The sequence below is a fragment of the Saccopteryx bilineata genome, chromosome 2, assembly GCF_036850765.1.
Source record: "Saccopteryx bilineata isolate mSacBil1 chromosome 2, mSacBil1_pri_phased_curated, whole genome shotgun sequence".
Classification (NCBI taxonomy): domain Eukaryota; kingdom Metazoa; phylum Chordata; class Mammalia; order Chiroptera; family Emballonuridae; genus Saccopteryx; species Saccopteryx bilineata.
This window is the reverse complement of record NC_089491.1, coordinates 233,244,670-233,533,027: the sequence shown is the minus strand read 5'-3', so window position 1 is coordinate 233,533,027 and position 288,358 is coordinate 233,244,670. Positions and strand designations below refer to the sequence as shown.

Genomic DNA, 288,358 nt, shown 5'->3' with positions numbered 1-288,358 from the left:
CTTTAATTCTAGCTTGCACCCGGCGGGCAAGTAAAAATACACACTGGGCTCCAAAACCCAGTCACATTCAGTGCTCACAGAGCCACTGACTTATCCGAGTTTCCTAGAATCAAAGGTTTCTAGCTCACCAGACTTATTCACCTCTGTTCCCCATCTCCTTCCTTATCACAAATACAAACTCGACACAAACTGGCATCTCACTCAGCACTCCACCATCTTGGCTGCTTCTCCTGGCCTCCTCCACGTGGCCTTTCTCTGCTCTTCTCTGCTCTCTCTTCTAATGATAATCTCAGGAACCAAGAGCGAGCAAGCTCCCGCTTCGTCCCCATTTTATAGTGTAGAAATCCAAACCCTCAATCCAATATACAAAATAGGGAAGTCTCTAATACAAAGTCACTTTCTGAGGCATGATTGGATTGTACCACCCCACATCAAAAAGGGTAGGAAAGGCTTAATCCCAAAACCAAGCCCCAGGCTACAAGGATTCTGCCTGCCTTTAGTCCACCCCAACACACATTAATATCACCTGGGCAACGGCCTCCTCGTGTTATCTTTAACAAAGTGAGCATAATACATTTCATTTGCCCAACACTTCCAGTGTCCCTTTTCCCACAGTGAGGACAAGACCCTGGTGGGGCTGAGGAGCCGGACAGTCTTTGTGCCCAATGACCTCCTTTTCCACACTTGAAGCAGGACTCTGGTGGAGTCTTACGAGGCCCCTTAGGGGCATTGGAGACTTTAAGAGCAGCCACCAAGAGCTTGTATTTTGCCTGATCTCTTTTGGCTATCTGCCTTTTCCTGTTCCTCTTGGTCATTATAGACCTTAAAAGCCATGCTCAGCCCTGGCCGGTTGGCTCAGCGGTAGAGCGTCGACCTGGTGTGCAGGGGACCAGGGTTCGATTCTCGGCCAGGGCACATAGGAGAAGCGCCCATTTGCTTCTCCACCCCCCCCCTCCTTCCTTTCTGTCTCTCTCTTCCCCTCCCGCAGCCAAGGCTCCATTGGAGCAAAGATGGCCCGGGCGCTGTGGATGGCTCCTTGGCCTCTGCCCCAGGCGCTAGAGTGGCTCTGGTCATGGCAGAGCAACACCCCGGAGGGGCAGAGCATTGCCCCCTGGTGGGCAGAGCATTGCCCCTGGTGGGCATGCCGGGTGGATCCCGGTCGGGCGCATGCGGGAGTCTGTCTGACTGTCTCTCCCCGTTTCCAGCTTCAGAAAAATACAAAAAAAAAAAAAAAAAAAAAAAGCCATGCTCAGGAGATTTCGTTGAGGGGTTTGACTAACAGAGCAAAATTGGGAATCCAGTGTCTAAGGAAGCCTATTAGACCGAGGAAAAAAAGGATAAGATTTGCAGTGTAGGTGGTTGGAGACTGCAGAGGGTCTGAGTTCAATCTAGGGTGAGACTTCAGGTGGTGGGGGTTAAAGCGAAGCCCAGATAGACTACAGACTAAGAGTGAAGTTGAGTTTTAGCAGAGAAGACACGATATTTCTTCATGGCAAGGAAGTTAAGAAGGGTGGTGGTGTGTCTCCTTGAGGCAGGCAGGGAGGGGCTGCAGAGGAGTAGGTTATTTACATAGTTTAAGAGAGTACTAGTTTTGAGATTGCATGCTGCTAAATCCTGATCTAGTGCCTGCCCAGACAGGTGTGGGCTGTTTCTGAACCCCTGGGGGAAGAGAATCCATGTAAGTTGCTGGGCTGCATTAGTGTCTGGTTAAAGGCAAACGGGAAGTGTCAGGGTGTAGAGAAATGGTAAGGAAGGCATTCTTGAGGTTTCGGACTGTGAAGTGAGTGGTGTTTGAGGGAAGGTGTGACAGTAACCTGTAGAGATTAGGGACTACTGGATGGAGAGGAACTACTGCCTCATTGATTAGGTATAAGTCTTGTATGAGGCGATAAGCCCCTGAAGGTTTTTGAACAGGAATGATGGGGGTATTGCAGGGAGAGTCCATAGGGATGAGTAAACCTTGATTTATGGAAAGAAGGAGGGTCAGAATCTGCAGGAGAATGAGGAGGAGGGGTTGAAATGTTTGTGGTTGCGCCACGTGGTCAGAGGAGTTAAAAAGATTAGAGCCTGTGAGGAGAAGGGAGGGGAAATAGGAGGAGTGGAAGGCACAGTCGCAGCTGGTGGGGTGGGAGGATGAGTCGAAGAAGAGAAAGGTACAGCCATACAGCCGAAGCTGGTGGGGAGGGAGCATTGGAGGGAGAAGAGAAAGGCACCGCCTCCCGGGCCAGTGAGGAAGGGGTGGGGACGAAGGAGAGACAGGCAGAGCTGTGGTCTGTAAGGCAGTGGAGGGGTTGAAGAGGCCTGTGAGGAGGCGGTTGGGACTAGGAGGAGAAAGGCTAGTGGCAGCCTGTGGGGAGAATCTGATAGGTAGAGTTTGAAACACAGAGTGAAAGGCAAGAGAAAGGGAAGGTAGAAGAAAGCCTGCATGTAGGAATTTCTGAGGCTTTCCCAGTCCGGTGGCAGAAATTATCTAGGTTAATATCTAGATGTTAATATCAAAAGTTCTATTTTCAGGCCAGTGGGAGGCATTATCTAGTCTGTACTGAGTCCATGCCGTGTTACAGAAGAAAATTATTTTTTTCAGTATGAGATTTGAGAGACCGAGTTTGGTAAGGTTTTTAAGAGGCATCCTAAAGGAGTAGTCTCTGAGGTCTGAGATTGGGAGGAGCCCATGTGGGCAGAGAATAGAGAAAGAGAAGAGCGTCCTCTGACTCTTTCAACTATCCTTTATACTGAACGTGGAAAACGAGAAGGCCTATCTTCACTGGGAATCTCGCTTCCAGAAGAGAGTGGAGCAACCTGGCTAGGCACCTAGACTTCCAGGAAAGTCTGGTTTCAGGCTGCCTGGAGTAGAGACCTCCCAATTAGTGACCCCAGAAGGAGAGAGAGTGAGGGTGAAGAACGAATAGGGGCCTGCCAGAGATGGGAAAGAGCAGAAATCCCTTACCTTCTGGTCTGGCAGTTAGGGGGGTTCGAGACAGGGTTGAGTAGGCAGCCAATCATCCTTCGTTCACACAGCCAAACAGAATCAGGGAGTAAGCCCAGGATGAGCTGCCGCTGCCCACTGCTTCCCTGGTGGTGAGTTTGGTTTGGTGGAACGGATTGTCCAGGCATCCCGTACTGTCGGGAGCCGATCAACGACTGCTGGCTGACAAGGCCACAGCAGGAGAAGACTCACAACTGCTGGCTGATAAGGTCACAGCAGGAGAAGACCCACAACTGCTGGCTGACAAGGTCACAGCAGGAGAAGACTCACAACTGCTGGCTGACAAGGTCACAGCAGAAGATTAAAAACTGCTGATTGACAAAGTCACAGCAGAGAAGACCAATGGCTGCAGGGTGACAAAGTCACTGCAGTGAAGACCAATGGCTGTGGGGTGACAAAGTCACCGCAAAGGAAAGGCACAATGATACTTCCCCCTTTGACCTTTTTGAATTAATCTGGCCTTATATCCCCCTTTTTCTGGGTGTGTGCTATTATTTATAGCACAGGGATAATAGTACCGTGCTTTCCCTGTAGATTTGTAGTAATTTCTTTGGAAATGAGACAGAAGGTGTAAGTTCCACAGAAAAGCCTGTAAGCCCCTTGAACTGGGCTCATAAACATAAGAGGCTGGCTATGATATCCCTCGTAAAGGGCTAAGTTTGTAGGAGAATTTCTTCTTAATCATGTTAGAAAGAAAAGATTGTGACTTGTGAATGGGTAGGAGGCAGTGGCTGTGCAGAGCACCTTTTGGCCTTCACTTAATTCATCATTTTTTCTCCCTAGCCTTTTCAGGTGATAGAGTAAAGAAACATTCCTTTCTTCTTGCTTACCTGACCTGCAGATGGTGGAACACTCTAAGAAGAATATAGTTAGAACTTAACTAGTGTGTGAATATAGAAAATAAATAAAGTTTAGCTAGACATTAGAATCTTAGGTAAAGTGTAGTGAAATGGCCTGTTGCGTGGCCTTGGATGGGAGCGCAGTCGGCAAGAAAAGAATGTTTTGCTAAGAGACTTGTTTTATGACTGAAGGCAGTTGCTGGGCTTTCTCAATGAGATGTTCTCATGAGATTTATAGAGGAATGGGGGGGGGGGCATCCATAGAAGCAATAGCAATTAATGTCTTCTGAAATTATGTTGCTACTAAGCTATCTTGCAAGTACACTCTATATATCTTTAAGTAAAAGTTACTCTTAATGTTATGTCAATTTCTTAATGGGCAAGCCTTTTGTTATCTTGCGAGAAAAGTCAGGACACTGCATAAACTCAAGCGGTGGTCCTTTGCTAATCCTTAATGATTTCATCTGTTAATCTCTCTCTGCCCCTTGACTCACAACAACAGTAAAGTTGAGTTATTAGTTAGTACTAATCCTTTAAAAGCTTTTACCAATGTTGTTATCACTATTCAAGTTATTTTTTAAATTGTACTTTGAGTGAATTGCCACCTGATTTGTAGTTTATAGATATAAATTAACTGTTATCTGGAAACATGTAAACATAGTAAAACAGAAGCAATGATTAATACCATGTAATTGTAACTTGGTGTGTGTGTATAAAAAAGGAGCTGTACTAGCATTTGGCAGAGATGCCTGGCAGTAAATGCTAACTAGAGAATAAAGAGAAAGAAAAGAATTCGGCTCTCTCACTCGATTTCGCCGACGCCGTCTCCTCCTGTGGGGCTCCTGGATCCCCCCCGGGGCTGGACCCCGGCACAGTACCCTGTCCCGGGTTTCTGCACCATGGGAGTCCAAAAAGACCAGTGTAACAGGCTCTATTGAAAGGAAGAATGTAAATTCTGTTACATCTGTTTGTTCCAGTGTGTCATTTAAGACTGATATTTATTTATTGATTTTCTGTTTAGATGATCTATCTAAAGCTGTCAATGATGTGTTTAAATCTTTAAGTATGATTGTGTTTTTGTTTTTATTTTTAGATTAGTTAGTAGATGTCATATATTTTGGTGCTCCCTGATTCGTGTAGATATATTAAGAAGTGTTATTTCTTCTTGATACAATGTCCACTTTATCATTATAAATGTCCATCTTTGTCTCTTTTACCTTTGTTGTCTGGAAGTCAAGATTGTCATTTATTAGTATGGTTACACTTTCTTTTCTTTGGCCATTATTTGCTTAGAGACTAATTTTTCAACCTTTCACTTTGAGTCAACTTTTGTCCTTTCAATTTAGATGTGTCTCTTGAAGGCAGCATGTGGTTGGATTTTGCTTTTTGATCCAACCTGCTACTCTGTGGCTCTTTATTGGTGAGTTTAGTCCATTTATATTTAGGGTAATAATTGATATATGGGGATTTCCTATAGCCATTTTATGTTTTGTTTTCTGGAAGCTCTGAGTCTCATTTGGTTCTTCTCTTTTGTGTTTCTGTCAGTTGTTTTTGTTTGGTGGTATTCCATACGTTTCCCCTTTTTTTCTTCTTTTTTGAAGCTATGTGTTTCAGTAGTGGCTTTATCTCGTGGTTATATAAGCACAGCCTTCTCTGGTCCTCATTCCCCTGTTCCTCTTCAAACTCATGGACCCTGTGTCAACTTGGGGCTTTACCAGTCTGCTCTCTGGTCTCCCTGCTGCCTGTGACTTTGATACAGTGCAATTTCCACATAGTAACCAACTTGATCTTTCCAAATTGGGGATCTATCCCTGTCACTTACCATGGATAAAAACAACCAACAGCTTCCCCAGGCTAGAGAATAAAGTATCACCGGCACACTGTGGGTCTTTTAATTAGATCCTAGTTTCTAATGTGTCAGCTAGAACTCTTGATAGCAAGGAACTGGACACTCTTACTAAAGTCAAATCAATTGGTAACTTTTAAATCGTTGAAATGAATTAATACTTGTAGTTGAAGAGTGAGTTTGGACCTGGAAGGCCCAGGTTCTCACTCTCTTGCAGCAAAACCTGGTCGTTCTCCAGCCCTCCATCCCTCTGATTTTAGGTGCTCCATTAGTAGTTGCAGTCTCTCTCCTGCATCAAGGGCTTCCAGAAGTTCCAAGCTGACTCCCATCCACCATCCATTGTACTGGGGAGAGTTTCTCCTTCCCTTGGATTCCAACAAGCACAGCTTTAAATGTCTTTGGCCTGGCCTGAGTCACATTCTCAATTTTGAACCCATCAGGGCACACAGAAGATAGAATGTGGGATGGGCTAGACTTGGGCTCATCCCTTGAAAACTGTGTGGAGTAGGGGCACGTGGGATCAGTTCCCAAAGGAAAGCTGAGATGTGAGACTTGGGAAAACAGACACTGGGTCAGAGAAAGCAGTGGACTCCTCCACACTGGTGGCCACTGCATAGCTGGGCATCTGCAGCCGTGGAAGGAAGGAGTTCACAGGGCCAGGGGCTCAGCCACCACCCAGTGCCCTTGAAGTCATCCCACAGCGGCCAGAAGCTCCTCACTTGCTGAAAATGTGATGGTGCTTTTGGGGGTAAACTAAATGCCTGCCTTGGGCGTCAGGGCTTTGTGTTTCAGAGATGGGCTCAAATTTCCCATGTGCCCTGGGAAGGCACACAGATCTTATTTGTGTGTCCAGAAGGGGGAGCCCAGGAGTCATCCCCACCCCCTGGCCATAGAATCAGCCATCCTTAAAGAAGAAAGTGGTTATTTCCCAATCTCTTCTCTCTGCTTTACAAAGAGCAGAGACAGGGGCGGTGGTGGTAAGAATATTCTTGCTCAGGAAAGTAGTGGGAGGCTCAGCGATTGTTCCATAGCATGGAGTCCACAGTTGGCTATTTTGCTGGAGCCGGCAGGGCTGAGCTTACATGGACTCAGTGTGAAGAGAGTCGCTCACAATATGTCACACTGGCTATGAATGTCACAGGCTTGTTACAACTGGAAGGTGAGAGAACTGCAGAGCCACAATCGTCCTTGTGGTTGTGGCCAGGGCCATATTCAGCATTTAGAGGGTTATTACCTCTCTTGGCAGCTGGGGCTGTGAGGGAGGAGGTGCTTCTCTCAACTATATGGGTGTTAAGAATTGAAAAATTCCAAGAAGCTGTTTATGCTGCTCAGGTAGTTGTTTAATTGCTAGCACCATGGTCAGCTCAGTGATTGGCCGTGGGGGCTGAGAGGGCCTGGTGATACTGAGCTGGAGGACCGCAGATGCCTGCCTACAGTCAGGGGCCAACACTTTCCTGACACCTGACACTCTACCGCTGCTCACCTGGATGGGAGGAAGGATCCAAACAGTCTCATACCTGCCCCACCAGCGCTCAGGAGTGCTGCACCTGGGGCCTGGAAGGTTGTTGCAGGCATCCCTATATAAATCCACACAGGTCTACTGAGTGCTTCATGCAATGAGTCATGTTGGAAGCTGGGACTGCCCATTCACTATGGGACCAGCATCGTCATTACCGGGGGTAGGTTGGGAGGAAACCCTCGTGACCTCTGAGGCCCTCCCCAGTTCTAGACTGAGCATAATTTGGATTTAAAACAGTGACCAGAGCAGACATTTTATTCTCCTACTATCAGAATCCAGGATTAGCAGACAGAAAACCAATGGTCCAGCACAATCCTTGACTCATGTGTGTCCCTGGGAGACTCCTATCTATTCTGTGAGCCTCAGAGAGATACAGAAAATAGAAAAGTGAGGCACTGAGGCTCAACCTTAACCATAACTATCTAACCCTAACCCCCTAAAACTTTTATTTTAAACCACTAACACTAACCTCAAATCCTAAACCCTAACAGCTCTAACCAAAGATTTCAAGATCTTGGACCCTAACATTTAAACAGGTAACTCTGACCTGACCCTCTAAAGGGGCCTTAACTCCCAGCAATGGCAGGAAGGAGAGAGATCTGGAGGCTGATGCCAGTGGGGGCAGGAACGACACTGAGGTTTGGGTGGTCATTACTGGTGCTCACCTAACACTTCTAGTGACTCCTCTGACTCTGCTTTTCTGTGTCCTTACCGTTAGGCATGGCCATGCAGCTTTCTTTGGCCAGGGAACATGAGAAGGAATGACATGTGACCATGTGTCCATCACAGCAGATATTTCCAAATGCTAGTGTGTGAGTCAGCATTCTTTTCTTCATTCGAGAGAAACTGGCAGAATATTAAGGACCCTTCCCTCAGCCTGGGCTTCTGAGATTGGATGGCCCAGAATAGCGCTCCCCCCAACCCCTCAGGACCATGACAAGGGAGAAGCTTTATGATGAGCTGAAATTTGGGGTTGTTGGTTAACTCAGTGCAACCGGGCCTACCTTAGCTGAGGGAGGGGAGGAACAGGGGCTGGAGGACAGATGGGAAGAGCACTCCAGGCAGAGTAAAAATATGAGTCTTATTAGAAGAGAACAGTGAACACTGTGTGTTTTGGAACAAATAAAAACATTTTGTGTGAATAATGAGAAACTAGACTGTACAACACAGTTCCAATTTGGAAAATGGAGATGCAAGTGTCTGGCTCAGCATTTGGGGCTATGATTGTTGAGCACAGCCATGAGGTCCTAAGCACAGGTGAGGGTGTCCAACATGCCAGTGTTCCATTCAGGGAGGGTGGAGTCCTGGACCTCAGAGACCCTGTCCCAGGATACTTCCGAAGGATAAACCCGCCCTTTCTCCCAAGAACCAGTAATGGGATACGCCAATGGTTAGGACCTAGGGGCAAAGCTGCTCTCCTTTCCTTCTACCCTCCGTGTGTTAGGAAGACTCCGTTAACTCGTTACAGATTTTAAATGGTTACTGTCCCTGTAATTCCCTTCTGTAGGTGAAAGAGTTAAGGACTAAGAGATCTGAGGCAGACAGAGTGAGGGCGTGCGAGTTCAGCACCAAAATGATTCACATCCGCCGGAGCTGGTGAGCACGGTAGTCTGCATTGTTGGATTCTCGATTCTTTGTAGGAGAACTTTCTCTTCTGCCTCACTGGAAGATTTCTAGATCTTTATTCTTAATGTTCTTAAATTTCATATAATGTACTTTAGTATGAAATGCTTTTGAACTTCATTTTGAGGGACACAGTGTCTGAGTAGGAGTCCTAATTCAGGCCGGTGTTTCCCATGTGTGTCTTGCTCTCTCCTGGATGCTCAGGCTCACTCTCTCTCCCTCTCTCCCTGTCTTTTGTTTTTTCTTGGTCTTTATCTCAGTGTCTCTCCATGTCTTTCTCTGTCTCTGTGTATCTATAAGGCAGCGCCATGAATCAGATGCTCCGATCTGAGAGGCCTGCTCCTGACCTTGCCATGTGCTTCCCATCTCACGGTCTGGGGGAAATGTCAGCTGTAAACACCTGGCTTTTCCCTACACTTTTCCCACCCAACATTGCGGGATGAATAAAATTATGTTCCACGTCTCCACTGCCAGGAACGCAGCCCGAGCAGCTCACACGCGCACTCACACACTCTGAAGGTGCTCATTAAACCTAAAACCATGGCACACACCAGAGCCCCTGCGCGAGAGCACACGTGTATTTGCTGGATCACTTACACAGCACTACTTACTGGGCACCACGGATAATGATGGGTGCAGAACACACGCAGGACATGCACCACGACCATAAAGACTACTGTTGGTTACAGCCACCAACTGCCACCTACATGCAAAGAGTGGTTCACAGCAGTGACTGATGTCCTCTTTAACCAGACATCCTCAGTATGGGTCCCTGCTCCTCTGAACACTCCACAGAGCTGCTGCCAAACATCATGCAAATCAACTGATTTAAAGACACAGACAGCTTGACCAGGCGGTGGCGCAGTGGATAGAGCATCAGACTGGGATACAGAGGACCCAAGTTCAAAACCCTGGCTTCAGCATGGGCTCACCAGTTTGAGTGCCGGGTCACTGGCTTGAGTGTGGGATCATAGACATGACCCCATGGTTGCTGGATTGAGCCCAAAGGATTGAGCTTGAAGCCTAAGATCGCTGGCTTGCGCAAGGGGTCACTCACTCTACTGTATCCCCCTTCCCCCAATCAAGGCACATATGAGAAAGCAATCAATGAACAACTAAAGGAGCTCCAATGAAGAATTGATGCTTCTCATCTCCCTTCCTGTCTGTCCCTCTCTCTCACACAAACCAAAAAACCAAAAAAAAAAAAAAAAAAAAGAAAAAAAGACAGATGCATTACAGCAAACCTTTGAACATAGCATTGGTTTCCTGATTTGTGAACACTCAAGTGACTGGGAAGCTTTTTTCTTTCTTTTCCCCCCTTTTTTTTTAGGTGTGAGGAAGGGCGATAGTGAGGCTGACTCCTGCATGCCCCCTGACTCTGATCCACCCAGTAATCCCATCTGGGGCCAGTTCTCAAGTACCAACCTATTTTTAGCATCTTAGGCCAATGCTCAGACAAACCAAGCTATTCTCAGTGCCTGGGGCCACACTCAAACCAATCGAAGCACTGGCTATGAGAGAGGAAGAGGGAGAAAATGGGGAGAGGGAGGGGAAGAAAAGGTCTCTTCTCCTGTGTTCCATATCTGGGAATTGAACCTGGGAAGTCCATATGCCGAGCCACCGGCCAGGACCTAAAGTTTTTTAATGTTCACCCATAGGTATGGAGGAATGGCCTCCTGCAGACCAGGACAAAGGTTTTTGAGGACAGCTACCAACTCACATAACAAAAGCTGGAAGCACAATAATTGATAGGAAAAAACATAGAGGTTTTACTCAATCTATGTTATGTTGTTTCAAGTAGGATCTAATTTAGGTCTGCCCCCCATATTGTGACATTCTCACATGACATTGTATCATAAAGTTTCTTCTCTGGGCCATATGGAACAAATGAAAATGTTAACATGTTTAAATTTTTTTCTTGGCACTGTTCTCATGTTGGTAACTGGAGCATTCCAACAATAAGAACAAAATGTTACCTTTTATTTACTGTTTAATTACCAAAGCCAAATATACAATTTTAAAATGGCAAGTTTTTCTCCTTTTAAACCAGGAAATGATGCAATTTAGGTCAACATATCACATAGCTAGTTTGCTCTGTCTTCTAGACACCACTGCTGTGGGGTGAAGAGGGTGAGAAGTAAAGGCCTAACCTGATGAGCCTGGAGTTTCAGAGGGGAAGAGGAGGAAAAAATCGCACATGTTCAAATAACTTTCCTTGTCAAGTGTGATACTTGCGTGGAAACAGCCACTGTGTCCTGTGTAAGAGAAGTCCCCATCAGCTGTCCTGTCCTGACCTCTGTGCCCTTGTAAAGGCAGAATCCAGAAGACAAAAGGTGTTGTGAAAAATCATTTATATTTATATGATACTACCTAGAAAGAACTCCAGATTGCCACCGTATACATGTACAAACACATACTCAACAGCTTTGTGATGCACGAAACACTACGCAGAAGAAACATAAAAATAGCCCTTAATTATAGACTATTGATCTACATGTCTACGTGTGCACACATGTGCACACACCCCTGTATTGGGCAATGCATGGTTTCCCTCTTGTGCTCTTGGCTTTTACACACAAACATCTGTTGGTGTCTAGAATCTTCTCTATTCATCAACATTCTCTGGCCAACTCCACTGTGTCTTCAGATCCCAGAGCTCCCCTGATCTCTGGGATTCCCATGTGGAGTCAGAACCCGTTACCCCTGAAGGTTCAGGATGTAGTGTGTTTTTACTTGTGATGCATGGCTGTCATTGTGATTGGCTGCTCTGTGCAGGACAGAGGCTGGGTTCTTCATTTGAGTCCACGATGCCTTAGTGCTTGTTCCAATTTAATGTCCAATAAATATGGGTGTCAGAGTCTAGGCCATTGTGCTGCTACTTGCTGGTCAAGGGACAAGGAGCTGGTGATCATCAAAGGTCATATTCTAACCATGAAGCTTCCAGTATCCTCCTGACAGCCTGGTGAGGTAGATGTCCTCTCACAGGCTCAGAGAGTTGTCACCTGTGACATGAGGTTATGTATAGTCACGTTGGTTTCCGTCAGAAGCCCAGGTTACTTCTACTGTAAAAGTCCATCTCCCTGGACAACTCAGGCTCACGCAGTCATGAGGCATCATGGTGACTGAGGAGATAAAGGGAACAGGTATGAGATACTGCCGTGTCAGGTGCAAATGTCAGCTGATTAATTATTATGGCACAGAGCCTCTAATCTGTGATATTTTGTGGTTCAGAATTTTATTGAAACACTGCACTCAGAGAATACCATCCAGAATCTGGACACTGGCAGATGCACTTCAGGATTCCATCCATTCTGGCTAGCACATGGCAGGGCACACTAAGCATTGCTGGCCATGAACTTGTCTGCCCTGTCCTGGTTCATAAGCCAGGGAAACCCCTGCTGCCTGGGCAACAGGCTCCAGTGTAGACTACCTCTCAAGAGTGAATACACGGCCTTGGCCAATTGGCTCAGTGGTAGAGCCTTGGCCCAGGGTGTGGATGTCCTGGGTTCAATTCCCAATCAGGGCACACAGGAGAAGTGCCCATCTGCTTGTTCACCCCTCCCCCTCACACCTCTCTCTCTCTTCCCCTCCTGCAGCCATGGCTCAATTGGATTGAGTTGGCTCCAGGCACTGAGAATGGCTCCATGGCCTCCACCTCAGGTGCTAGGAAGAGCTCAGTTGCTGAGAAACAGAGTAAGACCCCAGATGGGCAGAGCATCACTTCCTAGTGCATTAGTGGGCTTGCCAGGTGGATCCTGGTCAGGGTGCGTGTGGGAATCTGTCTCTGCCTCCCCTCCTCTCACTGAAAAAAAATAAGTGAACACACACCACACACGTGCAAATACATGCCCACACGCACATGTGTACACCCATGTATACATGTACTTGCATGCACACAGTATAGCTGTATACACATGCACAATATACGTGTGCATATAATATGCAATGCATACATGCATGTGCATGTATGAATATGCACACATGCACATCTGTGCACATGCATATACACAATCACACACATTTGCTGACATGCACACACACACATAAACAGAGCTTGCTCTCCGTCCTCTTTTGATCCATATTGATTTTTGTCTCTTTCCTTTTTTATCTCGTCTCAAGACATTGGATGTTTTATCCCTGATCCTGACCATTGCCCTTCTTGATTGGAAGTTTAAGATAACATGGCGTGCCTTGTTAAGACATGGTAGGTGTGGCATACAGTGTAGGATCTGCACAATCCACACTGTATGGCCATCCCTTGAAATGTGGGCTATCCCACAGCAAACAAACACTGGTCACTTCACTTCATGGCTGTTGCTGTCTAGTAAGATGTAGTTTAAAACCTAGATGTTGTGAGTTTTGTTCATGAAACATTTTATTTCCTGTTTATTTTGAAGAGTATCAAAGAGAAGGTGATTTTCATGAGTTAAGAATTAATTGCTATTAGTCTTGGCCAGGTGGCTCCGTGGATAATGCATTGTCCTGGTGTGCCAACGTCACAGGTTGGATCCCTGGTGAGGGCACATAAGAGATGCAATCAATGAGTGCACAACTAAATGGAACTAAGTGGAATGATCAGTTGACGCCTCTCTCTCTCTCTCTCCCTTCCCTTGTCTCTTTCTGAAATCAGTGGAGAAAAATGGTTACTATTATAGTTTCAAGTAGCCACACCCCAAGATTTTCAAAGTGATGATAATGAGGAATGCAGAAAGTTCTGGACTTCCTCCAGTCATCTAGTGCTGTATGACTCATGGGCATGGACATAATGCTGTTCATCTCCACAAGGCACAGGGCTTCACCGCCACTGCCCAGGGGCTGACCTGGCTGACTCTTGCTGAACCAGCTATGGTTACTGTCCCAAAGGCATAGATCCTCTGGTGTGAGGCCAGGAACGGATTTCATGATGGACTGGGCCCTGCACGATCATGTGTGCAGCTCCAGATGGACCAGAAAGCACAGAGTCTGAACACACCTGGAGAAACGCTGCCGTTCTTGCTAGCAATGTGCCTTCTTGGCCTTGCATGTGAGACAAAGCTGTCAGGCCGTTTGAGGCTGATATTTGGGAACAAGAATGAGTTGCAATTAACAACATGGACCACAGAAGGAAAGAGTGGACAGGCTGGGAAGAAAGCTATACCTCTAATTGAATTCCATCTTGTTCATTTCCCACGCAGTCCACAGTCTCAGGCAGAGAAGAGCTAACATCCAAGCTTTTGGTTAACTGAATGGAACGCAGTCTATTCCTGTGGTAAAACTACTGGATAATTACTTAGAAGAACTGCAACTGACCCAGGTCTGTCCCCACCAGCTGCATCTTCTCTCTGCCAGTCGACTTGTGCATAGAGCACAAACGGGCCTCAGCATCTTCACCGATTCTAACACAGCCTTCAAGGTATAAAAAAATCATTGTTACCAGAAACCTATAACCCTGTGGTAACACAATCAATACACTGGAGACCATCATTTATGCATCTGTACACGTGTGCTTGTGCATACACGCATACACACACACACACAAACTAAAAGTTCTGTGTAAACAGGTCACCATCACATGTGCAGTGTAATCGTAGCCACTGTCTTTTTTCCAAAAGCTTGTTTTGGGTTCTTGTCTTTCTCCCCCAACCTCCCATCCCCGTTCCAGATCATCACTACAGGCCACTGGTTGTACCTTTCAGACTGTCCCCTTGTTCCAAGGAATCACATGCAAGTATATGTGTGCATGCACATGTGTGTGCATGCAATGGCACGTATAGAGTACTTTCATCATTTTTAAGATAGAATCACATTATATAATGTTTACTGTATGTTGCCTCACTTAAAAATTGGCTCCAAGTCAACTGGTACAGATCTTATCATTCCTATAACAGTACAGAGTCCACAACATGAACACGCCACCCCCAGGCAGCCTCCATTCTGGGTACAGACACAAACTGTGCCTAAGGGCAACCAAATTTCTGTGAGGAGCCCTTTGTCTTTGTAAAATATGTCATAATTAAGAATGATGGAATTAGAAAATCAGAATTTGTGACTCCTCATGAAATAATGGATCTAGACCCGTGATGGTGAGCCTTTTTATAAAAAACCCCTACTCTTGCAGTGCTGGTCAACATGGTCCCTACCGCCCACTAGTGGGCATTCTTGCTTTCATAGTGGGTGTTAGCAGAGCAACCAAATGGTACCGTGATTGGCCCACCATGAAAGATGAAACGCCCACTAGTGGGCGGGAGGGACCAGAATGACCAGCACTGCAAAAGTGGGCGTTTTTTATAAAAAGGCTCACCATCATGGATCTAGACAAAGATCACTGAAAGTGACTTAAATCACAGAGAAAAACACTCATGCCTCTGGGCTTTCCTGTAGGAGTGTGCAAGTCACCCGTGGATTAGTCATGTTAAAACCAACATGAATGAGTGTGCCCAAGGCTATGATTAATACCTATTAAAAATATAGGAGCCAGACTAATGGACTTCATGACATCTCTGCCCCGGGGAGAACTGTGCAGACCAAGGTCACCCAGCAGGGCAGACACACACTTTCCCTTTGGCAAGGTGCCAAGGCCTTCCTTTTTGTTTCCTCAGCACAGCAACCGGCACACAAACGACTCCAGTCATTCGCTCATTGCATCAAAGAGTATTTGTCGTGGTTTGTAGCCTGTTTGGGTGAAAACCAAGATTGCAGGTTGGCTAATACTGTTAACAAACACACACATTTTCAGTCATTTCTGCTTGGGAATGTCCAGTGTGCCCAGAGCTCACCATCTGCCCCGTCCTTACTCAGCAAATTGCTGAAAAACAACACAGGCACAGGGCCTGGGCCCTGCTGCTGCAGCACTGGGCCCCACAGTCCTGTTCCCTGGGACTGCTCTGTGTGCCTGGCAGGACCTCCCACTCATCTCCAGGGAGCGAGCATAAAAGGGACAGAGGGAGACACAGACAGGCTCGGCCCTGCCCTCCTGTCATGCTGCTGTTGGACACATCAATTACCACGCACCTAGCAGCTTCATACAGGAGTCCGGGTTGGCGGGTGTGGTCAGACTCTGCCAGGGTCTTGCCAGGCTGCTCTGGCTGCTCCCTGGCTTGGGGCATACTTACATTCATGCACTTGTGAGACTTGAGGTGCCCAGTTTTCTTCCTGTTGCCAGAAGACACTGCCCAGCTCCCCAAGGCTGCTCACAGCTCCTTCCCATGTGCTTGGCCTGCAGCACAAGTGTTTGTCACTTTCCTGACCTCTGGAGCATCTGGGACTCTCCTCAGCCACCATCTGGAGGAGACTCTGCCCTTGCAGGGTGTGAGTGGTTAGGTCAGGTCTGTGTGGACAATGTCTGTATTTCAGTGTCTACTAATTTGGAAGCTGATCACTCACTCATCCTCTCCCAGCAGCACATGGAGTAGTGTTTGACTCCCAGAGTGGGGGCCGTGAGAGTTCTGTTGCCCACACTGTGAAAAACTTTCACAAGCTCACAGACTGCCAGAAGAACCCTGGAGGGTGGGGTCCTGATGGTGAGTACCCTGGGGGTGGGCTCCTGGCTGTCAAAGGGCATTGGGGTTCGCTGTCACCCATCTGGGAAAAGTGCTCTTCTTCACCAGCTGTGGTCTCTAAGTAATTCCCTCCCTGAGGAATTCTCTTTAAATATCCAATGGGACTTCAGTTTTACTGGTGGTGACACAAGGGAATATTTGAGAGATGGTGTTGACAACCATCAGGGCCATGAGGACTGATGAGGAACCCCGGGACTGAGAGGGACAAGGTGTTGGGTGTGTAAGCCACAGGGGTCAGTGTCTGGTGACTAGCAGATGCCGTGTGTGAGGGGAGAACTGGGATTGTGGGGAAGCACAGGCCACGCCGATACATTTGTGTTCTGTTTATGTGAACGGGAGGAGAGGAAGCATAGTGACCAAAGGAGATGCTCTTGTCTGTGTTGTGATTTCATGGCCCACTGGAGTGTGTGGAAACACATGAGGGCGCATGGAGGTGACTGGTGAGACAGAGACCTAAGCATGGAGGAGGAAAGAGGATGCAGACTGTGACAGGCTTCACACGTGACACAGAGAAAGGCAGTGGGGCTGCAGGGGTCCAGGGTGGGTGTGTGGAGGGAGGGAGCGGGGCTGCTACCTGTGTGCACCAGGCCTGGGATGGAAGCCACGTTACTCATCCCAGCTTCACTGTCCACCAGGCCAGCATGCAGAGGGACCAGGGCTTCTCGAGGTTGAGCACCCCTTGTACCAGGAGTTACCAATCTGTGTGGAGGCATCTGTCTTGTCCCAGTGACACTGTTGTAGGTGGCGGGATAGACCCAGGCCTCCAGGCAGGCGCTCAGGACCCAGTGCAGAGCAGGACACACAGCTGGGCTGCTATTCAGGGTGAGATCTGTCAGTATGGATTTTGTGCTCGTGACCAGAGCCTTTGGACCCCTGCCCTTCTGCCAGGGCTCCTGCGGTCTTGGGCGCTCCCTGGCCAAGGTCTGGGCTAGAACCTCTGCTCTGCAAGCTGTGCCGCCTTCCCCAGCTTCTCTAAGAGGATCCAGATGCAGGTGCTGATGACTGAGCGGGAAGAGTGCCTCTGATGGGACTCAGTGTCACTTCCCACTGCTTGTGACAGGCAGTCTGCTCATGCCTGGTTGGCCTTGGAAGGTGAGCTGTCCCTGGATTAATGCAGCCCCCCTTCAGGTCACTGAGCTGTGTGCACCCCTCCCCCACCTCCTCACCAAAGGCTGGAGGTCAGTGTGGCCTGCGGTCCCAGCAGCATCTGGAAGTGTGTGTGTGTGTGTGGGGGGCTCTGTGTTCATCCCCAGGAACAATCTGGGAAATGGGAGGTGAACACAGTGAACAGGTGATGCAGAAGTAGTGCACACGCTGTCAATCAGGCTGCCTGGGCTGGCCCCATGAAATCTTTCTCTATTTAGTCGCCTGAAGTAAGTTTAAGTCCACGAAGCCCCTGGAAAACCAAGGTGCCAGGGGCTCAAGTGTCTGGACACTGGGGTCATCATGAGACCAGTTTTTACCTTTTTGGGAGAAAAACTGGGGGTTCCTCACATTTCTTGCCACAGAGCAGAGTGCAAGGCTGCACGGCTGCACGTGCCCATGCGTGGATGTTCTCTCCTCTCGGCACTATGCCTTCACTTAAAGCCCATTTGAGCTTTTTATAAATAATACAAAAAATACAACAGGACTGTGAGTTGTGACACAGGGCTGCCCTCAGCCTCTGGAATTCCCAGAAATCACAACTCCACAGCCCTCTGTGCTGTGCCCACCAAGCCATAGAGCCAGGCCTGCTAATTACCTGCACTAATGACCCCAGCTCCCTACTCTGTCCAGGGAGCTTGCCCAGAGCGGCCCTGAAAGTTCCTATTGTGCAAAGACTTTTTTTCACAATCAAGGCAAATCAGCCATTAACAATTTCTAACACTCGTCTCACTCGATTCCTTCGAATCACATGGAATAAACCTGGTTTCACTTCTATATAAGCTGAGCTGGTTCCCCTTCTATACAAGCTGACTGTTGTCAATTTACAGGTATGTATTATTTGAGATGGTTAGTTTATGTGTCTACCCGACCAAGCTGTCATCAGGAAGGTCGATTGTTAGGGGAGTATACGATCAGGCAGGTCCATGCTTATTTGGTTCATGCTTATACGTCATTACACGCATGGATTCCACATTCAGTAGGGCCCATCTACAGGACATTTATGCTCAGGATGGTCCACACTCAAGGAGTGCACGCTCGGTGGGGTTCTTTCTCGAAAGAGTTCCATTTGGGCAGTGAATCCATACTCAAAAGGATACATGCTTAGGAGGCCCCATAATTGATAAGGGGAGGGGTGTTCTATTATCCAGGCAAACATAGTCAGCTAGCTCTTACCTAGACCTTCTCTGCAAGGAAATGTACATATTCAGGGGGCACATACTGAAGTATTTAAATTTAAGATCAAGACAATTCATAATCAAAGCAGTGCATGATTAACAAGGTCCACAATCAGGGTTCCACAGTCAGGAAGTACATGTACAGAAGTTACACACAATCACGGGGTACACGTGTAATATGAGCTTTAGTGAGGGAAATGGATTATTAGGGAAGTCCATGATTAGAAATGTCCACACTAATTAGGCCCATGCTTAGAAGTGATTATGCTCAGGGATTCTATGCTCAGAAAGATAATTGCTGAGGTCATTTTTGCTGAGGATTATCCACACTCATAGTTTCTATGCTCAGTGAAGTTCTTTCACAAAAGGGGTCCATTTTCAGAGCGAAGCCATACAAAAACAGGTCCATTCTTGGTTTTCCCGATCTCAGTGGGGTGTGTATCACCTGGACGGATAGTCTACTTAGTACATACTCAGGCCCGCACTGCTTATAAAATGACATATTCAGGGTTTACACAGGATCGATGGGCTCTATGCTCAAGTGGGGTTAAGATCAGGGGAGTATAAAATCGAGCAATGCATGATCAGAAGGGTCCACATTTGGGGGTTACATACTAAGAAAGGTATATGTACGGGGGTTATATGTAATCATGGGGAAACATGCTTCAGACAAGCTAATATCAAGGATGTGATTACTATAGAATTCCATGATTTTAAGTATTTACAATCATTAGGTCCATGCTTACAAGTGTTTATACACAGTGACTCCATGTTCTGGAAAGTCTTTTGTGAGGACATTAATGCTCAAAATTTTACACAGGTTGTCTAATCTCAGTGGGGTTGCTTCTCAGGAGGGTTTCAATTTCTGAAAATATTTATACTCGCATGGGTCATACTTGTGCCCAAGCTCAGTGCGCAGTCCTATGATCTGAGGTTTTTGCTCAGGCCTTCTATGTTCATTAAAGTAAGTATTCAGAGTTTATATGTGATCAGTGGGGCTATGGTCAAAGGAGTTTATGAACCAAGCAGGGTGTAATCAGCACTGTCTGCCTGATGGTTTCATGCTCAGAAGAACATGTACAGGGGTTAGACATAATCAAGGGTGTAGTTACTCAGAAGGTCTATAATTATGGAATTCAATTATTAGTACATTCCAAGAACAGGAGGGTCCACACTTATTAGATCCATGCTTACAAGTGATTACACCCAAGAACTCTATATCCAGGGTTGACCACACCCACGATGCCCATGCTTAGCAAAGTACATGTTAAGGGTTTATACATAATAAATGGGTACATGCTTAAGGGAAGCTATGATCAGGGAAGTTTGTAATTAATGCTCAAGTGGGGCAATGTACAGGTTAGTGTACAATGAGAGCAGTGCATGATCAGGAGGGTCTAACCTTAAGGGTTACACACTTAGGGAGGTACATGTACAGGAGTTGTACATGAACAAGGGAATACATGCTCCAGAGAAGTTATGACTAGGAAAGTTGATTACGAGGGAAATCTAAGATCCGGAGTGTCCACCCTTATGGAGTTTTGCTTAGAAATTATTTTTTTTTTTTTTTTTTTTTTTTTTTTTGTATTTTTCTGAAGCTGGAAACGGGGAGAGACAGTCAGACAGACTCCCGCATGCGCCGGACCAGGATCCACCTGGCACGCCCACCAGGGGCGAAGCTCTGCCCACCAGGGGGCGATGCTCTGCCCCTCCGGGGCGTCGCTCTGCTGCGACCAGAGCCACTCTAGCGCCCGGGGCGAGACCAAGGAGCCATCCCCAGCGCCCGGGCCATCCTTGCTCCAATGGAGCCTTGGCTGCGGGAGGGGAAGAGAGAGACAGAGAGGAAGGGGGGGGTAGTGGAGAAGCAAATGGGCGCTTCTCCTATGTGCCCTGGCCGGGAATCGAACCCGGGTCCCCCGCACGCCAGGCCGACGCTCTACCGCTGAGCCAACTGGCCAGGGCCTTAGAAATTATTAAACCTAGGAATTCCATGGTCAGAGTGTCCACACAGGGGATATCAATACTTATGAGAAACATGTTCAGAGGTGATATATGATTAATAGGATACATGCCTAAGTGGGCCTATAGGTAATAATCAAACAATACATAATAAGAAGGGTCCACAATTTGGGGTTCTGTGCTCAGAAAGGCAAATGTACAGGGATTTTTCAAAATCACTGGGGTACATGAACAAGACAAGCTATGATTATGGCAGGTGAATATAAGGGCATTCCATGATTTGAAGGTTCCACATATAGAAGATTTATACTTAGGAGCGATTACACTGAAAAGTTCCATGTTCAGTTTGCTTATGGACTTGATGGTGAACTTTTTTATAAAAACCACCCACTTTTGCAGTGCTGGTCAACCTGGTCCCTCCCGCCCACTAGTGGGCGGTCCAGCTTTCATATTAGGCCAATTGCGGTGCCGTTTGGTTGATCCGCTACCGCCCACCAGGAAAGCTGGAACGCCCACTAGTGGGCAGGAGGGACCAGATTGACCAGCACTGCAAAAGTGGGCAGTTTTAATAAAAAGGTTTGCCATCATGGGCTATGGTCAGGATTCTTGGGCCTTGCTCACTGTGTTTATATTCAGGATTTCTATATTAAGGGTGTATATGCTCAATTCTGTTATTTCTCAACCCTGGCTGGCTGGCTCAGTGCACAAAGCATTAGCCTGGTGAATGGACACCCGGGGTTCAACTGCCAATCAGGGCAAAAATGAGAAGCGACTATCTGCTTCCAATACTCTCAATCTTGCCCTTCTATCTCCCTTCCCATCTCACAGCCAGTGGCTCAATTGGTTTAAGCTTGGATTCAGACACTGAGAAAAGTTTCTGATCATAACTGTTCACTCCTTAGAAAATAATTATTAGAAGATTAAGATTCAAACTTTCCATGCTTCTGCTGGCCAGTTGGCTCAGTGGTAGAGCAATGGTCCAAAACATGGAAGTCCTGGGTTTTCAGTCAGGATGTGCAGAAAAAAAACCATCTGCTTCTCCATGCCTCCTCCCTCTATCACTCTCCCTCTAATCTGCTGCTACAGCCAGGGCTCAAATGGTTCAAGCAGTGTTAACCAAGGTTGCTGAGAATAGGGCCATAAACACCCCTCAGGCTCTAAAATAATTGAGTGGTCAAGCAAAAGAGCAGTGGCCAGTAAGGCAAAGCATCGCCAGGTTAATGTGTGTCATGGATCATGGTCCAGGCCTACGTAGGAGTCTCTTTCTCCATCCTTGCCTCTAAAATAAATTAAAAAAATTTTCATAGTCAGCATGTCAGCGTTCAGAAAAACATGATTATAAGAAAAGTTTACACTTAAAGCAGTCTATGATCAGGAGGGTATACCTACAGGTTCCATATACAGAAAAAGATATATATAGAAATTAAACAAAACAGTGAGGAAATACAGAGCAAAGCACTTATGCTCCAGGGAGAATCCTGGTCCGGGAGTTTTATATTCCGGTGTTATTATCTACATGATCGAAAGAGTAAGGGTGCAAGTGGGCCAACTTACACCTCAGCATGTCATCAGGGCCGCGTGTCACCAGGCGGGTCCCGCCGAAGGGTTTACATACTCAGGAAGGCACATGTACAGCTGCTGTACATAACCCGGGGAATACATGTCGAGAAGGCCGATAGTTTGGATGGCTGGTTATTGGACAGTCCATGAGCTGGACTGTCTCTGCTGTTGGAAGTACTATTTGAAAGTGATTACATGCACAGATTCCCTGGTTGAATGTGCCCTTGATCACCTTGCCAAAGAAAAGCTGCCCAGGCCCAGGGTGGTTTCGCTGAGTGGGGTTCTTTCTGCCATGTCTTCCGTTCTCAGAGCCCACCCACACTCACTCCAATGGGTCTGCTGATCCTCAGCAAGCTCTGCTCAACGGATTGGGTGAGGGGTGGGGGAGGGTGAGTCTGCGGGAATCAAGGGGAACATCATCATCTAGGTTCACAGGCAGGCCTTCAGTGCTCAGAAATGTACATATTCAGGATTTGCACAGGATCCATGCCGTCCACTCTCACGCTGGGCACAGATGAAACAAGTTTACATTCACACAATATATGATCAGGAGGGTCCCGGTACAGGTTCCTCGGTCAGGGACAGACATACATAAGAACTCAACGTAACAGAGAGGGGACATGCTCACGAGGGCCCAGAATTATGAGAGGAGAACACAAAGGCAGTCCATGACTGACCACGAGGCTCCACTCTAATGAGGCTCATTGTCAGAAGTGATTTAAGCACCGGAAGTCCATGTTCTGCGCCCTCATGCCCAGGACGTACATGCTCACAACGTACATGTGGAGGGGTTAAACATGATCCTTGGGGGTGGGGGTGGGGGCACATGCTTAAATGGGGGCTAACACAATGAAAGGAATAATAAAAGTAGTACATGATCAGGAGGGTCCTGCACAGAAGCTCTTTGCTCCAAAGGGCACACATACAAGGAGGTGACACGACAGAGCAGGGGGACAATCTCAGTAGGGGGCATGATGAAGGAAGTCCATTAGGAGGGCGGTCCACAACATGGAGGTTTCCAGCTTTATGGAGTCCACTCTCCCAAGTAAGTACACCCAGAAATATCATGCTTCAAAAGGTCTTTGCTCAGGCTGTTTCCACTCCCAGTGTCCCACACTCAGGCAGCTTTGCTGAGTGGGACTGCCTCCGCGCAGGGTCCCGTTCTCACAGGCGTCCGTGCTGAGACGTGTCCACCTTCTGTGTGCCTGCTGCTCAGAGGAAGTCATGGGATCCGTGGGATCGCAGTCAGCCGGGTAGGTACTCAGGCCTCCTAGGCTCAGGGAACGCCATATCCCCATTTGATACATGATGAAAGGGGTTTGTGCCCAAGGGGCAGGGTTGGAGAACGGGAGTTTATAGTCAGAGCAGTACATGATCAGTAGGGGTCACACTTGGCATTTACAAACTCAGGGACATTCACGCGCCAGTATTAGGCAATACTCAAAGGCGTAGGTGACTGACAGGGGCTCCCGTTATGGAAGTCGATTATTGGGGCAATCAAACATCGAGGGTCAACAGTTATCAGGTCTAAATGAGTCGTAATCACACTCCGCAATTTTATGCTCAGCCTAGTCACACTTATACACAAGCATGCAAAGTCATGATCGTGTTCAGGCTGAGACAGGATAATGTGGTCTGTGCTCTGGCCGGGCCATAGGCAGGCTGGAAATAACCAAAGCAGGACATTATCACGGGGGTCCAAAATTCAGGGTTCTCTTCTCAGCATTGCACATGTACCAGGGTTATATGAAATCTCGGGGTAGGTACATGCTCAACGTGAGCGGTCATTAGGGAATTTGTTTACCAGAGCTTTCCATTTTGTTTCGAAGTTTCTAGGCTCCTTAGGTCTGTACATCGAAATGTAGTACCCTGAGAGCCTCAAAGAAAGGGTGTCCGAAGCTTCCTCCTTCGGGTGGCATATGCTCCACAACTTTCAAACTCAGGTCGTCTAGGCTCAGCCAGGATCTATATTTAATGGTCCCGTTTCCACACTGGAGACAAACCGGAACGTGTTTATGCCCTAGTCTAGAGTCCACGCACACGCAGCAGCTGCGCATGGCGCTGACTCTGCCAGGCAGGTCCACACTCGGGCCAGTACGCTTAGGACAACGCACATTCGGAGCACAGACATTATCAGGTGGGTACACGCTAGTGAATGGCTGTGGTTATCGAAGTGTGTAACCCTAGCAGCCTATCCCCCTGGGAATCCATGCTTCAGACGTTCAGAATGATATGGGTTGACAGTAGGGAGCTGTAGCTCAGGGGAACTTCTTGCCAAAGAGACGTAAGTTCAGCTGTTATACACGATCAAGGGAGTAAAGCAGCAAGTGGGTCTGAGTACAGGCCAGTTTAAAACCAAAGCAATACAATGGAAAGTAGCCTACAGGCGCAGGGTTTACGTGCCTAGGGCGGTACACATACACGGGTGGCCCACAATAAGGCGTGCACATTTTCAAATGGGATATGAGCATTCAGAGCAGTTATTAGGGTTCTTTATAATCATGGGGGTCCGGTCTTGTTAGGTCAATGGTTACAAGTGATGGCTCCCAAAATCTTCAACTCGGTGTGTCCACGCTCTGGTCACGCATGCTCGGAATGTTCAGGTTTAGTGTTTACACGTGACCAATGGGGTGCACGTTTAAGAGAACTCAGTATCTGGAAGGCAATGATCAAGGCGGTAGTACACAATCAGGAGGGCCCGCAGTGAGGGGTTTCATGCTCGGGAAGGGAAACGCACAGGGGTTTGTACAAGTGAACAGGGTGCCAAGCTCAACACAAGCCATGATGCAGGAAGGTGACTACGACGGTTGCCATCGATCCTGACAGTCCCCGTTCACGGAGGCCATACTGCAGAATTACTGCGCCCCGTGTCTCCATGGTCAGTGCTGCCTTCTTCGCTCTGGTGGTTCGTGCTCCAAAAACTCTCAACTCGGCAAGCTGTGCTGAGTTGGGTTCTTCCTGTGAATGAGAGTGGAGAAAATGAACATATTATTCATTTATTACTCGCCCTATTCTCAGGGCGAGTCCGGACTCTTGGTGGTCCCTTCACAGGGTCCCCATGCTCTTTGGGGCCTATGTGATCTGGGGAGACATAGTTCGGCTGCTTTGTACTCGGGACCACTTTACTCCAAGAAGTCCACGTTCAGACTTGACACAGGCACAACAAACTGCATGCGCAAGTTTGGCACCAGAAGGGGAGTGCTTAATCGATCAATGCGTGATGGTGTGGGTGCACGCGCAGGGCTTACGCGCTAGGGAGGTATGCTGACTGGGAATGAACACAACGAAGGCGGTACGTGCTTAAGGGAAGTTTGAATTGGGAAGCCATTTGATGGACGTTTCTCATCTGGCGGGTCCACAATCACTAAGTCCATGCTTAGAAGTCGCTATAGCCCGACTTCCGTGCTCAGCTTATCGATGCTCAGGACGCACCCACCAATAGCCACGTACCTATTCTGGGTTTAGAGCTGACCAACGGGGCTGTATGTGAGGACATGATCCTTGAAGCAGTACGTGACATGGATTGTCCACTATTAGAGGTCCTATGCTCCAAAGGAAATGGATAGGCATCACTCTGAATCTTGAGAGTACCTACTCCAATTAAGGTCTGACAAGGGCCGTTGATTTTCAGGGCGCTCACTCACTGCATGATCTGAAGGCTCCTCTCTTATCAGGTCCGTGCATGGAGGAGATTCTCTCGAGAGTTTCCACATTTAGGGGTTCCATTTTCAGGTCGTGTTTCACTCGAATTTCCCACACACAGAATGTGTATGCCCGGTGGCATAATTTTTCTGAAGTTTCAATATTTAAGATCGATATATACTCACTGATGATTAATGGGTTACATATTCTATGAGAATTTGTTCCAAGGAAAACAATAATGAAAGCACTGAATGGTCAGGAGTATCCACATTTAGGCATCCCGTGGTCATGATATTTATGAACCATGATTGTACCAAATAGCAAATAATGTTCTGAGTGTGAGCTGATTAAGGATGTGATTATTCGGGCTCTCATGTTTAGTTCCCTTTCTTATTTAATATATGCTTAGAAAGGATTCCACCCTGGGATTCTGTTTTAAACATGCCTTTCTATAGGTAGTTTAAACTATGTTAATTAATTAATTAATTAATTTTTACGGAGACAGAGAGTGAGTCAGAGACAGACAGGAACGGAGAGAGATGAGAAGCATCAATCATTAGTTTTTCATTGCGCGTTGCAACACCTTAGTTGTTCATTGATTGCTTTCTCACATGTGCCTTGACCGTGGGCCTTCAGCAGACTGAGTAACCCCTTGCTGGAGCCAGCAACCCTGGGTTCAAGCTGGTGGGCTTTTCCTCAAACTAGATGAGCCCACACTCAAGCTGGCGACCATCGGGGTCTCGAACCTGGGTCCTCTGCATCTCAGTCCGACACTCTATCCACTGCGCCACCGCCTGGTCAGGCGGTTCTTTTTCTTTAAATTGTTCTATTCTCAGGGTGAATCCATCTTCCTAAGGGGCCAATCTCAGTGTGTCTCTGTTTATTGGGTGTATAAAATCTAGAGGAACACAGTCATCTATGTTGCTACTTGCTTATTATACTGTCAGAATAGTACACTTTTAGGATTTTTAAAAATTTTATGTGGTCTATTTTCAATTTGGGTTACGACCTGTAATGTTTTTATTTGAAGCAATTCATGATCCCGATTAGGGTTTTCAGGTGCCCAATTAGAGGTTAAATGCTCAGGAGGTAAATGTACAGGGAATAAAAAATCAATGGGGTACATGATTCAAAGGTACTATAATTATGAAAATAATTTATTATATAGTCTGTAATCAGGAGTGTTTGCAATCAGTAGATTCATTTATAGAATTATACCCAGGAATATTATGTTCATTTTCTCCACTCTCCATGCACGGTAAGGTACATATTCAGGGTTTCAACATGATCAATTGGATAGACACTTAAATTGGACCATATACAGGTAAGTAATAGTCAAAGTACATGATTGGGTGGGTCCACTATTAAAGGGTCAATTCACAGCATGCTACATGTTCAGGATTTATACAAAAGCACAGGGTACATACATAACATGAGTTATGATTTGGGAATTTGATTATTAGGGCAACCGTTATTTCAAGACGCTTATGAGGTCTATTCTTAGAAGTGATTACACTGAGGGATTTCATGTTCCAAAAAGTTTTTCTCAGATCATTTATGCTCAGAATTTTTTGCAATCGTGGTATCTATGCTCACCGAGGTTTTCTTTTGGGACAGTTCAATTCACAGTCTGGATACATATTGAAAATGGCCCATACGCTGGAGGGATATTTCTCACAAGGCTTTATTACATGAAGGTTACACAGTCAGGTCAGTTTATACTCAGAGCATTCATGCTCAGGACAGTACATGTTCACGGTATGAATATTATCAAGTGGGTACATGCTAATGACATGCTATGATCACTGAAGTTTATAATCAGAGCTTGTTCATAAACAGGAAAATCCATGCTTAAAGGGTGTATGATTAAAAGTGTTTACAGCAAAATGGGTTTATGTTCAGGAGAATCATGATGGAAAAATACATGTTGAGATGTTCCACATAATCAAGGGTGCACGTGTGCAAGTGGGACTATGTGTAAGTTAGTTTATAATCAAAGCAGTACATGATCAGGAAAGTACATTCTTAGGCGTTACTTATTCAGGAAGGTACATGTACAAGCCTTGTGTGTAATCAAGGGATTACATGCTCAAAGGGTCTGTTACTAAGAAAGTTGATTATTACAACAGTCTATGACTGTCCATGCTAATGGAAGCCATATTTGGAAGTGATTATTCCCAGGGTTCCAAAGTTACAAGTACCTTTTTACAGACCCATTATGCTCAAAATTTTCCACAGTAAGGGTGTCTTTAATGATTGGGATTCTTTCTGTGAAGAGTGTCGTTCTGTTTGAATCCATATTCCAAAGGGATTATATTTGGTGTGCCAGAGTTCAGTGAATGATATGTGATCTAGTGGGACATATTCAGCTAGGTTTATGCTAATGCCTTCTAGACTTGGAAAAGTATTATATATTTTCAACATTTATACATGAGTGACCAGGTCCATCCTCAAGCGAGGCTAAATTCTTGGGAATTTATATTCAAAGTAGTATATGATCAGTAGAGTGCAAAAGTAGTAGTTACATGCTCAGGGAGAAACATGTCCAGAGACCAAATACAGTAGAGGGTACATGGTCAAATGTGGGTATAGTTGTGGAAGTCACTGATCCACATCATAGAGTCTACAATTACTAGATTCATGCTTAGAAGTAATTACAGTGAGGAATTCTGTGCTTAGTGTATCCACACACAGGCATTCTTGGTAGTAAAGAGTATGTTTAGGGCTTAGACATGATCAATGTGATACACGCTGAAATGGGGCTGTATCAGGAATGTAATAATCAAAGCAGTATATAATCAGAAGGGTCACAATTAGGGGTTGAGTAGCACTGTTCATATACAGAAGTTACACAAAATCACTGGGGTATATGGCCTAGATGAGCTCTGATTAAGGAAGTTAATTAAAATTGCATTTCATAATGGGGGGGTCCACACTTATAAGGTCCATTCTAAAAAGTGATTATGGGCCCTGGCCGGTTGGCTCAGTGGTAGAGCATTGGCCGGGCGTGCAGAAGTCCCGGGTTCGATTCCTGGCCAGGGCACACAGTAGAAGCGCCCATCTGCTTCTCCACCCCTCCCCTTCTCCTTCCTCTCTGTCTCTCTCTTCCCCTCCCGCAGCCAAGGCTCCATTGGAGCAGCGTTTTCCCGGGCGCTGAGGATGGCTCTGTGGCCTCTGCCTTAGGCACTAGATTGCAGCAGACCATCGCCTCAGATGGGCAGAGCATCGCCCCTGGTGGGCGTGCTGGGTGGATCCCGGTCGGGCGCATGTGGGAGTCTGTCTGACTGCCTCCCCATTTCCAACTTCAGAGAAATTAAAAAAAAGAAAAAGTGATTATGCTCAGGGATTTTATGCTCAGAAGGGTCCTCTTTGGTCATTTACACTCAGGATTTTTCACACTCAGGGTATCTATGCTCAGTGGGGTTATATCTCTAATGGATACAATATCACAGTACATACATACTGAGCTCTGAAATTTTAATGCTCATAGGGCTCTGTTATATACAAGTTAAATACTCAGGAGGGTCTTACTCAGGGCATCTATGCTCAGGATATTTCATATACATGGACTGTAAATGAAACGTTATGATCATCAAAGTTTATAATCAGAGCAGTTCATAAACATAAAGATCCATGCTTTAAATATTTATGATTAGGGTGTTTTCAACAAGGATAGATTTATGCTCAGGAAAATCCTTCTGGACAGATAACGTTTAGGTATTATTCATGATTAAGAGGTAAGTGTGCAAGAGGGACTACCATGTACAGGTTAGTTTTAACCCAAGGAGTATATTATCAGAATTGTTCACTCTCAAAAGTTACATACTCAGAAAGTTACCTTTACAGGGTTGTGCATACTCAAGGAATTATATGCTCAAGAGTTTCTAGATTAGGAATGTTGATTATTAGGGCAGTCCATGATCTGGAGTGTTCCTGCTTATAGAATCCATTTTCAGAAGTGATTATGCCCAGGGATCCTTTGATCCAGTGCTTCTGCTCAGGATGTTTATGCTAAAAATTTCAACACTCACAGTATCTTTGCTGAGTGGTTTCTTTCTGTAAATGGCTCTATTCTCAGAATTACCCCATAGTCAGATTGTCCAATTCTCAGTGACCACACACAGTGGGGGTATGTAGTCTGGGGGAACACAGTCAGCAACCTGGTCTCTATTTGGGCCATGTATGCTGAGAAAAGTACATATTTAGTGTTTACACATGATCACTGAAGTTCGTGCTCAAGTGGGACTAAGATAAGGAGAGTCGATAAAGCAATACATAATCAGATGTACACATGCTTACATGTTACATGTTAAGAAAGGTACATGTCGGCCTAGCGTGTGGAGGACCCGGGTTCGATTCCCGGCCAGGGCACACAGGAGAAGCGCCCATTTGCTTCTCCACCCCTCCGCCGCGCCTTCCTCTCTGTCTCTCTCTTCCCCTCCTGCAGCCAAGGCTCCATTGGAGCAAAGATGGCCCGGGCGCTGGGGATGGCTCTATGGCCTCTGCCTCAGGCGCTAGAGTGGCTCTGGTCACAACATGGCAACCCCTAGGATGGGCAGAGCATCGCCCCCTGGTGGGCAGAGCGTCGCCCCACAGTGGGCGTGCCAGGTGAATCCCGGTCGGGCACATGCGGGAGTCTGTCTGACTGTCTCTCCCTGTTTCCAGCTTCAGAAAAATGCAAAAATAATAATAATAATAATAATAATAAAAAAAAAGAAAGGTACATGTCAAGGGGGCACATGTTCATAATGAGCTATAATTTCTTATTTTGATTATAAAAGCAATCCATGATCAGGTGGTCTTATATATATTGGGTCTATTCTTAAATGTGATTACAGTCTGAAATTTTATGTTCAGAGTTTTTATACTCAGAACATCAATGCTTATTAGGTCCATGCTTGTAAGTGATTACATTCAGGCATCACCTGCTCAGAATGTTCACACTGAGGACATCCATGTTTAGTAAAGAATATGTTCAGGGTCTATCATGATTAAAGGGGTACATAATTATGTGGGGCCATAATCAAAGAAATAGTAATAAAAAGAGCACATGATTGGGTGGGTCTGCAATTGGGAGGCGCGTATACAGAAGTATACAAATTCACAAAGATACATGCTCAAGGTGAGCTGTGATTGGGGAATTTGAGTATTAAGGCATTCCATGATTTGAAGGGGCCATACTTACTCAATTCATGCCTGGAGTGATTATGCTGAGGAATTGCATGTTCAGGATGGTTCTTTCTCAAGCCATTATGCTCAGCATTTTTCATGCTCAGTGTGGTTCTTTCTCTAAAGGGCTCTATGTCACAGTGAACACATACCATAAACAGTCCAGTTCAGGCAGATACACTGTCATGGGTGTCTATTATACAATGGGTATGTAATCAGGTGGGTCCATACTCAGGGCACTTGTGCTCAGGATGGTACTAAACAGGGTATATACATTATCAATGAGGTACATGCTTATGAAATGGTATCATGAAAGGTGATAATCAGAGCAGTTCTTGCTCAGGAGAATTCATGCTGAGAAGGGTACATATTCAGGAGTTTTTCATGATCAAGAGAGTAAGTACATGCCAATGGGCTGTGCACAGGTTTGTTTATATTCAAAACAGCACATAATCAGGAAGGTCCGTTCCTATGCTTTACAGAATCAGGAAGTTCTATGTACAGAGGTTACACACAAACATGGGAACATAAGCTCATGAAGGGCTTTGATTAAAGAAGTTGATTATTAGAGCAGTTTACGATCAGGAGTGTCCACACTTATGGAGTCCTTGCTTTGAAGTGATTATACCCGGGGATTCCATGTTCAAAAGGGTCCTTACTCAGCTCTTTATTGCTCAGAATTTTTCATACACAGGGTTCTAAATTCAGGAGAGTTTTTTCTGAGAAGGATATATTATCAGAGTAGACACATACTTCAAAGGGTTTATGCTCAGCAGTGCACATGCTCATGGCGGGTATCATACGGGGGTTACACAGTCTGGCGCTTCATACTCAGGACATCAATGCTCAGGACAGAACATGTTTGGCATATATACATTATCAAGGGGTTATATTCTAATGAAAGGCTACTGTCTTCCAAGGTTATAATCAGAGCAATCCTCAAACAGGAGGGTCCATGCTTAGTGTTCCTGGGATCTGCCAGGGTCCCTGCCATGGGCAACACTCAGAAAATTCTAACATGGACAAGGCCTGACAGGTCAGCAGAGAAGTCAGGGGGCAAGAGTGGACCAGGGGTCCCCAAAAAGCCTGCTGTCATCAATGAGCGTCGAATTGGGACGTGGAGGACCCAGATTTGAAACCCCGTGGTCGCCAGCTTGAGTGTGGGCTCATCTGGTTTGAGCAAGGCTCACCAGCTTGAGCCCAAGGTTGCTGCCTTGAGCGAGGGGTTACTCGGTCTACTGCAGCCCCCAGTCAAGGCACATATGAGAAAGCAATCAATGAAGAATTAAGGTGCTGCAAAGAAGAATTGATGCTTCTCATCTGTCTCCCTTCCTGTTTGTCCCTATCTGTCCCTCTGTCTCTGTCAAAAAATAAATAAAAAAATAAAAACACAACTCTTCCTAAAGTTAAAACATTTTAATCATATTTACTTTGTTTTCACATTAGATAAATTAAGAGGGACATGTTTATCATCTTTCTGATAAAAGTGGGAAATCTGAAGTGAGTTAAAAGATTGTATAACAATCAGCAACAATGGTACAAAACATTCTACTTCACGACACAAATTAATGACAGAATTCCAGTAACTGTGTCCCCTGCACATCAATCTGCCACTGTTTCTAGAAAAATAAGGTAGCCTGATCCTGGGTGTTAAGTCTGAGCTGCCTTCATCATTTATTGCTTGGGGTAGAAATATGGCCTTAGAGAGGTGCCCAGAATTACATGAAACAGGTGAAAATTCAAGGAGAAACACAGATCTGAAACCCGACCATCTCCATTGCTACTGACCTCATAAACAACATACAATTCTAATGCACGGGGAGGACGGCATCACGTTATTAATAGGGTTTCAATGGGGAAACTCCTCATGTTACAACATGTCCAAGCGCCACCTGCGCTTTCCCACACAGGATGATCCCGTTGTCTCAGAGGCATTCTAACATCAATAGGATCTTACTATTTGCTCACATCAACCAAGGTACTACTTTTCCATTAGACTCATGTTTGTTACAAAGGCCACATAAATGACTCCAACACTCTAACTACTTCTGGTGGAAGGCAGCAAAATGATGCGATACCCCATGGAGGGTTGTGGTGGTTTCAAGAAATCACTTGCTCATGAATTGGTCCAGTGTGCTTGAAATGAATTTCAAGTGTCCACTCTAAGGACACTGTCCACGGGTTGCAGGTCCTGGTAATTGTATTTACAGAAATTACAATAGCCTTATTTGATCTGATATCTGAAAATGCATAATTCTCATTCCTCCAAGGAGGAACCCCAATATTAAAGGTCTCTTTGAAACAAAGGCTACAATTGGCATATTTATGTTGCATCATGTAATAAAATCACCACGTCATTAGATAGATCACACACACACACACACCCTCCTCCTCTATTTCAGCAAGGACGGTGCTGCTCTCGGCCAGACCTGAGAAACCACCAGACTTCTGAAAAGGCTGGAGCTGCGTCTAGTGCCTGTCAGGACACGGGGCTCCCAACAGTTATTCAAAGCCACAAACCCCCAAATAAAGCTCATGTTAAAAACAAGATTCCCTGTTTAATTCATGCACGATGCAAAGAATGTCACAGCTGCATGTTTCAGCCTTCTAGCTCTGCTCGGATGGTCAGCCAAGATTTGAAAAGTCTAGCCTGAGCAGCCTCTTCCAAATTCAAACTCTTAGACAAGTTCACTGCAAGAAATAACATGAATGGAAAGATGTACAGTCTTTGTCATTAGTGAAAAAATTAAAATTCATGCCTAATCATCACGCTTAACAGTAATCACAGTCATCATCATCACAGTTTGCCAGGGGCCGTGCTGCACTCACAGCTTCTTGGGGACAAGACCTGAGCTCTCCTGGGGAACAGACAGAGCACAAGGACCCAAGATTGCAAAGTAGTGTGGTGACGATGGAAATACTACTTCACAAAGTGCCCAGACCACAGAGTCCAGTACCCGGAGGACACCAGACAGAGATCCCCACATTCTGGGCCGTCACAGACATGGGAAAAGATCTTTGTTCTTCCCTCCTGGCCCTCTTCTGGCAGGAAGACCCCAAGCCCACCTGAGAGCTGGGCTGTGGAGCCGCACAGAGTGCTTGACAAGAAGCCAGAGGATCCCAGCAAAGGTGGGGACTTCTGTACCTACCCGATCTCACAGGGCATCCCTGCACAGTCTGGGGTCCCACATGCTGTGAGCAAGGTTGGGGAGGAGGTACCAAGAACGTGCCAGTAGTCTAGGAGCTCCATTTGTCTCCTGTGAATGTGGGCCCCCCTCTCCGCAGGTGACCTACGAGAGAGATACTCTGACCACCCCAGACACGCTTGGCCATCAGCCTCCATCTTCTGTTCTCTAACCTCCTGGTTTGGCTCTACATTCAAAGCCACCACTGAAATCATGCCATCCTCCGGCAGAGAAGAGCTTTCCTAAGAGTCCATGTCACCACCTCCACCTGCCAATGCCTCATATGCTTGATTAAGAATGAAATTTAGAAAACATTCTCTAAAGCTCATATGTGTGAAGATGCCCTCTAAATTATTGATTAAAAATTGGAGACACACTCCTGGTATTACTGTATTTCTATTTAACATGTGAGTATAACCAAAGGAATAATTAGAATCAGAAACCCCTAGAGAATGGGAAAGGGCCAGGCACAATGCAGAGTTTATTCTTTTTTTTTTTTTTCCTGAAGCTGGAAACGGGGAGAGACAGTCAGACAGACTCCCGCATGCACCCGACCGGGATCCACCTGGCACGCCCACCAGGGGGCGATGCTCTGCCCCTCCGGGGCGTCGCTCTGTTGCGACCAGAGCCACTCTAGCACCTGGGGCAAAGGCCAAGGAGCCATCCCCAGTGCCCGGGCCATCTTTGCTCCAATGGAGCCTTGGCTGCGGGAGGGGAAGAGAGAGACAGAGAGGAAGGAGAGGGAGAGGGGTGGAGAAGCAGAATGGCGCTTCTACTGTGTGCCCTAGCCGGGAATCGAACCCGGGACTTCTGCACGCCAGGCCGACGCTCTACCACTGAGCCAACCGGCCAGGGCCGAGAGTTTATTCTGTAGGGAGGTTTGTGAGCTCAAAACAAGTCTTAGTCTGAGCCAAGAGCTCTAGTCTAGTGCAAAAATGAGGGCAGAACTGGGCCCTGTGGGGGATAGAGGCTTCACAACCTGTGCCAGGCAGAGGCCCCATGGTTGCATAGTAGCAGGAGAAAAGAAATCACAGCAAATCATACATTTTAAAAACCTAATACCACACATCACAATATACTAAAACCAGTATTTTAAATTAACTGCTTGACACTCCTCAAACATCCATTTTCCTACATTTACGAGGCTTCATGTCCTCAACTCTGCACATGACAATTTTCATGCACCATTCACTATGATGAGCGTAGAAGGTAACTCAGCTCTTCCTTCATGTGTTCCTATAGATGTTTTCATGAGGAACACTCAAAATGGGGTCTTGGAGATTCATGTCCTGTTACCAGTCCTCTCTTTGGAGCCAGTGAGTGGCCAGCTAATACAAGGTCAGATCTATTCACAAAACAACAGGTTCTGAATATTTCTGTTAACCCCAGGAAGTCTGACGCTGGAAACCCTGAAGTGCCAACCAAGGGCACTCACCAGCCTGGCCACACCCTGCCCGCATCCCTCTCACTCGAACTTCTTCCTCCGCACACTGGTCTGCAGGACTCGGCACCAGTTCAGGACCACTGCCGACTGCACAGCCAGCTTGACTACTGAGTCTCTCAGACAGAGTCCTGTGCCTGTTGAAAATGCCACCCAACTGGTTCTAGGTCTGTGACCTGCTGTAAGTCCTGACTGCCATGGATGATAACCCACCTTGTGGGGCTAGAGTGGGGATCAGTGTGATCAAGTCAAACGACTTACATAAGGCATCAGAATGGATAGAAACCAACTGATCTGGTCACAGTGACAATGTTGCTGCCTTCACATACTAGGCATATCTCGGTGTCTTGATTTCAGCCTGGGTGGGTCCATAGGAACCCACAATGCCCATTGCCCTGGACTTTAAACCACAACTCTGGCTTTGGAACCCAGACTGCCCTGGGTTGCCTGCCAACAGCACCAGGTTCCCTGCCCCTCTGTGCTGTCACCTCCCCATTTCTGCCTTCATCTCCCATCACCTGGACCCTCTGTGAAAACTTGTAGTCCCACTGCTGCCTGACACACAGGGGAGAACACAAACTCAGCTGTCCCTCCTACCTGTTTCACCTGGACAAACATTTACCCTGACCCGGAGAAGTCGTAGGACCTCGATGGACCTAATGGAGAGACAGTGCGTGAAGGACGGAGTGGGGTCTGTGGGTGAAAGAGCTCACCCCTCCGCGGTGTGTGACTCATGACTGAGCAGATGCTTCCCAGCACGCAGACAATAACCTGGTGACTTCTCCTGCATCCCTAAGGAAACCAGGCCTACCATCATGTAAGTTCTACAACAGATGAGGGTGGGGTGAGGAGAGTTCTGATGGCCAGAGGGTAGGCACCTGGGGGTGGGGGAGGGGAGAGCACTACAGACTCCCAGGCTCTGATGTCACAGAACAGCCACCTGATCACATGGTTGGCAGTGGTGGGAGACCTTCACAGTGGGTAACACTGACATTTGGTGGAGACACACCGGGACTCTCTAAAGAGAAATGCGACCCAGGAGTCAAGATTTGATGTGGACAGATGACACCCATCAGGTGGACGAAACGTAACCATCAATGATCTCACGATAAGAGAAATAAAGAAATTCAACTTGAAAATGTGTTCAATGTCTGTGGGACTCAAAGAAAGCCAAAGTGAAGCGATATTATCTTTCCCATGAAACAATAGAGATTTTTAAAATATCTTTTTGGGAAAGGATGCATCCTAATAAGCATCAGCTTAAAACTGCTGGTAAGAGTGCTAATTGGGTGTAAGTTTTCAGAAGCAACCTAGCAATTTAAAGCTTTACAGATACCACTCAACTCAAAGTTCTAGGCATTTGTCCAAACAGTCAATTCCTAAGGAAGGAGCACATTCTAAAATATATGACATGCGTGAAGAGACCTTAACGTGGGCACAAACAATTTACTCTATTATTGTACTTGAGATCTAAAAACGCATTTGGGTTGATAGAACCATATTCCCACATGCTGAAAATTACAAACATTATGTTAATATAATATATATTAACATTTTCCTTAAAAATAACTATTTCTTTGAAAGTAAGAATCTGAACTGCTTCAAAGTGCTCCTTTCAAAACGGGCTGTGACCACTCACCTGCTTAACATATACAGGAAGTTCTCCATCTGCCAGGAGCACACTCTTCCCCACCCCCTGCTGATATCAGTGCTCTGAGGAAGCAGTCACCTGCAGGGACACGTGTCCACAGCACAAGCATATGTTTCAGAGCACGGCCAGCATTTCCAGCATGCCTCTGGGACAGGACAGTTTGAATGCTGTGGCTGTAGAGTTCAAGATGGGTGGGACCACCTGTGGATCATAGTGTGGCTACTCTGGGTTTGTTCCATGGCCATCCTCATGTGGCCACCTTATTCAGATCTGCGACTGTGAATCCTGGTGAGTACTGCCAGCTTGTGGTCTGTTCCTAGTCACCAGTACAATTGTTATACACGCAGTCATAACCATGGTGACTGTCAGCAGTCAGAACAGCATCAGCAAATAGGCCACGGCCGCAAACCTGAGCCATCACACAGGGCCATGTACCTGAGAGACACAGCATGGTTAAAAAGCAGATGTGGGCCCTGGCCGGTTGGCTCAGCGGTAGAGCGTCGGCCTAGCGTGCGGAGGACCCGGGTTCGATTCCCGGCCAGGGCACATAGGAGAAGCGCCCATTTGCTTCTCCACCCCTCCGCCGCGCCTTCCTCTCTGTCTCTCTCTTCCCCTCCCGCAGCCAAGGCTCCATTGGAGCAAAAGATGGCCCGGGCGCTGGGGATGGCTCTGTGGCCTCTGCCCCAGGCGCTAGAGTGGCTCTGGTCGCAATATGGCGACACCCAGGAGGGTCGCAACATGGCGACGCCCAGGATGGGCAGAGCATCGCCCCCTGGTGGGCAGAGCGTCACCCCCTGGTGGGCGTGCCGGGTGGATCCCGGTCGGGCGCATGCGGGAGTCTGTCTGACTGTCTCTCCCTGTTTCCAGCTTCAGAAAAATGAAAAAAAAAAAAAAAAAAAAAAGCCGATGTGCGTACCCCAAAGTCCGCCCTTATGGAGCTAGACTGCACCCTTTCATCCTCTGCAGCGAGGACAAGCCCCCACCTTTCCCAAGTGCCCGGCAAGCAGCATATTAAGCAGAGCAACGGATGGAAACGAGCACCGCAGCTCCTGTGAGACTGACCAATGATTTTATTGCCTCCTTTCCTAGTTTAGAGAAAAATAGAGAAAAATCACTAAAACTTTTGGTTAAGCTGCTACTTATTTCCTACTAAATCTTAAGTCACACCAGAGTCCCAACCTCTCATTATTTCCTTTCCTATAAGTCCATATAGCTGGAACAAAGTAAAGCTCTTCTCTAGATTTGTTTGAGATAGTAGTCAAAGCATAATCAACAAAACTGTAAATGGAGCTAATCAACAATGATACATTGAAAAGGCCACATCACTCCCTCTCCACAATGCACAAAACTAGAAATAAATGAGAAAAGGTCACAAACATTTGGAAAATGTAAGAGATTCTCATGAAAAACAGAATATAGTAGAAATTTAAGGACTGAAAATGAATACAACTAGTGGATTCCAAGATGGTGACAAAGTGGACAGACGTCCCAACTGCCACCTCCCATTAGCAAATTGGATTACAACTTAAGAACAATCACCTTGAAAAACCAATATTGGACTAAACAAAGAGGAGTATATAACCAAGGATCACAGAAGAAGCCACACCAAGACTGGTAGGAAGGGTGGAGATGCAGAAAGGCTGCCCACTCCCAGGAGCGAGCATTGTGGAGGATGCAGACTGACTCTCACTGCAAGGAGGTTTGCCCTGAGAGGGGAGGGTCCTAAGTCCCAGGCTGAGCAACCCAGCCTAGGGCACCAGGATCTAGAAGAGGTGCCATCAGCACATTTGGCGGTGAAAAGAGCCAAGGTTTCTGTCTTCAAGAAAGAGACATAGAAGAAGAGGGAGAGAAGGGAAGGGGAGAAGGGGAAGAGAGAAGAAAAGAGGAGAATAGGAAGAAGGAAGGGGAGAGATGCAGATGGTTACTTCTTTTGTGTACTCTCACTGGGAATCAAACCCCGGACATCCCGATGCCGGGCTGACACTCTATCCACTCTAACCAGCCAAGGTGGACTATCAAATTTAAAACTACTTCCTAATGTTTTCATGTTTGATGAAGCATTTTTAGTATAGCTCCTCTGTCACCATAGTTGTTTCTCAGCCTCAACCGATCTGTATGATCTGAGAGCAAAGATACCAGGCTGCATGCTCCTTTGTCCCCCAAGCAACAGCATATTCCTTAGCACACAAGAAATGAATAATAAGAGGCAACTAAATGACTGACTCCTACTCTGAGCTGATTCTACACTATCCGGTACAAACTGACATACAATTCTTTAAGTTGGCTAATATTCTAACTTACATGTCCATCCTCTCTTGGACAAGTAAAGACTCCACTGCTAATTAAGAAATACAATTAAACCTCAAATCAACAGATAGTAGGTGCTTCAGTACTTAATTTGTCAGTCATAAATCCTTTTTCCTCTACAAACAGGCCCGGCCTCCCACTGGAAGCACAACCCTGCCAGTCTGCGTGTGTGCTGCCTGCATCGTTATTCTTTGGTATTTGGTACTTCAATGTCTTGCCCAGAGTAGCACAGTGTGGAGCAAAGTCCTTCTTTGGACCAGAAGGGCTTGGACTTGAATTTGTCCTCAAAAATCTTTCTACTTCTTACCTTGAAAAAGTGACTTAACATGTCTGAGCATCAATTTAAACTGTAAAATGGTGCAACTATTATCACCGCCTAGCATTGTAGTAATTTAACACCTGAAAAGCATCTAGCACATAGTGCTAAAGAGTAGATACGGCTAAACTGATGACAGACAGTTAGCATGTAATTCCCTGGAGATGGAAAATAAAACCTTTATTGCGAGGTAACCCGTACAATCCCATCTACAGACAATGAGATCCTTGTGATTTTTGTTGTCGAAATGGCCTTTAAGAGGTCTTAGGTGATTTTATCACAAAAGTGTGAGCTGCAGAGTTGTTTATTCCACAGGACTGCCACCCCAGTTTTGTGAGATGACACTCCCTTTGGGGCAATTAGTCCTGGGTCAGAATAAACACCAAGGACCCGGCTCCGGGGGGGACAGCCCCAGGTTCCAGTAAAGACCTACCTATGTCAGCATCAGAGCACCCGCCCTCGCCCCATGTGGCTGTTACTCGAGTTCCTCCTCCTGGGACACGATGGGCAATCGACCTTGGAAATGGACCGTACTGGAGACAGTTCAGCGTGGACACGCTGGTCAGGCCACTGCCCACTCTCACCGGGCTAAAGAAGGGCAAATGAAGCTCACCCACCTCTGCCTTGGCTCCCCGAGGGCTTCACAAACTGTTGAGTTCCGTCGCTGCCCTCCTGCGCCACGTCTCCAAGGCGCTCTGGACAGAATATAAGCGAGGGAATGAGGGCGCACGTGCGCCCAACCGCTCTAACCCGTAACTTCCGGCTCCCAGCCAATTGGACTGCTTGGTGATGCGCACCTCACCTCTCCCCAGGCCTAACTTCCGGTTGCAGAGAGGAGGCGGAGCCTGGTGCTGTTGTGGGAAGCATTGAGGGTGGTTGAGGCGAGAAGCAGTGAGGAGTGCGTTGAGGTGCGATGTGTCCTCGCAGCAGGGCTGTCTCTGAGCTTCCGCAGCTGTTCTTGTAATGTATATAATTTTACTAACCAGTATCAGCCCAATAAGTTCATTTTTAGAAACCCATTAAGAAAGCCACCCCGCGGCGCTAATTGACTGAGGGAAGGAACTCACAGGAGTCATACTCAGACCACAGGTCTCAGCTTGCAGATTTCCTGAATAACCTGAGAGCACTGGTGTTCCATACAGAAACACCCAATTTTACTGTACTTACGGCCATCCTACAAACCAGAGGCGGTGTTCCTGCCCACACATGAGTGTGCATGCTGCATTAAAAAAGAAAAACATCTGATATACACAACAGAACAACTGGATGTTATCAGTTCTTTTTTTTAATTTATAAAAGCAATGTTTTAACTGAGCATTCATTTCAAGTAGAAGAATTATGGAAAACTGACAGTTATGATGAAACGTAGAACATGATCATAGTGGAATGAGACCATTCTAGAGGCCCTCCACAACTCTATCATTGTCAAGAAGATTCACTCTTAACCCTGTGTAACAATAGGTGAAATACTACTAAATCAATAGGGATCTCTTGGCAACATTTTCTTTACAATTTCAGTTTTTAAAAATAGCAGCAGACTGAGTGTTTCAGGAATATGTAGGTGAAAAAAAGTGTAGTTGAAGACATTAGGTCTCTTAATTTATTGTCTGAAATGGATGGAAAATGTCATTGAATTTTGTTGGTATAACACCAGGGTTTCTATATGACCGTGGTCTGAAAACTACTATTATAATCAAGACTCCACCTTTTATTGACACATTAACAGAAAAATAAGTTCACCAAGGAAACAAAACTGTGTAATGACAACACTGGGACTGGGAACTGTTCTGGTCCACGTGTCTGTAATGGTTTCTTTTCACACTCCCTAGAAGAAGACATAACAAGCAAAATACTGATTTTTAAGATGCTAAAACATTTAACACTAAAGAATCCTCACCTGCCCAGGAAGTGGCGCAGTGGCTAGAGCGTCGGACTGGGATGCGGAGGACCCAGGTTTGAGACCCCAAGGTCTCCACCTTGAGCGCAGGCTCTTCTGGTTTGAGCAAAGTTCACCAGCTTGGACCCAAGGTCGCTGGCTTGAGCAACGGGTCACTCGGTCTGCTGAAAGCCCATGGTCAAGACACATATGAGAAAGCAATCAGTGAATAACTGAGGTGTTGCAATGAAAAACTAATGATTGATGCTTATTATCTCTCTCCATTCCTGTCTGTCCCTATCTATCCCTCTCTCTTACTCTCTCTCTGACTCTATAAAAAAAAAAAAAAAAAGAATTCTCAAAAAAGTCATGGCAACATTTCAGATTTTAATGACCCTAACCTTAACACTAATTAATTATGATCACAAACCTAACCTTAAACCAAAATTCTAACAATTACCCTCAACTTATGTATACAACTAATCATTATTTTAACCCTAACACTAACCATAACTTTAATTCTAAATCGAAACCTCATCCTTACCATTTCCCTAATCATAATCATAATCCTAAATGTAAACCTAAATCTATTCCTAAATTTAATCCTAACACTAACTCTAACACACATTTTAAACCTAACCCTAAACAAAATGCTCACCATCACCCTCACCCTAATCTATCCATAATTGTTACTTCAGTACTTACACTCACCCTCACATTCACCCTCATATTAAATCACAACCTAAACCTCACCCTAACCCTGGCTCTAACTTAGCCCTCTCCCTCATTCAAGCAATAACCCATATCTTACCATTCACCACCAACATAACCATAACCCTAAATCTCACCCACATTTTCACTGTCTCCCTGTCTTTGACCCTAACTAGAACTCTAATTCTAACCCAACATAACCCTCACACCTATCCTAACACAAACTTTACCCTGCATACTAGCTTCATTTTCCCCCTTCATCCTCACTCTCATACTGAACCTAACCCTATTTCTTATCCTAACACTAACCATCACTCTCAACCTCACACTAACACTCACACTCATCTTTACCCACACCATAACCTCATATTAACTCTATCTATAAACTCAAACCCTAACTGTAGATCTTATCCTTACCTTCACTTACAACTCTACGTTTACTATCAACATAACCTCATATTACCCTTAACACAGGGGTCAGGAACCTTTTTGGCTGAGAGCCTTGAACACCACATATTTTAAAATGTAACTCCATGAGAGCCATACAACGACCTGCGTACATTACGCATCATCCAATAAAAATTTGGTGTTGTCCCGGAGGACAGGTGTGATTGGTTCCAGCCACCCACAACCATGAACATGAGCGGTAGGAAATGAAAGGATTGTATCATAATACATGAGAATGTTTTATATTTTTAACGTTATTATTTTTTTATTAAAGATTTGTCTGCAGGCCACATGGAGCCATCAAAAGAGCCACATCTGGCTCACGAGCCATAGGTTCCCGACCCCTGCCTCAACACTTACCCTAACCCGACCTTTAATCTTAATGCTAAAACTAATACAAACAAACTCAGCCTCACACCAACCCTAATTCTAACCCATATTCTAAAACTTTTCCTATAACCCTACCTGCAATGATAAATCTAACACTAATCCTTTATATAAATATAGTGTATTTGCATGGTGTGTATATTTGTAGATTATGTGTGGTGTAACCCTCACTGAGATATTACTTTCAAAATGCACATGAGATGGCAGCAAAGAGTACTTCTCACCCTTTAGGACTCTGCCCACCTGCCTAAAAATGAGAATTCAGACCCATGATACTAAGCTTACCTTGAGATAATTCATGTTTTAGGTCCTTCACCTGCCTCTTCTCACCTACCGCTCCCATACTCCATGTGAGACAGGGACAATCACTATCTCCATTTTAAGTTATTTCAACTGAAGACTGACACTAACACAGTTCTGAGTCCAGATTCAATGTCTAAATGGGCCAAAATAGGCCAGTGGAGTGCACACAGATAGTATCTTGAACAAGTGAAAAGACCTAGTAGTTTTTGCAGGTTTGGGTTGAGTGTTATTCATTCTATTTGATGATGTCTGCTCATTACCCAATGGTCCAGCTTGCCATGCAGTCATCCAAACTGACGCTTAGAGGGGGCCTTCGGCAAGCAGCTGGGGAAGGGGCCAGGTAGGGCAGGAGGAGGTGGCCTAGCCCTTTGTAGGAACACAACCAGCTCCAGGTCCCTATAGCAGTGACTTCTACACCCTACCTGTCACCTGGCATTTTAAAAATCTGTTTTTCAGTCAGCAGCACTGGTCTACTTCTGCCATGTGTCCTTCCTCTGAGGTCTCAACTGACAAGAGATTTCTATCAGCTGAGAATGGAGTCTAGGGGGACAGTTTCCATACTGGGTAGTGACTGAGCCCCAGACAAGTGTAGAGCTGCCTTCTGGTTCCTCCACCTACCAGCTGTGTGATTTCAGGCAAGAAAAGGGAAATCAGTCCTGTCCTCTGTCAGAAGGGGATAACCACCCCTCTCAGGGTAGCTGTGAGGGTTCAGGAAAGTGGTGAATGTTAGCTCCTGCCTAACATGTGATCTGCATTCATTCTCCATTTCTCTTCCTTTCTTAGTCCTTTATCTACCTTCTAAGGGCTAGATGAATGAAGATCTTAGCAAAGAATCTCCTTTTAGCAGAATGAGCTCTCCTATTCATATCCAAATAGCAAAGTCCTGCTAGGTAGTAACTCTTGCCCCTGTGCTGGCTTTATCCTCATAGTAGTATAAGCACAGGCTTCTCTGATCCTCATTCCTCTGCTCCTCTTTAAACTGATGGACACTGGCATTGCATCCTATCCAGTGGCGCAAGGTCACCATTTGCCCATCGTCACTGGTGATGTCCACTGCCCACTTGACCATTTGGAGTAGGCCCAGTTTCCCCACTGAGGTTTCTCTTTTCCCTTTTTATGTAAAATCCCTGTTCCTCCTCCCCCTCACCTGCTCATTTTGCACCCATTACCTTTCTTGCCTGAATGAATGAATGAATTGCTCTCTGAGGGTTTGTACTGCCACCTTTGCTTCTGCACATGTTAGATGGCATTCTGTTCTCAGGAAAAGTTTTCTCTCCTTGTTTATTCATTCTTTTGTTGATAGCAACATGGCCTGGGGGTTTCTGTCTACTCAACCTGTCATGACCTGTTATGCTGACCCACGCTGGCCCACAGAAACCCCTTCAGGATGGTCCTTGGTCCTTTGGAGATGTCTCCATCAGGTTTTGAGCATCTTCCTCTGGCTCACCTTCCCTGGAATCAGCTGTTTCTCCAAGAAGCCTGGTTCTTTGAGTAGAAAGTGGTATTAGAACCCAGGATCAGGCGTTAGGTATGCTCACTGCCTCCTGGCCTGCTGCTGACCCCTGGTCTGCTTGGGAGGCGGAGCATTTGGGACATATGTTCACAGTACACACATGTGCATACAGACTTCCCTTTTTACTTCTCTGTGTGTTGAAAGCCACACATCTGGCCTGGTTGTCCTCACACCATCATCGCGACAGCAAGAAGCTGGTTGTCATCATCCCTCATGCACTCACTGTCACCCAGCCCCCAAATGCAGCCCTTCTGCCAGCCCCTCTGGCCACCATCCTCAGGGTGTCCCCCACCCCCCCCCGTCTCCATTGTGTGACAGCCAGCTGTGCACACGAGACCAATAAAGATGATTCTTCAAGAAAGTGATGGGTAGAATTTAAGATTTCAGGATTATGGATGATTGTAGTTATGTTTTAGTGCTCGTATGAATTTTCTGCTCATTTGTTTTAAAATAATGGGCCTTGAGAAAGGATAGGAAAGGGAAGGAAGCCCTCGAAGCTGTTGGGTCTCAGAGCGAAGGGCTCTGGTTTATCTCTTGGCATTGATCATGTTGTGACCCTTGGTGAGGAGAGAGCGACACCATCCCACTGACCTTATTTCAAAGCTCACAAATCTAGATTAATCAGGGGGATGCATCTGGACTGACTGTTCAGTGTTTTCATGGTTATGCAGTGCCCTTCTTTATTGACTGTGGAATAGTTAAATTAAGCTATAACCCAGGCCTGCCCCAAGTGTTCTTTGGGAGAGTGGATTAGCCAGGCCTCCTTGACTTAAGGTGGTGGTTTTCACCTGCTTGTCCACAAACTGGTGCCAGCTGACCTGTGGCCAAAAAACATTGACGTAGGGAACAAAAATCTCAACTCAAACTGGTTAAGGGGAAAATAACAATTATGTGCAGCCTTTATGATCAGAAAAGCTCAGGCATTGTAGCTTAGAGGGGCTCAAGCAATGTTGTCTAGGCTGTATCTGTCTGTCTGTCTCTCTCTTCCCCACCTTCCTTTGCTTTGGTTCCACGTGTCCCCCTTTTTGTGGTGGCAGTCTCCAGACGTTCTGGGGTCTGTAATTTTCCTTCTGTCCATCTGAAAGAAAGAACTTTGCTTTCTAAATTGTTGTGACAAAGTTGCAGCCTTGGGTCTTCCTGGCCTTCTGGGGTCCCACGGGTACCCCAGGCCACGCCTTTGGCCAGAACATGGAATTGCTGATTCCTTGGCTTTGTTGGGACTCCAAGGAGGGGTGGGGTGGGGAGCACTCCCCACAACCCAGTCCCACTGTTGCCACAGGAAGGAACCATGGCGGCCGGGCAGGTACTAATGGTGTTACCTACAGTAACGACCGGCTTAGTGAGTTAATGAGATCATTTCACTGCGGACTTAGTGATTGTAAGTCAGGATTTCTCAGGTTTTCTTTTTTTAACTACTCCAATTAACAGTTTTAATATGTTCTGTGTCATCTGTTCTCACTACTAACTGGTGAGATGTTGGCTCTTTCTCATAGTCTGTGCAGAGGTGAATGTCCCCCACATCTGTCTCAATGATCAGAATCCCACGGTCACTGGGCAGCCCCCACCATCGCCCCCACAGCGGCCTGCCTCCGCATGGTTGTTCCCCGCGATCCCCGCTCAAGCTTTCAAAACTGTCCACATGGGAATGTGGGGTCAGAGCCCATTTTCTGGCCTTTCGTGTCTCCCTGTCCTGGTTGTCATCGTAACATGGGGACAATGGGTGTCCCGCTGTTGGTGTAGCCCACCGCTGGTTGCTCTCCTTTCCCGAGACATCCAGGAAGTGCGGGTGAGTGGGGCTGAAGGCCAGTTGGATACACCTCACTGTCCAGTGCCACATGTTTTCCTGAACCCTCTGCCTGAGGTGGACAGCATCACTGCCACTGCTGGAGTCTCCTTGCTCCCTGTGAACCGGGGTGGGGACATGCTGGCCGGCTACTGAATATAACTCACACACCTTTGCCCCTTACCCCCCCCCCCCCGGACTCCATCAGAACCCATTGACGGGGAGGGTTTCCACTTACATGTGAAGCTACAGGCTCACAGTGATGGTTCTGGAAACCAGGTCCAGATCTTTTTGACCCCAGACCTGTTGATTCATGAGTCACACACGTCCTACCTAGGAGGGCTCTGAGGGGAGGGTCCATTGTGAGACCGCCCTGCTGGCCTCAGGTGGGCTGCTTTTTAAAGCACTGGGGGCTGCTTGTTACCCCGAGGGGCACAGGGGGGATCTCCTTCTGGACACAGGAGGGTGCACGCCCCTCCTGGTCATTTCATACCTCCTCCCTGGGGTAAGAGTGGGAAAGCTTGCACAAGCCCTGGCCAGAGATGGTGCGTTCTAGTTTGCATTTCACGGGACTGATTGCTGAGATTGTGGGGAAGATAGCTTGTACCTCTGGGCTCTGGTCAAATGGCAGGATTGTAGGACCCATCACAGACCCCATGTTGAACAGCCAGGGACAAGTCCTCCAGTACCTTCTCCCCAGGCCCCCAGCCAGGGCTCCAGCAGTCCCCTGAGGCTCAGGGTGTGCTGAATGCTGATGTGTTTAAGGCCCTGGTCCAGAATGGTGGGAGAGCTGGTCTGCCGCCCCGCTGGGTGACTCTGAGGGAGCAGCTGAACGCCAGGCTGAGCTGGGTGTGTTCTGCATGGTTTCCCGGTTCACAGTGGACTGTCGTTTCAGGCCTGCAGGTGTGGTCACGTGCAGCACCTTCTATGGGGCTGATATGGAGGAGCAGAATGCCTTGGGGAATACCGCCCTGCACATCTGTGCCCTCTACAAGCAGGTGAGTGGTGAGCACCCCTGGGCTTACACCCCCACGCCCTTCTATAACCATAACCGCATGGATGCGGGGGAGCAGGTCATGGTTTCCTGGTGCTTGAGGTCAAGGACATCACTCCTGAAGGTCTCCTCTGCCTCTTCTTTCTTTCGTTCTCTTTCTCTGATTTCAAGGAACTCAGATGTGGACAGTGGTAAGGTGTGGATGCTATACTGAACAGAAAGGGGGTAGAGGTTCTGGAGACCTCAGAGATTTATGCAGCTGCTTGGTCTCCTTGCTGTCATTGTTATCTAACCGGTCTGAAGCAGTGGGTCCATCTGTTTGGGTGTTATCTGCAGCCTCTGCCTAAACCCAAGGTCTTTCCTTGCCCACTTCATCGTCATTTCCAGCCCAGGCCCCTCCAGCCACTTTGAAATACCACTTTGTTTCTAACTGTACAAACTCCTATGTACCCTTCAAGAAGCACTTCAGGTAGCCCACCCCTCAATTCAGCCTTCCCTTGATGATCCCCCAGTAGAGCTGCATCTTTGCTGTGAAGGCTTTGCAAGGCTGCCAGGGTGAACTGCCCTGGAGCAGACCTTGACTATGATGTTCCTGTTTTTCCTGCTGACATCCCCTCCTCCTTGGGTCCCTCTGCTCAGGGGCACAAACTGCCATTGCTCATGGTCTCTGCAACCCCCTGGCACAGGAGAGCCGCTCAGCCTGCTGGGGTTGGGGTAGCATTGCAGCTGATTTCAAGAAGTGTTTGTGAAACCCTGGCTGTTTGGCTCAGCGGTAGAGCAATGGCCTGGCATGTGGATGTCCCGGGTTCATTTCCTTGTCAGGGCACACCTCTGGTTCTCCACCCCTCCCCTTCTCCCTTCTCTCTTTCTATCTCTCTCTTCTCCTCCTATAGCCATGGTTTGGTTGGAGCAAGTTAGCCTCGGGCCCTGAGGATGGCTCCATGGCCTCATATCAGGTACTAAAAAATGGCTCGGTTGCTAAGCAATGAAGCAAAGGTCCCAGATAGGCAGAGCATCACCCTATAGGGGGCTTGCCAGGAGGATCCTGGCTGGGGCACATGTGGAAGTCTGTCACTCTGCCTCCCTGCTTCTTGCTTAAGAAATAAAAAAAAGGGGGGGAATTGCGGGCACTGGCCGCCTTCTTACACAGGGGTTTGCATGCAGCTGGGGTGTTCACCTGTGGAGCCTCAGCCTTTGCATGTGAATAGCTTTTTGAGTGTGCAGACGAGGTTTGGCTGTGGCTGGTATAACATCTGTGCCAACATGTGCTTTCTAACTATTGCTTCAAAAAAATTTTTTTTCTCAATTTCCCCCAGTAGATTTCAAGCATATTTTATCATGAATAAAAAAAACAAAACATACACCAGAGTAAACATGTTTTCTGTCACTTAAAATAATTGTGGACAAGATGGTTTTTGAAAGTGTGTGGGTGGTTTTTTTGTTTGTTTTTTTTTTTTTTTTTTGTACCAAGCTGTTTTTCTCTTTTAAGATTTAATTTACTCATTTTTAAAGAGAGAGAAAAGAGAAAGAGAGAGAGAGAGAGAGAGAGAAAGAGAGAAGGGAGGAGGAGCAGGAAGCATCAACTCCCATATGTGTCTTGACCAGGCAAGCCCAAGTTTTCTAACCGGCGACTTCAGCGTTCCAGGTCAACACTTTACTGCCCCACCACAGGGCAGGCATGAGCGTTTTGTTTGTTTTTGTTTTTTAGAAGAGGTTAAAACATTTGGGTAGTCTGTGTTTTGAGTTATTGATGGGGCCGGGTTTGACTGATGTCACTTTGCTCTAGATCTGTCCCGCCTCTTGGCTGATGGTTTCAGAAGGCCCAGAGCTGGCCCAGGTGTCTGGAAAACCCCTGCCCCATGTGCCTTAGGTTTAAAGAGAGATCAGCGAACTCTGTAAATGGCCACAGAGATTTTGTCATGGCTAGTCCAGTGCACCGTTTAGAATGGACACATCCACAGACAACAGTATATGGCTGTGTGTGTCAATAAAACTTTATCTACAAAACAGGTAGAGGGCTGATTTAGCCTATGGGCCATAGTTCGCTCAGTCAGGGCACTGGGGCTGCATCTACCTCCTCTCCAGACTTAAGTTTCGGACCAACTCTCAGGTCTGGAAGTGGCTGAGCCACTTCCTCCCAGCATACGGGAGCAGAGGGGCTCCATAAGTGCAGGAAAGCTGTCCCCTCTTCGGGGTCCTGGGATCATGGGGCAAACCTTCTGCTCCAGCCCATGTGACCCTTTTCTGCAGCCCAGGTAGAAATGCCTTAGGTGACACCATCTGTTTTGAACTCCTGCCTTGTCTTACTTCCCGGAAGCCACTGTAAGAGAGTCCCAGGCTCAGGGCATGGCAGCTCCCTGGCCATTTAGGAAGTCAGCAAGTGTTCCAAGGTCCAGCCCAATGAGCCCCTTGTGCCGCTTTTGGGAAGCTAGTGTGGTCATCATTCTCCTCCTCCAGGCCCTCCCTTGACCATCACGTTGTCTCATTGATGCAGCACAAAAAGCCAGTCTAAAAGGCATCATGGTGCGACTCAGAGAGGCATGTCCTCCAGGCACTGGTAATGATTGTCTGGGAGGGATGGCAGTCCCTAGGCTTTGTCTAGCACTCCCTGAATATTGTATCCAAGCCCAAGCCCTGCCCTAGCTGTGTCACCAATGTGCTAAGCTCCTCACTGTGCCCATTTCCTTTTCTCCGTACACGTGGGATGCGTGTGACTGCATCAGGCCAGGCTCAGTGCAGACAAGAGCAACCCACCTGCAACTTTAAGTAAGAAGGGGCATTACACAGAACATGCTGGGCTATAATGCCGAGAAATAAACTGTCCCGGGGTGGGCTCTTTGTGCCTTGAGTGAGGACAGGCTTCAGAGAATGAAGAGGAAGCCTCAGTGGAGGTACAGTGCAAGGATATGTGGCTGTCTGGGTTCCATTTGGTTTAAATGGTTACCTTGCTGTGCTCTTTTGGGCAGCCTACAGTTTCTCTTGGGCTCTGAATTCCCTCATCTGTAATGTGAGGATAATTATACTGAACTAAGCTATGAAGCTGAAAATAGAAAACAAGTATAGGGTATGCCTGGCACACTGTAGATAGTAAATAGTGGCTGTAATGGTGATGATGATGGCGATGATGATGGCAATAATGGTGATGGCAATGATGATGGTGGTGATGACGATTCTAATGGTGATGGGTGATGGTGATAAGGACGATGGAATGATAGTAATGTGATGGTGATGATGGCGATGATGATGTTGATTATGATGGCGATGATGGTGGTGATGATGGTGATGATGGTGATAGTGCTGTTGCTAATTTGCCTTATAAGGCCTCTCCTTATTAAATCAGAAAGCATCCAGATTTATGTATTTATGCGTGTGTTTCATCAATTATAGACAGGTTTCATCTGCACACTTCTAATAAAACACCTTGTGATCAGACTATTTTTCTCTTCTTATGAAATCAACTAATTAGGGCTCTGATTGTAAGCTGCACATTGTGTCTAATATGCTGTCTCCCTCAGCCTCCTCCTGACTTTTCAGAAGCCCCAGAGAGCCAGATGCTGGTGTTTGATATTCTTTCCTGGATAATGAAGGCTGGGAGGGAGTTGTTGTAACTATCAAAGGTTCCTAGGCCAGGCCAATTTTTCCAGAAGATAAAAAATAAGTCCTGCCACTCTGCAGCAGGTCAGAGAGACAGGCTGTGTTCTGTTCGTGTCTTTGTGCCCTTTCCGGTGTCCCACAGGGTGCTAGTTAGTTTAGCGGCTGCCTCCATGGGGCCATCGCAGGGTCTTAATCCCCGGAATGTTGCAGGTGTGCATCTCACTGGACAAAAGGCATCCTCGGGGCTCTCCCCTGAGACTCCCCTAACAGGCCTTCAGTGGCCATTGCTGGTTGTCATTCTGCACACAGGTCAGGAAAGCGAGGCTTCCCACCTGTCTTCTGTATCTTCTCCCCCAGTCTATGGGGACACAGTCCTATAGCCCCTTGATCGGTCTGGGGCCAGGCTTCCCCGGGTACAAGTCAGCAAAGGCACCATATGCCCTGGCATGTGGGAGTTGTGATCTTTGGGGTAAAGCCCTTGAAAGGGAGGGTTGGTCCCTAGAGCCAGCCAGGTTCCAGCCCCTCACTGGTGACGTCAACTCTGGGCACTTGACTATTTTTTCTAATCTGATGCATCTCAGCTCCTCTAAGATATATAGCTGCCTAGACAGGCTCATTTCAAAAGATAATTTAAACTGGAAATAAATTCCTGACTTAAAATTTACAGCATTTAGTAATTCATGTCTGCGACATTTAAGCAAAGATCACCTCAGTCAAGTACAAATGAAAGCACTTGCTGGTCAATTAAAATCCTAGCTGCACTGCTGACGGGGTGATTTTGGGCATACCAGCAACCAGCATCTGTCTCCATCAGCCTCTCTGTAGCATCTTTGCTTGGGGTCTATGACCCACACCCCTCTTGTCCTGATTCTTCCCCATGGTGAGCTCAGGCAGACCTGTGTGTCTTGGTACCTCCTAGAAAACATTTATGGCCCCAGTCAGCAAGTGACTAACCTCCCTGTGTGCTTTGGCAGTGATGTCCAAGCCTGAATCTTCCCCATGGTGCAGATAGACCCTTCTCTCCGTAACTCCAGCCTGCAACCTAGGTCTCCCTCCTGTTCCTTATGACCCCTCTTGTCCCAGGTCTTGTCACCTCCCTTCTATCTTCTCCAGCACTCCCATCCTTGCCCAGGCCCTTGGCATTTTCTCCTGGACAGCTATATTCACTGCCGGATGGTCTCTTTCCTTCCCGCCATGATTCTCTATTTACTGTATCCACTGTGCACTGGAATGCTTTTGGACCACACATCAGTGTCCTCTGTGATGAAAACCCCCTTCACATGGTACCTGGAGGCCCTTGTTCCCCATCCAGCTCATCTTCTGGACCACCCTCCAGCTTCCTGCATCCAGCCCCAGGGCCTTTGTACTTGCTCCTTCTGCTGGGAAGGCTTCCCTGAATTGTCACAGGCCTTTCTTGGACCATCTCCCCTCACTCTCTTCATTGCATGAGCCTCTATTGTTATTTGCATCTGTCCCCCAGGGCTGGGACAATACCTGGCATGCTCAATACAGACTCCTTGCATACATGAATTAATACACTTTCTGGCTCTGTTGTCCTCGTGTATAAAATGAAAATAATGAGACCCCAGCTCCTAGAGGGGTGGTGCCCCAGAGGGATGGTGTGCCTTGGCCTGGCCTTGAAAATGTTCAGGGAGGGGAAGACAGTACTTCTGTTAAGGGAAGTGTCTGAAAAGTCACACCACGAGGATGATTGACAGTGAAATGATATTCTGCCTGTGCTTCAGTCTTCACAAAATCAAAAAGCATGTTGTGCCTGACCAGGTGGTGGCGCAGTGGATAGAGCGTCAGACTGGGATGCCAAGGACCCAGGTTCGAGACCCCGAGGTCACCAGCTTGAGCGCGGGCTCATCTGGTTTGAGCAAAAGCTCACCAGCTTGGACCCAAGGTCACTGGCTTGAGCAAGGGGTTACTCAGTCTGCTGAAGGCCCACGGTCAAGGCACATATGAGAAAGCAATCAATGAACACCTAAGGTGTCGCAGTGCGCAACAAAAAACTAATGATTGATGCTTCTCATCTCTCTCTGTTCCTGTCTGTCTGTCCCTGTCTGTCCCTCTCTCTGACTCTCTCTCTGTCCCTGTAAAAAAACAAAAACAAAAAAACAAAAAAAAATGTTGCTTCTGTGTCTATACTCAGTTGACTTATTTAAAAGGACGCAGACACAGCTGTGTTCTCCCAAGATACTCTGCAGAAAGGATCCGGGCAGCGAGCAGCCACTGTTGGGAACCCCTCCAGATCATAGTGTTCCCATTCCTCTCCCTTTCTGAAGCCACAGTCTGTCACTTAACACTCCTGGAACTCTGCTTCCTAATCTGTGGAATGGGCCCTCTGTTAACTAAGAGCAACTGGCAGATCTGTTTTCTAAACTGCAAAGCACATGTGTGTGCACATGTGGTATTACACATGGACACATGTGCGTGCACACACAAACACGCAACTCACAACCGCAAATGTGCATATTTGCACACACATGGGCATGTGTACACAATACACAAACATGGGCACACATACTTGCATGCACATACATGAAGTAGAATCGCCACCACCCATGTGAGTCACTTGCCCTTCATTTTGAAGTTGCAGTCTGGAACACAGTCCCGCTGGGAACTCCAGCAAATATTAGCGTGATGGAGCTTTTCTCTCGGAACATTTCAGGCCAGTTCAGGATGTTGAGCTTTCTCTGCTTGCTGTGTGTGACACTTCTGTCCCCTGAGTTTCGCAACATTTCACTGTTAGTGCGAACCTGCTCTCAGCTCTGGAGCTGCCTCGGGAGCAGGTGTGTGCACATGTGTGTGCCAAGCTCCGTGTCTGTGCCATGCATGCGGTTAGACATCTGTCTCATTCATCAGGAAACACTCCAGAGCTTTCCAGGAAGATGGAGAGACCTGACATTCACTGAGTGTCCATTCTGGACCATGTGGAGCTATACTGGCCACACACTCGGACATCATCTGTCTGTCTTGTGAATTGTCTAGGAGGTGGGGCTGATATTTGGGGCTGTCAAACTCCAAACTCATGTCCACTCAGCCCCTCTGTGTCCTGGAATCAAGTTGATAGCCCCCTCCTCACCTCTGTCTTCCACTGGAGGGAACACAGCTCCGTGAGGGTGCAGACCAAGTCCCCGTCATTGTCATGACACTCCCCCATGTGGCATTTGCAGGTCCCAGCACATACATTTTGGGCGAGGGAACCGAGCACCTCAGTTCATTGGTGTATGTCGGTGATTCTCATGTCTGTTCCCTAATCACCACTTCAGTGAGGTTTTGACACCACTGATGTGCTGTGACTCTTCTCATGTCCTGTCACTCAGCTCTAACTAAAACATCTCTGCCCCCTGAGAATCAGTATTCACCCCCCTTGAGGAATAGCTTAAAATTAAAGCATTTGAGATTTCTGGTTTTGCTTAAATGTCTATTTTTGTATAATTGCGTCCCTTCTTTTGGGGATCATTAGAGGAAAAACGAAAAGAGAAGAACAAAAGGGACGTAGGAACTTCCTGGGTGGCTGTGACAAATGGCAGCAGACAAGTTTACATGTCATCATCTGGGGGCCATCAGTCTGTAACCCAGGCATCTGGCAGGGCCACACTCCCTCCGCAGGCTCCAGGGGAGGGTCCTTGGTCCTTCCCGCCTCTTCCAGCTTCTGGGGTCCTAGGCCTCATTCCTGGGCTGGTGTCCATGTCTGTCCAATCTCTGCCTCCATCTTCACATGGCCTCTCCTCTTCTATGTTCAAATCTCTGTCCACTTTTCTCTCCCAAGGACTCTTGTGATTACATTTTGGGGCCACCAGGTAATCCAGGATTCTGTCCCCATCTTGAGACATGGTTGATGAAGATTTTTAACTTCATCACATCTGCTGTGTAAGGCCATGTGTTCACAGGTTTCAGAGATTTGACCCTGATATCATTTGGGGTCGTTATTCTGCCCACCACAAGGGGAAGACAGGAGACAGGGTAGCCAGGCAGAGTAGCTGGCTCTGGATAGGGAGCAGGGCCAAGAGAGCTGTGCCTTAGAAGCAGTTTTCCAGGCCTGAGCTGGAGAGGGAAACTGAGGCTGAGATGTGTTGTAGGAGCAGGTGAAACAGTCAGGGTCAGTGAGGCCCAAAGGCCTGGAGCAGGGATGGAGACTCAAGGTCAGGGCACAGCTGCTAGGGACAGAAGTAAACTCAGAGCACAGTGAGTCCTTATAAATTTCCACCAAAGTCCAGAGCCAGGTGTGGGACATGAAAGGGACTGGCCTGGCTTCATCATTTTATTTAGGATCAAGGAAATTGCCCCTGGGTCCCAGGGGTGTCTGTCCTCTTCCTTTGTAGATCTGTCCTGCCCGGCCACCACCCTCTGTCCTGATTGCTGCCCTCAGCCCAGGCACTGAGCATCTCTCCCGATTAGCGCTCCCTGCCCTCTGCTCCTAGCCCCAGACCGTTTTCCAGTGGCCAGCCCTGTCCAGGAGATACATGAAAGGGGGTCACTCCTGGTTCCCCTACCAGGAAACCCTCAAGCATGGCTGTACTTGGGTCTGCTCCTGTGTCCCCCATTCCACTTCTGCATCCTGAGCTGCAACTGTGCAGAATGGCTGCCCACTGGCCTGGCCTGGCCTCCAGGAGCTTGGGCCTGTGTCATTCATGACATGCAAGGCTCACTCTGCTCCAGGGTCATGAAGAGGTTGTAGGACCTGGGAGATACCAAGGGACTGATGATGACATGGTCACCATCTCCCACCCAAAGCTCACTAGGGGTGAGAATCTCACTCAGGTGCTGGGCACCAGGTAGGGTCTGCCCAGTGGTCCTCAGAGCCAAGATCTTAGGAAAAGACTTGGGAGCTTCTGTTTGGTTTTGGGGGTTGGAGGACATTATACTGATTGCTACATGACTTTGGGTCTTTTATAAGATTTTTGTGTTCTCTATTCCTGGTTCTAGTCAAGAGACATGTTCTTCCATCTCCTCTCACCTCTGGAAGCATCTGAGCAGTTGCTGTGTGGTGATCCTTATGCTTTTCTCCAGACATAAGTATCAGTTACTTTGTTCAAAGCCCAGCGTCCCTCAGGCTGGCTGGTGTCATGTGAAGACAGGGAACTGGGATGTGGACAGGACAGAAGGGCCTGTCTAGCAAACCCTGAGCTTCCCCTTGCAAAGCTGCCGCCAGCAGTGACATATCAGAGAAAGTCACACCTTTCAGAGTCCCAGGGAAGAAATGGGACAGCAGAGAGTCAGGTCAGTGAGGTATGACGGTCCGACCAGGAGATTTTGGGGTCCACTCCCATCATGTTGAGAACCAGCATGGGTGACAGTGTGACTCACTCAACACTCAGGGTGCAATTGCAGCAGTACTGATAGAGTGACCTCATAATCTTTGGGCATCTGGAATTTATCTGAGCCTGGATCTGCCATTACAAGCTTTGGACAAGAAATAAACCTCTCATGGCCTTTGTCATTTATAAATCTTCCCATTTTTATAGCTTTCATTGTTAAAAGACCTATGTTTAGGCTTTGACTCTGCCAACTGGCCTGTGATGGTCTTGGGCATGTGTATTCTGTTCAACGTGATCTGTGCCTTGGTTGGAGAATTAGCATCTAAACTTTCTGACTTCTCTGATCCATTGCTGGGTTTTGAACCAAGAGAGACTACGATGGACCAGAGACTGGTCACGTGAAATAACAGTGAAAAACACAGATTACAAAACAACTTTAATTATCCCTTTAAATCTTCAGAGGAGATTCCTGGTTTTACAGCTCAGCTGAGTAGAGCATCTTCCTGATGTGCCAAGGTTGCAGGATTGGTCAGGGCACATACAAGAATCAACCACTGCCGCATAAATACGTGGAACAACAAAATCAGTGTTTCTTTCTCTCTCTCTTCCTCCCTCCCTTCCTTTAGCTAAGTCAATAAACACAGTAATTGAAAAAAATATATTTTAAAGAAACTTGAGAGAATAGTAATAATTGTCAATTCTGGATGGTAGATACTCAGGGTTTTACAAAATGCAGTCCAAATACTTTTCAAATTTAAAAAAGTAGGTATGTTTTACTGGGAAATTTCAAAAATTGACTCAAAAGGAATGCAAATACTAAATTGTGTAATAACCGACAGACAATGTCTCCAAATATCAGGGAACCACCCACTATAAAAGGAATGAAACAGCCATCTTTATGGCTGATTTTTACTCAGAACAATGTCCTAACTCCTCCTGTGACAAAAGCATCATCCCAGTACCAGACAGCAAAGCTATTTGTATTCTAATTCCTTGGTGCATTAACAGGAAAATGTTGAGGTTTATAAAAAGAGAGTATTTGTGATTCAACATCAGGCAGAAGTTTTTTCAAAATACTAGAGTAAAAAGTTAAATGAGAATAAAACTTAATCCTTTTTATAAAAACTATTTTATATATTTTAAAATCTGGGATGCTTCACGAACTTGCCTATCATCTTCACACAGGGACCATGCTAATCGTCTTTGTATCGTTCCAATTTTAGTGTTTGTGCTAAGCAAGCACAATCAATCAATTTACTTTCAACAAAAGTGCTATAAAAATTCAAAAGGGAAACAAATATCTTTTCAATTAATTATTCTAGACCAACTGGATATCCATTATGGAAACAAATGAACCTCTACCTTTATTTTTCACAATGTACACATTAATTAGGGATAGGTCAGACTACATGTGAAAGCTAAAAGTATTAGGCTTCCAGAAGAAAACAACAGGAGGTTAATCTTAGATTAAACACCAATTTTTATATTATATAAAAAGAGCACAAATACAAAATAAGTTGATAAACACCAACAGAATTAAAATTTGGGCTCATAAAAAATTAATCTTAAAGCTCAAAGTTTACAGTTCAGTGATGTAAAAAAAATGTAAAATTTCGTAACCATCGTGTATTTTTGCATTCTTTGTTAACTAGGAATAGAAAACTTGAAAATGCAAAATAAACATTCCACTTAGTCAAAAACGACTGAGGATGACTTGTCAGGTGCTGACCCATAACCTGGAATAAGTTTAAATGTGCTCAAGAGTACAGCAAATGCCAGGAGGTGCAGATTACGTAACCTTCCATTTAGAAGTTCCAAAAGCATCTACGGAAAATCGGCCACGAGAAATCAGCACCAAGGCGACTGCCGGCTCCACCGTCTGGCACTGCGCACGCGTAGTGTTGGCGCAGGCGCTAGAACGCGCTGGAGGACGATGGCGGTGACCAGTACCCCCACGCCGGTGTATGCGCACGTGGGCCGTGGCGCGTTCAGCGACGTGTACGAGCCCGCGGAGGACACGTTTCTGCTGCTAGACGCTCTCGAGGCGGCGGTGGCCGAGCTCCCGCGGTGAGCGCCTGGCGTGCCGTCCTAGAGGCGGCGGCACAGGGCAAAGGAAAGGATTGTCGCCGCCGCCCCGATGGGGGGCGAGGTAACACCCGCGCAGTCGGACGCCGGAAGCCGCCCCGGCGATTTCCCGAAGGAACAGGGGGCGGTGGGCCGGGCACGTCCTTTCCGTCCACCGGTGATGACAGCACGCGCTCTGACGGCGGCGACCTTACGTATCGTGCGGGACACACCGGCTCCGACGCTACCTGTTGTGGGAGGTGCACGCCGGCGCGCGGTGCCTGACGGGATGGACTCTGGCGCCACGGACGCGAGCGGGAGTGGAGGGGCGGGGGCCGAGGCTGAGACCTGGGGAGGGCGTGCTGCAAAGCCGCTGGAGGGAGCTCCACTCAGGTCGGAAAGGTGCTGCGGCCCCGGAACGGCAATTTTCATTTAATTGAAAAAAAATTTTAGTTACATGCAGCAAACAGCATACATAATTTTACTTAGCTCCTTGTAAATAATAAAATTGACCTGTTGAAATGTTCACTATAAACTTTAACATAAAAGAATGAATACCTACATTGTAAATTTTCTAATCAAAGGAATTTTGGTATTTAGGTGTATTTCAAGATTCAAACTTGAAATTGGTTTTCTCAGGATGAAACCGCTATCAGGCTTTAAAGATCAATTATATGTGTTAATTCTTCTTAAGTTTGGTCAGGTTTTTCCCTGTATAAAACGGTCCCATTCTTATTAAACTAGTTTTTCATGATAAAGGATGGAACCTTTGGATTTACTTGGGTATAGGAACAGTACTGATGTATAAGGCAGGATATCTCAGACCGTTTCACAAGCACACACTGTGTTGCACAGTATGCTGTACAGGGAACTGATTTTGGTATAAAGTCTTGATAATTTTGGGTCTTGAAATTTTATTTAGGTCCTGGCTGGTTGGCTCATTTGTAAAGCGTTGGCCCGGCGTTTGGATGTCCCGGGTTTGATTCCCAGTCAGGGCACACAGAAATGACCATCTGCTTCTCCACTCCTCCCTCTCTGATTTCTCTCTCTCTTCCCCTCCTTCCTCCAGGGCTCCATTGGAGTGAGTTGGCCCTGGGAGCTGAAGATGGCTCCATGACCTCTGCCTCTGGCGCTAAGAGCTTCCTTGCTGAGCCTATGAGCATCACCTCCTATTGGGCTTGCCTGGTGGATCCTGTCAGGCTCATGTCTAAATCTGTCTCTTTGCCTCCCCTCCTCTCATGGAATTAAAAAAAATAAATTTTATTTTATTTTTAACAGCATGGGAATTTTAAAACCTATTGACTTTAGAGCGTGGGAGGGAGAGAGAGAGAGAGAGAAGCATTCATTTTGTTCCACTTATTTATGCATTCACTGGTTGCTTCCCACAATGTGCCATGACCAAAGATGGAACATGCAGCCTTGCAGTTTTGGGACCATGCTCTGACTCATTGAGCTAACCAGCCAGGGTGGTCTTGGAATTTTAAATATAAGACCACGACAGTTATTTTCAAATAGAAGCCACCTGGTAAGATTCAACAAACATTCTTACAGTATAATACAGGTTTGTCAGATAGGTTCACTGATCTCAAAAGTTAGAAACCCCTAGGTTTGTTGTTCAGTGGTTGCTTGGGGAGATAGGTATAGGTGAGACCCCAAATCCTATCATCAAACATATTTCTGTAATGAGGATAATTGATGCTTTATATATACACATACACACATATAAATATATATGTATGTATGTGATCATATGCAAGGAAATAAATTGAATGACAAAATACAGTAGAATGGAGCTAGCATTCTTTTTTTTTTTTTTTTTTTTTGAGAAAGAGAGACAGACCGGGACTGACAGACAGGAAGGGAGACAGATGAGAAGCATCAGTTCTTTGTTGTAGCACCTTAGTTGTTCATTGATTGCTTTCTCATAAGTGCCTTGTTGGGGTAGGGTCAAGGGGGCTACAGCTGAGCCAGTGACCCCAGCGATCTTGGGTTCAAGCCAGCAACCCTGGGGTCATGTCTTTGATCTCACGCTCAAGCCAGCAACCCTGCACTCAAGCTGGTGAGCCTGCTCTCAAGCTGGATGAACCTGTACTAAAGCCGGCGACTTCAGGGTTTTGAACTTGGGTCATCTGCATGCCAGGCCGATGCTCTGTCCACTGTGCCATCGCCTGGTCAGGATTCCATAGTTTTAATGTAATATTCTGAAATAATTAATTGACAGTCATATTGCTATTTAATGGACTTAAATTACACACCCAAAATTTTAACAATTTTGAGCTATGCATTATTAAGTGAGCATGAAGTAGTTGTCAGAAATTAGCTTATTTACAAATTTCTTTCATATTTCCATGTTTGCAGGTGGTGATAATGCTGGATAAATACAGAGTAAAAGTAGCATGTGAGTTATTTTCTAAAATGTGTTTTAATGCTAATGTACTAATATTATTTTCTGTTTTTTAGAGTGGAAATATGCCTTGAAGTGGGGTCCGGGTCTGGAGTGGTATCCACATTCCTAGCCTCCATGATAGGTCCTCAAGCTTTGTACATGTAAGTGTTAGAATATCAAATTCATCCACATCTTCTACTGATTCACTATAAGTACTATAAATATTGCTTGAATTAAATCACTTTTTTTATGTTTACTATTTTATTTTATTTTATTAATAATTTTATTTTTTTAATGAGGCGACATCAATAAATCAGGATACATATATTCACAGATAACAAGTCCAGGTTATCTTGTCGTTCAATTTTGTTGCATACCCATCACCCAAAGTCAGATTGTCCTCTGTCACCTTCTATCTAGTTTTCTTTGTGCCCCTCCCCCTCCCCCTTTCCCTCTCCCTTTCCCCCCTCCCCCCATAACCACCACACTTTTATCAATGACTCTTAGTTTCACTTTTATGTCCCACCTACGTATGGAATAATGCAGTTCCTGGTTTTTTCTGATTTACTTCTTTCACTTCGTATAATGTTATCAAGATCCCACCATTTTGCTGTAAATGATCTGATGTCATCATTTCTTATGGCTGAGTAGTATTCCATAGTGTATATGTGCCACATCTTCTTTATCCAGTCATCTATTGATGGGCTTTTTGGTTGTTTCCATGTCCTGGCCACTGTGAACAATGCTGCAATGAACATGGGGCTGCATGTGTCTTTACATATCAATGTTTCTGAGTTTTGGGGGTATATACCCAGTAGAGGGATTGCTGGGTCATAAGGTAGTTCTATTTTCAGTTTTTTGAGGAACCACCATACTTTCTTCCATAATGGTTGTACTACTTTACATTCCCACCAACAGTATATGAGGGTTCCTTTTTCTCCACAGCCTCTCCAACATTTGCTATTACCTGTCTTGTTGATAATAGCTAATCTAACAGGTGTGAGGTGGTATCTCATTGCCGTTTTGATTTGCATTTCTCTAATAGCTAAAGAAGATGAGCATCTTTTCATGTCTGTTGGCCATTTGTATTTCTTCCTGGGAGAAGTGTCTGTTCATGTCCTCTTCCCATTTTTTTATTGGATTGTTTGTTGAGTTTTATGAGTTCTTTGTATATTTTGGATATTAGGCCCTTATCTGAGCTGTTGTTTGAAAATATCATTTCCCATTTAGTTGGCTTTCTGATTATTTTGTTATCAGTTTCTCTTGCTGAGCAAAAACTTCTTAGTCTGATGTAGTCCCATTCATTAATTTTTGCCTTCATTTCTCTTGCCTTTGGAGTCAAATTCATAAAATGCTCTTTAAAACCCAGGTCCATGAGTTGAGTACCTATGTCTTCTTCTATGTACTTAATTGTTTCAGGTCTTATGTATAGATCTTTGGAAATCACTTTTATAAGTAGATAACATGTATCTGATCATGTCTATTTAAGAATAGCAAGGACTCAGACTGCAAATTAACTTTTCTACAAATTATAACTGTAATTATAGATGCAGCATAAGAATTTTAAGTCTTCTCTGTTTTTTTAGGTAAATAATTTGATTATCAGAAAAAAGTGAAAGTTACCAGAATTTCTTTTTAGAAAATTTAAGTATATAAAAGTATAATGATAACAATTACCTACATCCTGATCAGGCAGTGGCACAGTGGATAGAGCATCAGCCTGGGATGCTGAGAACCCAGGTTTGAAACTCCGAGGTTGCATGCTTGAGCATGGGCTCATCTGGTTTAAGTGCAGGCTCACCAACTTGAGCGTGGGTTCACCGGCTTGACCATGGGATCACATGACCCCATGGTTGCTGGTTTGAGCCCAAGATCACTGGCTTGGCTGTAGCCCCCATCCCGTCAAGGCACATATGAGAAAACAATCAATGAACAACTAAGGTGCCGCAACAAAAAATTGATGCTTCTCATCTCTCTCCCTTCCTGTCTGTCTGTCCCTGTCTGTCCCTCCACCTCTGTCTTGCAAAAAAAAAAAAAAAAAAAAAAAAACCCCTCTAGATTTTGCCCAGATGATCCAACTATTCCTGTTTTTTCTCCATTTTCTGTGTTTTTTCAATTAACATTGTATCATGAGCATTTTTCTTTAAAAAAATTCCTTTTGACTTTCATTTTTTTTTTTTTTTCTTTTGAAGTTGGAAATGGGGAGGCAGTCATACAGACTCCTGCATGTGCCTGACCGGGATCTACCCGGCATGCCCACCAGGGTGCGATGCTCTGCCCATCTGGGGCATTGCTCTGTTGCAACCAGAGCCATTCTAGTGCCTGAGGCAGAGGCCATGGAGCCATCCTCAGGGCCCAGGCCAACTTTGCCCCCATGGAGCCTTGGCTGCGGGAGGGGAAGAGAGAGACAGAGAGGAAGGAGAGGGGGAGGGGTGGAGAAGCAGATGGGTGCTTCTCCTGTGTGCCCTGGCCGGGAATCGACCCCGGGACTCCTGCACGCCAGGCCGACGCTCCACCACTGAGCCAACTGGTCAGGGCCTTGACTTTCATTTTTGACGGCAGAATATTCCTTCAGTGGATTCATGATTTAGTTAGTCCCTTCAGATGTGTGCTCGGCTATGGTGTATTTCTTTTTCCTCATGCACGTCGTATCAGTGTAACAATCTTTTTCATCAGCATAACACACCTGTGCTTTTTGCTGTTATTAAAGCATTCAAATTTTTTTCTAAATCCACGTCATGTAAAAGGAATGCAATCTCTCATGCTTTTTCAGTAACAGATATGTTTCCTGGACATAGGATGCAGTTTTCTTTCCTCTCTGTTTACAGGTGCACTGATATTAACCCTGAGGCAGCTGCTTGTACCTTGGAGACAGCACGCTGTAACAGAGTTCACTTACAACCCGTGATTACAGATTTGGTGAGCTGTTTGTTCATTTTTGCCCAATAATACTTTCCTTTTCAAATAAGTGAAAGTCAAAGAAACTTGAATAATTAGTTTTTTACATACAAAGCAGCACATGTCATCATTTATAAAGTACATTCTTGACTGATACAGTCCTTCTTATCCAAAATTCACAGGGGATTTCTATTGCCTTGCATATATCAGGCATCTATCTGTCACGGCGACAGAGAATCCACTTCAAACTGGCTTCAGGCACAACTGACTATAGGCAGTGAAATGATGTTATAGGTGTCTTTTCCTAGGTCTGAGCTTCTCTCTGATGGCTCTGTGCCGAGCCAGTCTTCCTTCATGGTAACAGGTGCTTGCATGTCTCGACCTTATATCTTAGCAATCCCTTGCAGAGTGAATCTAGTTTTCAATTAACTTGGGTCATTTCATAAAATATTTCTCTTGGTTATAAAAAATAAATGTTTAAGTCAGAGGCTACAGCTTTAAAGTTCTGTCCAGACCTATACAGAACATATGTACAAAATTAGACCTTCCTCATTTTATCTTCTGAAACTGAACCTTGATTGTACAGGTGAGCTGCTAACGAGCTGAGACTCCTAAACATCATCGGTGCTCTGCTAGTCTAATTCCTTATTTTTAGGTAATTTCATATAATCTTTATCTGAATGGAAATGTAAAAATCTTCATCTCCATTTCTCTTTATTTGTCTGGCCTTCCAATACATTTTTTTCCCCTAAAAACATGAGAGGTACTTTTCAAGATGATTGATTTAATTTATACTCTGGCTTAAAAGTCTGACAATCGTTAAACATTTAGGTCAAAGGCTTGCTACCAAGATTGAAGGAAAAAGTTGATCTTCTGGTGTTTAATCCTCCCTACGTAGTGACTCCCCCTGAAGAGGTAAGACATACAACAAAATTTAATGGTAAATGCTATCTACTGTTTTTGAAAATCAAATGACTTACATCATACAATGTCAGCTGCTAACACAAACTGCTTGGATATCACTCCTGTCAGTGACCAGATACTATTAGTAGACATAGGAAATGACCCTAACACTAACGGTAATACAGACAGACCCCTATCTTTTCAAAAATCGCAGAGATCAGGCCATGGTATTTAAATTCATGTGCATGTGTGTGCATACACACACCATTTATCATGAATGACAAATTTGCAAAAAGATACTTTTAATCACCGCAAGATTCATGTAGGAATTCTTTTTGAAAGTGTCAGGTTTTCTCCTTTCACAGATGTTATCAGGAAGTGGGGGGGGGGGAATGTATCTTGAAATATATGATTTTAAAAATGTAGTGATGAAGTGGTGATTCACAGTAAGTATTTCCCAATTTAAAGAGAAAATGCACACAGCTGACAAAGTCAAACAGTGGTTATGCTGCCTGTTTCCTTCTTTCAAGATCATTCTCTGGCAAGGCTGATAAGCGTTACGTTCATCTGCACCAAGATGGAAAGGTCAGTGTAGCTCCTGTTACTACTGATGCAATCAAGAAACTCAGAAGCCATTAATCTGCTGACATATAAACTCAAGAAGGCGGCCCTGGCCGGTTGGCTCAGCGGTAGAGCGTTGGCCTGGCGTGGTAGAGCGTCGGCCTGGCGTGCGGGGGACCCGGGTTCGATTCCCGGCCAGGGCACATAGGAGAAGCGTCCATTTGCTTCTCCACCCCCCGCGCCCCTCCTTCCTCTCTGTCTCTCTCTCCCCCTCCCGCAGCCAAGGCTCCATTGGAGCAAAGATGGCCCGGGCGCTGGGGATGGCTCCTTGGCCTCTGCCCCAGGCGCTAGAGTGGCTCTGGTTGCGGCAGAGCATCGCCCCTTGGTGGGCAGAGCGTCGCCCCTGGAGGGCGTGCCAGGTGGATCCCGGTCGGGCGCATGCGGGAGTCTGTCTGTCTCTCCTCGTTTCCAGCTTCAGAAAAATACAAAAAAATAAAATAAAATAAATAAACTCAACAAGGCAAGTCCATCGTCATGACATAAACAGCAGTTGATGGAAATGCAACTTAACACATTGTTGACGGCAATTTTACGCAGAAGTTGTGTTACCCGCTATTTTTTTGTAATTGAGTATGAAAGTGAAACAATCTAAATTAACTTCAGTATACTTTACTTATACATAATGAATTTAAACAAAACTTTGTACATATCTGCTACATATTATATATTTTAGTAATTTTTTGGTGTGGTATACTGTTAGCAATCACCTACATGCAATGGTATGCAACATGTTTTGCAAATATATCTGGTTTTGCTGCGCTTTCCTTTTGAAACACACATTTTACATGTACGTTCTAGTTGGATTATTTTTTTTATATAGTGACTATTTTTTCTAAAACGTGGTCTTTTAGTTGTCCTGAAAGCCTAAAAGGTGAATTCATCTAAGGAGCTCTTTTAGAAGTACTAGAAGTGTTAGGTTGTTTTTGTTTACCCTACCTTCGATTTTGCAGTCTCACGCCTGGAGGAGTGGGAAGAAAAGGAGTCCCCATGAGAATATAGAACGGTGTGCTACTTTGGGAACTTCGACTCTCAGGGCGAAATACAGTTCACAAATACAATAATACTATATCATCCTGAGTTTCAAAAATTGAAATAGCTAATGCAAGTGCAAACATGAGTTACCTTGTGAGTGGTCAATTGGTCATGAAACACGAGTTAACTTGTGAGTGGTCAACAATGTAATACAGCTCTCTAGGCAAGCACTATTGGGAACAAACATCAAGGATGGAAAAAATGGGCCTGACTAGGTGGTGGTACAGTGGGTAGAGCATCGGCCTGGGATGCTGAGGACCAGGTTCAAAATCCCAAGGTTGCAGGCTTGATCATGGGCTCACCAGCTTGAGTACGGGGTCAATGTTTTGAGCATAGGATCATAGACATGATCCCACGGTCACTGGCTTGAGCCCAAAGGTTGCTGGCTTAAGCAAGGAGTCACCGGCTCAGCTAGAGCATCTCCCCTGCCCCACATCCCCCAGTTAAGGTACATATGCGAAAATAATGAACTAAGGTGCCGCAAGGACAAGTTGATGCTTCTCATTTCTTTTCCTTCTTGTCTGTCCCTCCCTCTCTCTTACAAAAAGAAAAAAAGGAAGTCATATATAATTTAGAGCTTGGGAAAACACCATTGAAGGAAATAAAAAGAATACTTGTTAGGGTTAAAGTAGTTTTTTGGGTGATTTCTTCAAAATACTCTTGTTTTAAAAATAATATACAATGGTAAGGCTCTATAAATGTTTGTGTATAAACTCTCATGGGTACTATTTCTACAGTAGAATTAGATCATTATGGGAAAATAATGTGCTAAATGTGTTCCTAAAAAGGTCTATTGTTAATCTAGAAGACAACCAGATTTGGTGGGACACTTTGAAACTTCCTGAAAAGTAAATCTCTTTACAATACAAGCTCCTCTCCCTTCTAGTTTCTTGTTTGTTCAGTAAGTACAAGAATTACCTCTGTCTCTCAATGTAAGCATTGTACGAATAGTTACAACCTTATTCAGCCCTTAATGTGTACAGGGCAGTGGTTTCAAACTTTTTCTCATTTTTTTTCCCTAACAGCAGACAAAAATTATTAATTATCCTATTTCTAACTTTATAGTTGGGACAGTTGTTTTTCTAATTTTACAGATAAGGGAGGAAATTAATTCACAAAGATTACAAATTTAGGCCCTGGCCGGTTAGCTCAGTGGTAGAGCGTCGGCCTGGCGTGTAGAAGTCCCGGGTTCGATTCCCGGCTAGGGCACACAGGAGAAGTGCCCATCTGCTTCTCCACCCCTCCCCCTCTCCTTCCTCTCTGTCTCTCTCTTCCCCTCCCGCAGCCGAGGCTCCATTGGAGCAAAGATGGCCCGGGCACTGGGGATGGCTGCTTGGCCTCTGCCCCAGGTGCTAGAGTGGCTCTGGTTGTGGCAGAGCGACGCCCCAGAGGGCAGAGCGTCACCCCCTGGTGGGCGTGCCGGGTGGATCCCAGTCGGGCACATGCGGGAGTCTGTCTTACTGTCTCTCCCCGTTTCTAGCTTCAGAAAAATACAAAAAAAAAAAAAAAGATTACAAATTTATATAAGGTCACAAGGCTTAGAAATGGTAGGACTCAGATTAAACTTGACTGCCTCCTAGACAGAGGATGAAGTATTTACTTGTTTGGTGAATGTTATTTGTCAAAAAGATCAAGTTTGTGATTCTCAATGTGAGTTGAGTGAAAACAGAACAATCTTTCTCATTGGTCACAGGTAGGAAGTCATGGAATACAGGCAGCGTGGGCTGGTGGCAGAAATGGTCGCGAAGTCATGGACAGATTCTTTCCGCTGGTTCCAGATCTCCTTTCGCCAAGAGGGCTGTTCTATTTAGTTACCACTAAGGAAAACAATCCAGGTACTACATGCAAGTTTATCTTTAAACCGCTGACTTTACTGAAATCATAGGTTCATAGTGTCAAAGACTATAATTTATAACTTGGAGCATTATGAATATAATCACTGATGACAGATGATACAGCACATGTTGAAAGTGGGATTCTAAAAGGTTGATCTGGGGTTTTAAAAAGTATTGTCTTTTTTGGGGGAAGGGGCAGTTTCTCCCAAATTTCTAAACTAGTATTTAAATACAAAATCTGTAATTTTTTCCCAACACCCCACCCTCAATACTGTGAATTCTCTTTCCTCTGGTCGGCATGCCCTTGTCAGTTCTGCTACATCCTCTTTAGTTCAGCTGAAGTTTCACTGTGAAAGCTGTCCCCTAGTATGGATGTTTATACTTCAGCTTTCAGATTACTTTGTAACTAGATTGACATAATCTTTCTTCTCCTGTTCTGTACACCTCAGTTTCTTTTTTTTTTATATACCTTATATCCTCAGCCCCTCAAATCACATCATGACTATTAGGTGTTTCTTTCTTTTTATTTTATAACTTCATTTTCTTAGTTCAGTCTTTTTAATGTTGTTTACAAAAGGGAAGGTTTTGTTTTCTTAAAAATGCCTAAAAGAAATAGGATACTGGCCCTGGCCGGTTGGCTCAGCGGTGGAGCGTCAGCCTGGCGTGCGGGGGGACCCGGGTTCGATTCCCGGCCAGGGCACATAGGAGAAGCGCCCATTTGCTTATCCACCATCACTCCCTCCTTCCTCTCTGTCTCTCTCTTCCCCTCCCTCAGCCAAGGCTCCATTGGAGCAGGGATGGCCCGGGCGCTGGGGATGGCTCCTTGGCCTCTGCCCCAGGCACTGGAGTGGCTCTGGTCGCGGCAGAGCGACGCCCCGGAGGGGCAGAGCGTCGCCCCCTGGTGGACAGAGTATTGCCCCTGGTGGGCGTGCCAGGTGGATCCCGGTCGGGCGCATGCGGGAGTCTGTCTGACTGTCTCTCCCCGTTTCCAGCTTCAGAAAAAAAAATAAATAAATAAAAAAGAAAAAATAAATAGGATACTTTATTTCCTACTGCTGTGCATTATTACAGTACAGTTTGCTCAAGCCCTCACTGACACTTCTTTTTAAAATTAATTGAGAGGTGGGGAGGCAGAGAGACAGACTCCCACATGCACCCTGATTGGGATATACCCAGCAAGCCCCTTACCGGGCAATGCTCTATCAGGGGCCATTGCTCTGTCGCTCGGCAACCAAGCTATTTTAGTGCCTGGGGCCAGTGTTCCTCGAACCATTTGAGCCCTTTGAGCCCTGGCTGCGGGAGAGGAAGAGAAGGGTAAGGGGTGGAGAAGCAGGTGGGCGCTTCTCCTGTGTGCCCTATCTGGGAATTGAACCCGGGACTTCCACATGCTGGGCCAATGCTCTACCGCTGAGCCATCCAGCCAGGGCTCACTGACATTTTTAATCCAAAGAGAAGGACATAAGGCAGAGATCAGAGTCTAGTAACTAAACACTACTTACTTGCTATAATAACAAGTATAATTAATGTTTTTGTTGAGTCTAGAGCAGGCTCCATGACAACGCAGACTATTCAGTCTGGTTAGAAATCTCAGTAACAGCTTGAAAATATAAGTGCTCCCATTTGTTTGAAGCTCACTTTAATAGAAGTTTACTTGGTAAACCTTGTGTTCTCAGATGAATATCACTTTTGACAGTTTCTGCTATTTATTAAACTGTTTAGTGAATATATATACTTCACCAAATAATTCAGCAGGATTTTACTTTTCATTTTCATTTTAGAAGAAATTTTGAAAACAATGAAGATGAAAGGTCTACAGGGGATGACTGCACTTACTAGGCGAGCAGGTCAAGAAGTCCTTTCAGTCCTGAAGTTCAGCAAGTCCTAATACACAGGGTCTGTTCTATGTTATATTGAAGAATACGCTATATTCAGTATACATAGGAATACATATTACAGTGAATATACAAAGATACAGTTATTGAAGTTGACTGTATTCACTGTGTTTTGAAACTGAAGTTATCTTTTGGTTAACAGGTAAATTTGTCAAAATTCTATCACATAAAGAAAGGTAGGAGGGTGGGGCATTTTTGTATCCCAGGAAGAAAAAAAAGATTTAAAAAAAACCCTTAGAATTTTATTGTGGGCTTTAAGTTCCAATTTTGGGGAATGGGATATTGAATTTTTTTCATAAAATGTTTGAAACGCTTTTAAATTAGCATAGAGGACTTCTATCAACACAAACTTAAAACACAGAAATGCTACATAAAAGACACCAAAAGCTTCACATATATAACTGTTATGAACTGAATGTGTTCCCCCACCCCCACCTCATGCTGAAGCTCTTCCCCTACCAGGGTCTGAGAATGTGACTGTACTATTAGATAGGTAGGGCCTTTGAAGAGATAATTAGGTTAAAAGGGGATCATGTGGGTGGGCCCTAACCCAGTCTGACCGGTGTCCTTATAAAAGCAATTAGAACACAGAGACACCAGGGCTGTTTGCACAGCACACGGCAGAAACACCATGTGAGACAAGAAGCCAATATAACACAGAGCAAGCAAAGAGAAAGGCCTCAGAAGAAAACTGAACTTGCCAAGAACCTTGATCTCAGATGGCCAGCTTCCAGAACTATGGGAAAATTAATTTCTGTTGTTTTAGCCATCCAGCCTGTGGTGTTTTGTCATGGCAGCCCCAGCAAAGTAGCACAGTGGCCAAAGAGCTACATTATACAAACACAAGATAGCAATACCAGTGTGGAAAAGGGTGCTAATGTCACCGTGGTCAATGAGAACCAGCCCTGAGCCTTCAGGAGGAGGCTGCATATATCACTGCTAGAAATTAAAAACTTACATATGAAAAAAAAAGAGAGGACCTGTAAAATTGTATCCTTTAGCCCTAGGGAAAAAATAACTTTGGGCCTTGAATAGAAAAATAGTAATATGTGAGAAATCAGACCCCAGGCCTGTGCTACACTCTGTGTAGGATTTATACTATATAATATATATGAGGTAGCAACAGTAACATCAAAAAATTAAAACTAGACCACTGATCTCCAAGAAATTAACTATGATCAGTAAGAACAGGAAAAAACAGGATTGGACACCTACAGAACATAAATAGTGTAACTTATCTTCAGGTTCTAGAATGTTTGAAGAATTAACCACAAATAAAAGCACACAGGATACTAAACTCACAAAAATTGCCTGACCTGTGGTGGCGCAGTGGATAAAGCGTCGACCTGGAAATGCTGAGGTCGCCGGTTTGAAACCCTGGGCTTGCCTGGTCAAGGCACATATGGGAGTTGATGCTTCCAGCTCCTCCCCACCTTCTCTCTCTGTCTCTCTCTCCTCTCTCTCCCTCTCTGTCTCTCTCCTCTCTAAAAATGAATAAATAAAATTTTTAAAAAAATTATGGGATATTTTATATCTTCATATTCATTCTGAAATATTCCCTAATTTTTGTGAGTAGTATATTTAGAAAGAACAAATTAATAACAACTTTTATAAATGAGAAATTGAGCCTGATTTGTGGTAGCACAGTGGATAGAGCGTTGACCTGGAACACTGAGGCTGCTAGTTTAAAATCCTGGGCTTGCCCAGTCAAGGCACATATGACAAGCAATCAATGACAACTAAAGTGAAGCAACTACGAGTTGATACTTCTTGGTCCCCATCTTTTTCTGTAAAATCAATAAATAAAACCATAAAATAAAGAAACAGAAATACTGAAATCAAAAACCATAATGGACAGGGTAAACAACTAAAAAGAAAATGATTATGTAGGATAGAATGCAAAGGTCTAGCTAAGTAAGAGTCCTAAAAAAAGAATGTAAGAGACAATATAAAGATAATGGCTAATATTTTTCCAGAATTGACGTATAAAGAAGGTACAACCTAGCCTGACTAGGCGGTGGCGCAGTGGACAAAGCATCAGACTGGGACGCAGAGGACCCAGGTTCAAAATACCAAGGTTGCCAGCTTGAGTGGTGGGCTCATCCAGCTTGAGTGTGAGTTCATAGACATGACGCCATGGTCACTGGCTTGAGTCCGAAGGTCGCTGGCTTGAAGCCCAAGGTCACACTGGCTTGGGAACAAGGTCGCTAGCTTGAGCAAGGGGTCACTCGCTCTACTGTAACCCCTCCCCCCCGCCCCGGTCAAGGCACATATAAAAAAGCAATCAATGAACAACTAAGGTGCTGCACTGAAGAATTGATGTTTTCCATCTCTATCCCTTCTGGTCTGTCACTATCTGTCCCTCTCTCTGTATCACACACACAAAAGGATACAGCCTAGAAGCATGAACAGGACTAAGAGAAACCCACAAGCAGACATACAGTAGTGACACTCCAGACATCAGAAGCAGAGACTAAGACCAGACAAAGGAAAGGCACATATCACTGTTAAGCAGGGTTAGCAAACTTGTTTTGCAGCTGAAGTCTTAAAACACAGGCAGCCCTTTCAGGTAGCTGATGGCTGCTTTGGTTGCTATGACAGAACTGAGTCTTTACAACAGACCAGAAACCGTGTGGCCTGCAAACCACAAAATACTACTTGTCACTTTAATAGGTATGCCAACCCCTGAGATGAAGGAATAATTACAATAACAACATAGTTTCTAAATAGGAAGAATGGAAGCTAGAAGCCACTGCTAAAAATACAGAGTAAAACAACAGACTGCAGCCAGAGTATTTTTGGAAAAGCATCTGAATTTGGAATGCCATGGAAACTGAGATTTCCTAACCACCCAGGTATCCCTGTAAAATCTGTACACCATAGATACAAATTACAGTCATCCCTTGCCATATTGCAGCTCACTTTTTGTGGTCTCACTGTATCATTGATTTTAAAATTGTATATATCTAATTTTGTATCACGGATTTTTCGCTTTATCATGGGATTTTGCGGTATATAGGTATTTTTATGTATTTTAATTAATTTTGCGGTAAAATAAGCATTTTCTAGCCTAAAAATTTGAAAACAATATAAAAATATTAATTAAAACATATTAAAAGAATATTACTGTCTATTCACAGGTGAGTTCCCATATAGAATTTTGTATGTTAAAATTACGTAAGGTTTAAGAGTGTAGAAAGTGTTTAAGAGCATAGGAAGTATTTACGAGTGTGGGGAAGGTTAATAACAGTGTGGGGAGGATTTATAAAGGCTTAAAATATATATAAATAAAATAAATATAAGGTCGCTACTTCGCAGATTTTCACGTATTGTGGGGAGTTCTGGAACCTAAGCCCCGTGGTAGACGAGGGACCACTGTATTTGATGCCTTGGTACTGCCTAAAGAAAATGGGTGTCCTTAAAAAGCACATGCCCATGCTAAATACCCTGGCCAATGTAAGGAATGTCCAAACCTGTAAGAATTTTTTATGAGTTTATTTGAGACAAACTGACAACTGTAGGGAAGCAAAATTTCAATGGATTGAGAAAATGCTCCAGACAGTAGCAATTTTACAGCTTATTTTATATTTCAGAATAAACATACCCAAGGGGAAGATGTGGGGCTGACATGAAATCCACTGGTGACAGGTTAGGGCGGATGCAGGAGACTGGAACTGGATACAAAGTAAAAGAAACAGACACTTCTTTGCACAGCCAGGTGCAGGACAGCAATTAACCTGATAATAGCCATGAGGGGATTTCTGTGTGTGGTCGTTGTACTTTGAGGAGTCTGAAAAAAAATTATTTTTATATTCGAAAGGGATGTTATCACAGTATATATGTTATCATAGTGCAAAAAAGACGACAGGTTCAGTTAAGGTAAAGACTGACCTTTGTCAGGAAAGATACTGGCCACAACAGGACTACCTGCTATGACTTGCTTTTAGTTATAAAGTTTTAATTTCAGACCATCCTATGTGGCAACTTTAGGTTTCTGACTTTGTAAGGCTTCCAGGGAGGCCTCCCCTGAACTTTATAAAACAGAAAGACAAATTCATGGAGAGGTTCAAGAATTCTACTACAAATATACAAAATTTTTCTCTCCAATTTTGTAAATAAAGTGAGGATAACTGGGTTGTAAGGCCCTAAGGATAAGATCTGGCAAAGCCAGAAGACCCCCACCCCCACCCCCGGTCACACCAGAGAAAACCAAAGATGGACACTTGCCAAATTCTTCCATGAGATGACTCATTAGGACAGACTGGCCATGATGCAAACAAGTGGGGAAAGGGAGAGAAGACAAAGCCCCTCCAGGGACAGTCGGGAAGAGCAAGAGTAGAGGGCCCTACCCACCCCTCAAGATTTATTATAAAGCCTTTTCTTAAATAAAGTGGAGAATTAACACAGATCAATAGATCTCTGGAATAGAATACAGAGCCAAAAAACCAATCTACAGACATGGGATTCGGTGCCAGGAGAGGCAGCACAGAGTCCACTGGGGATGGGTATACTACCTAATAAATGATGCTATGAGAATTGGCTATCAATATGGATTAGGATTTCCACCTTATGCCTTGGGAAGGTGACTCAGTTGGCTGGAGTGTTGTCCACTTATGCCAAGCTTGAGGATTTGATCCTGGACTGGGGAACAAAGAGACAACCAATGAATGCATGGATGGGTGGAACAACAGGTTGATGGTTCTCTCTCTCTCCCTCTCTCTAGAATCAATGAATACAAACAAAAGAAAAAAAAGGATTTCCACCTTGCAACAGTCATAAGATTTAATTTCAGGTCAATTAGGCTTAGTTTTTTTAAACCTCAGGGAACTATAAATAAAAAGGATGATAAATATGACTACCTTAAACTGGAAATTTCTGTAAAATTTAAAGACAGCCATAGACCATGTTAAAGTTACGGTAAGCCCTGTACTAGAAGCCTTGTAATAAAGCATTGTTATCACAGGAATATACATAATCCAAGAGAAAAATAAACATATACATAAATTCACAAAATGACCAATAAATATATGAAATGAAGCTGATTATCTCTAGCCAGGTATATATATATGAAAATAAAAGCCTACTGCCCTGGGTGGACAGCTTGGTTGGTTACAGCATCATTCTGAAGCTCGAAGGTTGCTGGTTTGATCCCCGGTCTGGGCACATACAGGAGCAGAGCCTGTCTTTCTCTCTCTTTCCCTCCCTTCCTCCTCGCTAAAATCAATAAATAAAAATTTTTTTAAAATAGAAAAACCTACTATCTCTCAGCTCTGACTGAAAAACTTTTAATGCTTAACTTATTTGTTTATTTATTGATTTGAGGGAGGAGGGGGGGGGGAGGGAGGGGAACGTCGATATGCTCCTGTATGTGCCCTGACTGGGAATCTAACCAGCAACCTCTGCAGTTCGGGACGAGGCTCTAACCAACCGACCTATCTAAGCCAGGACAGGAAAACTTTAAATGTCTGGTAAGACTGACAGTTGATGATGAGGAGGAACACTAGAATTCTTTTTAGTGCCACTGGAGTGCAGACTTGTATACTAACTACTGTGGAGAGCAGTGTGACAACATCTAAGGCTATAGAGTGTAGGTATCTGCTACCTGCAGTTCCACTATGGGGCATTTGTCCAGAAGACAGAGCACATTTGCATGAGAAAACTTTATCAAGAACCTACACATACATCCTGTTCAGACAGCACAAGTGATGAGCGCAATGGTGCTGCATGGGGGAATGGGTGAGCAAACTGGTGGCGTGACTGAGCAGCAGTTATAGTGAGTAAAAGAGCCAGCTGCAAAAGATAACATACAAAAGATATTCATTCACAAATATAAATTATTTAAAAGGCCACTGTATAATATTTCTGGATATCAGCATGTTGTAACATTTAAACATTGACAGTGGAAAGGGGTCCCACTACCTTCAGAGGAGATTAGCTCCAGTAAGAGAAAGAAATGGCCTCAGGGAGGAGCACAAGAGAGTAACATTTTATTTCTTTAAAAATCAGAAGCAAATATGGCAAAATAGTTTGTGAAGAGTTCAAAAGCATTTATATTAGTATTATTCTGTATATTTGACATATTTTGCAATTAAAAAGAATTTTAATGGGCACATATGGTATAATGATAACTTTAATTATTCACAGCACAAAAACTTATTTAGTAATAACATTAATTTAGCCACAAAAACTTATGTACATACATTAGAGCATGTGATAAATAAGAGTTTAAAATAAATTCTAAAATTTGCAATTTACATTAGGCTTTTAAATTAATAATTTTGCTAATGGGCTTTGGCTCTCATGCAATTTTATGTCCTTGTGCTAGAATGTTAAGGGATGCGCTAGAGTTATCAAAGCTATATAAGTAAACCTGTAATTAATGCGGTATTCTGAATTTGTCTCATTTTGGAAAGCTTTATTTTTAGTCTATAAACAGAAACTAGCTTTACATTTATATACAGAACTCTCAAAGAAATGTTTTAAGAGTCCTAAATGTAAAGAGCACATACCCACTTGGTCATAGGGTTTCACGAGAACCTGGTGCCTGAACCCCCTGGTGGAGAGCAATGCTCCATCTGTCCCTTTACTTTCCGACCTGGGGTTTGGGTCAGAAGCCAAGAAGTACCAATACTGGAAAAGTTATAAACAAACTCTTGTTACAAAACAATTCTGAAAGAGAAAGTGTGTAACTCTCACTAAGTAATACATACTTTGGGATTACTATGCCGGAGAGAGACATGGGAAGAGAGAGTATTTTAAGAAAGGGGTTAAGAAGAGGTAGTAGGATTCTGTCATCTGTACTTCACTTACTGATTCTTTGGGCCTCAAGGTTGTAAGATTATAAATACTCCAGAAAAAGTTCCAGAGAAAGACAGAATTGGGTAGGACACTGAACCTACAAATACAGCTCCAGGGATCTGTAACTCATGTAATACTTCACTCTCAACCACAATACCCCGAGCACATCCACACTATCTTAGTGATAACCATTTTACCCATTTCAGGGTAAGCAGTAATTTTAACATGAGTTGCTTTTTGCCAATTAAACATTTGCAACAGAGGTGGATCTTCCAGTAACCTTGCTGTTAGAATATTCCCATGTAATGGAAGACTGAAATAAAATTATTAAGGGGACAGTGCTATGGCCGAGGGAAGGTCGCACCTGCTCCACTGTAGCCTGTTACATCACATTTCACTTGGTACTAAAAATTCTTAACATGGCTGGAAAACTTTGCTCCCTCTAATCTAACTTAATATAACTTTGGTCAGTAAGAATAACAAAATTCACTTACAAATTGAAAGCCATCTACAGCATTACAAATTTTTTTTCCACCTATCTAATATTTCAGAAATACTCATTTATTTCTTCCCTCGGCATAGAGGGGTAATTACCACTTTGTTTCATGAATGAAATAATCTAATTCCTGTTCTCTCACATTCTCACTCTCTGGAGACTCCCTGCACTGACTAATAAAGTCACTGACAAGTCTTCATTCACATTTCATAAATGCAGAGTCATTTCCCACAGCCAAGGTCAGGGTCATGGATGTAATCCTCTGACCTGCACAAGCTTCACAGATGGGGGCACCGTGAAATTCAGTTCACACTCCTGTGTGTAGCACTTCAGAGTGTGCTCCGAATAGCGTAAGAGAAGCTACTTTTATAGCTGAGTGTCACTTTTATCATTAAAATAATCTAAAAATACCAGATACTAATTACTTTTGTTGTCAAAACTAATAAATAAGTCTTAAAATATCAGTAGGTATAAATCACTCTTCTCAATTCATTTCCCTTACTAAACTGTTCTGGAACATAAGATCAATAAATTGAATGGATTTAGCAATATAATAGAGTTGTACAATGCTTTCACAAATTCCAAATCTGTAATTTAAGGTTTTTCCAAATTTATTTTAAAATATACAAAGAGATTAAGCTATTAATATAAATAATTTCTCTCAAATACAGAATAGTCATATGTAAAATAAAAGGTTTTCAAACATTTACAAAGCCATCTAATGACAAGCAGACCTGATTCAGGGTCCCTGGACCAGTCACTTTCCAGAGCGGGTCCTGTGGAAAGCATGCTCCCTGGCCTCCTTGCACCAGCACTTACGGATAGAGCCATGCGATGCGCCCTGCCTTTGCTTTGCTTCAGGGGTCACTTCCAGTGGGGGAATCTCAGAAAAAGGTCTCACGACAGAGTGGACAAGTGGATTTGTTGCTAGATGTAAACCATTTGTACTGAAAAGGAAAAACTTTAAATGTTAACAAAACTTTAAAGCTGTCATTTTATACATCTAAGTTAACCTTAAAATGGGTCCTGGCAGGCTGTCTCAGTGGATATAGTGTCCGCCCAGCATGAGGAAGTCTCGGGTTCAATTTCTGGTCAGGGCACACATGAGAAGCAACCATCTGCTTCTCCTCCCCTCTCTCTCCCCCTTCTCTCCCCTTTTTTCTCCTGCAGCCAGTGGCTCAACTGGTTCAAGCACTGGCCCCGGGCTCTGAGGAGAGCTCAGCTGGAACGTATCAGCCTCAGGCACTAAAAATAGCTTGGTACTCAAGCATGAGCCCCAGATGGGGTTGCTGGGTGGATCCTGGTTAGGGAGCATGCAGGAGTCTGCTTCACTATCTCCCCTCCTCTCACTTAAAAATAATTAATTAAAAAAATAAAGTAACCTTAAAACGATGCAGTAAAAAAGGGAGAACACTGACATTTTCGCTCCTTCCATTCATCTCAAGATCAACATGACTCAGTGTTTCTTCCAAAGGCTGCAGCCTGACTCAACGAGTTGCATGTACACATCACCAAGACCGTGAGGAAAACCTCTGGCAAAGCAACTGAACAGCAGTGTGATGTTTAAAAAGAGCCAGGGGCACTGATGCCAGGTGGCCCTCAGTTCCAATTTTTTGTTTACTTGATGGTCCAGGTCTTAAAACACCACCAATTTCTGAGAGCTGAGAGCTGTATTACCAGTACCCAATGACTAAAATGCTTTGATACTCCCATTCTCAATAATTTACTCATTGCCTTTTCCAATTGTGAGAAATCATCTTAATATGTCTCCCACTAACTACAATTATCCTTTATTGTTTCCAAAGTTATATATCACATACACATAATGTACATAAAATTATAAAGTGAATTTATTTTTAGACTCACCAAGCAGGCTGAATGGAACTTCTTCTTGCATGTTCTACAGGCTTTTTTGGGAAGAGAATAATTGAAACCATGAATGACCGAAAAACAGATCATGCAATCTTCAACACCCTCAAAGCGTTTGTCCACGTTATTTTTCCACAATGCTAAGCCTTCCATAATACTTCCATTCTGTTAACAAGAAAAAGAAAAAAAAATGAATCGACACTGAAGAAAACCAATTAGCTGTTTATTCAAATTCAAAATTTTTTAAGTTGAGACCTGCCCAGGCAGTGGTGCAGTGGATAGAGCATCAGACTGGGATGCAGAGGACCCAGGTTCGAAAGCTCACCTGGTTTGAGCACAGCTCGCCAGTTTGAACCTAAGGTCACTGGCTTGAGCAAGGGGTCACTCACTCTGCTGTAGCCCCCCAGTCAAGGCACATAAGAGAAAGCAATCAATGAACAACTAAGGTGCTGCAATTAAGAACTGATGCTTCTCCTCTCTTCTCCCTTCCTGTCTGTCTTTCCCTATCTGTCCCTCTCTCTCTGTCACACACACACAAATTTTTTTTTTAAGTTGAGTTAAAATTTGGAGACCGTTTTGCTGTATCACTTTTTTTTTTTTTTTCTGAAGCTGGAAACGGGGAGAGACAGTCAGACAGACTCCCGCATGCGCCCGACTGGGATCCACCCGGCACGCCCACCAGGGGCAATGCTCTGCCCACCAGGGGGCGTAGCTCTGCCACGACCAGAGCCACTCTAGCGCCTGGGGCAGAGGCCAAGGAGCCATCCCCAGCGCCCGGGCCATCTTTGCTCCAATGGAGCCTCGGCTGCAGGAGGGGAAGAGAGAGACAGAGAGGAAGGACGGGGGGGGAGTGGAGAAGCAAATGGGTGCTTCTCCTGTGTGCCCTGGCCGGGAATCGAACCCGGGTCCCCCGCACGCCAGGCCGACGCTCTACCGCTCAGCCAACCAGCCAGTGCCTGTATTCACATCTTTTAAGTTTTATTAACACTGGTTTTTAAAATGACCACCCAAGTTTTAGAAACCAGATACATTCTTTCAAATCAATAAATACACATTGGAAAAAAGGCTTCTACAAAACACTCATGGTTCAGTCTCAGGTTGTAGCTCAGTGAAACTCTTAATAATCCAATCATTTAGATTTTCTCCTAAATTTTTTTAGGGTGGGTGTGGGAGAGAGAGATGAGAAGCATGAACTCACAGTTGTTTCACTTTAGTTGTGTACTGCTTGCTTCTTGTACATGCCTTAAGTTTCGAGCCAGTGACCTCAGCATTACAGGTCGACACTCTATCCATTGCACCACCAGAAGTCAGCCAATCTTCTACTAATTTTTAAGTAAAATGATTAATCATCTCATCTTCTCAGTTGCTGATTTGTTCTACCTCTACAAATCAGAGAATATATTTCTTTTAAAATAACTTTTCTTGCCTGACCTGTGGTGGTACAATGGATAGTGTCGATCTGGAACGCTGAGGTTACCAGTTCGAAGCCCCAGGCTTGCCCGGTCAAGGCACATATGAGAAGCAACTAAAAGTAGAAACTTCCTGCCCCCCTCCCATATCTCTCTCTCTCTCTCTCTCGCTCTGCTCTACAAAAATCAATAAATAAAACCTTAGAAAAGGTCAAAGGTCTTTCAAAGTACTGGGATCTCTATGACCCCAGGAAGAGAGTTGAAACATTAGAATAAAAGTTGCTCAGACATGTTCCTTTGTTGGGCATCTTACAAAAATATTCCTTCTCAAATAATCTCCTTAATATCATGTATTTTTCTATAATGTCAGTAAAGTCAAATCAGTTCCTCTCAAACACCAGAAAAAGAAAACCATAGCGCTTTAAAAACTAAACCAGCATGGCAGGTTCACGTCCTTTAGGAACAGATCTGTGCTCCTCCGAGGAGCGGTGACCCCGTCCCCCCTTGGGCAGGAGAGTTTCAGTTCTGTTGCTGTTGGCGGCAGCAGCAGCAGCAGCAGCAGCAGCAGCAGCAGACCACAGCCTCTCAGCCAAGGCCAAGCATGGACACCCACCTGGTGAGTGAGGTAGGTGCTCAGCTGCAGCATCCAGTTCCGCCACTGCTGCACGGCCACCCCCACACGCCGCCCGCTCTCCACCGTGATGGAGCCCAGCGGGTAGTTAGATGGCAGCTGTATTATGAGCTCAATAACGATGTCCTCAATGCTGTAAGTAGCCATCACTTCTCGAGTAGTTGCTCGAGCTTTAACCTGCAACACACGAACGGCGATATTTGTTTTATCAAATTCCTTTCTTTCATGCAAGAAGCATTTTGATAGGTTGACTATTAGCAGCCAAAGTTCTAATTCAAAGAAAATGTAAACACATTCATTTATTTGACATGATATATTTAAAACAGTTGTCCCTCGGTATCTGCAAGAACGATGGCAGCCCCCCCCCCCCCAATACCAAAAGTCTGCAAAGGCACAAGTCTCTCAGTTCATGGGTCCACATCTCTGGAAACCAACTCTGATTTTTTTTTTTTTTTTTTTTTTTTTTTTTTTTACAGAGACAGAGAGAGGGATAGACAGGGACAGACAGGAACAAAGAGAGATGAGAAGCATCAATCATTAGTTTTTCGTTGCGACACCTTAGTTGTTCATTGATTGCTTTCTCATATGTGCCTTGACCACGGGCCTTCACCAGACCGAGTAACCCCTTGCTCGAGCCAGCGACCTTTGGTCCAAGCTGGTGAGCTTTGCTCAAACCAGATGAGCCCACACTCAGGCTGGTGACCTCAGGGTCTCGAACTTTGGTCCTTCCGCATCCCAGTCCAACGCTCTATTCACTGCGCCACCTCCTGGTCAGGCCCAACTCTGATTTTTGATCCGACATTGCCTGAATCCGTGGATTGACAAACCATAGGTAACGAGAGCCAACTGTATTTTATTGTAATTTTATGACATTCCAAGTTTGTTTAACAAGAAATACACTGTTCCCAAAACAATATATTTTAATAAGTTTACCATTATACAAGTACTTTTTGAATAGACAAATGACAGAATGAATTAATAACTATTCCTTGTCTCCCAGGGTATACAGTACCACGTGTACTTAGATGTCTCCCAAGTCTTTCTCTACCACAGCCTTCTCCTGAACTTCAGAGCCAGAACATTTGTCCCTGGTTCTGGTTTTCACAGAGCACTGCAAACTCAACACAAAACACAAATGACTATCCTCTACAAACCTATTCTTCTGACTTTTCTATTCCCAGGCTAGAAACCATCTTAAATTTCTTCTGTCTTTTCCTGTTGCAGGTGTGAATAAATCTCCACCCCCCTGCCCTGTTTACATTCCCACTGACCTGCCTTACTCTGGCCTGCTCTGCACTCCAGCATCTATGCCAATCTCCCCACTGCCACACTGCTCCCTCTGCCCCAGTCCAGACTTTAGCTCGCAACCAGGGCAGTTCCACAGATGGTAACTCTGACCTGTCACTTTTCAGGGGCTGAAGAAAACCAGCTCTTTCAGCCTGTCCTTGGGGACCTTTCCTACTGCAGCCTGAATCATCACAGATGCTGCCTGGCCTCTGACTGTGCACCTTCAGGAACCCTACTCCCCGTGAATCCTGAGGTACTAGCCCTTTCTTGGGCGATCACAGAAATTCTCACTCCATGCCTTGGCTCTGCCACTGTTTTCTCTGCACTAAATGCCTTCCCAAGTATTTCCCCAGAACAAAGTCCTGCCCACCTCAGAGCAGCCCTCCTCTATAAAGTCTCCCCTACTCCCTCAGCTGACAAACCTCCCCACTGTGATCAGAGAGCACTCCTCCTCTCCACAGGCCATCTTCCCATTTCCAAGGCAAAGCACAGTGTCTCTCCTTCCCGGTACTAACTGTACGTCACGAGGGCAGGACCACTGCTGCCCACTACACTGTGCGCACACAGGACCTGGCATCTGTAGGTATCCCAGTATAGATTTTTACATAAACTAATGAATCTTCAGAACTACTTGGTAGAGGAAATGAAATCATACTATTATTTCAATCTGTGCTTCAATACTGAGATTTGATACACAAAAATCAGAAAACAGAGTAGGTATTTTCTATAAATTCTAAACCAACAGCCACAATGTGGCAATACTCACTAAAAATGTCAGACACAATCAATATTTAAACTACTTTTCTAAAAAAATTTCAAGATTATACTAACCGTCATTCCATTAAATAGTTGTGTACTTGTTTGCACAGAAGATATTTCTTGAAAAGAAAGAACACTGCTGACATACTTGCTTGTGAATCTGTCCACAATATTAAAGACACGCTTCTCGCTGCTGTTCCACCACAGCCTGACCATTGCGGGCAGGTCTTTCAGGGTCATGTGATATACCGAGCAAGCCAAGTGTGGGATGTGGTAGGGAAGAGCTGTCGTTTCTGAGGGAAAACCAGATTCTAAGTTAGTAACATGTATTTTGTACATACATGAACAGACTAATACGAGTATTTTCCTTAGAAAAGCCTAACTCTTCAATATGAGTGCTAGAGCTCATAAAACAGACATACCAAAAAAACTGAAATTCTGTAGAAAGACCTTTCCTCACATATTTAAAATGAACGTTCAGGATGACAAAAGGAAGTAAAAAGATTCCCAACTGACATTGGAAAATCAGTCTACAAATAGCATTCCACATTTCACATGAAAAGTCACAAATACCACAAAATGCATGTATTTCAGAAAAGAGCAGGAGTCTGGTCTCTTTTATTCAAAGTCCCAGGACACTCAGCTCAGCCTTGCAGTCCTGCCCTCAGAGTTCTATGTATTAGAGCTCCTTCTCAGGAAACACTGCAACATGCAGTACAGCCAGCTGTCCCCTGAGCTGAAATCTGAGCTCCCACAGTGAAGGAAGCAAATTTTATTCATCTTTGTTTGAAGGAAGCAAATGTTACTCATCTACAGTCTACCTGACTGTAGACTACTTATTTACAGGCTACAAAACATTATCACATAAATACTTGCTTACAGAGTAAAGATAAGTCTCAACAAACTAGGTTTCAAAAATGTATTAAATTGGTCTGACCAGAGGTGGTGCAGTGGTAGACCGTTGACCTGGGACACTGAGGACCGAGGTTCGAAACCCCAAGGTCGCAGGTTTGAGCACAGGTCATAGACACGACCCCATGGTACATGGTAGCTGGCTTGAGCGAAGAGTCATTGGCTTGGCTGAGGCCCCCCCCCCCCCCCCCCCCCCGTCAAGGCACGTATGAGAAGCGATCAATGGACAACTAAAGTATCACAACTACAAGTTTATACTTCTCATCTCTCTCCCTTCCTGTCTGTCTGTATTGCTTTAAAAAAGAGAAAGTACTACATTGTTAAGAGCCCTATGCACAAGATCTCATAGTATGTCCTATTTAGAGAAGTACAGAAAGCCTTGGGCTTGGGCCCAGGTCTGGGCTTAGCTACACCCTCAGGTCTGAACCTCATCTCCTGGAGAACCACAACACACCTCACTGACCTCTAATACTCAGCTGGAGCGCTTCCGTAAAGAAGGTCTTAGGCTCCTTATTGGCGAGCTCAGGAGCCGTCTCTGCACAGGTTGGATTTTCTGGCATGAGCCTGAACAGGTGATAGAGCAGTTTATTTAAACTCTTTGTTTTTCGGAGATACATTGAATACAGAGCCCGAAGCTGGTGGAAAGAAACAAGTGTGTAGTAAACCCAGTTAAACCAAGACAGTCAGTAGAAAAGAACAAGTCAAAATATAATAGACTAGGCACGAATACAAAAAAAAATTATTAATTTGAGCAATTAGAATGATGTAGAAGAGGCCCACAAAATATGCCATATCCTTCCTTTCCCAATGTGTCATCTGAGGGTGCTGCCCCTTCCTCATAAACTAGCACACACGGTCACAGTCCCTCATTGTATGGAACATATTTCTCATGCCTCACTGACTCACAGGGAGACATGTGCTCACGCCTTTCTCAAACTGTCTCACTGTGAGTCAGCTCCCTGCACCTGAAGATTGAACCATGATTCTGTTCACCCCCCCCCACAGATGACTCACTTGCTCCTCCCAACTCTTCCACAGAAGTGCTTAATCTTTCAAAATCTTGCTTAAGGCCCTGGCCAGTTGGCTCAGTGGTAGAGCGTCGGCCTGGCGTGCAGAAGTCCCGGGTTTGATTCCTGGCCAGAGCACACAGGAGAGGCGTCCATCTGCTTCTCCACCCCTCCCCCTCTCCTTCCTCTCTGTCTCTCTCTCTTCCCCTCCCGCGGCAAAGCTCCATTGGAGCAAAGATGGCCCGGGCGCTGGGGATGGCTCCTTGGCCTCTGCCCCAGGTGCTAGAGTGGCTCTGGTCGTGACAGAGCAACGCCCCGGAGGGGCAGAGCATCGCCCCCTGGTGGGCAGAGCGTCGCCCCCTGGTGGGCGTGCCGGGTGGATCCCGGTCGGGCGCATGTGGGAGTCTGCCTGACTGTCTCTCCCCGTTTCCAGCTTCAGAAAAATACAAAAAAAAAAAAATCTTGCTTAAAACGAATTCCATTTTCATGGCTGACCCCACCCTATATGACACACTACAGCATCCCTTTTGGACAGAGAGCACAAACCAGTAGGCCAAAACGTCTTGTTTTATAAACCAGGAAATTTCACCCAACAGTATGGACTTCTGGTTTCTTTTTTAACATAGAACACAATACCGCTGGGCACCATGTGGCACCTGTGAGCCCGTATTCTAGACCCCACGGTCCCTCAGTGAGGCAGTGCTTCTCCTCTGTTCACTGTGATTTTGCAGTTCCTGTACCTGATGAAGCACCTCACAGTACCAGGGCACCAATTTCCAAACACTATGTGTGCTCAAAGACAAGGATCAAGCCAAAGGATTTGGAATTGATTTTCTTTTTTAAGGTAAAAAAGGGAGATAGTGAAGGCAGGCTCCCATATGCACCCCTGCCTGGAACCACCTGACAACCCAATCTGGGGCTGATGCTCGAGTATCAAGTTATCTTTAGTGCCCAGGGCTGACGCTTGAACCAATCAAGCCATGGCTGTGGGAGCAGAAGAAAGAAGGGGGAGAAAGAAGGGAGATAAGTAGATGGTCCTTTCTTCTATGTACCCTGACCAGGGATCGAACCCAGAACTTTCACATGCCGGGTCAATGCTGAATCGCTAAGCCAACTAGCCAGGGCCTCAATGGGCTTTTAAAAACATGTATTACCAGCCTGACCAGGCGGTGATGCAGTAGATAGAGCATCGAACTGGGACGCGGAGGACCCAGGTTCGAGACCCCAAGGTCACCAGCTTGATTGCGGGGTTAACTGGTTTGAGCAAGGCTCACCAGCTTGAGCCCAAGGTCACTGGCTTGAGCAATGGGTTACTCGGTCTGCTGCAGCCCCGCAGTCAAGGCACCAATGAGAAAGCAATCAATGAACAACCAAAGTGCTGCAACAAAGAATTGATGCTTCTCATCTCTTTCCGTTCCTGTCTGTCCCTATCTGTTCCTCTCTCTCTGTCTCCCCCCCAAAATCAACTCTCTCCCTACCCCCCAATAAATAAATAAAAACATGTATTACCTAACAATACCACTCCTAGGTATATGACACAAAAGAAATAAAAACACATGCACACAAAAATTTATACATGAATGTTCACAGAAATTATATTCATAACAGCCAAAAAGTGGAAACAACCTAAATGTTCAACAGGTGAATGTGTTACATTCACTGTGATATGTAAATGAAATGCAGACTATTCCTACAATAAAATGAAAAAGATGATGCATGGCCATTTTCAAAGTTTCTGAATACATGATGACAAGACCAAAATTCCTACACAAACAGGCCTCAATTTGCTGCGATTTTTTTGAGATCAACAATAATTCAAGAAACAAATGTAAAAGCCCAACCATGAACTCTTAAATTTTATCATCAGCATATAAATAACATTAGCTCAAGTCACATAAATGGCAGACCTATGGCAAAATAAAGTGATTTCAACTAGATTAATGCTGCCTCTGTGAACTGATTTTCCCCTTATAGCTACAAATGCAAAAACCCATATGTTCACTTATTTGTATCAAGATATATGCTATTTGCAGCAATAAAACTATAACTTAAAGTATTCTGAAAAATCAGAGGAAATGAATGTCATACACTTTAAGATGAAGTGATAAACGTTAAGTCTTTCAGTACTGAAGTGTCAAAGAACAACAAAAAATGAAGGCCCTGTGGTTCAATGGATAGAGCATAGGTCCAGCATGCGGACATCCCAGGTTCAATCTCCAGTCAGGGCATGTGGATGTCCTGGGTTCAATCCCCGGTCAGGGCACACATGAGAAGCGACCATCTGCTTCTCTTTCCCTCCCTCTCCCCCTTCTCCCTCTCTTCTCTTGCAGCTAGTGGCTTGACTGGTTCAAGCATTGGCCCCAATGCTGAGGACAGCTCAGTGGATTTGAGCATCAGCCCCAGATGGGGGTTTGCTGGGTGAATCCAGGTCATGGTGCATGTGGGAATCTATTTCTCCTTCTCTCACTTAAAAGAAAAAAACTCTATTTTCTAGGCTTCCTTCCTAGAAAAGAGATAATAGAGATATCTGGTGGCTGCAGAATAATTTTGACCAAAATTTTTTTTCTTTTTTAATTTTTTAGAGAGAGAGGAAGGGAGAGAGATGAGAAGCATCAACTCATAGTTGCCTCAGTTTAGTTGTTCATTGATTATTGCTCCTCATAAGTGCGTTGACTGAGGGGCTCAAGCCAGTGATTACAGAATCTTATCAGTTACCCCACACCAAGCTGCTGGGCTTGCACTCAAGCCAGATGATGCCACATTCAGGCTGGCGACTTCAGGGTTCCCAACCTGGGACCACAGTATCCCAGGTCAATGCTCTACTCATTGTGCCACCACCAGTCAGGCCAGACAAAATGACTACTACAAGATATTTTCATCATTTAGAGATAATATTTTGAATTACACTGGTAATATTTCATAAATCTTTCTCTATACACTAACATTTAAACATTTTTTCCCACTGATTTGAGAGAGAGAAAAAGGAGAGGGAGGGAGAGAGAAATTTGGGGGGGAGGGGGGAATGAGAAGGAGTGAAAGGGAGAGAGAGGGAGAGAGAAGCATCACATTGTTGTCTGACCATTTAGTTCTGTACTCAGTGATTGCTTCTCATACATGCCATGACTAGAGGTCGAACCTGTGACTTCTAGCAAACCAGGTTGATGCTCTATTTATTCACTGAGCCCAACAGCCAGAGACAACACTGTAAACTTCCTTAAGACAGAACTGTGACATAGTTACTAACCTGAGAAGCAGCAGCTTTGAAAAAAGTAAGTATTAATTTCCAGGTGAGGAGGTATCCCAGAACATAGCAGAAGTCGTCACTCAGCGGCTTAATCGTGACTATCTGTCCAACAGGAACACAGCCCAAGACATTTTCTAGCAAGTCCTCCTGAGTGCTAAGAATAGACATCAGTGCTGCTGGTGGGGACCTAAGGATGATAAAACACCACAATCTTATCATTTATTCCTTCTACAACTGACAGCATATAGAAACGTCAAACATATTAGAAAAATCTTTCTCTATTTTCCGAAAACCATTAAACAAGTCTCCCTTTGCAGATTCAACTTTGACTCTTAATTTCACATAATGGCAATTACAGAACCTGAAAGATGTAAGATATATAAACACATATGATTTATACATGAAAATACATTATATAAATTTTTCGATCATAAATACATAAATATATATATGTAATACATAGAAATACAGTATATACACATACAGGCTCTAGAAGTTACCACTTAAAGAAAAGATGCTTTTAGAAAACAACTATTTCAACTTTGTTTTATAGATTAAAGGAAAAGCCGCCATGACTCCAGCCCTTCAGGTGATGGGGAGCGAGGAAGGCAGCCGAGTGCTAGCAGGTCCTTATTACTACGTGATGGCCCAGAGGCAGATCACGTCTTCTGAGCACATGGAACACGCACACAGGCACTGAAACCCCGCTTGCTCATGAACTGCTGTGCTCAGAAACACTCTCAGGGGAGCTTGGTCTCAGCAAGTTAGACCCTGGTGGGAACCCCGCGTTCCGATCTCTCCTTTCTCCTGTGCTTCTTCTCCAGCCCACACACAGGTCCCCAGACTTCTGTCCGTGAGGGTCCTCCTCCAACCACCACCTCATGCACCAGCCTTTCTCTGTTCCAAGCAACGGTCCCTCCATCTCACCAGTCCCAGCTCAGCCACGTCCCACTTCCCACACCGCCTCCATGCATGTTATCATCTCTGGCAAGGTCTCTACTTCTGCTTGCTACTGTGTAAAATTTATGCTTCAAACTATTGCCAGAATCAGATGGTGACATTGTATCTTCTATCAAATAATCCCAAATCCTAAAAAATGTCATTTGTAAGTACCCTCCCAACTCCGTCAGTCACTCTACCACCCACCAGCTTCACACACTCATTCATTTCTTCTTTCCTTCAACAAATGGGCACCACTGATGAGTCTGCTTAGGTCAGGAACCATTCTGGATGCCATGAATACAACTGAGAACAGGAAGCAAAAACCTGCCTTCACAGAGCTTATGTCCCAGACAATAAAATCATGTAAGTGGTGACTACTGTACATCCCCAAGCACAGCCTGAGCACCCATGCCTCTGTGCCTTTGCACCTGGCACTCCCCTAACTGGCATGGTCTTCCTGTCTGACCAGCATGCTACCTAACCTGAAGATCCAGCACAAATATCTCATGTGCAAGACAGTCTTTCCTTCCTGGTGTACAACAGCGTGTTCCCATGACGTGCTACCCATCCTTTCTCTTAGCACCTGTCATACACCAGCTTCTATTACAGGAAGTATCGTCTATGCTGAATTGCAAGCTTCTTAAGAAAAAGAACACATGGCCCTGGCCGGTTGGCTAAGCGGTAGAGCGTCGGCCTGGCGTGCGGGGGACCCGGGTTCGATTCCTGGCCAGGGTACATAGGAGAAGCGCCCATTTGCTTCTCCACACCCCCCTTCCTCTCTGTCTCTCTCTTCCCCTCCCGCAGCCAAGGCTCCATTGGAGCAGAGATGGCCCGGGCGCTGGGGATGGCTCCTTGGCCTCTGCCCCAGGTGCTAGAGTGGCTCTGGTCACGGCAGAGCGACGCCCCAGGGCCAGAGCATCGCCCCCTGGTGGGCGTGCCAGATGGATCCCGGTCGGGCGCATGCGGGAGTCTGTCTGACTGTCTCTTCCCGTTTCCAGCTTCAGAAAAATACAAAAAAATAATAATAAAAAAAAACAAAAAAGAACACTTACTAAACACTCTATTTTCCCCTCAGTATTAATCAATACTTTGCAAAAAAAAATGGGTGCTCAAATGATATTTGGCCACAAAAGCTCCCATGTGGACAAAAAGAATTCTTTAATAACTAGTAGAAAACTGAAAATATGGTTTAATTGCTTCTTGGCCTTTTGACTAAAATCAACTGTGAAAACATGATTTAGGAGCAACTAAGATAAGAGAGAAACAATCTTTTTGGGCGAATACTGTATTTCATTTATATCTTACATATAACTTTAAAAGAACTGTTGAGTGAATGTACATCCTATATTTAGAGCTATTGTGTTGCCTCAGTCTTCTGCAGTCATTATAAGTGAGACAGATTATGAGGATATAATAAATTATTAAAAATTCTTACAGGGCTGGCTCTTCCTCTTCATCTCCGTACGACTTTAGATTATCCTGATCGTATTGTGGTAATTCCGGCATCAACCTGGATATCAGAGCATTATTTTAAATTATTTTATTTTAAATTGGCCATGGTTAAAATCATGCTTAAGAACAGAGAGACCAACACTTATTTAGTAATGAATATATTTTTTCATTTTTCTGAAAGAATTGCCTACGGCCAGGACTATCTAAACATAAACACTGCATGGATAGGACAGAACCAAAAGATCAAACCCTTGGCACCCCTTGTCATTTAGAAATGCATGGGTCAGGTTTATTTTGTTTTCCTTTTTTCTTTTGACATTTTTAATGACCAAGAGTTAGAACTAAATATATAATCTATTTGGTTAGAGCACCATAACTTCGATTTAGAATTCTTACTTGTACAGCATATAATAAACAGCAATTTGCACTGGTCGCGCTCGGAAGAGGAGTAATGGGGCCAGCGTATTTAGCAGAGTCTGAAGATGTTCCGGCAAATTTGTTTTCTGGCCAGCAGCCAATCTCGCAGGGAGCCTGTGATTCAACAGCTGATCCTTTGGGATATATGTTAAGGTTTCACACATGGGCTTCAGCATTGCATTCTGAAAGGACGTTTCAGATGTATCTTTGCTTTCTTCTGATGACAAAAAAGGAAAAATCGTGCATATCCCAAAACAAAATGAGAATTACAGTTGACTGATCCACAGATAATCAAATGTTATTAAAAAAAATGAAATAAAAACTTGACAAGCATTAAACCAATTGTAACTAGAAAACACAAACAAAATATACATATAATATCAAATAATCTCGAATGTTCAATGGTTTCTATTCTCATTCTTAAAGAAAGAGGTTTGAGCTATCAATGACCTGTATATCTGACTGCTATCTCTTCTTATTGCAGTGGTCTTCAATTCCATACCATTTTTTACTTCTTATCATGAACTGAGCCTGTGATATTCTGAGACACCTGAATGTCTCTCTGGCTCTTTTACTGCTGTGCCTAAAGACATTGTTTTGCATTTTTTGACAAGTAATTTTTTTTAATTTTTTTTTTTTTACAGAAACAGAGAGAGAGTCAGAGAGAGGAATAGATAGGGACAGACAGGAACGAAGAGAGATGAGAAGCATCAATCATTAGTTTTTTTTTTTGTTGCAACACCTTAGTTATTCATTGATTGCTTTCTCATATGTGCCTTGACCAGGGGGCTACAGCAGACTGAGTAACCCCCTGCCTGAGCCAGCGACCTTGGGTCCAAGCTGGTGAGCTTTGCTCAAACCAGATGAGCCTGTGCTCAAGCTGGCGACCTTGGGGTCTCGAACCTGGGTCCTCCACATCCCAGTCTGATGCTCTATCACTGCGCCACCGCCTGGTCAGGCGACAAGTAATTTTTAATGAGTCTCAATATTACTCCCTTTTTTACTTGCCTGTGACAGTCACCAAAAGAGGTAAGAGCAAACTGTGGATGCCTTGGGAAAAGAAATCTTTCCATTCACTGATGAGATCTGCAGGAAGCTTGCCAGTGGTCTCTGGGGTGGCGGAGTCAAAGAAGGCACTGAGCTCGCAGGCCAGGCCACAGCTGACGCAGGCGAACAGCTGCACCAGGGGCACCGAGCCCAGTGCGCGGTTCTCACTCGCCGTCTGCGGGACAGAAAGTGGCAGGTGAGCACACCTCTACCACAACATCAAACATCAGGCCCCACAGAAGTTCCTTTTAGTTCTCCAAATTTTAAAATAAAAAGCAGTAAAGTATATAGTCTCAGGAGACATTTTTTTTTTTTTACAGAGACAGAGAGAGGGATAGATAGGGACAGACAAACAGGAACGAAGAGAGATGAGAAGCATCAATCATCAGTTTTTCATTGCGACACCTTAGTTGTTCATTGATTGCTTTCTCATATGTGCCTTGACGCAGGACTTCAGCACACCGAGTGACCTCTTGCTCGAGCCAGCGACCTTGGGTCCAAGCTGGTGAGCTTTGCTCAAACCAGATGAGCTCGCACTCAGGCTGGCAACCTCGGGGTCTCGAACCTGGGTCCTCCGCATCCCAGTCTGATGCTCTATCCACTGTGCCACTGCCTGGTCAGGCTCAGGAGACATTTCTATAGTTTACATCAAAATAACTTTTTTCAAAATGAAATACTAGAAATAAGAGTCAACCGATTTATTCTGAGATGCTCTTATTTCTAAAACTATAAAAATAAATAATATTAAGTACCATTTACAAAGTGAAATGCAATAAAAACATTTATAATTTTCCCAGGATCCCTACTAATTAGGCACTATTAACTTATTTTAAAATAAGGAAACTGAGGCTCAACTAGGTCAACTTCACTCCCTAAGCCGCACCACACACAGGCTGCGGTGGGCAAGCAGAGCCTCTGGGCCATGAGAAGAGGACAAGCTCCCCTGAATCTGCTTGCTCTCTGAAGCATCACCCTGGAGATACTAACAGTGCATATGAAGCATAATTAGAAACAAAAAGTTCAAAAAGGCTGTCATGGGAAGATAAGACCTGAAAGGGCTGTGTAGCAGATATATGACAATGAGCCAGTGGGCAGGGCAGTTTAAGAGCAGCTAAAAGACGTGGTCACTGAATGACACTGGCAGACTTTAACCCTCCATCATGTCAGTCTATGAGACAGCAGCCGTGAGACCACCCCAAAAGCGCTGAGTACAGTCATCACTTAACACAGTGAAGTCAGTAGTTCCGGCACCTAGGTCCCTAGACATGCAAGGAGACCCTGCAGGGGTCAGGAGACACCAGGTGAACTCACCTCTAGCCAAGCGAGCATGGAGCACATGATGAAGTCCCACTCATTCTCAGCCAGCGGAGAGGAGCAGTACTTCAGAAACTGGGAAAGGAACCGCATTATTTCTATGTTTACTCCCAGGATCTCTGGACTCACTTCAGATAGATTACTGTGATAAAGACAAAGGCAAAGCATTAAAAATGCATTAAAGAATTATATAGGCCCTGGCCAGTTGGCTAAGTGGATAGTGTTGGTCCAGAGTATGGATGTCCCTGGTTTGATTCCTGGTGAGGGCACACAGGAGAAGTGACCATCTGCTTCTCCCTTCCTCTTCCTCTGCCCCTCCCACAGCCAGGGGCTCAACTGGTTTGAGAGTAGCCCTGGGTGCTAAGGATGGCTCCATTGGAGCATATCAGCATCAGGTGCTAAAAATAGCTCAGTACTAGAATATTGGCCCCAGGTGGGGTTGCCAGGTAGATTCCAGTCAGGGCGCATGTGAGAGTCTGCCTTCAATATCTACCCCCTACCTTAGGAAAAAAACCCAACTATATGGAGCCTGGCGAGTGGTGGCACAGTGGAGTGTCAATCTAGGATGCTGAGGTCCCAGGTTCAAAACTCCCGAGGTCACCAGCCTGACTGTGGGCTTATCTGGCTTGAGTGCAGACTTGCCAGCTTGAGCCTGGGGTTGCCACCTTGCCCATGGGATTATCAACATGATCCCAAAGTCACTGGCTTGAGCCCAAGGTCACTGGCTCAGCTGAAACCCCCTAGTCAAGGCACATATGAGAAACAATCAATGAACAACTAAAGTGCCACAACGATATTGTCTCTCTCCCTTTCTGGAGGCTCTCCTTCCTTAAGTACACACCCACCTTTCTCTTCCCCTTCTTCCACCAGGATTTTCCCTTTTTTCTCTCTTTCTCCTAAGCTCCAAGGGCTCTTCTTTTGCCTCTGTAACTTGTTTTCTAAAGCCCATTTCTTCTACCTCTGTGACTTTCTAAAAGTTATAAAAAAAATTGTATTTATTTATTGATTGATTTTTAGAGCCAGAGGAAGAAAAAGGAGATGGGGAGAGGAGGAGGGAGGGAGAGAAGGAGAGAGAAAGAGAGGGAAAAACAGAGGGAGAAAGAAGGAGAGAGGGAGAAAGAAGAGAGATGGAGATGAAGGGAGGAAGGCAGGGAGGGAGGGAGGGAGGAGACAGACATAGATATTATTAACTAGCCAGGCCTGTGACTTTCTAAATAAACCTTTTTATCAAAAAAAAAAAAAAAAAAAAAAAGTGTGTGTGTGTGTGTGTATATGTGTGTATAATTACAGACATTCTACTAGAAAATATTCCATTTTAAATCTTATATACTTAGAAAAGCGCACCTTAAATGTCTACCATCCTATTCCTCTACAAAGATCTGCCTATAAAACACATCCTCTGGGTCCAGGTTCTATATAGGGAGGAAAACATAGTGTAAAGCATCACCTACCAACTGAAAAGAAAAATATCTTCATGGTCTTTCTTCCAGCATATTAAAATTTTTAGTATCCCATGCAATAGCTCTCCATCATCTATGCTTCCAGTTTGCAGACAAGAATTCAAAATGGCAAGATGTCCAAAACCTCCTAAAGTAAAATGAAAAATGAAAAAATTTTAAATTTAATCCGTATTGCTATTATAGAAAAGAAAGTCTACTTTAAGATCAAAATTTTCTTGCCTGACCAGGTGGTAGCGCAATGGATAGAGCATCGGACTGGGATGCGGAGGACCCAGGTTCGAAATCTCGAGGTTGCCAGCTTGAGCGCGGGCTCATCTGGTTTGAGCAAGGCTCACCAGCTTGAGCCCAAGGTCATTGGCTTGAGCAAGGGGTCACTTGGTCTGCTGTAGCCCCCTGGTCAAGGCACATATGAGAAAGCAATCAATGAACAACTAAAGTGCCGCAACAAAGAATTGATGCTTCTCATCTCTCTCCCTTCCTGTTTGTCCTTATCTGTCCCTCTCTGTCACAAAAAAAAAAAAAAAAAAAAAAAAAAAATCAAAACTTTCTTGAGACATGCCAGCAGTTGGGGGTGGTCAGGGGTGCCAAACCCCATGCAATCGAAATCTCCATGACTTCTGCCTCTCCCCAAACTTCAGTCATCCCTCTGTATCTGTGGGGAGTTAGTTCCAGGACAACCCCACCCTGTGGACACCAAACCCCTAGAAGAACTCATGTCCCTAGAAGAACACAGACAGCCCTCTGTACTGTAGCTTCCCAGTCAGGGATATATAGGGGAAACTGCACGTTTATTGAAAAATATCCATGTATTGCATGGACCCTCTCAGGTCAAACTCATGTTGTTCAAGGATCAACTGTGTAATGTATTTCCTCTTCCTTTAGAGGCAGAGGGGAAAAATAATAAAGGCAGAGCAAGTTCTTTTATGTAATTAAAATTTTTTTTTAATGTTTTTGAGAGAGGCAGGAAGAGAGAGAGAGACAGGAACATAGAACTGCTCCTGTATGTGCCCTGACTGGGGAATTGAACCAGCAACCTTCATGCTCTGGAATGACGCTTCAACCAACCAAACTACCTGGCCAGGGCCAGAAGAAGTTTTTTAAGTCTTTTGTGCAAATTACAAGAGACTCAAGGTATGGGGCAGGAGAAGCAGGTTTACAGTAGTATGAATGGAAAATGCAATTATTATTACTATTACTTTAGATTTTATTTATTGATATTTAGAGAGGGGGAGGGAGAGAAAGTGGGGGGGGGGGAGAAGCAGAAAGAGTCAAGTTGTAGTAGTTGCTTCCTGTATGTGCCTTGACTAGGCAAGCCCAGGGTTTCGAACCAGTGACTTCAGAATCCAGGCTGATGCTTTATCCACTGCACCACCACAGGTCAGGCAGAAAATGCAATAATTATTAAATAATAACACAAGAATAAACTCACGCACAAACAACTGTAAATCAACTTTTGCTCATTCCATGTAACCAGAAATAACTGATTTTCTAATAACTAAAAGTATGTGTTTCAAAAGTGGTTGTCAAATATCAAACACCTGCCCCCCTTCGGTGTCCCACATGTTGGCTGCCTCCACAGGGCTGTGCATCTTCTGGTCTATGACAGCACAGCCCCATCTCGGCCATCCCCCTCCCTATTGACTACCACCCTATTGACTCCCTGCTGTCCCTGCTATGGCCTGTGCAGAAAGTCACCTACTCCCATGAGGTGTTACCATCCCCCACACAGTTGGGTCAACTGCTTCCCCTTCCAGAATTGCAAACCCCACCCAATCCCATAGCTGAACTCCAGTGATTGCAATAGTCCAGTTTAGTGCCATAAACACAATTTTTGACATCAGCCGAATGGGTGGCACTATGGCAACCCCTTTAGTGTTTGCTGACACTATCTTCTTCCATTATTTCAGACTTCCACACCCTTTGTAAAATGCACAATGCAGTTTCCACTCATTAAATAACTTGGCCTGAAGAGCCTGAAGTTTCTCAGTCAGAAAGTTCCCCTATCTGCGTCTGGACTCACCCCACACCTCCTCTTACCTTGTCTCAGAGGGAAGCCACCACCTATAGGCTGGCATTTGTCAGCTGAGCTGGAGAGCCCACCCTCTACCCTCCCTCGTGGGCTCAGTAGGAACTACACCAATTGCTCTGCCTCAATCTCCTATCTTCTCCTCCCACATGTACGCTCCCTTTGAACCTGCATTTGTCTCCGGCTCCCACCTTCTTCCTACCACCCTCTCGCCACCACTTAGAGCAGGCCATCCACCCTACTGGCTCAGCACAAGTCACTCCAACAGCGCCAGTGCCAACAGGCATTTCAGTCTCTAATTGTATTTGACCTTCTGTGGCACTTAGCACAGGTGATGGGTATTATCTAAAGTTCTCCTTTGCTACCCTTTATCTTTAGTCCTTATTCTCAAGTCTCCCTCCACCCACATACCTTTTAAATTCTGTATTCGTGTCCTTTGGTGTTGTGTCTGAACAAGTGATTCCTCAAAGATTTTATCACTACCTACATGACATGGATTTGACAGCATTTCTCTACCCAGTCAAGAGCCTGTTGCTATTTGAACGCTTAGTGCTTCCATCTCCCCAATAGTCCCTTCAACTCTAAGTCCTAACTCCCCTTCACATTCTCTCTTTCATATGCCTTCATGTGAGCTCTTTCTCTCATTAAGACTCTTCTAGTTGCTTCCCATCTAGTCGTCTTCCCAATTTCATTTCTAACGTCCATCCTTCACACAGCTGCCAAAGTATGCTTTCTAATGCAAATGTGCTACTTTTCCACCTAATGTGGGCTAACAGCTCCTACAGCTTCAAGTCCAAACTCAACCTACACACTAGGCCTTAGGCTCTGTTCCCTCCCACCACTGACTCCATCCTCCCGGGCACACTAACCTTCTCCATCAATTGAAGCTAAACTGAAGTGTCCGCATTCTTTCCCATATGGTGTACCTTCTCAAACTATGGCCATATGGAAAACAGTTCTTCAACACTCAGCTGAAATATTTCTCCTTGTAAAATCACCACTGACGTTCAAAACAGTGGAAAGCTCCTTTTCTGCCTCTTCCACACACAGGTTACATCAGATACTACATGATATAACTGCCTATCTTCTCTACAAAAGGGACTGAAACACAGCTAGTGTTCAAGAGTATTTATTAAATTAATAGATGAACTAACAGATGGCAAAGTGTCCAAAAGAGTTTAAAATACAACAAAGGCTATTCCTTCTTTTGCCTTTATGTGTTCAACCACTGGCTGACTAGGGAGAGAGGAGACAGCTCAAAAAGCTACAGATGAAAAAAGAAATGATTAGAGTATTTGTGGGTGGAAAATTTCCCTGAAGGTTGTAGCATTTCAGTCCTACAAAGTGGTAACAGACACTCTCCAAAGACACTCACCCTATTGACTACCAACTTGTTACACAGCCAAAGTATAAACCATAATATATCAGATATAATTTATCTCTGCTAGATTTAGGCTCAGATCTTAAGAGACACTTCTGTCATCTCAAGCAATAATTACATTAAAAGAGTATTATCAAGAAACTAACCATTCATACTGCAAAGATCTTCCTTGGTCCAGGCCAATAGGGCAGGTATACACTGAGCAATGAATTCTTTCTTGTCTTCTTTTGACAGAAACGGACAGAGACTTTGAATGGTGTGCATATTACCTTCCGTTAGTGGGAAAAAACTGTTTAAAGACAAGATAAAGTGTGAATTACATTTATCCTAAAAATCTATTACTTTGTAGATTTTTCTATGTCAGAACTTACACTATACATTACTCTATTTTAAAGTTACATAACTAAATTAAAAAATAAAATAGTCCATACTACTGATGCACCATAATTTAACTATTCAGTGAACATTTCGGTTTTATTCCCTCCATTTTTGCTCTGATAACGCTGCAATAAATGTCCTTGAGCACACATGCAATAGGCTAAATTCATGGAAGAATCACAGGATCACAGGATTTTGGCAACTTCAATTTGCTTTTCAGAAAAAAGTAACAATTTTACACTTTCACCAGAAATGTACATGACTGTTTTGCTGTGCATGTAATGAATCTTTTAATTCCTAAAAATAGGGTAGTTAAAATATGCTTCTTTTAATTTGTATTTCCCTTATTATTAAGGCAAATCCATGTTTTTTGTTTTTTAGCGAGAGAGACAAAGACAGAAAGAAGGACAGAGACAGATAGGAAGGGAGAGCAATGAGAAGCATCAACTCATAGTTGTGGCACCTTAGTTGTTCACTGATTGCTTTCTCATATGTGCCTGGATTGCGGGGGGCTCCAGCCGAGCCACTGCCCCCTTGCTCAAGCCAGTGACCTCAAGGTTTTGAACCTGGATCCTCTGCATCCCAGGCTGATGCTCTATCCACTGAACCACCAACTAGTCAGGGAAGGCAAATCCATTCAGTTTTATGTTTTATAAATAAATTACCTTTGACTATTCCATCTGTGAATTACTCGTTCAAGTCCTTAATTCTTTTTCTTTTGAGAGAGAGAAGGGGGAAAAGAGAGACAGACAGACAGGAAGGGAGAGGATGAGAAGCATCAAGTCACAGTTGTGGCACTTTAGTTGTTCACTGATTGCTTTCTCGTATGTGCCTTGACGGGGGGGCTCCAGCCGAGCCAGTGACCCCTGGCTCAAGCCAGCGACCTTGGGATCATATCTATGATCCCATGTTCAAGCTGGCTACCTCAGGGTTTCAAACCTTGGTCCTCAGCATCCCAGGTCCACAGTCTATCCACTGTGCCACTGCCTGTTCAGGTTTATTTTTTAATTTGATTTTTGATTTTTATTTCATTTATTGGGGTGACATTGGTTAATCCAATTATATAGGTTTCTGGTGTACAAATCTATCATCTGTATAAATTATATTGTGTATTCACCACCCCAAGTCAGGTCTCCTTCCATCCTATGACATTTTTAAATTGATCATTTCTGGTGAATAAAAAAGTTATTGATTTTTCAATTGAAATATATATCTACCTCAATAGTAATTAGTTGAAACAGTTTTTTACTTTATTCCCTATTAGTTTTATAAGATGAAAAAACCCTCATTCTGCTGAATAAAACAGTATATGAATAAATCATCTACTGTACGAGTGCACTTATATCACATCATAAGTGATGTAATTATAGAGAGAGAAAACAGATCGCTGGTTGCCCGATAGGAGGAAATGGGATGAAGGGGTGGCTGTGGCTATCAACGGTAACACAAGGGATCCTTATGATCAGAACTGCCCTACATCTTACCTGCAGACTATGGTTGTTGGTGGTCACGTGTGACCCACACAGAACACACAAATTACTGTAGGTCAACCCAGTCAACTGACTATACCTATGCTATTTTCTTTGTTGTAAAATTATACTAAAGTTATGCAAATAGTTCCAATGGGGGAAACTGAATGTAGGGCATATGGAATCTCTTTGTATTATTTCTTACAATTGCATGTGAATCTTTTTCTCAGAATAGTAAATCTGTAATCATCTCAAAATACTAAGTTTATTGATTTTTTTTTTTTTTTTTGTATTTTTTCTGAAGTTGGAAACGGGGAGGCAGTCAGACTCCTGCATGTGCCCGACTGGGATCCACCCGGCATGCCCACCAGGGGGCGATGTTCTGCCCATCTGGGGCATCGCTCTGTTGCAACCAGAGCCATTCTAGCGCCTGAGGCAGAGGCCATGGAGCCATCCTCAGTGCCCGGGCCAACTTTGCTCCAATGGAGCCTTGGCTGAGGGAGGGGAAGAGAGAGACAGAGAGGAAGGAGAGGGGGAGAAGGGGAGAGAGGGAGGGGTGGAGAAGCAGATGGGCACTTCTCCTGTGTGCCCTGGCCAGGAATCGAACCCGGGACACCAGACCGATGCTCTACTACTGAGCCATCCAGCCAGGGCTAGTTTTTTGAATTTTTAAGTAAGATCAAAGCCCTGGACACATAGCTCAGCTGGTTAGAGCATCATCCCAAAGCACAAAGATTGCTGGTTCAACCTCTGGTCAAGGTACATACAGGAACAGATCGATGCTCCTCTCTCTCTCCCTCTCTCTTTCTCGAGTCAATAAAAATAAATTTAACAAAATATCGGAATTGAGTTTACAACTCCACTGACTAGCGTGCACAGGCATCGCTCCCAAGTGTCTACTCCTCCTGCTCAGCTGCCTCCTCCTGCTCAGCGTTAGCAGGTCGTGGGTGTCCACACTGCCTGTTTCTTTGTCATACAGAAACATGTACTGCATTTCTAGAATATGCTTCAACAGTGTGACCCCTATGAAGAGAAAGGTAAGAAACTGCCCACACAGCAAATGACATGGCGGAAGAGAATGTGAGAGAAAGAAAAAAGAAAGCCACCAGAGAGAGTTTTGGGAAAAAGAAAACAAGTTTATAAAATGCTACTTGTTTAAAACAAGTATGAAATTCCACAACAAAATGTACAAAGTTAAAAATTCTTATTACAAAAAATTATGTTCCAAACCTAAAACAACTAAAATTGCTTTTAGTATTTAATTTTCATTTCCTTAGCTTAATTTATCTCCTAGACATTATTTTCTTTTTTTAAAAATTTAAAAAGACTATTTATTTTAAAGAGAAGGGGAGAGGAGGGAAAGGAGGGAGAGGGAGGGAGGGAGGGAGAGAGAGAGAGAGAGAGAGAGAGAAGAAAAAGGAGCATGAAGCATCAACTCCCATATGTGCCCTGACCAGACAAGCCCAGGGTTTTGAACCAGACCTCAGCATTCCAGTTCAACCCTTTATCCATTGAACCATCACAGGTCAGGCAAGACCTTCTTTTCTTGATTCATTTAGAGATTGTTGGTTAGCTGGAGGTTGACTAGGTAACCAAATACAATAAATTACAAAGTAAAAATTTAAGTAACTATACCTTTCTTTTCTCCTATAATGCCGTTTTACTTCATCAGATGAAACGCTTTGGGAAATGATCAATTTAGCAATAATAAGAGACCACAGAGTGCCATGTTCCATGGATCTAAGAAGAAAAAAGAAAAAGAATAAAATTAATTTTGAAAGTGTATTTAAGATTTTTTTTTTTTTTTTGGTATTTTTCTGAAGCTGGAAATGAGAGACAGTCAGACAGACTCCCGCATGCGCCCGACCGGGATCCACCTGGCACGCCCACCAGGGGCAATACTCTGTCCACCAGGGGGCGACGCTCTGCCCCTCCGGGGCGTCGCTCTGCCGCGACCAGAGCCACTCCAGTGCCTGGGGCAGAGGCCAAGGAGCCATCCCCAGCACCCAGGCCATCTTTGCTCCAATGGAGCCTTGGCTGCAGGAGGGGAAGAGAGAGACAGAGAGGAAGGAGGGGAGGGGGGTGGAGAAGCAAATGGGCGCTTCTCCTGTGTGCCCTGGCCGGGAATTGAACCCGGGTCCCCCGCACGCCAGGCCAACGCTCTACTGCTGAGCCAACCGGCCAGGGCCAAGATTTTTTTTTGAGAGACAAAGAGAGACAGAAAGGGAGAGAGATGAGAAACATCATCTTACCATAATTGCAGAACCTTAGTTGTTCAGATTTTCTCATATGTGCCTTGACTGGGGGCCTCCAGCTGAGCCAGTGACCCCTTGCTCAAGCCAGAGAACCTGGGTCTTCCGTGTCCAAGTTGACCCTCTATCCACTGTGCCACCACTGATCAGGTGGTATACTTAAGATTTTTAAACCCTGTCTAACTGAACTTCTGTTACAGAAGTAACTAAATCACCTTTTGAGGGAGGTTCACACAGGACTTCTGCGCTCAAACAACTACCATGAGTAGAAGGACTGGGAGTGTAAGCTTCTGACAGCACTTCTAAGCTCTCGTCTTGACACAACCCTCATGTTCCAACAGGGGAGAAGACCTTAGAGACCAGAGTTGAGGGTAGGAGAGGACACCACTGGGACACCTATCCCAGAGGGCACCTAGGCTGGTGGAAGTTGAGGGGCTATGGAGGTTAGTGTCTGTTGATGCAAGTTCTGAAGGGTAGGGGTGGGCAGTGGGGCTGCAGAAGAAGACTTTTGCTCAGCTAGAGCCCAGACACTGAAAATGCCAAATACCAGTAAGTGAGAAACTCTTAAAGCAGTTCAACACAGTAATTTCAACCACTATACATCTAACTGTGATAATCTCTATAACCCATTGTTTTTGTACCTACTTCCTCATCTAGGGCAGAGGATCTGTGGTTCTAATACCAAGATACACCTGTAACAACAAGCAGGACAAACTGAATTCACAGTAGAGGGAGAATGGGTCATAGACTATGATGAAACCACATCTATGGGCTCTGTGCCTTTCATCATCTGTCCTGTGAACACATTTATAAACTTAATAATACAGGCAAAGTCCAAGTATCTCCACAGAAAGATAAATCAAGTATTTAGTACCCACAAAGTATTTATCAATTTACATCAACTCTCTGACTGAAAAATTAGCAGGAAGAGGCATTGCATCTTATAGAAACAGAACCATAAAGTAGTAAAATGGTCATTTAAAAAATGGATTTGATCGGCCTGGCGTGCGGGGGACGCGGTTCGATTCCCGGCCAGGGCACACAGGAGAAGCACCCATTTGCTTCTCCATGCCCCCCCTCCTTCCTCTCTGTCTCTCTCTTCCCCACCCGCAGCCAAGGCTCCATTGGAGCAAAGATGGCCCGGGCGCTAGGGATGGCTCCTTGGCCTCTGCCCCAGGCGCTAGAGTGGCTCTGGTTGCGGCAGAGCGACACCCCGGAGGGGCAGAGCATCGCCCCCTGGTGGGCGTGCCGGGGCGGATCCTGGTCGGGCGCATGCAGGAGTCTGTCTGACTGTCTCTCCCCGTTTCCAGCTTCAGAAAAATATTAGGGGGGGAAAAAAAAAAAAAAAAAAAAAAGGATTTGAGCCTAGCCTGTGGTGGTGCAGTAGATAGAGCACTGACCTGGAACCCTGGTTGGCAAACTGTGGTTTGCGAGCCTCATGTGGCTCTTTGGCCCCTTGAGTGTAGCTCTTCCACAAAATACCATGTGCAGGCGCTACCTTGATAAGGAATGTACCTACCTATATAGTTTAAGTTTAAAAAATTTGGCTCTCAAAAAAAATTTCAATCGTTGTACTGTTGATATTTGGCTCTGGTGACTAATGAGTTTGCCAACTACTGACCTGAAACACCAAGGTCACTAGTTCAAAACCCTGGGTTTGCCTGGTCAAGACACATGTGATGAGCAACCAATGAACAATGAAAAGTAAAGCAACTATGAGTTGCTATTTCTTGTCCCCCCCTTCTCTGTAAAATCAATAAATAAAATCTTTTTAAAAAAGGAATTGAAAGGGGTTTTTACCTGTTAAATAGCAGATGCAAAAGGCCAGAAGTATTACCAAGTCTACATAAGTTATCATACGTAATATTCATTTTATCAAGCATTTCACAAAATCCAGTTAGAAAACTAGGTGGGTTTTCCAATTCTTCACACCACTGCAGTGAATAGAGCAGTTCTGCAGCTATGAAAACAGACAGCATGTGAGCAAGTGCACCCTGTGAACAGACCCTCCCATCACTTCACTGCTCTGCCCCATTCTCTAACACCACTACGTCTGCTAGTCTCAAAATATCTGTGAACTGATTTTCAAATCTGCTTTGAGATTTTCAGGATAATGAAAACTGAGAGCATCTGATACAAAATACCACTCCCCTCCCAATTCTTTCTTGGTTCCTTCTCTGATTAGTTAAGAACGTGACAAGGACCTTAGTTATCAGAGATACCCTACTATTTTGCCACAAGTGGTAAGAAGTTGTACAGGATAAACAAGGGATCCAAGGCCTGGAATTGAGAAGTTCCAGCCAATGTGTGAGGAAATGGGAGACAGCAGAGTACAGTAAACAGGCCTTGATGACACAGTCTGTCTTCAAATGAGCTATACACAAAGATAATCACTTAGGAAACTACAATGACTTATGGGACTTTTGTGGGAGCTAAATGACCATGTATCTTTCACAAAACCTGGCATGTCATAGCTTTTAATATACATTTAGTCAAAATCCAAATCCATGTATGGTTTGGATTGTGAAATCAGAAGACTTGAGCCCTCATTCAAAATCTCAACTTATCCTGGCTCTGGCCGGGTAGTTCAGAGCAGCATCCCACTATGCTGAGGTTGTGGGTTTGATCCCTGGTTAGGGTACACGCAAGAATCAACTAATGATGCATGAATAACAAATCAATGTTTCTCTCTCTCTCAAATCAATGGAAAACTTTTAAAAAAATATTATTAATTTCCAGTTTTGCTTTTAGACAGATTCACTCTGTGAGGAATGTAAGCTGTGGGCTGATCACCTCCACCCCTAACAGCATGTGGAGCTGGCCAATCAATAGTGCTCCACTTCCCCCACAGTAATTGTCACAGCTGAGGACTCGCAGATGATGACACAGGAACTGCGCAAACCCCCTGCTTCTAATGTCATCCTGTACAGGACACACTGCCACCTGCAATTCTACGCCATTTGAACCTCCACTTAACCCCCCTAAAATCACACCTCAATGAAGACAAAGGTATAGTGGTTCAAACATTAGCTAAAATCAGAATCCTTGATGAAACACCAGACTCCCTAAACCGTGTTCTTTATGGTTATGTGACATAGGATCCGCTCATGATGTCGTCATGACAGCTGGAGGAAGGAATACCAAATTCTGCTCTACATCTAACAAGATTATAGCAAGATTTCATTATGTTTCCATCTGATTTGCAACTTAACATTCATCACGTAAGTAGTCTCAAGCTTCTTATCACTAAAATAAAATATTTAATAGGAGCTGAAGATTCTTAAGTCACTAAAGATTTAAATTGCATTATCAAAATTTGTCATTAGATCTGAATGCTCACATATACTTACTTATTTTCTCAAGCTCATTATTTTCTAGGACTATTTCCTTTTTCAGTGCAACTAATATCATTTTGCTCAATAATGCTGAGGTACACAAATGGCTAGGAAGTTTCTTTGTATCTTGTTCCTTAAAATCTGTTTTGAAACACTCATAATTCAAACTCAGTCGTCCTTCTAAAAGAGGTCTATGCAACCACTGTAAAAAGATAAATTATATTATTTATAAAAAAATATATATGTATATCACTAAGTTTTTCATGAAAATTTGCTACAAGTGTACTTAGTAATAGTACAAATATTTAAAGAGCTGGAGATTTTTAAATAAGAACATGTAAGTGATTGCTATTATATGGCATTGTAGAGAATTGTTGCAATGTTGTTATTAAAGAAAGATATTTTATCATTAAAATTAAAAAAAAAATCAGTGAAAAAAAAAGATAAATTATATACAAAATCATTAGGTATTCTATTTACCACCACCTACACTACTAAGACAAGGAACAAAAATAGTTATTAGAACATTTTCAAATTGTCACAAAATAACTTCAAAAATGAGGTTATTATTAGTTTATTAGTACAACCACAGAAGCCTAAAGTTTGGTTTCTGCCACAGAAAATTATCACGTGTTTATTTCTTGGAGACTCCCATGACATCACTAGGTCTTGCTTACCTTGCACCATGGCTGCTGCCAGTGTCAACTGGGGTCTCGCAAACAGCAAACATAACATGTAAGCATTCAGTGGCATAAGGGCAAAGTAAGATACTCATTTCATTTACTTATTCTTCTTCACCAAAGATAAATAAAAATATTTAAGCCTGCACAAAATCCAAACTTCAGAATGAGATATGCATACTCCAGTTTCAAACATACCTGCATAGGGAGAGACTGTCTCATCTTTTCCCATTCACTGCTGTTTGGCATCACACTTCCAATATAAACTCCCAGAAGGGAAGTATCTTCACTCTCTAGAAGCTTATTTAGCAAATCGTCAATGGTAGACAGGAGGCCTTGAAGACTGAAAATAATGAAAAAAAACTTAACTGTTATTGCTATGCTATGACTGAGCTGAACACCCTGGTACACATTACTACCCTATGGCAGATAAGAGCTTACCTGAGCAAAATGACAAAAGTTAGTGACCTTTCTATACCACCACTCCCAACACACACACAGTCAAATTGAGGATTTACTACCATATTTATGATATGAAACAGAGAGCTACTTCCATCTCAGCATAAAGGGAATCTAGTTCAGATCAGATCTTTCTGAAATAGAGATATCTTATTCCACAAAAAGAGCATGGTAACCAGAAAAATAACTGACTCAACTCCCAAAAGCATCTGGATGCATTTGCTTAGTTTTAACTTCTTTATGTGAATTTAGGTACCAGATATGAAATATATTTCTAATTCAAACACCTTAAAACAATGGCTGTCAGACTCCAAAAAATAACCAATACAGAACGATCACAATGTGAGTCGACTGGGAGAAGTTATGGATACAATGCACACAGGTAAGACATGGATGGGCACTGGCATTCCATCACTGACCATGAACCAGGGCTGCAGCAGGATGCTATGACTGACATTCTTCAGTTCAGTGAGTTTAAATGGATGGCTGTTAAAACAAATCCTACTGGAAAATTCCTCTAGGAGTCCTACCAATTTCTTACATAAAAAGTCATTTTTCATAGGCACTCACACTAATTATGGAATCTCCTTTAAGGACAATGATCAAGTACTGTATTAAGAAATGCTGTGCAACTGAGCACAAAAACAGTTATCTTTTACCTGACCAGGTGGTGGCGCAGTGGATAGAGCATCGGACTGGGATGCGGAAGGACTCAGGTTCGAGACCCCGGGGTTGCCAGCTTGAGAACAGGCTCATCTGGCTTGAGCAAAAAGCTCACTAGCATGGACCCAATGTCACTGGCTTGAGCGGGGGGTTTCTCAGTCTGCTGAAGGCCCGTGGTCATGGCACATATGAGAAAGCAATCAATAAACAACTACGGTGTCGCAACGAAAAACTGATGATTGATACTTCTCATTTCTCTCCGTCCCTATCTATCCCTCTATCAGACTCTCTGTCCCTGTAAGAAAATTAAAAAGAAACAAACAAACAAAAATGGTTACCTTTTGATGTCCAAAGATGAAGCCTGAACCTGGTTCTTCAGCCACAGAGCCGACAGGCGCAGGAAGGCACTCTGCTGACCTGTAGGGCTGGCTTGATGGACTAACACATTCACACCGGAAAGCCACGTGTTCTTCACTTTACAGATAAGAAAGTCTAAAATCAAGAGGTAATCAGTGATTTGTAGTCCCACTGAAGCAATAATTATCACCACAAAGTGTCTGAAAGAACTCACTGCAGGTCTCAGATTTTTAAAGTGCCATTTAGGAAAGAAAACAAATTACTATTCAATTGTCAAGATAATTATGTCATAAATACGCAATACAAATTAGATCGTGCCACATAAGGTAAAAATGGTAAGAATTTTAAAGTTAGCTTTTTTCTGCTCTGAACTTCTTTCAAAGACAGTTGTCCTTTTGGAGATGTGAAAATAATATGCCTTTTCAAAATATAGAAGTTAGTATTAAAGGAAGGGTTGGAAAGGAGGGCTCTCTATCAACAGTATTTTTTATATTCTTTTTATTAATAAGCCTAAATTAACTCAGAAGGCAAGAATATAGTTTTTTTTTTTAATTTTTTGACAGAGACAGAGTCAGAGAGAGGAACAGACAAACAGGGAGGGAGCGAGATGAGAAGCATCAATTCTTCACTGTGGCTCCTTAGTTGTTCATTGACTACTTTCTTATATGTGCCTTGACCGGGGGTCGGGGGGTACAGCAGAGCGAGTGACTCCTTGCTCAAGCTAGAGACCTTGGGCTCAAGCCAGTAACCTTGAGCTAAAGTCAGCAACCTTGGGCTTCAAGTCAGCAACCTTTAGGCTCAAGTTAGCGACCATGGGGTCACGTCTATGATCCCTTGCTCATACTAGTGAACCCGCGCTCAAGCTGGTGAGTCCATGCTCAAGCTGGATGAGCCCACATTCAAGCTGGTGACTTTGGGGTTTTAAACCTGGGTCCTCCATGTCTCAGTCCAACGCTATATTTACTGCACCACCATCTGGTCAGGCAAGAATATAGTTCTTAAAAAGGCAATCTACATTTCATTTTGATATGTATACACCGAGACTGAATATTTTTAATTATTAAGAGGAATATTAATGTATGTGGAAACTGAGACATGAAATTGTTAAGCAAATTTCTAGAGCTCCTGAGTAAAGGGGCTAAGACTCTAATTTGTCTACCATGACCCCTTCCAGAACTATTTTCTTCTATCAAGTAAAAACTTTAGACATCACATCTACATACATCTTTAACTTGGTTTCTAGAGCTGAAAATGTCTAAGATTTGTAGTCCTTTACTCAAAATAGTTTCAATTTTCAAACACACATTATGATTCAATTACTTAAGTCTGAGCACTTACACTATGAGGGTCAAAGCTAGATTACCAGCAAAACATTTGAGCAGTAGGCCATTACCTGGCAAATGTGTTCTTTCTTTGCTCTGAGCATATAACTGAAAGAGAGTTAATAATAAGTCTTCAGATGATAGCATCGGCAAGCATCCTTTTGCTGAGCTGAAATAGTTATAGGCTACATCACAGATAAAGGACACTGAAGAGTCATTATTTTCAGTTTCTGACACTTTCTTTGCTTTGGATAAAGTTTCATGAAGTTTAACAATAATTCTTTCAACATATAATTCTCCAATCAAGTAATCTAGAGAAAAAGATTACAATCAGACAAAACAAACAAAAAATATTAAGTTCGAATATCTTACTTTGGGTTAACTACCACTTGAGTCTTTCTTTTTTAAAAAAGGTACTTATGTATTAAACATAAGATCATATCAACAAATCAACCTTTTTCTCACACATAAAAGCCCCCAAGTAAAATTAGCAGCATTAAATTCAAAAATCAATGCTCTACAAAATTAGGGCAAAGAGCTTAGCTAAATTCAAAACTTTAGAACAGTGGTAGTCAACCTGGTCCCTACCACCCACTAGTGGGCGATCCAGCTTCCATGGTGGGTGGTAGCGGGGCAACCAAAGTATAAGTAAAAAGATAGATTTAACTATAATAAGTTGTTTTATAAAGACTTATTCTGCCAAACTTAGCGAAAATTCTACATAAAGTACTTGGTAAGTAATTATTATATGTTTTAACTTGCTGTAACTCTGCTTTATAAATTTTATAAAGTAAAGTTACTTCCCTACTTTATAAATCACCATTACTGTGGAACCGGTAGGCAGTTAGAAAATTTTACTACTAACAGATACAAAAGTGGGCGGTAGGTATAAAAAGGTTGACTACCCCTGCTTTAGAATAAAAAACTAAAAGTATTAAATGTCATCCAAGTCATGCTACAGAAATTAATCAACACTTATGGAACTTACAAAATTAAGATATTTTAATAAATTACCTATGTCATTATTCTCAACCAATAATATGAAAAATTAGCAACTTTAAATCTCCCCCCTCCAAAAGTGATGCAATTATTCCCTACTGAAAAACAAAAGCCATATTTCTGCCTACCATTTTTAACATGTTGGGATAATACCAAGCTTAAAAGAGTCCATCTTTCTGAGAGGTAAGGGTCAGAAGTTACTGTAGATTCCAATTCCTTATTGCAAAGATGATCTGCCAAGGTTACCAATTTCTCTCCAAGGGTATCTCCTTTCAGCCAAGAAATTACTAAAGCATGTTTATCTGAACTAGAACATGCCTAAAATTATACAATTAAAGCAACAATTAGAAGCAAGATCAAAAAGTATATCTGCCTTAAAAAAAAAGTGTATCTGCCTCAAGTATTCCTTGTACCCCATACCTCCCTTCACCAGGTGCCCAGCACTCTTCCCAGGGCTTCTGCTCAAGGCCAGTCTCTCCCTGCCCCCACTAAGCCTTGCTCATCAATCTCCCCAACCATGAATACCCTCATTTTCTCCCACCTGCTTTATGAACTCTTCCCCCATCCTCTCCAACTCATAACCACCACTAATTTTCTCTGACTTTCTAAAGCACTTTGCCCTCTCTCCCCACTTCCCTCTGGGACTTGCTGTCCTGTTATCTGTATCCATGTGTTATATATATATATATATATAATTTGGCTAAGGCCTGACCTGTGGTGGTGCAGTGGATAAAGCATCGACCTGGAATGCTAGGGCCACTGGTCCAAGACCCCAGGCTTGCCTGGTCAAGGCACATACAGGAAGCAAGGTGATGCTTCCCGCCTACCCCCAACCCCCATCCTTTCTCTTTCTCCCTCTCCTTTCTCTAAAATAAATGAAATATTGAATTTAAAAAATTGGCTAATCCCTTCACTTTCTCTGATTGAGGACAGACTTTTAAAAGTGCTCTATAATATACTCAACTTTTGTTCATTAATTTTGTTAAAATTAAAGAACTACTATATAACAATGGTAAGTTACTTCAATATGAATGGGACTTATCTCCACACATTCTTTTATTTTTATTTTTATTGAGAGGCAGGGAGGCAAAGAAAAAGACTCCTATATGCACACCAACTGGGATCCACCCAGCAAGCCCCACCTGGAGCTGATGCTCTGCACATCTGCGGCCGCTGTTCCATTGTTCAGCAATGGAGCTTAGCTAGTTCACCTAAGGTGAGGCCACGAAGCCATCCTCAGCATCTGGGGCCAACTTGCTCAAACCATTTGAGCCATTGCAGTGGGAGAGGATGAGAGAGAGAGAGAAGTGACAGGGGGAAGGGTGGAGAAGCAGATGGGTACTTCTCCTGGGTGCCCCAACCAGGAATCAAACCTGGGACTACTATACACCGGCTGATGTTCTACCTCTGAGCCAACTGACCAGGGCCCACAAATTCTTTGAAATAATTATTAGCGCCAGATAGTTGACAGCAACTGGTTTATTCTCACAGGGTGGGAAGCCAGGAAAAAACTGAATCCACCCTCAAAGGCATGCTGATCCATGTTCCCAAAACTTCTTTCGCTTTAAGGGTTGAGAAGAAAATTTGCAACTTGATTCATTTCAAAGCAATCTAGGGGAAAAAATCCAAATGTAGATTGGGTAGTACCCAAAAAACTGACTATCCTTTTACTTAAAAAATTGTAACCAGAGTTTTTATTTTAGCCCAAGGCTGACCAATATTCTGGCTTTAGGAACTTAGACAAATTCCTTACTAAACCTGGGCCTATTTCCTAATTTGAAAAATAAAGAATAAAGGAGAAAATTTCTAAGGTCCTTTTCTGGATACAAAATTCAAGTTTGTTTTTAAAGATGATGTTAAGACTCTGCTAATAAGTATGAGGTTGCAAAAACACAAAAAAAATAAAACTAGAGTTTAGATGGCTATAAAATTGGTTTTCCTAAAATAGTTTACCAAATAAAACCAATCTATTTTTCAATAGAATCCTACAGAATCCAGAAAATAATTTTCTGACTAAAATGTATTTCAGGTCAGCAACACATGAAGTCCAATTTCTCAATGTTTTAACATTTAATCTACAAAAGGAATCAGACCAGGTCAAGGAGATGAGAAGCTGGTTATTCATGGACATGTAGGAGGCAAACACTGTCCAGAAGGACAGTCTTCCCAACACCAGTAATGACAAGGGCAGGTACATTGCTAAGCTGGAAATGGATGCATTGTTCTCTTATCCAATTTCTAACCCCTGTACTCTGGTCCCTGACTTATCAAGAGCTTCCTCTTAGTTTGGCTTTCCATGTAGCCCACCTACAGGCACAGAAGGTACTAGATAAGCTAATGCAAAAGATCTGCCTAATAAGTTATTTCCCACAGAACAATGGAGAGTTACTGTTTGATGGATAAGAGTTTCAGTTTTATAAGATGAGAAAGCTCTGGAAACTGGCTGCACAAAGATGGTAGTACAGGGAACGCAACTGAACTGCACACTCAGAAACGATGGTCAAAATGGTAAATTTTGTTATATTTTGTACCATAATTATAAATATAGGGATAAAACTCACAAATTAAAGAGTTTTCTGTGTAAAACTTAAAAATTTTTAGGTAGCAAGTCACATTTCTATGGTTGGAAAGGTGTTAGTTATATTATTTATACCTTTAATACGAAAGAATACTTGAGCTATGTTTTTAACTTTACAAATTGTTAATGTTCCTTGATTTCATTACTCTTATCACTAATTTTCTTACTGAGTCAAGTGGCCATCAAAGCTAGGAGACTCTGATTTGCCTACACAGTATTCCAGAGTTGGGCCAACAATTTCCTGATGTGGTTTTTTTTTATATTTTATTTATTCATTGAGAGAGAGAGAGAGAGAGAGAGAGAGAGAGAGAGAGAAGAGGAAGGAGCAGGACGCATCAACTCCCATAAGTGCCTTGACTGGGTAAGCCCAGGGTTTTGAACTGGCGACCTCAGCATTCCAGGTCAACACTTTACCCATTGCGCCACCACAGGTCAGGCCTCCTGATGTGTTCTAGCCAAAGCTAGAACCACTCAATCCATTTCTATAAAAAAAAAAGTAACTAAAACAAGAGTAGAAACCTGTAGCCTTCATTTAAAAACTAAAATGTCACCTCTCCCTTTGTTACTTGCTGGCAAAGAAACACTGGGTTTCCCAGAGCCTGTCCACTTCTCCCCGATACTCCTGCCCAGGAAAATACTACAAAAAGGCAGGCACCAAATGTCTTCCCAAATTATGGGAAGTTATACTAATGAGGATGTACCCTAACACAGATGCCTGACCACATGCCAGTGTGTTACCATCACTGTGGTTTTCATTTTTCTGTACCCATAAATATAAAAAGAAAAATAAAAAAAGCCCCAAGATACCTTTTCAATGATCTGAAGAACCAAATTCCATTTCAGATCCACCTGGAAGAGGAGAAAGAGTCAGAAACAAAACTGGACAGAATAGTAAACACTTTCAAGTAAATGAAGTAACTGTGTAACCACTGCAAAAATAAAACTTTTTCAGCTAGTCCAACTTAGAGCATGACTAAATGCAATCACCCTTTCATTACCAAGCTTTCCTCATGCTCAAGTATTTACTGACCACCTACATGGAAGACTCACACACTTCCCAAACCACAATCAATATACTGCTTGTCTTTAAAGTGACATTCACAGTCAAACGTCACTCCCACAGGACTCACTCTACTTATCTGCAATCAGTGTACCAGTAAAATCCATTACAATCTGAAAAGATATATAAAGGTAATACCTCAGTTAGATCATCCAAAATATCTTTTCTTTCTTTATTATTAGCACAGCAATGGAGGGCACTGTACAAAATGTCTACCAAGAAACCAGCTTCCTTCCATTGGTCTTCATTTAGCCAACCGACTAGTTTCTGATATAAAAACTGCACTGCGGAATTTTTTTGCACAAGTTTGGCTATTGTGAGAGGTTTGGATTTGACGATACTCTGCTTTTCAGGGCCTAGCAGCATCTTAAATACACGGGTTGAAGAGAAGGAATTGAGTAGAGTGGAAAGAAACCTTAGATGTTGCTCCGACTTTTGTTCATTGACATAGTTAATACTCATTTCTGCTAGTTTGCAGACTAAGTCTTCCAGAGGTTTCTTCCGCAGTGGGGATATATGGGCTGAGCAGTTATGGGAGAGAGGAGGTTTGGCCACTAATTCACAGCCCTCACTGGTCTCTCCTTCTGAGGAGACACATTTTCCATTCTCTTCATTACTTTCAGGCATCTCGTCAGCAAATCTAACCTTACCAACTTTTTTTTTATTTGACTTTAATGAGCTCTCAGGCTTTTGAAGGACCTGTAATAGGTTAGATACGCCCACAACACACTGAACATCAGCTTCTGGCTCATTGATTTTCTTGAAACAGATCTCTGATAGTCTTTCCCAGAAATTTAGTAGCACTTTCTCCAAGTTGTGAGCCATTTTATCATCTTTTTCCACATCTGCTTTGACTTCCCAAGAACTTAACGTTTCTGCTAAGTAGTCAAATAGTTGCCCATCTTGCAATCTTGGGTCTTTGAGAACTGCGTCAATCACAGGAATCAACTGAAAGAGAAGGTGAAATAGAAGGATAGTTTTCAGGGGAAGTAAAGTTTTAACAAGGTATTTGTAAAACTACATTAATTTCCACATTTAATAAAAAACATGGATTTCCCCTCCAGAACTCTGTAGAGTGAACTTGAAAATCATTTCATATCATATACAGAGCTTAGTGATTTCACTGTACTATCCCTGAATTACATTGTTTTTCTGATATAATTGACCAAGATTATTGGTCATTAACAAATAACACAGTTTTCTCTGTATCTTCTGAAATTATTCAGTTTTTTGCTATTTTTCTAAGTCAATATGAAAGAAACAGAGGACCCATAGAATTCAGAACCCTTTTACTTAAAAGTACAAAGGTAAGAAAAGTTAACTATCTGACACACCAGGTAGGATCTGGGCTTATATTTCATTAATTTCCTAACACAGAAGCCATATTACAGAACCTACTCTCATCACTAGACCTAAAGGCCATGTACAACTCTTCACAAAGGATATATGTACTTGAATATTTTAATAGTAGTAAGATATTTGCTGAATTATTTTAAGATTTTATTTATTGATTTTACACAGAAAGGAGAGGGATAGCAAGAAGCACCAGCTTATAGCTGCTTCACTTTAGTTGTTCGTTGTGTCTTACATGTACATTGACCGGGTAAAACCCAGGGTCTCAAACAGGCAACCTCAGTGTTCCAGGTCAACGCTCTATCCACTGAGCCACCACAGGCCAGGTGATCACTGCATTAAACTAAATACAAAGATCACAAATAGCATCTTTTCTAAAATCTGTTCTGCATTTCAACTCTCTAAAGCAGTCAGGGTTTCTCCATCCAGAAACCAGTCCTCAGGAATGATGATATTATACCACTATACTAGCAACTGTGAAATCTTTATGAAGAGGCTAATAAAAATGGGACTGGGACACAATGAGCTTGATTCTTTTTTTTTTTTTTGTATTTTTCTGAAGTTGGAAACGGGAAGGCAGTCAGACAGACTCCCGCATGCGCCTGACCAGGATCCACCTGGCACACCCACCAGGGGGAGATGCTCTGCCCATCTGGGGCATCACTCTGTTGCAACCAGAGCCATTCTAGCGCCTGAGGCAGAGGCCACAGAGCCATCCTTAGCGCCTGGGCCAACTTTGCTCCAATGGAGCCTTGGCTGCGGGAGGGGAAGAGAAAGACAGAGAGGGGGAGGGGTGGAGAAGCAGATGGGCGCTTCTCCTGTGTGCCCTGGCTGGGAATCGAACCCGGGACTCCTGAATGCCAGGCTGATGCTCTGCCACTGAGCCAACCAGCCAGGGCCGAGCTTGATTCTTTACTGTCAGTGTGGAAAAGCACTGATGACTTTGACACCATAAATACCTGATCATTGATGAGCATCTCTTCAATCTCTTCCTCACCTAAGTTTTGTTGCATTATAAAACGTAGGCATTCAAAAAAAGCAGATACCACTGCTGAGCACTCGGAGAAACTGGTTTTGACTCTCTCTGTTGACAGTCTAAGAAATAATAAATAACTATGGCTTACTCTTTCATCAAAAAGAATATAAGCAACTCAGATAATAAAACAGTCATAGAAAAGGTGTCATGCCAAAGTAAGAGGATTTTTAAAAATAAAATTCTTAAACTAAAAGTAAGAACAAACAACAAAAATACAGCCTGACTAGAATGTTAACCTGAAGAACTGTGGGAAAAAAACCTATTTTCAAAAATGTGTCAAAAAATTTTTAACATTTATTTTCTATTCATGAACCAATGCAACTATAAATTTCAAAGACAGGACTTAATAACCAAATAAAAAAATTTTAAATCATTAATAAAACTAGGTATCTTATTTATTAAGTTCAACAAATACACTAAAATAATTTTTTAGGTGTGACTTTAAACTTATATAAGTTTTAGACACTTCATTGGTTCATTTCTGCATTTGTATTTATTAACATACAAATAAAATGGCTCCTTTTTAAAAATGGCCTATTGTCACCTACAGGTCTTTCCATACTTATCCCTTTTTCTTCTGTATACTACCACTGCCGCCTTCAAAGTATCCAAGAGAAATATTCCAATTTAATTCTCTAAAAACCTGAAAAGTGTTTAATGAACAGCAAAATAATCTGGGGGAAATTTAAGACAGACAGACAATAATGTATATATCACTCTACCCATCAAGAAAACAAGAAAAATCTCTTTTGCTTTAAAGATCAAGAATTTAAATTCCTTACCCTGCAACTAGAGAGGTGAGGAAATTTTTGAAGAAGTCCAACTTTGGATCTGTGATGGACTGAGGGAGCTTGCTGATAAATGGCAGAAGATAAGGATATATGACAGTAGCCAGACCTCGACCACCTTCACGAACCACAGCTGACAGCTTGGGAAACACACTTTTTTTTGCATTTACATGAAGCCAACAGTCCTAACCAAAGAAAATATTATAATAGACCATAAACATACTTTTCCTAATCAAGAAAAAACAGACTGGTCTCAAAAATAAAAACCAAGTATTCTACCTACAGAGGCTAACACCTCTCACTGACAATAAAACTAAAACTCTGAAGTCATAGAAATTTTTTACATCTAGTAATCATGTATCCCACATAATTCCAGGATAATATTCATCAGAAATAATTATTTAACTTAAAATATCACTATAAAAGTTGCCTTCTTTTAGGGACAGTAGTATTTACTCTTAAGTATAGGATTCAGATATGCTGACGTAAATAGTCCACATAAGAATAAATACTACTGGCTGAACTTAAAAGAAAAACTCTTTGTCATTTTAGAGTCAGTTTAAGATTTATACCAAGATTTGGATTCAATATTTTATTTCCAAAGAAGCATTTTTCCAGTAAGTTTTACATACTGCTCATAAAAATTAGGGGATATTTCAAAATGAATATGAAGCAATATAAAAAGAAAGTATTTATTTTTATTTTTGTGACAGACTCAGAGAAAGAGACAGAGAGAGGAACAGACAGGGACAGATAGGGAGAGAAAGGAGAAGCATCAATTCTTCTTTGTTGAGGCTCCCTTAGTTGTTCATTGATTACTTTCTCATATGTGCCTTGACTGGGAGGCCACAGCACAGCGAGTGACCCCTTGCTCAAGCCAGTGACCTTGGGCTTCAAGCTAGCTACCTCTGCCCACACTCAAGCTGTATGAGCCCACACTCAAACCAGCAACCTTGGGGTTTCGAACCTGAGTCCTCTGCATCCTGGTCCGATGCTCCATCCACTGCGCCACCTCCTGGTCAGGCTGATTTTTTTTTTGTATTTTTCCGAAGTTGGAAATGGGGAGGCAGTCAGACAGACTCCCGCATGCGCCTGACCGAGATCCACCCAGTATGCCTACCAAGGGGCGTTGCTCTGTCGCAACCACAGCCATTCTAGCATCTGAGGCAGAGGCCACAGAGCCATCCTCAGAACCCGGGCCAACTTTGCTCCAATGGAGCCTTGGCTGCGGGAGGGGAAGAGAGAGACAGAGAGGAAGGCGAGGGAGAGGGGTGGAGAAGCAGATGGGCGCTTCGCCTGTGTGTTTTGGCCGGGAATCGAACCCGGGACTCCTGCATGCCAGGCCGACGCTTTACCACTGAGCCAACCGGCCAGGGCCTGATTTTTTTTTTTTTTTTTTTTTGTATTTTTCTGAAGCTGGAAACGGGGAGAGACAGTCAGACAGACTCCCGCATGCGCCCGACCGGGATCCACCCGGCACGCCCACCAGGGGCGACGCTCTGCCCACCAGGGGGCGATGCTCTGCCCCTCCGGGGTGTCGCTCTGCCGCAACCAGAGCCACTCTAGCGCCTGGGGCAGAGGCCAAGGAGCCATCCCCAGCGCCCGGGCCATCTTTGCTCCAATGGAGCCTTGGCTGCGGGAGGGGAAGAGAGAGACAGAGAGGAAGGAGGGGGTGGGGGTGGAGAAGCAAATGGGCGCTTCTCCTATGTGCCCTGGCCGGGAATCGAACCCGGGTCCCCCGCACGCCAGGCCAATGCTCTACCGCTGAGCCAACCGGCCAGGGCCTGATTTTTTTTTTAATTAAACAAGAACATCAGAAAAGCAAAAGACAAGTCAAAGAAAGTTGTTCGGTTATTCAAATGAGATGCAAAACGAACTTTTATTTCATTGGTGAAATGCACTATACAAAAGGCTGAAAGTACTGGAGTATCTGTACATTCCCTGATCCTCTAATTTTTGTGAGCAGTGTATGTTAAAACCTAAGGCTCTCTGTACAACAAGTGTTCTCAAATGCACTAAACGTACCTCTCTTACATACCTCAATAGTTGTAAGTGTGTACAGCACAGCTTCCCAGAGAGCAGGGCACACAACGGGGTCACTGTCATCAATGCTTAGTAGAACCGATGAGCTCACTCTTGATGCTTCATCTATCATCAACTGTGGGCTACGCTGGCACAAAGCAGAAACTAACTCAAAATAAGCTGAGCGGATCTAAAAGGAAAAACAGAAGCTGAATAAATTAAAGCAAAGTAAAATTATAATAAGCTTTTACCTATGGTAAGGGCAGATAGGTCAGTCATGCTAACCCTCTCATTAAAAAAAACTAAAAGAGCTACAAAAAAATCTTTTAAAAAATGACTGAAAAGACATTAGGAATTACCACACCAAAAGTAAAAGCAGAAAGAACTCAACTTTCCATTCTCTGGCTGAAGAAAACACAAATCCTCTCTAGTGCTAAAACCCTGCAGGTAGCCCTTGGGTTATTCCTACAAGCATACTAGCAGCACAAAGTTACATGGAGTTTGGAGTAATAGCTATTCAGGTGACAATCTAGCACTGCTTTAGAAAATTAAGTACGGGCCCTGGCCGGTTGGCTCAGTAGTAGAGCATCGGCCTGGCGTGCGGAAGTCCCGGGTTCGACTCCCGGCCAGGGCACACAGGAGAAGCGCCCATCTGCTTCTCCACCTCTCCCCCTCTCCTTCCTCTCTGTCTCTCTCTTCCCCTCCCACAGCCGAGGCTCCACTGGAGCAAAAGATGGCCCGGGCGCTGGGGATGGCTCTTTGGCCTCTGCCCCAGGCGCTAGAGTGGCTCTGGTCGCAATAGAGCGACGCCCCGGATGGGCAGAGCATCGCCCCCTGGTGGGCGTGCCGGGTGGATCCCGGTTGGGCGCATGCGGGAGTCTGTCTGACTGCCTCCCCGTTTCCAGCTTAAGAAAAATACAAAAAAAAAAGAAAGAAAATTAAGTACGCATACATTTATCCTTGACTCAGCAACTGAGAAGTTTTCAGAAAAATAAACTCTCACAGATCTGAGGATACATAAATTAAGATGTTGATTGTGGGGGTGAGGTACTGGACGAGTCAGGGTATCTATCACTGGAGGACGGGCAGGTAAGAGGAACAGAGGCATACTTCTGAATACTGCACAACACTCAGAAGCCGTGGATCACATACACATAGAATAGATGGGTTCAAAGTATTTTAGTGCTTTTGAAAAAGTATTAAGTATAAAGCTATAAATGGAATGAAACACAACATAATACCACTTCTGTGAATTTAAAACACATGCAAGAAGGCTGTGATGTGCCTAACAGAGAATTTGTGTTTGAGAAGCTCCGTTCTGGCATGACTTCGACTGCTATTGTCCACGAGTTCCATGTTAATGAATAAATAATATATATTAAATAAGGTGTCTTTAAATAAAAAAAAACAAGGTTAAGTATTAACCAAGTGACAGAAATATTGTGACAAGAGGTCCCAAGAACCTAATCCTCTATTTCACCCCTCTGAGAGCAATGCTTAAGTATTCACTAATTTCGTGTTCATGGGGACAGGAACTCTACGGAACATAAGGATCACAAATAACGAGAATCAACTATACATACAGAAGGATATACATTAAGCTCATTTAGAATAGTCAGCTGGTGGAGGTGGAGGATGGAGACAGAAACAGGAGGGAAAAAATAAATGCCGTACATTAAATGAGAATAGCCTTGTACACACCAACAATTTTAAGGTGCGAGGAATGGAGGAGTATAATAATTCAACTCTGGATCTAAAGCCCACAGTTAAATAAAAAAGTAAAAATATAGTAACATTCTGGTAAGAGAGGCAATTCAGTCCCACCACAAAGATGTATTTGTAGAGTTTTAAACAAAAGAATAATGATGAAGCATAAACTAACAAATTGGGGGGGGGGGCATCAGAGAAATGTCCTAAAATAAAAAGATTAAGATACCTGAGGTATACTGTGTTTTCCATACTTCCAAAATTTATTCTGTGATAGAAGAGACTTAAATTTTTCCTCCAGAGACTCAAGCTCATTATCAGGTAAGAGGCAAAGCAATTTCTTTAATGCCAACAAGGAACAAGTTACCACCCGATAGAATTTAGCTTCTCTCTCTTGCTCTGGAACAGTTCTTATTGAGAAAAGAAAAATAATACATATAAGGATTGAGTGTAAGCCAAACTACATATTTAGAACTTCTATTTTAAATGTCTTATCATGAAATATCTACCTTTATTCCTACACTCTGTTCTTCCTGTGCCAAACGGCCCCCAAACACAAACATTCACAGATTTTAATCACATAGTCAGCACATAATACCAGGTGAAAGTCATGGCCTGAGGTAAGTGTGCTAGGCCACTGCTCTCAGCAGCAGTTAACTGGATGGGCCCAGGGAATGGACCGATGCATCTAAGATTATATCCCCTATGGACGCTGAACAGTTTGATGAGGACATAATAAAAATAATGGAGACATTTGAGAATCAGAGCTCTTCAACTATTTTTAACCACCTTAAAATACTTCCTGCGCCTGACCTGTGGTGGCGCAGTGGATAAAGCGTCAACCTGGAAATACTGGGGTTGCCGGTTCGAAACCCTGGGCTTGCCTGGTCAAGGCACATATGGGAGTTGATGCTTCCTGCTCCTCCCTCCCCTTCTCTATAATAAATAAATAAAATCTTAAATAAAAAAAAAAACTTTAAAATATTTCCTGCTATGACTGTCAAGAAGTGGCAAAAATCTAAAAGCACTTCTTTGCAAAAGAACCAAGTCTGTGGTTCCCAGATAATTCAACTTAAACAGGACGACTGACAACAAGCACCTGGCACATAGCACGATGTTAAATATTCTCATCTCTGCATTTAGCATCCCTTCTAAATATGTCACATTAAAATGATCACCTTATGATCCATGAGTGAAACAGATCCTCATCATGAGTTACATAGATACAACTTACTGTGGGTCACTGAGTGAATCAGGAGTTTCTTTTATTAGATGATCCTGCAGCACCTGCAGAAAAGAAAATCCCGAGCCTTGAGATTTTATTGAGTCACCAAAAGTGATCAGATAGAGCAATCCTCATCTTACCTAAAAATTTTTACTCCTTTTCCATAAACAAGAGCTAAATTAATTAGCAAAACTAAAAGGTTTGAACTTTGCCTACTTTTCTTTCCCTACCATCCCCAGAGGGTGCTACAGGGGTTCTAAGGGTAGGGAACTTCTCCAAACATCTGAAGGTTCCATCAAGATGCCTCGCCCCTAAACACTCCTGACCTCCAGCTTCTCCCCTCTTCTTGGTCACAGTGGTGAACTGGATGGACCACCTGATTAGTAAATCAGGGAGAGAAATCGGGCTCTGCTTTCCTTTCCCCTCCTTTTCAGCACCCCCTGCTCATAGAGAAGAACACAAGTTGTGCTCTGCCCTGTTACACAGGAATGTCTAGATTCCATCTGAAAGACTGGGTCAGGCCTGACCAGGTGGTGGCGCAGTGGATAGAGCATTGGACTGGGATATGGAGGACCCAGGTTCGAAACCCCGAGGTCACTGACTTGAGCACGGGCTCATCTGGTTTGAGCAAGGTTCACCAGCTTGAGCCCAAGGTCGCTGGCTTGAGCAAGGGAAGGTCACTTGGTCTGCTGTATACCCCCAGTCAAGGCACATATGAGAAAGCAATCAATGAACAACTAAGGTGCTGCAACAAAGAATTGATGCTTCTCATCTCTTCTTTCCTGTCTGTCTGTCCCTATCTGTCTGTCACCAAAAAAAAAAAAAAAAAAAAAAGATTGGATCACTGTGCCTACTTCTGGGATAAAATACTAGCAAGAACACTGTTCCAGCATTATCAGCAATAACAAAACCTAACATTTACTGAGCTTTCCCACATGCCAGATAATGCTTTGAGCACATTTCACGCATTACCTAAATCCTTACAACAACTCAATGAAGGACAAGGTAATTCCCACTTTAACAGATGAGGAAATGGAGGTACAGAAACTTGTCCAAGGTCACACACCTAACTAATGGAACAGGGGCCTGGAATTCAAAGGTATCACCGAGAGCCCATGTTATTATAGACAGAACAATATACAGTCCATAGACAATGTGACTGAAAACCTCAATGGAGAACTAGAATGCATATTATACTGTCTATAAGTTTGGTATTTTGATCTTCATTTTCCTAACTCCTCTCTAATAAGTTGGTTTTGTATTTGGGAAAGTTCAAACCCAGCATCTGTAATAAACTGCAACACAGAACTAAAGGGGAAATAATATAGAGGAAATAACCCACATGTTCAGTGATCAGTTATCCATCATTACAAAGCCAGTAACAAACAAACAAACATAAACTGTGAACAGCCAAATCAGTTGTCACAAAATCCATTTTCTACAACTCTTAGTGTCCAAACTCATGACACTTCACTTTAACAGTTACCACTTGATATTTGAATATACCTGCAGTAGGATTAGAAAAAATCCCTGTGAAAAGATCATTAAAGACATAAATTCCTCTCCCTAAAAAGACAAGCTTGACACACCTGAGAAATGAAGAACAGAAGAACCAAGAACCTAAATGGGGAGGAGACCACATACGTGTGCATGAGTGGGAGAGGTACAGGGGGAAGGGCCCAGATCATGAACAGTCCTGGAGTCCAAGAGTGTAAAGGATAACGGGAAACCAGAAGGAGGTGAACTGAAAAGAAAAAGGGAGAGACGAACAGACACAGGGCCTATGGAAACAGTGCAGCTCTACACAAAGGAATGAATGCAACAACACATTTAAATATTTTTCAATTCCTTCCTCACTCACAGTACATCCATTTCTATTTCTTCATGTAAGATTAAGTTTGGTCATCTGGTTTTTTTTGTCCATATCTCAGAAACAGCAAAAAGGAGGAAAGAAGTAAGGAAAACAGTGCTAGATGCAGATAAACTGAAAGTCACAAAAGTTATGGCTGATACCAGTCTGGTAAAAGTGTTGGCTGAAAGTTAAAGAAACTTTCATATGTCTTAATGGAAGTATAGATTTGTATGGCCTTCCATTGGAAGAGTAATTTACCAGTATTTATGAAAATTTTAAATGCTCAAACCAGGTGGTGGCACAATGGATAGAGCATCAGTCTGGGATGATGAGCACCCAGGTTCGAAACTCCAGGGTTGCCAGCTTGAGCACAGAATCATAGACATGATTCCATGGTCACCAGCTTGAGCAAGAGGTCACTGGCTCAGCTGGAGCCCCCTGGTCAAGGAACATATGAGAAAGCCATCAATGAACAACTAATGTGCCACAACTATGAGTTGATGCTTCTCATCTCATTCCTCTCCCTTCCTGTCTCTCTCACCAAAAAAAAAAAAAAAAAAAGGAAATCTTTTTGTTCTTTGACCCAACAAATGGTAACTAAAAGTGGTGGTAATTATCATTACCACAAGGTATAAAGAGATGTATTCAAGAATGTTCACGCCTGACCAGGCAGTGGCACAGTGGATGGAGCGTCCGACTGGGATGCAGAGGACCCAGGTTTGAGACCCCAAGGTCGCCAGCTTGAGCGCGGGCTCATCTGGTTTGAGCAAAAGCCCACCAGCTTGAACCCAGGGTCGCTGGCTCCAGCAAGGGGTTACTCAGTCTGCTGAAGGCCCGCAGTCAAGGCATGTATGGGAGAGCAATCAATGAACAACTAAGGTGTTGCAACGCGCAATGAAAAACTGGTGATTGATGCTTCTCATCTCTCTCCGTTCCTGTCTGTGTGTCCCTGTCTATCCCTCTCTCAGACTCACTCTCTGTCTTTGTAAAAAATAAATTAAAAAAAAAAAAAAGAATGTTCACTATGACTCGCCTATGGTGGTACAATGAATGAAGTGTTAACCTGGAGCTCTGAGGTCACTGGTTTGAAACCCTGGGCTTGCTTGGCCAAGGCACATACAGGAGTTGATGCTTCCTGCTCCTCCCTACCGTCTCTCTCCCTTCTAAAATGAAAATCTTAAAAAAAAGAATGTTCACTAAAGCAATGTTTGTTACAATATACTGCTCACAAAAATTAGGGGATGTTTAAAAATGAGTATGAAGTGATAAAATATCCTTATTTTTGTGAGCAGTGTAATAATAAAAAAATCAGGGTAAAACTATAAATGTATTTTTAAAAAGTTAACTAAACTGCTGTATATCTATATAAAGGAATACCAGAGCTCCAGCAAAAAGAGTGAAGTAGCTCTGTAAACATGTATTAATATGAAATGAGGTAAAATAAGTTTAGATTGAATTTTTAGATGTATTTTTAAAACTATATTTTATAAACCATATATCTAAATTTTTAAGTAATAGGATAAATTAAAAATGGAAAATTTAAATAATTTAAAAAGATCCAACCCAACATGTTAATTATATTTAAAATGCAACATGAACAATTTTAAAGAGCCAATCTTTCACTGGAAATATTTTACACACTTTCTCATAATACCAGGTGACAGAGCTGTCATCGCGATATGCCTACTATCCCTTAAAGCAGGCGTCCCCAAACTACAGCCCGCGGGCGGCAATGTGGCCCCCTGAGGCCATTTATCCAGCTCCCACCGCACTTCCAGAAGGGGCAACTCTCTCATTGGTGGTCAGTGAGAGGAGCACTGTATGTGGCGGCTCTCAAAACGGTCTGAGGGACAGTGAACTGACCCCCTGTGTAAAAAGTTTGGGGACCCTGCTTAAAGATTTAAGGCTTAAAGATTTAAGAAAAAAACAGGAAATAGTTTCAAGAACTTACACTTGTAATCTCTTCCTTACAAAATGCTATGGCTTCAGGCTGCTTGCTGGGAGGGAAAGCCGCTTCGAAGGCATCTTTTGCGGCAGATGCGGCTGGTGAGTATGTGTCACACTGAGCCATGAGCCAATAGCCCATTAAACTTTTTAAATAAGGAGCCAGGTGTTTCTTAACTTTGAGGATAAGTTTTTCAAAGGCTTGCTGTGTGGCTTCTCGAACCCGACGGTCATGGTCCTAGTGGAAGTATAATATGGTTTAAAATAGCTTTAGCCCATTAAAACAAATACAGATATTTCTGGATATGCTACAATGACTTATTAATAAGAATTCAACTATGTACAGAGCTAAACTAAAACCAGTAACTATGTGAAGTAATTGATCAATTTTTCCTTTTCCCCTTCTCCCAATGAAATAAGAACTGTATGAAAGATAGTCAAGGCCAGGCCTTAAACAATTAAATGATTCTCATTTTTCTGTAGCAAATATATAAAGAAAGTGCTAAAATTTATTGTGACTGGAGAGCATCTGGGAAATTCTGACCTAATTTTTGAAAACACAGGCTCCCTGTACACTTCATACAACCCAGAATGATCCAATCTCATAATAATACTGACATAACATTTCACATCGTCACCAAACATGTCATAGAGATCAGACAGTTCCCATAACTTCAACCCAAAAATACACAACAGAAATAAGCTAGTACAGTCTTAATACTCACAAGTGAAATTTTGCAAAAAATTCTTGGCCAGTATGGAAGAACCCCTTTTACAATCTCTGTGTCTCTCTCCGTACACATGGTTCCAAATTCTTGCATAGCCTAAAAGTAAATGATTAACACTGTTAAGGACCAACAGCCATAACATTGGTTAACGCTTATATTTATTCGGTTCTAGAAGCTTCGTCTATTTTAGGTAATGGGAGAATACACTGCTTCTGTTTGTGCCACATGGGAATAATGTGAAGAGTTCCTTTACAGGCTTCTATGGTAGAAAATTTTTTATTGTTTTTTTTAAAATAAAATACATACAAACAAAAAAATCCCACTTAAAATTACAGGGTCCAATTAGATTGTCTAACCAACGGGAAGAAACTATACAGCCAGAAATCCAAAGTGGTTCAAAAAAGTACTGAGCAACACACTAACCTACCATCTAGAAGGGAAGTACAATATGCTTCATGTGCAGAAGCCTCCACATCAGAAAAAAGTACAGCTGTATGAGAAATGATTACCGATGATTCATTTTTCTTTACATAAAATATGCCAATGATATTTTAATGAAAGGATTATCTTAATTATTTTTTATGAAAACAATAAAACTTGCTTTTAATTTTGTCGTGACATCCTTCTTAGAAAGTTTCCGCAGCACCATTCGGAAATCAGAATCCACAAGACTGTCTATTTCTTCAGCTCCTTGAACAGCAGGAACATAGCCTAGGTCACTCTGAAATGTTCCAAATCCAATAAATCCAGGCACGGTTCCCTGTTCCTTGGCAAGAAGTTCTGCAGCTCGGCCACTGTTTGAAGGCTGGTAAGAAAGGAGAGAAATATGTGTCAGAGTCCAAGAAGAGTTCAAAATTTAACTGAGTTCTTTAGAATAATTTCTTGATAATTGCCACAGTAGCCTGTTCCCCAAAGATGAATGTTTCTGTTACCAAGAAGTTAACAATAATGATCCTATGAGCTATTTTCTGATTTCCTAACAATCAAAAAATGTTTTTTTAAACTGGGTACAATCCACAAGTGGCTCAGGATATTGAGTTAATGGGTCATTTTAAAGACATAAAATACTGGGTCATTTAAAGACAGCATTTTAAAGACATAAAATAAAGTATTTAAAATCAGAGAATGCATCACGTATGGTAAGCCTAAGCACTGTTTCATAAAATGTTTATTTCCAACTTCTATATAAATAGTATGTAGCCTGACTTGTGCAGTGGAGGAAGCATTGACCTGGGACGCTGAGGTCCCAGGTTCAAAACCCCAAGGTCTCCGGCTTGAGTGTGTGGACTCATCCAGCTTGAGTGCATGCTCACCAACTTGAGCGTGGGGCTGCCAGCTTGAGCATGGAATCATCAGCATGATCCCATGGTCACTGACTTGAGCCCAAATATCACTGGCTTGAAGCCCAAGGCCACTAGCTTGAGCAAGGGATCACTGGCTCTGTGATGGAGCCCCCTGGCACATATGAGAAGCAATAAATGAGCAGCTAAAGTGATGCAACTAAGAATTAATGCTTAATTAATTTTTTAAAAGTATATACATGTGTACTATGTAATGATGTAAAAAATCATAAATGGCCCTGGCCGGTTGGCTCAGCGGTAGAGCGTCGGCCTAGCGTGCGGAGGACCCGGGTTCGATTCCCGGCCAGGGCACACAGGAGAAGCGCCCATTTGCTTCTCCATCCCTCCGCCGTGCTTTCCTCTCTGTCTCTCTCTTCCCCTCCCGCAGCCAAGGCTCCATCGGAGCAAAGATGGCCCGGGCACTGGGGATGGCTCTGTGGCCTCTGCCTCAGGCGCTAGAGTGGCTCTGGTCGCAACATGGCGACACCCAGGATGGGCAGAGCATCGCCCCCTGGTGGGCAGAGCATCGCTCCTGGTGGGCGTGCAGGGTGGATCCCGGTTGGGCGCATGCGGGAGTCTGTCTGACTGTCTCCCCCTGTTTCCAGCTTCAGAAAAATGGAAAAGAAAAAAAAAAAATAAATAAATAAATAATAAAAAATCAAAAATGGATTACACATCTTTTCATTCTTCCATTCATACAACAAATATTTATTAAGCAACCTCCATGAAACAAGTCTAACGATAGCTGTTTCCAGACAGGGAGTTAAGGACAGAATACTCCATACCACATACTCAAAACCTAACCTAATCTCTTTGGGCTAAAGTGGTTACAAATTACATTATTATTATAAATATAAAAATCAGGCCTGACCTGTGGTGGTGCAGTAGATAAAGCGTTGACCTGGAAATGCTGAGGTCGCCGGTTTGAAACCCTGGGCTTGCCTGGTCAAGGCACATATGGGAGTTGATGCTTCTAGCTCCCCCCCCCTTCTCTCTCTCTGTTTCTTCTCTCTCTCTCTCTCTCTCTCTCTCCCCCCCCTCTCCTCTCTAAAATGAAAAAAAAAAAAAAAAAAAGAAATGCAAGCTATTTTGAACCATAATCAGTGGTCTGTTGATGAATACTCAATGCAGTAGTCTCCTAGTACTAAAAGTTAAGAGATTAGTTGTAAGAGAAAGAAAATATTTGAACTGTGGAAAGAAATGAATATGTTACCTAACAGGAAAATGCCTCAGTTCAATGTCCAGGATGGCATTACAAACCATCTGTTTTTAAAATTTTTTATTTTACTTTTCTATTTTTTTTTTTCATTTTTATTTATTCATTTTTAGAGAGAAGAGAGAGAGGGAGAGAGACAGAGAGAGAGAGACAGAGAGAGGGAGAGAGACAGAGAGAGAGAGAAGGGGGGAGGAGGAGCTGGAAGCATCAACTCCCATATATGCCTTGACCAGGCAAACCCAGGGTTTCGAACTGGCAACCTAAGCATTTCCAGGTCGACGCTTTATCCACTGCACCACCACAGGTCAGGCACTTTTCTATTTTTTTTAATGTTTATTTTATTGATTTTTTTTTTTTTTACAAGAGAGAGGAAGAGAAGGAGAGGGAGAGAAAGACAGAGACAGAAACACAGATCTGTTCCTATATGTGCCCTGACTGGGGATTGAACTGGCAACCTCTGCGCTTCAGAACAATGCTTTAACCAACCAAACTATCTGGCCAGGGCTTTAGTCTTACTTTAAAAAAAAATTTTTTTTAATTTATTGATTTTAGAGAGAGGAAAGAGAGAATGAGAGAGAAATGGGGGTAGGGGGCAAGAAGCATCAACTCCTAGTAGTTGCTTCTCGTATGTGCCTTGACCAAGCAAGTCCAGAGTTTTGTTTTGTTTTTTTTTTTCATTTTTCTGAAGCTGGAAACAGGGAGGCAGTCAGACAGACTCCCGCATGTGTCCGACCGGGATCCACCCGGCATGCCCACCAGGGGGCGATGTTCCGCCCCTCTGGGGCGTAGCTCTGTCACAGCCAGAGCCACTCTAGCGCCCGAGGCAGAGGCCACAGAGCCATCCCCAGCACCCGGGCCATCCATGCTCCAATGGAGCCTCGGCTGAGAGAGACAGAGAGGAAGGAGGGGGGGGGGTGGAGAAGCAGATGGGCGCTTCTCCTGTGTGCCTTGGCCGGGAATCGAACCCGGGACTCCTGCACACCAGGCCGACACTCTACCGCTGAGCAAACCGGCCAGGGCCAATCCCAGGGTTTTGAACCAGCAACCTCAGCATTCCAGGTAGATGCTTGATCCACAGCACTACCACAGGCCAGACACAAATTATTTTCTAAATGTACAGATTGTATCTTTTATTCAATGTTGACTTTGAGTTTAAAATATACGATAGTTACTGTTTCTTATTACTTACTCTACTGTATTTTAGCTGTTTATACCCACAGTTAAAAAATCAAGAACCTTTATTCTATTTCTGGAAGTTAATTATCTTCTACTATACCTAATCCATTCTTTTGTGCCTGTCTTCCAGAGGTATTTGAGGTGACAGGCTTGTGTCTACCAAAATAATGCCAAACTCAGGGCAGATCTTTCAACACCTGGCCTTGACTGTTTCCAGTCTGTTCTGCTGCAACTCTTTTCTTCCCTTGTCCCAAATGAATTGCCACAATTTGTTCCAGTCCCAAATTGAATTCAAGGATCCCTGCATATGTTATGCCCTTTCATAACTCAGTCTTCGCACAATCTTTGCTCTCCACCTGAAAACCTCGCCTTCCTTTTCATTGTCTGACAAACTCCTACTCATCCTTCAAACACACTCATGTTTTCAATATTTGCCTACCTCAAGTTAATCCCAATTCTTTTCTGTTCTCCCACTTTCTACTTATACCTTCATCGTAACTCTCTAATATAGTTATTTGTATGTATACTCACCTGTCCCTATCATCAAGAACAGGGAACATTTGTTTATCACCTTTGGATATGTAGCATTCAGGATACAGTCTTCTTCTGAATCAATAACTGCCACTCAAAATCCCAACTCTGCAACTTCCTAGTTACATGAGCTTAGAAAAATTAATTTCTTGAAGCCTCAGTATTATTACCTATCCATCCATCCAACCATCTATGTGTCCATCCATCCATTACTTATTTACTTATAGAAAGGGCCCTTGGAGCTCAGGAGAAAGGTAAAGGAATGCACCTGGGGGGAGAAGGCCAGGAAAGGTGTAGGCCTGCTCCTGAGAGGGAGAACACACTACTATCATTAAAATGAGATAACTGGGCCCTGGCTGGTTGGTTCAGTGGATAGAGCATTGGCCCTGTATGCAGACATCCAGGGTTCGATTCCCAATAAGGGCACACAAGAGAAGTGACCATCTGTTTTCTTTTCTCCTCCATCTCCCCCTTCTCTCTCTTTTCCCCTCTTGCAGCCAGGCACTGAAGATAGCTCAGTTGGTCCAAGTGCTGGCCTTAGTTGCTGAAGATAGCTCAGTTGATTTAAGCATCTGCCAGTTATGGGGACTGCCAGGTGGGCTCTGGTTGGGGCACATGCAGGAGTCTATCTCACTACTTCCCCTCCTCTTAATTTAAAAAAAAATTAGGAAACTGTAGCTAAATTGTTATTTGGGCTGTTGTAAAAATTAAACACAACTTTTTAAACCACCATAGTAATAACTGATCCCAGCAATTACCAATAAAGAATGCTAAAACCATTAGATGAATGTCTGTAGAAGAGAAGAGAATATTCCCAGTCTCAAACTCTCACTTAAAAGGTTACTTTAATAACCAATGGGAAAAGCTATCTTCACCAAGTGGTTAAACAAATACCGCCAACAATGGGATAGGTATCATATGTCCCTGCTATGACTTCCTGAGAAAAATATTGCTTCACCTATGAAATGATCCTGTCAAAAACTGTTTAACCTGAATCTAACCATAGGAACAATGAGATATCTAAATTAAGCAAAATAATTATCCTAGACCTTTCCAACCTGTGCCATAAAACAACCCGGAGGAGGGGGGCTGGGAAACTGTCAATATCTAAGTAACTAAAGGGAATAAGTGATCCCTGGCTGGATCTTAAATGTTTTTTGAAATGTATTTAAAAGCAAAGTAATAGAGGGCATTATTGAGATGACTACAGAAATATGAACACAATGCTGTATTTCAGCTATTATACTAAAGATATCACTATTAGGGTTATGTAGAAGAATAGCGTTATTTTTACAATACTAAGTACTTAGAAGTTGTAATTCCCATATGGTTCAACAAAAACATATACTTAGAGAAAGCAAATGTGATCAAATATGAACAACTGGTGAATCTAGATAAAGAACATGTGGGTTGTCGCTATAATATTCTTGCACATTACTAATATTTCACCCTTGTATTCCGAATATTTCAAAAACAAAACATTGAGGACATTGTTTAAATAAGGTACAAGCTCCGTGAGGGGCCTGTGTGGGGGCAGCAGGGACGGAGGAGGCGGCGCCAAGAGCGAGTGCTTCGGCCTGGACCCCCGGACTCTAGGAGCGCGGAGACCCAGCCACGGACCCGTCTCCCGCAGGCTCCGTCTGACCGCTTCCCACCACCTCCGTGCACGCCCGCCGGCTGAACACTGAAGCATCTACTAATAAACAGTGAGCGTGAGGGCATAACGGCGTGGAGCGCCTCTCCTCCACAGCTCCGCCACCTGCTTAGCCACCGCCCGCGGCAGGGACGAACACGGAGGTCACACTCCACACGCACACACGCCGCCCACAGCCACGAGAAACGCGCTGGCCCGTCGGCCCAGCCACCCTGCGCTCACCCTCAGGTTCCCCTTGGTCCGCTGCTTGTTCTTCCCGCCCATGGTTGCAGTGACTGCCTCACTCTCAGCCTGCAGCCCCGGAGTTGACACGGCCGGGCCACAACTTCCGGCCCTGATACCGGAAGTAGTTACACCAACACCGCCCCGGCCCTCCACTTCCTCCACCCACCCCCACCCCCCCGCCTTCTTGTGTCCCGACTTGCGTTCCTGCCTTCCGGCCCGGCCTAAACTACCTGCCGGCCTCACGTCACAATTAAAGTCACGCATCTATGACTGACGTCAATCATGCCCAATAGCATGGGACCGTAGCGCCAAATCCCTCCTTTTTCGGTCTTGGGAGGCGAGACTGGTTCCGGCCTCAGGGATATAAGCTTGGGAAGTGCGGAAGGTAGGCGTTTTCGCACAAGGGTCGCGATAGAACCGTGTACCAGCGGCTGTGGGGACATGGGGAAGTGTTAGACCTTTCAGAATGCAGTCGTCAGCATCATTTGGGCGTTTGTTAGAAGCACAGGTTGTCAGGCCCACTCGCGACTTTCAAATCAGTCTGCATTTTAAACGAGATTCCCAGACCTTGTTAAAATTAGAGAAGTTTTCTAGGCAATATTTGCTCTAAATTCTCCCTTTCTCTCTCTCTCTCTCTCTCTCTCTCTCTCTCTCTCTCGCCCCCTCTCCCTCCCTCCCTTCCTCTCTCACTAAAGTCAATAAATAAAAGTTAAAAAAATTAAAAATTAAATGGGCCTGACCTGTGGTGGCGCAGTGGGATAAAGCGTCAACCTGGAACACTGAGGTCGCCAATTCCAAACCTTGGTCTTGCCTGGTCAAGGCACATATGGGAGTTGATGCTTCCTGCTCCTCCCCCTTCTCTCTCTCTCTGTCTCTCTCTAAAAAATCAATCAATAAAAAAAATTAAATGGAACAAAAAATCAATGCTTCTCTCTCTCTCTTTCTCAAGTCATTCAATAAAAATTTCTTTAGAAAAGAAAAAAAATAAAAAAATAAAATAAATAAATTCTCCCTTTTTCATATAACTGTAACGCGCATTTTTTTTTTTTTTTTTTTAAGCGAGAGAGACAGGGACATAGAGAAAGAGAGGGGTAGATAGGGACAGATAGGCAGTAAGGGAGAGAGATAAACATCAACTCTTCTTTGTGGCACTTTAGTTGTTCACTGATTGCTTTCTGATATGTGCCTTGACTGGGGTGGGGTGGTAGGGGGCGCTCCAGCAGAGTTAGTGACCCCTTGCTCAAGCAAGTGACCTTGGGCTCAAGCCAGCGCCCCTGGGGTCCTGTCTATGATCCCACGCTTATGCCAGGGACCCTGCACTCAAGCTGGTGAGCCCAAGCTCCAGCCAGTGATCTCAGGGACTCCAATCTGGGTCCTCTGCGTTCCAGTCCGAAGCTCTATTCACTGCGCCACCACGTGGTCAGGCCATAACCTGAATTTTTAGAAAAGAGGATAATGTGGTGTCTATTAAATGAAATGTCCAAATCGTAGTTAGTGATTTTGCTTCTGAAAATCACTAGAGAAACAAGCCCACACTCACCCTTTTGTACTCAACGGCATGTTACTGAGCTCTGCCAACTCCTGTATTTGCCTGGCTGCACGGCAGGCACTGGGAGACTGCAAGACCAGGACGGAGCAGGGACAGTGTTCCTCAGTCAGCATTGCCTAGCAGCTGCAACCAGATTAGGCAGCAGTGGGTTTCAGTCTCCCGCCCTTTAATCAATCTGACCTGGCTTGAGAGAGGAGAAACCAGAAGAATGTAGAAATGGGGGGCCGGCAATGGCTGGGGTCTTACACTCCAGCCAGTGACCTCAGTGTTTAGAACTGAGGGAGCAAGGGCAGACTGAGATAAGTTTGAAAAATAACAAAACTCAGCTGGTCTTTGCTTGTTATCAGTTCCTTAAAATAAACTAGCAGCTCCAGAAAGAATAATAAGTCAAGGACAGACCCTCCGGCCTCCACTATCCCTCCCCTCCCGATACACAGAAATCTCTCGTGTAGGTCTACAGACAAAGAACTCATAGAAATCAGACATTTCTCATGTGAAAGCTAAAGCTGTAAAGGATATAAGATTTAAGAAATCTAACTTTGAGAAGCTCGTGTCTTCAGTGCTACTTGCCCCACAGGCTGTTGCATCCACCGGGTACGAGAACAAATGTCGGAGACTTTCAGGGGTTTAGATCTTGCTTTATTGGCCAAGTTTAACCTGCACAGGGGCGAACTCTCAAGGCGTCCGGAGATACCGTACCCACAAGGGGCTGCAAACGAGAGTCGCGCCTGGCGCTTACAACTAGGTCCTTATATATCCTAAGTGAGCAAGCATTTACAGAAGCAGATGTGGCAGTTCGCTATTCGCTAGGAGGGTCGCGCACAACGTAGCAACAGGGGAAGGGTTTAGCTCAGTGGCGAATTTCAAACATAAACTTCTGATAAGGGTCTCTAACCAATGGAATGCAGGATGTTTGCCCAGCTTTGTGCTGATCTCTTTGTTCTTGGCCTCACAGGAACCCTATCAGCACTTCCCTGTTCCTGCTCCTCCAAGAGTTAGACTCTGGCAGCCACAGCACACCTCCCCAAACCTAACATTCCCCCATCTCTTTTGGGCATAAATCAAACCCTTGATTCTTCATCAGTGGGAAGAATGGTATAAGGTTGGGACAGAACCATTAACTTCACTACTTCTATTCTTTCTTTAAAATAACTGAGTAGCTTGTTGAACAAAATGGGCCTTAAGGACAAGAGGCATAGGAAACCAATACATGGACCTAGTAAAGGGAGAAGGTAAGGCAAAACACCACTGAGGCTACTCCATAAGGGGCTTTCAAAAAACTCTCTTCTTCTTTTTACTAGATCTTCTTGTAGCCTTTTGATTTTGTCTCGGACTATACCAGATTTGTTGGCATAGAAGCAGCAATGTTCCTGTAGAGCCAAACAGATGCCTCCCTGCTCTGCTGTAAGTAAGTCTAGACCCCTCCTATTCTACAGGACTACTTCTGCAAGCGAATCTTATTGATCTTGAATATCTTGAATTGTACTAGATATGGCTTGAATGTCATCTATTAGCTGGTTAGAAAGCTTGGCATAGGAATGAACAGCAACCCCTAGTCCGGCAGTACCAGTAGCTACGGCCCCAGTAATACCTAGGCCTACCAACAGTGGGATGAGTGTAACAGCTCTCTTAGAGCATCCTGCGATATAGTCCAAAGTGGGGACGGGAACAGGCTCTTCCCCGGGTATAATGTCTATGTCTGGTAGTAGAGTGGCTAGCACACAGACCTCGGTCCAATTGGCAGGCAAATAGGAGAAAGCTAGGTTACCTCCACATAGCAATACCTGCCCCCTGTTAGGGCAGAAGGGGGAGCTGAAATTAATGAATTTGCTACAATTAGCAATATTCGCAAACCCAACGTCTATATCAAAACTTATTTTGTGGGTGACTTGAGATGCAAGAGGTATTAAGGAAGACCATGGGCTGAACTCTAAAAGGAATGCTAGCACTGCAATTTGGGTGTGGGGTAAGCAAAGACTTATTGAATGCTGCTGGTAAAGCAATTGGCATGGGGGTGCCTAGGGTCATACAGAGCCAGCAATCAGTAGCTAGGGCAGGATTTGTGGCATTTAGTACTCGATGGGTAGCTAGGAGTAATATATCAGAGGATTGAGTGTCTAAGTCGACACCTCGTGCCTTTGGCAAAGCCAAAGGATGATAACTAATTTTGGGGTACATAAGGTTGATGATTTGTTCAATTCTTTCTTGTACTATAGATTCCCTGATAGTATCTTGGGGTCCTCCACCATCCGAAATATGTAGAGGGGGTACCTTGGACCAACATACGGGCTTTCCGCCCCCCCCCCCCCCTGCATGAGGCCTGCATTGGGCCATGTGATCCTATTTCCGGGCTCACGCCAGCTCGGGTTCTCTGAAGGATGGAAGTGAAATAGGTATTATTACCACTAGTGCATTCCTGAAAACTTTCATAACAAGAAGAGTGCATTTGATCCTGGAAGTTAGTGCACTCAGCAGGACAGGATCCTGGCTTGCCTAAAACAGTGGGAATTATGCGAGGTTTGTCACAGCAGACCCACTTTTGTGTGAGACCTCCCCCTATACTTTTCTCTGAGGCGAGGTATGCTGTTTTATTAGAACAATCAACCTGTCTTGAGTACTGCTTTGGTAGAATGGAAGAGGTTCCTCCTCTGCACTCACAAGGGGGGCCACACAGCTTCTGGAGTAGCTTTTCAGCGGTTAATGTCGGCCCCAATCCACCCTCTATAAATTTCAATAAATACAGTAGTCCTCCTAGGATGATGAATTTCCTTTTGGGATTCATCAGTCCCCCCATTATCTGGATGCAGCTGTGAACCGCAATCTTAAGGGGTCCTTGGGATCTGCGCGGACCCTCCATTTCCTCGGGTCTGAGTGCTGGGCTCCCGTTACCTCATCAAGTTGAGCTGGTTTCACGTGGGAGAGATGGATCCAGTAAGGCTTTTCTGCTATTTTAATGGCCGTGGGTGTACTCAGAGCACCTGGAACAGTCCATTCCAATGCAGCTCAAGGTTGCCCTGTCTGTGGTTAAGAATCCACACGCACTGTCTAGGCTCCGGTGGTTCTGGTAACTGGGAGCTGTGTTCCTGGTCCGGTTGGGCTGATCTCTGGAGGGCTCGCACCTTGCTTCTGATGTTTTGCAGGGCCTGCAAGGACTTGAGGAAATTATGATTAGAAACCTTTAGTTCCTCTCTGGTTAATCGGGGTACAAGGGGCACAGGTTGCCCAAATAAGATTTCAAAAGGGGTCCATTTATTGAGATAGGGGGTACATCTGGTTTTAAAAAGGGCAAAAGGGAGGAGCTCAACCCAGTTTTCGCCAGTCTCCTCCTTTAGCTTGATTATAGTTTCTTTCAGAGTCCTGTTCATTCTTTCTACCTGTCCTGAACTTTGGGGCCTATAAATGCAATGCAATTTCCAATTAATACCTAACTTAGTGGCTAGTTCTTGAGATATTCTAGAGATAAATGCAGGTCCATTGTCTGATCCTAGGGCTAGAGGAATGCCATATCTAGGTATGATTTCCGTTAATAAGACTTTGCAAACTGTGGAAGCAGCCTCTCCTCGCGTGGGGAATGCTTCTACCCATCCTGAGAAGGTGTCTACTAATACTAATAGATACTTATAACCTGACTTACCAGGGGTCATCTCTGTGAAATCTACTTCCCATAACTCTCCAGGATCTTTCCCCCGATACCTCACAAAGGGTGGCAACTTCTTATTCTGGGCATTTACCCTGGCACAGATGCTGCATCTAGAGACAATGGAGTGGACAATATCCCTGATGTTGGGCCCGAAATAATATTTCTTGACAAGTTGTTCTAGCTTATTCTGTCCTAGGTGAGTGCTAGTATGAATATCCTTTACTATTTCCCTTACTGTTATTCCCTGGGGTAAATAGAGCCGGGAGTCAGGAAGTTCTATCCATCCCTGCTGATTTTTCTTCCCCTTTAACTGTATCCCTTCCTGCTCTTCTTCTGGGGAGTATCTAGGATCCAGAGGTAGCATTGGCTTAGGCAGCAATGGCAGAAGGCTTTCTTGTGGCTTAGTGGCTGCCTCTCTTGCAGCTGAGTTTTCTAGGTTGTTACCTCTTATAATAGGAGAATCCCCCTTCTGGTGTCCTTTGCAATGGATAATGGCAACTTTGGTAGGTAGCCAAATGGCGTCAAGGAGGGCAAGAATTTCACTGCGGTTCTTAATGTCCTTCCCCCCTGCTGTCAGGAGGCCTCTCTCCTTATATATGGCTCCGTGAACATAGGCGGTGGCAAATGCATAGCGGCTGTCAGGATAGATATTGGCAACTTTTCCCTCTGCCATCTGTAAGGCCCTGGTTAGTCCTATTAGCTCTGCCCTCTGTGCAGATGTCCCTGCGGGCAGCACTTTCTGCCATAGGACCTCATCTCCCGTAGTCACGGCTGCCCCTGCATACCGTTGTCCATCCTTGACAAAACTACTCCCATCAGTAAAGAGAGTCAGGTCTGCCTTTTCGTAGGCCTGATTCCTTAAATCCGGGCGGGAGCCAGTCACCATGTCAAGGATTTGCTTGCAACTGTGATTCACTGTGGACTCCGGTATTGGCAACAGGGTCGCTGGGTTCAGGGCGGTTGTTTTGAGGAACTGAACAGACGGAGGGTTCAACAACTGAGCCTGATATTGTGTCAGCCTTGCATTGGATAGCCACCTGTCAGCAGGTGCTCGTAGCACTTGCTCTATGTAATGTTCCCCAATCACTTGGATGTCCTGTCCCAAAGTCAATTTACTAGCCTCCTTGACTAGCATTGAGGTGGCAGCAAGTGCCCTCAGACATGTTGGCCATCCCGAGGCTACAGGGTCAAGTTTCTTGGACAGATAGGTGACAGGCCTCTTCCACAGCCCGAGCTCCTGACTTAGTACCCCTAGAGCTATTCCTCCCTTTTCAGCTATAAATAGCTGAAAGGGTTTGGCCATATCCAGTAGGGCCAAAGCCAGGGCAGTCACTAGGGCCTCCTTGAGCACTTGGAATGCTTGCTTTTCTTTATCTGTCCATATGAATTGTTCTTCCTTTCCCCTGGTTAGTTCGTGTAGGGGTCTAGTTAGTTCTGCAAAGCCTAATATCCACAGTCGTCAGTATCCTACTACACCCAGGAATTCTCACACCTGCCTCTTGCTGGTAGGCTCAGGGATCTGCAAGACCGTCTGGATTCGCTGGCTTGACAATGTCCTTTGCCCTCCCTGTAAGTTATACCCCAAATAACTTACAGTTTGCGTCACAATCTGGGCCTTCTTGGCGGAGACTCGATACCCCATTCACCTGAGATCTTGTAGCAGGTCCGAGGTAGCTTCCTCACATTCTCCTTCGTCCTTGGCAGCTATGAGGATGTCGTCCACATACTGGAGCAGTACGATTGATGGATGGGAGGAGCGGAAAGCCTGCAGATCTTTACTGAGGGCCTCATTAAAAATGGTGGGAGAATTCTTAAACCCTTGTGGTAGTCTGGTCCAAGTGAACTGCCCCACCAGTCCATTTTCTGGGTCATTCCATTCAAAGGCAAAGATCTCTTGGCTCTGAGGCACCAGAGGAATACAAAAGAAGGCATCCTTCAAATCCAGGACCAAATAATAGGTATGGGTTGGAGGCAATGAGCTCAGTAAGGTATACAGGTTGGGCACCGTGGGATGGATAGTCTCTACCCATGCATTCACCTCCTGCAGATCCTGCACCAGGCGGTAGTCATGGATCCCCGGCTTTTGGATGGGGAGTAACGGGGTGTTCCAGGCTGATTGGCATTCTCGGAGTATGCCTGCTTTAGGTAGGTGCTGCAAGTGCCATGCAATGCCCTGTTTGGCTTGGGCCGGGACCGGGTATTGTCTGACCCTAACAGGGCTGGCAGTGCTCAACAGCTGTACTAGGACAGGCGGTTGGTGGGTTGCCAAACCTGGTGGGTTGGTTTCTGCCCAAACTTCAGGTACCCGAGTACACAGGGCATCCGGAACCCCTGCTCCTTCCTCCTTACCTCCTTGGATTGTGGCAAGTAAGTATTCTTCAGACAGTGGGGTAGTTATCTCCAAGCTGACCTTCACCTCCTTGTCCTTCGTAGGGCTTTCCTCCCGTCAGAAGGTAATGGTGGCCTGAAGTTTCTGCAATAAGTCCCTGCCAAGTAGTAAGTAAGGGCAGTCTGGGATGACTAGGAAGGAGTGAGTAATGGTGCCTTGGCCTAAGTTAGTAATTCTTGTGGTAGCCCATGGGTAGGCTTCTGCTTTGCCCGTTGCCCCTACTTATTTTGGTGGTTGCCTTCTGAATTTGCCCTTGTGGTTGCTTTAGGACTGAGAAGGTGGCTCCCACGTCGACTAGGAAGTCTATTGGCTTTCCTTCGACTGTCAAGGTGACCATGGGCTCCTGGGAGCCGACAGGAATGGAGCCCTGGCCCCATCAGTCTAAGGTTTGGAGCAAGATCTCTGGGGCGTGCTTTGGCCTTTGGCTGTCGGCCTTCAACTTTGGGCACTCCCTTTTCCAAGGTCCTTTCTCCTTGCAATAGGCGCATTGATCCTTGTCTATTCGCTGTCCCTGGTCCTTTCGCTGTCCCCCTTTTCCTTTGGGGGGGGGGTTTCTGGGCAGCAGTTAGGATTTCGGCTACCTCCTTTGCTCTGCCAATTTCTGGATCATCCCTATTGATACCTTTTGGGCTATTTCTAAAAGCTTACTCCTATTCTCTCCCTCGAATCCCTCAATTTTCTGAAGCTTTTTCCTAATATCTGGAGCAGCCTGAGTCACAAAGGCTATATTTACTAGTCTCCTGTTCTTTTCTGCCTCAGGATCTAGAGGGGTATATACTCTATAAGCCTCCATGAGTCTTTCTAGGAAGGCTGCTGGGGATTCCTCTCTTCCCTGGATGACTTCACTTACCTTGCCAAAGTTGGTTGGCTTTCTAGCTGCTGCCTTGAGTCCCCTCAACAGAGCCCGGCGATATTGGAGGAGCGCATCCCTTCCCTCAGTGGTATTTGGGTCCCAGGTAGGAGGTTGAGACGGGAGAATATCTTCTATTTCCCTTCTTCCCTCCCGAGTTTCCCTCTCTTCTCCCAATACCGCTTTTGCAGCTTCTCTCATTATTCCGTCCCTTTCTTCAGAAGTGAAGAGGGTTTGTAAAATTTGCTGACAATCATCCCATGTAGGCTAATGGGTCCTAAAAATGGTCTCAAGGAGAGATATCAATCTCTGAGGTTTCTCAGAAAATGGGGGATTCTGATGCTTCCAATTGTATAAATCACCAGTAGAAAAAGGTACATAGATGAGGCGAGGAGGTGCCCGTGGGCCAGCATCTGGTGCCGGCGGCACCTCCCGCCAAAGGAGGCAAAATGGCGGCGACTCCTGTACCATAGATCGCCCCTCCTCGGATGTGGGGCGGGCTCAAGAGCCCGCTCACGTCCTGCTGCGAGGAATCTGGTTCCTCCTGCTGCCGTTAGGGTGGAGGGGAATTCACCGGGTCTAGGTGGTCCTCCGGCGGCCCAGGCAAAACAGGGTTAAAGCCTGGACGGCTCACCAGGCCGTGTTGGGAGATGGGCTTCTCCCTTTTCCTTTTCTTTGACTCTCCCAATTTTCCTATTTCCTGTAGCAAGACAAACCGCCTGTTTGCCTCGCTGGCTGTCCTTCAGACACTTTCTAATGAACCCAGGCTGCTCGATGGCTATATCTACCCACACATCTATATACAGGTATTGGTCTGGGTGGGGTGTCCTATAGACAGTGGCTCTGACAGCAAATAAAGTTGGAAGATCAAAAGTGCCCTCTGTGGGCCAGCCTACATTAAACGTAGGTCATTCTAGCTGGCTCAGGGTCTGGAGGAAACCTGGACTTGGTGACGGACCTCCGTACCCCTGAGCCCTCTTCTGGAAATCAGAAAAATTCTTCAACAGGCACTCGAGCGGGGATCCCGGCACAGACTCCTGTTGTCCCATCCTAGATGATTCAGGAATAATGAGGAGGGGTAGGATACAGGCAACACACACTATTAACACAAGGAACACACTTGCCTCTCACACACTCAACTCAGTCATTCAAGCTCAGACAGAACGCAGCGCAGCGCGGCACAAAGAGAGAGAGATTCCTAATGTGACTGGTCACTTCTAGAGTTAACAAATCCAAATTTTCAGAGAGTGGCATCCCACTTCTGAAAGTCCTGGGTAGGTTGCCGGCAGCGTCCCACCTACTACCTCAGGATTGCTTGCTCTGGAGCCCGAAAGCCAAACCAAAAGAGGATCCTTAGTGAGTACTTACTCAGCTCGAGCTGTCCCTCTGGTCTCTGAACCAGAACTCTGCCGAGGGAGATCCCGAACGAGCCCCCAAATGTTGCATCCACCGGGTATGAGGACAAATGTCAGAGACTTTCAGGGGTTTAGATCTTGCTTTATTGGCCAAGTTTAACCTGCGCAGGGGCGAACTCTCAAGGTGTCCAGAGACACCGTACCCACAAGGGGCTGCAAACGAGAGTCGCGCCTGGCGCTTACAACTAGGTCCTTATATATCCTAAGTGAGCAAGCATTTACAGAAGCAGATGTGGCAGTTCGCTATTCGCTGGGGGGTCGCGCGCAACGTAGCAACAGGGGAAGGGTTTAGCTCAGTGACGAATTTCAAACATAAACTTCTGATAAGGGTCTCTAACCAATGGAATGCAGGATGTTTGCCCAGCTTTGTGCTGATCTCTTTGTTCTTGGCCTCACAGGGACCCTATCAGCACTTCCCTGTTCCTGCTCCTCCAAGAGTTAGACTCTGGCAGCCACAGCACACCTCCCCGAACCTAACAGTTATCAAATAAATCTTTCTTCCTCCATCAAGTTGTCTGGGCTTCTTGTCTTTGTCCTACTTTGATTCCTGCTAATAGGAATCACCACAAGGAGCCAGGGGCAGCCAGACAGGACCCACCCTAACCGGTCTGGGTCCTACCTACCTGGCCCCTCCTCAGAGGCCAGCACCCCAACTCCAGGGCTCTCTTCGTTGAGCTCTGAAAAACCTTTAATAGCTGGGCATGGCCCTCTCTCCTCGGGCTTAAACTGAGCCCCAGCCATCAGGGCCTCCTCCAAACTACTCTAGTCACTCCCCCCCCCTTTCCTCCAGGACTTCCCTCCCTTCCCTCCGTTGTCCCAGGCACTGTAGCTGCTACTTTGGTGATGACCTCCATTTCTTCTTTTGGCTTTCAAAATTCCTTTTAACCAATTTCTCACAATGCTGGGTTTTTTTCCTTAAAAAAGGAGTGAAGTTTGTATCCCTGACGGACCCAATGGCACTAGATTGCCACATTGTACTTCAATGGCAGGCTCATGGTGCCTCTTGGCAAAAATTTTTTTTTTCATATTTTTCTGAAGCTGGAAACGGGAAGGCAGTCAGACAGACTCCCGCATGCGCCCGACCGTGATCCACCCGGCATGCCCACCAGGGGGGTGCTCTGCCCATGTGGGGCGTCGCTCTGTTGCAACCAGAGCCACTCTAGCACCTGAGGCAGAGGCCACAGAGCCATCCTCAGCGCCCGGGCCATCTTTGCTCCAATGGAGCCTTGGCTGCGGGAGGGGAAGAGAGAGACAGAGAGGAAGGAGAGTGGGAGGGTAGAGAAGCAGATGGGTGCTTCTCCTGTGTCCCTGGCCGGGAATTGAACCCGGGACTTCCACACAGCAGGCCAACACTCTACCACTGAGCCAACCGGCCAGGGCCTCTTGGCAAAATTTTTATGGGCCTAGTTTATCCTAAGTTGTATAATCATTGTGTGTGTGGTGGGGTTGGGGGTAACTACCAATACCTTAACTCTCTGCTGCCTTGCAGTGTTTATTGGAAACTCACTAATGATATTCTGTTGTTTCCCTGACATCCTGAAATACAGCTTTCTGAAAATAGTAATTAAACTGTGTAACAATTGTTGTTATAGAAATATTAAAAGGAATCAGGTTGGGGGGTTTTGGGGATGAATTTTATCAAATTAATGTGCAGATGACAAGATTGGCTTTCACTTTTCAAGTTTAATGAATTTGGACTTGTGGGATTAATGTCAGAACTTGTACATTTTGTTTGTTTTACTTAAGAATACTATTGTTTGTACAGGAATTACTTTTAGAAATAAAAGTGGATGTGCAGCCAACAAAGTGTGAGTTCTGCTCACACTTTCGTTTTCTATAGATCTTTAACTTTTAAACATAATTTGATTTGGGGATAAGTTTCTTTTAAGGATTTATCATTATTTCTTTATAGATGATTCCAGTTCAAGATATATATTGGGTTAATACATTGAAAAGTTGTCATTGTTGAATGAATATACATACTAAACAGTTTTACATTAAGGATGTTTATATCAAATATATATTCCTTGGTAAAGTCTAAGAGAACTATATTGCCTATCTCTCTAACATTTAACTAGTTTCTCACAGCTTTTATTGTCTCTTACATAAGATAATGCAGGTAGGACCATCTAACTTTCTGTTTTCTTTTTTGCTGACTAATACTTTCACCCATTTTTAAAGGAATTAGTAATCATGAGGTTAGAACATCTGTACTTCTCTGGGTCACTATGTCAATTACCCAATGTCTATATTTGACAGGTTTGTCTCAGGAAGAAAATGAATAGAACATTACATTCTATATTTTTTTGTTGTTACATTTGGGATCTGTATATTTATTTGTACATAGCAGTATTTTTTTTTATCAAAATAATGTGCAAAGACTGAAAAAGTTTTAGCAGTTTAGTCCTGCTAAAGGTAATATGTGCATCATCTGGTCCCTTGGGTGGCCTCTCATGATGTTAGATCCCATATTCTGGGATATTTCATCCAATTCTGAAAGTGGCTGGGGGAGTCAGAAACTCGAGTCCAACAGCTGGTACATCTGGCTGTGTGGTGGCAAAAGACAATGCAAAGGGGAGAGTGCACAAGATTCTTATCCAATATTGTCACTGTGCTGTAAATACCATTCTGATTCTTTACATTAATACCTATCCACATTGCTTTGTTAGTTCTACTTTATTCCTTCTGACTTTACTGATTCAGTTAGTGATGGGCACAGGTCTCCTGAAACTTTATACTAAGATGAACAATGCATTGTGTCCCTCTGACCCCCAGCCCCATTCCGCTAACCAAGTTTTACTCATCAAGAATACCCAACACAGTACAAACCAGAGAAGCTGAGTGCTAGCAATTAGTAAATACTTAACAAGTATTTTTGGAACTAAGTTTTTGAGGGTCTCCAAAACCAGGCTGTATGTTTCTTTGACTTGAGGTCAATTTGCTGAAATTATATCTAAAGAAAGCCATTTCTAGAATTAAAAAAAAAAAATTAAAACCCAATTTTCCAAAACAAATTCTCTAAATTACCAATTTGATGAATGGTTGAAGCCTGTTACAAAGTTAAGCTCTGCTCATGCCTTAGCCTTCTGTGAGGCAAGCCCAGATACAGAGCCTAAGTATACAAAAATAGATATGAGCTACAAACTCCATTTAAGAAAAACTTCAGCCTGGCTTGTGGTGGCGCAATGAAAAAATGTAGACCTGAAAAAGTGAAGTAGCTGGTTTGAAACTCTGGGCTTGCCCCGTCAAAGCACATAGTACAAGCAATCAATGAACAACTAAAGTAAAGCAACTATGAGTTGATACTTCTTGCTCCACCACCCCTCTCTCTCCTTTCTCTGTAAAAGCAATAAATAAAATCTTTAAAGGAAAAAAAACTTCACCCCTTTGTGTTTCAAATGGTTAGAGTAGCTGGAAAACTATTGCTTCGAAAATATCTACTTGGCAAAATAGCTTTTAACCACTAGTAAGAGGCACAGCAATAAAACTTCTTATTTCATAATAAGCTGTCTAGAGACAGGCAGGGGCTGGTGCTGGATCAGCAGCTTGACAAGGTGCGGTGGCATCTTGGTGGTTCTCCTGGTCCTTGCTGCCCTCGCGGTTGAAGGGGCCACTGCAGCTCCAGCTACTGACTTAGTGTTGCAGCAGAGAGGGGGAAGAGCACTCTTGCTGCTTCTATCGTGTTCATAAGGAAAGCAACAGTTTCCTTATGAACCAGCCAGAGTCCTATTTCTGGGGAGCTGTGAGACAGGCTGGAAGAGCTCATGGAGACAGGTGAAGGGCAAGGGGTTGGGAAGGGGTGGTAGGATGGACCCTACCACCCCTTCCCAACGAAGGGAAAAATTAACTCGTTTTAATTTTTCTTTCAAAATGGGTAATTGATATGCCAAGAAACTTCTGTCAATAATTTATGATTATAATTTAAAACTCAGTTCTGTTTTCAACCAAGACATATTTGTAAGAGATGTACTTCAGCTATCCTAGCTTTTCTCTTTTTTTACCCCTAACATTCTAGAAAGGGACTGAAGTAAAATTACTTAATCTTTCAAGAAAGAGTAGGCAAAAAACAAATGTCCATCAATGACTAAATGCTTTCAGCTACTCCTCTGCTCAGTTACTGTCCTTCTACACCAAAGAACATCTGGAAAACATCCCCACATCCTTTGGCATTTAAAAATTGATACAGCTGACCAAAGTCCATATGGTTTCCTCTGGCTCCATAAACACCGAACACTTTTTCTTCAAAAGCTGAAAACTTTCTTCCTCTTTGCATTTCATCATTTGTACCATCAAAAGGAATGTCTTCTCGATGACGAATCAGAATTCTCTTCCAGTTTAATTTTCTGAGTCTGAAAAGAAATTTTAAAAGAAAAAAACTTGGAACTGTGTTGTGCATTCTAGAACACTGAAAATATTGTTAATTTTTAAAAGATTGTATTTATTAATTTTAGAGAGGGGGAGAGAGAGAGAGAGAAAGGGAGGAGGAGGAAGCATCAACTTCCATATGTGCCTTGACCAGTCAAGCCTAGGGTTTTGAACTGGCGACCTCAGTGTTCCAGGTCAATGCTTTATCCATTATACTACCACAGGTCAGGCAGAAAATATTATTTTTCTAGAAGTGAAGAAATCTATTTTTCTCTCAGGGATTTATTTAGTTAATTAGTTTATTCCCCTGTAGAAATGTTTACTGGAACTCACAGTAAGGCACAAAATTTACGAAAAATGCTCTAATGTAATATCTTGAAAAATCAGCCTGACCAGGTGGTGGCGCAGTGGATAGAGCGTCGGACTGAGATGTGGAGGACCCAGGTTCGAGACCCCGAGGTCGCCAGCTTGAGCGTGGGCTCATCTGGTTTGAGCAAGGCTCACCAGCTTGAGCCTAAGGTGGTTGGCTCAAGCAAGGGGTCACTTGGTCTGCTGTAGCCCCCCCCCCCCCAGTCAAGGCACATATGAGAAATCAATTGAACAACTAAGGAAGCACAAAGAATTGATGCTTCTCATCTCCCTTCCTGTCTGTCTGTCCCTCTCTCTGACTTTCTCTGTCTCTGCCTCAAAAAAAAAAAAAATCAAAAATATCCATTGTAGATAAAGACGGGACATCCAACCCCACACCGGCACTAGTCACCTGACCCTCCTCACTTAGCTCCAGTGTTGTTAGATCCTTGCAATGTTTAAATTATTGACATTTTGTTTACTGTGGATGCTGATATATATTTTTTAAAATATGGCACTAAAACATTATTTATCTTGATGACAGACATGTTTGTTTGTTTATTTATTTATTTGAGTCCTTTGAAATTTTGTGTTGGAGGCCTCACTGTCCTTACCCTATCCAAGTTCAGGACAGAGTACATAAAATGCAGAATTGCATATAAATGGTCCCGATTCAGTTTTCCATGTGTTCCCTGTCTTCTCTCCATGTTAGTTGATCCCGTGTCAGTCCTACCACATAAGTGATCGCCACATGCAGTCAAGTTCATAGTTGAGCCATAAGGGGATTTATTTTAATTGAATATGATTCTGGCCTGACCAGGCGGTGGTGTAGTGAATAGAGCATCACACTGGGACACGGAGGACCCAGGTTTGAAACTCTGAGGTCGCCAGCTTGAGTGTGGGCTCATTTGGTTTGAGCAAGGCTCACCAACTTGAGCCCAAGGTCACTGGCTTGAGCAAGGGGTCACTCGCTCTGCTGTATCCCCTCCCGGTCAAGGCACATATGAGAAAGCAATCAATGAACAACTAAGATGCCACAATGAAGAATTGATGAGTCTCATCTCTCCCCCCTCCTGTCTGTCCCTATCTGTCCCTCTCTCTGTCTCTGTCACAAAAAAACAAAAAACAAAATATGATTCTGGTCATAATCTCATCCTCAAACTCATTTATTGCCATTATCATGACATGGAAATTGATGATTCTCCAACTTCCATAACTCATTTAGGGTATCAGTAGAGAAAGGAGAAGATTGGAGGTTTTCCGTGACACGGGGTACACAGTTTAAGATGAGGGAAGAATCAGATCCATGGGAATAGAGGGCCTTGATTCAACATCTGATAACGGATGTCTCCCATGTGCACTGTTGTCACTGACGGAACATGCTGATATATGCAAGTTTATTTTATTCACTGACTTGAGACTGGATTCCCATAAGATACAACTCCAGGGAGATACTTATTTCTACATGCCCAGTATCTAGTTTAGTACTAAAAGTATTGGCACAGCATTACAAACGTGAGAAAGCAAACCTTGACCAGAATTCTTCACAAGCACTTTGTGGGCCTTCCACACAAACAACACCTGGTTTCCCTGGCATGCTAAACCCAGACAGGGAAAGCTCCTTTGCCCACTCTAGAATATCCTTTCTTTTGCATTTGTTGTAGATGTGATGGCTATAGATCCAGAGTCTTGTGAGAACGAGATGGACAGGCTGGACTGTATTTCCTGGAGTGGGGGGAGGGGTGGCATCTCTGCTGACATAGCCCGAGGCGTGTTCTCTAACCCAGTCGGTGGCATTTAATATACAGACTTCTCCAAGACAGTTCTCTTGCAGGTATTCGGTCAGATCAGTGTTCAGCTGAGTCTGCTGGGATCTACTTAGTAATTCTGATCTGGTTGAAAAGATATAGGATAAAAAAACTAAATCAATTTTCTTGGAAGAGGCAACAAACTCAAGAATTGCTTTTATTCTCCGATTAATTTTGACCTCTTAAATTAGCCAGTTCCTGTAACATACCTGACAGTAATTTCTGGCAGAACTGCAGGGTATTTAAAGGGAAGAATACAGGCCAGAGAAAACATTGCCTGATCAAAAAAGAAGGAAAATGTCCTAAGTATTGTTTTAAGTCTTGACATGTTTCAGTTCTCCCAAAAGCAGACTTGATTTACCATTGCTCCTGCAGACACATCCAGGTCCATATTGATAGTAAAGTAAACTTTTGAAGATCGCCCTTCCATTGTTCTCCTTTCAATGCAATCTTTCAGTTCTGCTAGAGCCAGCTGGTCATTCACTGTGAGCTCATTCTCACTAGGAAACATACTAGCTAGCAGGTCTAGCTCAGACAGCTGGGCCTCAGCTTGTTCAAGTTCAATCATATTTGGATGTCTGTAAGTTTCTAAGGAGGTAAGAATAAGGCAGTCAATTAACACATACAGTCTTTATTTATTTATTTATTTATTTATTCATTTTAGAAAGGAGAGAGAGGGAAAGAGAGAGAGGAGAGAGACAGAGAGAGAAGGGAGGGAGGAGCAGGAAGCATCAACTCCCATATGTGCCTTGACCAGGCAAGCCCAGGGTTTCGAACTGGCGACCTCAGCATTTCCAGGTCGACGCTTTATTCACTATGCCACCACAGGTCAGGCCCAACACATACAGTCTTAGAAGAACTCAATATATTATTGAAAATGTATTTGATTTCTTCATAAAATGTGAAATTGATATAGAATATTTTTCCCTATTATTCTATTTTTGTAATGTGTTGTAATATGTATGTAAAGTGTTAAGGACCTAAAATATGGGACACTCCAGCGAGAGCAATAAAACTCTAATAATAACCAGGCACCAATTCCTATGTATCTAAATAGTATATCTGGCATCCTGACCTACCACCATAAGCAATTCATAAAAATAATTTAATTATATAGTCCAAAGCCATATTGATGACACAGCCAAAAAAGACTCTATGAAAAGTTATCTTGAACACCTAGAATGAACAGAATAAGAGACCTATTTATATGAATTTTTTGTTAACTTAATATTAAGTATATTACTTTTAAAAAGCAGAAGAATGTCAAAAGAGAAAATAAAGGTTGCTAATTATCCTGCAGCTCAAGTAACTCCTGTTAACATTTAAAAAGTCAAGATTAGAAAATTCAAATACTACAGAAAAAAATTTAAATCAATCCTGGCCAGTGGTGCAGTGGACAGAACGTTGTCATGGAGCACCAGGGTCACCAGCTTGATCCGGAGGGCACCAGTTCGAATTGCAGTCAGAGCATGCATGAGAGACAATCAACAGGTGCACAACTAAGTGGAACAATGAGTTGATACTTCTCTCTCCTCCCCCAAAATAAATAAAATTAAGATATGGTTTTCTGCTGGTAGTCTCTTCCCCTACCTACCTAAATCCCTGATCCGAGGCAAGAGTTTTTGGTATTTTGGGTTTTTTTGTTGTTTGTTTTTTTTTTTTTTTGTATTTTTCTGAAGCTAGAAACGGGGAGAGACAGTCAGACAGACTCCTGCATTTGCCCTACCGGGATCCACCCTACACGCCCACCAGGGGCAACGCTCTGCCCACCAGGGGGCGATGCTCTGCCCCTCTGGGGCATTGTTCTGGCGACCAGAGCCACTCTAGCGCCTGGGGCAGAGGCCATGGAGCCATCCCCAGCGCCCGGGCCATCTTTGCTCCAATGGAGCCTTGGCTGCGGGAGGGGAAGAGAGAGACAGAGAGGAAGGAGGAGGAGGGTGGAGAAGCAAATGGGCGCTTCTCCTATGTGCCCTGGCTGGGAATCGAACCTGGGTCCCCCACACGCCAGGCCGACGCTCTATCGCTGAGCCAACCGGCCAGGGCCAGTTTTTGGTATTTTGTATCAGAAAAAATTTTAAGCATTATACATTAACATATATGAAAAATATATGCTGGTATAATGTGTAAGTGCATGAAGAGAGTGAGATAAATGAATATAATTAAAATGTATCCAAAGGGAACAATACATACATATCTTTCCCCTTCCTAGCCCTCTTCCCCCAACTATAGTTTGGAGAGTTATCCACTGTCAGCACACACTGAGGATCTCATTCTCTCTAGTGGTTGGCTGTCATAATGAATCATGTAGATATCTCATAATTTACTGCATTCTTTTCCTTGGGTATTTGGATTGTTTCCATATTTTTGCGATTATGAACAATTCTATAACGGAGGTTCCTGTTATATATATAGTTTGATGAACTTAAATATTTAGTTTGTTGAATATTGTATATTCAAGAATAGTTTTATAGAGATGGCTTATTGGAACAAGAGGTACAACATTTAAAAATTTGGTAGAATTGCCTTCTAGAAAGTTTCCATACAGTAGTTTAAAATTTTTACATAGCCTGACTTGTGGTAGTGCACTGGATAAAGTGTCAACCTGGAATGCTGAGGTCTCTGGTTTGAAACTCCTGGCTTGCCCCATCAAGACAGATACAAGAAGCAACTACTTTGAGTTGATGCTTCCCACTCCCTCCCTCATTTCTCTCTCCTCTCTCTAAAATCAATAAAATCTTTAAGAAAAAAAATTAAAAATTTTTACATAGTGCCTGCCTTTTAAAAAATTAACAGAGCATCTTTTTTATGGTGTTTCCTGTCCATGTGTGACATTCAAACAGGGTTTTAGGGACATATAGGACTGTAATAAAAGACCTAACAACATTTGTCATCTGATAACAACTGAAAACTTTGCAAATGTGTCAAAAGACATAAACAAATTCAAGAAGCTGAATGTAACTCAAGCAGGGTAGACCCAAAGAAATCCATATCAAGACACATCAGTTAAATTTATAAAAATGAAAGACAAAGAAAAAAATCTTGAAAGCAACAAGAAAGAAATGAACCTTGGCTATGGGGAAAACCAATTCCTATTAGAGTATTTTTCATCAAAAACCGTGGAGGCCAAGCCCTGGCTGAGTAGCTCAGTTGGTTAGAGCAGCCAAGGTTGAAAGTTTGGTTCCTGGTCAGGGCAAGCATCAATCATTGAATGCATAAATAAATGGAACAGCAAATCAATGTTTCCCTCTCTCCCGTTTTCCCTCTCTAGAATCAATTAAAAAAAACACAACAAAACAAAAAACTATGGAAGCCAGAAGGAAGCGTCACAATATTTTTCAAGTGCTGAAAGTAAAGGATTATCCCATAATACTACATCCAGTGAAATATCTTTCAGAAATGAAGATCAAAACATTCTCAGATGAATGAAATAACTATTAACAATTGGTTAAATGTGGGTAGAAGGAAGAAGGAAAGGATTTTGACATTCCTGTTCATATGCTTCAATATCATTTGAAGTTTCAAGTTTTGCCTGCAGTACTTCTAATCCCAACAGAAAAAAAGAAGGGTTACACTTCTGAAAAGGAAACAAAATCTCAACCCTATTGCTGCTATAAGGGAAAACATGGCTTACCTTCTCAAAAAGAATTTACTCTGAAATCAAACCCAGTATTTAGGTTAGTGGTATCTTCATGGAATTCTTCTTCCTGTTTGGTAAAGGTTTACTGAGCAGCTTCTATATGTAGAGTGTCACCCATCATTCATTTCTGGAGCTTTCTATTTAGTTTGAGAATCAAGACATAAATCTATAAGATCTAGAACAATAAAGATAAAAAGACTTGGTGTTAAATGAATACTATAGGAAAAAAATGAATACTATAGGTATCATCATGGGGATTAAGATGAGGGCATAATCAAAGATTTGGTTAAGGCGACAACATTTGAGTTAAGCCTTGAAAGAAAGGTAAGACTTAGACAAAAAGAATGGGAGGTATAGTGGAGAGAAGGAAGGTCTGTGAGTCAGGAGAGCACAAAAAAATTGCATTGACCAAATCTGTCCCTTCCTCCCAATCCCAAGTATCAAGCCCTAATTCAGAGGCTCAACATTTAGACTACTTTCTCTTGTGCTACTTTGTTTCCTAAACCCATTCTGGCCCTTCTTTCCCTCTAGAGAGCTGCCCTCTAGCCTATAGCTCCTGACTCTTCTACCTTTCTTTCTTTTTTTAAAAAAAGACTTTATTTATTCATTTTAGAGACAGAGAGAAAGAGAGTGAGAGAAGGGGGGAGGAGCATGAAGCATCAACTCCCATAAGTACCGTGACCAGGCAAGCCCAGGATTTCAAACCCATGACTTCAGCGTTCCAGGTTGACGCTTAATCACTGGGCCACTACAGTTCTCTCCTGCCTTTCTTGTGGTTGGGTTGAGCCAGTGCTCTGTCTGGAAATGGGAAAATGGGAGGAGAGAGTCCAGAGTACCTATTCACTACTCTTTGCTGTGTTGATGGGATTCTGACAATGGCTGAAATGAGCAAAGACTACATCTTCTGCAGGCAGCCCTTGTTCCTATCTCCAGCAGAACTTCCAGGCCCATGGGTAACTGCAGTTTCTTTAGACTTGGCCTCTCCTCTGTAAATAATCCCTTTATTTAACTGTCTCTTCGAAGTTTCATAGTTGATTGTGTTTACTTCCTTCCAAACCCTTCCCTCTTCTTACCTGCACTCTGGTTCTAATGTCTATCAACTTGTGCACAACATTGTCATTACACTGACTATATATGTTGTATAGTAGATGTATACTGAAACAAGCAAGAAAGCACCGACTATAACTAGAAAAAGTTAATATAACTGGTGACTGGGCCACAGTGTTGCTATCTGAGAGGAAGGAATCTCAAGTTGAGTTTCACAAGAGAAGATAAGATGACCCTGACAGGTACCCAGTGGAGTAAATTTACCCCAGTTCGCCATCTGGCTTGTTAGTGTCACAGAGAATCAGGAAAGGCCAGCACCGTGAGAGTGGACCCACTCCCCACAGGCTACGTTAGATGATCCATTATCAAGCCCTCCAGGAATATGTCTCTTGATTTCAAGGTTTCTTTGTTTTAACCAATGTGGCTGGATCATTTAATATCTGAAAATGGTAACTGGTCAACAATTTAGCTAGTTCACTGTAGGGTCCTTTAAAAGAGCAAAAGAATTTCTTCCACTGAAAAAGAAATGTAAATTACTCACAAGTGATAGACCATTACCTGCAATGGATCTTCTCAAAACACATAAAATATGGGGATGATGCCTAAATGTGATGGGGTACTGACTTCACATTAGGTCACGAATCAGGAAAACACGAAGTGTTTTCATACACACTGGGTTGTCTCTATAGATTGTAAATCAATGCTAACATCACATCATTCCTAATGCCAGTGTGCTTCCAGCTGAAGTCCAGGGTGCCAGTGCCACATTGGGAAAAAATTACACAAAGCATTTTGTTTAAGTAAGTTATTGCATTGCAGAATGACAAAAAGTTAAACAGATTTCTTCAGGGTGGCCAGGGGTCACCCTATTGTCCTGATTGTAGTATTTATCTTAAATAAAAGTGATGGTATGTGGACAATAACTTCTATGGGCAAAGTTTTTGTGCGGCTTTCAGTCTTCATTGTTGGATCCTAATATGCATCAATTATTTATTTTTTGTTTCTCTTTTCTACTTTTGTTTTTGCACCATGAATTTCATTTTTTTTCCTTTCTTCTTTTCCAAGTGACAGGAGGGGAGATAGGCATACTCCCACATACACCCCCCCCACCAGAATCCACTGGGAAACCCCTGTCTGGGGCTGATGCTCTGACCCATCTCACAACTGAGCTATTTTTAGCACCTGAGGTGGAGGCTCCAGGGAGTCACCTCAGTGCCCAGGGCCAATGAGTTTGAACCAATCAAGCCACTGGTTGCAGAAGAAAAGAGAGAGAAGAGGAGTGGAGAAGCAGATAGTTGCTTCTCCCATGTATCCTGACTGGGAATCAAACCCAGGACATCCACATATGGGCTGACACTCTACCACTGAGCCAGCCAGCCAAGGATCATGAAATTCTAAGAGGAGGATTTACTATGCATAGTATATCCCAAACCTATCTGATCCGAGAACACTTTTTTCCAAATAATAATATTTGCTCTTCTCTACACATATCAGAAATTCCTGGTTTGTCATCTAGCCATCCCAATGTAAATAGTTTAACATAAGGCTACCATCCTCATTGAGTCCTTTTCAAATAACTCCTCCCTCCTTTAAATGTTTTCTTTACTAACTAGTGGTTTCATATAATTTTTTGTGTGTGTGTGTGTGACAGAGACAGAGTCAGAGGGAGGGATAGATAGGGACAGACAAACAGGAAGGGAGAGAGATGAGAAGCACCAATTCTTTGTTGCGGCACCTTAGGTGTTCATTGATTGCTTTTTCATATGTGCCTTGACCGGGGGGCTATAGCAGACCAAGTGACCCCTTGCTCGAGCCAGCGACCTTGGGCTCAAGCTGGTGAGCTTTGCTTAAACCAGATGAGCCCGCGCTCAAGCTGGCGACCTCGGGGTTTCGAACTTGGGTCCTCCATGTCCCAGTCCGACACTCTATCCACTGTGCCACCTCCTGGTTAGGCTGATTTCATATAATTTTAATGTCCTATTTTCATTTGGCATCCTAACTTAAGCATTTTTTCTATTGCTAAAAAACCCAAAAGAACCTCTGTATTTAAAATTCCCAAACTTATTAGAATTCCAAAAATATCTTTTATAGTCTGTTGTAGAGTTGAGGAATTTAGAAAACAATTCATTGGATTGTTATTAGAGGAAATAAATTCATTTTGGTTTTGATGTAGCAGTTTAAGTATGTACTCCATCCATTGCCAGGCTGCCAAAGTATCATTTACCAACTGTGATCTTACGAAAGTGGCTTAATTTTTCTGTGCTTCAGCCTCGTAGTCTTTTTTTTTTTTTTTTTTAGATTTTTAAAATTTATTCATTTTAGAGAGGGAAAAGAGAAAGAGAGAAAAGGAGGGAGGAACAGGAAGCATCAACTCATATATGTACCTTGACTAGGCAAGACCAGGGTTTTGGCCTGACCAGGCGGTGGCACAGTGGATAGAGTGTCAGACTGGGATGCGGAGGACCCAGGTTCGAGACCCCGAAGTCGCCAGCTTGAGCGCGGGCTCATCTGACTGGAGCAAAAAGCTCACCAGCTTGGACCCAAGGTCCCTGGCTCAAGCAAGGGGTCACTCAGTCTGCTGAAGGCCCGCGGTCAAGGCACATATGAGAAAGCAATCAATGAACAACCTTGCAACAAAAAACTGATGATTGAAGCTTCTCATCTCTCTCCATTCTTGTCTGTCTGTTCCTATCTATCCCTCTCTCTGACTCACTCTCTGTCCTTGAAAAAATAAATTTTAAGACTAGGGTTTTGAACCTACAACCTCAGTGTTCTAAGTCGATGCTTTACTCACTGTGCCACCACAGGTCAGGCCTGTCTCGCAATCTCTTAAATGAGAATGACAAGGTTGCTGTGAGGATTGAATGAGGATGTGTGGAAACTGCATAAAACAGTGCTTGACAATAGTGCTAAAAGAGTGCTTTCTCTGACTGTTATTGGCCACTCATTCAAAGTGTTTCTTGAGCACCTATTGTGTCCAGCATTGTCCTTGGCACTAAGAGTATAACATGAACAAAAGTACAAAGATCTTTGCTGTCAAGCCCTGGCCTGGTAGCTCAATTTAGAGCATTGTCCCAACATGCCAAAATTGCAGGTTTGATCCCTAGTCAAGGCACTTATAAGAATCAACCAATGAGTGCATAAATAAGTGGAACAACAGGTTAATCTCTTTCTCCTCATTTTTCTTTAAATAAATACGTAAACAAACAAATAAAACATCTTTGTGCCTGACCTGTGGTGGCGCAATGGATAAAGCGTCAACCTGGAAATGCTGAGGTTGCCGGTTCGAAACCCTGGGCTTGCCTGGTCAAGGCACATATGGGAGTTGATGCTTCCAGCTTCTACCCCCCTTCTCTCTCTCTGTCTCTCCCTCTCCTCTCTAAAAAAATGAATAAATAAAAAAAATTAAGTTAAAAAAAAACATGCCTCATGTTAAAAAAAAAACAAAAAACATCTTTGTTGTCAGAGATTTCATCTCTTGGGAGGATAGCATGACACGTCATGGTAACTGCTATGAAGACTGAAAAGGTATAAGGTGAATAAAGTGCAAGTATGTGTGTAGGGGCAGACAGGAAAAGCCTCTTAGCTAGGATAACTATAGAGAAGAGACTGAGGCACTGAAGAGGAAGCCATGTGCTTATTTGGGCAGAGTTCCCAGGCAAAAGGCAAGACATGTTTAAAGGTCCTGAGGTGGGAGGATGTTGGACCAGGTAGCTGGAGCATGGTGAGTTGGGGGTGCGACTTCAGGAGACAAAGCTGGAGAGGAAATATGGGGCAGTTTATGTTTGGACTCACACTCAGCCAGGACTTTTTTTTTTATCTTGACTTATAAGGAAGGCCACCGGAAGGGTCTTGTTCACTTATGAAGAGGCCCACACTCCCTGCTGTGGTCATGTGGATAGGGTGGGGGAGCCACTAGACAGGCAGGGCCACGGAACAGCCAGCTCTAACTACTGGTCAGCGTGCAGTCAGTGGGCAGTTGGTGTCACCACGTCCCTGAGTGCCCAGAATGTGGGATGGGTGGCTGCAGCATGTGGCACTTGCCTGAAGACTCATCTCCAGCCATGGGCCCTTCAGTGCCATGACCTGGGTTTCCTGGCTGCACCCACAGCTCAGTTCTCCTCTGGCTTGGGTATGGCGCTGACAGGGACTCCCTGACTCTGCCATGTTCTTCCAGTCACGGTTTATATTTTACTCCACTGGTGTTGGGCAGCACCGTTCCTGGGTCTAGGAATGGTCCATTAAAAGAAAGCTTCTCAAATTTGAACTCATGGAGGAAACATGCAGGGACCTTGGTTTGGAGCAGACCAGGGTTCAGTGGACAGTGGGAGTCCCAGATCTGCCCACACTGAACAGCAGGGCGTTAGGCCCTGCTGAGTATGGAAGGTGGCTTGGTGACCTCGGCAAGGATGCTTCGCACATACAGAAATTTATACCAGACAAGAAAAGGCCAGTTTGAAGGTGATTCTAACCTGAGTCATTAAAATGTTTTTTCCAGAATCTAAATACACACAATGCGCTTTTTCCTTTGTGTTACATGTTCATTTTAGAAATCTTTAATAAGGTATTTTATAAACACTGATATTCAGTGGTATCAGTTATGGTTGCTAACTTATATAATTATTTTATTTAAAAATACGTTTAGCATATAGATCTTCACAGGTGCATCTTCTACTTGATGTTTTATAGGCATTTTTCAGTTTCATTAAATAATCTAGTTTTCCTCTAGCTCATGTAAAATTTCAAGTATACAGCAAAACTGAGAGAATTTTACAGTGAAACACTGGAACAATTGTCAAGGGAAGGATAAAGGAAGTGACTGTGCTCCCAAGGGGACATTTGGCAAAGTCTGAGGACATTTTGGGTTGTCACAATGGATGGGTGCTTCTGGCACCTAATGGGTAGAGCCCAGGGATGCTGCTCCACTTACTACAATGCACAAGACATACATGCCCCTATGACAAAGAATTTGCTGGTCCAAAGTGTGCAGAGTGCTGAGGTTAAAAAACTGACCTAGGTAGGCCCTGGCCAATGGCTCGGTTGATAGAGAGTGGATCTGGCATATGGACATCCCTGGTTTGATTCCCTGTGAGGGCACACAGGAGAAGCAACATCTGCTTCTCTCTGCCACCCTCTTCCCCTTCCTCTCCCACAGCTAGTGGCTTGACTGGTTCGAGCGTGGCCTCAGGCACTGAGGATAGCTTGGCTGGTCCAAGAGTGTCAGCCTCGGGGGCTAAAAATAGTTAAGTACTTGAGCATTGGCCCCAGATGGAGTTGCTAGGTGGACTCCAGTTGAGGCGCATGCAGTAGTCTGTCTCACTATCTCCGTTCCAATCACCTAAAAAAACAAATAAACGAAAAAGAAACTGACCTAAACACATTTTAGTCTACCAACTTTCTGATACATCTAATCCACCCACCAATCCATCCGTTCTGATGCATTTGAAAGCAAGCTGCAGACATTAGTATGTACTTTGTTATGCATTGGTAAAGTATACATGTGTGTTTCTTAATTAAAAACATGTCTTTTTGCATAATTTAGGATGGTTTGGGGATGTTTCACAGGGCTGGAATGGATTAAATCAATTTCCAGTTATTTTAAATGGGAGAAATTTGCTTGATATACGAGTTGACTGATTTACAAGTTTGGTTACAGAACAAATTAAACTCATATCTCAAGGTACCACTGTATTCAAGTTTTTTTTTTTTTCTTTTGAGGTAAAAATGAAATACACATCTTAAACCTATATTGGTAGTTTTGAAACGTGCATACACCAGTGTAACTCAAGCCCTATTAAGATGCAGAGCGCTAACAGCGCCCAGGTAAGTTCCTTCACGCTCCTCCTGTCAGTCCCACCCCACCCCCACCCCACTCCACCCCACAAGGCGGCCACTGCTCCGTTTTTTCATTATAATCGGCCTATTCTGGAACTTCGTATGGAGGAATTTTACAGTAGGTACTTTCCTGTAAGACTTGTATCAGAATAGTTTACAGATTCATCCATGTTTTTTTTTCTTCCTCTTCAAAATGTTAGAGAAAGTATATGTAGAAAGTCACAGAGGTAGAAGAACTGAGGCAGCTGGGCTGCGTGGGCTCAGGAAACAAGTGACAGAAACAAACGAGGCCACGCTCAGGAGAGAGAGGAGGGGGAAGGTTAAAGGGTTGGGGTCAGCGGCTCCAAGGGACCGCTTGCCCAGTTTCCTTTGAGCGACCCTTCTCTCTGCTTAGCAGCATGCCAGCTGGGGCTACAGCGCTTTCTCCATTCTTTGGATGAAGACGTGGCTGTTTGTTCTTCAGCTAATGCGATTCAGGCTGCTGCGGCCATTCCTGTGCCAGCACTTCGCTCCTGAGCAAAGCACTTCCCGTTTCTTCGGGAAGCAGGACACGCTCACTAACCTGAAGACTTTTGGGAACTGAAGCCAGAGCAGCGAACCCGACCGGCGCGCGCGGTGGGTGGGGGCGGGCAGGAACACCGAGGGGAACTGGGGAGGCACACAGCAGATGGTGACAACTGCTGGGCACAGGAGTGACACGAAGCGAGATGAGGAGCGCGAGGGCGTCACCACAGTGAGAGGCCGGCCACGGGCCCCGCGGGGAACGACGCGCCAGCGGAGGAGCGGGCGGTTCAGAGGTGCGTGCTTGGGGACGGCCGCCGAAGAGTGTCAGCGGCTCACACTCGGCTACTCCCACAGGTTAGGGCGCCACTTTCTTCCCGCGACAGGAAAGGTCTGGTTGTGAATGAATGACTGGTTCTGTGCCTGGCCTGTGCTTCTGGACACTCCTCGCCACTACTGCGTTTCTGAGATGGCACCAGGCGCACAGAGTCGGCGCCAGTGTGCCGCGCACGGGCGGCCGGAAACGGCAGGATGGCTAGCGTCAGGAACGCGCTGCGCAGAATGAGGGGAACTGCTGAAACTCAACTGTGCCCTCTTACCCGCACTGCCGACGCCGCGTGTTTGACTACGGTGCCACCGAGGGGACTGTGCGCCTCGACCACCACCAGGTACCCGCCCTGAAAAACCGGCGACAGCCAACGATCACGCCCGAGCGGAGAAACTCACGCACCGCCAGGCCCTCCGCTCCGCAACACACCGCCTGGACTTCTGGCGCGAGCTCCGCCCAGGAGCAGAAGGCGTCAGCGCCTCAAGACCCTGGGCCCAGCCACTTCCCACAATGCCGCACACCGGAAGAGGCTGCCTCCTGGTGTCCACTCTGTCTTCCGCTCGGTCGCTTTTTATTCGTCACTGGGAAGAAGACGGAGTTGGCGGCCCAGAGGTCCATGAGGGGCGCAGTTATGGGCGCCGGCGCTGTGGGTAAGTGCTGGTCCCACTGACTCGCAGTGGCCGTAGCGCTCCGAGAGCGCGGACTCCTGGCCGGCTTCGTCCTCTCTGCTCTGCGGCCCTCTGCTTTAAACACGGTTCCCGGCCTTGGCCCGGTACCGCGTCCTCATTGGCTTCACGTCCTGTTACTCCCAGGAGCTGGCCAATGAGTTGTCGGTGCTGGCGCCCTCTCACCTGTGGACACGCGGCTCCCGAGGGTGGCGAGCAGTTGGGGGGTGGGGTGGCTGGCAGTGTAAGCAGGGCTTCCGCCCCTGGACTCCATGCTCAGGGGTAGGACGAGTCCATGCAAAACGGGATGCCGTGTCTAAGACCTAACAGTTTTCCGAACGCTTCCATTTGTAATGGAACCGGGCAGGCCTGGGAAGCCTGGGACGGCAGACAGGGAAGGACCTGGCTCAGCAAGAGCCGGCACGACCCTCTTCCACTTAAATTTCGCGTGGGGTCCTGCAGAATCACTTGGTTAAGAAGTCAGTTGTCAACTGAAGACTCATCTGAAAACCTTGATAGGATTTATTGATGTCTTACAGCTGACGGTGCCCACGGTACTCTCTTCTCATGACTCTATTAGATACCCTTTATAGTTAACAGTTTATCGGCGCTCTTTCCACAGCATTGAGGTCAACCCCCTGTCCTCGCCCTGCAGCTATTACAATTCGTCTTTCAAGTTTCCCTTTGGCGTTCAGGCTGCTGAGGCCCTCAAACCAGTCTGCCTTCACACTGCAGACTCCATCGTTTTTTACCCTTTTCTTTTTCAAGGGGACTTGGTCGCCTCATTCTTCTGTGCATACCTTTGTGCGTCAGGTACTCTTTTCTTTTTCTATTTCCATGCAGGAAGTATTTCTTGAGGATCTACTAACACTATTTTAATGTTAATAGGCAATTCAGAAGTAATGCCTCAAACTACGTCTTTCTCCTAGGGCTTTAGATTCCTGGTAGGGTAATTACATATTTCCAGTTTACAGATATCCCAGGTAGCGATCGGAAGCATAGAGGTGGGAGCAAGCTGTTTTGGAGAAGGTGCCAAAGATTGATTGGAAATGGGAAAGGAAGATCTGCCCTTTAGTTCCATCTCAGACACTGTGATCTTTTACCATCTTGTTTTTGAATTTCCTTCTTTAGTAAACTCCATTTTTTTTTTCTCCAGGTGATTTGGAGAATATGTTTATTAAAACTGGGAACAGTAAAACAAGGAAGGGCTTAGGATAGAAGAAGCAACAAGAGAGAACCTGGGAGGAGCTGCTCTGGCTCACTGAGAAGTCAGAGAAAAGGGTCCTTGGAGTGAGGTTCAGGGGTTAGTCCTAGAGGAGCTGCCACTGCCCATTGCTCTCCCGGTTGCAAGTCTCATGGGGACCCTTCGAGTTTATAAAAATAAAGATGCATGCCAGAGAAGGAATATAGGTAGGGTGTGCTCCAGAAAGCCATCTGAAATGCTCCATTTAAAGTGTTGATGTGGAAAGCAAATGAGATGATTATGAAAGGGCTCTGAAGATCAAAAGGACCATATAATTACACTTTAGTGGTTTTTTTTAGAAGTAATGAGAGTCAGGATTGCCAGAGCACTGTGGACAATTTATAAAGGACCATGAGTGCAAGGGTCAGGAATGTAGACTGAAAAGGTATTAAATGCTGTCAATCAAGATAGTGATGTGATGGAAACAGCATCATTGGAAGGAGTAGTATCTGGTGCCAGAATACAGCACAGGTCAGAGTGGAGGCAAGAACTTGAGTGCTATTTTTTCCTCCTACAATCTACAATTCTAGATAAGTTAAATCAATGGTTTTCAACTGCTGGTCCATGAAAGAGTTAACCACCCTGATGTATGAAGAGTGGTTAACTTTTGTGAACTGGCTCAAAATTTGTGGTGGAGAGGCATTGGTCCGCTGATATGGAGTTGAAAACACTGAAATAAATTACGTTAAATGTTATTTTTTAGGGTGAGAAAAGTACATAAAATATACCTTGTATTAATATACCTATATACTTTGTATTCTTTTATTGTTAGTATATTCATTTACTTTGTAAACACAGAACCTTGTTACATTTTTTAGTATCTTTGGAAAGGTTAACAATTTCTTGATGTGGCACTAATTTTTCCTTTAATTCAGCTAATTCATCAAGAGCTAAAAGAAGAGTACTTGTAAGACTCTAAAACAGGATAGGGGGACATCCAAGTACCAGAATTAGTTGGGAAGTGTTTTCAAAACATATTCCATATCTGATTTCCACTTATGTGATTAGAATTTTAATAAGCATCCTAGGTCAAATAACTGTTATTGACAGTAAAGTGATTTTGACACTAAGTTATTGTGATGTATGTTAAGTACAACTTTTCAAAATCATTACTTTTATTTAAAGTTAGGTACACCTGTATGTATGTTCATTACTTTTCATATTTGCTAATTTTGAATTGTTGATGAAAGAGGTGCAGGTCTGATGTGCAGCTGGACTTGTCATAGTACTCCAAAGTGATTTTATAATGTAAATAATTGAAAATGCAGTTATAATCATTTATCAGATAATATCCATAGGAAATCTGTGTGGTAAATGCAGAACTCTGTACCATTTGTTCTGTATCTGGCCTTGAAATTATTTTGCAAATTTTATAATCCCTATAATAGTTTGTTTTCAGAATTTAATTTTTCTTAGAGAAATTATCAATTTAACTTGCATTGACTACAGAACTAAGAAAGGGAGCTTAGAAGGAAAGGAAATCATCTGAGTGCCACCAGCATTCCACACTTACATACCAAGAAGTTGAATTCCAAATAGTGTGAAGTGCTGAGACTTTCAAGATCTAAGTAAGAAGACTGAAGTTCTCTCCTGACCTTTATTTTACATTACTGTAAACCTCTTAACCTTGCTAAGAATCAGTTTCCTAAATTTTGAAACAGAAGCAATACTATCTATTCTATCTACTTCAGAGTTTTATTGAAAACTACATGACGTGAATTATAGTGTGTGACAGACATGTAAAATGTTATCTGTGGCTGAGTTCTGTTACTGTCTCTTAGAGAAGTATAAACAGACCTTTTTTTTTTATCAAGCTAACCTTATCTTGTTTTCTAGATTGTTATTTTGTGTCAGTAAGTAATCCATAAAGTGCCAACATGGGAAAGAAACGGACAAAGGGAAAAACTGTTCCAATTGATGATTCTTCTGAATCTTTAGGTATATTTCACCAATTGAACCTTTAAAGTGATGTTTATATTCCTAAATGGACATATTTTAATGTGTAAAAATGGAATCAAAGTGTACATTAATGTTCTGTAATTTGCATTTCAACTCAATGTTTAAATATATTACATGCCATTTAATATCTTCAACATTTTAACGGCACGATTATTCCATTGATGAAAAATACCATGGGTGCTTGCGTATTTCATGATTTGTTAGTCCAGTGTTACACATTTAGGTAACCTTTGACTTTTCAATGTGTTGAATGGAGTGACAGTAAACATTTTTTGTAGCTAAATCTCTGTGCATATCTAGTTATCTTCTTAGTACAGATCCTAGAAGTAGAATTGCTGAATTAAGTGGTATAAATATTTTCAAGGTTCTTTTGGTTCTCTTTTGGTTCTTTTGGCAAAAATTGCCTTCCAGAAATGTTTTACTAACTTACAAGCCCTGTAGCAGCATACTAAAGTGCCCATTTTCTTGAATTCTTATCAGTACTGATTAATCAGTTGTAAAAATCTTTGCTGGTTTGCTAGTTGAAAGGGTATCTTCATTTTAGTTTGTGTTTCATTGACAGCTTACTGGGATTTAGTAGTTTTTCACACGATCTCATTTGCATGTATAGTCTCTTGGTGCAAGTTCACTGGACATAAAGCTAATTATGCCACTTGACTAGTTTCTAAACCGCCTGGATCCCTGAAACAACTGAAGCCCTTTAGAGTGGCTTGCAAAGCACTCTGTTGACCTGGTTCCAGCAGTGTTTTCAGGCTGCTTGCCGTTACATGTGGGACCACTATTCTGAGGAGAGAGCATGCGCTTTTACATTGTACACCCCGTGCCTTTGTTTCTGAGATGTATCCTTTCAGATTGTTTTAACTCTCTGAGGTCATAGTTTGGTCCTGGCCAGTTGGCTCAGTGGTAGAGCGTCGGCCTGGCGTGCAGGAGTCCCGGGTTCAATTCCTGGCCAGGGCACACAGGAGAAACGCTCATCTGCTTCTCCACCTCTCCCCCTCTCCTCCCTCTCTGTCTCTCTCTTCCCCTCCCGCAGCTGAGGCTCCATTGGAGCAAAGAATGAAGAGTGAGCTTTTTTTAGTTTTTTTGGTGTGCGAGAGACAGGAAGGCAGACAAGAAGGGAGAGAGATGAGAAGCATCAACTCGTAGTTGTATCACTTGAGTTGTTCATTTATTGCTGCTTATATGTGCCTTGATGGGGGGGGGGGGCTCCAGCCAAGCCAGTGACCCCTTGCTCAAGCCAGCGACCTTGGTTTTAAAGCCAGTATCCTTTGGCCTAAGCCAGCAACCATGGGATTATGACTGCGATCCCATGTTCAAGCTGACAACCTCGCACTCAAGCTTGTGAGCGTGTGCTCAAGCTGGTGGCCTCGGGGTTTTGAACCTGGGACCTCAGCATCCCAGATCAACACTCTGTCCACTTCGCCACCACTGGTTGGGCTGTGAGCTTTGAGGTAAAAAGTATACGAGACCAAATTCTGGCTTAACCTCCATAGCCGTGTGACCTTGGCCACGAAATTTTAGTTTTCCCATCTGTCTTTGGGGATAACAGTGACTTCTGGTAGGATAGTTGTAAAGATTAAATGAGATAATGCATGCAAAACATTTAGCATAGTCTCAGGCTGATAGTAAGTACTTATTTTTATTACAGTTAATATCTTCTGAGACTGTACAGACATTGCAACTTTTGTTGACTGTACTGTCTATAGTTGTTAAACTTTCGGTGGCCGTATCCTTCTCATATTGTATAACATGTTTTGGAGGTTCCTGTACATTTATTTATGTATCTGCTTCTCCTGCCAGAGTGTGGGCTATTCATCAAGAAGAGCTAAGGCTCGGTCACCTCTAGGTCCTTGGCACCTATCTTGGCATTGGGCCTACCGACTGAACAGAAGACCTTCTCTACAAACATTTTTAAATGAAGAGAATAATAAATATGATAAAAGGTCTTATTTAAATGAAATAGTTAATTGAAGTAAAATTTGGGCTGATGGTGATAATACCTAGGACTACAAAAAAAGCAAAATTTAAAAATTTGTATAAAATCTCACATAATCAACTGATACTCAAATATCAAACAGAATTTAAGTTTTCAGACTAACAATTTGTGTATAAATTCATTTTTGAAGTTCAAATGAAGGGTGAACTTTAAGATTCTGTGTAGAAAGTTGTGTTTTCCCTCATATGCTCCTGTGTTGTTTGTTTTAATAGAACCTGTGTGCAGACATATTAGAAAAGGACTGGAACAAGGTAGTTTGAAAAAAGCTTTAGTGAATGTGAAATGGAACATTTGTCAAGACTGTAAGACGGACAATAAAGTGAAAGATAAATCTGAAGAAGAAACAGAAGAAAACCCTTCAGTTTGGCTGTGTCTTAAGTGTGGCCATCAGGTATGCTTTGGTTTTGATCAGTGTGGGATTTCATAAACCCTTTAAACTTTTTTTAGAAGGTGTGATCTAAGCGCAGAGTGGGGAAGTAGGATGTCAGCTAGCATAGGTCATATTCCCTGGGGAACAGGTGCTGAGCCTGAGATTTGTGACAATAAGGTGGTTTATGGGAATGTGTTCTCACTGTTTACAGTGGGAAGTCCATGAGGGAAGCAGGATTAGGCAGAGGGAGAGCAAAAAGGCAGAGCTGCAGGGCCTCGGCCTCAGCTGATCCCAGGATTAGCTGTGGCCTTGGTACCTGTGCATAAACCAGTCCTTAGATTTGGGCTGCCTCTGGGGGGTGGGCTGGGGTAGGGGGTTAACCTTGGGCAAGGCAGCTCCCTTTCTCTGAGGATAATTCTGGTGATGGACAAACAGCTGTGAGCCTGTGTCCTTGCACCTGGGGGAAGTAGAACCTTGGTCTTGGCGGTGGAGCTAGCTGGGTGGCAGAACAGCTAGCTCACAGGTATGCCATGGTGCAGAGGTCAGGGTCTCTTAGTGCCCCTTAGTGGTGGCAAGTTAGGTTTATATATTAGAAAACCGGGCTACCAGCCAGTGCTGTCATGAAGCTTGAAGATGAGGTGGAGACCGGTATTTTTATTTGCTTTTAAATTGAAGTTTTATTGAGATAATTATGGATTCACATGAAGTATAAGAAATAATACAGAGCTTGACCTGTGGTGGTGCAGTGGATAAAGTGTCAACCTCAAATGCTGAAGTTGCCAATTCGAAACCTTGTGCTTGCCTGGTCAAGGCACATATGGGAGTTGATGCTTCCTACTCTTCTCCCCCCTCCCTCCTTCTCTCCTCTCTAAAATAAATGAATAAATAAATAAAAAATAAAAAAATTTTTGAGAAATAATACGGAGCTATCTCTATATACTTTGCCCAGTTTCTTCTAGTGGTAACATTTTACAAAACTATAGTATAATATCACCAACAGATTATTAACCTTGATACAACCCTCAATCTCAGGTCTCCCGAGTTAACTGTTTTGGATTGTGTGTGTGAGAGACCTCCATATCCAGTATTGTAGTTAAGGTACTGAAAGGTTCTGACATCACGTTGATCTCATGTTGCTCTTTTATAACCACACCCACTTCCCTCCTGCCATCCTTCCCCTCAGCCCCAGGCAACCACTTATCTCTTCTCCATTTCTAAAATTTTATCATTTAAAAACTTATGTATATGGAACCATACAGTATATATGTTTATGGAACCATACAGTATATATTTTGTGACTAGCTTTTTTCACTTACATAATCACCAAAGATTCATCCAAGTGTGTGTAGCAATTGTTCTTTTTTATTGCCAATTAGTATTTCACAGAGCAAATGTATCATAGTGTGTTTAACTGTTCACCTTTTGTAGGATGTCTGGGCTGGTCCCATTTTTTGGCAGTTATGAAGCTGTTGTGAACATTTGTGAACAAGTATTTATGTGAATTTAAGAGTTCATTTCTCTAGGAAAAATGTCTAAGAGTGCAATTACTGGGTTGTGATAAATTAAATGTCTGGTTTTTAAAGAAACTGACAAACTGTTTTCCAGAGTGGCTATGCCGTTTTATATTCCTACCGGGGGGGCAGGGGTGCAAGTGACCCACGTTCTCTGTGACAGTTTAGTACTGTCACAGCATTTGTAGTCATTCCAATAGGTGAAGAGTGATGTTATGGTTAGACAATTAAAATTGTTAGCAAAGAACATATTTATTTGCTTGTATTTGAAAGGTTTTCATTGAACCTCTTAAATACGAATGGTGAGCATGAGTATATTTTGCTACTTTGAATTTTCCAGAATACATTTTGTATTATACATTTTATGTTTGCTTCCTTTTTAATTCCTACTGTCAGTATTAACTTTACCTTTTGTTTTGCTGTACTTATCTTCTGCACTGTTAGCAAGTGATTTTCAACTGTTGTCTTAAGACAACTCATTTCATTGTTATGTTTCAGATCTCAAATGGTGTAATTCTCAAAATTAATATTAAATTTAATTCATTTTATAATTAAATGTTGAGTGGGATAAATTAAATCAATAGTATTTGATACCATGGTTAAAGGATTAGAAGCCATTAAAAAATATTTCCACTCCAAAGTAAATTTTTAGTTGCAGTAGAAACAGGACCACTTACTGTAGTGCAGTCCAAGGAAGTTGATGGCCTGGTTCAGCCAGACACACAGTCCAGATGGATTTCTCAGCTGTGATTTAACCAGCTGCAGGCAGGACTCTCATCATGTTCTTTTACAAGACTGTAGATCTGATAGGTAAAAATATGTCATTAATGTGTTCAATTAATGCTTATTGACCTCCCACTTGCTAGATATTTTTGATAATAGAAAGATTAACTTATTTTTTGTGCCTTTAGGATTTACATTTCAAGGGAAAATGAATATAAACACAAACAGCTTTAACATAAGGTAGAAAATAACGCCATCAGGAATTGACACCATTATTTGGTAGGAGTGTGTTTACTGGGAGAACATGATTTTTTTTCATCTGGGATGATAAGTGTAATTCTTCTGAGAGGAGGTAGCCTTTGAGCAAGGTCCTGAAGTCTGGGTGGGTTTGATCAGTGGCAGTGATGGTAGAGGACTCCAGACAAAAGGAATAATGTAAATAAACAACATGGTGTTAATGTGATGGTGCCAAGTATATTTAGCTGGTTGATGGAACGTGAAGAGGAAAGTGATGGGAATTAACTTTGAAGAGGTAGCTTGGGGTCAGAGGGTGTCAGGTTTGTTGCTTAGACATTTAAGAGCAATTTAAAAATTTCTGAATCAAGTAAATGAACAGGTTTGTCTTAGGAACATTAAACTGAAAAAATATGTATGTGAACAAAGAAAATACTACTGAGCAAGCCGATACGGAGTGCAAACTAGACCTAGTGAATGACACATTAGCATGGTTCGGTTGGGATGGTAAAAGGCAGGTTATAGAGGAAGAGTGCTTTTAGTGCATGGTTTTCTACACACCTAAGTATGTAGTTATGTCTTTAGAGTCTTTAACAGTATGTATTAGAGTCTAACATTTTATTTTCAAAATTGTTGGAATGGCAGAATTTCTTGAACCATTTTCTTGTTCATTATCAATTATGAACTCTCCTCTTTTGGTGAATTTTTGTGGCCTTGAGATTTATGATGATGGTCCCCCAGGGTTGTGGCAGGAACTCTCAGGAGCAGCACGCTCTGAAGCACTACCTGACCCCGAGGTCTGAACCGCACTGTCTAGTTCTGAGTCTGGACAACTGGAGTGTCTGGTGAGTTTCAACTCCTGCCCCAGGGACAGGAAAGTATTTGAAATATTGAAGAATGGAGGTATTTGAAATGTGTAAGAAGCAAGAAAGTTAAAATTTTTGTTTAAATACTATCACTTTCAGAAGCTTAGAGAATGTAATGTTATAAGAAGCTTTTGCTTATTATTGTACAAACTCAAAAATCGTAGTATGTGGAAGACTTAGGAATCTTCATCCTTTTTCTTGTGATACTGTAAAGCATATGGTAGGTGGTTTTTAGTTTGAAAATTGGGACACGAAGAACAAATTTAAGATACTGAGACTGTAAAACTTTGACAGTGAATTTGCATGAAAATAAATGTCAGGCTTTTATGTGTATTTCCTATATTTTAACATCATTAAAATAAATTGTTACTCTGGCTGGGTAGCTCAGTTGGTTAGAGCATTGTCTTAAGCCAAGGTTGCAGGTTCTGTCCCTGTCAGGGCACACGCAAGAATCAACCAATGGCCTGATAAGGCAGTGGTGTAGTGGGTGGAGCATTGGCCTGGGACGGCAGTGGACCCAGATTTGAAACCCCAAGGTTGCCAGCTTGAGCACGGCTCATCCAGCTTGAGTGCGGGGTCGCTGGCTTGAGAATGGGATCATAGATGTGACCCGATGGTCACTGGCTTTAAGCCCAAGGTTGCTGGCATGAGCCCAAGTTGCTGGCTTGAGCAAGGGGTCACTGGCTTGTCTGGAGCCCTCCTGTCAAGGAACATCTGAGAAAGTAATCAATGAACAGCTAAGGTGCCACAACTATGAATTGATGCTTCTCCTCTCTCTTCCTTCCTGTCTATCTCTGTTTATCCCTCTCTCTCGCTAAAAAAAAAAAAAAAATCAACCAATGAATGCACAAATAAGTGGAATGATAAATTGATGTTTCTTTTGATCTCTATCCCTTCCTTTCTCTCTAAAATCAATTATAAAAAAGTTAAAATTTTTTTTCACATTTTCTTTTGAGAGAGAGAGAGGAGGGGAGAACGATGAATAGCATCAACTCATAGTTGCTAGTTGCTTCACTTTAGTTGTTCATTGATTGCTTCTCATATGTGCCTTGATGGGGGCGAGGGGTCCAGCAGAGCCAGTAACTCCTTGTTCAAGCCAGCGACCTTAGGGCTTAACCCAGCAACCCCAGGATCATGTTGATGAGCCTGGGCTCAAGCTGGCAACCTTGAGGTTTTGAACCTAAGACCTCAGTGTCCCAGGTTGATACTCTATTCCAGGGGTCGGGAACCTATGGCTTGCAAGCCAGATGTGGCTCTTTTGATGGCTGCATCTGGCTCGCAGACAAATCTTTAATAAAAAAATGTTAAAAATATAAAACATTTTTATGTATATTATAACCCATTCATTTCTTACCACTCATGTTCATGGTTGCGGGTGGCTGGAGCCAATCACAGCTGTACTCCGGGACACCACCAAATTTTTATTGGATAATGCTTAACGCACACGGGTCGTTGTATGGCTCTCACGGAATTACATTTTAAAATATGTGGCATTCATGGCTCTCTCAGCCAAAAAGGTTCCCGACCCCCGCTCTATTCATTGTGTCACCATGGGTCAGGCAAAAAAAATTTTTTTACATCTTTAAAAACCATTTCTACAGCAGTGTTCTCCAAACATTATGTCAATTATAAAACTTGTTAATTCTGATAATGTAGTTTTGTACTTTAAAATATATATAGAAAAAATGATTGATTTTAATGTTATAAATAGCCATTTCAGCAAAATGGTTTTTTTCACAGTATTTATAGCTAGCCATAAGTTGGGCTAATCATATTAATAGTACCCAGAGTTAATATGGGTAGTCTTCAAGAAAACAGGCCCTGGCCGGTTGGCTCAGCGGTAGAGTGTCGGCCTGGCGTGCGGGGGCCTGGCGTGCAGGGGACCCGGGTTCGATTTCCGGCCAGGGCACATAGGAGAAGCGCCCATTTGCTTCTCCCCACCCCCCTCCTTCCTCTCTGTCTCTCTCTTCCCCTCCCGCAGCCAAGGCTCCATTGGAGCAAAGGTGGCCCGGGCGCTGGGGATGGCTCCTTGACCTCTGCCCCAGGCGCTAGAATGGCTCTGGTCTCGGCAGTGCCTCGCCCCTGGTGGGCGTGCCGGGTGGATCCCGGTCGGGCGCATGCGGAGTCTGACTGTCTCTCCCCGTTTCCAGCTTCAGAAAAATACAAAAAAAAAAAAAAAAAGAAAACATACAAGTTTTATATTCAGTTTTTCTAGCAGAATAATTTGATGGTTACATACTTTGAATTCCAGGAATTATATATAATTTGTCTCCCGTTTTGGTTATCAGTTTATCACTTTTCTCTATGGTCTTTTGGACACAGGTGTTACCTATGTGATGAAGAGGTCCAGTACTGTAGTTCAAACCGATTGGGTCAACTGGTTGATTTTATTAGGAAACAAGCCCGTGTTACAACTACAGAATCAGGTAAAAAAAAATTTGTTTCTTGACATATAGTACAATGCAGACTTATCTGCTGATGCTTAGAGTAATAGCTGAGTAACATTGATTATGGTTGATTTCAAACTATGAAACTATTGTTGGTTTCAAAATAGAACTGAGAATACAGATAATTCTGAGGTGTTAGTAGAGAATCTGAGATATAATCTGGTCAGATGTTATGAGGAGCCTGGACTGACTGATGAGCAGGCATGCCCTGCTTTAGGGCTTTAGGTAGACCTGCTTTAGCCAGGAGTCAAGTGCTCTTCTCGGGTATTTTTCATACATAATTAAATTGGGGTTGGTATACATTATTAGCTAAGTTGTTTATATTTTCACAGTCACAGAAGTACTTTTGACAGAGCCAGAATTGTTTGTTCCTAACTTTAGGATTTGTTTTTGACCCATGGAATTTATTAAAAATTTAATTTCGTGTCCACATTTTTTACTTGATTGCTTTATATTCTCATTTCACAAGGTAAGTATGCTTATTTATAATAAACTTTTGTGCATTAAAAAAGGAGATTATGCTAAAGCATATCCTGTTTGGTTTTGTCAGACTGAGGCTTACATCAGTTTTGAATATTTTTTTATTGGTTTTTCTCTCTCCATGGTAATTTACCTATATTTATTAGAACACATTTAAAATCAAACAGGTGGCAAATGATTTTAGAGTGATATTAGAATTCACACATTCTAGTACTCTGTCCCAAGTATAACTTTGTATTTGGTATGGCTGTATTATAGATTTTGCTAAATTGATTTTTCTTCTTTTTTTTTCCCTCTAAAGCAACAAAAGATAATGGTAACATTGAACTTGAAAATAAAAAATCAGAAAAGGAAAGTAAAAATGAACAAGAGAAAGAGAAAAGGGAAAACATGGCTAAAGAAACTCCCATGAATTTTACTTCTCAAATAACTGTGAAAGGACTCAGTAATTTGGGAAATACATGTTTCTTCAATGCTGTCATGCAGGTGCACTGTTAAGTTTCCTCCTCTAAAAACCCAGAATTCCATATTTATGACTTGGCGTATGGAGTGTCTCCTCCTACGTAATTTATTTTATATTTTCAAAGAAAACTTAAGGAAATGCTTACTTTGAGGTCAGTAAACTGTGCTGAGCACTAGGGTGCAGTAGGGTTCAAAACAACATGACTGCTGTCCTCATAAAACTTGGCTTCGGTGGCCCTGGCCGGTTGGCTCAGTGGTAGGGCGTTGGCCCCGCATGTGGAAGTCCTGGGTTCAATTCCTGGTCAGGGCACACAGGAGAAATGCCCATCTGCTTCTCTACCCCTCCTCCTCTCCCTTCTCTCTACTCTCTAGCACTCTTCCCCTTCTGCAGCCAAGGCTCCATTGAAGCAAAGTTGGCCCAGGCGCTGAGGATGGCTCCATGGCCTCCGCCTCAGGTGCTAGAATGGCTTCTGTTGTGATGGAGCAATGGCCCAGATGGGCAGAGCATCGCCTCCTAATGGGCATGCCAGGTGGATCCCGGTTGGGCATATACAGGAGTCTGTCTCTCTGCCTCCCGCTTCTCATTTCAGAAAAATATACACACACAAAAATGAAATAAACCCCTTGGCTTTGGTGGGGAGCATGGGCTAACCCAGTGTAGGAACAGACCCTTACTTACAAGTGGGTACATGGTGGTGAGAGAACCATGGTGGTAGAAGGGTTGATGGGGGGAATGCCCTTCCCAGGTGCTGAGTATGCCCAGCACTGAGGTGTTGATGAGGCAGAGAGAGTGGGGAGAAGAGCAGCCATTACTTTTGTTTCCCAGATAGACATAAAAATTGCGATATTGGTAGTGACTTTCTGTTTGGATAGAATGGTCTCTTGTCTTTAGATAACTTTGCTTTTCCATCTTACATTTCAGAATTTGTCACAAACACCAATGCTTAGAGAACTACTAAAAGAAGTAAAAATGTCTGGAATGATTGTAAAAATTGAACCACCTGATTTGGCACTAACAGTATGTACTTCAGAATGTTATGATCAGTAATTTTCCTCTCTGTCTATATTTTAAGTTATTTCAAAGCATTCAGGCTCATTTTCACCTTTTTTGTTTGTTTTGTTTAGGCTACCAAGTTAGAGATTTTCAGACTAACAGATTATAAGGGGCCTTTACATTGATTTGCTGTGTTCTGCTGTGATTTAGTGTTTGACTTCCTTCTTGGGAATGTTGTTGATATTTGTGAAGTTTTAGGCGTGCAAATGTATAGCCAAATGAGTTTTACCTTATCCACTGTTGTTTTTATTTATTTATTTGTGAGAGATAGAGACAGACAAACACAGAGACAGACAGGAAGGGAGAGAGATGAAAAGTATCAATTCATAGTAGCAGCACTTTAGTTCTTTGTTTTCTCATATGTGCCTTGACCGAGGGCCTCCACCTGAGTCAGTGACCCCTTGCTAAAGCCAGCAACCTTGGGATCAAGCCAGTGACCTTTGTGCTCAAGCCAGTGACCTGGGCTCAAGGCAGAGACCTTCGGCTTCAAGCCAGCAACCATTGGGTCATGTCTATGATCCTATGCTCAAGCTGACAACCGCGCTGACAATCCCATGCTCAAGCTGGATAAGCCTGCGCCCAAGCCAGCAACCTTGGGGTTTCGAACCTGGGTCCTCAGTGTCCCAGATTGACGCTCTATCCATTGTACCACCACAATTCGGGCTCCATTGTTATTATTCACATATTGCTTTAGGACTTTTACTGCTTAGGTAGTATAAGTTCCTGATAATCTAAAACTAAGCTAGAACTGAATCCTTCATAAAACAGTGTTTTGATCAGAAACTTTCTATACCTTTTGATGTGCATTTTGAACTTTTAAATGGACAGCTCTGTCAGGAACATAGACAGTATAGGTTGACTAATTATATTTTGATAAAATAAATGATTCCAAAATTGGAATGAAGAAAGTATATTTTGTTCCCATATTCAGGAGCCCTTGGAAATTAACCTTGAGCCTCCAGGCCCTCTTACTTTGGCCATGAGCCAATTTCTCACTGAGATGCAAGAGACCAAAAAGGGAATTGTGACACCTAAGGAACTCTTTTCCCAAGTCTGTAAAAAGTGAGTATCTGTGTTGACTGTGCTGTCAGTGTGTCAGAGATGAGAATTTCTGTGAAAATTCATAGCACTAGAGCCAACGCAGTATCTACATTAAAGCATCCTTTATTTCATTTGGATTAAAAAATATGTACTTTTTGAAAAAACAAAATGTGCCATTGGTGTTGCTGGAGTAAATAGAAACTTTGAGAAACTAAAACACTTTAAGATTGAGATATGAGCTTAGGATTTTGTATGGATATGTTTCACATTTTAGTAGACTCATCATTGCTTTTCTTTCTGTCTCTTTCCTGTAGAGCGGTGCGCTTTAAAGGCTACCAGCAGCAGGACAGCCAGGAGCTGCTTCGATACTTGTTGGATGGAATGAGAGCGGAAGAACACCAAGTTAGCATATTCAGACCAGTGTATTTTATAGTCTCATTTCATCAACTCATCTGTCATTTGCTATTTTAAGGGTAGTTTTAAAGCAATGAAAATCATTTTTTGAGGCCATTGGATTGAAAAAATTTTTTTGTACACCAGCCATTTCAACCAGTATGATTTAGTCAGTAGAATGAAGAGAGTTAGAAATGATTCCCCTTTTCACGACGCTCTACTTAGTATGACATTTCTAGCATTACGGTTCTTTAGGGTTCTGACGCCCAGGCCTGCACACAGACTTCTACAGAGAGTAGGGACTGTCTGCCAGCACGGTTCCTGGTCAAACGCCCTTGCTTTGATTCTGAGTGTGATCCAGCACAGCAGTCCTCAAATAATGAACAACAATGAATAATGTCATTTTGTTCCACATTTTATTATAATGTTGATGAGATGCCTTAGTAGTTAACTGTTCTTTATATCAATTAACTGATGGTAAAATTGGTTTTATTATATGTCATTTTGCTTAAAGTCACAAAATCTATTGACGATGTTAAGTGAGGACATACTGTATATTCATTCATTATGTAAGCAGGAAAGTTTCGATGCCTTTTGAAGTTTTTATAACTGCCAGGATGGAAAGTAACATTTGGGCACGCAAATGTAATTAATAATAGAATAATGTAGTGATAACGAGTACTACTTATTTTGCTCTTAATGTCACGGACTGTTCTTAGTATTTTATATGAATGGCCTTATCAGCTTTTACAACCATTCTGTGAGGTGTAGATGCTTTCTCATTCCCTTTCTGCACAGCATCTAGAGCTAGGCTGTAGGAGATTGAGTGCTTGGTTTGCCCACCCAGTGATGGAGGGGCTGGGCTGGCAGTGCTAGAGTCTTTCCCTCTAGCTCTTGGTTAGCTAGTCTGCCTCTGGGACATGCTGTCTCAGTGATTCTCTCCAAGGAGATGGGCACGTTCTGAAAGCTTTGGTTTGAGTAGGTTAAAATCTTGAAATAATAAGACCATGCCTTTATTCATGGGTTAGTGGTTTTATAAGCAGAATTCTTTTTAGCTCCTTGAATTAATTTTGAAAATGTGATTTTAGAAATAACTAGTTGTTATTCAGTAAGTTTGGGGAGCTAATTCTTGATCACTTTCTTGACTTGATCACGTATTTTCTAAGAAAAATTATAAAATTTTAAATTTAATAGTATGCATATATTCATTTTATTACTTTTAGAGAGTGAGTAAAGGAATTCTTAAAGCATTTGGTAATTCTACTGAAAAATTGGATGAAGAACTAATAAATAAAGTTAAAGGTAATGTCTGACTTTTTGAACTAAACCACTGTAGTTGAATCCCTCTGCCCCTTAGGGGCACAATGCTGGCACATGTATTTTGCATCCACAGCTATTAACATATAATTTCTCTTTAGCACCAGATTTTTAAAAATTGTTCAATACTCCAAAGGTGCATATTTTAGAAAAAATTTAACTTCTGTTGTGTTCCTTTTATGCAATATTATAGTGAAATTTACAAAGGGTGGAGCTAAGATGACATCACAATTTTACTTTTCAAAAGTTTAGACTTCTAATTAGCTTTGTCTGAGTTGTCAGTAGCTGGTTTATAAATCAGGGAGCTAACGTCTTTCTTATTATTGTGTGGAATGTAAAGATTTAGCATTGCCCTGTCCAGTGGGACTTTCTGTGATGATGGAACTCTTCTCCATCCCTTCTGTCTCATACAGTAGCCACAAGCCACATGTGGTCTGTCGAGCCTTTGAAATGTGATTGGTGCAACTAAGGAGCTGAATTTTTATTTTTATTTAATTTAAATTTAGATTTAAATGGCCACAGTGACTAGTGGCTACTGTATTGTAAACCACAGTTCAGAATCGCCACAGCAACTCTTTGCCTCTTTGGTGCCCTCTAGGGCCTGGATGGTAACAGAGAGAATCTTTCCTGCTGTCCTTACTTTTCATGAAATGTGTTTCTGTATTAATTGACATCTATTATTTGAATAAAGCACATAAATTTATGTATTTAGTAAAAGGGGTGACCAGATAGTAAAATTATATCACCTTAGTAAATTTATCAAGATTATTTCTGGAACATAGGAAAATAAAAGGAGAATTTTGTATGTTTCCCAGAAGGTTTTTCTTTGTTTTATTTTGATTTTAAATGGAGTTCAGTCTTAGAGCTGAGATATATTCATTCTCTCCTGTTTGCTGCTGAGTGTTAGACTGTCAGGAGGTGGCAGTGAGCTGGAATATCTCACTGACTCGCATAGTTCATTTTCCACTGACTAGATGTGTCTTTCTTACAAGATGTGATAGTGTGAAATTTTGTTATGCTCAGAAGTGCAGTGTATGCTACTGACTGTAGCATAAAAATACAATTCTGATAATTACAACTAGAGAACAAGTCTGAGATAGGAAGTTTAATGTAAAATTTTAAAATTAGAGAGGCTAAGTAGTTTTAGCTTATCGGTTAATTTTATAAGTATAATGGATAAATGTTTTCCCCTTACAGATCATGAAAAGAGAAAATCAGTACCAAGTTTTGTGGACCGCATCTTCGGTGGTGAACTGACGAGTACGATCATGTGTGATGAGTGCAGAACGGTGAGTCGAGGTCATGCTGGATTGGTTTACTGCACAAATACAGCTTCTCAGTTGTTGCTGCAGCACAGAAAGTTTGAGCTCCATATGGTATCTGTTGATCTACCCAAAGATGCAGACTTCTTTGCTGGAACTGTGAGCACTCCTGATACTGAAATAGTTAATATGTTGTTTTGTTTTCCTGGCCCAGAGTTTTCAGTGCTGTATTTTCTATTTCGTTTATTTTAGCCTTTATTTTAAAGTTTACCCCCCCATCCCCACCCCCCATGATCTTACTATATAATGTTTACAGTGAGTCTTTTTCTTCCTTTTCATGTCTTCTTTTTTGGTTGGTTAAGGTCTCCTTGGTTCATGAGTCTTTCCTTGACTTGTCTCTACCAGTTTTAGACGATCAGGTAAGACTATTAAGTTAATTTTATTAAGTAGTTTTTATGGGGAAGTCTTGTCACCTTTTCCAAGTACATTACTAGCCCATGGAGAATTTTCTTACGGTATTTGAGATAAAAGAATTTTAAATAGTTGAACAAAGGCCTGGCCTGTGGTAGCACAGTGGATAAAAGCGTCGACCTGGCCCTGGTTGGATAGCTCAATTGGTTAGAGCATCGTTCTGAAGCACAGAGGTTGCTGGTTCAATCCTTGGTTAGGGCACATACAGGAACAGCCTGATGTTCCTATCTCTCTCTCTCCCGTCCTCTCTCGCTGAAATCAATAAATTAAAAAAAAAACACCCTAAAAAAATAAAAAGAAAAAAGACATTGACCTGGAACACTGAGGTCACTGGTTTGAAACCCTGGACTTGCTTGGTCAAGGCACATATGGCAAGCCATAAATCAGGGGTCCCCAAACTGGCCTGCGGGCCGCATGCAGCCCCCTGAGGCCATTTATCTGGCCACGCCACACTTCATGAAGGGGCATCTCTTTCATTGGTGGTCAGTGAGAGGAGCATAGTTCCCATTGAAATACTGGTTAGTTTGTTGATTTAAATTTACTTGTTCTTTATTTTAAATATTGTATTCCCGTTTTGTTTTTTTACTTTAAAATAAGATATGTGCAGTGTGCATAGGGATTTGTTCATAGTTTTTTTTATAGTCCGGCCCTCCAATGGTCTGAGGGACAGTGAACTGGCCCCCTGTGTAAAAAGTTTGGGGACCCCTGCCATAAATGAGCAACTAAAATGAAGCAACTGTGTGTTGATACTTCTTGCTCTCCTACTCCTCTCCTCTCTGTAAAATCATTAAATTCTTAAAATAGTTGAACAAAGAATGGGGTAAATACATTTTTTTTTTTAAAAAAGAGGAGGATGTATTTAGAATTCTTTATATATAGTTAACTTGATTAGTTTATATGTAAGGACATTTTTTATATTAAAAGTTACTATTAAAAAGAAAGTTACTATTTATTTTCATTATTTAGGACTAACCACAAATCCCTTACAGCTGTAAGTTCATAAATGTTAATAGATCATATTTCAGTTTTAAGCCATATTAGTTTGGTTCCTAATGGTTGTAGTAGGAAAAAAGAACATGTTATGAATTTTGGATAAATCAGTATTCAACTTCATAAGAATTAGGGGTCCCTTTTATCACAATTACTTAAGTGACTAAAGTCTTACCAAATTTATTTTCTCTTTCTATAAAACTCATTTACATGTAAAAAAACAAAGGAATGAAAACCAATACATGTATTGAAACATGTAAATCACTTATGAACAGAAAGTGCATTTGGAAATGGACATCATTACATTGTGATACAGCATATATCTAACACTATCATATTCCTTTCTGTTATACTTGCATGTGGAATTGCCTTTCTTTACTGTTTGCTTATTTTTTCAGTATATGAAGACAGCTTTTTAGTATTAGAGATGAATAAATTTTATCCTGGTTATATTTTCAAACATAACTGAAAAATAAATTAGTGTAAAATAGGTTAGAAAAATATTTAGGTAACAATGAAATCTCTTCACAAAATGGTGATTGTAAAATTTTACTTTTGGCCCATATTCTCTCCATATATTAAGAGTGGTAAGAGAAGTATAAATGATAAAAACTTGAAAAAGACAATGGAGAATGAAGAAAAGGACAGCGAGGAAGAAAATGATAATGACAGTTACATAAAGGAGAGAACCGATGCTCCCTCAGGAACAAGTAAGCACTTACAGAAAAAAGCAAAGAAGCAAGCCAAAAAGCAAGCCAAGGTGAGTAATTAGGAAGAAAGCCCTACTTCTCTAATTTTACATTCTGAACCATGGAGGTTAGAGGCAGGTTGACACGGGTAGACACGTCTGGTTTCACAGACAGAACTTCCACTTGGCAATCACAGCACTAGTTCATTCTTTGTCCTCTGCCGGGAAATCTCTACTGGTATGTATGAGGAAAGGTAGTGCTTTTTTTTTTTTTTTTTTTTTTTAAATTTTATTTATTCATTTTTAGAGAGGAGAGAGAGAGATAGATAGATAGGAGGGGGGAGGAGCCAGAAGCATCAACTCCCACATGTGCCTTGACCAGGCAAGCCCAGGGTTTCGAACCGGCGACCTCAGCATTTCCAGGTTGATGCTTTATCCACTGCGCCACCACAGGTCAGGCAGAAAGGTAGTGCTTTTTAAAAAAATCCTGAATTATTTGTGACAACTTAAACGTTTTAGACAGTGATAACCACTTCATAACTTCATGTGTCCTTTGGAAAATAAGAGCAAATTCAAGTTACTAGTTTTTTCCCACCTTTTAAAAATTGTACACACCGTTCTGGACCTTGTTTGTTGTTTGTACTTAGATTCTCTGAGATCTTTCAATTTTAGGGCACAGAGTTTTTTGTTTTTTAACAGCTGTACAGTATTCCATTCTACAGAGGCTCCACAATTCACTTCACTGTTTCTCTACTGATTTAGGCGGTCGTATTCTTTTGCTATACTGGCCAGCACTGCAGTGACTAGCCCCATATGGTTAGTGTTGCTTAACAGCAGGGATACGTTCTGAGAAATGAGTTGTTAGGCTGTTTCATTTTGCGGATGTCAAAGAGTGCACTTCATAAGCTTAGATGGTACAGTGATTGCTCCTGGGCTGCAAGTCTGTACAGTATGTTGCTATACTGAGTACTTTGGCCATTTTGATACAATTGTATTTGTGCATCCATGTTACATAGAAAGGTACAGTGAAAATACAGTTTAAAAGATAAAAAAGGGAACCTGCACAGGGCACTTAGATGACTGGAGCTTGTAGGATTAGAGTTGCTCTGGGTGAATCAGTGAGGGAGCCTTGGACATGATGGAAAGTACTATAGACTCTATAAACACTATAAGTATACTTAAGTTACACTCAGTATATAAAAAACATTTTTTCTTGCCTGAATGGTGGCAGTTCATTGGATCGAGTGTTGACTTGATATGCTGAGGTTCCATGTTTAAAACCCAGGCGTCGCCAGCTTGAGCATGGGCTCACCTGGCTTTAGTGTAGGCTTGCCAGCTTGAGCATGGCATCATCGACCTGATCGAAAGGTCACTGAATTGGCTTGACCAGGTGGTGGCACACTGGATAAAGCATTGGACTGGGACTCAGAGGACCCAGGTTTGAAACTCCAAGGTCACTGGCTTGAGCATGGGATCATAGACATGACCCCATGGTCACTGGCTTGAGCCCAAGGTTGCTGGCTTGAGCAAGGGATCACTTGCTCTCTGCTATAGCCCCCCACCCCCGGCCCCCCAGACAAGGCACATATGAGAAAATCAGTGTACAACTAAGGAGACTAAGGAGTCACAACGAAGAATTCATGCTTCTCATCTCTTTCCCTTCCTGCCTGTCCCTATCTGTCCCTCTTTCTGTCGTCGTTACAAAGGTCACTGGGTTGAAGCCCAAGATTGCTAGCTTGAGCAAGGGGTCGCTGGCTCAGCTGGAGCCACCCCCCCACCTGACTTCTGGTCAAGGCACATATGAGAGGCTATCAGTAAACAACTGAAGAGGAAGATGCTTCTCACTCTCTCCTTCCTCTTCCTCTTACCAATATATATATATATATATATATATATATATATATATATATATATATATATATATATATATTTGTGTGTGTGTGTAACAGAGAGACAGAGAGGAGGACAGACAGGAAGGGAGAGAGATGAGAAGCATCAGTTCTTCATTGTACCTTTGTTGCTCATTGATTGCTTTCTCATATGTGCCTTGACCAGGGGTCTACAGCAGAGTGAGTGACCCCTTGCTCAAGCCAGCAACCTTGGGTTCAAGCTGGTGAGCCTTGCTCAAACCAGATGAGCCTGCGCTCAGGCTGGCTTCCTTGGGGTTTTGAACTTGGGTTCTCTGTGTTCTAGTCCAATGCTCTATCCACTGTGCCACCACCTGGTCAGAATTTGTTTTTAAACTTTTTTGCCTGACCTGTGGTGGTGCAGTGGATGAGAATGGAATGTTGGGGTTGCAGGTTCTAGGCCCTGGATTGCCTGGTCGGCAAATATGAGAAGCAACTGCTTCTTGCTCCCCCTCCCCCACCTTTCTCTCTCTTTCCTTTCTGTAAAATCAATACATTAAAAAAACAAAACAAACCTTGGGCCTGACCTGTGGTGGCACAGTGGATAAACCATCGACCTAGAATGCTGAGGCCTGGTCAAGGCATGTATGGGAGTTAATGCTTCCTGTTCCTCCCCTCTCTCATTTATGTATGTATGTATGTATGTATTTTTCTGAAGTGAGAAGTGGGGAGGCAGAGAGACAGACTCTGGTATGTGCCCGACTGGGATCCACCTGGCAAGCCCACTAGGGGGCAATGCTATCCCCATCAAGGGTGTTGCTCCATTGTGACCGGAGCCATTCTAGTGCCTGAGGTGGAGGTTGTGGAGCCATCCTCAGCGCCCGGGCCAGCTTTGCTCCAATGGAGCCTTGGCTGTGGGAGGGGAAGAGAGAGAGAAAAAGGAAAGGGGGAAGGATGGAGAAGCAGATGGGCGCTTCTCCTGTGTGTGCCCTGACAGGGAATCGAACTCAGGACTTCCACACACTGGGCTGATGTTCTACCACTGAGCCAACCAGCCAGGGCCTAAAATGAATAGTCTTTTTAAAAAAAATTTTAATTTAAACTTTTTGACTCGTGTAATCACACTTAGCTTAAATTACACACTTGATAAGCTGTAGGAAAATATTTTATTCCTTTATATCCTTATTCTATAAGCTTTTTTCTATTTCTATTTTTTCTATTTTTAAATAAAAATTAAAAAAAAATTTAAAACTTTTTTGTTAAAAACTAATACACAAGCACACACAGGCAGGACTACCCAAGGTCAGGGCCCCACTGTCACTGTCTCCCACCCCACATCTTGTCCTATTGGGAGGTCTTCAGGAGCACATGGAGTGTCATCTCCTGTGATGACATGCTTTCTGCAGAGATATGTCCAGGTGGCTTGTGTACCACAAACGTTACTCTGCATTTATGAAAAGTTTTCAGTGTTGGGTCCATGTTTTTTTTTTTTTTTTTAAGAGAAAGGGACAAACAGGAAGGCAGAGAGATATAAGAGCATCAACTCTTACTTGCGGCACCTTAGTTGTTCATTGATTGCTTTCCCGTATGTGCCTTGACTGGGGGACTTCAGATGAGCCAGTGACCCCCTTGCTAAAGCCAGCGACCTAGCGACCTTGGGTTTCAGGCCAGAGATGGGGTCATGTCTGTGATCTCACGCTCAAGCGAGCTACCCCTCGCCCAAGGTGGTTACTTCATGGTTTTGAACTGATGAACTCAACGTTCCAGATCGACACTTTACGCCATCACAGGTCAGGCAGGCAGGGCTCTTGATGAAACGCTTTTTTCCCTTCCACTTGGGAACAGGCTGCAAGTAGCAAAGCAGTCCTTTATTGTCCACTGTCCATGTGCCTTCCTGGGTTCTTCCCTGATGTGGGGCCATTTGTTTCCCAGAGTGTTTTCCTCCATTCATTTGTCCAGAGCAGCTCTGTGCTCATTCTGCCTCTTCAGTGAAATGTTGGGTCTGCACTGTGTGTTGTCTCTTACATCTGGGCCACTGCAGGTGTAACATCACTCACTTAGAACAGACCATATCCTGCAGATTTTTATTTACCTAAATGTGACTTTTTTTTGATGATTGATGGTAGTTTGTTACTGCTTTCAATCAAACAACTTTTCTTCGTAATTTCTGTTAAAGGAACTTTAGGATAAGTTCTGGGAAGGAACTAACTCTTCCTTAGAAAATTATTGATTGCCAAGTAAGAGAACCTTACTGGTGTGTGGTACATGTACATACTTTCTCTTCCTCTGTAGTTTAAAAAAAATGTATGCTTTTTACACAGAACCAGCGAAGGCAACAAAAAATTCAAGGAAAAGTTCTTCATTTAAATATCTGTACCATTGACCATCCTGAAGATAATGAATGTGAGGTTAAAATGTCAGTTCAGGGAGAAGTGGATATTGAATCCGACCATATCTCACAAGAGGAAGTTATAAGTAAAGAATATTGTGTTAATCAAAAAGATTTGAATGGCCAAGAAAAAATGATTGAAAGTGTGGCTGATGATCAGAAATCCACAGAGGAAGTGGATATGAAAAATGTCAGCATGAATAATGATCTGGAGGTTTTGTCATCTCCTACCAAATGTCCTGGGAATTTAAACGGTGCCTGCCTGGAAGAGGGGGGCAGTAGGGAAGTGGACCTTTCAAGCGGTTTCAGGAACCTGAACTTGGATGCTGCTCTTCACCCTGATGAAATACATCTAGAGATTTTGAATGATGGTCCTGCTCCCAGGACCAAGGTATATGAGATTGTGAACCAAGATCCAGAAACCGCCTTCTGTACTCTTGCAAACAGGGAAGCGTTCAGTTCTGACGAGAGTTCCATCCAGCACTGTTTGTACCAGTTCACTCGAAATGAGAAACTCCAAGATGCAAACAAACTGCTGTGTGAAGTGTGCACCCGGAGGCAGCCTAGTGCACCTAAGGCTAATCTAAAAGGTACTGGGTCCTTCACGGAAAGTAAAGTTAGTGTTCGGGGCACGTTCTGCCCTGCATCAGTAGGGTGCTCCTGTTCTAATGTTAGCAGGACTGGGATGGCAACAGCAAGTTCCTTGGAAATACTCTAATAGAAGGATGGATGAGCCGAACTTTATTGAAGTGGCCTCCCAACTCTTTGCCCTTGGACCCCTTCCCAGGGGGTCAGTCATCTTTCTGCTGTGTTACCACAGCAGGGTCCTGACGGGTATGGCAGCTGCTCTACTTTCTGTTCCTGCCAGAACTGGGATGGCCCTCCCCTCTTGCTCCCAGGAGGCCACACTTTAATTTCCAGTGTACGAAAGGGACATGCCCAGTGTGAGGTACTGGGAGCCAGGCTTTCTTACAATTTCCCTCAAACACGGAGCAGGAGGCACTTGGGTGAGTGGGATAGGGAAGGACTGTGGATGCCTAAGGATGCTTGCTGGAATTGTTGAAACATTTTAAAATCTAGGTTTTACAAAGAGTAAATTATATTGATTTCAAGCAATTCTGTGTAGAGCAGGTGTTGGCAAACTATATAGCCCACAGGTCAAATTTGGCTTGCTGCCTGTTTTAGTATGGTCTAGAAGCTAAAGTGCTTTTCATAGATAAATATTTGAAAAGGACTTTATGGTAGAAAACACTAACTTTGAACCCAAATTAAACGTTATCCAAAAATAATGTAATTCTTTAGTAGACTGCAATCATACTTTAAAGTCTTATATACTGCCCACAAAAACTAGGGAATATTTCAAAATGAATATGAAGCTATAAAATATCTTCTAATTTTTGTGAGCAGTGTATATAAATACCTACAAAATATCCTTGATTTGGCCTCTTGGTCTACAAATCCTGTAATATTTACTTGTCCATTCCAGAAAGTTTACTTATACTGGCTTCTGAGGTTTGAAATGATTTTATAGCAAACTGAATGCTTTGGAATTCTGAAATGATTTTCACACTGCTATACTTTTTTTCTATTTTTAGGTGAAAAGAAACATGTTTACACCAACGCCAAAAAGCAGATGCTGATTTCTCTTGCTCCTCCTGTTCTCACCCTTCATTTAAAGAGATTTCAGCAGGTACCTCTGGTTTGTTACCTAAAATTTGTTTTAAACCTGTAACACTAGCTTTGTTTTGTCTCAGCATATTAGTTTCTTTGGTTTTCTATCATTCTATTTTTTTTTTTTTTTTTTTGAGAGAGAGAGGTATATAGACAGAAAGGGAGAGATGAGAAGCATTAACTCAGTTGTGGCACCTTTCACTGATTGCTTCTTATATGTGCCTTAATGGGGGGTTCCAGCCGAGCCAATGATCCCTTGCTTAAGCCAGTGATGACCTTGGGCTCGAGCTGGTGAGCCCATGCTCAAGCCGGATGAACCTGTGCTCAAGCTGGTGACCTCGTGGTTTTGAACCTTGGTTCTCTGCGTCAGTCTAACACTTTATCCACTGTGCCACCACCTGGTCAGGTTCCTATCATTTCTTAATTCTATCTTCAAAGAAATAGGAAAGTAAAAATGTGTATGTATGTAAGATAAAAATTTTGATGAAGATGCATATCAAGGTGGAGGAGAAATTTAGGCACAATCCTTCCTTTTAGTGGAACTCATGTTGCTCTTTTTATTAACATTAGCATCTTACTGTAACTTTAATTTCATCCTTAAAACAAAAAGACCAGTTTAGCCTGACCAGGCGATGATGGCACAATGTAGTGTCAGCCTGGGACACTGAGGTCCCAGGTTCAAAACCCCGAGGCTACTGGCTTGATTGTGGGATCATAGGATCATCAACATGATGCCAAGGTCACTAGCTCAGCTGTAAATAGCCCCATCAGTCATGTCTGAGAAGCAATCAACAAACAGCTCAGTGAACACAACTACAAATTGATGTTTCTAATCTCTGAGAGTGCTTCACAGAAAAATATTCTGCTGTTGCTCATTTTTTTTTTTTGAGAGGTGAGGAAGAGAGAGAGAAATGGTGAGCTGCTCCTGTATGTGCCTTGACCAGAGAATCAAATCAGCAACCTCCAGAGGATCAAACCAGAGGATGCTCTAACCAACCAAGCTATTCTGCCAGGGCTTAATTTCTTGTAAAACTGATTTTGAGAGACAGAGAAAGGGAGGGGTTGGGGAAAGGGAAGCATTCATTTGTTGTTTCACTGAGGCATGCGTTCCTTGATTGCTTTTCATGTGTGTCCTGACCGGAAATTGAACCCACAACCTTGTTTTGGGACAACACTCTTAACCAGTCAGTGAAACATAAGAACCTTAGAGGTAATCTGGCTTTTCTGGATGATCAAGCAGAAACAGTTTTTTTTTACAGGAGCAGCCTTCTTAGTGTAACAAACCAGCTTGCAGTCAGTCAGTGAACAGGGAAACTCGGAAGATTGAACCAGAAACGCATGTTGTGCTTTTGGGCACTGGAGTAGGCCCAGGTTACTTAACATGCAGTGCTCTCCCAGGAAAAGAACTAATCTATTACTTTCTTTTTTTAGGCTGGTTTTAACCTACGCAAAATTAACAAACACATAAAATTTCCGGAAATCTTAGATTTGGCTCCTTTTTGTACTGCTAAGTGTAAGGTAGGTAAAGTGCTCTTTTAGGGGAAATCCTTTAAATAGATCTTACCAAATACCACCATGGCAATTCACCAAAGTGTGAAGTGGATAAGAATTACTGAGTACAATGGGTACAAGATATAAGATACATCATTTTGAACGTTAGGTTTATTTCAGTTTAGTCTTTTGAACTCGCATTATAGTGGCAGACATCTTGGGAGTTAAGGACACAAAACTAAAGGTGAGCAGATGGATAATCTTAGTTTAATGTGGTCGAGTATTAGAGTTGGTGTGCATAGAGCAGGGGTGGTTCTGGGGATGCTCTGAGTAGGTGCACCTCAACCAGCAGGAAAGCAGTAAGAGCTGGTGAGTGAGCGAAGTGCCGTGGGGATGCAGGCAGGCAGTTCTGGAGTTCATTGTAAGAGGTCTGGTGATGTGGAGGCTGAAGCCTAAGAGCTGAGCTAGGAATGAGGTTTGGAGGAATGCAGGCTTTAGTAGGTGTGCAGGGGGGAGCCACAGAAGTGTCATGGCAGATCCGTGTAATATGATCCCATGGTTGCTGGCTTGAGCCTGTTCACAACCATGCAGCCCTGTGACATGTGGTCTGAGAATAAGCAGCTACCTCCAATCTAAATAGAAATTAAGGCTTAAGAGGCTTGAACCCCTCACCGAACTCCCAGGATTTGGCAGGACCCAAGGGCCTCTTGCTATTAAAGGCTTAACTTGCACTTTGGGCAGGAATTAGGATGAGAGTGGCTGTGGTCTCTGGAATTTTATGATCCCAACAGTCCTGAAGAAGCTAGGGCAAGGCGTTAAGTTTCTAGGCCTCTGTGAAATGGCAATGGTCACTTCTTAGTAAGAAGTTGGAGATGGTGGAGAAAAGGTAGGGAGAAAGTAGCGTTCAGACTCCCAGATAATCTCTGCTTTCTCAAAATGGAAGTCAGGCTCGATCTTGCCCACGTTTCCTGTATAAACAGGACTAAAACTAATGTGTGAATTCTGTTCATTTCTAAAGAATATTGCTGAAGAAAGTACCAAGGTGCTATACTCCTTGTATGGAGTCGTGGAGCACAGTGGCACCATGAGGTCTGGGCATTACACTGCCTATGCCAAGGTGAGAATGGCAAACAGCTATCTGTCTGATCTCGTTCTCCACGGGGATATCCCACAAGGTGAGGCCTGTAGAATTCTGGTACTCAGCATAGACATGGCAAACCCAAAAATAATAAACTTAATTATTTTCATTTATACTTTTCCATTTCCTTGGCAGATTTTGAAATGGAATCAACCAAAGGGCAGTGGTTTCACATAAGCGACACCCACGTGCAAGCTGTGGCTACAACTAAAGTGCTGAGCTCACAGGCCTATCTACTGTTTTATGAGAGAATACTGTAAATGTCAAAAGTGCTTTCTCTGGAAACATGTTAATGGCTTTTATAAGAGCTCTAATAATAATAAACAAGTAAAGACTAAATCATGTTCACTTAAAATTAAGTCCATGGCAGCAGAAATCATGTGTGCTGATACAGTGAAGGAAAATATCTGTGGACTGATATGGTTTTGTATTGTCAGTGGTTTTTACTCCTGCCTCTCAGTTCTGGAAGGATCCTGAGTCAAACCCTCTCATTAATGTGTCTGGTGTTGGGTCACAACACATCAGTAAACTGACTTACCCCCCAAACCGGTTTTATTAGAACATTTTAAGTTGTACTGACTTACCCCACAGATAATGTAACGTGTGCACTCTGCAAGCACAGGTATCTGACATTGGCAGAAACGTGTCAGCAGTGCTGGTGCCGCTGTGTGCAGCCAGGTCTGCAGGGCTCTTTGGCCACACTGGCCCAAGGCCACTCGTGGAACTAAGGAATTAGGCACCAGGTCCCCTTAATGCCAGCTGCAAGAGAGCCTGCCAATCAATGCCTTTGTACAGCCAGCCAGGATTTCTGAGTTGAGCTGCAACCCTGAGAACCACAAGGACACCAAGCCTGTAAACTCTATGAGGCCTGTAAGTGTCTCTAGTAGGATTTCTTTGATGTACAATGAACCCTTTCTGCTATATGCAGTCACGGGAGAGGTGTTTTAACACCTGTTGAACTTATCTTGGACATAGCCACAGTGCTTCTAAAATTCCTTTGGAATATCAAAAACAATATAAAATTTCAGTGTTATTCTGCACATGTCCCATAAAATCAAATTTTACTGATATTAAAGAGAAATAAAATTTGCTTTATGAAAACTGACTTTCTTAATTTATACATCAGGAGATGTGTTTTCAGTTGTATCACAATCGTCTTTGCACTTTACTATTAGAATGTAAGTATTTCAAATCAGCCATTTGATAAAACCATTCATTCCTAATGAAACAAGTTACTTTGAGTCATAGGGTTTCCAAAGTTGTGAGAAAAAATTGAAATTCCAATATAGTCCAGGAGTCAACAGATGTCTAGTAAAGGCTAGACAGTGAATATTTTAGTCTGTGGGTCACCTGGCCTCTGTCACACGACTACCCTGCCAGTCCTGTGGAGAGCAGTGCAGACAACAAGGTCTAACATGCGCACAGCTGTGCTCCAGTACAACTTGTGTATGGAAACAGGCAGCAGGCCAGACATACATTGGGAACAGACCCCTAGTTAAGTGACTTGCCTGATCCCACAGCTAGTTTCATTAACAAGATTGAGTCAGGTCATTTAGATCTAGGGACAGTGGTCATCAGACAAGGAGGCTTTGGTAGTAACACCACGTTTACTGTATGTATCATCCCGCCAAGGGAGCAAACACAAACATCTTAAGAACAGGAAAGCATCAGGCAGTTCCTAGAGCACTATAACTACTACCCTCACCTACAGTAAAAAGTAACCACTCAGTCATTTTGGTCATCATCCCAGTCTTTCTTCCCACTGGGAGGCTTTGGCCCACCGGCTGGTTTTGCCATGATAATCTGCAGAACAAAACAAGAATATAGTTATAAACTTAACCTTTAGAAAAAGGAAAAAACATATTTCTAGCTGATTCAAGGTTAAGCAATCATCATGAAATAAACCAATTATTTTAGAGTGCATATAAAACGCTAGCAGAAAGTTCATTAGTGCTCAGCAACATGAGTTCCTGCTTCTCAGGATACCAACAGCAACAAAATCCACACCATCAGAGAAAGGCATCCATTCACTGACATGCACATCAGTGATTCAATGAGCGCAAGTGAGAAGCATCAGTGTCATGCACCACTGGCACAAGTCAGTTAGGCACCTGATTTGCTATTTATACATGAGGTTCGTCTTGCCAACCATCTTTATCCCAATTTCCTTGAGGTTTAGGAACTCTAGGTCCACCTGCCCGCTTTGCCATTATAATCTAAAGTAGCTGACACATAAACATACATACTCAGTTCAACACTGAAGATTTCTAGTACCTTCCCTGAGAACCACTCCATTGTCAAGAAGTGTGTGTTCACAAAATCCACATACTTAATTCCAAGATCTTACAAGAACACACCAGAAGCGTCCAATTTATCTGAAATGTGCTAACCTGGCATTTCCTGAGTAGAACCATCTAGCCATTTTGAAAAAATTTATGTTTGGAAAAAAGAGGGAGAGTGGGAAGTGGCAGCTTTGGGCTCAAATTTGGGAAAATTAGTTGGGTTTCCTCAAAGTAGAACTCTCAAACTCATACATTCTGAATCTCAAAAATGGAAATAATAGTCCTGCTTCCCAAATTAAGAAATATTTCTGTATTTTGGCTTCTGTTTAAAGCAGGGGTCCCCAAACTTTTTACACAGGGGGCCAGTTCACTGTTCCTCAGACCGTTGGAGGGCCGGACTATAAAAAAAACTATGAACGAATCCCTATGCACACTGCACATATCTTATTTTAAAGTAAAAAAACAAAACAGGAACAAATCCAATATTTAAAATAAAGAACAAGTAAATTTAAATCAACAAACTGACCAGTATTTCAATGAGAACTATGCTCCTCTCACTGACCACCAATGAAAGAGGTGTCCCTTCTGGAAGTGCGGCAGGGGCCGTATAAATGGCCTCAGGGGGCCACATGTGGCCCGCGGGCCGTAGTTTGGGGACCCCTGGTTTAAAGCATACAAGCTGAAAAATGTCCTCACTACCCCTCTCCCCCATGGAGCCCACACCCTTTTTTCAGATGCTCGCATAAGAAATCCAAACTTTAAACTCTTGGATTACCATTTTACCAATTATGGGTAAATTCATATTGAATTAAAGGCATTGATTTTAGAATCTTTAAGTGTAGCTGGATTTTGTAAAAGGACCTAGAATAGTTCTCTAACTTTCTGGGCATCATAACCATCTGATTGATGGCTTTATTTAAAATGCACTATTGGGCCTCCTTCCAGACTTTCTCATTCAGTGAAGAATTTGTATTTTTAACAAGTTTTAAGTGGTGTAAACACCACTGATTTGTGAACTACTGAAATGAGAGAACTAGTGAAACGAATATTTGACACCTACATTATCCAATGCATAAAACTTGATTTGTAAGTCTGGCCTGAAATATTTGCTCTACAAAACTGGGTACAAGTTCATCACAGTAACACAAACTAGTTAATAGATAAATTGTCAGGCACCTATTTTCCCAAGTGCAACCAGTGACAGATAACAATGAATAAACAAAGTCCTGGCTTCCTGTTTAATTAAATCCAAGATTCAGAAGTGCCTCTGTGGCTGAGGCACATGTGCTACTATGATCACTGTCTTGCTTAGATAATTGACATTCACAAAGGACCTTGGTTAATAAGGAACTTCTACTATTAGAATTTTTGCTCCTTTGTATTCTTTGCTGCATGCTTTTGAACAAGCGTTACCTTAAGACATTGTTTTAAAACGAGGAAATACATATACTTACACTGAAAACTAGCCGTACATCAATGTAAAAACACCCAATTAGTAAATCCAGACCACAAACACCACCCTCTATTTCTGGTCATTTTGCGGTTGGAAAAAGTGCTTCCTTTTACTGAGATGAAACATATATTCCTATAAATATCACCAACTGGTCCCTTATTGCTTAGATTGTCTTATTTCTACCTCAAATGCATGATTTTCATCGAATGGATTTATATTGTATTCTTAGGAATTACAGTTTTCTATTAAGTAGTTAAAAACACTTCACTGCTTAATAATTGGTTCTAGAATTTTATAGGAAAATGAATTTTGTTAAGTTAGCTAAAAAAACACCGTCTTAAAAAATTATGAATTCTGGTTTGACACTGAGCCTAAACACTAAAATGTTTACACCACTTCCCTCTGCCACAACTAAAAAGCACAGAAACATTGTGATTTTTAATGCCTTTAAGTCTTTCAGCAGTACTCTATAGACATATTCTAAATCTATCAAGGCGGAAAATTTAAACACCCAGGTCCCATCATCTCTAGGAATTCCTTAAAAGCTGATGACCTGCAGTGTCTTTTTCAGGGCTTATGTTCTCCCATGTTCCTCATCAACATCACATCACACATCCTCTCCAGACTGCTTTACAAAGGGGATCTGGGCTACAAAAAGGTCTGAAAAGTAGGACTCTATATCACACTAATTTACCCATTCTAGTTTAAAAATAATGTTTAGGGCCCTTTAGCACCTGTCGGTGAAGGTGAAGAACACTCCTTGAGTAGAACAAGAACTGTGCTCTGTCTAGTTCCACAAAAACACACCATTGAGCCGCATGAAAACTAGTGTTTCTAAAGATCAACACCAGACTTTTCACTCACCTGATCCACTCTTAGTACAGTGACAGCAGCGTTTGTTGCCAGTTTGATGGCCCAGTATTTCCCCAGGTAAGTGTCTAGAACCCCAGCCTCCAGCATGTCCTTCACAGCAGGAACTTCAGCCTGCCAACAAAGCAATTTTCATTCTTTCACTTTAAATTCTTTCATGTGAAAATGTTTACACTAAAAAGGTATCTAGGTAAAAGTACTATCCTACATACTCTACAAAACAAAGGTTATTAATTAGAAGGAACACTAAATTCTTATTTTCTATTTATACCTATTTCTATTTTTAGGTTGTGCATTCACAAAACAATTTAAGTTCAGGGTGTTGTTTTCAAATACCTCAATATCTAATCCAACATTTTTGTTTCCTTCCTGATGCACTGCATAGAGTTTGGAGATGACTTCATTGGCCTTAACCCCCGAGTTTTCTGCCAGTGCCCGGGGAATAGATTCAAACGCCTCCGCAAACTTCTTAATGGCATACTGTTCAAGTCCAGGACATGTCTAAGCAAAAACGGGTTTATTACTGCATTTTGTTCAAGCAGCGAGAAGAAAGTCAATTTATACTGAGAAAGCTGTACCTCTCCATAGGAAGTGATCTGTTTGGCTAACTCGATTTCTGTTGCTCCACCTCCAGGTACAAGACGTTTATCCTGTAGTACATAGTGGAAAAAAAAGTCACCAAGAAGCAGTTTTATAATCTCAGATTCTAGTACTCCATCACATGACTTTCTAATCAGACACAGCTACTCAAATTCTAAGTATGAATTTTATAAAAGTGTAGTGATCTGGGTGGTCTGGTATATGAAAAGGGAAGACCAAAGTGAAAAAGGGGACCCTATGTGCATTTCCAGATAAAACAGTAAAAACAGGGCTTATAATTGGAGACAGCCATAACATCAACTATCCCTTCAAAACAGCTAAAATTAAGTAAAAAAGGTGCTTTATTTTACACAAGCCAATAATTTTGAAGTTCTTAGAATGTTTAATAAGAGTCTGTGAATTGTGCTGCTGAGGCCTTGCAAGTCACTAAATCAAGGTTATTCTAACACTGACCCTTGTGAGAACTTTGAAAGTATTCACGCCGTCATCTACCGCCCTTTCCACGTCATCCATTAGATTGTCTGTAGAACCACGAAGCACTATAGTAGAAATGGCACCTTCTTCCTTTTCTGTTGATAAACACATTTGGAGATTAGTAAAGAAAACCAACACCCTACACTTGTATAAACATTTACTATCACTATACATACCATGCTTAAAAACCACCACTTGCGTGTCTCCAACTTCTGAGAGGTAAACATTGTCACAGTGTCCCATTTCTTCTGCAACAGGAGGAGTCTGTAAGAAAGTGACTGTTGTCATAAAAATAAAAAACAGGTTCAACTATCTGTTAATGTTGCCCAAAATGCATACCAATCTAGGAAGAGCTGTAGCACCAACTGTCTTACATAGCCTTCTAAGATCCCACTTTGAGTTCAGTCTTAAAAAAAAACACAAAAATATACATTAGAAGAAACTTTAATTCCAACAGATAAAATAAAATGCAGAGATTAAACAGGAAACTATATTGAACCCCAAGTCACAACTTTCTGACCCAAAGCTCAGGATACTTCTGGATTGCACAGTGCAACCTAGAAGTGGATGTTCATGGCATACTCTAGAACTAGGAGAGTTCACGTCCCCTTTGGATGCTGAAGGTTCACAGTTGTAAACACAAGTGAAGCCCTGGTGTGTAGAAAACTCTTGCTTTACTTTGGGCAGTCATGTTACTTCAGGAAGAGAGAACAGTTGTTTCCCTGCACCTTAGAGCAGATGCTGGAAGAGGTGAATGGGTAGATAACCTTTCTAGTGTGCTGCATAAATGCATTTATGGTCTGAAAAGTTTTCCTGAACCCATACACTGACTGACAGTATGCTTGTGTTTGGTCCCCTAAGTTGTTCCTTTAGCCTGGGACCCCTTACCCTCTCTCTCTCTTCAAATGACATCTGTTGATTGGTCCTTCAGCTCTCACTTCAAATGTAACTTTGCTCAGAGGTGTTCCCCCCTCATTAGGTCCTTTTGCTATTTGATGTATACCCAATACTTTTTTTTCTTTAACAGTATTCAGGGTATGTTGAATTTGTTCAGTATTTGCCCACCAAAAAAGCCATTATTAACATAGGTAAATAGAATGACGCAGCTCTCACCTCACCAGCATGACACTGTACTTGTTTGCATAATGAAGAGCCATATCTGCCACTTTGCCCCCCGTGACGATAACATTTGCACCAGTATCAGCAATAGCTTTGACTTGTGCATCCATAAGATTTTCTTCTCCCTTACTGAAATTCATCAATTCTTCCGCAGTCTTTATTAGTACTGTTCCCTAGCAAAACAAGCAAACACTTTAAGACCATTTTACTAGTTTGGTGTTCAAAGTCATAGAATAGCCTTTTACTGATTAAATAAAAATTTGGGAGAAAACATGAAGATAAACATGAATTATAAAGCAGAATATTGTATCTTCACAAAAAAATAAAAACCTTGGCTGGCTCCTACACCTCCGACTCCCCAAACTGATGTATTTTTCCCTTTGACAAGCACTTTGGTGGAAAACTTGGAAGCTAGAGAAATACCTTGTTTTAGATATGTTAGGCAGGTGTCCTGGAATGACTTTTGACAAATGTCAACTAGTGTACCAACACAATAATGTTGTGGTTCTGAAACTTTTCAAACTTCTGAGACTATTAATAACTCAGATTTTAAGGATCCTAGAGATGAAGTCAGCAGTGATCTAAAAATTTCAAGCTTCATACAACTTTTTCAAAAAAATAAACATCAATTTTAAATCACAATAACATGATTTTGTTCAAGATGCTCCAGAAACTCAACATTTAAAAAAAAAACATAATGGCTAGCATTCAAGTACTGGAATTTTCTTTAGTAAATACTTTACTTGCTTAATGTGTAAGTTCCATTAGAAGTCACGGGCTGTACATCACAATGTAAACGATAGCAACATGTAAAGATTCAAGTTTATTGTCTAGTATTTGAATCAGATATTCAAAGAATATAAACCTGATTTTAAAAACCACATATGATCTACAGTTTGTAGTCTTCATTGAATAAGAGCAAATCCTACCTCAAAACTTCAGAATCATATAACATTGGAAAGGGAAACCTCAGATTCTGACCTTTAATTTGAAGGCTGTGTAGCTGACATACCTTAGTCTCTGTTATCATGCCATCAAAAGGACAAGAGTACACTGCTATTTTTGCATCTTTGACAGATGTTACATCACCTTCTGTTTCCTTCTTGAAAACCATGCCATGCAAGACTGAAGAGGAATGAATACCAGAGCCCTAAGGAGCAACAACAAAACTAGTGGTGAGCTCATGAACTAACACCTGGGTTAAAGTGTTCATACTGCAATTTACCAAAAATAGCCTCTTTTAAATAAAGGAACATACACACCAGTGTAGTGACTCCTGGGGATAAGTGGATCGTGCACATACGCACACCAATCTGCTTAGGGCAGAGCTCTCTTTGGGAAAAAGCCACTGATAAGGGGTGGGGGCTGCAATATAGTAGGAGGAACCAAAGACAGAAAACAATTGCTTTGCCTGACCTGTCGTGGTGCAGTGAATAAAGCAATAGCTTGGAATGCTAGGTCACTGGTTTGAATACCCGGACTTGCCCGGTCAAGGCACACATGGGAAGCAACTATGAATTGATGCTTCCCGCTCCTCCCCCCATCACCTTTCTTTCTCCTCTCTCTAAAATCAATCAATAAATAAAACCTTAAAAAAAAGAGAAAGAAAAAAATGCTTTAAGCCACCCACCCAGTACTGGGTGCTGATGAACCAGGCCTAGCTGTCAGTACTGGATAGAACAGGGAACAAAGCTTACTTTTAGGTCTCACAGGCTTACAATAAGGAGGGGGCAGTATAGAGAGGGAGCCAGAAAACACAGTGTACACACACACACACAAACTAGCACTAGGCTAACCTCTGCTACATCAACAATGACAAGCCAATGTGCAAAACTACCACAATGATAAGCTTTACTGTATCAAGCAGACATTTTTATCAAAAACACTCTTAAAACAAATGACTTTTTTAGATAACATTATTGCATTTTCTAAACTTACCAGAATCTTACAAACTCTGATATTATCAACGTTGAAATGGCCAGAATCAGGAAAAATAGATACTGGTAAGAAAACAAGATACATTAAGAGATATAAATAAAATACCTCAGTCGCACTGAGACAGTTTACTCTGGATCTCTCCATTTACTGCTCTTTACTCACCACAAGCCTGAGCAATCAGCTTGGCCAAAAAGACTTCATTGCCATACTGTTTACTCATTACTGACGTGTGAAGTAGAGAGGCCACTTCATCAATATCTCGGAGGTTTTTTGCAGAACAACAAACCAAATCAGGAAGAATCTCATGGGCTTTCCTGCAGGCTATTTCATAACCTTCAATGACCTTAAATATGAAATGCAAAAACGTTTCTTAAAAAGACATGATTTTGACATAAAATAGTTTATTGTGGCAATCCAATGAATATGGATGTTTGTCTTTAATGCAAAATGACAAAGCAAACATCCAAAAGTAACATTCCTAGCAGAGCCTACTAGTTAAAATATAAGGTTGGGCAACAGGTGAGTTTAAATGTCACTTAGTTGCTCCAAGATCTCAAGCAAGATTTTCCTAAGGTAGGTGTCATTTTCCCCATTTAAAATGATAGGATTAATTTAATAGGCCTCAATGAAAGGCTTCTGGGAGGATGAGATGGTCATGTACAGCAGATGTACTCCAGTGCTGGGCACAGAAGAAACGCCCCACACTCGCTGCTGCTATGAGGATGGTTCTCATTTGAAACAGTAGGTGTGCACGACAAAAACAGGAAGATACTCTAAAACAAACGCTTGCCTCTGAGACAGACAGGCCAATTCTTAGAAGCTCCTCAGCCAATTCCAGCAGAGCACCCGCAAATACCAGGACAAAGTTTGTGCCGTCTCCCACCTCTTGCTCTTGCATGTGCGAGGCCATCACAAGCATTTTAGCTGCAGGATGCTGGACCTGGTTGGAGGGGTTTGAATTAAAACATCAAGGTGAAACACTTGATCTAAAACAATATAAAATTCACTCCCATTTCTTAACAGACTCCCATTTCCCAGTGGGCCAGGTAGCTCCATACAGTCACACTGCTGCACATGATTGACGGTATAGTCACAAGGGACAACCAAGTCCCCAGGGCCCATGAACACACATGATAACTGTGAAGGGAAAACGGCACGTAGGTCTCCACACGTCAGGTTCACATTACATGTACACCAAATTAAAAAGTAATTCCCACCACTAAATCTAGGCATTTAAAAAAAGCTTCAGGAGCCTTACCAGGCGGTGGCACAGTGGACAGAATGTCAGACTGGGACGCAGATGACCCAGGTTCAAGACCCCAAGGTCGCCAGCTTGAGTATAGGCTCATCTGGTTTGCACAAGGCTCACTAGCTCGAGGCTAATGTCGTTGGCTTGGGCAAGGGGTCACTTGGTCTGCTGTTGTCCCCCCCACCCCATCAAGGCACATATGAGAAAGCAATCAATCAATGAACAATTAAGGTGCCACAAGGAAGAGTTGATGCTCCCTTCCTGTCTGTCCCTATCTATCCCTCTCTCTGTCACCAAAAAAAAAAAAAAAAGCTTCAAGAAAGCTAAAATACAGACATCATTTAGGTTGGCCTTGATTCTCAGTCCCTTATATCTTACTGCAAGGATATCAACCTGGTTTAAAAAAATGGGAATATAAAATGTTTCTTCCAAAAAAGTATATCAAGATTTTAAGTTTTTCCCCTTAGGATTTAGATACTTTCTTAGAAACAAGAGATAACAACTGATGGTGAGAAAACTAAGAAAGCCATAACATGGCTGTATGAGGATGGTACCCCAATCATAACTGAGTGACCCTGAATAGGGCACAGTGCACAGGACAGCAAGTCCCTCCAGTGTCATCTACAATTAGATTTGTTTCATTCAAACATTAAGAATACGTTGTCATTGCCTGACCAGGCGGTGGTGCAGTGGAGAGAATGTCAACTTAGGATACTGAAAACCCAGGTTTGAAACCCCAAGGTCGCCAGCTTGAGTGCGGGCTCACCAGCTTGAGTAAAGGATCACAGACATGGCCCCATGTTTACAGGCTTGAGCAAGGGGTCACTGGTTCAGCTGGAGCCCCTCAGTCAAGGCACATACGAGAAAGCAATCAATCAATGAACTAAAGTGCCACAACAACCAAGTTGATGCTTCTCATCTCCCTTCCCGTCTCTTGCTTAAAAAAAAAAAAGTTAATAAGGTACAGAGAAATGTTAACACATCTATAGAGCTTCACTTAAAAGGACTAAGTTATGGGGCTTTGGGAGTCATATTCAGGAAAATTTGTGGAGGGTTACACAGCCTTCAAGGACAGTGACATGAGGACCAGTCCTGTTGTTCAGGTGCTGACTCTGCATAACCTGTGGACCTATCTCTGCTACAGATTCTGTCATATCAGAACTGAGTTACTTTACTATCACAAAGCTAAAGAGATGGTTTGACTTTTTTTTTTTTTTTTTTTTTTTACAGAGAGAGAGAGTCAGGGTGAGGGATAGACAGGGACAGACAGACAGGAACGGAGAGATGAGAAGCATCAATCATCAGTTTTTTGTTATGCATTGTGACACCTTAGTTGTTCATTGATTGTTTTCTCATATGTGCCTTGACCGCGGGACTTCAGCAGACCGAGTAGCCCCTTGCTTGAGCCAGCGACTTTGGGTCCAAGCTGGCGAGCTTTTTGCTCAAGCCAGATGAGCCCGCGAACAAACTGGCAACCTCAGGGTCTCGAACCTGGGTCTTCCGCATCCCAATCTGACGTTCTATCCACTGCGCCACCGCCTGGGCAGGCAGTTTGACTTGTTTTGAGTATCTGCTGTCCCTGCATTCGGGAATAAATCACTTCAGTCACACACTGCAAAACCAGACAACATATTCAATCTGCTATGTCTATTAACAAATACACTTTACCACATTGAACCCCCCCCCCCCCATAAATGAATAACTTAGAAAAGTTTTCTGAGTGGCTAAACTGTTAAACTAAAAAAGACTTGTGGAAAAAAACAGTCTCTTATTACCCAATCTGAAATGAGAGGTTTCTTCTATGTTAATACATAATTTTTTAAAGAACTTACTTCCAGCTCTCTCAAAATTGTTGCTGCATCATTTGTCACAAACAACTTCTCTAGGTGATTGATGACCATTTTGTTCATGCCTCAAAAATAACAGGGAAAAAAAGCCATTATTACTCAAGTTCTTCTCCAAATACCCAGGGAAATCTAGTTTAGAAACTAAGTTTTTATGGATTTCTTAAATAACTTTGGAAGGACCCATCCACCACATACATCTTCTCTCTGACAAGCCCTCCCCATGGCACACTGAAGTTGTTTTCCTTTCTCATCTCCCAAGTTTACTATGGATGATGTAAATTTCATCTCCTTTTTGATAAGTAACTAGAAATGATACACATGTGTACAAAATGATCTGCTTAAAAGTATAGTTTTTTGCTTTTTCCATAAATCTGTATTAATTCAATTCAGTTGATGGCAGGACGCAATAGAGTATTTTCTCCCTTAAATTACGTCACTTCATTGTGAAATGTCGGGCATTTTTAACAATGAACACCAGCTACTGTCTCAACAGTGAATGCTCCGTATTTTTTCTATCCTCTGGATAGGGTCTCAATTGCTAATTAAAAACTAGAGACCCTGACTCTTGTCGTTGAACTATGAAATAACTTTCAAAGTCATCTGGTCCAATGGCTAAAACCCAATGTACACATAACAAAGCATATAGAATCTGGAGGAGCCAGTACACAGTTTTAGTGTCTTAAAGCAGAACTTGGAAATTACCATTTGGTCCATATGCCGTGCGAGTGGTCTGGGAGAGCTCCTTACAGGCCTGGATGTTCCTATACACGGCCTCTTCCAATCCTGAGAAATGCTGTGAATAAACTTTCTGATTAGACAGGACAGCAACATGAAAATTTTCTACCTCTGTGACAGGGTAATAACGACAGTGTGACTTCGGGACTGTACCCACTATCAGGTGAGACCTATGTGTGAAGCAGGGTGCCTGATGTTCATCAGTGACCCATGAATTCGATCACCAGGTAATAAAGCACGACCTCAGGCCTGTAATGTTTTTAATGTAATGGAAGTGCAGGGAGGAGACCTGAGCCCGGAGGAGGCACACGAACCCTTCAGACTGCAGGCTGGAGCTCGGCTGGATGCTCTTTTGTCCAGTCCTGTTGGAGCCCGGAGTGTAGACCCAGATGCAAGCAACGTCCCTGCCTCGCTGACAGGTTCCCGCATGCACAGAGCCGGGCTGTTTTCCTCGGGACTATAGACTTGGGATTTACTGTGAACGCCGTTTTTCTACAGCTGCCTCAACCGGCCCCGCGGCCATATGGGCCTGTTGCACTTTGTGTAACTCAATGCAAACTTCAATTCCTGATGCAGGGACGCCGTCCGAGTGGACTGGAAGCTCTCAGACAACACGGTCCCAGGGTCCCAGGCGGGACCGCTCTGACCCAAACAAGCACCACGGGACTTCAGGTACTGTCTCCAGCCTCCCCTCAGGCCCCCTCGCTTGTTCCGCGTGTGCTGGCAGCACCAGCACCTCAGACCCTTCCGCACGCAGGATCAACCCTCCTGGACCGCAGGCCTCCTCCGCGTCCTCCCAGACCTCCCCGGGCTGTGCTCTGCTCTCCGTCCCTCTGCCTCACACTTGCCCCTTCAACCCCGGCGGTCGCTCTCGCCCGCAGGCCACGCTGAACCGGGCTCCTCGCCGGAAACCCCTCTTCTCGTCCGGTGGTCCAGGCTCTGCCTCGGGCCACCTGGCGGAAGTTCGCAGCAGGGCCGCTTCACCAGTGTCCACGTGAAACCCAGACACTCACTCACGGGGACGCTGTACCCAGAGCGCACCCGCCAACGAAAAACCAGCTCCCCGAAATTGACCCCTTTCCTTAAGTTAACCCCGAGAAACCTGGGCGCCAGAAAACAAAGCCCGGACTGGAACAGCCCAAACAGTCCGTCAGCAGCGAAGGAGGACACGTAGAGAGCAGGCTTCCGAAACGCCACCGTAGGCCCAGCCACACACAGGACCGTTCTCCTCGGTCCGGCGTCAGGTGCCCGCGGGCGGCCCGCCTCGGTCCACCTCCCGACCAGAGACAACCGGGTACCTGCAAGGCCGGCACGGCTGCGCAGGACCCACGTGGGCGCAGCGCCCACCTCGGCCCCGCCCAGGGTGTTCCAGCCCGCAGCGCGGAGACACTGGCGGCTCCACGGCCGTATCCTCAACACCCGGACGCGGGGGACAGGCGCGCATGGCATCACGCAGCCCGGCTGGTCATGGCGAGATGCGACCCCAGATTGCGGAGGGTCGAAAGCGCCATTCCTGGGGGCACCTCGCCTTCTGGAACCTTCTCCCTCTGACCGCGATACCGGGGAGCACGACGGCCCGCTAACAGGCCCATCTTCGCGGTCGCCTCTCCCGCACCGCTCCCCGGCCTCCACCCCTCACCTTCGCTCCGTCCTTGAGCATCTGCGCAAAGCCAGGGGCCTTGGGGACGTGGAGCGCCATGGTTGAGCCACGAGAACCGTCCACGCGCTGCTCGCGAAATCCTAGAGGAAGCGCGGGTCGCACAGCCTCCCGGGAACGCGGCGTGCTCAGCCTCACGCTCCTCCTTCCTCTCCAGCTGGGTCCGCCCGCCCCCACCGCCGGCCTGAAGCTTCGCGAGATAGAGCAGTTCTCTCAGCCAGTACTGCGCTGACGATCACAGGTCAGATCGATCGGTCCAGCGGTTACAGACAGCGTCTTCGGTCTGCGGACCCGCGCACGCGCAGGCGGCTCAGGCCGTCGCGCTTGCTTCCGACTGTTCCCGTGCTCGGCACCTGGGGGTGGTGATGCGGATTCTGAGCTGGAGGCACCCTCTACCTCCTAGGGTAAATTTACACGCCATTTTCCAGAGCCTCGACAAAGTCAGGACAGAGCTCCCTTTCCTCCCAGGTGCCGAGCCTGTGGCGGGGACGCCGTGGCTCGGTTGTGCCGAGGAGGCGGGTGTTCGGGTCCGAGCGGCTGGCGGCCCGCGAGCGTCGCGCGAGTGAACCTGGTGCTGAGCGCAGCCGGCCCTGCTCCCGCCGGGCAGGGCCCACGACTCCCGCGTTTGGCAGGAGCGGAGAGCCCATGCCACTGACAAGTGCCTACCCGCACCAGGCGCCCCCTGCGCGCGTCGTGGCGGACTCTGCTCGGCCTCTTCCTGGAAGTCCGCATCCCATGGCTCTCCGAGTCCTTTAACACCGGGTCTCGGTGGCTTCCCGCCTAAACACAGCGCTGGTTTCAGACAGAGTGAATGGTACTTTTTAAAATAACATCACAGTGGTATGTAGTCCACTCGTCTCCTTGAAAGCACAGAAAGTGGGCCCTGGTCGGAGGGCTCAGTAGGTTAGAGCGTCATTGGGAGACTCAAAGATTGCGGGTTCGATCCCCGGTCGGCATAGACAGGAACGTGTGGATGTTTTTGTTTCCCTCCTCCGTTCCTCTGAAATCACTATAAAACACACACACACACAACGGGAAGTGGGACATTTTGACTTGAACAAAGGGCAAAATACTTATTTTCGTTAAACTGGGACAGTTTTACTATTCCTTAAGGAATAATTATATGTCATGTCTATTATCAGTCACAACTTTTTCTATTTTTTTCTCATTTAAAAATACATAACTATTAAAATAAAAATGCTTTTTTTGCCACCTCAAATCATACGGTACGTGAACACCTGCTGGGAAGCATCTCAAGAGGTCAGCAGTTCTCTAAGTGTGGTCCGGACATCTGAGCTGCGCTGACCAGGACCAAACTATTTTTATAATAAAACAAAGACATTTCCTCTGTCCTTTCAGTGGGGCTTTTCCCAGAGGCTACAGATGTGTGTGATTAAAACAGTTTAAATGTAAAGGGCAAGAGAAGCCAGTTGTCTATTAAGACATCTAAAAGACATTAGCAAAAGTATAAAACAATGGTGCTCTTCCCATTTGTTTTTTGTTTTGAAAGGTAGAGTTATTTATTTACTTATCTATTTATTTTTTTATTTTTATTTTTCCGAAGTTAGAAGTGGGGAGGCAGTCAGACTCCTGCATGCGCCCAACCGGGATCCACCCGGCATGCCCAGCAGGGGGCAATGCTCTGCCCATCTGGGGCGTCGCTCCGTTGTAGCGGAAGCCATTCTAGTTCCTGAGGTGGAGGCCATAGAGCCATCCTCAGTGCCCGGGGCCAACTTTGCTCCAATGGAGCCTTGGCTACTGGAGGGGAAGAGAGAGATGGAGAGGGGGAAGGGTAGAGAAGCAGATGGGCGCTTCTCCAGCAGATGTGCCCTGGCTAGGAATCAAACCTAGGACTTCTACATGCTGGACTGATGCTCTACTGCAGAGCCAACTGGCCAGGCCTAAAAGGTAGAGTTATTTTTAATAAAAAATGTGTATGTTAATATGTGATGGGATTATGACTGTCATTTTCAAGTTAATATTTTAAAAATTAGGCCCTGGCCAGTTGGCTCAGTAGTACAGCATTGGCAGGGCATATGGAAGTTCCAGGTTGGATGCCCAGCCAGGGCACACAGGAGAAGCACCCATCTGCTTCTCTACTCTTCCTCTTCTCCTCTCTCTCTCTCTCTCTCTCTCTCTCTCTCTCTCTCTCTTTCTGTTTCTCTTCAACCCTCCTGCAGACCATGGCTCAATTAGAATGAGTTGGCCCTGGGCACTGAGGATGGCTCCATGGCCTCTGCCTCAGGTGCTATAAAACGGCTAAGGTTGCAACGGAGCAAGGGCTCCAGATGGGCAGAGAATCGCCCCCTAGTGGGCTTGCCAGGTGGATCCTGGTGGGGGCACATGTGGCAGTCTGTCTCTGCCTTCTCTCCTCTCATTAAAAATAAAAAAAATATTTTAAAAGTTTAAATTTATAGTATAGGAAACATTGATAGCTATAATCTGCATGAAAACTCTTTGAGAACCTCATACTTTTCTTTTTTTAATTTATTAAGAGAGAGAGCAATGAAGAAACTGAGATGAGAAGTATCAACTCCTGATTGAGTCACTTGAGTTGTTCATTGATTGCTTTGCATACCTGCCTTGACTTGGGGGTGGTGCTTTCAGCTGAGCCAATGACCCCTTGCTCAAGCCATACACATTGGGATCAAGCCTGCGACCTCTGGGTTTTGAACCTGGGACCTCAGTGTCCCAAGTCTACACTATCCACTGTGCCACCCCCAGTCATGAAGGAACCTGAACAGTTTTTGAGAGTAAAGGAGTCTTTTTTCTTTTTTTTAGAAATGTGACTTTTTCTTTTTTTTAGATTTTATTTATTCATTTTTAGAGAGAGAGGAGAGAGAGAAAGGAAAGAGATAGAACAGAGAGAGGAGGAGGAAGCATCAACTCCATATGTGCCTTGACCAAGCAAGCCCGGGGTTTTGAACTGGTGACCTCAGCATTCCAGGTCGACGGTTTATCCACTGCACCACCACAGGTCAGGCGAGAGTAAAGGGGTCTTGAGAATGAAAAGTTAGTGAACCTCTGCTATAGATCAGTTCCAAACAATAGAACACTCAAGATTTTTCTCATGATTGACTAAGAAATAAAAAAAAAATACTCATTGGACTCAAAGGGAGTATTACCAACAATACAAAATAAAACTGAAAGGGGTTAAAATGATACTTCATGAAATTTAATTAAAAATACTTAAGGAATGAAATCTTGAAAGGACCATGAAAAATTAAACTTGAGGACAAAAAAACTGATGAATCAAATTCCCATAGAAAGTTTGTAGTAAAAATTGATCTTAAATTAATTTTAATAAATAGAAAATGGAAAGAACTGAAATCAATTAAAATCTGAATGGTAATTTATCAAGGAATAAATTGGTTTAGTTTTTTTTTAATTTAAAATTTTTAATTTTTTTTATTTATTCATTTTAGAGAAAAAAGGGAGAGGGAGAGACAGAGAGAGAGAGAGAGAGAGAGAGGACAGACAGAGAGAGAGAAGGGGGGAGGAGCAAGAAGCATCAACTCCCATAGGTGCCTTGACCAGGCAAGCCCAGGGTTTCAGACCAGCAACCTCAGCATTTCCAGGTTGATGCTTTATCCACTGCGCCACCACAGGTCAGGCACTAAATTGGTTTAGTTTTTAAGACAAATACTTTTATTTTTTTAAAATGAGAGGAGGGGAGATGGACTTTTACATGCACCCCGAGCGTGATCCACTGGGCAACTCCTGTCTGGGCCCACACACGAATCAACTGAGCAACTGGCTACAAGAGGAGAAGAGAGAGAGAAGGGGGAGAGGTAGAGGGAAAGAAGCAGATGGTCGCTTCTCATGTGTGCCCTGACCAGGGATTGAACCCTGGACGTCTGCACGCTGGGCTGATGCTCTATCCCAGGGGTTGGGAAACTTTTTGGCTGAGAGAGCCATGAACGCCACATATTTTAAAATGTAATTCCGTGAGAGCCATACAATGACCCGTGTATGTTATGCATTATCCAATAAAAATTTGGTGTTGTCCCGGAGGACAGCTGTGATTGGCTCCAGCCACCCGCAACTATGAACATGAGCAGTAGGAAATGAATGGATTGTAATACATGAGAATGTTTTATATTTTTAATGTTATTATTATTTTTTATTATTAAAGATTTGTCTGCAAGCCAGATGCAGCCATCAAAAGAGCTACATCTGGCTCGCGAGCCATAGGTTCCTGACCCCTGCTCTATCCACTGAGCCGAGCCAACCAGCCAAAGCTACAAATACTTTTTAGATGAAAATTCATTAATTTTATATTACATGAGTTAAACTGTCAAAAGATCAAGGACAAAATTTCCACTGGACCCAAATAGTGGGTCAAATATTCCTCACCCAGAAAAGAAGAAATGTAAATCCTTCATAAGGCTTCCAGATCTCTGGTGTGGTGCCTGCTTATCTCAGAGTCTTTCTCCTCTGCCTTCCAGAGTCTCTGTCATGTGCCCACAGCAGCCTGGACTGTCATCCTGTCTGCTTCACCTCTCTGCACTTTGGCCTTGGTTCTCTCTACTTAGAAAGCTCTTCAGTTCAGCAAATAGACACTTTGTTACAAAGCTTTGGATGACTCCCAAGACACTCTCTGTTAGTCATTCTCATAACTTCTGTGCTTTTCCATAGCACTTATCACAGTTGTAATGATAAATTTTAAAAAATCTTTCTGAACCACTAGGTAGGTGTTGTATTGCCAGCATATATCATTGGATGTTGCATGGAGTAGAGAGTCTCAGTATATAATTGTCAAATGAACTGATGGATGACCAAATGGATATCCAGAAGAGAACATCAAAAAATTGGGAGGTGTGGTCTTTATTCTTCCCAACCCATGTACCAGCTCTGATACCAGAGAATATTACAAAGCACCTGACTGGCGGTGGCACAGTGAACAGAGCTGCAACCTGGGATGCTGATGGTCCCAGGTTTGAAACCCTGAGGTCCTTGGCTTGAGCGCAGGCTCACCAGCTTGAGCGTGGGGTTGCTGGCTTGAGTTGGGAATTATTGATGTGATCCCATGATCACTGACTTGAGCCCAAGGTTGCTGTCTTGAGCAAGGGGTCACTGGCTCAGTTGGAGGTCCCTCCCCCATCAAGGCATGTATAAGCAGCAATCAACAACTATATTGCTCACAAAAATTAGGGGTTTTATAGCTTCATATTCATTTTGAAATGTCCTCTAATTTCTGTGAGCAGTATAAATTGCTGCAACTATGAGATGATGCTTCTCATCTCTCCCTTCATGCTGCTTCTTCTCTCTCTCTCTCTCTCTCTTGCATGTGTGCTAAAAAAAGAAAAAAGAAAATGTCATAAAGTAATCAAAAGGGTTTGCTCAGGTGTTTTCAAAAGGCCAAGGAGACTAGGTTTTTGCCATCAGGAGTCAGGAGCCCAGAACTCAGGTGGCAACTGAAAACATGGCCTTGGAATCCAGGAGAGAGCTCATGGCCTCGAGTGTTGGGGTGTTTGCCCACTCACCTCTCTGTTCAGGAGAAGCTCCATGCTCACCCTGGTGGATGTGAGCCACTCAGTACGCTCTAGTGAGTCACCATTTATTTCCAACGACTTTATTTCTGTACTTTCCTCTTTTGTTTGACTAAACTTTTAACCTCTGTAGTTCAGAAAGGTTTTATTGTTTTACCTTGATTGTGTTTTAAATTTTTTTGGCATTATTAAGTTTACCGATTGCTGGTGAATCTTTAATCTTCTGGTTTTCCTTCCCCAACTCCCATCCCCAATCTGCATTATTTATTTCATGTAACTATATCATTTTATTTTCACAATTTTTAAATTCAAATTTAATTCTTTTTATTTGGTTTTGGATTTTATGACTCATTTTGTATTGGGTTATTATTTTCTATGTTTTTTTCTTGTGAAAAATTTCAGTTTTCCTTTATAAATCAAGTTCTTTTCCCCATTTAATCAGATTTCTTTGGGCTTAAGGGAACCCCTGTTTCCTTTGTGAGTCTAGAAATAATTACAGGGGAGTCAAGCAACCGCTTTTCTTCAGAGGTTGTGGCTCAGTATGAAGGCCCAGACGTGCTTGTCCATGAGGACCTCAGGGACGTGTTGAATGGTAAATTCCTTGCCAGCCTTGTTTGTACACAGAGGCTGCTCCTTGCGGCAGCACAGCGCTGCCTTCTACTCTGGTCCATGCTGTCGGAGGTAGTCTCCTCTCCACGATGATCTTATGTTAGAAGATGCAGTTTATTAAGGATTAAAAAGGAGTAAAACATGACACAGCTGTCCTCCGTCCAGGATGCCATTACATTGCCCCAGTCTATGAGTCTCAGGTACCATCCCCACACACTCCAACAGCATGGCTGAGCTTCACTTATTTCACCTGCTCACCTCTTATCCTTCTCTACATCTAATTTTGCCTGCTCGTTTTATCCTGTGTCTCAGCCCCTCCTCCCCCCAGGTGCGGCTTTGTGTTTCATACTTCAATAAATCAAGAGAGAAGATCTGGTTGGTTCACTTCATTGCAAAGAAAAGTCCCCAGGCATTGTGAATTCTCAAGGATACTCCAAGCCTCTGTGGCAGTCACGGCATCAGCAGAATTCCGGGCACACTCATTGTGCCCAGGTGGGTTAGGGTCCTCTGTAAACTGTGTAAGGATTGTTTGTGGCTATTTTGGTCCAAAGTGGCTGTGAGTGGCCTCTGTGTGGAGTGTTATAAGTAGTCTGGTCATCTGTTTGAGGCTGTGCTCTGCTTGGTAGCTCCCTTAACGTCTTTCTGCATCAGGGCAAAGTAAAAAGGTATGACATAGTGCAGTTAATCACTGCCTGTTTGTTGTTGTTCAGAGACGGGTGGTCTCAGACTGGAAGGAAGTGGTTATTATCTGCTGGCTTCAGTCGCTGCTTAGTTGCCCTGGTGCTGGCCTGTGCCCAGCCAACTGGGCTGGTCAGGTTAGGAGGAGGCAGAAGGGGATGGACTGAGACACGTTTACATGATTGCCAATGCCAATGCCAATGTCTGGAGATTGATGAAATCTCTTTTAGGCGATTGAGAGAGTTTCCCTTCAGCTTCTATGAATGGATTGTTGGTTAACTAAAACTGTTAAACCAGGCCTCCTTTTAGTAAAATGTGAGGTGACTCCCGTAGTGCCTCTGAATGGCATGCTGGAAGGGTACCTGCCTGTGGGCCAGGTTCGCCCACACTTGTGGGTCTGGATGTAAGCAGGTCTCAGCACTGAGGGTCGGGAGGGGGCAGGCAGGGTCAAGGCAGGGGCATTTTTGGCATCACTGTTGCAGTCATTACGCTGTGTGGAGGGGTGGCTGTGGCTCCTTGCTCTTGCAGTATGGGCGTGGTGTGTCCTTGGTCTCCGGCTGTCCAGCGGCAATTCCCGATGCCCCATTTCTCTGATCCTACGATAACTATAGCTCCTATGGTGAGTCACTTCTGTGACACCTGGGATTTATCTCTGGAGGTCCACCTTAGAGCTTGCTTCTCCATCCCTTGGTGGATTTTGAAGCCTTTGATTCCTCAAATTAAAGCTTTCTGCTTATCAACTTGGGGTGGTTTCTGTTTTCTGCGTGAGATGCTGATTGAGGACTCCTGAGCTTATGACTGTTAGGGAGCTAAAACTAGTCATGGCCAGAACATCTGCACCCAGGATTCTGCTTTGAGAAACAACTTTTAGGCATCATTTTGTCAAATCTTAATCAAAAGCCTAATTGAAAAAGTTTATGTTTGAGGGAAATTCCCTGACCTGATTGCAATGCGGTACACTCTCATTTAGGTAATAAGTTTTGCCCGTGGATGAAGCCAGACAATTGGTGCGCTGGTTCTTTGGAGAACTGAGTTTGACAAATACATTGTGGCATCATGCCATCATCTCATGAAGGGACAGTGAAAGGGACAGCAAGTGTAATGAATGGTTCTCTCCATTCTAGGCCTGTTTTTGTTTCTGTCAAACATCTCATTGCATGGAATCTTGTTCATATAACTTATGGGGAAAACACCCATCATTTAACTGCTATTTTTAGTTCATATCCTCTATAATCATATACCCTTTTTGTTTCTCTCTTAAACTACTAGAAACTTGGAGCCAAATGTATAGCCCAGCTATACAAAATAATGGTGTGACATTTCTATATATTACTCATTGCTTGGTTTTATTATTTCCTTGTTTGTTCTTTCTTATTTTGCCCAGACTATCTCACCTTTAAAAAGTCAGTATTTTATTTACTTTTATTTACTTTAGGTGAAAGGAGGGGAGATAGTGAGACAGACTCCTACATGTGCTCTGACCGGGATCCACCTACAACCTTATCTTGGGCCAATGCTTGAGTACTAAGCTATTTTTAGTGCCTGAGACACATGTGCTCAGACCAATCAAATTGTCCTCAGTGCCCAGGGCCATGCTCAAACCAATGGAGGCACTGGCTGTGGGAGGGGAAGAGAGAGAGAAGGGGGAGATGGAGGGGGGTGTAGAAGCAGGTGGTCACTTCTCCTGTGTGTCCTGACTGGGAATCGAACCTGTGACGTCCATATGCCAGGCCGACTTTCTATCCACTGAGCCAGGGCCTATTTTATTTGTTTTTATAAGCCACATTAAATCCTTTAGGGAATGAGGTGGGATGTAAATATTTTTTTTAAACATCTAGTTGAAAAATTTACAGATGATTTGGGAATGATTAAAGGGATTAGAAGCCTCTCTTCACAATGGCTTTTTAAATCTAATTTAGGATAATGAATTTGCAGTTTTTGCTAGAAACACAACCACACTATAAGTAGCACATACCAAAGCTTAAAACAGGCTTGAGGCTATCTTACATTACTATATATTGATTCCATTAAGAATAGTAAAAGGAATAAAAGATCATTGTAGAATTTTTCTCCTTAAATTAAATTGCTAATTGATTCATGTAAGATGGTCCCTGGTTTCTTTTAGGTGCTCAGCCCGTGAGCCAGAACTTATTTTTGTGGTTGGATTAGTAAGGCTGCTCAATGGTTCAAATGCTTATTGGCCATCGTCATCCTCACTTGTTCTATTCTTAATGTTTCGGTTATTTTTATTAAAGTGATTTCCACCAGGATTTTCATTAGGGTCAGTCGTTAGTCTCAGGGGACTGAACTAAGGAAGGATCTATTTATATGGTGGTTGGCTAGAGCAATTGCATTTTCTCTTTGCTATTCAATTTTGCTGTTTTCTGTTCCTTAACAGATACTCAGTCTTCTGACTCTGCCCAATTGCACAACTGATGTGAAATCACAGCAGGAATCCTGATGAAGAAGGAGGCTAATGACTACTAATGGAAGATCCTTTCCAAAAGATCGTTTTATCCCCCTACATCATCATGCAGGATTTTTTTTGACAGTTTAGGAAGATATAATCTACAATTAGAAATTAACTTCCTGAGATGAAAAAGAAAATTTATTTAGAAGTAAGAAATACAAAAGAATATGTTCATAAAAATATAGTAGTAATACACGGTCACTTATCTTAAGATGACTCCCTAACTTTGCCAAAAAGTGACAAAGAGAATAAGGAAAAAAGTAATTAGCAAGGAAAATGCCTCAAGGCTTATGCACTTTCTTTCCATTTGAGATGTGGAAATACTGTTTGGCCCTCAATTGGGCCTTTTGGGCTGAGAAATGTAAGATAATGCCGCTCATTTCCATAAGCTTGTCTGATTTCTCATACAACCCAAGTGAGAACAGGTGTGGGAATGCACAAGTTAATGAACAGTAGACCTACTGATGGTAACAGCAAGTGACACATGGTGGGCAGGCAGACTAAGCCTAATACACTTAGGGAGACTTGAAGAACTAGAAAAGCACAGCGGGGAGTCTGTAGTGAGGTGTTGCAGGTGAGGTGGTTGTTGGCTATGATTAAAATAATGATTCTTGCATCTTTTTAGGTGGTTGAACATGTCAAAAATGATTTAACTTTTTTTCTTATTAAGTGAGAGACAGGAGGCAGAGACATGTGCCCCAACTGGGATCCCCCCGCCAAACCCCTTACAGGGTGATGCTCTGCCCATCTGGGGCCATTGCTCTGTTTCTTGGCAACCAAGCTATTTCAGCACCTGTCGAACCATTCAAGCCTTGGCTGCAGGAGGAAGAAAGAGCGAGAGAGAAGGAGAGAAGGGGGAGGGGGAGAGGTAGAGAAGCAGATGGTTGCTTCTCTTGTGTGCACTGACTGGGAGTCGAACCTGGGACTTCCATATACCTGGTCGACACTCTACCACTGAGCCAACTGGCCAAGGCAAAAATGATTTAATTTTTGAAAACATCTCTTGGTTCTGGATAGAGGGAGCTTCATTTGTCTGAAAAACTATTTGCAGAGAAAACCTCATTCCTCTGATGTTAGGACAGAAGTGCTACTATATTTAACATTCATCGAGTGCTGATGACATGGTCACTGTGTTATCTGAAGCAGCATGCGATGGCTTTGAGGCAGAATCAACACTCTCACTTTCCTCAGAGGGAGCTGAGGCAGGCAAATTTCTTCCATCAAAGTGACTAGGAGTTCGGATCTCTGTGCCTCCAGTGAGCCTGAGGGCTGTGGTCACAGGTCTTACTGTCCCTGTCCTCCTCTGCCCCTCCCTGTAAGACCATCAGCTGCAGTCCTGTTTTCATTGAAAACACTGGGAAAAATGAAGAAAGCTGCAGAGAGAAATGTAGAAAGCAGAGAGAAATGAACCCTGGGCATCTCTTCGCTGACGCTTGCTATTGGCACTTCTGGGCGTTCTGTGAAAGGTCAGTCGCCTGTTCATTAAGGTGCTGATTGAAACTCGGACACTGGTTCTTTCCCTCAATACAAAACCAATTTTGAGCCAAGTCATTTAAGACCTTTTGAAAACTGACTCTAAAATAGCATGTGATATCCTGGGGAAAAAATAAACCATGATTTAGTAAACTAAATGACCCAGAGAGTAAGGACTGCTTTATATGGTGTTCTCAGAGGACGAAGAGGCACAGATAACTTAGTGTGGCCTGGAAGAAAGCCCTGATGTGCCCTGTGGACTCTGACCTGAGATGGACTTGTGATATTCCCAGCTCAGTGCAGTTTTCTGCCCACCAGCTCCAGGGAGTGTGGGAAGCATCTCACCTCTCCCAGGGAAGCCTTGGAAGCAGCAAGTCCTCCTCCCCAATGGTGCTCCAGGACTGCTTAGGTCATTTTGTAGTGACCATGGCATATTTGGGGTTCCTCTTTCAGATTCATTTTGCTACATGCTGGTTGCCATTTCCTTGCAGCTGGAAAAAAAATCAAGAATAGTGAACAATGCTGGCCTCACATTTGACTTCCATTTAATTGGTAATGCTGCTGGTAAAGATATTACAGTGATACGCCCCATGCTAATGAGAACTTGCCTTTATAAGGACAATTGACTCCCATCTTCAGACTAGCCCTTCCTCACTTTATTAATCTTGTGAAAATTTGACCCTGAAGTACATAAGAGTAAACAGTTTGGACCACACTTACGTATTTTACAGCAGGGTTGATCGAATAACAATGACAACGACACCACTACTTGTCAAGTGTTCACTCTGTGCCCGTGTCCCTTGTGCTGAGCCCGTCACATGTTATCTCGAATAATCATCACAACCACCCTAATGAAAGCCCTCTAATGACTTCCCATGGGACTCAGAATTAAGACCACGCTGTACCAGGGTCCCTAAGGCCTGGCATGAGCTCAGCCACCTCTGCCTCCTGTCCTGCTGCTTTCCCACCCAGCACGCTGCGCTCATTTCCTCCTTCACTCTTCCCACCAGCATCCCCTTTGCCGGGATGGCTGTCCTCCTGACCTGAGCACGGTGACTCCTCCTTGTCACTCACTTCCCAGAATAAGTCTCCCATCCCAGAGAGGGCTTCCCTGACAGTTCTGTTTAAAGGCCCTCCTGAGTACCTTTTCCACATCTCTTTTACTTTCATTATAACCCATAACACACCTCCAAAATTTTAATTAAAATTTATCTCTCATGTTAATTAAAAAATATCTCTTCACCAATAGGAATGTAAATCTCCCTGAGAATTTGGACCAAAGATATACATATTTTAGTGAGAGACAGAGACAGAGAGAGAGAGAGAAAGAGGGATAGATAGGGACAGATAGGCAGGAAGGGAGAGAGATGAGAAGCATCAATTCTTTCTGGCAGCACCTTAGTTGTTCATTGATTGCTTTCTCATATGTGCCTTGACTGGGAGGCTACAGCAGAGTGAGTAATCCCCTGCTCAAGTCAGCGAACTTTGGGTTCAAGCCAGCGACCATGAGGTCATGTCTAGGATCTCATGCTCAAGCCAGCGATCCTGTGCTCAAGCCGGATGAGCCCACGCTCAAGCTGGCAACCTTGGGGTTTCCAACCAGGGACTTCTGTGTCCCAGCCTGATGCTCTATCCACTGCACTATTGCCTGGTCAGGCTATATATATTTTTTAAGGGAGAGAGAGACAGATAGACAGACAAGAAGGGAGAGGTGAAAAGCATTAACTTGTAGTTGTGGCATTTTAGTTGTTCATTGATTGCTTTCTCATATGTGCCTTAAGGGAGGGGGGACCCAGCCGAGCTGGTGACCCCTTGCTCAAGCCAGTGACCTTGGGCTTCAAGCCAGTAACCTTGGGATCATGTCTATAATCCCACGCTAAAGCTGGCAAACCTGCGTTCAGGTGCTCTATTCACTGCACCACCACCTGGTCAGGCAAGATATTCTTTATTATTATGTTTCCAGTACTTAAAAGTGCTTGGCACATGGTAGATATTCAATGAATGAATGAACTTCGATTTTGGATCAGGACGCTGAAGCACAGAGAGGTTAAGATATGTGTCTTAGGACACCCAGCTCCTAAAGTCTTATGCGGTCTCCTGCATAAGACTTTACTCCAAAGACCATTTTCTTAACTATCATGCTATATGACACTGAGTAAGAGATTTCTTTACATAAAACATGGACTCCTGTAAAAATTACAATGAAAACTATACTTAGGTGCCCATGAGAGGAATTCTGGATTTGTTTTAATCCTCTAAATTAATTGAGTGGATAAGAGCTTCTTTATTGAACAATTATGCATTAAATACTTCCCATATATCCTCAAAAGTGCTTAATTTCAAGACTGCAACCAGGAGAGAGCTGAGCTGTGACAGTATTTCACTTATGTTCTAATAGCTGGTGAAAATATATGCTTTCATTGTTTTCAGCAGTTTAACTGTGAGAAGAAAAACTGAAACACAATTTAGGCTGTTCTATACATATATACATACATACATACATACATATATAATTTCTTTCTAGTTTTTCCACTGATTTGAGAGAGAGGGAGAAGGAGAGAGGACAGGGGAAAAGAGAGATGGAAGCATCAACTTGTTCCATTTTTTAGTTGTGCTCTTGCTGATTGCTTTTTTTTTTTTTTTTTTTTTTAGAGAGACAGAGAAAGAGTCAGAGAGAGGGATAGACAGACAGGAACAGAGAGAGATGAGAAGCATCAATCATCAGATTTTCTTTGTGACACCTTAGTTGCTCATTGATTGCTTCTCACATGTGCTTTGACCGTGGGGCTACAGCAGACCGAGTAACCCCTTGCTCAAGCCAGCGACCTTGGGTCCAAGCTGGTGAGCTTTGCTCAAACCAGATGAGCCCACACTCAAGCTGGCAACTTCGGGGTCTCGAACCTAGGTCTTTCGCATCCCAATCTGATGCTCTATCCACTGTGCCACCGCCTGGTCTGGCTCGCTGATTGCTTCTTGAATGTGCCCTCACCAGGGATTAAACCACAACTTTCACATGCTGGGATGATGCTGTATCCACTAAGCCAGCTGACCAGAACTATACATATTCTCTCTCTCTCTCTCTCTCTCTCTCTCTCTCTCTCTCTCTCTTTTGACAGAGACAGAGAGAGAGCCAGAGAGAGGGATAGATAGGGATAGACAGACAGGAAGGGAGAGAGATGAGAAGCATCAATTTTCTTCATTGTGGCACTTTAGTTGTTCATTGATTGCTTTTTCATATGTGCCTTGTCCGTGGGGCTACAGCAGACCAAATAACCACTAGCTCAAGCCAGCAACCTTGGGTCCAAGCTGGTGAGCTTTTGCTCAAACCAGATGAACCCGCGCTCAAGCTGGCGACCTCGGAGTCTCAAACCCAGGTCCTCCATGTTCCAGTCTGATGCTCTATTCATTGCGCCACCACCTGGTCAGGCTATACATATTCTTGATTAAAAAGTATAAATAACCTGACCAGGTGGTGGTGCAATGGATAAAGCATTGACCTGGGATGCTAAAGCCCCAGGTTCAAAACCCCAGGGTCTCTGGTTTGAGCACAGGCTCGTAGACTTGAGTGCGAGGTCGCTGGCTTGAGTGTGGGATTGACCCCATGGTCACTGACTTGAGCTCAAAGGTCACTGGATTGAGCTCAAAGGTTGCTGGCTTGAGCCCAAAGGTCACTAGCTTGATGCCCAAGGTCACTGGCTTGAGCAAGGATTCACTGGCTTAGCTGGAATCCCCTGGTCAAGGCATGTATGATGAAGCAATCAATGAACAACTAGGGTGCTTCTCATCTCTCTCCCTTTCTGTCTGTCTGTCTCTCTTGCTATATATATTTAAAAAAGTATACATATGAGCACAAGAAACAGCAACTAGTAAACCCTCTTACTCTTTGTTGTGCTCTTCTACAGTTTTATTTTATAGTGCATGCTCTGTATCTGACATAAAGTACAGGTGTGAACTTTGCATTTCATTCTCATCAGGTTTTGAATTATGTGTAAGGAACAAAATATAATTTCTGAGCCCTTCCAAGCTCCTGTCAGAAGCTCTCCTTAAGTTATTTCACACTCCCCAAAGTTTAATTTAACCATGCTAGTTCAATTTGACAGGTTAAAAGAAATTAAATTGGTTTAAAAATTATGCTGTAAATAATAAATGATAATGGGAAGTATATTCTTGAGGCTACTGATGCCCAGTTATTTACTGCTCAAAAAATTAGGGGATATTTTATTACTTCATATTCATTTTGAAATATCCCCTAATTTTTGTGAGCAGTATATTACAGGCCGTCATAGCCTGCCACTGACCACTTTATGAAGTGAGTTTTGGTGACAGAAGGAAAAGTGTGTGTGTGTGTGTGTGTGTGTGTGTGTGTATCTGTGTGGTGTGTGAATGTATGTGTGTGTGTGTGTGTGTGTGTGTGTGTGTGTGAAGAAGGCAGCAACAGTCCATCTTTTGTGGTCCTGCTTTCTCTGATCTCATGACACTGAGAACTTCCCTTTGTCTCCAGCTAGAAACTTGGGGTGTGATCGCCTCTGTGCGTTAGTTTCCTGTTTCGACAGCACAGGAAGCTGAGAGGAGGCTGGTGCCGGGGCTGTGCTCTGGGTCTCCCAGAAGTGCTGCGCATCCTTACATCAGAAAGCTGGGAAGCTGCTAACGCTGCTAGGGGATGAGGTTGGGCTCTCAGATCTCTGGCTGGGCTTCCTATTAGTCTTTCCTGATTAAAATGCTGTTGTATGTTGCAGTTTGGTAACGTCTGTCTCAGCTATGTTGTAGCTGAACATGTGTTTGTATATTTGCAAACTTTCCCAGGAATAAGTGAGGAAAAGATTTCCATTTCTAACCAACCAACATATAAACTGCCTTTGGGGAGATAACCCTTTCCTAAGTTGAGGGCTGCTGGTCATGATGCACTTGATGCTATTAAATTGGTCTTTGATGAATGTTTGTGTCTTGACTTTATCTGTGAAGTTGGGCTTAGAAACACAAAGTATTCATCTCATAAAGACATTGTATAGAAGTAAGCAGTTTCCATCTCAAAGTTGAATTTGACCTTGTGGCTTCTGTCTTTATGTAGAATATATTTTTTAAAAATTGTGTGCCTGACCAGGCAGTGGCACAGTGGATAGATAGAGTGTCAGACTGGGACACAGTGGACTCAGGTTTGAAACCCTGAGGTTGCCAGCTTGAATGTGGGCTTATTCGATATGAGCACGGGGTCTCTGGCTTGAGTGTGGGATCATAGACATGACTCCATCGTTGCTGGCTTGAGCCCAAAGGTCACTGGCTTGAAGCCCAAGGTCACTGGCTTGAGCCCAAGGTCACTGGCTTGAGCAAGGGGTCACTCGCTCTGCTGTAACCCCCCGGTCAAGGCACATATGAGAAAGCAATCAATGAACAACTAAGGTGCTGCAATGAAGAATTGATGCGTCTCATCTCTCTCTCTTCCTGCCTGTCTGTCCTTATCTCTGTCTCTGTCTCTGTCACACACAAACAAAGTGTCTCAGGTGTTCAAAGAGTAAAAGAAAGAAAAAGAATGAAAGAAAGAAAGAAAGAAAGAAAGAAAGAAAGAAAGAAAGAAAAGGAGGGAGGGTGGGAGGGAGGAGGGACAGTAAGAGGGGAGGAATGAAGAAGGGGTTTACTTGACTCAAAAGTATTTCTACACTATCCAGCCTATTTCCTTGCTTTTAATCTCATCGTTTCTGAGTGTATGGTGAAAGCTGTAAATGCAATAATGTGACTGTAACTTGTTAATTTATTCATTCTACATTATTTTTCATCTCCTTCACTGTGTCCACGTTTCTTGAAAAATATTACCAAACAGCCTGCAGAGGGTGCACTTTCCTTATTTTAGTTCTTTCTAACCACTGGTCCAAAGAGGGCAAGCCGTTTTATAAGGTTAAACACTGTTATCCGATGAGAAGAGGTGGGGCTGGCACAGCTTTTTTCTTTCCTCCACCCAATGTTATAAAACAGAATGTTTACAAGTCACAGGGAATGCAGTCTCTTTTCGCTTTTGCGCGAATAAAAAACCAATCTCGACGACTTGTCTTTAGGTGGTGGTAGAATTGGCAAGCCTGTGTCCACCCTCGTGAACAGAGGTTTTGTAGTTTGTTACATTCTCAGGACTCCCTTTTTGCTCACGTATATGTTTCTGTGTGTATGTGTGTGTGTGTGTGTGTGTGTATGCGCGCGCGCGCGTGTCATCCCCTCTTTCAAAAGTATTTCTCTAATAGAAATATAATGCAAACTACTCATGTGATTCCAAAGCTTTTTAGTCGGCGCTCAGGCCAGTCGGCTCTGTGGTAGAGTGTCGGCAGGGCATGTAGAAGTCCTGGGTTCAATTCCCGGTCAGGGCACATAGGAGAAGCACCCATCTGCTTCTCCACCCTTCCCCCTCTCCTTTCTCTTTATCTCTCTCTTCCCCTCCTGCAGCCAAGGCTCCATTGGAGCAAAATTGGCCTGGGCGCAGAGGACACCTCCATGGCCTCCACCTCAGATACTAGAATGGCTCTGGTTTCAACAGAGCAATGCCCCAGATGGACAAAGCATCACCCCTTGGTGGGCTGGCCGGGTAGATCCTGGTGGGACACATACGGGAGTCTGTCTCTCTGCTTTCCTGCTTCTCACTCAAGAAAAATACAAAAATAAAAAAATAAATTAAAAAAACGTTTTTAGTAGTCAACACTAAAAAAGCAAAAAGAAACAGGTAAAATTAATTTTAAAATATATTGTATTTATTCCAGTTTATCCAAGTTTCATCATTTTAACATATAGCCATTAGGAAAATATTAACTCAAAACTTTACATTCCTTTTTTGGTACAAAGTTTTCCAAGTCTGGTGCATATTTTACCCTGAAGTTCATCTCTACTTGGAAGTCCTGCTTTTCAGTGAGCAAGTAGCAACCCAGTGGCTGCTGAGTGGTGGACAGCACTGTTCTACATGTTCATTCTTTCAATCACAATTTCTCACCTATCACTAAATGAGCAGAAACCAGTGAATTAAATAATGGTGCTACATATGCAGGGGCCCTTATTTCTAATTATCTACTAATTTGGATCATGCAGGAAACATGAGAAATGGCCTATGTTCTTTGGAGAGACTGTCATGTACCACTTCCGAGATCTTTTCAATTGAATGTAAATAATATTTCTTAGCTTGTCAATTTTTAAGTGGCCCTAATACACTCTATTTCAGTAGGAGGGTATAGATGTTAAGACCTTCCATTTTAATTGTAAGTGTCCATTTTTAAATACCTGACAATAATCACCATTTACTGTGTACTATCTATGTGCCAAGGTCTGTGTGATAATTGTTGGTCCATGTGTTTTCATTTAATAGTCAAAATAGCCCTTTGGGTTGGGCACTATTATTACCACTTCTATTTTAAAGAGGAGCAAACTAAGAATGAAAAGGGTCAGGGACTAGTCCAACATGACTCGCCCAGAACATGTAGAGTAGGAATTTTGCACTGGGTCTGCATGACTCCTCACTGTGGCTTCTTTATCCTTATGCACTGTTTCCTGAGTTGTGGGCATGTCAACTGCAAGTTTAGGGCATTGGTAAAGGGTAGAATTCTATTTGTGGAAGAAATCCTAGAGTTCCTGCAATCAGACCTCTCTGTCTTGCAGGAAAAGATGAAACCCAAACCTGAGGCCAAGGGATGCTGGGCAGTTTTTGTGCTGAACTTCAGAGACTATAACCCAGGCCTTCTGACACCTAAGCCTCTCTTTTCTTGGCATAAATGTTTCCAGATTTAAACTCCAGTGTACAGGACCGTTAACGATCCTCCCCAAACATGAGGCGGGAGGTTTCAAATTCTTCTCAGGTCAAAAAATAACTGATATCAAAAGGTTTGTGTGGGGTCATTTGTCTCTTTATGACTTTGATTTGGCCTTGATCTATACTTAGCATTTCAATTTTAGGCTCTGCAACAAGTTTGGCCACATCGGAGGACCATCCAAAGGTCAGCAAGTTGGCTGCTGGCAGTTGGATGGTCACTCAGATGCCAAAGCCTAACACAGTGCCTTGGAAATCCCCGCTCACCCCAGGGTGAGTGTTGCACCCACTCTCTGGGAGCTGTGGGTCAGAGCGGATGGTGGCTCCATGATGCTCCAGGCATCCTCCTCTCTGATCTTGTCAGAGATCCTGTTCTGCTCCTCTTCCTCTCCTGGGCTGTGGTTTAGAGCAGAAGTTTCTCCTGACATTGTTTAATTGGGCTATTGTTCAATTCTCTGATTTAAGCACAAATCTTGATACTTTTGACTAAGACCAATGATAACTGTCATAAAGCTTTTATTTCCAAATAAGAGCTCATGCCAAAACCTGTGGATGAACTGCCTCTGATCTTGGATGCACAACACATTTTTCATTATCGAACACCCCATTTAAGTATTTCTACAACTATGACTGCACTGCTAATATTTATTCCAAGAGCAACAGTTTTGTTCAAGGCTAGATATATCCCCTCCATAAGCCATTTAATCAGATCTTTCTCTTTATCTATGAAAAACAAAGACTTGCATTTGAGTTCCAGCTCTTGTTTCTAGCAGGCTGTGACCTTGGGCACATCAAGTCACCACTACGAATCTCAGTTTACCTTTCTCATGAGGTTAATGTGAGGAAGAAATCACATGTATATGGAAGTGCTTTGAAAACTAGAAACTATTCTAACCTAGTTTATGTGAAATTGTCACATCTCTGTGACACTTGAATGCATGTATGTTAATGGGCACAATTATATATCATGACTTAGGCTGGGATGAGTCTAGGTCATAGTAGGGCAATGGTTCTCAATGGGGGGCAATCCCTGCAGGTGGATATTAGCAATGTCTAGATATTTTTAGGGTGTCACATTAAGGGGATGGTGCTGGAATCTAGTGGGTTGAAACCAGAGTCTCACCTAAATACCTACAATGCCCAGGAGAACCCCACCACAAAAAATGACCTGTCCTGGGACGCCACTCATGTGAACTAGAAAGACCTTCTTCTAGAGCAGCGTTGCTCAAAGGTTAGCATGCCTCAAGACCCTCATCCCTTGGGGGCTTATTAATTCATTTTTGGGCCCCACCCCCACACTTTCTGATTCAGAAGGGGAAGGTTGGGGTCCAAGAACTCACATGCCAGGAAAGCTCCCGATAGTGCTGCTGAGGCTGTCCTGAGATACACGTTCTGAGAACCACTGCTGGAGAAGTTTCCATCAGTGAGCACTGGTTGATTTCATAGGCTGCTTTGCTTAGGCAAACAAGCAAAGTAGTGTCTTCACTAGTTAAATGGTGAAAACTTTGTACCAGTTAGTGGAGCATCTGGTTCCTGGCCAAACCCTCTGTGTGGTCTGTGTATGACTCCAGGTCCCCTGGAGGGGAGCTGACCCCCCCTCCCTCCAGAGCTGGTGCACAGCCAGCACATTGCCATTTTCCACAGGGAATCACATTCAAAGACTCGGCCCCTGCCGCCACCAAAGACATATGCACAACTGCCATCCTAGCACAAGAGCCCACTGCCCTGGGGCTCTTTACTGGGGGCTTGGCTAAGATACTCCTCTTCACTTGACTCCCTTTCTGTTCTTAGCCTTCCTTTCGTCCTCACCCCACCCTGCAGGTCCACAAGGAGGCAGGGGGTTTTTCTGCCACGAGACATTCCTCTGTCTGTTCTGCATGTCACCTGACCCTCACCTGTGCTGTTCCTGGGGAAATGGAGCAGATGGGGCTGGAGCCTTTCTCTTCCTCCTCTTGCTGGCACTTTAGTCGATGGATAAAAGCTTGATTGTTACTGTTTTACTCACTGTCCTGACTGACTACTTTGACACCTGGTTGTTCTACTGCTAGTAGGTATTTTCCTTTACTCTGGTCTCCCTCAAGCCAGGTGCTCTGAACACAGGTGTCCTGGTACAGGGATATTGGAGGGTGCAGGGCAGTTGCTCGGTGTTGTGTCACCTGGGGATTTGTGAGAATGCAACTTGTACTTCATTAGGTCTGAGTTGGGCACACGAGTCTTTATTTCTGAAAAGTTCTTAGGTGATGTTCACACTGCTGGTCCAGGGACCACATTTTGGGTAGCAAGACTGAAGTTTTGAGGAACTGACAATTTCATTGTGAGAATTAGAACGGACACACAGGGATACCCAGAATAGCAACAGTGACAGCACTGGGTGGCACCTGCTGTTTCTAAGACTTAAAAATGAGGTGATTTTAGAATAGCAGTGCTCAACCCTGGGTGCACCTGAGCTGTTGATTATTTCTGTGTGGAAACATATTTTTGGCATCAGGTGTTCAGAGTGAGGAGTGAGCTGGGTTAGGAGTGGAGACATCAGGGGTCTTGGTGCTCTGAGCTGCAGGAAATCAGAGAACTTAATGTCTACAATCTTGGGGATGAAAACACACACTATGTTTTGACAATGATTTGACAGTGCTCACAGGTTTGTTGTTAGTTTCAAAAGAGAAAACCTCATTCATTTATTGTTCACTCAAAATCTGCATGAGATGCCCATTGTGGGCCAAACACTGTCCTAGGTGCTGGGGCTACATCTGAGAAAGAGATACAGTTCCTGGCTGCACGGAGCTGGGGGTCTTGAGGTGGAGACAAGGAGCACAGGCAATAATAACAGAACACAGGGTGTTATGGGAGGTCACAGCAGATGAATCACTACAGACAGGAAGGGCCTTCTTAAGAAAGTGGTGTTTAAGCTGAGGCCTGAAGGCAGGCTCCAGGCAGAGGACTCGTGTGTGCAGAGGTGAGTGATCAAAGATCAGTGACCAGACAGTGTCCGAGTATGTCTGAAGTGTGGCCTCTTGTGAGTTTGGGGAAGCATAGAGCACACTTGGTTACAGAAGCCCAACTCACAGAGCTTACGTCTGGAAGGGAAATGCTTGGCTGATGGTGGTCTACAGTGTGCTGGCCTCAGGGGTAGAAATGGTCATCAGGTCTGTCTGTTCTTACTGTCCTCTGCTTCTCTATGTGCTGGTCTCTCTCCCATTCCAGACACAATTTCTCATAGGGCTGGAAACCACAGGGCATCACTAGAGGCAGCTCAGGGTTCACAGCATCACACTGCAGTGACTGCAAAGGAGGGTGAGGTCTCTTTTTCTCCAGATTTGTATGAAATCCCAGACAGAAATCTAATTGTATCATATTCCATTCTAGTCCACAGATTGTGGGTGAGGGAGAGGAGGAATATGTATTGATCATTCCACCAAAATCACAGGTGTGGGGAAGGGACATTACTTCAGGGAGAAAAGAGTTGCCATTACAAAAAAAGAAAAAGGGCCTAACCAGGTGGTAGCACAGTGGATAGAGCATCAGCCTGGGATGCTGAGGACCCAGGTTTGAAATCCTGAGGTTGCCAGCTTAAGCGTGGGCTCACTAGCTTGAGTGCAGGATTGCTGGCTTGAGTGTGGGATCATAGACATGACATCATGGTTGCTGGCTTGAGCCCAAAGGTCGCTGGCTTGAAGTGCAAGGTCGCTGGCTTGAGCAAGGGGTCACTGGCTCAGCTAAAGCCGTCCGGTCAAGGCACATATGAGAAAGCAATCAATGAACAACTAAGGTGCTGCAACAAATATTGCTACATTTTTCTCCCTTCCTGCTTATCTACCCTTATCTGCTCATCTCTCTATTTCTTTTGCTTAAAAAAATAAAAAGGAAGAAAAAGGGGGCAAAAGAATGCTGGGCAGACAGAACCACAAGCAGTCAGTGCAGGTGCATGGAAAGGAGGGGCAACACAATGAGACCCCAGACCTGCAGGTGCAGCTCGTGTGGTGAGCGTGGTTTCGGAGCGGTATACAGCTACACAGCAGCCAGCAGATATCTGGGGCTCCCCTAAGAAAAAGAAAATAAAAGAAAGGAAGACAATGAAGAGCTTTTATAAATTGAAAACGTTTCTATTGCACACAAATTATGAGCTAGAACAAAACTAAAATTTATTTTCAGTTTTAAGATCTCCACTGCCATTCCTCTAAAGTCAACTCAAGATGCTTGCGGTGCGATGGCGACTTCGGTGCTTAGACTGAAAGACAGGCTTATTGCTGGTTTGTTTAGGTCAGAGCACTTCCTACTGTGTCCTTTCAAAATTAGTTTTCTCTCCTGTGGGTGTTATGGCCAAGTAACATGGCTTGTAGTCACCACGGCAATCAATTTCACATATATTAGGCAGAAGAATAATAGTTCACTTCGTTAAACCATGTAAAGATATAATTTATAGGATGTTTACAATTGGTCAAAGTGGGTCACTCATTAATGGTACAATATTGAGATTGATAGGAGTATAAGAGTCTTGGTAATTTTTTTAAAGTTTTAGCTCAGTTAACAGAAACTGGCTGGGCAATTCATATTACACAAGATCATACGAGCGTATGGAAACCAGACTGTAGGTTCTTTCCATTGTGACTATACTTTGAAGGAGTTATGGGGTAAATCTGTAGGGGATACATTATCGAGGCTTGTTCTGCCCAATAAGTTTAAATAATTGAAAATTAAATAAAATTTAAACATCAGTCCCTTAGCCTCGCCAAGCACACCTGACCAGTGCCCACCACATGCACAGCACTGGGCTAATTCCGATAGTGCCAACAGGCCAGCTTCCCTTTCTTTGGGATGAAATAAACTGAATAAAAATTGTAACAGGTTTTTCTTTCTCCTTGTGCTGCACAGTGAGTCCTGCCAACTCCACCTTTGGCACACTTTACATCTACCCCCTTCTCTGCGGGTCTGCTGCTACCCCCATGCCACAGCCATCACCACCCACCTGAGCAACCAGAGCGGCCTCACTCACCCCCCGGTTTCCATTCTTTCCACTGATATGTGGTCTCCACCGAGCAGTTGGGGTGATCATTCAGAAACATAGATCAAATGTGAATGTATTAAGGAGAACAAGAATGCGAAAGAAGGAAACTGAACATTTATTGAATTCCCATTGTTTGCACCACTGTACGCTGTTTTTTAAAAATAAACTATCTTCTTTAATTCTCATGATACCAGGTGGATATTAAGGCTCATAGAAGGCAAAGAACTTGTTGTGTTTAGCTGGCTAGTAAGTGGCAGGGCTGTGGAGGACAAGAACGAGCGAATGGTCAGAAAGCAAAGTCCAAGTGCGTCCATCCAGACTGCCTTGCCAACCGACAGCCTTGTTGTTGGGCTTCTTTCTTCTGAGGAAGACAGGAACTCTGCACCCGCCTGATCTGTTTGTTCACTTGGATTTTGCATTGTCAGTTATGAGTAGGGCAGTCTTGTCAGGTTAGAGTCGAAGTTCTCTGTTCCTTTCTTTCCTGAAGATGCCAAAGTGGCAGGTGGAGTTTTGACACGGTTTATCCTAAAAGGGTCCCCTCCCTCACCAAGTCAGGCCGTAGTCCTAAGGTTTAGGGCAGTGGTTCCTCACTTTTCTGGGTCTGAGGCATCATTTAAGCTGTCAGAGTTTTTGAAGGCACAATCAAAGGGATTGAGAGGTTCAAAGCAGCACACACAGAAAGCAAATAATCATGACAATGGAGGATGATCAAGTAAAACGACCTCTCAGCGTGCGCCAACACACACGTGAAGCTCACCCCGCTGCCTGCGGTGTCCCTCCTCCCTGTCTTGTCCCTGTATGATGGGGACGTATGCCAGGTTGCAGCAAAAGTAAGTTTTATTACTTTTATCACACTCATTGCCACTTAGGGGACCTCTGTGAAGAGACCACAACATCACAGTTGGTCAGAGAAAAAGCCACCCGGCTTCTCCCTGAGTAAGAGACCTCGTTCCCCTTTCTCCTCTGAGTGGAGCCGGGAAGCCCGGGACCCTGGGCAGCTGGGCAGCAGCTACATGAACAGTGAAGATTCACATCAGTGGTTTGACCTCAATGCATTTGTTCAGATAAATCAAGTGATGTTCAAATCTTCCACATTCTTTTTTTTTTTAATTATTGATTTTAATTTATTTTTCTTGTATTTTTCTGAAGTTGGAAACGGGGAGGCAGTCAGACAGACTCCCACATGATCCCGACCGGGATCCACCCGGCATGCCCACCAGGGGGTGATGTTCTGCCCATCTGGGGCATTGCTCTGTTGCAACCAGAGCCATTCTAGTGCCTGAGGCAGAGGCCATAGAGCCATTCTCAGCACCTGGGCCAACTTTGCTCCAATGGAGCCTTGGCTGCGGGAGGGGAAGAGAGAGACAGAAAGGAAGGAGGGGGGAGGGGTGGAGAAGCAGATGGGTGCTTCTTCTGTGTGCCCTGGCCGGGAATTGAACCCAGGACTCCTGCAAGCCAGGCCAATGCTCTACCACTGAGCCAACCGGCCAGGGCCAGATTTTAACTTATTGTGTTTACATAGATCCAAGTGTCTCACCGAAAATCTTCCACATTCCTTAGTATACGATAATTTAAATTTGCTTCTTGGGCTGTGGGTAAAGCAGAGCAGGGGATGAAGGCTTATGGCATTACAGATGGATAATTTGTTTCAATTCCTAATTTTGCCTGACAGGGAAACTGGCTGGTGGAGGTTGAAGTCACTTGTCCAAGGTCATAGAGCTAGATAGGGGAATTATTTATTGTTAGTGGAAGCATGTGGACTTAGAAGCCAAACTGGGTTTAAAATTCTAATCCTGTCATTTACTGGCTGTTTTAAATTTGGGAAAGTCATCTAACCACTCTGAGCTTCTGTTTATCTGTAAAAGGGTGGATGGTCATGTTCAGGTCACAGGGTTGTTGGTTGTTGCTAGTTTAGAGATGTCCATGACAAATCACTTAGAAGAGTATACTAGTTATTACTGCCTTAAACATAACCCCACATTTTAGCAGCTTAAAACAGCAACCATTTTTAGCTCACACTTTCTGTGGGTCAGAAATCTGGGTGCAGCTTAGCTGGGTACCTCTGGCTAAGGATTTTTACAAAGCCACACAGAACGTCACATAAAATGTCATTTGTGTGGGAGGCAGGATCTCCGGGTACTTCTCAGCCTCCATAATTTTGTGAGACAGTCTCTCATGATAAGTCCCTTTCTACAAATCTGTGCACATTTGCTTGGTTCTGTTTCTCTGCTGAGCCCTGGCTGGGTGTGAGAGGAAGCCATCAAGCCACTGATCTGATCTGCCTAGAGCTGCCCTGCCTAGGCCTGCCCCAGTGCCCGAGATAGCATATCCTCTTCCTTGGATAACTCTCCAAGTTGGGGTTTTGATGACTTGTAGCTAAAATCATCTTAATTATACAACTCTACTTGAACAAAATAACACTGCAAGAAAAAGAAGCCAGCTTCCCCTCAAAAACATATTAATTTGCAAGGCAACTGGGAAGCTGTCAGTGGAGCTCAGTACGCTGTAGGATCTTTGTAGCAGAGCCACCAGCTGCCTCTGCCTTGAATCCCTTCTGCTTCTCCCTGGCTGCCCGTCCCCTCTAGTCTCACCAGTCCCCATGGGGGGAGTCGCCCTGGATCACTAGTGCCTCTGAGTCCACTCACAGTGAATTATAGACCTGGAAGGAATGTGGACCCAAAGAACACGCTTGATTGAAGCATGTTTGTCATTTTCATGGTGACGTTGGCACCTGTCCTGGTTCCAACTGGTTCGAGGTCTCGGGAGTGAAGAGGTGCCCAGTCTGAACTGTGTGATCAGAACTGTGCCCCTGGGACTCTCTCCCACCTTCAGCCCAGCACCAATGAGATGAGCGGTGGGTTTTGCATTTTGCACTTTTTAAATTTCTTGAGTTGGTATTTGACACAGAACCTATCAGTGACTTTTTCTCTTGCGTAAGACATCTGTTGCTTGCTTTCTTGGTAGCTGACCCTGACTTCCAAGGGTCTTATGACAAAATCAAGATGGAGATATTTCTGTATGTGGATCTTGGGAACCTTTGCCAACTTCCTCCATATGAGGCACATTCCCCTCATCCTCAGCTTTCCAGCCCTCTGGCCACCTGGTGGCTTTACTTTGTGTTGAGAGCTCCCCTCAGCACAAGTTCTTGCTATGATGCTGTTTACAAAACATTTCTCTTCTTTGCGACACACAGGTCCCTGAAACCAGGCTCAGGCCACGTTTTTTTCTGGGCTTGTTGGAGTAGCAGCACCAGGACCACCTCACAGAAAATTTTATTTCTGGGTATTTATCCCAAGGAAACAAAAACACGAACTTGAAAAGATGTATGAACCCCTGTTGTCCCAGTAGAGCCTAAGCTCTATGTTGATCAGGCATCCCTGATTCGACTTCCCCGTGCAGTGGGACACTCCTGCTTATCAGCAGGCTGGAGCCTTTTCAAGACTACTCTTGAGGCGGCTATGAGGATGCTACTAATCAGTGCTGACACGAACTGCCACCGGAGAAAAAGCATGAGATCAACACACAGAGTTAGTTGCAGGAATCACACAGGCAATTTATCACTCACAAATCCTTTTGACATGCCTGGGTACAGCTTAAGGGGGCCCCGTCGACGTGCTCCTCTTGGCTGTCTTTGGTCAGAGCTCAGAGCGGCGTGGAGACAGTTCACGTTCAGGTTGTAGTCTGGGTGACTACCGTAGCAGGGGGTCCCTCAGCTTTAGTATCTTTTCTGGCAAACACCTTCTAACAGGTGTCAATCTACAGGACCATCACCTCAAACCACCTTTTTGGGAGTTCCTCTCAGGGAACCTTTTTTATGTTAATCAACTGAAATGTTACATCAAACCACTTTTTAAGATGTTCTTATTTATGTTAATTTACAGAGTTATGACATCAAGCCACTTCTTATCTATGTATAACTTCACACACACACTAACTGGGCCCTGCTCGAAAGAGTCTGTTTATCACATCTGCACACACTATATTAATTCCTATCCAGACGGCATAACTTCATTTAGTTTTAATAGTATATCTTAATTACTTTTATATATCTTCTATATCTTCTATATTTTTGTTTTTTATATTTCTATATATTTAATTACTATAACATTATATTACTACAACACCTATGTTCATTGCAGCATTATTGACAATAGCCAACACACCTGACCTAAGTGTCCTAGAGAAAGAAAACGTGACACATACAATGGAATAGTCATTACTCAGCTATAAAATGAAAAGTGCAATCGTACTATTTGCAACAACATGGGTGAAACTTGAGGGCATTTTGTGGAATGAAATAGGTCAGATGGAGAAAGATAAATACCATACGATATCACTTGTATGTGGAATCTAAAAGCAGCAACAACAAAACAATGAAAAACTGAGCTCAGAGACACAGAGCAGATTGGTGGTTGCCAGAGATGGGAGGTGAAGGGGTGGGTGCAATGGCATAACTTCCAGCTATGAAATGAATAGGTCCTGGGATATGATGCACAGCCTGATGGCTAATTAACAACATGCTGTGTGTTTGAAAGTTGCTAGTAGAGTAGATCTTAAAAGTTTCCATCGCATTGTAAAAAGTCACTGTAACTATGTTGGTGATGGATGTCAACTGGGTTAACCAGACATTACGGTGACCACCTCACAATACACACAAACATCGAATCATAGTGTCCACACCTGACACTGATATACTCTTATATGTTGTTATGTCTGAATTAAAAAGCAGACTACCCCACCCCAAGTTTCCTTCTGTTCTCTCTTCAGAAATGTCCTCAGGTCTTCGGTAGCTGAGAGCAATGGATCACATTTATTTTTATTTTTTTTTAATTTTTAAAATTAATTTAATTTATTGTATTAACATGGATTTAAGTGTCCCACTGAATATAACACCCTCATCTCCCACCCCCGTGTCCCTATTTACATCCCTTTTATGCCCCTCTCCCTAATTCTTTTCCCCCTTCCCTCTGGGATTTGCTGTCCTGTTATCTGTATCTCTGTGTTATACATATATAATTTCACTAATCCCTTCACCTTCTCTGATCCCATCTCCTCATCCCCCTTCCCTCTGACAGCTGTCCCTCTGCTCCCTGTGGCCCTGCCTCTGTCTCTATTCTGTTCCTCAATTCATTTTATTCTTTAGATTCCACATATAAGTGAAATCATATGATATTTGTCTTTCTCTGCCTGGCTTATTTCACTTAGCATAATAGTCCCCAAGTCCATCTATGCCATCACAAAAGGTAGGATTTCCTTCTTTTTCAGGGCCGTGTAGTATTCCATTGTGTATATGTACCACAGCTTTTTAATCCACTCGTCCACTGATGGACACTTGGGCTGTTTCTAGATCTTGGCTATTGTAAACAATGCTGCAATAAACATGGGGGCGCATATCTTCTTTTGAATCAGTGATTTGATATTCTTAGGTTATATTCCTAATAGTGAGAGAGCTGGATCAAAAGACAATTCCATTTTTAATTTCTTGAGGAATCTCCATACTGTTTTCCACAGTGGCTGCACTAGTCTGCATTCCCACCAGCAGTGCAGGAGGGTTCCCTTTTCTCTACACCATCACCATCACTTACATTTAAACAGCTAAAACTCCCTCGCACACTAAGTACATTAATGTTTCCCACCCCGCTGTCCATGTGGGCAGGCTCAGCCGGCTGGTCCCAGGCCTCCCCTGCGGGCATGAACGTGAGAACCTCGCCGGGATTAGGAGAGTGCTGGTAGAAACCTGACACGCCCTGCGTCTTGTACAAGAAGGCAGAGCATCATGGACAAAGTGCGTGGCCATCCCTAGTGATGCTGCAGGAAGTCACTTAAAGTGTGCTAGGGACTCAGCCCCTCCTGGCTCATCCCCCCTCATCTGGCAGGAGGCGAGCGTTCTCTACAGTGTCCTTTCTGCAGCCTTTTCCGCACTGGGGCCTAACTTTTCCCACTGGGTACAGTCAAAGCCGTTTGGTAGCTATTTGTGAACAACCAGCTCTCCTTGGTCAGACACTAGGTCGCACACCCAGGCTGCAGAGCCACAGCTGCTTTATCATACCGAGGGCACATGTCTCCTGAGGAGCAGGGAGGGACTGTGGTCAGCAGCCCCTGCTGGGTCCACTCAGGTCTCCAGCCCCAGCTCTAGGCTGAGACCACTCCTGATGCACCGACCTGGCCTTTGCTTTGTATCTTTAGGTCCCTGCACTGGGAGTGGATGTTATGGGTAAGGAAGGCCTTCCCCTCATTCTCAACCCTCCTACAGGTATCTTCTCTTGTCCCCCACCCGCCTCCCGGCCATGCTGACCATGAACTTCCGCGGTCAAGTGCTGTCCTTCATGCTGATCCTGCTCAGGCTGTGGAGCCCCTTTGGCCCTGGGCTATGTTTCCTGCTCAGCTGTTGATTGAGTCTCACCTGTGACTCTAATCCCAGTGAAGTGTGATCAGTAACTTGAGGGAGCTGAGGAAGGAGTGAGTTCTTCACTTGGGGGAAAGGTTGCTAGGTTAGGAGATTCCAGGCCGTGGGAATAAACACCCCATGGGCACGGGGCCGGGAACACATGCTACCTATGGGGAGATCTATAACAAATCCACGTATAGGGATGTGGTGTTCCATAGTGCTTGTTCTGGAAGTTCAGTGAAGAGTTCAGTGGCGGAGTGTGGGCGGTGGTTAGTGTGACCTTCAAGAGCTCTTTCAGTCACCTTCCCACGCTGCCCAGAGCTGCCTCTTGGCTGGAGTGCACGAAACTGGGCATGCTCATCTGTTGCAGAGTGTTCCACAGAGGGGGATTTGTTTCAGGGTAGGGCAGAAAGAAATTCTGCTCCTTAAAATAGTGCTGAACAGAATATACATTATTTTCAAGTGCTCATGGTACATTCTCTAGGATAGACCACATGTTAGGGCACAAAAGAGTTCTCAACAAATTTAAGAAGATTGAAATCATATCAAGCACTTTCTCTGATCACAATGGCATAAAACTAGAAATCAACCACAACAGAAAAACTGAAAAATACTCAAACACTTGGAAACTAAATACCATGTTATTAAATAATAAATGGGTTAACAATGAGATCAAAGAAGAATAAAAAAATTCCTAGAAACGAACGATAACGAGCATACATCAACTCAAAATTTATGGGACACAGAAAAAGCAGCACTGAGAGGAAAGTTCATAGCATTACAGGCATACCTCAAGAAGCTAGAAAAAGCTCAAATAAACAACTTGACCCTGCATCTAAAAGAACTAGACAAAGTACAGCAAGTAAAGCCCAGAGGTAGTAGAAGGAAGAGAATAATAAAGATCAGAGCAGAAATAAATGACATAGAGGGTAAAGAAACAATACAGAGGATCAATGAAACCAGGAGCTGGTTCTTTGAAAAGGTAAACAAGATCGAAGAACCTTTAACCAGGCTCACCAAGAAAAAAAGAGAGAGGACTCAACTAAATAAAATTAGAAATGAGAGTGGAAAAATAACAACGGACACAACAGAAATACAAAATATTGTAAGAAAAGACTATGAAAAACTGTACGCCAAAAAACTAGACAACCTAGATGAAATGGACAAATTCCTTGAAACATACAATCTTCCAAAAACCAATCTGGAAGAATCAGAACACCTAAACAGACCAATTACAACAAATGAGATTGAAACAGTTATAAAAAAAACTCCCAAAAAAGAAAAGTCCTGGGCCTGATGGCTTCACAAGTGAATTCTACCAAATATTCAAAGAAGAACTAACTCCTATCATTCTCAAGCTATTTCAAAAAATTCAAGAGGAAGGAAGACTTCCAAGCTCCTTTTATGAGGCGAGTATAATTCTGATTCCAAAACTAAGCAAAGACAGCACAAAGAAAGAAAATTATAGGCCAATATCCCTGATGAATTTAGATGCTAAAATCTTCAACAAAATATTAGCCAACTGGATCCAGCAATATATGAAAAAAAAATCATACACCATGATCAAGTGGGATTTATATTCTTGGGAGGCAAGGCTGGTACAATATTCGCAAATCAATCAATATGATTCATCACATAAACAAAAGGAAGGAGAAAAACCACATGATAATTTCAATAGATGCAGAAAAAGCATTGACAAAATCCAGCACCCATTCATGATCAAAATTCTCAACAAAGTGGGAATACAGGGAATATACCTCAACATGATAAAGGCCATCTATGACAAACCCACAAACAACATCATACTCAATGGGCAAAAATTAAAAGCAATCCCCTTAAGATCAGGAAAGGTGCCCCCTTTCACCACACTTATTCAACATAGTTCTGGGAGTCCTAGCCACAGCAATCAGACAAGAAAAAGAAATAAAAGGCATCCAAATTGGAAAAGAAAAAGTAAAACTATCATTATTTGCAGATGATATGATATTGTATATAGAAAATCCTAAATCTCAGTCAAAAAACTACTGGACCTGATAAATGAATTCAGCAAGGTGGCAGAATATAAAATTAATACTCAGAAATCAGAGGCATTTTTATACACTAACAATGAACTGTCAGAAAGAGAAATTAAGGAAGCAATCCCCTTCACCATTGCAACCAAAACAATAAAGTACCTAGGAATAAATTCAACCAGGGAGATTAAAGACTTGTACTCTGAAAATTATAAAACATTGATAAAAGAAATCAGGGAAGATACAAATAAGTGGAAGCATATACCGTGCTCATGGTTAGGAAGAATAAATAACATTAAAATGTCTATATTACCCAAAGCAATTTTTTTTTTTCATTTTAGAGAGGAGAGAGAAAGGAAGAGAGAGAGAGAGGGAGAGAGAGAGGAGAGAGAAGGTGGGGAGGAGCTGGAAGCATCAACTCCCATATGTGCCTTGACCAGGCAAGCCCAGGGTTTCGAACTGGCGACCTCAGCATTTCCAGGTCGACGCTTTATCCACTGCGCCACCACAGGTCAGGCTTACCCAAAGCAATTTATAAATTCAATGCAATACCGATTAAAATACCAATGACTTACTTCAAAGATATAGATCACATATTCCAACAATTTATATGGAACCAAAAGCGAACACAAATAGCCTCAGCAATCTTGAAAAGGAAGAATAAAGTAGGAGGTATCACACTTCTGGATATCAAGTTACACTACAAGGTCATTGTACTCAAAACAGCCTGGTACTGGCATAAGAACAGGCATATAGATCAATGGAACAGAACTGAGAACCCAGAAATAAACCCACACTTTTATGGACAACTGATATTTGACAAAGGAGGTAAGAGTATACATTGGAGTAAAGACAGCCTCTTCAACAAATGGTGTTGGGAAAATTGGACAGCTACCTGCAAAAAAATGAAACTAGACCACCAACTTACACCATTCACAAAAATAAACTCAAAATGGATAAAGGACTTAAATGTAAGCCATAAAAACCATAAGCATCTTAGAAGAAAACATAGGCAGTAAGCTCTCTGACATCTCTCGCAGCAATATATTTGCCGATTTATCTCCACGGGCAAGTGAAATAAAAGAGAGGATAAACAAATGGGATTATATCAAACTAAAAAGCTTTTGCACAGCTAAAGACAATAAGAACAGAATAAAAAGACAAACTACACAATGGAAGAATATATTTGACAATATGTCTGATAAGGGGTTAATAACCAAATTTATAAAGAACTTGTAAAACTCAATACCAGGAAGACAAACAATCCAATCAAAAATGGGTGAAAGAAATGAATAGACACTTCTTCAAAGAGGACATACAGATGGCCAATAGGCATATGAAAAACTGCTCAACATCACTAATCATTAGAGAAATGCAAATTAAAACCACAATGAGATATTAGCTCACACCAGTCAGATTGGCGCTCATCAACAAAACAACATAGAATAAATGCTGGCGAGGATGTAGAGTAAAGGGAACCCTCCTGCACTGCTGGTGGGAATGCAGACTGGTGCAGCCACTGTGGAAAACAGTATGGAGATTCCTCAAAAAATTAAAAATTGAACTGCCTTTTGACCCAGCTATACCACTTTTAGGAATATACCTCAAGAACACCATAGCACTGTTTGAAAAGAAGAAATGCACCCCCATGTTTATGGCAGCATTGTTCACAATAGCGAAGATCTGGAAACAGCCCAAGTGTCCTTCAGTGGATGAGTGGATTAAAAAGCTTTGGTACATCGGCCCTGGCCGGTTGGCTCAGTGGTAGAGCATCGGCCTAGCGTGCAGAGGTCCCGGGTTCGATTCCTGGCCAGGACACACAGGAGGGGCGCCCATCTGCTTCTCCACCCCTCCCCCTCTCCTTCCTCTCTGTCTCTCTCTTTCTCTCCCGCAGCTGAGGCTCCATTAGAGCAAAGATGGCCCGGGCGCTGGGGATGGCTCCTTGGCCTCTGCCCCAGGTGCTGGAGTGGCTCTGGTTGCAACAGAGCGACGCCCCTGAGGGGCGGAGTGTCGCCCCCTGGTGGGCAGAGCGTCTCCTCTGGTGAGCATGCCAGGTGGATCCAGGTCGGGCGCATGCGGGAGTCTGTCTGACTGTCTCTCCCCATTTCCAGCTTCAGAAAGATACAAAAAGAAAAAAAAAAAAAAAGCTTTGGTACATATACACTATGGAATACTACTCAGCCATAAGAAATGATGACATCAGATCATTTACAACAACATGGATGGACCTTGATAACATTATATTGAGCGAAATAAGTAAATCAGAAAAAACTAAAAACTATATGATTCCATACATAGGAGGGACATAAAAATGAGACTCAGAGAGGGAGGGGGTTGGAGGAGGGGAGGGGCACAAAAAAAACCAATTAGAAGGTGACAGAAGACAATTGGACTTTGGGTGATAGGAATGCAGCATAATCAAATGTCAAAATAACCTAGAGATGTTTTCTCTGAACATATGTACCCTGATTTATCAATGTCATCCCATTAAAATTAATTTAAAAAAATATTTATTAAAATAAAAAAAAATAGTGCTGAAGTTAGCTATCAGAGTAGGTCCCAGGCAGTCCTTGCCTGGCTCTCGGCCTTTTCTTCTCACACCTGGGATTCCTGAACCTCCCTGTTTTCTCATCACTCAAGCCTCAGTGATGAGGATCAAGAGGACAGGGCTACAGATAACAACTCATATGGGTCTCCACATAAATTAGAAAACACAGCTTCCTGTGGGTGACCCATGACATGGCAAGCCTCAGCCTCCTTTATGAGCATGAGGTGGTCCTTCTGAAGAAAAATGTGCCTTTTCTCCAGGCAGGTGGAGCTCAGCCATGGGGTCAGGGTGTGGAGAGCAGAGCTGGGCTCCCCCCCACCCCCACCAGTCTGAGGCTGTGCAAAGACACCATCTGCATGACTACATGAGGTTGCCCTGGAGTGTGACCTCTGGAGAGTCCGGAATTGAAACACCACGGCCACCAGTTCCCCTCTGACCTGGTGACTCAGTTCTAACCAGTCAGCCTTGGCTCTGTGCCCTAGACCGGCTTTTACCTTGTTCTGGTTCTGAGACCCTAACCCTGCCTGAGTCCAGTCTGTCCTGCTGTCTAAGCTTGAGCTATTGGAAAAAGTCATGTGCTCTGGCCATCCTCTGAGCACAGGACCCCACCTGGCCATTCCTTACTGCTTTGCCCTGCCCAAGTTGTGGTTCATTGCCGGAGCAAGAAGCGAGGCCTGTGTGGAGCTTTCGGGCTGACTACTAAGAGGAAGAGACGTTCAAATCCTGGGATGTGATAAACTAATCTGGAGGGAGTAGGAGGGAACAGTCTAAAGACTGCTGATGGCTTGTGCAGAAGCGGTTTCCTTTCTGTTGCTGTTGTGTTTAGATAGACTAGAATCAAAGTTAATAATAAAAATCCTACTTTATTTCTTAGTGATTGAGGGTGGCATGTGATCTGCTCTGGGGAAGTCTGCCAAGGGTTTCTGGGAACAGTGTCCTCCCTCACCACCCCCACCTACTTTTGGAAGGTGTCATGAGGGGGACATGGCATGTGGAGCTGTGGCAGCCACCTTGAGACCATGAGGACATAAAGCTTTGACTTTATTGAGCTGTTAAATGAACCCACCCTGCTTTTGGACTTTTGTTCTGCAAGAGGACAATTGTCCAATGGTTAAGACATTTTTATTGAGTATTCTGTTAATGGCTAATGAATATGTCTTAACTGATATGGAGACCACTCTTTGCAAGGCCCTGTGCTAGATTCATAACATTCGTAACTACTCTGTGCAGTATGAGTGGCTATCAACCCCCTTTTAGGATATGAGTGAACAGAAGTTCAGAAATGTGAAGCGTTTTGTCCAACAGTGCTGTTAACAACATCCTTGCACCTGTGCTGCAGTCGGAGTGTGGCACCCACAGATCCTAGGAGATGGGTGGAAAAGGGTTGGGCAGGAAACTCAGGAGAAGCCACTCTCCACAGGGGACTCGACCTTTGACTCACAACCCTCAGAAAGTCTTTACTCTTTTTTTTAGTATGTGATCCTCAGCTGATGCAAACCCTCCCTTTCTGCGTGCCCATTGAACAGGGCAGTTTGCGGCTTTTGTGTCTATAAAAGGCAGCAAGCAGAGTGCCTTTGATGTGTCCCTTCTGCTTTGGCTTTGCTGTGCCCGCTACTGTGGTCTTCTCCATGCTGGGCCTCTGCAGCCCATCCCTGAAAGCTCTAATCTGGGGACCAGCCCTGAGACAGCCCCAAAGGGATACTGCTTGCTTGTCATTTAAATAGCTGAGCCCCTGCCACGACCATTTAAAACCTCTCATCTTTCCTTTAGCTAAGCAGTTCTTTTTTCAAATTTGGCATGTTGGCGAATGCAAAATCTTCTTTTCTTTATCCATTGCTACTCTGCATCTATAAAAAGCACTGACCGAAGGAGGAGGGAGTGGAATCAACATTCCCTTAATAAGTGACCTCAGTGGGGACCGTAGAACCAGCTGGGCCTGAGCATGTGGCTGCCAGTCTCCCCGTGGTGTGGAGGGTTGCGGGTGTGAGTCCGGCTCCAATGTCTTGCTTTTTGATCTTGGCACGTTATTTAACTGCTCTTTGCCTCAGTTTTTGCATCAGTAAAATGGGAGTGATAAGCATTCTAACCTCACAGGCAGGACCAGTCACCAAGTGTGCCGAGCCCCTTATTCAAATTGTGATGAAATGAAACTGCTGGGCCCCTTGTTACAGTTTCAAGATGACAACACAAGAGCAAGACCTCAAACGTGAAGTCCTGCCACCCTGTGCCATCACTCAGGAAGCTGGCCCTGACCTTAGAGCTGTCATGAGGATTAAGTGAATTCTGGTGGTTAAAGCCCTCAAGCTGTGCCTGGCACATGTGCGATCTGTGTGCATTTTGGTGGACTCTTAAAAAAAAAAAAAGACAGGTAATGTGGAAACCAGGGAGCCTGTCTCCAACTCAGAGACATGAGAGTTGAGGGAGACAGTGTGGGCTCTGCCTGTGGGTTTCGCATGGTTTATTTACATGTATACACACTATGCTTTCTTCAGCGAAGGCTATTCCTCTTACCAGCGTTGCAGTGCAGGGAGGACACCTCCAAGCTCTGTGCTGTTACTTGCTTTCTATCTGCGGTGCTGCCGTGCTGCGGAATAGCTGTCAGCACACTCTACCTCTGCCGCTGGGCCGGCCACGTCTTCCCTTAGTAAGCCACCTGCATTTAGAGGAGTCAAGTAAATGACATTGGGATCTTGTCGTCAAGATGTGAAAAAAACTTACAGGTGTAAATTATTTTTAAAAGACGAATGTAAGTCTAAATGATGCATGAGTTTCCTCAGGGCTTAGACCAGGGGATGACTTAGGTGATTTAAAAGAAATCTTCTGGCGTTACTTTTAATAATATAACCCAGTGTGACCAGTTCTTTGTCACTGTCCTTGTAGACACAGCCAGAAAGACCTACTTAAAATTACTGGTTTTTTTTCTTATTGTGCCCTTAAAGAAAATAATTAAAAATATCTCAGATTAAAGACATAAAATTTTTTTGAAATCTTTGTTTGAAAAACCTAAATGGAGTACAAAATACTATTCTGACCATATTTTCATTAATCTTCACTTACTTTTTTCTTGGTGAAAAGGGAATGCCATTCTTGTTCACTGTGAATTTCAGAATCTAAGTTTGGAAAGAGAATTGGAAAGGCATGCTAATTAGGCTCTGTGGCGAATTCTTTAAAAATTTGAATGTATAAATAATTTTAGCATTCAAAGTATGAATTAGCTATAGTCAGTCCAAACAATGAGCCTTTTTTTCATGGTCAGGAATGTTTTCCTGGCAGAGAAATAATTTCCATTTTCATGGACCTCAGGCCATAAGGACACTCAATGTAGAGTTGTCTAATTTGAATTACTTGGATTAATTTGGCAAACCATGAAATATTACTCTGATTTTTAACTTGGTCATGTTCACACTGAGTAAGGCTTTTTGCTGGTTATTAAAGAATTTGTGAACTCTCCCCTGACTATTGATAGATTTAATATATTCTCAAATCTCAAAAGGAGATAATCTCCCGCCCTTCACTGGATTTTTCTGTTCCAGGAAAATGTCGGTTTCTATTTGTAGACTCTTCTAGGAAATCTTCCTTCTCATTTAGCCGGAGCACTGATGGGAAGTGTCCCTCCTCTGATGGAGTTAACAACCCTATTTCTGTATCTCATTTGAGAGGCTGGGCAGCCATTCATTTGTGGTTAATACTGTATTTTTTTAAATGTATTTTTAAGAAGTGGATGGACACATCTGCAGCTCCATTTTAGTCCAAATGTGATCACTGCTCAAGCACACAGAACTGTCATCGAGACGCTGCTTGTGTTGGGCAACCCCTGCGCATTGAAAGCACCTCAGCTAAAAAAGGGAATCCGACAGGTGTCTGATGAGGCCTCAGCTATCAGTCATTTCTGTGTCTGCACAAGTGAGCGACAACCCGCTTCTAAACAAGGACGCGCACTTGGTGCTTTCAGGAAGAGGTCCTGCTGGGTGATTCTAGTCCACTATTTTAGGATGTGATGGCTTAATTTGAAAGATGTTTTGATGAACAAAAACATGATCTCTTCCTTGTCACTTCTCTGGGTGCCCTTGGGTTTCACGGTACAATCAGGGACTGAATGAGTTTTGCTTGGGTACGAAATATCTGATGACTAAGAGGCTTTGGCGGTAAAATTGCGGGTGGAGTTGTTAACTGGCTTCAACAGGAAAAAGGAAGAGGGATTATCTTCATTCTGTTCTTTTCTTGCCACTTGCTGTAAAACGTATTTTTGGTGTATTACAAACCACTTGACACTTTATTGAATCAAAACTAGGGAAGGAACCCTGAGGGTAATTATACTTTCACTTGGGGCGTTCCCGCCTCCTAGAATGAAATGGTTAGAATTCTGAAGGACTGTGGAGAGCATCAGCGTTTATCCCTACCTTCTAGGTGGGGAAACTGAGGCCAAAGATGTGAAGTCATCTCAATGTGGCTAAAGGAGTTAGAACCAAGATGATACAGTCATGTAAACAGCTTGGTGCCGGTTATGGAACTCGAGTCCTCTTTCTTGTATTTTGTGTTGATGACTTTTTCACAAAAAGGTGACTTGCTAAGTGATATCTCAGTCCCCACTTCTGTGACCCAACCTGTGAAAACACTGACTATGTGAAACTGATAATCAAATGGAGAAGTTTGAATTGGTAATTTGACTAAGTAAATACCACCACTGTTCCCCACAACAAACTTCCATACCAGAGTCAGTGAAAGAAATTCCAAACCTAGCCTGACCAGCCAGTGGTGCAGTGGATAGAGTGTCGACCATGGGCCACTGAGGACCCAGGTTTGAAACCCTGAGATTGCTGGCTTGAGTGTGGGCTTATCCAGCTTGAACACAGGCTCACCAGCTTGAGCGTGAGGTGTCTGCTTGAGTGTGGGATCATAGACAGGACCCCAAGGTCGCTGCCTTGAGCCCAAGTCACTGGCTTGAGCAAGGGGTCACTGGCTTAGCTGTAGCCAGCCCCTCAGTCAAGGCACATATGAGAAACAATCAATGAACAACTAAGGAGCTGCAACAAAGAATTGATGCTTCTCATCTCTCTCCCTTCCTGTCTGTCTGTCTGTCCCTCTCTCCCTCTCTTTGTCTCTCTCTGTCTCTAAAAATAAACAATCAAACCCCCTCAAACCCCAAAATTCCAAACCTAAAGAAAGTTTTGAAGAGTTTATTTGACCCAAGAGAGTGAACAGCCCTGGGAGGAAAATCTCAAAGGATTGAGATAATGATCCAATGCTGCAATGGCAGCAGTGCAGGCTGTTTTAATGTTAGAATCAAAGAAGACATGACAAATTTACATGCAATCCCTGGGGAGAAAATTGGGGGAGGGGGAGAGCAATGCAGGTAGAAATCTCTGGGATGAAAGGTAAAAGGAAGACACATACTTGTGTCACGGGGTAGGTGCATTTCATGTCATAGAGATATGTGAGGAAAAAGCCATAGTGAGGGTGCTAGGTTGTTTTGCCCCAGTAACAGGGGTGTTTGTCTTTGGAGGTTCTAAGAAGAGATTTTTTCTCACAGTTCAGGCCAGTTATTCTATTTGCACAAAAAAAGGGGATGGGACTTGATCAAGTAAACATTAATCTATCATATAGGCCTTAGGACATGATTTGCCACCATTACCCACTCACACCCAGTTTGGAATTTCTTTTCTTTTCTTTTCTTTTTAATTAAGTGAGAGCAGGGGAGGCAGAGAGACAGATTCCCGCATGTGCCCTGACCAAGATCCACTGGCCAACCCCCATCCGGAGCCAATATTCTGCCCATCTGGGGCCATTGCTCTGTTTCTCAGCAACTGAGCTAATTTTAGCACCTGAGGTGGGAGAGTGATCCTTAGCACCTGGGGCCAACTTGCTTGAACCAAGTGAGCCATGATTGTGGGAGGGGAAGAGAGAGCGAATAAAAGAGAGGGAAAAGGGAAGGAGAAGAGGGGGGTAGAGAAGCAGATGGTTGCTTCTTTTGTGTGTCCTAAGAATTGAACCTGGGACATCCACTTGCTGGGCTGATGGCTCTACCACTGAGCCAACTGTCAAGGACCAGAATTTTCTTAATGATAAAATTAAGAAAATTCCAAGTTCCATGTCCTTTATGGTCACTCAGGTGTGGAGCTTTCCAGGCTGCTCAGCAGCAGGTAGAAATCTCTGGGATAAAAGGTAAAAGGGAGACACATACTTGTGTCATGTGGCAGGTGCATTTCATGTGCATAGTCATAACCTCTTTTTGTTCACTGGCAACTTCTGACCTGGATGGGTACTGAGTGCTCCGTTGGTCTTTGTGACACTGTTTAGGAATGGTGGCTGTGCCCATTGGGTCACCTCTGTTGTCTCCCACAACCAACTCTGAGATCTGACTCACTCCTTCCCTACATCCTCAAAATACAGGGTCTAAAAGAACAATGTGGATTTTACTGACCATTTCCTAGGGAGCTGGAGGCGGGGCAAATGAGAGAAGTTAAACCAGTGGTTCTCAAACTTTTTGAAGTTGGGGTGCATTTAAAATCCTACAAATAATTGTAGGCCCACTATATACAAATTTTTGAGAAATATGTTATGATAATTAAGTCAAGTATTAAAGAAAAAATATAAAGTCCAAGCGTGCTTTTATGGTAATTAAATGAAATAAATACAACAAAATTAAATTTATTCTGACATTAAAAAACATTTTTATGTTACATTTTTTGTTATGTTTTTTAGAATTTGTAAAAAAGAGGGGTTAAAAAAGTTTTAAAAAGACAAAAATGTTATCTTTTTATATATATATAGAGATACATTCTTAGTAAGATTTAGTAAATTCGGCAGGTCCTGGTGCAAATGTGTTAGTTTTTCCATTTTTGTGTTTATTAGAAACATGAGCCTGATGTGTCCTAGCAATTTCTTCAATGTTGGGCATATATTTGAAAGGCAAATTCTCATTTCCTCATCAATACATTGAAGAATTCCTCTCTTTTTACTCTTAATTGTGTTGAGGGTAGAAAATCCTAATTCACATAAATAGGATGTTGAAAATTGTAGTAAAATGTTTAAAGCTTTTTTTTTTTTTTTAAACTTAGTCTTTTTTTTTTTTTAAGATTTTATTTATCCATTTTTATTGAAGAGAGAGAGGGGGGGGAAAGAGATAGAGAGAACAGGGGAAGACCAGGAAGCATCAACTCCCATATGTGCCCTGACCAGGCAAGCCCAGGGTTTCGAACCGACAACCTCAGCATTCCAGGTCAACACTTTATCCACTGCGCCACCACAGGTCAGGCTGTTTAAAGCTTTTTAAGATATTGCTAAGTATTCTTCTTTTATAGAAATCCAAAAGGCTTCAAGAGACAATTCCTTATGTTTAATTATCAATCCAATATCAATGGATATAGCTGCCAGTTCTTCCTTTGTTAATGTTAAACCAAAATCACTTGAAGCTTCCATGAATGGGTTTCTAATCCAGTCATATTGTTCAGTGTTAAGTGATGGAAAATGCTATAAATTAAATTCTGCCCATCAGCCTTCAAGTCCTATTTTATTTACACTTAACTTTTGCTCACTTCCAGAATCGGGTTCTTCAATATCACACTTCTTTTTGAGAAATCTATTCATTTTATTTGAGTATTTATCTAAAAATAATATAATGATGTGTTAATAATAAATATAATAATGATGTGTTAACAAAAAGAGTGGTATTTCCGTAATAAAATAGTAATATAGAGTAACTATATTTATTTTTATATCTGGGCACATGCTGCGAACCAGTGCAGCTAATAATTCCAGGTCCTGAGTGGGAATGGTGCGGAATTAAGAAAATACGGGGTTGGGAGGGCCCTGTAATTGCTGCTGGCAAGAACAAAGTGTGCCCCAAACCCGCATCTTACTTTATTTATAAGGCAAAGTGAGGTCATTAGCAAATCTTAACTTTACACTGAAAAAAGGATAGAAGAAACTTGCCTCCAGTCTTTCTGGGGAACATGGGGGGTAGTGTAAACAATCCAGCACCACAGATTAACAGCTTTTTGCAACCTAATCAGGCAAGTGAGGTGGGAGATTGGGCAGACTGTTAGCTTACAGCCAATTCCCACATCTCCGTCCCCCAAAAATCTAAACTCCAAAAACCCTGTTGGTTTTTTGGTCCCCAACAGGCACATATTTCTCTGGAATACTATAGGGTGCACCTGGAAATCTAGGGTGCACCAATGCGCCTTGGGACACACTTTGAGAACCACTGACTTAGACTGTCCCTTGGAACTTCATATTGCTCTTCCCCTTCCTGGGCTCCTTTCCTGACTCCCTCTGACACAACTTTGTAAACCTCCTTTACCTTTTGGAGTGGACGCATAGGAACAGCGGCCTGTGCTAGACACTGTGCAAGTGTGTCTGTTTGCAAACTCGCCTGTTAAGACAGGGTTACCTCAATCACTTGGTAAAACCTGTGGTTTTTTGGCTGATTCTTCACAAAAACAGATCTAAACTTAGATGGTTATTTGGAGCCAAGTCTAACAGTAAAGAGAATTAGCGATTCTGGTGAAGTAAACCAGTGCCTCTTAACTTTGCCCATGTTTCGCCAGTATCCACGTGTCCTTCCCTCCTGCACTCTCATGTTCCAGGTTCAGTTTAGTTACAGAAATGCTTACCAAGCTCCTGCTGTGGGCCAGGCACAGGCCTGTCTTTGCTCAGGTCATTTAATGGGGGAGGGTTAACCTGTAAAGAGATGGAAGAAACACCTCATGCTGCTTAGAGTGTTAGCAGGAAAGTGATCAAGGTCTTTGAAAGCACCATGCCTGGGATGGCCACAGGAGGAGGTGACAGCAGGAATAGCCTTGATCTGCAAAGGGATAAAGTTGACCCCAAGGCTGTGGTGTCCAGGGCATAGGGAGAAGTTCATGGAGGGACAGGAGATGAGCACAAATTGTGAAGGGCTTTGAATGCTGTTCATCATCCTCTAACCCAGTGATTTTCGACCTTTTTACACTTGGACACCAGTGACCTAGCCAGATGGAAATGGAAACATTCATAAATAAAGTGCAACATGGTACAAACTGATGCTTGATGTCTGAACTCCATATATATGATGCACTGAATATGACGTAAGTTTTTCTGAATGCTTTTTGTCTATTGTGCCCGATTTGTAAATGCTCAGCCTGGTGCAAAAAGTTGTTTGAACAAGCCTACAAATTCCAAAGAGATCTAGAACAAGCTCAATAATATATATATATATATATATATATATATATATATATATATATATATATTATGTTTTTCTGAAATGAGAAGCAGGGAGGCAGAGAGATATAGACTTCTACATGCACCTGAATGAGAGCCACCCAGTAAGTCCACCAGGGGGTGATCCTCTGCCCATCTCTTGCATTGCTCCATTGCAACCTGAGCCATTCTAGCGCCTGAGGTGGAGACTATGGACCCATCCTCAGTGCCTGGGCCAACTTTGTTCCAATGGAGCTTCAGCTGCAGGAGGGGAAGAGAGAGACAGAGAGGAAGGAGAGGGGGAGGGGTGGAGAAGCAGATGGGCGCGTCTCTTGTGTGCCCTGGCTAGGAATCAAACCTGGGACTTCCACGTGCTGGGCTGACACTCTAATACTGAGCCAACTGGCCAGGTCTTCAATAGTATTTTCATCAGTGATACAGGCTGATAAGTGGCAATCAACCTGAGCATAAGCAAATTACACTAATATTACTGGGTCTATAATCTTTATACAACATCAGGATGGTTAGCTATTTTGTGGACTTGCAGGAAATTTCTGATGCACTGGCAGGGGTCTGCGGACCTATGGTTGGAAAACACTGCTCTGGGCAAGAGTGAGTCAACTAATGGATCTATAAGCATTTTCACTTTAATCAAAAATTTACATGCTCACATATTAGAGATTTGTTACCAGAAACCCCAGGAGGACCCTGTCCTTCGGTCCCATCTTCTTTATTCCAGAGGTTACCACTTTAGATGGCTGTGTAGGTCTTTACCTTCCACTCTACAAGATGTATCTGTACTGTGATTTCTTTTGCCTTTTTCAGTCTGGGCCACTGCCTATTGCTTTCCTGCCAAGCGGATGGGGATTTGGCCCTTTCTCCTTGCATCCCTCCCCTGCAAGCACCCTGATATGGTGCTTCCTTTCCATCTAAACTTTGGTGAGATCAGTATTCAGTGTTTACATCATTAAAGTCAGGCAGTGCTGGTCATGGCCAAGGTGCATTGTCAACTATAGTTTCTTTTCCTTTGCTACAGACTACTCCCAGAGTTCACTTGTTTGTTTGTTTGTCTTTTTGTTTCATGTACTTGTCTTGTTTCTTCTGCCAACCGTCTAAATTTCTTCTCTTTCAGTGCAAAAAAGCCTACCCATTTATATCCCCAAGGCACCATCTCTGTGGCCTGTGGCCCTGCTTCCATGTGGATCAGAGATGGTTGCCCTCTCCTCCTGGCCCGGGGTCACTTTGTGATCTCCTTCACTTTCATCTGCAGGGCTATTTTATCCTCTCTTGTGTCATATTGTTCTGGTTCCTATAGTCAAGACTTCCTCTTTTCTGGTTACTTCAGTCACTTTCTGAGAAAAGTGCACTGGATGTAAATTTTTTCTCAGACCTTGATCCTCAGACTGGATTGATAGTTTGGTCAGGTATGGAATTCTAGGTTGAAAATATTTTTTCCTTTAGAATAATGAAGACTAGTTCCCTTTCCTTATGGTTTCCAGTGTGGTTACTGAGACCTCTCAATGTATTTCTGAGTACTGATTCTCTATTTTTTTCTCCTCCTGTGAGGAGTATAATCCATTTTCATTCTCAGTTTTCCCTGTGTTGTGTTAAGCTCCCTCTATAATCACTTCTTCCCACTCTGTCACTTGCTTCCAGCTCATGAAATTTTGTTCCTATTATGTGCTTTCTCAATTTCTCCATCCTTGTAGATTTATGCTTCAAATCAAATAAATTGAAAAAACTAAAAAATGAGGTGAAAGGAATACCTATATGTTTTTTAAAATGTAAAAATAACCAGTCATGTATTTGAAACTTGTTTGGGTCTTGCTTAAAAATAAACAATGAACTGAAAACATAATTTAGGACATTTGTGAGAAAAATGGAGGTTTGAACGCTGTCTGGATACCTGGTAGAGTCAGGGATTACTGTGCTGGGTGTTGTTTGGTGTGTGGTGGTGTTAGAAGGAAATGCTTTTACCTTTGGGGTGCACACTGGGATATTTATAATGTAAAAAATTCATGTCTTCCTGAAGATAACATTAAGATGATAAAATAAATATAACTGTATTCTAGGAATACATTTTAAAACTGGGTTTTATTAGTCTGTTGAGGTTATAGTCTTGAGAAAGGTACATATGTTGAAACATAAGATTATATGATTTCCCATAGTAAAGAATATTAAAGGACACTTCACTTTCTCTCCAAGAACCTGGTGTCCAAGTTGTTGTAAAAATAAGAACACACATGTCAAATCTAATCAACTGTAAATGATAAATTCATATAGTATAAAACTATTCAAATTTTATATAAATCAAGTGAAAAGGAAAAACAATGCACACACACACACACACACACACACACACTTCCCCAGTTCCAGTTAGGAAAACCGTGTGTTGCCCTCGCTTGCTTGTTGGATACTTCTATAGATTAAGGGTCTGAACATGTAGATCTTCATCAAGCCTGGTCCATTGCCTCTTTGGCATAGCCCATAAGCTAAGAATGGACTTTCTATTTTTAAATAGTTGACATGTATAGGGGAGAGTACTATTTAGTGACATTTAGAAATTGTATGAAATTCTAATTTCAGTGTTCATAGATACTGATTTACTGGGATACAGCTTGCCCATGTATTTACTTGTAAACAAAGTTTCCCTGGAGCCCATCCATCCATTTATCCATTGTGTATTGCTGCTTTTAACACCAAGATTGGCAGAGATGAATGGTAGAATGTGACAGAGACTATGGCCTGTAAAGCCTAAGATATTTGCAGAACAAGTTTGCTGACCCATGCTCTAGTTTGAAGTGTCTGGTCTGAACTTGCACAGAATTTGGAAACAGAATCACAATTCAAACCAAGGTTTTCTAATTCATCTAACGCCTTTGGGTGTGGTTTACCTCATGCTTCTTGCCCCTTTGGAATACTTTCACTTATGTAGTGTTTATTGTCTTCCCCAGATTGTTCTAAGTGCTCCACTTTTATTCAGTCATTTAACCAACATGCTTAGATTGGGGTAGGTGAGGTCAGAGTTGGAAAACTGGGGCCCGAGGGCTGAATCCATGCGCTGTCCATTTTTGCAAATAAAATTTTATTGGGACACAACCACACACATTAGTTTCCTGTGTTTGGTAAGTAAAGTAGGAGCTCATCCATACAAATGCATTTTTGTCTGAGCTCATAGCCTGTGAAGTGTGAACCACATGTTATCTGGTCCTTTACAGAAAAAAATTGGTGTTATAGGGAAGCCTGATTATTCCACCACCATGAAATACTTCTGGTTTGGAGACTGTAGGCTGCCTACATCACATAGCAGTGGGGGATAACTTCAAAGAGTCAGTGAAAATGTCTTTAAACCATTCTGCGTACAGACATTAATGTTTCTCATGTAAATTTACAAAATCCCAGCCCACCCAGCTCTACCAACTCACTGTCCTGGCAGAGTCTGGCATATTAAAAGGCAATGAAGGCCCTGGCTGGTTGGCTCAGTGGTGGAGCGTTGGCCTGACGTGCAGGAGTCTCGGGTTCAATTCCCGGCCAGGACACACAGGAGAAGAGCCCATCTGCTTCTCCACCCCTCCCCCTCTCCTTCCTCTCTGTCTCTCTCTTCCCCTCCAGCAGCTGAGGCTCCATTGGAACAAGGTTGGCCCGGGCACTGAGGTTGGCTCTATGACCTCTGCCTCAGGCGCTGGAATGGCTCTGGTCGCAACAGAGCGACACCCTGGATGGGCGGAGCGTCGCCCCCTGGTGGGCATGCAGGGTAGGTCCCAGTTGGGCACATGCGGGAGTCTGTCTGACTGCCTCCCTGTTTCCAGTTTCAGAAAAATACAAAAAAAAAAAAAGGCAATGAAACCAGGATTGAGGCAAATTTGGGGAACAATAGCCTGGAACAAACTAAGTCTCCCCAAAATGTTTATTGGATTAACATTAACTGTGACCACTGTCTGTGGTCTGAGCTGTGTGTATTATCTACGAGCTGCTGTGAGTATTACAGGCCATAATTTAGAGCAAGTCTAGAGTTCATTATTTAAAAAGTTCCTTGAATACTATTAAAAGTCACCTTATACATAACAGTAAAAGTATATTTATTGTTGAAAAGGATAAAATAAAATTATACATATTGCTACTACCCAGAGTCATACTGTTAGTCCCTTAATATTTTCATGTACACATTATTCTTTCTGGATTGAATTGCTACAATTCTATTGAATTCTCAAGACACCATGTGGTTATTTCGGGTTACAGTTCTGGAAAGGGGTTTCAGCTTTGTTACTTTCTTGGAACTGTCTAGCAGAAGAGCCAAGAAATACATCGTTGTTCCTATGGGAACAGAAGAACTGGTAAGCGTTGATTATTATTTGAAAATCTTGAATCAGATTTTAACAGAGTATATTTAGTCTGTTTAGATGTATTTCTCTTATCTCTTGTTGTCAAATTATCCTTTAATAAAATTTTTTCCTTTGTAGCTCTTTACCAACTGAGCATCTGCCACCTCACCATGCTGTCATGAGGATATGGTGGTGGACAGGCAGCCCATGCTCCTGGGTGGTCCCAGGATCGCCTCCAGGATGCTGGGGGAGTCTCTGGTAAAAGGTCTATGCTGCACCTGTCAGGTGCTTTTGACAACATCATACAAAGTGGTTATTTCCCTTGTGTGAAACTTCCTCTTTCCATCTCTGAGTGGCTCCTTGAGGGCTTTGGTGATCAGGGCAGAGGGTAAAGGTGCTATCCTTTCTGGGACTTTCCATTCTGAGGGGTCAGTTTCACTGGAATCCAGAGGCTTCCAGTCCCTGATTATCTTGGCAATGCCAATGTCACCACCGGCTTTTCTGAAGTCAGACCGAGAAGCCGATTTGGGAGTCAGTGCAGAGGTAGAACCCACTTCTCCTCAGCACCCACAAGATGCACACCTTCAATTTGGGGCTTATCCTAAAGGTGGCTGGTGCCAGAAGAACCTGAGTAGTAGACCCCTGAAGAAAGTCGTATCTTTGTCTGCTCGACGCCAAAAGCTGAGAGCTAGACGTGTTGTTAATGAGATAGTTCAGTTAGGTCTTTCATACAGACTCCACACCCTTGTAATGGAAATAGCATGAGCTTGTTACTGCAATGTCTGAGCCTCAGTTTGCTCATCTGTCCAATAGGGATGACCATGCTTGCTTTATAGGGTCATCAGAAAAAAAGAAGAGACAGTAAATGAGGTTATTTTGATACATTATAATACATCATGCAAGGTGATATTATTAACTTTAAAATATAAGGTCTACCGGAAAGTTCTGTCCATTTTTGGAATAAAGCAAAATACAAATTTTTCTTATCATCAATAAACTTTATTAAATAATATAATTGCCATTATTATTAATGATTTCTTGCCAGTGTGAGGGCAATTTGTATATCCCATTTTTGAAAAATGTTTTATCTTTTGATGCGAAAAATTGAACCAGTGCTTGTTTGATATCTTCCTCATTTTTGAATTTTTTGCCCTTCAAAAAAATTTTTAAGGACTGAAACAAGTGATAGTCAGAGGGTGCTAAGTCCGTGGAATATGGTGGATGCGACAGACATGCTTCTGTAGTATTTCTTCCTTGTTGAAATTCGTAAAAATTACAGTGGCGTAAATGAACTTTACCAGTAGCCACGGTACACTGTCGCTTCACACATAAGACTAACGTGAATCAATTTTGTTTTAGTTAATTTGCTACGTCAGTATGTATACATTAAGTGATAAAAATAGAGAGGCACACATGCGCCAAATAAACATGTGCTTACTTGTTGAAACTTGTTGTGATAGAAACGAACAGAACTTTCCAGTAGACCTTATAATATCATAGCAGTGATGATTCTATCCTGGCTCTTGATTCTGGCCCTTCTAACAAATGTGTCTCTTTGCTTTCATTTGCAACCACGTGAGGACATGTGGTGGTCACCATCTTCTCACCTGCTCACCAGGTGTCTGTGCATCTTCTTTGCTGAGATGTCTGTTAGATGTTCTGCCTGTTTTGAAACTGGGTTTTGCATTTTCCTGTTGCTGAGTTTTGAGAGTTCCTTCTTCATTTGGGATGCCAACCCTTTACAGTATATGTATCTTGCAAAGGTTCTCTCCCAGTCTGTGGCTTGTCTTTACATTCTCTTAATACTTGTTTATATTTAACTATTGAACCTCACCATCATCGTCCAGCTATCTTAGAGTACTATTGGCATTCAGGCTTACAGCTGTTAGGAGGTTACAATCCTGACACCCCTTCCTGTGTGCTGCTGACACTTTTTGCAATTGGTGGCATCTGTAGTCGAGACCGAGTCATCAAGCCCATCAGCGCTCAACCTCAAACCTCACGTTCTTAATGGGGATCATCACTGCTGTCACCCGAGTGGTGGCCTGTGGCCCGTCGACTTGGCTGGTGTCCTGGGGCTGACCGAGTGGCATTTGTGCTGACTGGGGTCATGCTGTGTTTGCCAGTTAGCTGTGGTAGTCAGACACCGATTGGGTCACGCTGAAGACATTCCTGTTGTGTGAAGCAAGCCTGTTTGTATTTTAGGTTTGCCAGAGACTAATGAATTAAAACATTTGGACTCTCTGCAACTTGCTGTTTATCAATGCCTCTGACAGGAGGAGGGTTTCTCTTGCTCCTGCTTTTTCTAGAAGCATGACAACATCCCGGCTGTTGGAGAGGCGAGGGCAGGAGAGGGTGGCAGTGGGAAGCGGAACAGGAGGCCCGTGGGACGCGGGTCTGGAGACAGCAGGTAGCAGAGCCGGCCTGACAGCTGTCACTGCTCCTCAGACTGTCAGTGGCTGCTCCACGGCAGGTGCAGTGTCTGACTGAGCTTCTGCCGCACAGAGTGACGGCCGGCCAAGGCAGTGCTGGCCCTGGATCACACGAGGGCACACACTCCGCCGAGTGAGGTAAGGAACAGGTGTGATGCCCGCTAACCGCGCAGCACCAGCCGCTCAACCACAGCTCTGTCGCAGCCCAGGGCAGGGATGGAAAGGCAAGCTGGTGCAGGGACTCTTGGGGTGGACCCTGTGTGGTATTCAAAATCCACCCAACTTGGCGGCCGCCACCCTTTCGAGGCACACAGATGTGTGGGTTGTGTAGGGGAGCGGCTCTGTCTGTGTCTCTGAGTTTGTCACTTCCCTTTCCCTGGAGGCAGTCTGCCACCTCTGTGCGCAGGCAGTGCTGGGAGCCTCAGCTGGAAGAACAGCCCAGCTTTGCACCCTGAGGCGTTCTGGTAACGTGACTTGCTGATTGTACGATGTGTGACTATAAGACTTTTATCTTTTAGCCACAACAGAAAGGGGGTTGTATTGTTTGTTTTGTTGAATTGGAGGCAGTCTGTTCTATCCCCCAGGAACAGGTGGCTAACAGGATGCTTGCTTCTAAGCAGATGAAGCTGCATAGCAATGTTATGTCAGGGCTAAGAGGAAGCAAATCCTGGCTGAGAAACAGGTTTATATCACCCTCTTCTTATGTTGGGTGTTTCATGTCACTACTCTCTCTAACGCAGAACGGCGTGACATGCAGTCCTTTGGGTTTCCTCACTACTTATAGTGTGAAATGAATGGACCGAACATTATTCTAATTGCATGATAAACAGTTGCTGGGGTTTTTTTCCTCCCAAACAAAACTAAGTGTTGAACATAAACCTGTTTTCTTTCCACATACTGGGTGAGATGGTTCTATATATATGTCATGTCTAAATATACATGTACATATATATGCATTTGCTTTGGCTCTATAAATAATTGTAAAAACAAAATTCAGTGTTCTAGACACTATTTTTAGATAGAAAAAAAAAGTTATGGGAAAGATTCAGGGACCTTCTTGTGAGAAAATGTCCCACTGAAGCAGTTCCCAGAATCTCGCTTAAGGATGGCTAAAGAGATGATTTATATTTTGCCATTTTTAGAGATATTTTCTTTAAAATATCATTCAGAGTTTTTGGTTTACTGTTTACATGAGAAGGAAAGTAGAGGGTTTAGGGGAAACATGACTAAAAAATAAAAAGTTAAAAAATATATGGGTGGGGCAAACATACATTTTCAGTTGTGAGTGCACAAAACAGACTTTATTCTTGCATTATTATTTATTTATTATTGTATTGTTTTCAATACAAACACCTATAAACCTATGTTTGCCCCACCTTGTATGTATTTAAATAACAAAGATGTAGTTATAACAATATCTTTTCCTAGTGCCAGTGGATAAAAATTATCATATATCTTGGTGTAAATGTGTTTGGGCTAAATTCTCTATTATGACAAAGAAATAGTCATGTTTTGCCCACCCTGACACATCTTATCTGCAGGATACTTTCCCACTCAGTCTCCCTAGCTTATTAATTAAATAATAATCTAATAGATGACGCAGAACATCAATGGGGTGTCTCCCAGTTTTGTCTTTTGCTTATATTGTGCATTAAGATGTGTTACCATAGAGCTCTCGCCAGATTTACAGGTAGTCGGTCAGATGTTTAAAGCACATCATTTTCATAATGTAACTGTGGGATATTTTAAATTAGTCTTTGACATTCTTCAAATGACTCCATGATACTCATTCTTTACCACCCCAGGTCAACGACTCACATCCGCCTTAGACTTTTGAGCTAGCCCAGTGTAACAGGAATCCATCTGACGCCCAGTGAAGACTTCTTTATCCCCCTCAATTAAAAATAAAATGAAAGCCTTCTAAAGGCCAGGTTGGACTGGTCAGTGTGAAGGGATGCTAAAAATATCTTGTACATTTTATTCTAGATGTATGTTTCCAAAGCATTGTTTTTGTATGTCAGAGAAAGGATTTAAATGGGACTGGTGCACACCTTTGGGGTAGGGAAGGGAAGCTAGTTCATGGGAGTACCTTTAGAATAAGGAAGCAATGCTTAGCTGGCCTTCCACTCCAAGGACCCCTGGGTGTCACACAGATGCTCAGGGGTGACATGATGATGCCTTCTCGTTCTGCAGCTGGAAGACTCGGGGGGAGGCCGAGGTTCTGGTGCCCACATGATCAGAGCGGCCAGGGTCCCTGCGGATCAGCCCGTGCGCATCGCCTTCAGCCTTGACGATGCCTCAGGTACGCACCTGCCCACAGCCCTCCAGCTGCTCCAGGCATGCCCGCCTGCTTGCGGGGGCGTCCCGAGAACCCCTGCGGGAGCTTACCTCGTCTCTCTTTCTTTGGTCATTTTAGTTCATTTCTTCTTCTTTTCCCCCTTCCCTATTTTGCTTCCTTTTATTGTAAGAGCCATGGGCTATGACAATGTCTAGCAACAGCAAAATAGGTCATTGCTAAGCCTTCCTGAGGAAACGTGTACTGGGAGCTGGCAGTCGGTCGGGGTGTAAAAATATCGCTGTCTGGGTTCCAGCAGCACTTCCTGAAGCCTAAGCTCCTCAGTGGAGACCCCTGTTCCCACATTTCCACTGAGCCCGTGACCTGGGACAGGTGAGGCCGCCTTCCTTGAATAGCAGGGTCTGAGGTGAGGCTGCCACACCTGGAGCCTGCGGCTGGCTCCTTCCATGACCTTCCAGCACACAAGGGCATCGCACCATCCCCAACAGGGACCTCAGCTGGTGTGAGGTCACAGCAGTGATCAAGGAAGGCTTGGGCCTCTTCCATACATTCAGCTGTCACCCTCGGCCTAATGTCATCTGTGAATGTCACGTGAGCACATGCTCAGGCAGCATAGTCTCTTAGACTTTGGATCTTTTGAGGATTGATTTTCTTTCTTTCTTTCTTTCTTTCTTTCTTTTTTTTGTTGCATTTTTCTGAAGCTGGAAACGGGGAGAGACAGTCAGACAGACTCCCGCATGCGCGCGACCGGGATCCACCTGGCACGCCCACCAGGGGTGATGCTCTGCCCACCAGGGGGCGATGCTCTGCCCCTCAGGGCGTCGCCCTGCCGCGACCAGAGCCACTCTAGCGCCTGGGGCAGAGGCCAAGGAGCCATCCCCAGCGCCCGGGCCATCTTTGCTCCAATGGAGCCTTGGCCGCGGGAGGGAAAGAGAGAGACAGAGAGGAAGGGGGAGGGTTGTGGAGAAGCAAATGGGCGCTTCCCCCATGCGCCCTGGCCAGGAATCGAACCCGGGTCCCCCGCACGCCAGGCCAACGCTCTACCGCTGAGCCAACCAGCCAGGGCCGAGGATTGATTTTCTATATCTATCTATCTATCTATCTATCTACCATCTGTCTGTCCATTATCTATCTATCTATCTATCATCTATCTATCTATCTATCTATCTATCATCATCTATCATCTACTTTTTCTTCCAACAATGCCCATATAGAGGAATGGCTGAAAAGGGACAGTTTCCTCCCCAACTAGTGCAAAGGAAGGATTAGGCTCCGTGAAGTCTGACCTAACAGGCAGCTCGGGCTGTGCTTTGCCAGGGATCGCACTGGTAGCCTCACTGCCCCTGTTTCCTGGACTATGCAGCCCCCTGGGATGTTGGTTGGTTCTGCAGCACAAGAGGGGAAGCCTGGTCTCTTTGCCACCTGGTCTTTCCATGGCCTGCTCTGGTCCTGTCTGTCACTCCTCCCCACATGTATGTCCCTATATGTGTCCCTTTGAAAGGGAGCAGGGAAGGGAAATCCTCCCAATAGGCAAACCAGTGCATCGCAGCACAGAAATGACAAGTGGCATTACTTGCATTTGTGTTTTGTGTTAGGTATTTACTAGTGGTGGCATTAATATTCCAAGCATGCAGAGACAGAGACTGGGGAGCCGAGACCACACTCATAGTGAGTAGTAGTGGAGTTTCAACTTAAACTCCGGTCACTAGACAGGCAATCTGAGCTCTCTCCATTTCCATGCTGCTTCTCTAAGAAGAAATAGAAAACTGTGTGTGGTGAGAGGGTCTATGAGACTTCTGTACTGTCTGCTCAATTTACCTGTAACCTAAAACTGCTCTAAAAGATAAAGTCTTTTAATTAAAATCAAACAAAAACACATAAGAACAAAAAAAAATCCTTTTGTTTTCATGTGTTTTGTAAAGGCAAGATTTTGAGAGGCAGTCCGTGTTGAGTGGCTACCTCTCAGGACAGACGCATGTAACCCCAAATCGAGGAGAAAGAAGATGTATCATTTGTGTTCATGTCCCACGCAAGCAGAACAAGCTCTGTTAAACTTAACCTTACAAAGAAAATTTCATTATATTAAGCTAGTGTATTCCAAGATATCATTGTATTATAATTCAGGACGAGACAAGTACTGTTCCCTCGTCTTTATTTTAACAGAATTTGTGTATGTACAAGGAAAGCCATTGAGAGGGGACTCTGGACCTTGGGTTGCATAAACAGACTCTGCCTTGAAGTACAAGGTGGATAGCTTGTCATTGATTTGCCACCATCTTTCTCACTCTCCTGGCCCCTGCCTGGGAGGTCTTGCATGTTTTTCATCAGTCATTTTAGACTGATTTGTTTCTGTTTCTTTCAAGTGACCAGAGAATGCTCACTTGTAAAAAAGTTTTTGATATTGCAGCATCAAATAATGATGATCATTTATTCAAATAAATAAACTATTCCTGTGCATCCCTATTCTTGATGTATAGGAACTCATCTTCTTGTAACCAGTAGGTCCCCATATCTCTAGAAAGGACACCTGACTAGGGTACTCAAGGGCAGGAGTTGGTATTTCTCAACCTTAAAATAATCACCTGAGAGCACCCGTTAAAAATCAAGTCCCATGTGCCAACTTCTGTATCTGACAATGCATTGGGCCCAGACTGGGGGAAATCTGTGACATGCAGAGCAGATACAGCAGCTTCTTGGAGAACAAGGTGGTCAACCTGGGCTTGAAGGTGGGTAGGGTATGGGAAGGCTGTGTAGGAAAGGTGCCATTTCTGGGTACTGGGTACAAAAAAAGGGGCTATTTATCTTTCAACAGTTCTTCCTTTTCCCTCCAAACACGAAGCATGAGCAACACCTGAGTTAGGAAGAGTATGATATATTCCTTAAGTGCTAACGCCCTCCTCACCTGGAGCAGGGGCTGAACTGTGCACAGTGACGCCCCCCTGAGCTTGCTTACCTGGGCGCTGGGGCTGCAGCCTCATGGAGAATGTGTGTCTGTTCAGCCAATGTGAACCAGAGTTCTCCAGCCACTCTAAAAGGCTCAGCAAAGGAGCTTGGACTTGATCCAAAGCGATAGAGTGTGAAAAGCTCTTGAGCAAGGGAGTGATATGATGACAATGTGTGATTTGTGGGTCAGTCTGGACTGTGGAGAGGAGAAATGGAGGGGGCTTTCTGTAATGGTGTGCGACAATGGGATGAGGCCTGGATTAGATGACAGGATGACTAGGTTCAGAGCACACTCTGAAGGGAGGTGAGAAGGACCTGCTCACAGACTGTCCCTTGAAGACGGGGACTCTGTCGCTGTTCATTGACAGCAGAATGAGCCTCAAGACCCCAAATAGACCACTCTCTCCAGAGGCTGAAATAAAGGAAGCAAGTTTTAGGGGAAAGAAAAAAGACCTTTGTAATAAAATCACCATTTCTGGTCTATCATTGGAAAACTCCACGAAGTAACATGTAGCTAAATGTTTCCGGAAGCTGCATTGTGTATCTTTAAACTAATGATACCGTTGGGATGGCTTCCAAACTGGCAATTCTGAAGTATTAGCTTTCTAAATTGAGACCTTCATGGAGTTAGTTTTCACAACAGAAAATTCAATTTCCCAGCAGAAAAGAAACGTGAATCTCTCTTCTTGGGTTTCTTCTCCAACTAGAGAGTAGGGAGAATCGGGCTGCCCTGAGGATTTCATGTTAATTACTCGAGCGTTTTCTTTCCCTTCCGGGGAGCCAAAACCTGACATACTCACACATAAATGTAGAGAATCCCTAAGCTTTGGGATTGTTTGTTTGTTTGTTTATTTATTTATTTATATTTTAGTTTTTATTTAAAAAGTGGTGTCAAGGATATTGGTTTCGGCCCAAGCTGGTGGCTTTCAGCATTTTGTTTAAAAAAATATCTTTTGAGCTATTTTTATAACTAGCATATATTAATCACATGATATTCAGTTAAAAAACTCCAAGACCCATTCTGTGGGTGTTTCTTTCAAGAAAAACTATCTTCTCCTGCATATCAGAGCAGTTTTGTGTGTATCTGAAGCAGCTACCCTTGATCTAACTGTTTTGGGGTTTTTTTGTGTGAATGTTTCTCTTTGTCACGTGCCAAACTGGCTCTCAGCAAAACTGGGATGCTGGTGATGGGTGTCTTGTCATTGTCCTCTTCCTTCAGCCTTCTCTGCCGTTGGACCCTTTGGTTTTGTTTCCTTTGTCACCCTTGGGGCCCCAAGATTCTGGTGGTCTCTCTGTCCAGGCCCTCAATCCTTGTTCTCTCCAGGTCCCAGGAAACCTTGTTCACATGAAGCAACAAAAGAGTACTGATGTATATAGCTTTTCACTTCTCTCAGAGTGTGTGTGTGTTCAACTATGCATACCCACAGGGGAATCAGCAGGAGGTCAAGGGATAAAGTCACCACTGGAAGTTTGGTGGGGATGGCACTTAGGGACATGGGGGCTGGGGCACGTCCTGTCCCAGCTCTGCCCTGCGTTTAAAGCTGCTCAGCTCATAGACAAGCGTGGGCCAGGTGGGAGAAGGACCTGCTCTGTCTGCACTCTTCCTGAGCAGAGCTGGGCCCCAGAATGTAAACTTCAATGTATTCTGGACGACTCAGAGGGAAGATGTTATTATACCTATTTTACAGATGTGGATCATTGGCTATAGGAGGGTAAGTAACTTGCCTCGAATGGCAGTTAATAGTATTAAAAAGGGATTCAAAGCCAGGCCCTTGGGGCTGATTTTCCTTGAGTACCCATTTGGCCAGTGGGATCCACGTGATAAGAGAAAGATGAATGTTCCTGACAGCAGAGAGCTCCTCGGTGGTCATGCAAAATGATGGATAAAGGTTAGTTCTGATATATTTTTATAGAACTGGAAAAAAAAATAGAGGTAAATTTTATTTGGTGGTAAATATACTTCCTAGAGGCTCTTTTTTAAAGCAGAGGTTTCTGGGTGAGTATTTTATAAGCTAAATAAGTAAAAATAGTCTTACAAAAAGGGTAAATCCTGGTAAGACTCACAAAATGATAGCTACAATAATAGTGTTTAGATGAATGTTTCTAAGAAATATAAAACCTGTCCCACAACTAAATCAGATCTCCCTGTGCTAAGAAATACCATTTAGTCTATTTGATGTGTGATCTTATCTACCTTATAGTTTTAGGTATTGGTTCAGGTAACATGATGATTAATACTAATCACAGACCCTGGGTGGGGGGCTCAGTGGATAGAGTATTGTCCCTGTGCATTGAGGGCACAAGTTCGATCCCTGGTTAGGGCACATATGAGAAGCAACCAATGAGTGCTCAACTAAATGGAACAACTAAGTGGAACAACGAGTTGATGCTTCTCTCTCCCTTCCTCTTTCTCTCTTTCAAATTTATGGAAAATTTTTTTAAAATAGAAAAATATTAATTATAAAGAATTGATCATCTGCCAGGTGTCATACCAAATCTCTGCCAGCATCCACATCTGTGTTTATATCTATGTCCATATTTACATATGGACATTTACATTGTCCATATGTCCATACTTATATCTGTACTTTTAATTTCATGGGCACTGAAAATCTAATGTGTTTTAAAGAATTCACATCTCTTAATGCTTAACAAGCAGGAGATAAAGTTTGAAAAAGCTGTTGATGTGATGCTCTATTGAGAAGCTAGGTATCCAGACATTTATAAAAGTTGTTTGATATATTATTAATGTGTTGGCAGCCTTATATCACTTACTTTATTTCTATAAATTAAATATTAATCTTGATTTAGATTTAAAACAAAAGTGCTTAAAGTCCTTTCATGCACTGGATAATTTTTTACACAATATTTCATATAGAAAGTGTTTGCATTGATAGGAAACTGAAAGAGAAACGCAATTGTTAAGCTGAGATTTAAAGGAAAAGAGTAAGCCTGCAGGACCTGAGGTGGTGCTGCTCCAGGGAAGTCTGCTCTGACTGGCACAGGGGAGCTAAGCAGTGAGAGGCTGTGCTTGTATTATTCAGGTGAAGACTAGTGATGCTGTCCACTCCCACCGCAGTGCATGCACACACACACACTCACACACACTCACAGTTACACATGCACGCACACAAGCACACACACAGGTGCTTTGTCTCCCCATGACCCTTTTGTTCAGATTTATGGCTAAAAGAAATAGAAACTAAATTTAATTATATTAGGCATTTATTATATATTATTACTGATTATTTCCTAGGTACCAGGTTTTAGGACAAATGATTGATATATGCATTCCTCTACTAATAACTAGTGTCTGAGACAGGTAACACCATGCCCATTTTGCAGAGGAGAAAACTGAGTCTCAGAGAGGTTACTTTTGTTGTCCACATTCACCAAGTAAAAAGTGGCTGACCCAAGCTTCAAATGCAGGTTTGTCCTCCAGAATGTTGTGCTGACCAGCTGAGTCCTAAGTGTCAAGCAGTTCCCAGGAGAGTTTCTGCAACGGCCTGGGCGCTGCAGCCACTGCCCAAACTCACTTGCCCTTGAGGTGTGTTTGTCTCTGGTGCCCTGAAGGATGGTCTCCAGGGTACCAGCATTTGGGTCAAACTGCCGATAGGACCAGCTACATGATTTGTGGGGGGTCAGTGCAGACCTGGGGCTCCTGTTCAGGAATGATGAAGAATCCAAAGACATTGTGGGCAGAACATTATACCTCTGTGGGCCCACCTGGCCCAAGGGCTCCATGTAATGGGCAGGCGGGTGACCATGAGGCTAGCTCTGACTGCTGGGTGTGCGGGGAGATGAAGTGGAGTCTGAGCAGTGGCCTCTCAGGGTCCTAGCTGGGAGTGGGAAAGAAGATGAGGATGTCCCTGAGAAGGCTCCCCTGCACACTGCGGTGGGTCTCCTCTGAGTGAATCTGATGTCTCGGTCCAGCCCCCGACTGTGTCTGGGTAAGGAGCCCAGTGGCTCTAAAAGGCTGATCGACACACCTGGTCTGGCTTTGATGACATTTCACCTCGCTGATGTAAAACAGAAGAAATAAGGACATGGCAGTGAGGATTTTTCAGTGTTTGCTTTTATCTACAAAGCTAAATTTATCCAATATAATGAGCACTCTTCTGGTCGAAGATGATGCTTGTCTTATGATTTTGGTGTCCGAATGCTCTCTGTCATGAAGAGACGCCAGTGACACATAGTGGTCACTGTGACTTGTGGGCACGAGCTGGACACCCAACAGTGATTCCCAGTGTTTGGGGGAGACTTGCTGGCTCATGAAGTACAAACGTGCAGAATGTGGGGACTCACAGCCCAAAGGTAAGGGAGGGCAGAGGGTGGCCAGGAGCCTGAGCTGGGAGAGCCTTCTGTCTATGAGCCCCTGTCTCTCCTCTGCACCCAGAAGTCTGGTCCACATGTGGCTCCAATGAACACGGAACAGTGAGGGGCTAGATGACAGACTGGATGGGTCCCACTTGTGTGATTCATGGAGAAAGGCAGAGAAGAGTTTACGGAGATCTGGAACAGCACAGCCACAAACACAACCCTCCAGCTGCTCAGGCTCCAAGACGAGCCCGTTCCCAACGTACTATGGGATGTCGCAATGCTAGGACACCATAAGGAGGTTCTATTTTAAGCACCATTGACTTAGTTACATCATATTTGCAACACAGGCAGTGAGCCTCTCCTTATAACAAATTCCTCTTTAATTTCTTCCTCTATATTTCATGCTTTAAACACTTTCTTGGGATCTGTTTTGCCTGGTTCATCAAGACCAATGTTCGTTTTGAAAAGGAAGAAAGCCTTTTTGTTTTTTGGTTTTGAGAGAGGCAGGAAGAGAGAGAGAGACAGTAACATCAAGCTGCTCCTGTATGTGCCCTGACCAGGGAATCAACCCCAGCAACCTCTGTTCTCCGGGACGATGCTACAACCAACAACCGAGATATCTGGCCAGGGCTTAATTTTTATGCATTTTTAGAGAGACAGAAAGAGAAAGGGAGGGAGAGGGGAAAGGGAAGCCTTTGTTGTTCCACTCAGTTGTGCATTCCTTGGTTACTTCCCTTGTGTGCCCTGACTGGAAATCAAACCTGCAACCTGGTTGGCTCGGGCTGATGCTCTTAACTGACTGAGCTAACCAGCCAGGGCTGAACTATTTCCTTGACACATTAAAAATATGATAAGGTGATTTGCCGACTTGCCACAGAGCCCTGTCACGGTGTCATATAAATATTTGGTAAATAAGTAAATTTTAATAAGATGCACTTGCATCTCATCCTGTCACTTTGTAAATGTATCTGGTTACTGCTCTTCTTTCTTTCTTAAAAAGGCAGATTTTCTGGGGCGGGGGGGAGGATGCCGCACAGTGTGTCCTGCGTTTCCGGAACTGTCAGAGCAGGGTGCACTGTGCTCAGGAACCCTGGTCAGGTGCCGCTGCCTGTGCGTTTTACCAGGGTCTGGCCATGTGTTTGTGCGCGGCTGCGGTCCTTGTCGGCCTGAGTCATTCTCCTTCTTCCCTTCTGGCCCAGTCCTGTGATTCATTGTCCTCCTTTTAGAATATTTGCCTATTTTTAAAACCAGTCAAAGAAGACAGACACTGTTTAAAAGTGAACACACTGCACGTCAGCTTGGGGCAGTGTGGAGGGCAGCATTGCGAGCCGAACTCCTGGCGGGCAGGGGTGCCAGCTGCACCAGATGGCACCGGACAGTGACCCATGGGCTGGCGCTCAACTTGCTCTTCTGCACCCAACTTGCTCTTCTTCACATCTGTCTCTGGTCTTGTTTCTGCTGCCATTTCCTGTTCGGATTAAACTGACTTCATTAATTTTTTAACAAAGGTCTTACTTTTATTTTGCTTGTCATTGGAAAATCAATTATATTTATTTCTATGCCAATCAATCAGGCTTTCTAGCAACTCATGGACCCAAATGTTAAGCCTTTACTTGTCTGCAAATTACCAGCATGGTCACACGTATGTGCCTGCAGGTGCTATGACTATAAGTAATGACGAGACTGTGGTCATGGGCCTCATCAGTTCTGGGGACACCAGGCATGTGCTCTGCATTTCGCTGTAGCAAAGCAAATAAATTCTTTTTATAATGAAGGAGGTAGGAACAAGACTTCACGGGGAGCCGCGTGAAGGCAGTCCCAGGAAATCCGGCTTCCTCTCTGGCTCCTCTCACCTTCCAACATGCACTGTCTGCTCTGTCTTCGCAGATGTGGCTTCTGTCCCCACAGTGCTCACCTAGCTGTGGTGACTAGGGGTGGGACAGCAACATGTGACACATTCCCCTTACCTGTGCCAATGTGCAAGCCTGTATTCTGTCTTAGTCTCCTAGTCTGATGTCCTGGGGAGGCGTTGTCAGCAGGAGAGAAAAGGAAATGAGTTGCCACTGGACCTGGTGACAGAGGAGTTGACTGCTCTTGCCAGGACCCTTGTGGCAGGCTGCTTTTGAGGAGATTTGGGGGGTGACTGGGGTGTTTTAGGCCACACTTCTCTCAGGTTTCCCCTAATGCTTCTGAGATCTGTACCTGTTCATCCTGTTCATTCAGAAACACCTGCCAGTGTCGGTTTGGAGACAGAGGTGCCCATCTCTCTCTGCATCTGGGCCGTGTGCTGGGCTAGGTGGGGTGCTGCCCTTTCTGTTGTGACCCAGGATGGGCCCTGGTTAGTTGCCCATGAGTAGGGGTTTGTGGTAAGGGTGAAACTATCAAAACCAGCCACCCTGGTCATTCGGAGCAGAACTCTCTTCTAGTTTTCACTAACATGTCCTCTCTGTCCCACTGAGGCCTGTATAGGATATATGTATGTATTTATTTATTTTTAGCAAGAGAGATAGAGAGAGGAACAAATGGGGACAGACAGACAGGAAGGGAGAGAAATGAGAAGCATAAATTCTTTGTTGTGGCACCTTAGTTGTTCATTGATTGCTTCCTCATATGTGCCTTGACCGGAGGGCTACAGCAGAGCATGTGACTTCTTGCTCAAGCCAGTGACCTTGACTCAAGCCAGTAACACTGAGGTTCAAACCAGCAACCTTTGGGCTCAAGCCAGCAACCATGGGGTCATATCTATGATCCCACACTCGAGCCAGTGACCTCATGCTCAAGCTGGTGAGCCCATGCTCAAGTCGAGAATCTCAGGGTTTTGAACCTGGGTCCTCTGTGTCCCAGGTCAACCTTCTATCCACTGTGCCACCACCTGGTCAGGCAGATATATGTATTTTTGTTTTGACTAACATAACAGTGTTATAATACAAATAGTATTTCTTCTTTGGAGAACTGCCAGAGAACATTTGCAGAACTTTAGTCTGGCCAACTAAGCTCTTAGTCCTTCTGTATCAACACAAGCACAATTGTTTTTTGCACTCTGTCTGTCCTCAACTAGAGTGATGACAATAATACAGGGCCATTCTGTGAGAGAGAGGGCTTTATAGTGAAGGTCGTTGTATTTTTGTGTTTCAGATGACACACCTCCTAAGGACCCTACTCCTCTGGTCTTTCCAGAACTAGACCAGCAGCTGCAGGTAAGACCTCTTTTAGTCTTGCTTCTTCTTTCTTCCTTCTACAGGGTTGCATGGATGAGGTGGGGAAAGCCTAACGGGGCGAGGGAGGCAGAGGGGCGCTCTCAGGCCATCAAGTTGTGCATGTCTAGAGCTGCAAAGTCAGGCCAAAGGTCTGGTGCAGTGTCCCTGCCTGTTCATCCAGCTACATCACCTGGACTTCAGGATCGCACCGGTAAACCAGCTCCTGTTCTTGGGGAGTACTGGGGCCTGGAACACGTGGTCCTTGCTTCCTTTTGCTGTAGATTCTCCAGGCAGTGCAGTGGCGTTGGGTCAGGTTAGTGTTTTAGTTAAAAACGATGCAGAGGAGACGTCACGTGTGGTGAATTAAGAATAATCTTTCTTTCTCTACTCCCACCTCCCTAGTTCTCTGATAGTTTTTAAAAGAATATAATTATTTTATTTTATATTATAAGAGAGAAGGGTAGAAGAGAAAGAGAGAGAGAAAGGGAGAGAGATGAGAAGCATCACCTCATAGTTACATCATTTTAGTTGTTCATTGATTGCTTCTCATACGTGCCTTGACCAGGGGCTCCAGCTGAGCCAGTGACCCCTTGCTCAAGCTAGCAACCTTGGGCTTCAAGCTGGTGACCTTGAGCTTCAAGCCAGCCACCATGGGTCATGTCGATGATCCCAAACTCAAGCCAGCAGCCCCATGCTCAAGCTGGTGAGCCTGCGCTCGAGCTAGATGAGACTGCACTCAAGCTGGCAACCTTGGGGTTTCAGTGTCTCAGGTTGATGCTCTCTCCACTGTACCACCACCAGTCAGGCCAGAATAGAATTATTAATATAATTGTTTTAGGTTAAACCTATTGAATACTGTCTGCTTTGACCCATGAGGACAATATATATGTGCATAGTCATGAATGATCTAGTGAAGATATCCCATTTTAATATAGCAGCATGATTTGAAGGGAGCTAACTTGGGACAGTTCTAGTCTTTTTAGATGATAGATAGTGATTCCAGGCAATCACGGCTCTAGGAAGAAGTTCCACCTACAAAGCCTGGACATGGGTCTTGGGTCCAATGTCCACTTTGCAGGTCTCACAGGGGTCTCGAATCTTGTACACAGTCATGTACTTAGTCACCACTTACGTTTATCTCAGTGTTGCTTTTGAAAATCTTTGGGAAGGTCTTCAACCTCCAGTTCCCAGCAGGCCCTAACATTTGCTTTCCTGTTGGTGGCTGTCCCTGGTCCCCTGGAGTCACTTGAGTTGGGACACCCAACTGTCAAGAAATAGCTCTGTTCTCTAAATTTCTACTGCAGCTCCCGCTTCCCTCTCTCTCTCTTCTTCCCCATCCCACATGGGGTTTTCAGCCCGCAGTCCTGATCCCTGATGTCCAACCACACTCCCCAACTCCTCTTCTTTTCACGCCCTGCCCTCTGCATCTCCATCCAGCATGCTCACACGGTGCAGCGTTCTTGCTTAGACTCTGGCTTCCCTGAGGGGCTGTGTCTGGTGCTGCTGGTGGCGTGTTTGGGATTGTAAGAGAATAACTGTATGTTAGTTTCTGTCACAATTCTTTCAGCTTTATTTTACCATCATCTCAAAGCTGTTTGTCATGGAAGTTAAATGACAATAGAGAGTAAACATGTTTTGAAACACACAGTAAAAGGCTCTTGTTCCCCCATCAAATTGTGGATTAATTATCTTTTTCTGTATTAGCAAAAGTACTTTTTCTTCCTTTGGGAATATGAATGGTCTTCTCTGGCTCGTGAGTCATTCTCCACAGCAGTCATAGCACCCCTGGCAACTTTCCACGTAATTTTTCTGTTAAAGCACTCATTTTTATAGCTTTAATTCCGCTTCATGTATTTTAGAAATTAACTCTATTTAATTATTTTCATTGAGCAAGACGAGTTTATCTTTACTGGTCCTTCACGAGTTAGGCAGCTGAGAGGCTGCCTTCTGGCTCATATCTGACCCTTTGGATGTGGCTGCCTCTTCATGAGCAGAGAGAACATTCCTGGCATATAAGTAACTGCTGTGTGTTGGGTGAAGACTGTGACTGAGTGTGTGACAAGCATTTACCAGGTGTCAGCCATTTGGTTAGGGCTGCTTCTGCCGGAGGCTGTTGCCTGTTACTTTATTGGCATGCCAGGCGTGTAATGGTGGGGACAGAGAGGGGGAAGCCAGCACAGAAAGCGCTGTTGAGAAGTAGAATCTTCTGCCTGCGTTAGCATAGGTGTATAAACTCAGCCGTTCTGCAGCAGGAAGTGTCAGCACTGAAACCTGTGGAAATGCTTTCTGTGCAAAAGAAACAATCCACTGTGGGGAGCAGGCTGTCCTTGACATTCTCCCGATCATCACAGCCCTTTGTGGAGGAATATACATTAGGTTTCGAAGGCACATGGAGTGGCCGTGCTTGTAACTGTTTGTTGGAGGAAGAACTGATCTCATCTCAACTGGAGCCTACAACCTGCCTATGAATAGGAGCAGTGCCAGCCTTGCCCACTGAACACTCTCGATGTGGGTCACACCCATGCCCATAAGTACTGCTGGGCTATGGTGCTTCCCACAAATGTCTCATCTGCTCCTTGCAACAATCATGTTGGCTGACCATTACGCCTCTCCTTGAGATGAGAAGTATAAGGTCAGATTTTGGCCAAAATATGTTTTCCAGTTCAGAGGACGCCAGGCTCTCTGATTCTGGTCTAGGTAGCTCTTTTTTCCCTGACACCTGGTGTGGAGCCTGCAGACAGCTTCATTGGCATCGGTAGCTGTAGATTTGTTTTTTGGTTTCTGGTTGGCAAGGTCACCCTAGTGTGGTCATAGAACAATCTTAAGAAATTTATTCTGACATTCTGACATCCGTGACACATTTTTTCGTCATTTATAAAACGCAGCTATAAAACAGCTATTTGGTGGCTACACCATCACCAACTTGACCCCCAGGATTTTTCTGTTGCTTTGCCAAGAATGTGGACATGTTTGAGCATGTAAGTCGTGGTGCTTCTATTTTCACAGAAGCCAAAAAAAGCCTTGTGCGAGAATAGCAGTGACAACACTGCTCTTGATGTCTCTATTAATGCAGAACGCTGGGCGAGAGACCTGGGGGCAAGGCAGGTGTTAACTGAACATCTCCTTAGGATACCCAGTTGTGGGCAGTGGACTGCGGCCCAGAGCAGGTGGTAGGTCGATTCTATTTTGTGTGCATTCCTTTCCTGGAAATGAGTTTCTAAATTCTCTGTGCCCATTAGGGGCAGTGTTGGGGCAGACCTAGTTTTGACCTCACAGAGGCCCAATTTCACATCCATTTCTAAGAATCAATGAAAGATCATTGCGCTTCTCTAAGCCTCTGTTGCCTTCCAGTTGAGACAGGTAATGACGGACCTTCTTGTCCGTTCTGAAGGATGGGACAGTCCTTTAATAAGCCAAGGATCTGGGCCAGGACTAAGCTGCAGTGTGATCTTATGTATTAACATTGGAATGAGGACTATGTCTTTATAAGTGGGTAGAGGACGTGCTAACGAATGGGTCTAATAAACTTCCTGATGGGCAGCAAGGGGCACTGGCATCTGTCGGCCTGATTTGGAGCTCAGCTCCACACTGACTAGTTCTGTGACCTGGGGAATTGCTATTTACTCTCCCTAAAACTCACTTTTGTGAACCACAAAGTGGAGATAATATTGCTCATGTTGTTGTGGGAATTGAATGTGGTAATGAGTAGAGCTAGCTCAGTGCTTGGCACAATAATCACTCACTTTATGTTAATTCCCTGCTCTAATGAGATTGTTTATTGGGTGAAGCATTTAAGAATTTGAAATTGCATGTCAAATAAAATAAGAGGAGCATCTCCTTGGATTCTTGAGTGAGAGATAGCGGTTCTGACGCTATCTTCTTCTCGTGAGGTTAAGGCATTTGGAAAGCAATATGACTTTTTAATTTTTTTAAGCAAATTGAGCAATAGTTTCGCCTTCTCCATCCAAGTCCTACCTCTCATCTGAGGGGACAGTGACAGGAGTCTCCGTGGTACACATTGAACTTGCCTCTTCTCAGGCAGAGTCTGATAAGTCCAGAAACTGATGTCACCTCCACAAATAAACAGTGCATAGCCTGAGTTGTGTACTATAATTTCTTGTTGTCCAAGTAGACTCTCCAGAAACTTCTTTCAAGTCTGGCTTTCAATGTGCTGCTTGATCGGTGGGAAGGGAGAGCATAGGAAATGGAGACTCAGCATCCGGCTTCCTGACACCCAGCAGGAAAGGCAGCTCGGAAGAACTAGTCCTGCAGCCAACACTGGGGACGGCTGCTTTCCTTCCTCTCAGACATGTTGTGAGATCTTACATTGTTCTTTGGTTGCTGTGACCACAGAGAAAATATACCGCTCACAAAAATGAGGGGATGTTTCAAAATGAATATGAAGCGAGAAAATATCCCCTCATTTTTGTGAGCAGTGTATATAGTGATCCTTGGAGCTTTGCAATGGTGCCTTTAATTAATTAGTTATTTTTTTGATAAGCCCAGTGGTCATTAGGATATGTCTCATAGGAAAAGTTTGAGACACTCTTGAGGTATCACCCCTTTTAACATTGCTTTTGTCAATAGAAATGACTTAAATATTGTTCATTCCAATGTTATGTAGGGTACAGGAAATGCTATGTGTTTACCAATGCTGACTTTGGCCATACGTAAATACTGCAGAAATGACAGTGCTTAAAGTATATAAAAGATGTTTAAAATTCTAACATAACAGTGTTTTCAAATATTGCAATCAGTTCTGAGTATGTTTTCCCATTTAATTTTAACAAATTATGCTTGTTAATTCTGGGGCAATAAAATGCAACATAAATTTAAACCAAATATCCCCATTGTAATAAGTGCCTCCCAAAATAAAGGTAATATTGAGAATAAAGGAATAAATACAAAGTCTGCTCAGCAACTGTAGAACTTTTGGCTTCCTAAATATACCTTATGTGTGGGAAGCTGGGAGAGGAAAATGAACTTTTTACATTTTTGAAGTGGACAGGGCCAGTAGTATTTGAAGAAGCCAAGTAGAAAACGGAAACGCTTAAGCTGGCTTTGCCCCTTGTGGAGAGCCGCTTGGCCCAGTCCTTTCCCACGGGGCCCTTTCCAGGGGACTGAGTCCATTTCGGGAGGAGCTTGCTATAAACTGATGGCCGGGCAGACAGCAGGGATGGCGTGGCACAAGCTGGCATTCTTGGAACAGGAGGCTGTGGTTTCTCTGTTACTTCATCTTTTTAAATCGGTCCTGATGAGTGGGGTGGAGACGAGAGAGAGCAGAGCACACCGCACTGCCTTGTAATTTAAAGCCCTTGGAAGCTCTGTCCCCAGTAGCAGCTGGAGGAGGTGGAGATGGGGGAGAGTGGGGAGGAGGAAGTGCCCTCCTGGGTTCTGACCTCATGCAAACCCTGGTCTGTGTCTTGGAAAAGTGTTTCAGAGTTGGCTTAAGGCACAGTTAGCAGAATGTCTCACTTTAACCTTCTCAGAACTGGCTGTGTTGTGAGTAGGATGGACACCGTGGCATTGGGTGCATCCGAACAGTTTCCCGTGATCCTGTGAGTTTGTGCACTTGTATGTGAAGGGTCCTTCGCCTGTTCATTTTCAAATCAAGTGTCTTTGGATTTCTTTTCCTTGGAATGTAATATTTCACTCTTCAAGGAAGAGTGTGGGGTAAATGTATCCAAAGTGTAGGAGGAAGTAGCTAATTATGGAGACAATAAGACAATCTTCCTCTTTTGATGCAAAAAGAAATTCACCATCAGCATGAAGAGTTAATTTCCAGCCTGAATTAACACTACAACAATCTCTTGGACAAGAATAGTTAAAATTGAGCGTTGAGAATCGAAACAAAAATAAAAGTGTTAATTCTTATTCCAAGAAGTTAGTAGACTGCTTTATCCAGTCATCACAAGCTTTCTTCTAAGATATTTTTTAGTTTTCAGTGTGGACACACATTAAACAGTGTCTTAAACTCACGCACAGCCAGTTAATTCATGAGTGCCCGTGTCTCATATGTCACACAACGAAAGCTTACTGATTGCTCTGTTTTAAATTGGAAACTTGATTCTGGTGCTTGAATTTTAGGGATCTATTTTCTTAGGCAAAAATGTCAATGGACTCTATTGGTCATATATTGACTCTTATTTTGAGGGATTATAAGGAGGCAAGGTCACTCTTAATGAGGACCTTGAGATGCTACATATAAACACATTATATCACAAAGCAATGTGAGCATTCTATGTCACACAGAATGTCACATTTCATTACTCTATGGTTCTACTTTTTAATCAGATGTGAAACCTAAATACTTTAATAATCTCTCATTCACAAGAATTCCTATTGTGATAAGAACACCTGTGTTTATTATTTTTTTTTTAAATTTTTTAATTTTTTAGTATTTTTCTGAAGCTAGAAACGGGGAGAGACAGTCAGACAGACTCCCGCATGCGCCCGACCGGGATCCACCCGGCACGCCCACCAGGGGGCGACGCTCTGCCCACCAGGGGGCAATATTCTGCCCCTCGGGGTGGGGGGGTCGCTCTGCGGTGACCAGAGCCACTCTAGAGCCTGGGGCAGAGACCAAGGAGCCATCCCCAGCGCCCAGGGCCATCTTTGCTCCAATGGAGCCTCGGTTGCGGGAGGGGTAGAGAGAGACAGAGAGGAAGGAGAGGGGGAGGGGTGGAGAAGCAGATGGGCGCTTCTCCTGTGTGCCCTGGCTGGGAATCCAACCCAGGACTTCTGCACGCCAGGCCGACGCTCTACTACTGAGCCAACCGGCCAGGGCAAGAACACCTGTGTTTAAATGTCCTTTGGTGAGCTTCCCGGGCTAGTGTGTATGTCTACTGATGTCGAGTGCCTTCTTTGGACAGTGGGTCCTGCTGAGCAGAGGGTGCTTTGATTTGTCTGGAAACATTGGGGTTCGTGGCTCCAGATTATAAAGGGACGAAGCATTTAAATTCTCTGGGGAGACAGTTTGGGTGCAAATGAAGAGAGCCTCAGATGGGGAATACTGGTAGCAGAGTTCAGAAGATGGGCTGGGGCAGAAGCACAATTTAATGATAACTTTTTTACATCAACTTTCTTTTTTTTTTTTTGGTAAAAACACATAACATAAATGTGACCATCTCAGCCCTCTCTGGGTGCACAATTCAGTGGGGTGAGCACATTCACACACCTGTTTGGCACCCGCAGGACTGTTCCATCTTGCAGAGCTGAAACCCTACCCATTAAACAGCAATGCCTCGTCCCTTCCCCTGGCCCCTGGCAACCAACACAGTAATTTTACAATGTTGTGGAGGGTTGTGCATGATAACTTCCGTCCTCGCTTTAAAAAAACACCTTTTTCCTTAGTGCTTTCATGCATATTTGGGGACCTCACTGTGGTGCTGAGGTTGTTAGGTGGGGGTGCAGACAGAGCTTGCAGGACCTGGAAGCTGAGAGAAACTGGCCCCCTTCATTCCCGAAATACTGAGCACTGAGCATTTTTGGCTTGTTCTTTTAAAACTGGCATCACTTCTTACTTGTGGGAAACCTTGAAAATATTATGTATAACTAGCATGGTCATCCTGCTGTGAGCATGTGAGAACGCTGACCATATCCTGAAATACTCTATCCTCAAATACCCTTGTCAGTATACCTATACATAATAATGTCTTCGAGTTTTCCGCAATTAAGAAGTGCTAATAAAAAAAGAACCCATGAAAAATTCCCATTTAATAAAAACCTAAGGGGGCAGGGAAAGAGGCCTTGCTCTTCTTAATAAAATTGTATATTTGCCCTGGATGGATAGCTCAGTTGGTTAGAGTGTCATCCAGAATCACAGAGGTTGCTGGTTCGCTCCCTGGTCAGGGCAGATACAGGACTGATAGATGTTTTTGGATCTCTCTCTCTCCCCCTTCCTCCCTCTCTAGTGTCCATAAATTAAAAAAATATTTAAAAAAGAAATAAAATTATATATCTAATGATCAATTTTCCTTTTTAATTATAGCAACAAAGGACAGTACCCCCTTTGTTGCGGCTGCACTCATTGATGCCCTTTGATGCACACAAATCTTTTTACTTTTACAGAGTCCTGAATCTTGTGGCTATCACAGAGATATCTATGTTGAATTTGTGGTTCAGTTCCTTACACCTGGCAAGTTATGAACTGAACTGAGCGTAGTTTGCCAATTTCATAAGGACAGGACACAGATGTACTGAGTCTCAGGGCCTCCCAACCTGCGAATCCTGTAATAGGGCCTGGGTGACTTTACAGTGGCTTGGCTAGGCTGCCCAGAGTAAATGGCTTTCATTCTCCTGACTGTTATACCTGGTAATTTGCCAGTGAAACAGGTGAGAATTGATGAGGGTGGTGAGTTCAAGGGCAGACTTGGAAGAGCCAGACATTCTGAATTCCTTTGGCAATAGCTTTATCTCATGGGGTGAGTTGTACTGTAATTCTGCCCAGCACCACTTTTCAATTTATTTCTCTATAGAAAGGGGCGATGGTCCTGACAGGCTGAGCTCTACTGAGGGTATTTTCCGGGGGCAGTTGGGAAAAATGCTACAGAATGTAATGTTTATTAAATTTTCCATGTGGAACAACAGAGGTTCCACAGGAAGGTAAATGTCCTCCAGATATACTTTGAATTTTATTTTTTTTATAAGACCTCTAGTCAGAAGCTTCATGATAAATGAGAAGGATCGTCTCGTCTATGACATAAACTCTATTGAATTTCTGTTGCATCCTGGGTGGGGTCCCTAAATATGACACCCAAATTAAGATAGCCCTTGCAGAATGTAATGAGAGGAGGGAGCAATAAGAAATTCATTGGTTCTCAAGTTACTAATGTAAGAAAGGTAAGAATATGACTGTTGGACACACACCTTACCTGTGTAGAGCACAGTGAAGAAAAGGTTAGACTAAAGGAGCCCTATTCATCAGATATTATATAACATTTTAAAAATAAATAATTAAAGAGTGATTAAAAATGCTTAAAACACTATTAACTAGTGCTTTAAAAAATAATGGTTTAATAACGTGTTGCTAACTAGAAATTGGAGTTATAAACCCAAGGAAAGTTGGTTCTTTTAAAAAGATAACTTCCTGAAGTAGGCTTTCTGACACATCACAGTTATCTAGGGTTGCCATGCTGGCTTCTGAGACCCTCAGGAATGGGAGGAAGGCGAAGAATTTGTGCTCTCCTTGGCCTCACGTGTTACATGCGTGTTTTATTTGGATTTGGTTTTGCGCTTCGTCTGTTAACCCCTACAAACCTTACTCCTGGCCCAGCGGCATTGCTTCAGTTTGGGGAATTTCTCAGAAGAGAGCCTTTCCTGTAGGGCTACTCCTGCAGGTGAGGTGATGTCTCCAGACTGGGGCTTTGGGACAGAACCCTGACGTCCCCATCAGGGCACTCTCTAAGGCACAGGTCAGGACTGCTGAGGGCAGGCAGAGCCTGAGACTTATGGCAGGTGATGACACGTCTGTGTGAGGGGGTCTCTCAGCTCTGGGCTGAGGCTGCCTGAATGACTCTGGAAGTGAATGGGGGTCTGTCACCCCACCTCTTTGTTTGTGGTCCAGTCGAGTCAGGAGGATTCTGCCTCGAGTTAACTGACAATGCTATTCTCATGCCAACACCCCCTGAGACCGTCAGGGGAGCAGAGCGGTTGGTTCTTTATTCTGATACAAGGACATGGACTGATTTTTCCTTGTTGTTGTGAAGCCCCTGCCACCACGTCATGACTCCCTGGAGTCCATGCAGGTGTTCCAGCAGCACTGCCAGATTGCGGAAGAATACCACGAGGTCAAGAAGGAGATCGCTTTGCTGGAGAAGAGAAAGTAAGTGTGGGCTGTCCTGCCTGCTGTGGGGGCGGGTGGGGACGAGGGATGCGGGGCGGGCACTGTCCTGCTTGCTGTGGGGGCAGGTGGGGATGAAAGACACGGGCATGGGCACCGTCCTGGGATTTTGAGGTTGCTAGGCAACTTCCATGTCTGTCCTGTTTGTCACAGAAATGACCCAGGTGGCAGGGCTGTAGGTTCAGTGCTTTACTTTAAGAGCAGTGAGAGGAACCCTCACCACTGAAGGGTGCTTCCTTCCCCAACATTTAAGTTTTTAGTAAGCATCAAAAACTTCAAGCATCAAGTTCAAGAAATTAAAATGCCAAAATACCACCCAGAGCTGAACTCTGTTCCCTGTGAACGTGCCAGAACGCACCCCTGCACACTGTGGCTGCGGGTGGGTTGTACCAAACGCTTACCTGGTGGTCCCCGCTGAGATGGGGCTGGGTGCGGGTGACACATGTATGTTGAGTCCAAACATACTGTGTTTAACTTGCTGCTCCTCCCCTTCCTCTTGCTGGAGAAACAGATCCTGTATATTTATTACTTAAGATTTAAATCAAAGCAAGTGAACTATATTTTGTTTTGAGAAATTTGACATTGTTGGGACTCTTTGGAGACCCAGCATGGTGCTGGGACAGGTCACACAGTGAAGGGCGAGGTTTGCGGACTCTGCTCTCTCGGGGCGACCTCAGCAGTTGGCAGACCCTTCCTTCCCTTCTTGCTTTGCTCCCTCTCAAACATAAACTCCTACCTGGACTCTGGTGATAGGGATCAAAGATGTTTATGAGGTAAAAGCACAGCTTCCTTCTCATGTGCCTGAGACTCTTGTTGGTCTGCGTGTTCAGGTTGACTGGAGTGTGCAGACTGAATGTTCACATGTGATCTGGGTCCTAAGAAAGTTTCGTGAAGGAGCTGGAGATGCTGATGAATAATGTTACTGGTGGTGGGGGTACAGGAGGGTGTGTGTAGCCTGCAGCCTGCAGACATCTCTTCCTGTGTACATGTTAGTGTGTATGTGAGAGTGTAAGTGTGCACATGTGAGTGTGTGGGAGTGCATGTGACTGTGTGTGAGTGTGTTTGTGAGTATAAGTGTGAGTGTGTGAATATATGAGTGTGTATGTGACAGTGTGTGTGAGATTGTGTGAACATGAGAGTGTGAGTGTTTGTGTTAGTGAGTGTGTGTATGAGAGCATGTTTGTGAGTATGTGTCTGTGAGATCGTGTATGTGTGAAATTATGTGAGTGTGAGACTGTATGTGTACTTGAGTATGTGTGTATGCTTCCGTGAGACTGTGTGTGTATGGGCGTGTGTGTGAACTGTGGTGTCACGACAGAAACAACAGGTAGTTATATATTAATTTGTAAACTCCTTCTATTGAAGTCTTGGAGGACTTTGTTATCTAAATGAACCAAATTGTGCTTCTTTACTTTGGGGGCAATGGAAGACTCACTCACTAAGTTACACAACCTGTAAGTTTATATTTTTGTACGTTGCTTTTAAAAAATGCGCTGTGCTAACAGTGCGAGAGTGACTCATCTGGTGTTTGCTGAAATATCCCTGCTGCCTGTGGTCGGAGTAATAACAGCTGTGCTCCCCCCATGGCAGTAAAATAAGAAAAGGCAAAGTTGACTTCTAGAAAGAAGGTGGCCAGTGGACCAGTGGAAGTCCTTTGTACAGCCTGCCAAACCACAAAAATGTTGGCTAGACCCCCACTCAGCTACTCACAGGCCTTTCTAAATAACCAGCTAGATGTGAGGCAAAAGGCCAAATTCTTTTGTTATTTTTTCCTTTCTTTTCATAAAGTCTCTCAAATTTCTTTTTTTTTTCATTCCAGCTTCTGCCATTTGGGCATGGGACTCGGGACTCCAAATCTTGGTCAGTGTAACACTGTAGCTGGTGGGACCACTTGTGGTTTCCGTCACTAGGAAAGGAGGCCGTGCTTGGCCTGGGCTTCAAGACTGACCTAGCGTGGCCTTGGTGCTTCTGTAGAGTGTTCTCACCCCTCATCTCTGAGGACACTGGCCCAACCACTTTTCCTAATGCTGCCCACGCGGCACCGTGCTCCAGCCCGCAGTGTCCCCTTCTCCCTCTCAGAGGAAGACTCCCCTGCCTCAGCCATCGCAGGGTCAGCTCTGTGCCTGAGCAAAAAAAAAGCCACTGAGGTGATTCTCCTGGCCCTTGTAGGTGGTGCTAGTAGTATTGTCCATGTAAGCTCTGTCCTAGCCTTCTGGCTGTGTGTAGCTCCCAATAGACATGAATACTCTGGGACACCTTGAATCCAACCACCGAGCATGGAGCTGCACACAGGTGATTTAGAGTGGCAATTATAGAAGATAGTAGCATCCTCCATGGACACATTTTATTTGTAGCGTCTATGGTCTATACAGTGTGTCTGTAAAGTCATGGTACACTTTTGACCGGTCACAGGAAAGCAACAAAAGACGATAGAAATGTGAAATCCGCACCAAATAAAAGGAAAACCCTCCCAGTTTCTGTAGGATGATGTGGCAGCATGTGTGCATGTGCAGATGATGATGTAATACTGTGTATACAGCAGAGCAACCCACGGCCATGCCAGTCCAGATGTGGATGGTACAGAGGAAAGGTCAGTGTGTTCTGTGGCTTGCTAAATTTGAATCCGTGACCAAAGTGCAACGTGAATATCAGCGCATTTATAACAAAGTGCCACCACATAGGAATAACATTACTCGGTGGGATAAGCAGTTGAAGGAAACTGGCAGTTTGGTGGAGAAACCCCGTTCTGGTAGGCCATCATCAGTCAGTGATGAGTCAGTAGAGGCTATACGGGATAGCTACCTAAGGAGCCCTAAAATATCTGTGCATGAGCCTACATCGAACTGCACTGAGTAAGTATGAAACTGGGAGAGTTTTCCTTTTATCTGGTACAGATTTCACATTTCTATCATCTTTTGTTGCTTTCCTGTGACCGGTCAAAAGTGCACCATGACATAACAGACACACTGTATTTAAGATGTAGAGTCAGTATCAGCAATAAACGCTAAGATAAATGGTTGAAATAGGAAGTATGGTTATATCTTATATTTGTAAATAATGAAGTTGGTCCTCCAAGGCTTATTGGTGATCATTGTTTTCATTTAACACTTTCCCGAAGCAGAAATTCTCTTTGCAACAGATATTTTCCTAAACAACGTTTATTTTCAAGCAGGATGCATTGGGCTAAAAGGATTTGGCCTCACTAACTGACTCTCCTCGTTTGATGATCTGGATAACAGTTTCTTCCCATCTTTTTCTGGGGTGTCACTGATCACATTGCCTCTGGTCATTCGTTAGTACTTGCTGGGCACTGAGGGAGACTAGCTCAGGTGTTTCAGGCTAGTTGATTCCTTGGAGTCACAGGGACCACGTTAGGCTGAACTTCTCTCCCATCTCCAGAGGGTGTCTCCCTGGATCACGTTTGGGAGACTACAGAGCATCAAGAATAATTGATTATAACTATTATTTGGAATCATGGTGTTGGATGGGTAAACTTTTTCTAGGATTATAAACTCAGCACAGAATGAGTTTTTAAAGAATTTTGGTCCATTGATCAGTAATGTAAGAAAAGCTTGTTCTTACTTTTATTTGAATTTTTTCCTTCTTAATTGAAAAAAATGGCAATATTAGTAAAAGTTTAAAAAAATTACCAAGAGCCTGACCAGGCGGTGGCACAGTGGATGGAGTGTTGGACTGGGATGCGGAGGACCCAGGTTCAAGACCCCGAGGTCACCAGCTTGAGTGTGGGCTCATCTGGTTTGAGCAAAAACTCACCAGCTTGGACCCAAGGTCGCTGGCTTGAACAAGGGGTTACTCGGTCTGCTGTAGCCCCCACGGTCAAGGCACATATGAGAAAGCAATCAATGAACAACTAAGGTGTCGCAAAGAAAAACTGATGATTGATGCTTCTCATCTCTCTCCATTCCTGTCTGTCTGTCCTTATCCATCCCTCTCTCTGACTCTCTCTCTCTGTCTCTGTAAAAACAAACAAAAAACCCAAGAATTCTTACATCTTTACAGAATTCCTGCTATCATTTTTGTCTATATTTTCTAGACCTTTGCATGTGAATATTTTTATATAATTATGTATATAGTAGCATGAAATGTGTACATGCTTTTTTCCAGTAAATATTATAAGCTCTTTATAGAACATATATAGTTTTGTGTATGTAACAGAAACACATAGAAGTGAGATATAGGCATTTTATGACTTTTGAAATTTATTACTGAATTGTTTGACAGAAAGTTTCAATATGTATCGTTAAACAACAATTAGATCTATAATTAGATTTACAATTAGTAAAGGTTGCTTTGTGCCACATGGACTATTTTATCTTTTTTAAAGAAGAAGCTATTTGATTGTCCCGGATGAAACGCTATGCTGTTGTGTTTGAAGGACAAGGAGCAGTATACTTTGTAGAAGTGTAGTCTAGAGTAGTCCTGTTTTGTTTTGATTTTAGTTATGGTATTTATTTTATTCTGAAGTTTCCAAATGTTTAGACAGAAAAATTTATTTTTTTAGGACATTCCCAAAGGCAGAGGCTTTTAAAATGTGTTCTGAGGAACCTCTGAAGGTTGAGGATGGAAGGGTGTCAGGCAGGGGACTGGACCATAGCCAAACAGAGAAAGTCCAATTTTATCTCTTTTCATTGGGATTTTGTTGCTAGGCTCCTCTCCATCTGATCTTCACCCTGAAGCCACAGGAAAGGAGACAACATATTTACTTCCTTGCTAAGGAAGAAGGCTCTGATCTCCAGGGGAGCAGAGTGAGGAAGTATTTTACCCTTCACCTTGTTCCTATCCCAAAATTAACTTTTTTGTGGTGATAGTGGGGATCTGTATTTTCTTTAGAATGGTGGTTCTTAACCAGACCATTTCCTCAGTGCCCCACCCTCCAAAACAATGGCAATGTCTGGAGATAGTTTTGATGCTAAGAACTGGTAACACTGGCACCTAGTGAGTCGAGGTTGAGGGTGCTGTTAAACCCTCTGTGATGTCAGGACACAGGAGAGACCCAACAGCAGACTGTCTGGCCCAGAACATCCGTTGTGCCAAGGCTGAGGAACTCTATATTGTAGCACTCCCCCCCCCCCCCAAGGGTGTAGTGTTGCCTTTGGAATTCATTTATTCCTTGTGCATCATTCATCTGTGGGGCTTCAGCACCACAATCCAGGCTGTGCTTTTCAATAGCACATTTCAAGAGCGTCCATTTCAATAGCATTTACTGCTCCTCCACCCGCATTAAATGAAGACAGACGTTCATATACTTTCTGTCATTTTTAAGCACCTGCTCCTTCTCTCCTGTGTGTAAGGGCTTATAATGGAGCACACGTCTCTCAAGAACCAACAGTGTAGTTTAAGTCACTATTTAAAACAACACTCCCTGTGATGAAGGTAGTCTATTATTATATTATCCCAAACTCTTGAACTCATTGGGGCAAAACTCTCCAGGATTTTGCCTTTTCCAAATAAAAGTCTTTATTCAGTTTTGAAAGTCCCAGCAACCACAGCAGTGGTCTGTCTAGAAACAGAGGAATATTTGTCCTAATGATGAACCCACATCCCAACTTCCTGCAACACAGAGAATCTCCTTAATGTTGGGCTCAGCTTCCACAGAGCTTCAATGCCCTCTTTACGCACTTACTTGGAGTTTCCCTTCCCCCATTTGTTTTAGCAAATAGAAGCTTTCCTGAGAATGTGGTTTAGAACGGGAACTGCAGCTGGTCCATGGTGGACCCAAGGTGAACGCCTTTTCCCTGGTGAGCTGCATTGTGTGGAAAACAGTTACAGCTCTTGACTTCCCACAATGGTGGTCTTCTACCCCACACTTCATCCAAAGGGAATGGCATAAATGATACACAGGAACTCAAAGGCAGGACCACATCCTAGCCAATTAAGGATATTGATTTTTTCTTAGATCATCTGCTTATAAGATTGTTTCTGTAGCTTGATGAGCCAGCATTAATCATGAACTGCTAATAGATGAGCATAAACAAGTCTACATAAATAATAGGGCTTGGACAAGAGATGATAGACGTTTTGACAGCACTCATTCAATATGTGTATAATTGCCTATCAAATACATGAGATTAATTTAGAAACCTATCAATTAAATCTTGATTTTACTAAGGAAGAAATTATTATTGACTTTAGTTTTAAATGAGGTCAGATAGGGAACATGGACAGCAGCCATGGTCACACCCGGGAATTTCAACTCTTCAACCACTATTTGAAAGCAAAACTCTATTTTAACGTTAATTATTTGTGTGATACAGTTGACTTGAATGGGGAAAAAAAATAATAGAAATTGATGACCTGATGGGTAGAGGATTTAGAGGCATGACCCTTTTTTTTACTTATGTAAGTTTTACTAATCAATTTCTTAATTTTTTTAAAAAATTTTTTTTCTATGGCTTTTGCAAGTCAGAGTTTTTTTTGTTTTGTTTTTGTATTTGTATTTTTCTGAAGTTGGCAACGGGGAGGCAGTCAGACAGACTCCCGCATGCGCCTGACCGGGATCCACCCGGCACGCCCACCAGGGGGCGACGCTTTGCTCATCTGTGGCATCGCTCTGTTGCAACCAGAGCCACTCTAGCGCCTGAGGCAGAGGCCACAGAGCCATCCTCAGTGCCCGGGCAAACTTTGCTCCAGTGGAGCCTCAGCTGCAGGAGGGGAAGAGAGAGAGAGAGAGGAAGGAGAGGGGAAGGGTGGAGAAGCAAATGGGCGCCTCTCCGGTGTGCCCTGGCTGGGAATCGAACCCGGGCCTCCTGCACACCAGGCTGATGCTCTACCACTGAGCCAACCGGCCAGGGCCAATTTTTTTTTAAATTATAGAAAACATTTAAAATTATCTTTTTTTTTTTCTTTTTGAAGCTGGAAACGGGGAGAGACAGTCAGACAGACTCCCGCATGCGCCCGACCGGGATCCACCCGGCAGGCCCACCAGGGGCGACGCTCTGCCCACCAGGGGTCGATGCTCTGCCCCTCCGGGGTGTCGCTCTGCTGCGACCAGAGCCACTCTAGCGCCTGGGGCAGAGGCCAAGGAGCCATCCCCAGCGCCCGGGCCATCTTTGCTCCAATGGAGCCTTGGCTGCGGGAGGGGAAGAGAGAGACAGAGAGGAAGGAGGGGGGGGTGGAGAAGCAAATGGGCACCTCTCCCATATGCCCTGGCCGAGAATTGAACCCGGGTCCCCCTGCATGCCAGGCCGACGCTCTACTGCTGAGCCAACCAGCCAGGGCCTAAAATTATATTTTTTTAAAAAGATTTTATTTATTGCTCTTTAGAGAAAGGATAGAGAGAAAGAAAGGCAGGAGGAGGAGCAGGAAGCATCAACCCATAGTAGTTGCTTCTCATATGTATCTTGACTGGTTAAGCCTGGGATTTCGAACTGGTGCTCTCAGCATTCCAGGCTGACATTTTATCTACTGCGCCACCACGAGGCAGGCTCAATATTGTTTTGTATTAGTGTCAGGTGTGCAGCACAGTGGTTAGATGGTCATGGACTTTACAAAGTGTCCCTCCAGGTATTTCCAGTGCCTACCTGGCACCATGCAATTATCACAATTTAGTGTCGACATTTCCTATGCTGTACTAACCAATTTCTTTAAGATAGTTACATAAGGAACTTTACTAATATTTAATTATCGACATTCATTGCTTCAATTATGCTTAGAGGTAATGAGCCCTAAACATTTAATAAGAAGCATACTTTGGTGCTGGCTCTTTCTTATTAGCTATATGACTTCTTTTTTTTTTTTGACAGAGACAGAGAGAGAGTCAGAGAGGGACAGATAGGGACAGACAGACATGAAGGGAGAGATATGAGAAGCATTAATTCTTTGTTGCAGCTCCTTAGTTCATTGATTGCTTTCTCATATGTGCCTTGACCTGGGGACTACAGCAGAGTGAGTAACCCCTTGCTCAAGCTAGCAAATTTGGACTCAAGCTAGTGACCTTGGGCTTCAAGCCAGCGTCCTTTGGGCTCAAGCCAGCGACTATGGGGTCATGTCTATGATCCCACACTCAAGCCAGCAACCCTGCGCTCAAGCTGGAGAGCCTGTGCTCAAGCTGGCGACCTCAGGGTTTCGAACCTGAGTCCTCTGTGTCCCAGTCCAAAACTCTATTCACTGTGCCACTGACTGGTCAGGCAGCTATGTGCCTTTTTAAATGAAATTAAGCACTTTGAATTTCTCTTTCCTCATCTTTTTTAAATTGAATTTGTTGGGGTGACACTGGTTAACATAATTACATAATTATACAGGTTTCAGCTTCCTAATTCTACAACACATATCTGTGCACCATACTACATGTTTGTGTCCCCCTCCCACCCCCAGTCAAGACTATCCATTTGTCTCTGAGGTATCTGACTTTTCAACTATTCCTTCAGCAAATATTTACCTGGACCCTTTTTATTCTAAACACTGTAGAAGATTCCAAGATTAACAGCCTGAAGGAAATTTGTGTCTGAGTATATCACCCCCTCTCCCTGTTGTATATTCATACTCCATTGCCTTAAGTACATCAGTGACTGTTTTCTAAGAACAAGAGCATTCTCTCGCTTACCACAGAACAGAAATTAAAATGAGGAATTTTAGTGGTGATACAAACCTATTATCTATTCTAGCTCATGGTCTGCATTTAAATCAGTCACGATTCCCAGCTGTGTACTCCACAGCTACTTTTATTTCCAGTCCAGCATCACACCTTGTATTCAGTTATTACTTCTCTTTAGCTTCTTTAAATACGTTCTTAACCCTTAGAAGTGTATATCTAGGAATTCTGTAGAATTTATCTCAGTCTGAGGTTGTGTGCTGCCTGCATGTTGGGCAAGAAAACCATGGAAAGGGTGATGTGCTTTTGTGCTGTCTGTTGATGTTACCGCTAGTGATGTCACTTGGAGCTCTTTTGTCTGGAGTGGTCTTCGAGTTTCTTTTTTTTTTTTTTTGTATTTTTCTGAAGCCGGAAACGGGGAAAGACAGTCAGACAGACTCCCGCATGCGCCCCACCGGGATCCACCCGGCACGCCCACCAGGGGGCGACGCTCTGCCCACTAGGGGGCGATGCTCTGCCCCTCCGGGGGGTCGCTCTGTTGAGACCAGAGCCACTCTAGCGCCTGGGGCAGAGGCCAAGGAGCCATCCCCAGCACCCTGGCCATCTTTGCTCCAATGGAGCCTCGGCTGCGGGAGGGGAAGAGAGAGACAGAGAGGAAGGAGAGGGGGAGGGGTGGAGAAGCAGATGGGCGCCTCTCCTGTGTGCCCTGGCCGGGAATCGAACCCGGGACTTCTGCATGCCAGGCTGACGCTCTACTGCTGAGCCAACCAGCCAGGGCTTTCGGGTTTCTTATCCTGCAAGGAAGGAAGAAGCGTGACAAGTGCCATGTTGAGCAAGGGAGAATTCAGTTGAGGATGAAATGACCTACATAAGGGGTGTGGGCCTGACTTGCGGTGTCAGGTTCATTAAATCTGAACATGGACTGTACATCCTGAGCTCCTTTTGCATGTGTATTTACATCAGTGTATCATTATTATTACTGTTTTTAACTGAGAACTCAGTTTCTTTACCTACAATGTCCCTTGATACCTTATCCTGCTTCCTGAATTCTGTATGTACAATACATGTACAGATATTGTTTTGTAAATTAGGGCTGCCAGATATACATCAGGACTAGGGAAAGGCATAGCAAATAACTACAGGAAGGAGGTGGAACTCTTAGTTAGAAGAACTAGTGAAGATTTGTTAAACTCAGAAATAAAAAACAAAGTGAGATAACTGAATTTGGAGGGCAAAGATCAGCTAAGGGACAAAGTATAGTTCTCCTACCCATAAGACAATAAGAGGGCATTTTACATTATATGTAAACAGATTTTTCTGAGGTTTTCCTCTAAACTAGTTGTAATTTTTACAATTTGTTGCACTCTCAAAACGATAAGCTTTTTTATTTATTTATTTTTAAAATTGTATTATTATTATTTTTTTATTAAATAATTTTATTTTTTTAATGGGGCAACATCAATAACATGAACAGACACTTCTCCCAGGACGATAAGCTTTTTTGACCGTCGAAGGTTTGTGGAGCGTTTTCTGGCAGACGGTTACTATTTTGGGTGTGCTAGCAGAGGGGATCTAGGACTTGCGGGCAGGGAAAGCGGACCTGCGGGGAAGCAGGTGTCCCAAGGTGAGAGGGGCGGGTGGAGGCGCTCCGTGCGCGTGAGTCCTGCGTGTCATTGCGCGTCCTTGCCTGTGCCACCTTGTGCCCCCCCCCTGTGTCACTCTATGCCGCTCCCTGTGTCACCCTGTGCCGCTCCTTGCCCTGCTGCAGGAAGGAGCTGGTCGCCAAGCTGGCGCAGGCGGAGAAGGAGAAGGGCGACGCCGCCCAGCTGGCTCGAGAGTTCGAGGCGCTGACAGAAGAGAACCGCAGCTTGAAGCTGGCCCAGTCGCAGTGCGTGGAGCAGCTGGAGAAACTGAGGATCCAGTATCAGAAGAGACAGGGCTCGTCCTAGCCGTGAATTGCCCCCTGTGACTGCTGGTGCTGGCCCGGGGGATGCCAGCAGAACCGATCACGCCTGCCACCCACATGGCCACCGTCACTCCCGAGCTCAGTGCTGGCTAGTCTGACGGGGGTATTTTACTTTAAACAAGATAATTAAAGCAAACCTATTACCCGTGTATGTTTTCAGAGATTATCATTTGTTTCCAAAGGCATTTTTTCTTACTTAGAAAGATAGGGTTACACCGCACATGAGGATAGAACACTGAGGCCGCCAAGAACCTTACACAGAACCAGGCCACAGGCAGCCCAGGGGAGGCTCCCTGCGGTCCCGCATCCGTGCGTTCTGTTTCAGCTGCGCTCCCCTCCCAACATCCGCAGCTTTCCGCATGCGCTCAGGCTCACCGCTCAGGTTCGATCCCTGGGCAGTCGTCCCAGGAACAAAAGTCGCACGTCCTGAGAGGTTTCTTGTGGAAACTCCGCAGGCAGCACGTGGGTGTGGGAAGCATCTGCGGACCTGCTGCTGCAGCGGGGACATGGCTGCGTTTCTCCCCCGCTGCCCCCTCGCCCCCCCCCCCCCCCCGAGACTTTAGTGAGTTGCCGTGAAAACATCAGTGCAATTATAACTTGCTTTGTTTTGGATTTAAGAAAGTGTTTTGGGTCAGGAATGGGAACAGATGAGTAAATTCAGAATGAAAATGATTTTCGCTTGTCCTACTTATCACCATACCGCTCCAAATTGACCTCTTTGTTTTATGTTATTTCTATTCATGTAACTTCTTTTTCATTAAACACGATAAAAACCTTCAGTCTGTGTTTTATTTCTTTCTGGACCAGGCTTGTGCTCAAAGTCGGGGTTGGCGAACTGTCGTGGAATGTGTTCTTAGTTATGGTCACGTGTGCCAGAGAGCAGCGGAGTCCTTTTCCTTGGAAACACTGTGGTTTCTAAATAAATGGCTCAGCTCTAATGCTAAATAAGATGCTTTCGTGTGTTAAGGTGTTTTTCCAGAAGAGTTGATTAAAACAGTAAGATGGCCTGGGA

At 43.7% G+C, this 288,358-nt stretch overlaps 6 protein-coding genes, 1 long non-coding RNA gene and 2 other non-coding genes across 24 annotated transcripts; 4 read left to right on the top strand and 5 right to left on the bottom strand.

Annotated features, from left to right (window-relative positions):
• Positions 1–57,917: 57,917 nt before the first annotated feature.
• Positions 57,918–58,020, bottom strand: LOC136327949 (U6 spliceosomal RNA). Its single transcript, XR_010730002.1, has one exon. It is a non-coding gene; the product is annotated as a U6 spliceosomal RNA (small nuclear RNA).
• A 242-nt stretch (positions 58,021–58,262) lies between these two features.
• Positions 58,263–83,628, top strand: N6AMT1 (N-6 adenine-specific DNA methyltransferase 1). Of its 7 annotated transcripts, none has more exons than XM_066259591.1 (6): positions 58,263–58,844; positions 61,302–61,388; positions 64,056–64,146; positions 64,957–65,040; positions 68,375–68,516; positions 83,024–83,591. In XM_066259591.1, exons 1-6 carry the CDS (start codon positions 58,711–58,713, stop codon positions 83,410–83,412), a joined length of 927 nt encoding a protein of 308 aa, XP_066115688.1. In that variant the 5' UTR covers positions 58,263–58,710; the 3' UTR covers positions 83,413–83,591. The 7 variants fall into 7 exon arrangements, with proteins under 7 accessions (XP_066115688.1, XP_066115691.1, XP_066115690.1 ...); XM_066259593.1 differs by lacking the exon at positions 83,024–83,591 and adding an exon at positions 70,295–70,504 and having other exon boundaries at positions 58,291–58,844; XM_066259589.1 differs by lacking the exon at positions 58,263–58,844 and adding an exon at positions 58,854–59,234 and having other exon boundaries at positions 83,024–83,621.
• LTN1 (listerin E3 ubiquitin protein ligase 1) lies at positions 76,039–133,310 on the bottom strand. 2 transcript variants are annotated; one of them, XM_066259585.1, is made up of 30 exons: positions 133,206–133,310; positions 127,668–127,871; positions 127,064–127,162; positions 126,346–126,576; positions 122,552–122,604; positions 121,547–121,727; positions 119,627–119,800; positions 117,583–117,773; positions 116,724–116,859; positions 114,550–115,359; positions 114,159–114,200; positions 110,902–111,091; positions 109,846–110,085; positions 108,434–108,587; positions 107,172–107,316; positions 106,309–106,495; positions 104,759–104,918; positions 102,342–102,446; positions 99,006–99,148; positions 95,444–95,579; positions 93,990–94,134; positions 92,636–92,853; positions 91,611–91,841; positions 91,198–91,272; positions 88,821–89,007; positions 85,033–85,204; positions 83,730–83,950; positions 81,594–81,788; positions 79,569–79,736; positions 76,039–78,649 (listed from the first exon to the last, which is right to left on the bottom strand). In XM_066259585.1, exons 1-30 carry the CDS (start codon positions 133,245–133,247, stop codon positions 78,587–78,589), a joined length of 5,298 nt encoding a protein of 1,765 aa, XP_066115682.1. In that variant the 5' UTR covers positions 133,248–133,310; the 3' UTR covers positions 76,039–78,586. The 2 variants fall into 2 exon arrangements, with proteins under 2 accessions (XP_066115682.1, XP_066115681.1); XM_066259584.1 differs by having other exon boundaries at positions 91,611–91,848; positions 92,640–92,853.
• An 11,044-nt stretch (positions 133,311–144,354) lies between these two features.
• Positions 144,355–144,431, bottom strand: TRNAS-GCU (transfer RNA serine (anticodon GCU)). The gene has a single exon. It is a non-coding gene; the product is annotated as a tRNA-Ser (tRNA).
• A 776-nt stretch (positions 144,432–145,207) lies between these two features.
• On the bottom strand, positions 145,208–161,455 carry RWDD2B (RWD domain containing 2B). Of its 4 annotated transcripts, none has more exons than XM_066259582.1 (7): positions 161,323–161,381; positions 159,270–159,594; positions 153,204–153,384; positions 149,934–150,160; positions 149,782–149,849; positions 149,294–149,656; positions 145,208–147,400 (listed from the first exon to the last, which is right to left on the bottom strand). In XM_066259582.1, exons 4-7 carry the CDS (start codon positions 150,138–150,140, stop codon positions 147,166–147,168), a joined length of 873 nt encoding a protein of 290 aa, XP_066115679.1. In that variant the 5' UTR covers positions 150,141–150,160; positions 153,204–153,384; positions 159,270–159,594; positions 161,323–161,381; the 3' UTR covers positions 145,208–147,165. The 4 variants fall into 4 exon arrangements, with proteins under 4 accessions (XP_066115679.1, XP_066115677.1, XP_066115678.1 ...); XM_066259580.1 differs by having other exon boundaries at positions 161,192–161,326; XM_066259581.1 differs by lacking the exon at positions 159,270–159,594 and having other exon boundaries at positions 161,323–161,455.
• On the top strand, positions 161,444–190,707 carry USP16 (ubiquitin specific peptidase 16). Of its 6 annotated transcripts, none has more exons than XM_066259570.1 (18): positions 161,444–161,570; positions 164,665–164,766; positions 166,996–167,174; positions 170,363–170,466; positions 172,810–172,913; positions 173,716–173,900; positions 174,799–174,894; positions 175,862–175,992; positions 176,286–176,373; positions 177,588–177,666; positions 178,879–178,970; positions 179,306–179,362; positions 180,988–181,164; positions 185,261–185,918; positions 186,924–187,018; positions 188,431–188,517; positions 189,509–189,665; positions 189,764–190,702. In XM_066259570.1, exons 2-18 carry the CDS (start codon positions 164,706–164,708, stop codon positions 189,886–189,888), a joined length of 2,475 nt encoding a protein of 824 aa, XP_066115667.1. In that variant the 5' UTR covers positions 161,444–161,570; positions 164,665–164,705; the 3' UTR covers positions 189,889–190,702. The 6 variants fall into 6 exon arrangements, with proteins under 6 accessions (XP_066115667.1, XP_066115670.1, XP_066115672.1 ...); XM_066259572.1 differs by lacking the exon at positions 161,444–161,570 and adding an exon at positions 161,834–162,139; XM_066259571.1 differs by lacking the exon at positions 161,444–161,570 and adding an exon at positions 162,205–162,398.
• A 509-nt stretch (positions 190,708–191,216) lies between these two features.
• CCT8 (chaperonin containing TCP1 subunit 8) lies at positions 191,217–204,024 on the bottom strand. The gene is made up of 15 exons (XM_066259583.1): positions 203,835–204,024; positions 202,163–202,253; positions 201,446–201,525; positions 199,155–199,304; positions 198,527–198,707; positions 198,365–198,426; positions 197,439–197,576; positions 196,421–196,599; positions 195,647–195,713; positions 195,484–195,571; positions 195,287–195,402; positions 194,812–194,883; positions 194,570–194,734; positions 194,228–194,347; positions 191,217–191,431 (listed from the first exon to the last, which is right to left on the bottom strand). The coding sequence occupies exons 1-15, from the start codon at positions 203,892–203,894 to the stop codon at positions 191,354–191,356; spliced, it is 1,647 nt and encodes a 548-aa protein (XP_066115680.1). The 5' UTR covers positions 203,895–204,024; the 3' UTR covers positions 191,217–191,353.
• Positions 204,025–204,162: 138 nt separating this feature from the next.
• LOC136325343 (uncharacterized) lies at positions 204,163–214,710 on the top strand. The gene is made up of 3 exons (XR_010729243.1): positions 204,163–204,256; positions 210,266–210,445; positions 213,030–214,710. It is a non-coding gene; the product is annotated as an uncharacterized lncRNA (long non-coding RNA).
• A 39,372-nt stretch (positions 214,711–254,082) lies between these two features.
• On the top strand, positions 254,083–287,877 carry MAP3K7CL (MAP3K7 C-terminal like). The gene is made up of 5 exons (XM_066254985.1): positions 254,083–254,370; positions 256,426–256,534; positions 266,927–266,988; positions 276,696–276,811; positions 287,149–287,877. The coding sequence occupies exons 2-5, from the start codon at positions 256,465–256,467 to the stop codon at positions 287,327–287,329; spliced, it is 429 nt and encodes a 142-aa protein (XP_066111082.1). The 5' UTR covers positions 254,083–254,370; positions 256,426–256,464; the 3' UTR covers positions 287,330–287,877.
• The last annotated feature ends 481 nt before the right edge of the window (positions 287,878–288,358 follow it).

What these genes read in the sequence shown, in the direction of transcription:
- N6AMT1 (XM_066259588.1), top strand. Translation starts at nt 58,915, where the DNA reads ATGGGGGGCGAGGTAACACCCGCGCAGTCGGACGCCGGAAGCCGCCCC. An exon ending in GGTCCTCAAGCTTTGTACAT is followed by an intron (nt 61,389 to 64,055) that starts GTAAGTGTTAGA and finishes CTCTGTTTACAG; the next exon opens with GTGCACTGATATTAACCCTG. An exon ending in TAGTGACTCCCCCTGAAGAG is followed by an intron (nt 65,041 to 68,374) that starts GTAAGACATACA and finishes CATTGGTCACAG; the next exon opens with GTAGGAAGTCATGGAATACA.
- LTN1 (XM_066259584.1), bottom strand. Translation starts at nt 133,247, where the DNA reads ATGGGCGGGAAGAACAAGCAGCGGACCAAGGGGAACCTGAGG. An exon ending in GAAAACACAGTATACCTCAG is followed by an intron (nt 119,801 to 121,546) that starts GTATCTTAATCT and finishes TTTTCCTTTTAG; the next exon opens with ATCCGCTCAGCTTATTTTGA. An exon ending in CTCACCTCTCTAGTTGCAGG is followed by an intron (nt 116,860 to 117,582) that starts GTAAGGAATTTA and finishes ATTATTTCTTAG; the next exon opens with ACTGTCAACAGAGAGAGTCA.
- RWDD2B (XM_066259581.1), bottom strand. Translation starts at nt 150,140, where the DNA reads ATGATTGAACTTGAACAAGCTGAGGCCCAGCTGTCTGAGCTAGACCTG. An exon ending in ATGTGTCTGCAGGAGCAATG is followed by an intron (nt 149,850 to 149,933) that starts GTAAATCAAGTC and finishes TTTTTTGATCAG; the next exon opens with GCAATGTTTTCTCTGGCCTG. An exon ending in CTGCCAGAAATTACTGTCAG is followed by an intron (nt 149,657 to 149,781) that starts GTATGTTACAGG and finishes CTTTTCAACCAG; the next exon opens with ATCAGAATTACTAAGTAGAT.
- USP16 (XM_066259570.1), top strand. Translation starts at nt 164,706, where the DNA reads ATGGGAAAGAAACGGACAAAGGGAAAAACTGTTCCAATTGATGATTCT. An exon ending in TTTTCCCAAGTCTGTAAAAA is followed by an intron (nt 175,993 to 176,285) that starts GTGAGTATCTGT and finishes TCTTTCCTGTAG; the next exon opens with AGCGGTGCGCTTTAAAGGCT. An exon ending in ACTAATAAATAAAGTTAAAG is followed by an intron (nt 177,667 to 178,878) that starts GTAATGTCTGAC and finishes TTCCCCTTACAG; the next exon opens with ATCATGAAAAGAGAAAATCA.
- CCT8 (XM_066259583.1), bottom strand. Translation starts at nt 203,894, where the DNA reads ATGGCGCTCCACGTCCCCAAGGCCCCTGGCTTTGCGCAGATGCTCAAG. An exon ending in CAATTTTGAGAGAGCTGGAA is followed by an intron (nt 199,305 to 201,445) that starts GTAAGTTCTTTA and finishes CCCTCCAACCAG; the next exon opens with GTCCAGCATCCTGCAGCTAA. An exon ending in CTTTCAAAGTTCTCACAAGG is followed by an intron (nt 194,884 to 195,286) that starts GTCAGTGTTAGA and finishes TATGTACTACAG; the next exon opens with GATAAACGTCTTGTACCTGG.
- MAP3K7CL (XM_066254985.1), top strand. Translation starts at nt 256,465, where the DNA reads ATGATCAGAGCGGCCAGGGTCCCTGCGGATCAGCCCGTGCGCATCGCC. An exon ending in CAGCCTTGACGATGCCTCAG is followed by an intron (nt 256,535 to 266,926) that starts GTACGCACCTGC and finishes TTTGTGTTTCAG; the next exon opens with ATGACACACCTCCTAAGGAC. An exon ending in GCTTTGCTGGAGAAGAGAAA is followed by an intron (nt 276,812 to 287,148) that starts GTAAGTGTGGGC and finishes GCCCTGCTGCAG; the next exon opens with GAAGGAGCTGGTCGCCAAGC.